This window comes from Sciurus vulgaris (assembly GCF_902686455.1).
Source record: "Sciurus vulgaris genome assembly, chromosome: 2".
Classification (NCBI taxonomy): domain Eukaryota; kingdom Metazoa; phylum Chordata; class Mammalia; order Rodentia; family Sciuridae; genus Sciurus; species Sciurus vulgaris.
The window spans coordinates 194093758-194337550 of record NC_136462.1 but is presented as its reverse complement, the minus strand read 5'-3'; the positions used below and the strand labels follow the sequence as shown (position 1 = coordinate 194337550).

The 243793-nt window shown below is 56.9% G+C and overlaps 1 protein-coding gene across 11 annotated transcripts; it reads left to right on the top strand.

The window, feature by feature from the left end:
- The first annotated feature begins 1526 nt into the window (after positions 1–1526).
- On the top strand, positions 1527–132585 carry NFATC2 (nuclear factor of activated T cells 2). Of its 11 annotated transcripts, none has more exons than XM_079127012.1 (11): positions 1603–1788; positions 31927–32926; positions 37524–37695; positions 67987–68189; positions 69308–69480; positions 82632–82772; positions 95324–95379; positions 95785–95911; positions 98093–98782; positions 122088–122175; positions 128450–132585. In XM_079127012.1, exons 1-10 carry the CDS (start codon positions 1719–1721, stop codon positions 122129–122131), a joined length of 2676 nt encoding a protein of 891 aa, XP_078983138.1. In that variant the 5' UTR covers positions 1603–1718; the 3' UTR covers positions 122132–122175; positions 128450–132585. The 11 variants fall into 11 exon arrangements, with proteins under 11 accessions (XP_078983139.1, XP_078983138.1, XP_078983137.1 ...); XM_079127015.1 differs by lacking the exon at positions 122088–122175 and having other exon boundaries at positions 1662–1788; positions 31927–32066; positions 32423–32926; XM_079127010.1 differs by lacking the exon at positions 1603–1788 and adding an exon at positions 15260–15640.
- The last annotated feature ends 111208 nt before the right edge of the window (positions 132586–243793 follow it).

Here is a 243793-nt window from a genome sequence, read left to right as displayed (position 1 = left end):
TTGGCAGGCTGCGGCCACCTGCGCTCTGTGGGCCTCAGTTTCCCCCTTGAAAGAGGGGAGAGGCCCCTTGCTTGCAGGGTGAATGCAAGGCATTTAGCAGCTCTGAGATCTGGTTTACTGGAGAGGCAAGGAGACTCCCTTACCTTGAATGGCTTGGCGCACAGTAGGCAGACAGATAATGGCTGTTCCCTTTGGGGGAATAGCATGACGTAAGTGCTACTGCTGGAGGCCTCCGTGGTTGAGGCAGACCTGGAAAAGCATCCCCTGGGTGGGGGGCGGGACTTTCTCAGGCTCAGTTCTACTTGGCCTTCCAGGAGCAGTGGTTGTGTCTGAGAGCTGCCCAGAGAGGCCATCGTGGGCCCGTATGTGGAAACCAGAGTGGTCCCTGTGATGGAGCCAGTGCGCTCGAAGTGCCTCCTTAAGTTCGAGTCTTTCTGTGAGAGAGTGGGGGGAGGTGATGAGTCACCAGTCTTGGTGGCTACCCAGTTTTGTCAGAGCTCACAACAATATCTGCAATGTCCATTTGCAAAGCTGGCTTTATCTGTGGGCCCAGAAGTTCCCACCCTGCATGCAGGTGAAGAGGCAAAGCTAGTCAAAGTCCAGAAAAGGCATCTTGCCAGGTGCACACCCCGCTCTCGGCTGGCCTGCCGGGGTCTGTGGCCCATTGATGGGGGCTGCGCGTGGCAACCCATGGGTCTTCTTCTGGATATTGCAAAGTTCATGACATCCCTTCCCTTTATTTTCCTGTTTATCCGGAGCATGTGTAAACACATGGGTTGCCTGGTTTCAGCGTCTCTTTGGCCATTTCATCTTTGCTGGAGCCTCTGAGTATCACTGGAAACCTTGGATTTTCTAAATGAATCTAAAAATAAACTCTTTGAAAAAAAATCTTGAAGTTGGAGAGTTGACACAAGGCACAGTTATTTATTTCTTTCCTTCCTCCTCCATCTCCTCTTCCTCCTCCCCACCATCCCTGAACACGCCAAAATCTGGGCAGCCAGAAGCCAGAGGGACTGGGAAGGGTCCCTGGGCAAGTGTCCAGGGACCTCGACCACTTGGGGTGTCGGTTTGACCCCTGGACAGCTGACTCTGAGGGGTGCCCGCTTGGAAAACGGGGGGGCTGTGGAGTGTTGGGCCTGATTTATTAAAAGCCGCAGCAGGGAAGGCGGTGGCCGGCGATCCTTGCAAACAGCCGCCCGGAGCTCCTGCAGGGCTGACTTGGACAGTCGCGCGCCCCCGGCCCCTCCTCCTCGCGGTCTCCCGCTTCGCTCCCTCTCCCTGACTTTTCTCCCGAACAATCGGGGACTTGTGCTGGCGGCCGAAGGAGCCGCGGAGCTGGCTGGCCGCGGAGGAGGCGACGTCATGGATTCCTGAGTGTGAAGTTTGCAGGAAAGCCCTGAGTTTTGGAGATGGACGGGATCCAGTGGTTTCCATGGCGCTGGATAAACAGGAGGAAACAGTGAGGGAATCCCGTTATTTTACTGCATTGAAAGCCTATAAACACGGAGCGCGGGGAAGGAAGTCGCGTTGCCTCTGGAGTAAGCCGATCGCGGAGCCGCCGACTCGCCGCGCCGGGAGCCGAGGCGCGCAGCCCGGCCGCTCCGAGCCAGGCTCCACGGCCAGCGCAGCCCCGCGGGCGTGCGGCGGAGCGGACGGCGCCCTCGGCGGCCCGGCCCACCCGACCCCTCCCCAGCACGCGGCAGCCCGGTGCCCTCCAGATGCAGAGAGAGGCTGCGTTCAGGCCGGGGCACTGCCATCCTGTCCGCATCATGGGGTCTGTGGACCAAGGTAACTGCGCCCGACCCGCTCCAGACGTTGCCCCCCGCGCCTCCCGGCCCCGGGCTTCTGCTCCCGTCCGGGGCAGCACTGCGAGCGCCCGGCGGAGGCGGCAGCCGGGGACCCCTGCTTGGGACCGCGCTTCCCCCGGGCACGCAGGTAGGGTGGCCGGGGCGGGAGCTCTGGGCAGCCGACTTAGCCAGTTCGCGCGCGGCCGGGAAGCGTCCCCGGGCGGGCGTCCCTGGCGAGTCTGCCCGGAGGACTTTCCCCGCGGGAGCCGGAGGGAGTCTCGCTACTAACCAACCGCTGGCTGCTTAACCTCCAGCGCTCGGCTTGTGACAGCGAATGCCACTCGGCCGCCTTGTTGTGGTGGTGCTTATTATTATTATTAGCTTTGTTTTCTTTAAGAGAAGGGCTGGACATTTCACTATATAGCAAATGTAGCAAGGAGACTTTGCTTTCTAAAAGGCGGCGATGCTCTGGGACATTTGAACAAGATTCTTCCTTTTTTATTTTTTATTTTTTGATGTGCCTGATGGCTGGAGTCCTCCAGCCCCCTTTTTAAAGGGCAAGGTACCACCAGTCGGTTGGCGATCCGGTTACCCTTGGCTCTCCCTGTTTCTGCGACTTTCCCTCCTCCTGGGTTTAGCTCTGGAATCAGACTACTTGGATCCTACCGGAGGGGGCTGATGTGTAAGAATATGACACGAAAACGTCCCACCTGGCCGGGGTGTGCAGGGGTCCGGGCTGCCCAAGGAGGAATCCGGCTTTGAAGTGGGAGAGGCAATGCCCGTCTCTTTGGGAGGGAGCCCTGTGTGGGGGTGGGGGCGCTGCCAAGTGGGCAGGGCTGCAAGAGTTAAGTGGAATAAATTCGTGTAGGAGGAGTTAGCCTCTGTCATAAAATCAGAGTTGAATGTAGGTTTTGTGCTCTGCGTGGCTGATTAAAGTTCTGGGGGGTTGGGGGGGAGAAATGACAATTTCAGTAAATAAACCTGAGGGGCTCTTTTTGAAAACCAGATTGGAGTCAAATGCCTTGGGCTAGGTAAATGGTGCGCTTTGCCACAGCGGACCTCCGTGGCATATTTTTAGCTGAGTTGCACTTTTGAAAGCAAGATCCTGCCAGCACTCTGGACGTTGTGACTGATGCTGGTTTATGCTGTCTTCTGCTGGTGGTCAAGCAGCAGAGACATGATGACATAGCGGCAAGAATCTCTGCTGATATTGCATCATCTGTAAGGATGCTCTCAGCCGGCAGGATGGTTTTTACTGCCTTGCAAACCGAAACCCAGGGGTTGATGTTTGGGTGGTGGGGTGGGGGGACAGACTAACGCCAAATTTAGCCCCATTTGGAGAGAAACAGAGGGAGGGAAGGAGGAGGGGGAGAGACAGGGAAGGGGAACTTAGAAGAGGAATTGGGCTTCTGTTTTACTGTGTGATCGAACACAAGCCTCTGGTTTTATTGGAGCTGCTGGATCTCTGCTAGGAGTTTATGAACTTGCCTCTGTTAAGGTTTCGAGGTATGTGTGTCGTGTGCATGTGCGTGAGCACCCTCCCCAGGCCATGTTCGTGTGCAAGACTGTGGGTGTGTGCCTGCCACTGTGTGTGTGCACATGTGGAGACAAGGGCACCAGATTGTTCCTGGGAACTGCGCTCGACATGCTAAGGCAACGGGGCACACAGATTGCAAGTCTAGGCCCCAAAGACAGCTGGCTTGAAATGGGCTGACCCAAATGCGTCAGCTGCACCCTGCATCAGGGTCTTGAGGGGAAAAGACTAAAGTCCCTTACTCTAACACCAGCATGACTGGAGACACAGATCGACAGGGTGCCTGCAGATGGGCGAAGGCATTAAGTAGAGTCTAGAAATGTTTGCATGGCAAGAAAATAATGAACTTGCTGTGCAGCTTTGGGCTGAGGTCCTGCGGAAAACTGAAGATCTGAAAGAGGTGTGTTCGGTGTTATCTGACGTGAGATGGTGGAAAGTATTTCAGGAATAAACAAACCCAGGGTGAGCTTTGCTTGCTCCCAGGCCCAAGTTTGCTGACTTCTGCTTGGATTAGAGTTTCTGGTTTGCCACATCACAACTGTGTGATCTTTGTCAAGTGATGTAACCTCTCTACCTCAGTTTCCTCATCTATAAAATGGAGCCAATGACATTGCTTCCCTTATAGGGTTGTTGTGAGACTCACAAGCACCTAAGATGATGTCTTGCTAATGGTTGATGCTCCATAAAAGCTAAACAGCAATTCCTATTATAGTGAAGATGCAAAAACAATAACCAGTGTTGAATAGGAACAGGACTGAGTAGCAAGGACTATTTGAGTAGATGCGATACTTTATACCTCTCAAGGTACTTTTTAACTACTGGAGCTGTGTAATGATAGAGTCTGGCTTCAGACCCCAGCTTGTGAGGCCTTGATTTCTTCATTTACAGAAAAGGAATAAGGATAGAGTCAACTTCATAGACTTGTCGCCAGCGTGGTGTGAAATCATGCACATAAAACACCTAGCTCAGCGCTTCACGGGCGTGAGCACTCACTAAATGTGAGGATTGTCTGGCAGTTGCACATGGCAAACAAGCTTTGCCCAAAGTCACAAGCAAATTAGGAGCACACAGTGGGCCTCAGTTGTCTGTGACTGAGAGCCAGCATGCGTTCGGCACTGACTCGGTCTGTCTGGGGCCGTGTGCCTGACAAGCACTGTGCCTTTCCATCCCTGCGGCAGCTGTGTGCCCCAACTGTTGCAATCGTCCCCTCCTGGAGTGTGGGGGAGTGGGGCACAGAGAGGGCAACAACTGCCCGAGTGTTGCCCAGTAAGGAAGGGATGGAGTCTTAATTTCAGCCCAGGCTCCTGGCCACACGCTTGGCTGTCTCTGATTCTCCGATTGCAGAATCCTAATTTTTAAATGCCACATGACAGATGGAGTGTCGAAGCGGTGGTCAGACCTTGGCTCCTGGTTCTTTCCCCACTCCCAGGTTGTACCTGGACTTGTTCTGGAAGGGAAGGAGAGACGCGGAGGGCTGGCGCTTCCTTGTCAGGGGTGGGGAAACCGAGGCAGATCTGATTCCTGAGCCGGGGGGCGGGCCTGGACCTGCCTGGCCTCAGGAAGCCAAAATGTCTGTTTCCATAGAGGAAGGGAGTCCTCAGCCAGGCAGCGAGGAGGCTCCAAGCCCGGCTCCACCTTCTGTCCTCACAGGATGGAGCCAGGGCCCCTCTGGGGGCCTCCCTCCTGGTCCTCCCTGGGCTCCCCAGAGGCCCCTCCTCCAGGAAGCCCCCCAGCCCGCAGCGCCCCTCCCCGCAGAACTCCAGGGAGAACCTCAGAGCAGAGATGCTTCTCCGACCAACTTTCCAGCGCTCTTTCCTCACTGGGCTGCAGGGTCCTGGAGGGCAGGGGCCCACTCTCCCATAGCTGTGAGTCTCCGGCGGCCCGGGTGACATCTCGACCACCCCAGAGACAAACAGCCTGAGCTCTGAGTTGGGTTCAAAGCCTGCCTCTGCTGCTGGCTGGCTGCAAGATCTGGCGCCAGGAGCATCACTGTCCGGCGCCTCGGCCTCCCCCTGTGTCACGGGTGACAGTAAGATCACCCAGACGGCTGTTAAGAGCACCTGCCACTTTCCATTTACCGTTGAAGACACTGGGGATGGAGCGGGGAACCAGACAAGATGGGGTCTGTCCTCACAGGCTGGGTGCACATGGCTTGTGTTAGGGCCTAAAATAGGAGAGAGGACTGTGAGTGGCCTGGGGTGCGTGTGTGCGTGTCGCTGGAGGGCGGGCGTCCATCTCCTGTGGCTGCCATAACTCATCATCACGAACCAGCCAGCGTGAAGCAGCGGAGCCTGTTCCCCACGCTCCGAGGCTGAATCTGAGATGAGGGTGTGGCAGGGCTGCTCCCTCTGGAGGCTGGGGGACCTCCTTTACTTCTCGAGGCTCAGGAAGTCCTGGGCCTTCTGAGGCTTGTCGCTGCAGCCCTGCCATCTCTGCCTGTCCTCCTGGGGCCTTTCGCTGGTGTGTTTTTCTGTTTGCTTTTCTCCTGGTAATGACTCGAGACATTGGGTGAAACCCCTTAGCTGTAGTGTGACCGCATCTTAACTCGGTCACATCCGCAAAGATCTTATTTCTTAATAAGGTTCTATTCACCTATTCACAGGTATTTGGAGTTAGGATTTGAAAATATGTGTGTGTGCATGTGTGTGCATGTGTGTGCATGCGTGTGTGTGCGTATGTGTATGTGTGCATGTGTGCGTGTGTGCATGTGTGTGCATGTGTGTGTATGTGTGCGCGTGTGTGCATGTGCGTGTGTGTGCGTGTGCGTGTGTGTGTGTGTGTGTGTTTATATATAATTTGTTTGGGGTCGGGAGGGGAGAACAGTTGCACCCACAACAGTAGGATTGCCCTCCAGCCTGAGGCACTTCCTCTCTATGGAGGCGTCTTTTTTGGTTGATTCCCTCCTGGTAAGGAACCTGCTTATAAATGGGGAAATGCTCACAGGTGCCCCAAGGATACACGTGTGTGCAGTGAACAGCAAGAAGCCCAGCATGGCTGGAACCGAAAGGGCGGGGGCGTGGTGGTAACAGATCATGGAGTCGGGCCAGGGCAGGGTCCCGGGAGACCTGGCAGGGAGTTTGAAGTTCATTGTCGGGGCCCTGGGGAGCCCCGGGGGTTTGCAGCAGCAGAGCGTGTGGTCTCTCTAACATCTCCCAAGGGCCACACGGACAGTGAAGTGCAGAACAGCCTGGAGCCAGGTAGCCGGGGACGCTGGGGACGCAGGCAGGGGGTCCTGGGGCAGAGTGTCCTCCCTGTCCTCGGAGCTGGCTGCTCTGGGTTCTCAGACTGGATGCTGGGTCGTGCAGGGATGCTCAGTCCTGGGCACTGAGGGCAGGAGCGTCCCTCTGTGAACGCAGGGCCACCTCCGGCTGCATTCCTGGCAGCCCCGCCCAGGGGTTCCGTGTCCCTCCTCTCCCACCCTCTGCTCTCCCTGCGAGTTGTTCGGTGTTTCATCTTGGTCCAAAAATGTCCCTTGGCAAATCCACCCTCAGCTAATAACCTAGGAAGAGCGTGACTCAGAAACGAGTATCAGACTCCTATGGGACAAAACCAGCCCCACAGTGGCAAGCGTGATGTCACGCCCGCTCTGTGCCTCTGTCTCCTAAACGGAAGTGTGGGTGCCAGTGGTGCTTCGAGGTTTCATAGAGGCCCTGCCAGCGAGGCCCTTGGAGGAGGCCCACTGGCCAGCCTTCCTGAGCTGCCACGTTGACTGTTATTTTATTGTTAAATTCCAGTTACGACTTTCCTCTGACCAAATAGCCTTGCAGAGCCCATTCTGAAGAGGCTAAGTCCACACGTGCCGCATCTCAGGGCTCCCGATGACGGACCTCCATCCCTAGGCCGGGAGCCCAGGGGCGTAGGCGCCCGGCTCGGCTGGTGGGTGCAGTCAGTGGAGAGGGAAGGACAGACAGCGCCTTTGCCCCTGGGAGTCAGCTGGAGATTCTTCTGTGAGGAGGAGGTGGCAGGACGGGCGAGGCCACGCACGTGCGGAGTGACTGAATGTCCAGGCGGGGGCACTGCTTTCCTTGGAGGAGGGGGCAATGCGTTCCAGGGCCTAGGTCTCCCGTCGGTTCTGGGTCCTCATTATGCCCTGACTTCAGAGATGGTGAGATGGATACTGTGTTCAAGTCTGCTAAGAACACGGTGGGAGAGGGACAGACAGAGGAGGTCAATGCCCAGGTGTGGCCATCAAGGAAGATGGCCTGGGGGCCGGGGTGACGGTGGGCTGAGGGCGCAGGTAGGTGGTTGAGAAGTGGCAGGGTGGCCCCTCCTAACCAGCGCCCTGCCTGCTGACTCTCCCTGCACGTGGCTGCCCGGGAGGTGCCCACCTGGCGGAAGCCACAGCCTTACTGGTGGGCACTGGTGGCTTTCCCTGGTCCAGCAAGGGCGGGCACAGACGGGTGGAGGGAAGGCCGTGCTGTCCTCGACACAGTTCCACCATGCAGTGGGGATGTGCCAGGAAGCCAGAGCCAAGACAGAGCCAGGACCAAGAGGGTGCTCAGGGAACAGGACCAGGAGACTTGTCTCAGGCCCTAGGGGGTGGCCAGGCATCCGAAGGGGCAGCCGCCACAGCTCCAGCTGACAGCCCACCAGGGAGAGGCTTGATGGGCCAGAGCTGCTTTTTCTAAAGGAGCAACTGGACATCTGGATTTGCATCTGAACTTTCCAAAGTTAAAAATGTTAGTTTGGATTTTTAAGAAAGGAGTGGGCTGGCCAAATGTGGCACGCCCGGGCTGGGTGTGGCCCGGCCCCTCTAACCTGCCACCTCCGCTGCTGTCCCAGGGGCATCTCCGCACCTCCACACTTTGATTTGGAGAAATCAGAATCAGGAGAACCCTGCTGTCTCAGACGGTGTCCACTCGCCGTCCATGTCTGCCTGCTGGGCCGGGGACCACACCAGCTGCCTCTTGCCACTGTCCCCTCTTGGGAATTGTTTCCTTACAGCAGAAAAGTCCTGCTCAGGCTTTGAAAGATGCCAAAGGGGAAGGTGAATTGGACTGGAGGTCAGGTGTCGCGTCGCCCTTAGAAGGAGCTCCTTGGAAACGCTTTGCCAAGTTCAGGGACAGGGGGTGAGGCATTTAGGGGGGAGGAGTAAGGGGACTGCAGGAGACCCCGCAACTGAGACGAACCGCAGTTCAAGGTGATTTTTCAAAGTCAAAAACCAATGCCAGAAATCCATGCCACACGAAAAATCTGTGCTGCACTAACGGCCGCGGCCCCCACCCCGGGGTCAGGGCAGGGGGGTGCTGCACCTTTGCCCTTGGCCCCAGTCTCCCGGTGGCCCTCTCGGTGCTGCTAGCCAGCCTGTCTTCCTAAAAATTCCAAGAGTGTGTTCAGCATGGGTTCTGTGTAGGTGTGTTCACTTGGCTTTTTGAAAACATGGTGCAGGAATGACTCGTGTGAGTGCCGAGGGTCTCCCCGCCTCCTGAGTTCTGCCTCCTGAGTTCCGCCCCCCCTTGGCTAGAGCCAGTCCAAGGCCATTCAGTGCCTGTCTCTGGACGAGGCTGTTAATACCCACAGTGACGGGAGCCAGGCGATGCCTGCGCTGCGGAGAGATGGTTTTTGGAACCTGCTAGTCTTGAAACTTCCACCACCTGCCTTCTGAAAACTGTCGTGTGCTTGCTCATAATCGGGGGTTGTCAGGATGGGGGTTTGTGATGGGAAGTCTTCATTTGTTTTTGTGGTACAGGGGATTGAACCCAGGGGTGTCAGCCGTGGAAAGACGTCTCCAACCCTTTTTATTTTTTATTTTAAGAAAAGGTCTTGCAAAGTTGCCAAGGCTGGCCTCAAGCTTGCAATTCTCCTGTCTCAGCCTCCCGAGTGACTGGGATCGCAGGTGTGCACCTGGGTGGTACCCAGCTGACAATAGTCTTTTTTCTTTTCCTTTGGGGGGAAAAATGTGTAGGCAGAATTTCACTGAAGTCACAGATTCGGAGAAAATGTTGTTTATATAAAAATGGTTGTAGGTATTATTACCACAGTAGAGGCCGGACACAAATATACAAAACATTGTTGATTTTCACATCTTTGTCCAAGCTGTGACACCGAGCCACGCAGGTTCTCCCGGTGACGCAGTTTTACCTGCTGATGGCTGTCCCGAGGGAGGCTGCGGGAATCACTGTCCTTCCATTCATTCTTCAGCTGCTTTTTAGAGAGCACCTACTGTGTCCTGGGTAGAACTTGAGGGTCTGGGGATACAGCCAGAGTTGTCAGAGAGAGACACAGGACACCCAGTTCAACTTCGGTTTCAGGTAAACAATGAATACTTTTTTAGCTTAAGCAAGTTCCATACAACATTCGGGACATACTCCTGCTAAAGAAAGCATTCGTTGTCTAAAATTTAAATTTCACTGGGTAGCCTGTATTTTTATTTGCTAACTCTGGCCACCCTTGATACTCCAGTAAGAAAATCAGATAAATCCTCCTACTCTTGTGGGTTTTAATATCAGAGTTCAAGGAACAGGGAGTAAACAGACAAAGGTAAACATAAATAAAAGATGCTGTCGAGAGGGGGACCAGGGGACCGTCACGCAGGGTGAAGGACCAGGGAGCGCTGTTTCTATTGGGAATGGCAGGGAAGGTCTCCCTGAGGGGGTGACATTTGAGCTGAGATTCGAGGCCAGGCAGTATCAGAGGGGACAGTGGGTATGAAGGCCCTGTTGGCACTTTCAAGATCAGGTGTATGATCAGGGTAGAGAGAGGAAGAGGAGGAGCAAACAGTGGCACGCACTGCCCAGGAGAGCCACATGGGGCAGCTGCTGTCGGGCCCAGTGGCAAGGTCTGTGGTTTTCATCCCAAATGTAATGAGAAGAGATGGGACACAGCTCAGCAGTGCAGGGCTGCCTGGGTTCAATACCCAGAAGTGCAAAGAATTTAAAATAAAATAAACATAATGGAAAGCCCCTGGAGGGTTTATGGGCTATGAATTTTATTTTGATTTACTTATTTATGTATTTATTTTAAATACCTGATTTTATTATGTGCAGACTCTATTCAGATAAAGCACCCACTCTGAAAACAGCAAGTTCTGGTTTTCCTGGGAGCTCCCAGAAGAATGTAAATTGGTACCAGGGATTTTTCCCAGGGTGCTTTACCACTGAGCCACATCCCTAGACCTTTCTTACTTTTTAACTTTGAAACAGGGTCTCGCTAAGTTGCTTCAGGCCTTGCTAAGTTGCCGAGGCTGACTTTGAACTTGTGATCCTATGGCCTGAGCTATGAACTTTAAAGGATCCTTCTGGAGGCTCAGTCTGTGTGCAGAGGCAAAAGCAGCAAGTCTGGGGGGAGGTTTCTACAGCTGTCCTGCTGAGAGGCGCCAGGGCTTGGATTATTGGGGTGAGAAGAAGAATAGGGACGTATGTGGCTGAGAGATGGTTGTGGTCCTGTTACAGTTTTTTTTTGGGTACTGGGGATTGAACCCAGGGGTGCTCAACCACTGAGCCACATCCCCAGCCCTATTTTTATATTTTATTTAGAGAAGGTCTCATTGGGTGGTTTAGCCTTGCTATTGCTGAGGCTGGCTTTGAACTCCCATCCTCCTGCCTCAGCCTCCCAGTGGCTGGGATTACCGGTGAGCACCACCACGCCTGGCTTCGTGCTCTGGTTTGAAGATGGAGCTACCTGCATTGCCGAGGTTTGCAAGTGGGGTGGGAAAGAAGAGGACTCGAGGCGCACTCTTGGTCTCTGTCGGGAGAACACGATCCCTGAGAGGGCAGAGTGTGTTGGGGAGGAGTGGGAAAGGACCACAGGGCTTGGTTTGGGACATGCTCACTGTCAGGTGTTCTTGGACACCCAAGCAGAGGCACTGAACTGGCATTTGGGTCTGTGAATCTGATTTCCTGGGAGAAGACCAGCTTGTAGATTAAATGAGCTTTATGCCAAAAAGGTGAACAGGAGGGTGGAACCGTAGTCGACGGGTCCCTCCAGACTGCAGTCTCCAATACTTCACCCCCGCGCCCACCTCAGGGCCTTTGCACATACTTTCTCAGCTGTCTGTTACTTCTCTCCCTCACCATTCCCTGGCTAACTTCTACTCGGCCTTCTGGGTTCAGCTTAACAATCCCCTCCCTGGCGGATGAAGCCTCCCTGAATTCCCTGCTACACGGGGTTTCCTTGCCCAGCTCTGCCTTGCCTTCCTTTCCATTCACGGTGCTATCTCAGTTTTGTAATTGTGCTTTGGATAGAGGCTGGTTGAATTGAGCTGATTTCTGGGCCATGGTGACATTTCAGTCCCAGTGGCTCCCCTGGCTTCCCGCTGCACTGTGTGGGAGCCTGGGAAGACTCTCAGGCCAGGGCCTGTGCTGGGAGGCCAGTCATAGCAAAGAGAAGAGACGCCCAAGCCACCCAGCCTGGTGGCCTCTGTGAGTAGGGGTCACACATTCTGCTCTTAAGAGCAGTTATTCATTTTGGAGTTGAAAATATGCCTCCCCACCTGCTCTTCTTGGTGTCCTTGGAGAGGAAGCCCTCTCCCTCTCACTCCGCTGGTCCCAGCAGAACCCTGTTACCGGCCAGAGCCTGGTCTGCACCTGTTTGCTTGGAAGGGCCCTGGTTGCTCGGGTAGAGAGCAAGTCCTAGAAGCTTCCAGGAGATACCCGCCGTTCAGAGGGGCAAGCAGGTAGAGTGGTATTCAGAATGTCCTGAATAATCGATTTTTCCTAAGGCTGAAGTTTCCGTGGCACTTGATCAACTCCATCAGGTGTTTCTTGTCTGTCACACTGTCATACCTGAACCCAAGGCCTCACGTGTACCAAACTAGCTCTCTACCACAGAGCCACATGCCCAGCCCTGTGCTTGATCAACTGTAAAGTGATGTTCCCTTTACTGGTTTATCTTACTATTGGGTGTCTCAAGGGGAGGTTGTTGGTGGTAAGAGTTTAGCTTCTTGTCCTAGCAATTGGGTGGTCAGGGAAAGAGACAGGGAGGAGACTCTCAAAGAGAAGCCTAAGGCTCATCCACACAAGGATGCAAATATTCACTCAGCCTCCACCCACCCAGCCTCCACCCATCTGCCCATCCTTCACCCGCCCAGCCTCCACCCATCTGCCCATCCTTCACCCATCCAGCCTCCACCCACGCATCCACTGTGCATAAACTAGGAAAAAGGCCACCATTGCCCCTGCCTTCGTGGGTCTCATAGGCTAGTGGAGATAAAATTCCACTTCTTTGCGGAGTGGTGGCACAACTGTGTTGATAGTTCTACCAAGATTATGTTAAGAGCAGTTACCCTGGAGCTGGGGGCCAGCTCAGTGGTAGAGACTTGCCTAGCATGCATGAGGCCAGGGTTCCGTCCCCAGAAGAGGGATGATCTGGGCACGCTCAGCCAGGAGGGGTCCACTAGCTTAGAAGCAGTTCATCACTGTGGGTGGAGGGAGGGGAGGGGAGGGGAGGGGAGGGGAGGGGACTGATGCTACCAGTTTATCTCCTGTTCCGCAGTGGCAGGGAAGGTTGGTTCCCCCCTTTATTTTTACCTAATTCCAGGGCCTTGGGTCCCTGTCATTAAGACCCACAATCCATTTCCTGCTACATACTTGGCTTTTAGTATCCTGTCTAAAGTCACCCCCTCCTCCACCTAAATAAAGTTCTCAGTCGGCCTCTCAGATTCTTGTAGGATACACTCAGTACACGGGTCCTCCAGGCTAGGAACAAAGAAAGGGATTTTTTTCCCCACATTTTTAAAAATTGGTGCATTGTAGTTGTACATACTAATCGGATTGTGGTTCATATTCACATGTGCACACAATCTGACGCTATAATTTGACCAATACCTCCCCAGCACTTCCTTCCTCCCACCTCCTGCCCCCTGCTCCCTTTCCTCTACTGCTCTTTCTTTGATTTTCATGAGTTCCTTGTCCCCTCCCAGAAAGGGATTTCTTTATGCTCTGACAACCAGAGAGTGCTTCTCAAGACTCTGAAGCATGTCTAGAGCCAGGCCCGGCCCTTGCATTGGAGCTAGACTCACCTCTGGTCCCACATTGGAAGCGTCTCTTGAGCTTTTGCAAAATACTGATGCCCGGGTCCCCAAACGTGGTGCCTGCCCAAACGTGGTGATTACATTGGTGTCTGATGGGACTCAGGTATTTGAACTTTCTCCTCTTTTATTAGTGCTTTATGGTTTTACGTAAAAGTTGGATTCTTTCTGACAGCATCGTATAGGCGTGGAATTATGTACTTGAACTTTTTTAAAATACATTTTTTAGTTGTAGGTGGACACAATACCTTTATTTTATTTTTATGCGGTGCCAAGGATCAAACCCAGGGCCACACGTGTGCAAGGCGAGCGTGCTACCGCTGAGCCCCAGCCCCGGCCCCTTACTTGAACCTTTTACGGCACTCCAGGAGATTGTAATGTGGAGCCTGGTTAAGAACCGCTGGCCCAAGGGCAATGGGCAACCCTGTTCATGGCTGCACTTCTCTGCATCCGGGTGATAAGCACAGTGCAGCCGGGACTGTCTGTGCCTTGCTGAGGCCGCGTCGCCGCATCTGCAGCTGCGCCAGGTACCTGGCAGGTACTCAGCAAACATTTGTGGAAGGACAGCTCTGCACAGATCCCCTTCGTGGAGGAGAGGTGGCTGGCCGCCGACACATATCCTGCTTCTTACGGGCGGCCCGGGAGCCAAGAGTGTAGTCGCCGCAGTCAAGCCAGTGTTCTCAGAGGGCTTGCGCACCTCTCCTGCCTAATCCTGTGGTCCTCAACACCGTGGCACTTCAGATGAATCCGAAGTGAATGGCTTTGGATTGCAGCTTGGGCCCAGGTACCTAAAGTGTCCCAGGTGGTTCTTAGGAGCTGTGAGAGCTGAGGACCACGGCTCCAGTCTTCTTTTCTACCTGTGTTTCCCTACTTCAGAAATGTGAAGTCAGGAGACCCCTAGAAGTGATTTATTGGAAGGATGGCACTGGATTCTCAAGTACCGCTTGCCAGTCTGTTCGTAACCTTCATCTTGGTACAGCACTTAAGCATGCCTGAGGCCCTGGGTTCAATCCCCAGCACCAATGAAATCAAAACAAAATATCCCCCCAAGCAAAAAGTGTCTGCTCCCGAGCCTGTAATCCAGACATAGGGAGCCAGAGCTCAGGGAGGGACCTGGGAATTCATGTTGTAAACAAGCACCCAGGTGTACTGGTTCTCCGCCAGCCACGGCCTCCAAGGGCACACACTCCCTGCTCCGCCTCCCACACACCAGACCACGTCCAGCTCTTGCTTTTTCCTCTCTTGCTCCTCACTGCCAGAACGCTCTCTCTCTTCCTCAATCAGGCCCCTTCAAAGTCACTTCCCTAGTGAGGCCCTCCCTGGTCACCAAGGGCCTGAATGAAGCCTCCCGAGCCCACGGCCTTCATCCCATTAGCGTGGTGAATTCTCTCTTGGCGCCCAAAGGGGTAGGGGTCTTTGTCTGCTTATCTCCTTAGCCGCCCACTTCTAGGACCCAAGGGCAGCAGTGACTGGGCCATGCTGGGCCCAGCGCCTGGCACTGGTAGGTGGCCAGAAGTATGGCTGCAAGGTGGGCCGTAGCTTCAGAGCATCTGCGTCTTCCCAGGCCCCCGGGACGTGCAGGCAGCATGCAGATCATCGCCACAGCTGTGGGCACACAGGAGCACCTGGGGACAGGAGTGTGCTGGAGGGGAGTGGCTGCCCACTTCCAAAGGAAGAGAGAGAAAGGCAGGGCAGGGATCAGCGAGTGGTCCCTTACAGCCAAAGTGCAAGTGGCGGCAGGTTTCTCCTCCAGACCGTGGGTTGGGCAGGGCGCGCCGCGCGCACCCCAGGAAGGTGGGAGGCAGCGACCGCCCCAGCTGCCGGCGGTGGCCCAGGCCGTCGGCGCCAGCGGACGGCCTCCTTCCTCCCGGCTCGGGCAGCCCGGCCGCCGCCCCTCCCCCTGGCCCCGCGCGACGGCCCCGCCCCCGCCGGCCCGGCCGCGCTGTCCCCGCCTCCCCGCCCCCTCCGCGGGCCGCAACAGGTGCCTCCGGAGCAGGAAGCTCGCGCCGCCGCCGCTCGGCACCCGGCGCGTCCAGGACCCGCTGCGCCAGGCGCGCCATCCCCGGAGCCGGCGTGCTTGCCACGAGGAGAGGGACCCCGCCGATCGCGCCTCCTCCCGTCCCCGCGTCCTGCCGCCCGTCGCCACCCCGGGCGAGGGCCCGCGGAGCCGGCGCCCCTGCCTCTGCCCCCAGCCCCGCGACCCTCCCGCGGTGCCGAGCGCCATGGACGCCCCGGGGCCACAGCCCGACCCCGACGGCGGGGACGCCCCAGGCCGCGAGCCCGGGGGCAGCCCCCAGGACGAGTTCGACTTCTCCATCCTCTTCGACTATGACTATCTGAATCCCATCCCAGGTCGGTGGGCGTGAGCCTGGGGACGGGGCACAGGGCCTCTCCTGCTCCACATGCCAACTTCCTCGGGGCCGGGAGCAGGGGGTGCCTTACCCAGGTGAGAGGGAGGGGAGGCGGCGACAGTGGCTGCGCCACCTTTAGGGGGCGGTAGGCTCACTCGTGCCTCATGGGGCGACAGTTTCCAATTACTTGTGACGTCGACCCGAGGGTCGCTGTTAGCAAAGCAAAAGATGGCAGGTCCCCACGCCGAGGGACTCTGTTGGCCTAGTGCCGGGCAATGGAAGTGATTTAGCTGCCTTTGGAGGGAGGAGGTGAGGGAGCAGAGGACCCAAGTCAGCGGCTAGAAAGAGCTTGTGACCGGTCTAGGGATCCTGTGCGGGAAGCCGCCCTCCTGGGCACCAGGGTTTCTGATTGACGGCTGCCTCACCACCTCCCCAAGCAACGTGGTTGTTGGGGACTTTGTGTTGAAACTAAGGAAGAGGCTGGCTGTGTCTGCGCTGGAGGGTGGTTGATTTTGGTGGTGTGAGGCGGCCCATTTCCTCTCTGGGTTCTGTTGCTGCATTTTCGAATCACCCCAAGAGGTCCATTGCGAGCTTTATTAAGTGAGCTTCTACCCGCTGTCAGAGTGGATAGGGACACTTTGGGGTCAGCAGGAGTGTGGATTCAGGAAGACAGACTATTTCTGCCTAAACTGCAGTCTGTGCCGCAAGTGCCCTGAGTCTTTGGGGCTGGGGACTGGGAACTTCCCCAGGCTGGGCTGCAGGCTCTGGTCTTGGTGTCTTTGCACCATGTCACAGGAGAATTCATCAGAAGGAAGGGAAGGAAAAGGTGCTACCCTTGGCCTCACTAGTTTTCTGGTTAGCAGGTTGTCTTGGATAAAAAACAAACCCCCAAGTAGGCTTCCTGATTTCAATGCTTGTTACCAGCCGCGGGCAGCAGGGCAAGTAACTTCCAGATGTGCTGGGGGCTTGTGTTCCCAGGCTGGGGGAGCAAGCCCCTATGTGTGTGTGTTTGTGTGTGTGTGTGTGTGTGTGTGTGTGCGCGCGCGCGCTCATTGGGGGGGGGGGTTTGACTTGGTGGCTCCGTGTTTCCCAGAGACTCAGGCACCTGGGTAGAGAAGTTTTAACTTACCACCTGGGGGTCCTCACCAGCCACCTTTGATGAGGGGCTGTGCTTTGACTCTGGGTATCACTCTCCCTTGGATCCCAGGAGATGGTAATTAGTAACAATTTTGTGTTTTGGCTGGAGATGGAAATAATCAGCCAGCAAAGGAGATCTGTGTTCTGCAGTTGCAATCTGGAGGACATCCTCTGCTTTGAAAAGATACAATTAAGAATCTGCAAACCATTTATGTTAACATCAGTGGTCTTTCTGTTCATTAAGATTAAAGTCATGTTTCGCAGGGTTAATACTTATACCCCTCCCAGATGCACAATCAGCTTTTTTTTTTTTTTTTTTTGGTGGGGTGGGGTTAGGGAGAGGGGGAGGATTTCCGGGGAAATAGTTTCCAAGCCAAATCTGGTGGGAGGTACTTTTTATAGTTTTTCTTGGCAAGTGGTGCTTGGTGGCCACCAGATGGGTATCTTAATGACTGCAGTGAAAGCCCAGGAATCTGTTTTTTTGTTTTTTTTTTTTTTTAATAATAAACTTTATTTTTTTGGAGCAGTTTCAGATTTATAGAAATGTTGTGAAGGTAACACAGAACCCCCACCTGCCCAGCACCCTCATACTGTTAGCATTTTTCATTAGTATGGTACATTTGTCATAATTAATGAACCCATATTGATACATTGTTATTGAAATCCATACTTTTTTAGATTCAGGATTTTTTTTTTTAAACCTTAACCATTCTGAGGAGTACTGGTTAGGTATGTTGTAGATTGTCCCTTAATTTTTTTAAAAATATTTTTTAGTTGTAGGTGGACACAATACTTTTATTTATTTATTTATTTGTATGTAGTGCTGAGGTTCAAACCCAGTGCCTCACACGTGCTAGGTGAGTGCTCTACCACTAAGCTACAACCCCAGCTCCTGCCCCTTAATTTTTAAAAATAAGATTTTTCTTGTGATTAGAATAAGGCTGTGGGATAATTGGGAAGAAGACCGCTAGGGTCAAGTGCTGTATGGCAGACATCACATCACAGGTACCAACTGTTGATGGTTTGTCACCACTGGTGTTGGCCTCCGTCACCTGGCAGAGCTTGTTGGCTTTCTGCTCTGGACAGCCACTCCTTTCCAGAGGGTGCTCTTGGGAAGGAAGTGCTACGTGAAGTTAAGCTTCGCTCTGCGTCTGTCTGTTAAATGATGCCTCTCTGCTGCAAGGAGCTAGCACAGAAGAGTCAGCCCCCAGGAACAGAAGGGACATTGTGAGCTTTGAGAGGCCGAGATGAGTCGTCCCAGACGTGGGTGGGGCTGTGGCAGTTGCTTTTCTGGGCTTCTGCATGAGGGACCTCCGAGAGCCAAGGCGAGCTTTTGCCTTGCTGTTGGCTTGGTCCCAGAGATAGCGCGCTGGTGATGCACGTGGAGTGTTAGCCCTAATGTCACTGTCAGAACTCAGGGAAGGTTTGGGAGGCCGGGTTCCATTTTATGGAACTTTAGTGTGCAGTGGACCCGGATCAGCCCAGTTAATGTCCCTCTGACCCTAGCAGGCAGGCACTACTTCATCCCGTTTTACAGAGGAGGGTGAGAAGGCACGGGAAAGTGACGTGCTCTTCTCCAGAAAGCTGAGCTGGAAAATGGCAGAGCTCAGGTCTGAGCCTGCTCAGGAGCCTGGGCTCAGAACTCCAGGAGGCTCCTTGCTGCACCATTGATAAGAGTTACATGCCAGGCCCCTGGGATCCTGGCGAGGATGGGGTTGTAAACACCAGCAGAGTGGTCCTGAGCCAGTCATTTGATCTCTGGGCCTCTGTTTGCTTATGTGTAAAGTGACTGAAATAATAGTACTTACCTTAAAGGACTATTGCCCACCTTGAATGGGTTGACTCATTTAAATCAGCGCAGAGTGTGATTCATCACTAGCATTTTGTTAAGGTCTTGCTGTTTTTAGTAGAGGTGCTCAATTAATGAGAGCCATTATTCAATTACTCATCCAACCAACCAATAAGCACCCACCATGCTCGACCTTGGGAAGACCATGGAGAAGACCTAGTGCCTCAAATGTGCTTCTGCTGTTTTCCCTTGTCTGATTGCATTGGCTGATGCCTCCAGTAGAAGGTTGTCCCTTAGTGTTGGTTTAGGATTGAGGGGTACCATATTTAATTATGCTAAGGAGGTATCCATTCATTCTTCTTTCTTTGGGAGTTTTGTTCGGAAGGAGAGTTGAATCACATCAAAGGCTGTTTAGCATCTGTGGGAAACATGATTTTATTCTTCTGAGAACTGTTACTGAATTGGCTTATGTTGATAGATTGCCTAATATTGGAACGTTCCTGATGCAAACTCCCTTGGTCACCTTTTATTGTTTTTTGGGGTGGTGACATCTGTTCAGTAATATTTAAGTTTTTTTTCAGTAATATTCACCTGTCATGCCCTTTTCCCTGTGCAGTCAGCTTTAGGTTTCATTCCTTCTCTATGCTCAGGAACAACTTAGTATCCCGAGCAGAACAGTCTTTAACACCATGCCAGAGTCCTCTGTGGAAACTTCTGGCCCTGCTGCTTTCTTGTGGGCTTGTTTCTAGGGACTTTCTCTGTTGTGTCAGTGGGAATTGGGCTGTTTATACTTTCCATTTCTACTGCAGTCAGTTTTGGTAAACTATTTTTCTAAGAAATTATCCATTTCATCTATCTAGGTTTTCAAACTAGAGGTGTGCAAAGTGCATGCACATCTTTTTACTACTATTGTGTGTGTGTGTGTGTGTGTGTGTGTGTGTGTGTGCATGTGTGTGCCGTGGGGTCCTGACCACTGAAGGTCCCACCCTGGAGGGGAGTTGTGTTGCTGTCAGACGCTTCAGGATTTGGATTTCCTTGGAATTCAGTGGATTCTTACTCCTCCCAACTCGTAATACTTTGAGAGAGACAGGTGGGTACTGGGAATCATGGTCACCTCCAGAAATGCTGGATCCCCTATGTGCTGCGCTGGGGATGGACATGGTAAAGTACTCATCTCTGGTTTTCCTTAAGAGGTCTGGTGCATCCCTCCTAAATGCTAAAACATCTGGCACCAGCTTTGACATTTCTGTGAGGCCGCAGACTCTTCCTGATCACTGCTTGCTGGTTTGTGGAGTCTCTTCCTGTGATCCTTCAACTGTGGGGGTCACAGCCCTTTGACAAGCTGATAAAAGCTCAGATGCTACTCATGCACACTCGCATGAGCATGCATACCCTGAATAATGTACATGCACACAGCATGTGTGCCTGAGCAACCTCTCTGAGTGCTGCTTCTCCGCCCACCCCGACCACGTGTGCCTTGCACCCCATCTCGGGGGCAGTTGAGACCTTCCTCTGGCCCATCTCCTGATGTCGCCAGTCCTTCGACTTGTGAACACCTGCTCTCAACCCTGTCACGGGGGACAATGAAAACCTCATTCTTTCAGCAAACATACTGAATGCTGGTTTCATGCCAAGCCCTGTGGGTGTAGAGACAAATGAGATGTGGTCCCTGCCCTTGCCTGGTGCCTGGGCCAGTGTGGGACACAGCCTGGTAAACAGATAGGGACAAATGAGGTGCTGTGATATAGTAACTGGTTTTTTTGGTGCTTGCTAAATATAGGGCTGCACACCAAGCGAGCAGGTTCTCTGAACACACGTGACACAGACATTGCTGTCAGAGCCAGGCTAAGGACAGGCCTTAATGAGCCTGTCTCCAGGTGCGGGGGAAGGTGGCGAGGGCTGGACTTGAGTGGGGGTCCCTTCAGGGAGCAGAGGACCTGCATCCTTCTGTTCAGGTGAACCCGTGTCACTCGGGCTTCCAAATTAAAGGCCCCCTATCCGTTAGGGGTCTTGGACTTGGACTGGGAGCAGAGGCTATTAAAACCTTAAAGCGGTGTCATAAAGGTCAGTTCTCAAGGCTCTTTGTCCTGTAAGGTGGCGGGTTACGCAAATGTGAAAAATGCACTAGGACTTGCCAGTGACCGTCACTCGGGCTGTGCCTTAGACCCTCCCGGGCTCTGCTCGGAACTGTGAAATCAGGCTCGTGGCTCAGGGTCAAGCGTTGGTAAGTGGAGGGGCGGCGCTGGGCCTGAGTCCCTGCCCTCAGCACTGCAGCCATGGCCAGACCGCACCCCCAGAGCAGCGGGACCCTGTTTGGAGCTTGGTCTTCAGCAGCACGTTCACGCCTTACAGCCGATGTGCTCCCAGCTCCCTTGGGGATTGGACTTGCTTTGGAACTTCAGCCACAATAGAAATGGGAGGGCACACGCACGCATGGAGCTCGGCTCTGCCGATTCTCCTTCCCCCTCAGTGGATGGTCGCGCATGCTCCTGTGGCCAGCTGTGCCTTTGTTCCCTCCAGTTGTGGAGGCCACTGACGGGGCATTAGAAAGTCCCGGCCTGACGCCCTGCCTTCGTGGCTTTCTTCCTGGGTGGCCTTGGCTAGGCAGAGGCCCTGGCATCGCGAGCATGTAATGCAGTTGCCGCATAAATGGGTGAAGAGCTGCAGCATTCCTTCCTTCTTAGAGGTGTGCTGGCGGCCCCTGATCTTTGCTCTCAGGCTCTGTTTTCTCATCTGGGAAGTGGGCTGGCGGCGCCGGGGGCTCTGGGGTCACCAGAGGTTTTTAGGGAGGTGGGTCATTCGCCTTCGCGGGGGCTCTGGGACGTGGGTGGTGGTGGCGTGGTGGTGACCCTCTGAGGTCTCCCTCTCCTGAGTTCTGGAGGGCAGGGGCTGTCGGAGGAGAGAGGCCGCCTGGCCCCGGCGGACCCTGAGCTGTCAGAGCACTCGGGCCAGGACGCGAGGGGCGAGCTGGCAGCCCCTTGAGGCGTCTCGGGCCTGCTGCGCGGACCTCAGGACTCCCCTCTCCCTACTCAGCCCCGGAACTCTGCCGGCTGCAATCGCTTCCTCAATTGTCCAGATTGCGCGACGGGAAGGTTCTTGCTCAGTGATGGGGGTTCTCCCCACGGGTCATACCCTGGCCCCAAGGGCTGCCGAGCCAGGGCTTGGAGGGAACGGCCCTGAAGGTGCTCATGACGGGCGCGGCGGCCCCCCAAGGGACTTCCTCTGGGCTGCACAGGAAGCAGCGCAGGCCCATGGGGCTCGGCTGAGGTCGCGGTGCAGGGCCAGAGCCTTTCCAGACAGCTCAGGGAATAAAGCAAGGCCTCCGCACACCGCCCTCCTGGGTCGGGCCTGGTTGTCCCCTCCCCGCCCAGAGCCGGCCCAGTGCAAGTTCCCGAAATCGAGAGGAGCACCTCGGGCTCGCCCCCGAACGTTCACTGTGAACTTCTGCCAAAATATGCAACGTATAGATAATGGTCCCATCCACTCCTACGTGCCTGTCACCTAGCTTCAGCATGATGATTGGCTGAGTCCATATCTCCGGTCCCCACCCAGTCTCCTCCCCACCCTCAGCTACTTGAACTAAAATTCCAGATGTCATAATGTTTTATTAATAGACTAGTAGGTGTCTCTCAAAGACGAGGACTCTGGAGGCAGACACGGGTGTCCCTCGGTCTCCTTAGGGGTTTGTTCCAGGACCGACTCCCCCTACACTGAAATCCTCCCGGGCTTGTACAGATGGTGGAGCACGTGCCAACCTACCTGTAGATTCTAACTCGCTTCTAGGTCCCTTCCAGTACCCAATACAGCGTAAGTGCTGCGTAGACAGTCGTCACACTGGATTGTTTAAGGAATGAGGATGAGAAAAATTGTCTCGAGTGTTCCGTCCAGTTTTCCCCTGGATACTTTTGATGGTTTTCTTTCTTTTCTTTTCTTTTCTTTTTCTTTTTGATGGTGGATTACTCCACAGAGGCCCAGCCCGAGGCTACGCAGCCACCTGTACCATTAATAAAACTAGAGATAGCTACTTAATATCCAGTGTCTGGTGTTCAAGTGTTTCCGCTTGGTCTCCGCAGTGTCTCTGTAGAGTTCATCTGTCCCACCGACAGCTCAGTGATCCCCACATTGTGACTGGTTGACATGACCCTGAATCTTGTACCCCATAGAAATGCCCACCCTTGTGTTGGCTGCTGGTTGTTGAGGAGCCACGGCCATTGTTCCCGTGCGTTCCTTAACGCTCTGGATTTTCCAGTGGCATCTCTGTGATGTCTTTTAACGTGTTCCTCTGTCCCCTGTTTTTCCTAGAGCCCTGTGCCTTGGACCTCGGGTGGCTTTTGTTGTTGGTTTTTCCTCTGTTTCTTTTACAGAGGACCGACTGCCAGCTACCAGCAGAGTGGGGAGATTGGCTTTTTCCTGAGCTGGCATTTGGGACCCTCCTCCTTTCTAATCGGAGGATTTGGGGAAAAGCTTTTTTTTTTTTTCTTTTTCCAGCTGGGCCTGTTTCAGTTAATGAAATGCCAGCATTTCCCATGTGGGTTTTAATTGAGTCATGCCTGGGTGAGCTTTCTGAAGGCAAGAAAGTGGCCTGCGAAGCTCAGGATTTGCAGAGGTCCTTGTCAAAACAGACCTGCTTGGACTTGCCTGCAGCACAGGAATGTTCTGGGGGGCGGGGGCAGGGGCTCTCAGTCTGAAAGGAAGGTGCCGTTGACCTGCAGGGTCCTCAGAAGGTGCCCTGTGGGTCCGACCTGCGGTGGGCGACCTCCCCTCGGCTCTGCTGCTGTGGAGTGGGAGCAATGTCTTAATGACCAGGCCTGGCAGGCCACCGGTGAGTGTGGCCCCCTCCGGGAACATGGCACTGCAGCGAAAGCTCTCGGGCAGAAGTATAAATAAAGAACCCGCCAGTCAATAAGGTATTAATTTTAAATCTCTGTCCCTGGCCAAGCATGACGTGGGCCCCACTGTCTCCAAGGGGAAGTTTCCACTTGGATTTGAAGTTGATTGAAATGAAAGTGGAAATCAGCTTTTCAGATGGTGCCACGGGATGGGATCAGTAAGGGACGCTGCTCCTGGAGGTGGCTGGAGCTGGGGGCCGACCGGCGCTTGGCAGGGTGCAGGCAGGGGGCCCCTCTGCAGACCTTCCCCGGGCAGGCGGGCTTCCTCCTGCTTCTGCAGAAGGATTATCTGACGTCTATTTCTGGTCAATTTTTCTGACCAGATCTTTCCTTCTCCTTTTGGTGAGGAAGCCACTCGAGCCCTGTTCTCTGTCGTGTCTCGCACCTCTGGTTACAGACAGACTCTCCAGATCACGAGTGCCACCTCAAATGGCTGTCTCTGCTAGGGACTCGGGGTGGGGGAGTTGGAGAGAGCACCCGTGTACACACACAGCAGCACTCCCCTGCTGCGAAGAAGACGTGCCACCGCACACAGTAGGGCCAACCGAGATTAATGTTGAGCAAAGGGAGAGGGGCGTGTCCACCTGTGTGATGTGAACTTGGCCTCGAGACCAGCCAAACCCGGGTGATGGTGACCAGGTCCCTAGAGAGAGAGTCTCTGGCTGGGTGGAGCTCCAGGATGCCAGTTGTGCCCTCTTTCTGCGGCCTGGGGGTTCCCCTGTGCCCCAGCCCTTCTCTAGCACAGAGGTGCTGACTGCCTGCCTGCCGGGCAGGTTCCTGGGGTCCTGCACAGCGCTGTCGGGATGGGGGCCAGGAAGGTCTCTGGAGTGCTTGAAAGCAGGAGGCCCCCACAGTGGCTTTAAGCCAGCAAGAGACAGCCCTTCCCTCCGGATTTGAAGATGGGATGAGCCCGGGTGCCGGCCAGATGCCTGGGCCCGCGCCCCCACCCACAAAGTGACCTCGAGGCCCGCGGGTGGCGGGTTCCGCGGGTGGCGGGTTCCACGGTCTCTCTCCCTCTCCTGCGCAGCACCGCAGCGTGGGGCAGGCGGCCGTGCCAGCAGCCGTCTGTAAGGCGGTGGGTTGTCCTGGTCCTGTGTCTGGGGTGCCTGTCCTCCTGGCCATCTGCTGAAGGCAGGCACTGCCTGAGCTGGGTCAGGTCGGCAGCCCCAGCTGCTCCAGGTGGCCTTCTCCAGGGGCTCCACCTCGACGCGACAGGCCCCTTTCTGACTTTTCTGGACCTCGTTGATCTGGATGGAATTTCGCAGCTTTCAGGGCCCAGTCTGTATGTGTCACCTCGAGCGGAGCGAAGGGCGTGACAACCTGAATTTCCGCCCTCAGTGCACATGAGTCATCCGCTGGGAATCCAGCTACTGTGGTGCGCGCTTGGCCAGGAGCAGCGGGGTCTGGGGGGCTTCTTGCAAAGTCTGCGGAGTGATATGTGATACCTTTGTGACTTGGAAGCAGCCAGTGGCTTCTGAAGGAGGCTCTTGGCTGTGGGTCCTCCGAGCCAGCCCGACGGGAACCTCTGCCTTCCTGCCCTCGTGGTCCCAGGCAGCCCCGTGTGCGGGGGGCTGGGAGACCTGTACGGAGTCCGCCAGCTCCTTCCGCCGCCTTCTCCCCTCGCTGCAGGCTGCAGGCCACAGTCCAGGCTGTGGTGTCTCAAAGCCAGGGCCGGGGGGGCCACCACCTCAGGGTGGGCGCTTAGGGTGGGGGTGCCTTGGACAGGGCTGGGCAGGCCTTGGTCATCTGAGGGACGTGCCACCTGGACAGGCCCTGACTCATCCAAGTCATTCGACCCCCCCCCCCCCCACCACTGAGCTCTGCCCCTCCCCCCAGGACAGGTGCCTCCTGTAGGTTCCCCAGTGGGGTTTCTGTTTTGGTCAGTCTGTTCTGCTTCCTGAAAATTCTACCGCTGGTACTTCCACACAGAGAGCCTGTCCCCTTGCTGTTCCTTTTTTCAGAAGCTACTTACTGTTGTCTGGTTGGTTGTTCTTGAGCAGGTCTTCTATGAGGGTGGGCAGGAGGCTCCCAGAGGAGGCTCCTGGAGGAGAGGCCCTGGTGGAGGCCACCGTGAGGCCCGAATGTGACTTTTAAAATGACCCTTGACTCAGTTCTCTGCAAACGGAGGGAATGAGAACATTCAAGAAGAATGTCTTCAGTTGTGAGGGGCCCTTTAGTTGTGAGGGCCCCCAGAGTAGTTTTCTATCCTGGGGGAAACTCCTTCCTCTGTTTCAGGGATAAGGTGTCACTATCCAGGAAGTGGCCTCTTTCATGAGAAATTGGGTAGAGTAGTGTTCAGGACCCCGGTAGAGCAGCCAGGTTGCCTAAGACTGAATCCTGGCCCAGCCACTTAAAAGCTGTGTGACTTTGCACAAATTACTCACCCTCTCTGAGCCTCATTTTCCACATTAAAATGGGGAAACTGTATTATGTGCTTCATGGGGTTCTCGTGAGAGAAGCGTGTTAATATGTTAGATGAGTGCACTGGTCTCCGTGTGTTGGCTCTTGTCACTTTTGTTATTACAAACAGCTCAGTGAGTCACCAACGCTTTGGTAAGATTTAGTAGATCCCCAGGTAGTCTGGGGACATGGAGCAGGTGCCACAGGCTTTACCTTCCCCACACACTTGCAGAAGTTCAGCAGGATCTGTGATGAAAAGGAGACTTCCCCAAAGTGCTGACCGATCCATTTTATTTTTATAAAACTTCTTCCTTTGTTAAAATGCTTTTGAAGGGATCGGGGCTAGGACCGGTCACACTTCCGAGTCGCTGTGAAACAGGGCCACTGCCGCAGGAAGGGGCAGAATTTCCACCTTTTTTCCCCAGTAAGAGGTCCCGTGGGCCTGTTTGCCCCGCCCCATGTGCTTGGGGCTCGGTGGCCCCTGTTGCCCCTCAGGACCTGGCGACCTCCACCCGCAGGAGGGTGGTGGGACTGGGCCCCGAGCTGCGCCTGCGCCGTGGGCAGCGCATTCTGAACCCGCGACAGCGGGCCTCCTGCTCATGGGCCGCTGGACTGGCCTTCCCAGCAGTCTCGTCCTGCAGTTTTGGGGTGTGTCCAGGATGCTCCCCAAATATTCATGGGACCTAGATGTTCGATAAGCACCCAGGAGCATGACAGGGAAGAGGGGTGACAGCCGCTGCAGCGAGGAGCCACCTGCCGGGGCTGGCGGAGAGCCGCGCTCCCTCCTGAGTCACGTGGGGCTGAGCAGGGGCGTTGTGCGGCCGGCCTCCAATGTCTGGGCCCCTGCCGCGCGGCCTCCTGTGCAGCTGCGCCCAGCGGGGGCGGCTCTGCCTTGCAGGAGACTCTGGCACTACATTTGGTTGCCACAGTGGGAGGGGCAAGTGCTTCTGGGGGCAGGGACGCTGCCAGGCGCCCCACATGCCCCACAGCAGAGCGCTACCCAGCGCCCGAGCCGGCAGTTATGAGGTCGCGAATCCCTGGCCGAGGTGGGTGCACCACGCTGCCTGGGGTCCGGCTGTGTGACTTTCGGAACTTAAATCCACCTCTCTGTGCCTCAGTCTTCTCGTCTGTAAAAGGGGGATGGACTACCCACCTCGCATACGTCCGTTCGATTAAATAATCCACTGCAGTCACGTGCCTGCAGCAGGCCTGGAACCTCTCCGTCACCACCACTGACCGGGCCCCACCTGCCTCCAAAAAGCTCACAATTCAGGGAGGCCGATAGAGACTCCAGAGATGGACTTCAGTAGGGGACCCAGCAGGATCTGGGAGCATGGCAGACCTGCCTGGTGCAGCTTGGGGGATGGGGCACTGACAGGAAGAGGTGGCTCAAGTTCAGCTGTGCCGCAGGAGGCTGGCACGAGATAGCATGTGCCAAGTCACGGAGGCACCCAAGACCCATGCCATGCCATCGCTGCCTCTACCTTCCTGCCTTCTGGCACTGGTGTCTCAGGGGTGGGCCAGCTAGCTCCCATGGCAGTGGGCTGGTTTTAGACCGTCCACTGTGGGGACACCAGGCATGATGGGCAGGCGTGGGGTCTCAGTTACCGGTGACTGTGTTCTTAGTGCCCCTCTTTCTAATCCTTGATGTTCCCTCCCCCGCCTCCAGGGCTTAACTCAGGTAGACTTCTGGGGTGGTGGCAGTAACAAGGGGGCTCAGGGTTTGACAAAGCTCATCCACCCCTTGCTCAACATCTGTACACGACACTCAACAGCTGTACACACGTTGGAGCTCAGTGACATGGAAGGGGGGCAGTCTTTGGCTACCCCGCCCCCCCAGTCTTGCTAGAATTTTGTGACTTTTATTTTCATTGTTTTTTTAACCCTACCTGCTATTTATGGAGGTGACACTAATTTTCCATTTGTGGTAGCAGTGTTAAGTTTCCTTTTAAAATAAACAAAATCAATATGTGAATGAATTTAAATAGAAATATTAAGCTAATAATATTTTCCGGTGCTGCAAGATGTTTGGAAACCTCGAGAGGATGTTCAGTGGTTCTGAGATGCAGCTAACTTCCAGGATGGGGGCATGGTGGCGGCCCCTGCCAGGGTGCCTGTAGTTCCAGGAGAAGCAGTGAGAACTCTCAGCCACTTAGAGAAATATTTTAATGATGCGCTGTTGGTGAAATTTGCTGTCAGATACCCAGAGGACTGAGCAGTCGATTGTCATTAATTACCTTCCTATCCCACGCTTGCCGTTAAAATTCAGTCTTGGGGAGAGGGAAGAAAAAAAGATGAGAAAGACTGCCGCCTGCATTAATTAAAACCAATGTAAATGCTTTAACGCTTTGGAGCTCAGCAAAGGGGGCCTGTTTCTCGGGGCTCCCAGGGAGTGCCAGTGACGTGTGCTTTGGTGTCTGCATTTCTGGGTCTGTCCACCACGGCCCCGGGTGTGTTTCTGATAAGCTGCAACGCAGTTTCTCTGATAAGGCGGGAATTTTTGCGAGGGGGCTTTTCATGCTTGGTTTTTGCTGGTTTGCAGAGCAGTGAATTCTCAGAATGTTGTCAGACATGGATTTGGTGCTGTTCTGCTCCTTGATTAAAAATCTGTGCTCCGTTACCTGCCAGGAAGGCATGTGCGAGGGTGCCTGCGTGTGTGTGCACAAGTTCAAGTACAAGTTTACCCTGGCTGCAACTTCACAAGAACTCCAGACCCTGCAGACTCTAGCTAGAAAAATCAAAGGGCTTCAGAGCCAGAGGCGACAGAGGAGATGGATTCCGTTTTGCACTGTTCTGTTCTAAATGAGAAGCTTGAGGCCTGGAGTGGGTGGGGACTTTTCCAAAGTCACATAGCTAGTTAGTGGCAAAGCAGGACTTGAGTCTCAGTTTCCTGCTTCGAAAACCCGGGTTCCGTTACCATGTCTGATGTTCTGCCCCTCCCCCAACCTGTAAACTACAATTTAAAAAATATTTGGAGCATTGTGTTTCTTTTCTACTAGTAATGCGGCAGAAAAGGCTTCTTTCTGCCTTGTCTCCATCCCTTGGTTACTGAGCACCTTTTCCTGGGGGAAGTCGTTGCTGCCTGTAACTTCCGGAGAAAACCTGTGTTATCTGTGTACTGTGCATGCGTGTGAGTGCGTGCAGGTGCGTGCTTTCTCTCACCCACCCCTTTCATACTGTGCACGCTGTCTTCATCCACCTTTCTTCTTTAATACTGAGTCTTCGTGGTCATTCTATATCAATGCAGATAGACCTTTCTCCGGCTGTTGCAGGAATGAACCAGAACGTAAGCCATTCCCAACGGATGGGCTTCAGCGTGCTTCCAAGCTCTTGATTCCAAGCAGGACCGCGGGAATTTCTTCCGCGGTCTTCCTTTTGCAGATGATGTGTCCATGCAGGATAAACTTCTAAAAGTGGCATCGCTCGGTCCTCAGGGCTTGTGTGCTTGGAGTGTTGGCAGATATTGCTAAATTCCCTCTCTAGGTGAGGCTGCTTCCGTTCACCTTTGGGTTTGGTTATTAGCATTTTGACTTTAAATGTTTCAGAGGCTTTTTTGAACTTCAGCCAGCTGACATTTGTTTTCTGAGTTCCTGCTTTGTGGCAGGTCTGATCTGGGTGTTAGAGATACAGTGTGGGGCAAGAGAACCCGCATGGCATTTACCAATTGGTTGGGGGACAGGCAGATGATAATTAGACGACCCCACAGTTATCAGACTAGAATCTGAAACAGTGCAGGGAACGGAGCAGGGACCTCTGAGAGGCCTGAGCTAGTCTTGAGGCCAGGAAGCTTCTGGGAGCCTGTGGTACTCTGGTTGAGCTTGTGGGCACCAGTGAGCTTTGGCTGTGTAGAAAAGGGGTAAGGAGCATTGTTGAAGCCAAGGGAAGAGCATGTGCAAAGGTCCTGAGGTGAGAAGGAAGTAGGTGCTTTCCCTAAAGTCCAGTTTGGCTGGCATCCAGAGAGAGGGAGGTCAGAGAGAGGAAAGAGGAAAGACTAGGAGATCTCCAGCCAGGCTGGTCTAATTGAAGCCATTCATCTTTACCCTAAGAGCTGAGGAAGACATTCTGGGGCTTTTACCTGGACTGGAGGCACCAGACAGACCCTCTGAGGTCAGTTCAGCTAAGCTAGACTGCATTTCCTCCAGGGTGGCCCCAAAAGGACAGAAGGAGGTTGAGGATCCCCTGAGTGTCCACGCTGGCTCCCCAGGCATGAGCTGGTCTGGCAACTTCAGGAAGAGGTCCCATTTTTGGCTGGACACAATTCCCTCATTTATTTATTCTCTCAACCACTCAACAAATGTTTGTGGAGGGCCCGCCAGTGCCAGGCACTGTGGTAGGCGCTTGGCAAATGGCACTGAACCACAATAGACATGGGTCCAACCCTGGTGGAGCTTAGTGTCCAGGGCAGGGTCGCAAACTTCCACAAAGGGCCAGGTAGAAAATATTTTAGGCTCTATGGTTTGTACAGTCACGACTCTCAGCTTTACTGTTGTAGTGAAAAAACAAGCTTACCTAGGTCCTGGGTAAACAAACAGGCGTGGCTGTGTTCCAATAAAACTTTATTTACAGACATAGTCTGTGGGCCAGATTTGGCTCATAGACTGCAGTTTGCCTCTCCTGGTTCAGCAGGAGGAGTTCCCCAAACAGAGGTGTCTGACGTGATGTGAGCTGGTAGAAGATGTCAGTGGGGGACCCATGGCAGGCCCGGGGGGAGGTGATCTTTCTGATGGGATAATCAAGGGACATGCTGGCTGGGCAGACTCATAGAGGAATTAGGGAAGCAGCCACGGGACGATCTGGCGGGGAGAGGAGCGGTTCACTCGAGGACTTCGAGTCAGGGCTGCTTGAGAACCAGAGACGCTGTCAGCCGGGCTGCTGCCGAGTCAGCTTGGGGAACAGTGGGCCGAGGTGGCGTGGTGAGACAGACAGGGGCCAGGCTGTATTCTTGCCTCAGGTCCCAAGGCTTTCTAGAATGGGCATTTCAGAAGCTATGGCATGGAGGCCAGACTGTAGGGGGAGAGGCAGGGCATGGGGAGACCAGAGGAGGTGACCACAGTCGTTCAGGTGGGAGCAGAGTGGGCTTGGACCAGGGTGGACATGGTGGATGGGGGGGGGGGGCGTTTGAATTTGGTTTGTGTTGGCAGCAGGGTGGTGAGGACTTGCTGATGGCTGGTGCAGGGGCTGAGCTGAGGAGCCAAGGCTGACGCAAGTCACCGGTGGAGAAGGTGGAGCTGGGGGCCTTGGAGGTGCAGTGGGCGAGAGGTGATGGGACAAGCAGGTCCCCTGCACAGGACCCCCCACCTAGTCAGTGCTCTGGACTCTGCAGGATGCAGTGAGGGGGCAGGTCAGGGAAACAGGATGTCTGCCAAGGAGGGTGCAGGCTTGGAATTAAGTGACAGTGTGAGGTGAGAACAGCGAGTCCCCTGGGTGACAGACACAGATGACACGGGCCTTGATCCTGGTTCTGAATCAATCACTTCCTCTGCTTGGTGTGATCACCTGGGGTTCAGATGCAGGGCGCTGGGGGGTAGCAGAGCCCATCAGCCCACTGTGCATCCTGCAGCTGTGGCATTCTGCAGGTACAGTGATGAGCTGGGCCTAGAGCAGCCTTTCAAACTGTGGGTCAAGACCCACTGGTGGGACAGGAAATCTGCTGACTGGGTCCTGACCAGCAATGACCCCAAAAAGCCCCAGTTGGGAGGGAGGCCCTGAGTGAGCCCTAGGTAGGAGGGGCCCCATTTCAGTGCGGGTGTGTGGGATGCTGTGAACTGGGTATGAGAGCAAAGGCATGTCTTCCAAGGTTCCATGGAAACCACAGCCTGGAGCCAGCAGCCCCACCTGGCCATGCTGGGGTCTGCAAGGAGCCCTCCACCTGCACTCAAATGGCTCCTCTCTCTCTCCAAGGGGCTTGGGACACAGGCCTCGCCTCCTGGGAGGCTGCAGCTCTAGCCAGTGGTTTGGTGTGGGGGGCTTAGCAGAACTCAGTGGCAGGAGGCGACCCAGCCTGCGATTGGTGGCTCGCCCTGGACTTCCGATTTAGAGGCTTATAAGACCCTCCTCCCCTTCTCTTTCCAGAAGAACCGAATGCACATAAGGTCGTCAGCCCACACTCCGGAATCTACCCCGATGATGTCCCGGACTATGGCCCCAAGCCCTACAGCCCCCTGGCCAGTTTCCCTGGCGAGCCCCCCGGCCGATTCGGAGAGCCGGATAGGGTAGGGCCCCAGAACTTTCTGAGCCCGGCCAAGCCAGCGGGGGCCTCGGGCCTGAGCCCTCGGATCGAGATCACTCCGTCCCACGAACTGATCCAGGCAGGGGGGCCCCTCCGCGCGAGGGACGCCGGCGCCCCGGGGGAGCCGCCGGCCGCCGGCCCGAGGTTCACGCTGCCCGTGCCCGGCTTCGAGGGCTACCGCGAGCCGCTTTGCTTGAGCCCCGCTAGCAGCGGCTCCTCTGCCAGCTTCATTTCCGACACCTTCTCCCCCTACACCTCGCCCTGCGTCTCGCCCAATAACGGCGGGCCCGACGACCTGTGTCCGCAGTTTCAAAACATCCCTGCTCATTATTCCCCCAGAACCTCGCCAATAATGTCACCTCGAACCAGCCTCGCCGAGGACAGCTGCCTGGGCCGCCACTCGCCCGTGCCCCGTCCGGCCTCGCGCTCCTCGTCGCCCGGCGCCAAGCGGAGGCACTCGTGCGCCGAGGCCCTGGTCGCCCCGCGGCCCGCAGCCTCGCCCGAGCGCTCGCGGAGCCCCTCGCCGCAGCCCCCGCGCGCGGCGCCCCGGGACGGCGGCCCCCTCGGCCCCGCGGCCGGCCCCGCCGTGCTCATGGACGCGCTCAGCAGCCTGGCCGCGGACTCGCCCTGCGGGATCCCCACCAAGATGTGGAAGACCAGCCCCGACCCCGCGCCCATGCCGGCCGCCCCCGCCAAGGCCGGCCTGCCGCGCCACCTCTACCCGGCCGTGGAGTTCCTGGGGCCCTGTGAGCAGGAGGAGCGGCGCAACTCGGCCCCCGAGTCCATCCTGCTGGTGCCGCCAACCTGGCCCAAGCAGCTGGTGCCGGCCATCCCCATCTGCAGGTGAGCCGGGCTGCGGGCCGGGCGGGTGGGGCGTTTCTGGTGGGTGCCGCGGGTTTAAATGCCGGCCTTGCGGCTGGCCAGCCAGGAGGCCCTGAGAAGCAAGTTGATGCCCTGAGCCACGGAGTGCCCATCTGTAACACGGGTGTAATTAGTGTCTGGCCCACCGGCAGATGGTGATGAGGACGCCGTCATGCCACACCTGTGATTGCTCACGTGGGGCCAAACCCTGGATTCAAAAACTATTTATCAGCCGGTGCAGGGGCACAGGTCTGTAATCCCAGAGACTGGGGAGGCTGAGGCAGGAGGATTGAAAGTTCAACCAGCCTCAGTGACTTCGGGAGGCCTTAAGCAACCAAGTGAGACCCTGTCTCAAAATAAAACATAAAAACCGGGCTGGGGATGTGGCTCAGTTGTTAAGCACCCTTGGGTTCAATCCCCAGGGTGCTGTTTATCAGATGCCTACTGTGTGTCAGACTACTAAACGGGGAAATTCCTACCTTTACTGATCTGACATTCTAGGGGGCAAGCTTTCATATATGAAGTCTGCCTCATCGTAACAGGAGTCAGTGTGTTGGCATCTGCCACATGCTTCAGTGTTGTGCTCAGTATTATGGAGACCCTGGAAGAAGTCAAATGCATAAGCCTCAGTCCTCAAGGAGCTTAAGATGCGTATAATAGCAGCATACAGGCTTTGGGGTCCCTGAGGACTGAATTTGAGTCCCAGCTCTCCCCTTCTGCCCCTGTGTGATCCTGGGTATCTTTGGTTCTGGCTGGGCTGCTGCTGTGTCTGTGGCAGACATTGCTAATCAATTAGGACCCTCTCATTGAGCACCTTTTTGATGCTATGCCCAGATCAGACATCACTAATCAATTGGACCCCTCACAGTTTTACAGAGCCCCTTCTGGCCTTGGTTCATGCCCTGTGATATAAGGATAATAATGGTGCCTACCTAATAGGGTCTTTCTCAATGACTAGTTAGAATGACATGGGTCAAACTCTTGCATAGAGCCTGCATGAAGTAAGAGCTCAGAAAGGGGCTGCCGCTGTTACTCAGGGAAATCTTATTCTTACAGGGCAGGCGTTTCCTCTTTGAAAAGCCTGTGCTAGGAGATTGAGCTCACAGTAGGCTTTAGAGTACTGATGGTGACAGTGATAACCACCCACATTTAGAGTAATGACAATGACATTGACAACCACCCACATTTAAGGATGCCTGTTATGTACTAGCACAGTTCTAAGGATTCTATTATTTCACTTAATTCTCGCATGAACCTGTTTGGCATTTTTTGTTTTTTTTTAATCTTCATTTAGATGTTAAAGAAAAGGAGGTACTGGGTGTGGTGCTGCACATCTGTAGTCCCAGTGGCTCAGGAGGCTGAGGAGGAGGATCACAGGTTGAGGCCAGCCTCAGCAACTCAGCAAGGTCCTAAGTAACTTAGTGAGACCCTGTCTCAAAATAAAAAATAAAAAGGGCTGAGGATGTGGCTCAGTGGTTCAGCCCTCCTGGAAATCCCCAGTACCAAAGAAAAGAAAAGAAAAGAAAAGAAACGGTGACTGATGGGAGGGCGGAGAGTCCTCTCTCTGCTCTGTCTGTGGGATGCGGGACTGGAAGGCTCATGCTACCACAGGGCTCCCTGTGGTTTTCAAACTGAAATTGTTTTAGCAAATGGCAGCCTTTTCCCCTCCCCAAATAAAATAGTGAGTCGAAACCCAGAGTGGAAAAAGGTAGAGCTGGAGTTTTGTTGTTATTTATTTATTTTGCTGGGGGCGGCACGCAGGGCCCCATGCATGCTAGGCAAGCCTCTGCCACAGAGCCACACCCCAGCCCTGCTGCAGCTACTTTGATTGACGTGGGGATGAGGGCGGCTGAGGACCCTGCCCACTCGCTGTGCTCGGTCCTACTCCAGACCCAAACAGAGCCCAGGGAGTGTGCAGCCTGGCACTCCCCCTGAGCAGGCTCTGAGGACCGCAGTACCACCGCGGGTCATGTGGTGTTCCCTTGAAGAAGAGCTTCTAGGTTAAGCGGGGTTCTCCAGGTGCCCTGGGAGGTCTCCTCAGAGCCTTAATGTGAGCGGATTGTGCAGTGATTTCAAAGACCACTGGCGACAGAGTTCTGAGTTCTGTGCCTGAAGTTCTCCAGGTCCACTTTAGGAAACGCCCTCAAGACCCGTCCCTGGAACAGACAGAAACTTGGACTCAGAGCGGTGAAGTGACAAGCTCACCATTACCAGCTAGTTAATGACCAAGTTGGAAACTAGAATCTGGGATTCCTGACTGTCTTTTTCTGCTCCAGATCCATCTCCAAACCATGATTTTATTTATGACTTAGAGTAGGGGGAACACTGATATGAAATAGGCTCATGATAAATCTGAGCCTTTGTTGTTTGTAGATCCTCCCCTTTCCAGTTCTGCAGCTAGATCTGAGAGGCTCTGAGTGTTAGAGTCCTTTAGTCCCTTGCAAGAACCGATTTGTTCCAGCCAGTGAGACATTTGCAAAAATGTTCTGTAGGATGGAGAGAATGGAACATTCAGGGAGAAACCTCAGGGTGACCTTTGTTTCAGGAGGACAGCTGAGGACAGCTCAGAAGAGGCCTGGGGTTTCAATGCAGGCATCCAGGCTGACTCCAGAGGCCCAGTTCTTAAGACTGTATCTCAGTGTCAGATACCAATTTCAGAAGAATCGGTGGAATTCATGGATATTCCAGTGAATCTTTAACTCACTATAATTTTTTGATACTTTAGGATATTAATATAGGGCTAAAGTGATTTTTTTGGTCTTATTTTGCAAACTTAAAAAAATTCCACTTGCATACAGGATGCAAGTTAGTAAGAGTATTTAACAGGTGCAGTGTGGTGGTTCCACAGGGAAGCTTAGTTTTGTTACCAAGGTGGAAATAAAGGTCCTTTGGGTACCCTAAGACTGCAGGGTAATGAGGCCCAGGAAGGGTGGGTAGAGGCTGGGTGGAAGGGTGGGTAGAGGCTTTGCAGAGTGAGGGACAGTGTCCTGTGTATGTCTTGGCTGGTCTGGCACTGATGGAGCCGATTGGGGGCTCCTCCCTCTGCCCTTCTCCCTGGTACTGTGATGGCAGAGGAGGGAGGAGCTGGCTTCGGGGCAGGTGCTTAACTAAGTCCTCTGTGATGTCAGCTCCTCACAGCCCCAAGCTAAGTGGGAAAGGATACGCTAACAGGATTAAGGATCTCTGCCCCATGTGAAGACAGGACGCCGGGGTTTAAATCCTGGCCATGGCAACTCCAAGACCTTGAGCACACATGGGCCTTCTTGGAAATAAAGATGCGCATCATTCAGTCACCTACCTGTCTATCCACACAAGCATCCTACCCCCACCGCTGAAAATTCACAGAGAACTGTCAAATGTCCAGTGTTCTAGAGACATTTCATAAATGAGCATTTCTTGGACCTATTTTAAATAAATTAGCCAGATGAGAGGCAGTGGGCAGCTGTGCTTGGTGTCCTGGCCTTGGAGTCAGGAGACCCAAGTCGGAGCTTTGCCCGAGTCCGGCTCCATGGTCTTGGGGAAGTGCCTTCACGTTCTCTGAGACGCGTGCTAGCAGGTCTTTAAGACCTTGGTCCACTCTTTAGTGATGTAATTCTACACGTACGTCCAGTGCTTCCATACACACCGGGTGGTCTTGAGACTCTAAGGAAATGAGACTTAAGGCATTGCCCACACAGACCTGACAGACGCGAAGCTGTGTAGGGCTGATGCCGTAACCATGGCAGGTGATCTAGAGGAAATAACTGCTTGACTCATATGATACATTACTGGAAAATTAATCGCAGTCAACATTTATTAGCACCTTTGCATTATGCTCTTTATGTGATTTCTATGACCCTGCTTTGCAAGTGATGACACTAAGGCCTGGGGCCAGGGAGGCTCCAAGTTAGGCAGGTCCTTGGAGAGGGAGTGGGGACTTGAATGGGTTGCAACTCTAGTCACGTTACTGAGGTGTGCCCTCCGTATCAGGGGGTCTCTGTGGTCAGAGCACCCATCCCTCACTGACCCCATAAGCAGTGACTGTGGCTGGAGGTGTCCTCTCCCCCAAGTGTGCTTGAGCTCTTCATATGTAGGTACAGGAGCTATGGTGACTCTCAGCTGCCATCCGGCACATATGCCACGTGCTTCTAGGAGACTGTGGATGACAGAGGTGAAGTTCTTGCTTAAAGTCTCAGGGCAAGTTCGTGACGTGTGTGGCTCTCCTGAAGGCCACTTAGATATTCCTCCTCCCACATTAACTCTCTGGAAAGGGGTGTTCTTGAGTGGTGGGAGGTGCTGTCCTTCAAGGTCCCTGGAGGAGAAGCAGAAACAGCATAAGGGACCTCGTTAGAACTAACACATAATGCAGCTGGCCTCGTGCATTGAGAGGCCTGTCACGCTGTCCTTGTCAGGATGGATGAGAAAGTAAAGGAAAAGCTAGGTCACCTGAAGAGCACGTGGCCCCTCAAATCCTGTTTTTATTCATATCGCACTTGATGCAGTTTTCAGGAAAAAAGAAAAAAGGGGCCATTTACGTTTATTGTACAGGGGATGGATTCTGGTTTACCATGTACGTGACTGATTCCTTTTCTTCCTCCAGCATCCCAGTGACTGCGTCCCTCCCACCCCTTGAGTGGCCACTCTCCAATCAGTCGGGCTCCTATGAGCTGCGGATTGAGGTGCAGCCCAAGCCACATCACCGGGCCCACTATGAGACGGAGGGCAGCCGAGGGGCAGTCAAAGCCCCCACAGGAGGCCACCCTGTGGTTCAGGTACGGACTCACATTCTCCTGCCTTTGCCTCCCGCACGTGGCCCCAGGTGGCTTGCTTCTGCTGAGCCGCAGCTGCGGGTGTGAGGCTGACTGGACCTCAGCCTCTTGCTCTTGAAAGGGACGAGAAACTTGAGGTTGAATTTGTGCCAGAAGCTCAGGTGGCTCACAGGAGCCCAAGAGGAACCTGCTTGAGCTGGATAAAGATAAAAGGGATACTCATGTGGGAGAATTCTTCCCTTCGGAGTGAGAAGCAGAGTCTTGCAGAGGTTAGTGTTGGCAGAAGGTTCCTGAAGTCAGGATCTTAAGTATCAGATGTGAGTCTATCAAGGAAAAACAATTTGTGCTTGAAAAATACAGAAAAGAAAGAATTAAAACTGCATTATCTAAAGTGACTGTTGTTAGTATTTTGAGGATTGCCTGTTGTCTTTTTTTCTACTCACAATCTCTTTGACTGTTTGTTTATATACTTGATGCTGTAGTGAACCTGTAGTTTGTACTCTGATTTTTTAAAAACTTTACAACCATGAGCATTTTCCTTATTTTCCTTTCTTTCTTTCTTTCTTTTTTTTAATTTTGCTAATTAGTATCCTGTATGTCTGTGGTCTTCAATCTTAGGTCCTCCCCACCATAAGTACAAACCTGTGGGTTCCCCCCCAAAAAAAGAATTAGAATTGAAATATTCTTAATCATACAGTCCGGTTAACCAGGGACTACAGACTGGTGCCCACCAATTAGCTCAGTCAACCAGAATCTTTAATATATTTCAATTAATGTAACTGTTTTTTTTTTTTTTTTTTTTTTGTATTTGCCTTAAAGTGCAAATATTCTATGACAAGAAGTTAGTTCTTCATCTATAGTGTCCATTGGCACCCTGAGAATGGTTCTTAAGAAACACAGGTTCTGGAACCCCCAGAACTGCTTAATTAGAAACTGGAACAAGAGCCAGGCATGGTGGCCCACACCTGTAATCCCAGCAGCTCTGGAGGCTGAGGCAAGAGGACCTCAAGTTCAAAGCCAGCCTCAGGAAAAGCGAGACTCTAAGCAACTCAGTGAGAACCTGTCTCTAAATACAAAATAGGGCTGGGGATGTGGCTCAGTGGCCGAGTGCACCCCAATCCCCAGTACCAACCCTGCACCAGCCAAAAAAAAAAAAATAAAAGAAACTGTAGCAAGAATAGAGCCCAGACAGACAGAAGCCTCAAGACCAGACCCTTGGGGTGTGTACCCTGGTTAAGGACTTTTGTGACAATGAAGATCTTACAAACCCCGGGAGCGCTTTTCCTAAATCTGACGCCGTAGTCCTCTGTGACGCTGTTTCTGGTCGAGAGTCTTACTTTCCTCTTTCATATCTAGTGGGTGCGACCTCTCTGACCCTGGGATGATCACACAGACCAGATGTTGTACAGACTGGATTTTGCTCCCCTCCCCAGGGCAGTCGGTGCTTCTGCATCACCTCGAACTTGTATAAGCTGGTTCACTCTGTGCTTCTCTCTGGGTCTGGGTGAGGGCTGGCTCTGGGCCTGGCAGGGTGGGGCCGGAGGGGCCTTCCCTGCGGAGCATGTGCTTGCTTGTGAGGCCTGGCCTTTGGGGCTGCTTGGCGGGGAGCTGACCTGGTAGGCCAGCCTGCCCGCCTCCAGCCTCTCTGTTCCCCTTTCTGCCTCGGGGCGGCCCACCTCTGGTAAGCGACGCAGCCTCTCCCCAGCTGACGCAGGCGCCCTCTGTCAAAGCCGCCGCCTCTTTGATGCCTGGCTGTGGACTCCCGCTGCCCAGGTGCTGGACTCTGCCTGCCTCGCTCAGTGGCACCACTGCAGCTGCGCAGGAGACGCTGCCCAGGCAGCGAGCCCCCCGCCCCCTGGGCTTCCCCGCCCCTTGGGGCGGGTCTGCTGCCCCGCTGCCTGGGCCTGAAATCAGCTGCCTTATGCACCTTGCCCCCGCATCGTCTTTATGGTGGGCTGGCATCGTCTTTATGGTGGGCTGGCTCGTCGGTTTCCAGTTACTCTGCCACCCCTGAAAATTGCTTTTGGTCAAAGAAAGTCTTGCTGTCGTTAGTGATCTGGGCTCACCTGTTTGGGGTGGGGGCTTCTTGGCCTGCAGGTTGCTCTGAGACTGTGTGTTTGAGTCAAAGCTTTTGGTGGTGAAATGGAGAGAGACTCACTCAAAGCAGATTAGGAAAAGGAGCGTATTTGAGAGGTTCCTGGGTATCACTAAAACCAGGGCGGGAGATTGGGTGGAGAACACCTGAGGCGGGCATTTGGGGCTGGGGTTTCTTCGCTTGCTTAGTCAGTCCATTCAGCAGGCGGCTGCTTTCCGTTAGTACTTGTTGAGCACATGCTATGTTTGTGCCGCATACTGTCTTGATGCTGACCTTCAAGGAAGAAAAAGAAGTCATGGTTTCTCCTGGTGCTCTTGGTCTAGTGTGGAGAGTCATTGACTAAATAATTCTGCAAACAGTGGAGTTATGGCAGTGGCAAGTGGCATGGAGAAGTGTGTGGAGCTTCGGGCACATAAAACAGAGGCGTTAAGGCAACAGAGGGAAGAACATCAGTTAAGAGTCTCTGGGGAAGAGACTGGGCTGTGCACGCATGGGGCAGTGGCATGTGTAAATGCCTAGGGGCAGAGGGTAAAAGACCACAGCAGAGGAACTTGAGGATGCAAACATAACTGGAACATAAAGGGCCAGAGGGAGAGGGAAGAGAAGTGGTGAGGGGAAGAGCAGGCAAGGCCAGGGCCCTGGAGGAGACCAGGAAAGGGACAGTCTGATTCAGGCTCTGAAGACCCCACTTTGATGGCTCCCGGGGGTAAGGCTAGGAGGCTTTTTCCAGGCTTTTTGCTCTACTCACTCACTGATCATTCCACAAAGGTTCAATGAGCACCTACTGTGGACCAGATGCAGTGTTAGATTCTGGGGTTTGGAATGAACAAAGTAACCAGAGACTTTTTTTTTCTTCCTGAAGTCAGGGTGTAACCCAGGGCTTCCCGTGAGCTAGGCAAGCGCTCTCCCACTTAAGCTGCACCTCCGGCCCCAAAAGCCAGAAATTCTCACCCTCCAGGGCCACATTTCAGCAAGATGATAAGAAACCCTGAGAGCATTTACCCCACGTGCACGAGGCCCCCTTCTGAGTGTGACTTCCCAGCCCTCACGAGGGCCAGTGCAGCAGGCTCCCGTTAGCCATGGCGAGGCCATCCAGCTTGTGCTGGTCAGCGCTAATGAGCGGCAGAGCCGGGGCTCAAATCCGGGACTCCACCTGCTGCACAGCTTCCGGACCCGCGCCACCTGGTCTCCCCACAGGCAGCTCTCCCTGACCTCTGACTGGTGCACAGAAAACCAGGTGCACGATGCCCCCGCCTCTTGCCGGCCACTCCCTCCCCCTGGTTTTACATGCTGCCCATTCTAGCCTGGCCACCGGCTCTGTGGGGCCCAAACCTTGCTTCTCAGGGAGATTTGCTTGGCCCTGTCTGGGCAGCGTGTGGTCTGGGGGGCCACAGCCAGGGCAGTTGCACCCTGAGAGGAGCTGGGCTCAGCTGGTCAGTGCAGAGGTGAAGACGGATGTGGAGCGAAGCCAGATGGAGAGGAGCAGGGGGAACGAGGTGCGCAGTTGCTCTGCTGGAATGAGAGGCGCAGCCCCGGGTTTTAGTGGGGGCTTGCACCGTACATCGGGGACTAGGGCCATGGAAAGTTCTAGAGAAGGCAACGGGCTGGGCGCACAGTTCAAAAGATGCCTGCCATCTGCATCTGAAGTCCCTGCCCCTCCCAAGGACTTGTGTCTCTCCTGGCCTATAACTTTGAGAACCCAACGTAGGCTTTAAAAATTTGTAGTCAGGTCTTCAAAAGATACAAAGTGGCATTTTTTAAAAAAATCACTTCGAGGCTATGTTCTCTTCACAATGAAATGTGCTAGCTTTTTATTTTTAGCATAGGAAGTCAGTTTTAAAGGAAACTTCTTTGAAAAATGAAGAAGGAGGGGACTGGGATGGCTGCGGCTCTTCACCTTTTGGTGGGAGTGACAGTCTGCCTGAGCTCTGGGGCCGCCCTCTCCCTCCCGCAGGGGCAGCGCAGCCCGGGTGCCCCGTTCCACGTGCTTCCGCGGTGGGGCCTGGGCGCCCCTCCGCATCTCCGCGCTGTTTGCCCTGTCCTGCCCGCCGCAGCCTCTTGTCTCTAGGTTATCCGTCTCACCCTTCTCTTTTTTAGCTGTCACATTGTAGATCTTCATTTTTTTTTTTTTCACATGCTTAGTGGTTTTAAGCTCCTTTTTATATAAGAAGGGAGTGAGTATGAGACCATGTCATTCTCTCTCTTTAAATACGAAAAGGTTACCCGTGTCCTGCTCCGCTGTTCCTTTTTTTGTTTTGTTTTGTTTACCCTTTCTTCTTTGAAGCCACTTGGTCTTGGAAGAAAGTTTGGTCTAAAACCTTAAATGATTTTATTTTACTTTTTTGGTACTGGGGATTGAACTCAGGGGCACTCGACCCCTGAGCCACATCCCAGCCCTATATTGTATTTTATTTAGTGACAGGGTCTCACTGAGGTGCTCGATGCCCCGCTGTTGCTGAGGCTGGCTTTGAACTGGAGATCCTCCTGCCTCAGCCTCCCGAGCTGCTGGGTTAAATGCTTTTAGAGCTCGTGACTCAGCGCATGGCGAGTGTTTGTGGAGGGCCTGCTGTGTGGCTGGGCTGTGCCAGGCACCACTTATGCCATGCAGGTGAGAGGGCAGAGCACCCGCCCTGATGGAGCTCAGGGGCTGCTGGAGGGCAGGAGTGGACCAGGGTGCTTGGGTGTCACTGCCACGGAGACTGGGGTACCTCAGGGAGGCCTGAGACCAGGTGAAGGCGACCTGGGTTTGCCGGCTGACAGCTGGCCTCAGGTGTGACAGCTGATCAGGGGCCCATCTGGTGGATTTACAACTTGCCTCAACCAAACGTGTTGAGAGACGATACTTGGAAGACCTACTTTAGAGGGAGGGTCTCACTGAGGAGGTGACTCGCCAGCTGGGACCTGGGGCAGGTGATCCAGCCAGTAGAGAGAGAAATGGCCTCTGTCTCTGCCTGTGTCCCTGCCTCTGTCTCTGCCTGTGACTTTGGGTAGTGAGAGTGCCATGACAGCACGGCACAGGCCAAGGCCCTGAGGCAGGGAAGAGCTGTGTCTGAGGACCTGTGGGGCATGTCGTTCCAGCGTGGACCTGACGGGCTCAGCTGCGCCACAGGCCAGGGCCAGGGGCTTGGGTTTTCACCCCGCGCCAGGGGAGAGCAGGCAGTGCCAGGCTTTGAGAAGGGGAGGAATACAGTCCTTCTTAAAAATGAGGCTTATTTTCTTTTCCGGGAGAATTCCGATTTGCCATTTTCAGGTCGCCCAGGGTTTTCTGTGAACTAGGGTTGAAGGAGTTGGGGAGGGAGCAGGGAGGGTTTGTCAGGCTGTGGCAAGGCCAGGACAAAGACCAAGGTGGCGAGGACAGGCAGTGCCCCTGGGTGCTCTGCAGGACTGCAGGTGTGAGGGCAGGGACCCTCCCGTGTGGATAGCACAGAGAGGGAGGTGGGGACGTGTGCTCGGGGGAAGCTCACGGGCTCACTCCAGGGAGAGAAAGTGAGAAGGACTTCAGAGGTGTCCTGGCACAGATGCCAGGTCAGCGGGTGGCTGTGTGTGCCTGGGGCTCAGAGGCAGAGCTGTGACCCTTCCAACTCCCAGGCCTGTGGAACACCAGGCCCAGGGCCCCTGCTCCGTCCCCTGAGGGCTCAAGGACTTAGTTTCTCCACCCTCTGGGGCAGCTGGCCTCACTCTGGGGGCAATGGCGTGAGGAGAGAACCACAGGACAGACTGCGTAAACAGGCTCACAACGTGACGAGCTCGTGGGTACCAGGCAGGAAAGGAAGTGAGTGAATGGCCACATGGTGGGCAGTGGGGAGGGGTGGGGAGTGGGGCTTATCAGTATACGCTTCATCTCAAGGAGGTGTTGCTATTCAGACCCTGGGGTTGTGCTCCAGGCAAATACCCTCTTATCCTCTGGAGTTAATAAGAAATGTGCTACTTCAAGGTTTTTCAGATAGAAAGGGAGGTAAGAGAGGTTACATTTGCTTGACTTTTAAGGACTATCCAGCCAGGGGAGGTTCACCCTTGCAGCCAGATCCAGGTAGTGTATCCTATGAAGTTGTAAATCTCACTGAGCTAGAATGAGCCCGGAGTTCTTTCTGGGGGACTGGGATTCTTAATTCACTGACCTGACAGGTCTGTAGGTATCGAACGGGAAAGGGAACCACACAATTCTCTGCAGAGCCTTCGTGTCCTGCGCTTCAGGACGGTGTCCTCAGTGGGCCTTGGTAGACAAGCTCTCATTCAGAGCAGCTCTGCAGAGTCGGGCTTCGAATGTTCCACAGCTCTTCAGCTTCCGGGATGTAATAAGACCCCAGCGGAGGGCCTGGGTAACGCCCTTGTCACCTCATCTTTCCTGGCCACCTCCAAGCCCTGTAAGCACAGTCTACAGGGAAGTTCCCGGCAGAGGGTGGTGTGTTAGTTCTCCTTCGTCCTTCGGCTGGGCCTCTGCCACTCTGGGGCGTTTGCACGGAAGGAGTGATCAGAGGCTGGCCTTGTAGTCAGAGAACAGTCAGAACACGACACGCTAAGCTGTGGCGCTCGCCTGCAGGGGTGATGCTCGACCCTGAAGAGGAGGGATTCCCTGCAGAGGTGGGGACCTGGTTGGTTACCTCTCCTTCCGGGCAGCAGTGGTGAGCTGTGCCTGGTGAGGAGCGGGCCACACCTGTCCAGGCTAATGCCTCCCAGCAGCCTGGAAGAGTCACCTGGCATAAAATGGGTTACAGGGCGCCCACGCCCCTTCTGTTGGACTTCAGCATTCATATGACCCACGGCCCCCTTGAAGCCACCCCTGGGAAGGGAGAAGGAACGCACACAGGGCCTTTTCCTTCGCAGGTGAGGCTGGAGCGGGTGCGAGCAGCCTGCTCAGGTGGCTGGCCAGGCACGCTGGCTTGTTCGATGTAATTTTGCACTTGGGGCGCTTGCCCCTCTTCCTTTCCAGACATGCGACGGGAGGCAGGTCTTGCTGAGGCTAGTTTTTCTTGATCTGCTGCTGTGCCGGCCTCTGCACAGCTTCTCTGGGTCTTTCTGAGGGGCTGGGATGGGGGCCCTGCCTCTGCAGTGGGGAAGGAGGCTGTCCTCCATGGTGAGGCCACTCACCCATCATTCCTTTACTCAGAGTCTTTGCTGAGCACCTGCCATGAGCCAAGGAGCAGGAGCAGGAGAGCACAGACAGGCAGAACCCGCCCCTGGGCAGCTGCGGACGGTGGGGAAACGGGACACTTTGGAGACATCAGAAATTCAGTAGCACAGCCGAGGTAGAGAAGTCCCCCCGGGCAGAAGCCATCAGGGCAAGAAGAGGGAGTGGTCAGGGAGGCCTCCCTGAGGAGGTGACGTCCCCAGAGGAAGGTGGGGAGTAAAAGAAGTAGGGGACGTGGTGGAGAGGGTTCCAGGCATGGGGACCACCAGGGCCCATCTGGGCACCTTCCTGGAGTGGTTTGGCCATGTGGGATGGGGCGTATGGAGAGACTGGCCTTCGCACACTTAGGGGACTGTGTCTAAGAAGGAGGTTTCAGCAGACACTCTGTCATGCCGAGAACAGACTCTGGGAGGAAGTGGAGACAAGAGGTGGCCCAGGGGTCCACGCTAGGGGGACAGCTGCTGGCTTGGGTGGGGGAAGTGCTTGGAGTCAGTACATTTTGCAAGTTGGCCTGGCTGGAGTCTCTGAACCTGGCTGGGAGCAAGAGGGGTCTCATCTGGGAGGCAGTGACCTCGGGAAAGGCTGAGTCCCTAAGGTGGGGTGACCCTGCCTGTCCCCACTGAGACTCCTCCTATTCCCGTAAGGAAGAGGTGACTCGAGCCAGCCTTTTTGCTGACAGATAGGGATGGGCGAGGCTCAGCAGGGTGTGTGCCACGGGGATCTGCAGGTCCACTGGGGCACCCTCTCCGCACACCCTCACCACCCTCTGCTCTTGCCAGTCTCCTGGTCAGAGCCCTGGTAATGGAGTAAAAATGCGTTAGAAAGTCCTGTTCAGACCCGAGCCCAGGGCTGCTCCAGGGCGAGCGGGCGGAGGAGAGTGGCGCATGCGCAGGCTGACGATGCCGCCTCTGCCCGTCAGCGCGCGCCCCGGTGAGGCGCTGGAGCTTTCCAGCCACGTGGGCAGGTAGCGTGGGGGTGACCCTCCGCGAAACACGTCCTTCCAATGGAGTCGGAAAGCAGACAGCGTCCGGAATTTTGGTGTGACAGTTGCTCCCAAAGGGAGAGGAAGCCCGAGGCCGGTCACGTTCCTGGCAGCCAGTGAGAAGGTGGCGGAAAGGTCGTCTGTCCCACAGAGGAGCCCTGGGCGCCGCGCAGGGCGGCGTGGTGGAAGGACAGGAGCGGTGCCCCTCAGGGTGACCTAGTTAGTCTTCGCGATGACAGGCTGAGTAGGCGGCAGGATTACGACGCTCATTTTACAGGCGAGGAAACTGGGGCACCAGCAGCAAGGCAGCTTGCGATGTCGCCCCGTCCCCGGGTGGCGGTGACAGCGCTTGATTTGGGCGTAGGTGGCCGAATCAGCGCCCATCCTGAGCCGGTCTTGCTACCTGTGGGAAATGCAAGGAGCTGGCAGCAGAGGGCTCTGGGGCTCTGGGGACACGGCTCTAAGGTGATGAGGACTCGGTTTTTCACACTTCTTCGTCAGGAGTGGTGGGGTGCTGAACCACGGTGCCCAGGGTGGTCTTGGGGGCGGTCCCGAGGTGGTTCTGCGGAGGGAGGTGGCAACAGGCCTAAGCTTAGTCCTGGCCCGTGCAGGCTAGTGCCGGCTTCGCTGTCCCAGGCTGGGCTGTGGACCTCCAGAGGTCCTCCGTTTACGTGTTTGGGTGTTGCGCACACAAATTCCATCCCGTGACCCCCAGGGGAGTCGGGCTCAGACCCTTCCTCTTGTACAGGTGGGTCAGGAGGCAACCGACCTTGACATGGTCCAGGACAGGCATCTGCTTGCCCCCAGCCAGCTCTGCATGGAGCCTGGGCACAGAGCAGGGCCACATGGGTTGGCTTCGGGCTGGGCTCCTCTGCAGCGGCTTAGAGAAGCGCTTGGTGCCCCAGCGCCCTGGGCAGTGGCCCCACCTTCTTCACACAGGACCTGGGCTCAGCCTGTGCTGCAGGCAGGGCTTGCTGTGGATCTCCAAGCACCTGTTGCAGGATGCCACAAGAGCCAGGGGCCTGTGACCATGCCGGAGAGCCCTCCAGAGGTCCCTCTTCATCTTGCCCTTACCTGTGTGCAGGTGGCAGCTGTGAGCGAGGAGCTCCTGCATCCCCAGCTGGCCAGGCTGCCTTCCAGTGCCCTGCGGGCTTGGTGGGTGTGGCCAGGGCCTCTGCAGGACACGCAGCATTTCCTAATCTGCAGATGCTGGCACCTGGACAGAGGGGGATGGGCGGGAGGTGGCAGTCGCGGCCTCTGGTGGGGTCTCTGGCTCCTGGGAGGCAGCGTGGGCATCAGACCTCTCCATTCAGATCTTCCCCGGAGGCCAAGGCAGTCTCTGGCAGTAATCATGCCCCTTTAGTGACCTTACTCTGTGACCAGCACGTCACATGGAACAGCTCAGGCCCCCACGCTGTCCCTGCTCTGTGAATGAGGAAACCAGGGCTTACAGGTGTTGAGTGACTCCCCTGAGGAGCACGCTGTCACCTGTGACTGAGCTGGTCCTGTCAAGCTGTGGTAGGTGGTGGGGCGATGGAGCCCAAGGACATGTGCATGTTAGGCAAGCACCATGCCTCGGAGCTACCCCACCTGTAGTGCCATTATCAACCCCATTTACAGATGAGGAGACCGAGGCTCAGAGAGCCCAGTGCCTTTGCCAGGTCACCTGCCCCGCAGAGGGGGTGACCGAATGCCAGCCTCGTGTGGGGTCACTGGAGATCTAGTTAGCACAGTGAAGGCTGAGATCGGGGCCCTTCCTGGGGCCAGGACATACCTTGCTCTTGTTTCTTAATTTTCTTTCCTCTGAACCATCCTGTTAGGATTAGGAAAAAAGGGAGCATTTGTTCTCAGGTGGGAGGGTTGGCTTCGTGCCCCGCCCCCAGCTGAGAGGCTGAGCCCACGCTGCTGTTAGGAGGATGGCACTGTGATAGCTCTTGTCCCCACACATCGCTGGGACGTGGGGATGGCGAGCACCCAGGTCCACGGGCAAGCAGACAGCGGGGTCAGAGAGTGTGTAGCCCCGACAGAGGGGCTGAGTTCACAAGCACGTCTGGGGGCACCTTGGTAGAACCATCTGTACGTGCTGGAGGGTCCCCAGCTGCTGCCCGCCAGGAGCCGGTTCTGAACACTGACTCGGGTTTGCAGATGTGCACATGCACACAAACCCACACAACTCGTACTTCATGTGTAAACATACGTGTGAGTATGCCTAATAAGCTTATGCACACACGTGTGTCTGCGTTCCCTGTGTTTATTTTTCCTTGTTAAATACAGGAAAACATGAAAAGGGAACCAACACACACCCGTCGTTGCCTGGTGTGAGCTCGTATCTGTTTCCTGTGCTACCACACTGACGCTCAGCACCGAGCTCCTGCCCTCCTGACGTAGTTGAGACTTTATCAGGTTATTCTGATGACACTGGATGGGGGCAGGCTGGGCATTGCGTTAAGTGCTCTCCATGTGTAAGTGGGTATAATCCTCCTGATATTCCTAGGCAATGCCTGGAGGCACAGAAAGGTTAGGTAACTAGCCCATGGTCACACAGGAAGTGGGTGAACCATGAGCTGAACCTAGGTGGTCTAGCTCAGAAGCTCACACTCTTATCTTCTTAGGCCACAAAGAAGAAACAGAAATCTTCAGTGATCCTGAGATAATTTCCCAGATGCTAGGGACTTTCAGTGTTGCTTAAATATTTTGAAGCAGTCAGGAAATAAATACTGTCCATGCCAGCTGGCAGCATCCCCTGCACCTGGCTTCCTTCTCCCCCTGTGTTTGGCTGGTGTCATGACCCTGGGCTGCTGTTGATGCTCCCAGGGCATCTGGGAGGAAGAGACCCCAGCGAGGCCTGGGTGACCTGCCCTGGCCTCTGAGATGTCGGCGTCCTGGGGAAGGGGGCTTAGCTCCCTCGTGCAAGTGGTGCTGATCTGATCTGCGGGGGACGGTGGTGGCACCTGCCCGCCATCCCTGCCTGCACACTGAGTGGCGTGACTGGACAAGAGGAAGGTGCCGCCCGGGCCTCGGTTCCCCAGCAGCCCACTGGAGCAAGGCTCCCGGTGCCCCAGGGCCAGGGAGTGTGTGAGACCGGCTTGTGCAGTGCTGTGCACTCTGCTTCCATTTACCCATTAATTCACGGGAGGTGCAGTCAGACGTGGAGGGCACGAGGGGCGCTGGCTGCCAGGTCTCCCCAGGCACCTGGGTGGCCGCCCCTTCCTGGTCCCTGGGGCACAGCTTCTTGCTGTTCTGGCAGACACAGCTTGGGGAGCCTCCATCAGGGGATGTTTGTTAACCCTTGGGTTTACCTGGTTCCACTGAGTGACGTGAAGTAAGTTGCTCTCCACGTCTACCACCTGTCCTTCCTCTGCCTGTCAGTTAGTGACCCCTGCACAGCAAGCTGAGCAGAGGGTGGCTCAGCACAGCTCAGGACCTGGGAGTAAGACAGAGTACCCTGGGCCATGAGTGGTTTTCCTGGAAAATGTTAGAGGGGCGAGAGCAGCCAGTGCAAAGGCCCTGAGGCAGGAGCTTGCTTGGTGTCCATCTTGCAGAGGTAGGAGCCAGCAGGTCTGATGCAGGAGTCGGGCGTTGACAGTGAATGTGTTCTTTGGTTTCCATGTGAGCTTTACTGGGACATCTCTGTGTCTTTTTATAAGACTGTCTTTTTATAGAGGACCTCAGTAGCCCAGGGAATGCCTGTGTGTCACTGGGTGCAGGTGCATGGGTCGTGCAGTATCTTGCAGATCATACGGGGCCACTCACATCTGGTATTTTTTCAGATGATGTTCTGACCTGTAAAGGCACAGAGGAAGGGGAGTCTTTTGCTCATCTGCACAGAGGTGCTAGGCAAGCTAGCAGTGGCCCTGGAGGTCTGATTCCTTAAAAGAGAAAAAGAATCTGCATTTGGATGTTCTGCTCATTTACATGACCTCCCTGACATCTTTTTAATAGTTTATTTAGAGACAGGGTCTTGCTGGGTTGCTCGGGGCCTCCCTAAGTTGCTGAAGCTGGTCTTGAAGTTGCCATCCTCCTACCCCAGCCTCCTGAGTCACTGGGATGACAGGTGTGTGCCACCTCTCCTGGCTCCTTCCTTACTTTGGGTGGGTTCTCTTGCTGTCCCTAACCAGCCTGCCTGCTCAGGCTGGTGGGGCTGGGTTGGGGAGCACGGCAGGCTTCCTCCTCTGCCTGCGCCTTGCTGTGCAACCTCAGCCCACGTGCCTCTCCTCTCTGAGCTGTGGGAGCCTCTGCCCACAATAAGTGAGGTTGCTCCGTGAGCTCTTGCCTCCCAGCTTGATGCCGTGACTTGGAATCGTGGAGTCCCCGGGTGGAGGAGCCCAGGTCAGCTCCACTCACCTGAGGGCTGAGGTGGGCATCCTGGCTTCTCTTCAGCGGGACAGGCTGATTCTTTCAGGGCACTTGAACTTGAAGCTTTCTTGTTCTCTTCCTTTTTAAGACAGTGACAGAGCCACACTTGGCAATGGGTTGAGTACAGGTGCCTGCGTCCTGTCTCCTCTCCCGGGTCCTCGGCTCCTGGGGCCGCGCCTTTGGCTGTGCCCAGGTTGCCTCATCCTGTGGGGACTGGCATCACTGGCAGATGGCCACGCGGAGGCTCAGAGAGGTGATGCGTTCTGAAGACTGCAGCCCAGCTGGCGGGTGGTGGCAAGTGTCACTGGGCCGGTGTGACACCCGGGGTCTCCAGGTACTGGCTTCCACCAGCTCATGTGGCCCGCCAGCCCTCCCAGCCAGGTCCTGTTATCTTACAAACCAGGAAACGGAGCCCCAAATACTGCAAAGTGACCAGCTGGAGGAGGCTGAGTGTTCCTCACAAAGAAGTGACCAGTGTCCGAGGAGCTGAGATGCCAGGGACCCTGCCCTGCTCTGGCACCCATGGTCCCTGGGAGCCCAGGGGGCCGGGTTCCCCTGGCCGGCTGCCCTGGGCTGGGTGATTGACGGGCCGGCAGGCGGCTGCGCTGTGGCTTTCCTGTGCCGAAGGAAGTGGAGGAAGGAAGTGACAATGATTCAGAGGGACCCGTTCGGCTCCAGCTTCGTGCCTGAGCTCGCCGGGCCTGCCTCTGTGGTCCGTGTGACCAGGGCTCGCCCGGGGCCAGCAGAAGTCGTGACATGGAACAGGCGCAAGTTAGCGTTTAATGATTAAGAAGGAGGAAAAAAACCCTTATTTTTCACTTTCCTTTTTTAATCGAGAAGCCTGCCGTGGGTGTTCCCCTGTGGTTTTTCAGTCAAAGAGCCCATTGTCGCTGAGCCCTGAGCTCCCCTTGGGGCCCGGCTTTGCGTGTGTCTAACTTTAACTTTGAACTACAGCTTTTGGGGTTGTGCGAGGCGGGGTCCCGGGCCGGCCCTGAACAGGCGGCAGGCTTGTTCATTGTGTCCCCAGGAGTCCGCAGCTCCTTCCTGTCCCTGGGCAGGTCCGGCCGACCCCTCTGGAAGGCTGGTGTGGAGGGCGCACCCGGCGGCAGCACCCAGCTGGTGCGCAGGCGCCGGGACGCAGGTGCTTCAATGAATCCGGGGCTTCCGCCAAGGAATCCCGGGGCGGGGTCCCGGGGAGCGTGTTGTGCACGGGGCACCTGGTAAGCTGGAGGTCCCCCGCCCCCGCTCTGCGTTCGCGTTTTGGGGAGGCTTCCGGAGTTTCTGGCTCGGGGAGCAGGGGCATTGCCTCCCTCTGCTCTGCCAGGTGCAGCCCGGGAAGCACATCAACAGGGAGAAGCTGGGCTTTGGAGAACTTTGTTGGGGATCCGGGTGTGAGTCCTGCCGGGGGCAGCTCCTGATGCCTCTCAGGTCCGGATGGGGGTGATGTCTTAGTTCTCCCCTCTGGAACTCATCTGTAATACCAGCTGAGCTGCTGAGAACGGCAGGGGTTGGACCACCTCCCTCTGTCCCCGGGGCCTCCTGTCTTGGAGGCTAGGTTTGGCAGCAGCGTTCATACAGTCAGTCAACGGCATTCATCACCCATCAGCCGTGCACCCTGGATAGGGGGAGAAATGAGATCAATTCCTGCCTTCAGGGAACTCTCCAGCTGCTAGAGACTCAAACAGGAATAATGGACTTGGGGGAGGCAGTTTAACAAAGAAGTTAATAGAAAGGGATGGAGTCGGATGGCCTAAGTTCATATCCTGACTGACCTTTTAGCTGTGTGGCGTTGGGCAGGTTGCTTTACCTCCCTGTGCTTGTGAAGTGGGATGACAGCCCTACCCACAAGGGAGACGATGACCGTAGGGGTTAAGCAGTACGTGTCCAGTAAGCTCGCAGTAATTCTTATTTGCTTGCTGAGATAAGAGCAGAGGAGACAGATAAAGCCATGGAGGAGCAGTGAGCGTCTGGGGCCCCGCTTGCCCTGCCTTAGGGAAATCTGCTTCCCCCGGGAGAGGACATTTCCCTGGGGTGTGGTAGAACGTGAGGAAGAAGGTTCCAGGCTTCAGGAGCAGCCTGGGAAAAGGGCAGATGAGAGGACTCCACGCCATGTGCCCGAGGCTTGAGTCTGTCCACGGGTGGGTTTTGGTCTGCTCATGGGCGACCTGGGTTACCAACATTGAAAGAGTGCACCTGTCACTCAGGTTCCCAGCTGGTGGTGGCAGTCAGAAGAGCGGCAGCACGGACCCCTTCCTGCACGGGACAGGGTTGTGTGTCCTGGTCCTCCAGGGTCCGCAGAAGCTGCCAGGCCTGTCCAGTCCTTAGCAGCCCTCACCTGTTCCCTGGGGAGGCCTGGTAGCCTGGGCGGGGCTTTGGAACTGGCTCTGGGGACTGTTGTGGGACCTGAGCTTGGACCTTGCTGCCTGGAATGTCCAGGTATCTGTGCAAAGGCCTCTTTTTAATACAGGGAAGATCTTCCCAGTGGCCAGGCTGGCCTCCCTCCTGGGTTATGTCATTCTTTCTGCAGACTGGGGGTCTGTGCTGACCCCAGACTTTCCACAGGGAGAAAGGAGGGACAGTTGAGGCCCAGATGAAGTTCCTGTGTAGATGACCCCAGCCAGGAGGCCTGGCCGGCGGCTGGTTTGAGCTCTGCTGGGAGCCGGGAGCAGAGGTGCTCCCTGTGGGCATCCTGCTCAGATGGTTGTGGAATCTAAGGCCGTGCTCCTGGACAGGGAGCGAGCTGGTTTTCCGGGGCCCTTCCAGATGCTGTCTTAACGCGAGTGCTGTAGAATTCATTTGATTCCTCCTGTCAGCACGGAAAGCCCGCTCAGAAGCGGACCAGGCAGATCCCCAGAGAGGATCAGAGACGCTACGTTTGTACTGCCCAGCCACAGGCTTCGTCTCAGTATGCCTGGGAGTCTACCTACCTCTCCCCTTCCTGCCTTTGTTTTGTGTGGTGCTGGAATTGAACCCAGGGTGCTCTCTGGAGCCACACCCCCAGCCCTTTTTATTTTTTAAGATAGGGTCTCACTAAGTTGCTGAGGCTTGAACTTTCAATCCTCCTGCCTTAGCCTCCTGAGTTGCTGGATCGGAGGCGTGCACCACTGTGCCTGGCTTCTGGTTTCGTTTGAGCTGAACACCGAAGGCACGCTCTGCTCCCATCAGGGCTGGCGGGGATTCTGGCCCTAGAGTGAGGAGTCACCCTCCTGGTGGTCATCGCTCGCAGCACAGTACCTGTTGTGTGACTGGGTATTCACTTGGGGGCAGTGCTGGCCTGGTTCCAAAGTGTGGCCACCTTGCAGGAGGGGATGCACCTGTTTGTGGTCACATCTGGGACGGTGTGTGGCCAGCTTCTTGGTAGCTGAGGACTTGGGAGTCAGGGCCCAGAGTTGGAGTGGGTCTCACCAGTCCCTGGGGAGCAGGGTTCCCAGACTTCCCTTTCCCTCGGAGGGTCGTCCTGCTGTGGTCACTTCCCCTCCCACGCTGTGGGCCTCTTCCCGGTGGCCAGGTTCCAGCCCCTGCACCCTCTCAGGCTCTGGGCCTGGGGAACGGAAGCCTCTGCCCTGGGAGCCCAGGCAGGTCTGGAAGTCGCTGTGGAAAGGCTTGGGGTCAAGAGGAGGCCAGGGCCAGCGCCTCTCCAGGCCAACTTGAGCTGGTGGCGGGTGTGCTTCTGCCCATCTGAGAGCAAGCGGAGATACGGGACTCAGGAGCAGCAGGGCCACCCCAGCGCGGCGGGCGGGCGGGCGGGCGGGCGGGCAGGCGGGCAGGCTCTCCAGGGCCTCCCACTTAGGTGCTTCTGAGCTGTGCGCCTCGGGCACTCACATGGCCTCTCTGAGCTCTGGTGCTGGATGAACAAGCCAACTGTGGTGACACAGGCAGTCCTGGCAGTCTGGAAGGGGTTGCAGTCGATGGCGGTCTGCCAGGGCCTGTTGGCAGGTCTTCCTGGGCACAACCCCTGCCCCTCACCACGCCCTGGGTGAGTGTCCGTCATCGCCCTGTTGTAGGGACAGGGGCCCGAGGGCCAGCCTGGTGCTCCTCAGCCTGACGGGTCTTGGTCTGAGGCGCAGGTGGGGCCCGAGGACTCCGAGGCCCCAGCTGCCCACTCTGTGCTGCGCTCTTTGCTGGGTTTGCACCTGGGCCAGTGGGCAAGCATCCTGCCCAGGATGAGCCGAGGTCAGCAGGGCTGAGGGACTTGGTCCCCTCGACTCTCTCCTGCCTTTCAAGGAAGTGGCCCAGCCAGTTTCCCGGTGACAGTGGCATTGGATCAGGTTGCTGCCCCCTTAGAGCTTCAGACAGAGTCGCTGGCTCCATCCAGACCCTGGTCAGTGAGACATGTGCCTGGGGTGGACAGGACAGATGTCCAGGTGACCAGGGGCCCTCTCACCTGAGGACAGGAGGATCCCCGTGTCCCTCTGGCTGCTCCTCAGAGGTTCTTTATTGAGCTCTTACTGTGTGCTCACGCCGGTCCCCAGAGCTGCCTGGTGTCCACTCTCTAGGAAGGGGGTATAAGTGTGTGTAAGTGCAAGGGTCTGAGTGACCTGCCCCGTCCGCAGCCCCTGAGCTCAGTGGGTGGGAATTGAGCCTGTGTGGCGACCCCACAGCCCCTGGCCTGCTGGGTCCGCTGCTTTGGGGTCTCTTCTGGTTCCTGGTGGCAGCCCAGGTGCAGATTGTTTCAGTGACTCTGAAGATGCTAGGTGGCTCACCAGAGGCCTGGCCCGGGAGGCAGTGCCTGGCTCCCCCGACTGCCCCAGGCCGCCAGCGCCCCGAGGGGCTGCAGCTCTGTGCACACATGGGCACATGGAGGACAGGGACCCAGGGATACACGAAGGGAACACACTCGGCCTTGATGGGCAGCCGATGGCCGCTTGGAGGTGGTTGAAGGCGGCCCCAGGAGGGACGCACGCCTCCTCGCCCTTGTGACCCGGTGCTTCCCGCCGCTGGCGAGATCCTGAAACCTTCCAAGAGGCCCGGCCAGCAGGCTGCCCGCGAGGGCCTTGGGTGACAGAGAGAGGGGCCTGGGGCGGCACAAACCCTTTGAACTGTCCACGGCTGCCTCTTATCTTGGCCCATGGGTGGCTCTGGGCCGGAAAGGGAAGCGGAGGGGGGAAGGGCTTGCTCGGGCCTTTGTGTTCGGTTCTCCTTAAAAGCGGCCAGCAGGGTTTTGTCGTCTGTTTTCCACTTTTCAGCGAAAGGATGATGGATGGCCCCTGGCGTCGCCGGCGCCCACCACACGCCCTGGCGCACGCACGCACACTGGGCCCGCCCACTGCCGCGTCCCTTCCGTGCCCCGCCCAGGAGCCAGGGCTGCGCCAAGTCTCAAAGGGCCCAGGTCGCCCTGGGATCTGGCCGGGTCTGCACGCGGGCTGCGAAGTCCCCAGGCCTGGCAGCCAGGCCCTGCCAGGCAGGAAATGCGTGTGATGGGTTAGAAGCGGAGCCCAGCCCCCGGCAGCGAGTTGGCAGTGGGCGCCGTGCCTGCAGTGCACGGGACGGGGCTTCCGCTGGCTGAGTGCGGGGTTGCAGGGTGCTCGTGGGGTTCTGGGCCCTGGGTCAGGAGCAGGGTCCAGAACACGGCAGCATCCCGGGTGTGGGCAGCAGCGCTGTGGGGACAGACGTGCCTTGGCCCTGAGCAGTGTGGGCTGGCTCCCGGGAGCTCGCGGCGGCGTCTGTGCTCGCGAGGTCATTAACATCCGTGGCATCTGCCTCTGCTGTTCCGGAGCTCTGGGCAGTGGTGGCTCTTCCCAGCCCCATGCCAGTGACGTCACACTGGTGCTGGAAGCCACACCGTGGGAGTGGGTGGCACGCGCCCCAGGCCTTCCCCGTGGAGTGGCTGTGACACTGGTACCCGGGGATGCAGTGCCCGCAGACCCCGTCCTCGCAGGGGGACCCAGGGACACCCGCAGGCACGGTGTCTAGCACCTTCTCTGATGGACTTTGATGCCAGTCCACTGCTCAGCTAAGTGGGCCTCCCTGGGCAGAGGGCACCGTCTGATAATTTTGTGTTAATCAGCATTTTAAAAACCTTTTTTGAAGTTATAGATGGACAGAATGCCTTTATTTTATTTTATTTTATTTTATTTTGTTTTATTTTATTTATGCAGTGCGGAGGATGGAACCCAGTGCCTCACACATGCCAGGCAAGCGCTCTGCCACTGAGCCACAGCCCAGCCCCTAAATCAGCATTTTTAACATTAATAACTGTCTTAATTTCACCTTTGTTTTATGGTATGGTTTATGCACACCTATTATTTGCAGCTGGTGGTCCTGATTTCCTCCTCATGGTAGTAACATGAAGTTTCTTTTGAGATAAATTTCTGCAAGTAGAGATAGGAATTGAATGCTAAAGATCTTGTAACTAATAGTCTAGTAAAAGACCAGGACACAGCTGGAGAATGTCTGGTTTATCGTTGTCCCTGGGTGTCCTTTCCTCCCCCTTCAGAGATCACAGTTGTCAAGAGAGCGGGTCTCGGAGGCAGACCTGCCGGGTTGGAATCCTGGATGCTTTCTTCCTGGCTGTGTGATCTTGAGCAAACTGCTTACCCTCTCTGTGCCCCAGACTGGGGCTCTGGAGGATGGAGTGAGTTGGTAGACATCATGGTAAGCACAGTGACTAGCCCCTGCTGTCGTCGTCATTGCTGTGATCAGTCGTAGTGTCCATTTACAGTGCCCATCTCCCTGGAGTGGCTTTTTTTGGTAAATAGGCTTGACAAATATTTGTTGCCTTGAATTTAAGATTTTTAGAAAGCTGCCAGGCCTGGCACCTTTTAACCAGGAAAAAGCAATTCGGAAACCAGACAGAAAGCAAGCAGCAGTTTTATTTCTAGCAGCACCGTCCTGGCTCCTGCGTGTCAGACAGTCCCCCCACCCTCCCGGGAGTGACTCTCCAGATGCTCGTCTGGGCGGGAGACTGGCGCGGCCTGGTGTTTGGGCACGCGGTGCTCGGGCCTCTCCTCTGCTGGACACCGGCTTCAGGCAGGCTTCGTTCAGCAGCCACGCGCACCCAGAGTGCCGGGGTTTGCACTGGGGCGGGAAAGGGAGGCTCCCCGGGCATGGGCGTCTTGTTCCCATGCAGTGCAGAGGAGGAGGGCAGGACAGGAGCGAGGACAGATGTGACACGATGGCTGGATGGGCTCGGGGCTTGTTTCAGTTGCATTCAACAGAAGATCCCAAATAGCAGTTCTTAAACACCTAAGAACTCCCCAGAACCAACTGAGTCACATTCCCAGCCTTTTTTCTTTTGAGGCAGGGTCTTGCTGAGTTGCTAAGGTTGGCCTCTAACTTGTGCTCCTCCCGCCTCAGCCTCCTGAGTCACTGGGATTACTGGCGTGCACCACCATGCCCCACACGAATTTATTTTCTTATGTAGTACTTCTAGAGAGGGGCAGTCCGAAGTGCTATGATGTCACCAGGAATCCAGGTTCCGTCTCTCCCGGTGTTCGGACCTCGTGGTCCGAAATGATTGCTGGAATGGCAACCATCATGCCCCCATTCCAACCAGTTAAATTGCAAGAAGGAAGGGAGGCAGGGCGGAAGGGGCCTATCCCCAGCTCAGCTTCTGCTCAGGGACCTTTCTACGATTCCTCCACACGCTTCTGCTTCTATCTCATCAGCCAAATCTAGTAATGTGGCCGTGTTCCCATGCAAAGAAGGCTTAGAAGTACAGACTTCTGGCTGGGCTCACGCCTACCCAAGATAAACTGGATCCTGTTTCTAAGGAAGGGAGAATGGATAATGGATGAGGGCGGTGATCTCCACGGATAGCCTTAAAGACGTGGCAGCACATTTCTGGCCTAAACTTGTGAGCGGTGGCCGCTTTCATTGTCTGGACTCCACAGCCTGTGTCTGGAGAGGGGACTGTTGAACTTGTGGGGGCCGCAGGTCCGGAGGATGGGAGGGCTGGCTGAGTCCCTGTGGCAGGTGGCGCTGGGCACCTTGGACTCTCCTTTGAGAGCGCATCCTTGGAAGGAGACCCTGGCTTCCTCCAGCAGGCCCTGCCTGTCCTCCCAGCTCCCGTGGCTCTGGCGGCACATCCCAGGTGCTTCACCTGTAGTTAGGAGTAAGTGAGCTCAGGCGTGGTTTCCTTGGAGGAAGAACCCTCAGACACCTGCTTTTCTGGGCGGCATGGCCAGAGCACAGGCTGGGAGCCGCAGGGCCTGAGGCCTGGGCTCTCAGCAGGCCGGCGCTCAGGGCTCAGCGAGACGCTCCCGGCCCTGCTTTGTAGGGAGCCTTTCCCTGGAGCGAAGGAGTAAACCAAGGTGATATATGTCCATTGGAGAATATTGGGATCGATCACTTGCAGATGGCAGTGTCTCTGGGCACTTTGTCACTGCTGGGGCAGAGGTGGTTACTGGCATCTAGTGGGTCACGGGGCCAGGATGCTGCTCACATCCTGCTGAGGACAGGACGGGCCCCACCATAAAGACTCAGCAAAGACCCCGAATCAATACTCAGCCACCGCCCATGGAGCTCGGACTGAGAAGTCCTGACCTCCTGGTTTCTTACCCCCATGGGACAGCCATAATCCCAGATGTGCCCAGCCATGTGGCTTGCCTGTGTCCCCCCAGTTCCTGTGTTGGACACCTCATGCAGTTGTACTGAGAAGTGGGTCATGGGGGCTCTGCCCTCTGCCCTCGCCCTCTGCCCTCTGCGTGGATCAGCCTGGTCTCTGGCCTGGCTGGGACAGGGCAGCGGTTCCTGGACTGCAGGGTTGGTCTGGGAGCTCTGTTAGACAGCGGGGGCTGCACTGAGCTGCCGGTCATCCGAGGCAGTGGCTCTCCCCCAGGGCTGTGCTTGGCCAGGGCCCCTCCCTGAGAGGTGCTGCGCTCTGAATGAGCGTCTGATCGTGCGGTGAATGGACTCGGAGCTGCCTCCATTGAGGAGGTGAGTCAGGCTGGACCAGCCCCAGGCCTCCACCACGCTGCCCAACAGCCAGGTCTGCACAAGAACAGGCTCCTTGTTCCCGGATGATGCGATCTGTTGATCTGCCAAGCGGCCCTCCTCCCGGCAGGTCGCGCCGGGGGCCGCGCCGTCTGGCCGAGCTCAGTGGGTGCAGTTACGCAGAGCGTCTCCAGCCCACCCTTTGAAACCCAAGAAATCGGATCTTAAAATCCCAAAATAGAGCGCAGAAAGGTACACATCACGTCTGCCTCCCCCCTGGCCCCTCCTGGCAAAAGTGACTCAGAACTCTTGGTCTGGCTCCAGAGGGACCTGCGTGCGGGCGGGGCTGGCGCTGCCGGGAGGGTGCACCTTCCCGCCGGCCGGCCCTGCTCCCCAGTCTGTCTTGCACTAGCTCTTGAAGCGTCTTTTCCAGCTTTGGCCACAGTGAAAGCGGAGAGGCCGGAGCTTATGCCTTGTCCAGATGTCCCTGTCTTTGGTGGAACATTTATGTGGAGGCCAACAGCAGTCTCCCAGGGACCCTTTATCCACGTGTCAGATAGGCTTCCCTGGGGTCTGGCGGGGCAGGATCACGCCCCAGTACGGGCTGCCGGGCAGGGACAGGGCCGGTCAGGGCCGGGTGCCTGCACAGGGTCCCAGGAGCAGGCTCCCTTCCTCCCTCTGCTGTCCCCTCTCTGCTCCCAGGCCAGGGAGATGCCACAGACAGCGAGACCTTGTTCCGCAGGGTCGGGGTGCTGAGCCCATGCCCCCTGCAAAACTGCATACGTCCTGTCTGGCCTCGGGCAAGCACGCGGGTGGCAGGGACACTGCTTGTGCCTTGCTGTCACCTCACTGTCCCCACGAAGTTGCCAAGTTGCTGTCCCTCTGACTCAGTCTCAAGATCGTGAACTTCATTTTTCCAGCCCGTTTGTCTCCTCTGCTGCCTTCCAGCGCAGTTGGCCCGGTATAACATGTCTCTTTCACGGTGAGACGCATTCCTGCAGGCTGGCTCAAAGAGCGGCGAACACAGGCAGACTCCACACTCGGGGTTCTCTGCCAGACACGAATAAGGCTCCTTTCTCAGGGCGCTGGAGCTATTGATCCACGCAGGAGCCGGGGACCCAATCTGTTCATTTATTTATTCAACAAATATTGATTGAATAGCCACCGCATGCCCAGTGCCACTCAGGGAACTAGGGCGTAATGATGAGCAGAAAAGGCGGTGTAAGCTAACACTTGCCTCTACGAGGAAGGAAGTGAGCAGCACCAGGAAATCTCTGCTTTGGTCCCACTACTGAGAGAAGGCCCTGCATTTAGGCAGAGACCAGGGGTATCTCAGAACCAGCCATGAGAAGACCTAGGGGAGGAATGTTCTAGGCTGAGAAATGGTACGTGCAAAGGCCCGGAGGTAGGGACAGACTTGGTCTGTTTAAGAGGCAGCAGGGAGGCCCATATGGCTGGACCCTTGATAGAGAATGGGGGAGATAAAACTGGTGACATGGGCAGGGGCCATTTTGTAGGTTATAATGAAGATTTGGGATTTTATTCTAAAGGCAGCTGAAGATCATTTTACCTTAGAGCTGAAAGATATCGAGATTATTTCTCCCAAGAACCAAGACAGAGAAGAGGAATTTAATTGCCAACAGTCACCCGCCCACAGGTGAAAGAATAGAAACGGAAGTCAACACTTCTCGACCGGCGTTGTGCAACTCCTGGGTCCTCCTGGCGGCGGGGTGGGGTGTGCACTGTGGTCAGCCCCGTGCGCAGAGGGGAAACCGAGGCCTGTAGGTGCAAACTGACCTTCCTGGCCTGACGCCGTGAGCACTGTGCTGGGGTCAGAGGCTGGACGGCCGCGCGCCTGCCTTGGACTTGGATGTGGATGCTGCCCTGGCTCAGATGGGGACGCCTCCTGCTTCCTAACAACAAAGGAAAGCCATCTGCGGCCTCGGTCGGCCCCGGAGGCTTGTGTGTTTAATCCAGGACTTGCCGGCTCCTCTCCTGAGTGACTCAGTCGCTCCTGGGTGCAGGGGCTGTGGAGGAGGGGTGGGGGCTGGGGAACCCAGCCGAGCAGCGCTTCTGTGGACGGAGCTGGGGGGCAGGCGGGACTGCGCAGGGAAGATCCGCGTCTCTAGCCCGAGGCTGGGGCCAGAGGTCCAGTGTGTGTATCCAGAGGCCCTGGGACTGCGGGCGGCGGGGCCTGGGTGCAGCTTCTGGCCCGAGTCCCCTGGGTGACGACGTGCTTCACCCCATCACTCCACACCGGGTCTTCGGCTTCCTCGGGGTTTCCAGTGTGGACATGGTAATTGGAAACAAATTCAGCGTGCTCCGGGCCATTGGGCGTCGTGAGCGTGCTTGCTGTGTGGTGGATGTGTCTGTTTCTAATTTCCAGTGATGTGAGAAATATCAAATGACTTGATTCTTAATTTAGCATACTAAGGGAAACTGACGCGGTTTGTTTTCGGGCCCGTGCGAGACGCCTCTGTCTCTTTTTGTGGCTCCTCATGTGATTTTGAAATGCACCACTGCCAGCAGGGCAGCCTGTCCCAGGGGCCCTTGTGGCCATGGGAGGTGGTCGGGGCACACGTGCTCTGGTGGGGAGCCCGTCGTCCATCAGCGAGTCCTGCCTGTGCTGAGCAGGACAGGCCCTGGGATGCACTGGTCACCGTGGACCTGGCCAGGGAGGGCAGTGTACCAGCTCTGCCTCGACGGGAGGAAGGTGCACAGAGAGGGTGCTGCCCTGCCCGCTGGGCCTGCCCGCCCTCCCGGGGTTGCTCACGCCTGAGCACCGTGGGCAGTTCTGGGTTCCACGGGGACAAGACAGGAGTTGCTGCCCTCGGGTGGGGGAGGCAGAAAACAGTGAAGTAGCCCATGTGCCACACCTGACGGGCGTCAGGGGATGTTGACGCGTGGAGCGGGGTAGAGGGGGGCGGCCTGGGAAGCCTCCCTGTCGAGAGGTCCTCCAAGTGGAGGGAGGGGAGGCCTGTGCGCCTGGGGAAGAGCCGTCCAGGCACAGGAAGGGCCTGGAGACCCCAGCCGGAGCGTGCCTGGTCATGCCTGGTGCATGCCTGGCTCGGCTGAGGACAAGGCCAGTGACCAGTGGCCAGCATGGCTGCCACAGAGGGAAGCAGGGATGGATCAAGTAGGATCCTTGAGAGTCAGGCCGGCACTCTGGATTTGGGGTCCAAGGAAGATTTCTGCTGTTGAGGGGATATGAACAGAAAAGGGGCAAGCTTCAGGAGCAGTCCTGAAGACCCCAGTGCCCTGTGCAGAAGACTGTGTGGCTGGAGGCCAGGGTAGAGGCAGGGTAGAGGCAGGGAGGCTGGGGTAGAGGCAGGGAGGCTGGGATAGAGGCAAGGAGGCCGGGCCCCCTCCTCAGCTGGGGGATCAGGTGGAGAGATGGAGGAGGCAAGGGTGGTGGAACTGAGAATCAGAGCTGATGGGACTTTGAGTATGGGGCTGAGGCGGGGGGGGCTTTTGTTGAAGGCTGGATGCAGCTTGTTAAGTGGATGTGGAGCACTTGTGGGGACAGATGGGTCACACTGTGCACAAAGCTTGCTTGGCCCACGTGTGCACAGCTCACAGCTGCCTGCACGGAGGGCTGGGGTCAGGGCGGCAGGTCTGAGCTTCGACTTTTTTTTTTTTTTTAAATAAACTTTATGTAGTTTTGTATGTGGTACTGAGAATCGAACCCAGTGCCTCATGCATGCGAGGATCCAGCCCTGAGCCACAACCCCAGCCTGGGCTTCAACTCGGACATTCACAAAAAGTGCAGGTTTGGGACCCGTGTGTGTCTGTGAGCATCTCCCATCTGCATGCTCGGGCTGCTGGGAGTTGCCGTAAAACACACCCCCGTGGTGGCCTTCCCCCCTCCAGAGGGAGAGCTTTGAGGACATACCAATTTCCTAATATTCCTAATTCAACAAAAATGCTACTTAACATTGTTACTGTTTGATTTTAGTAAAATTCGAAACAGTGTGTTTGGCCAGGTGCCGTCTGGAAAATGAATCCCAGGTTTGGGGCGTGAGCGGCCCAGCCCTGCGCGCCTGCGCCTGCTTACAGCTGTCCCGGGGGCGGGGGACTTCGTGGCTCGCGTGGGCCAGGGCCGGTGCCTTCTGCTCTGAGGCTCCATCTTTCCAAGCTGAGGGTACCTGGTGGTCTGATCCTCTGGATGCCGGCCAGGGGCAGTGGGCCTGCGCCCAGGCAGCCGGGGACCCCGCGGGAGCAGTACCAGGCTGCCCATCCTGCTGCTGAGCGGGCGCTCCATCCCTAGGGGTGGTCACCCTCTCCCCACTGGGGATGTTCTGGGCTTTGCTGGACGTGAGCATGGAAGGTCAAGGAGTCTGTCCTGCGAGGTTGTCTCAGAAGACAAGATTTAGTGGCGAGGGAAATAGCCGCACTTCCCAGGAAGGAAGCCAAGTGTAAAGACCCCCAGATGGGCGCACCTGTGTGCCCAGAATGGTCTGGAGGGCAGATTCGGATTCCAGCTGGACCAGGGGAAGTGCCTCAGGGTGTATTGCACAGGACGGGGACCGTCATCGGTGATGCATTGTGTGATATGAAATGGCTTTTAAGTGTTTAAGTGGGTCTTAAATATTTTCAAAATAAAAATAAATAGGCAAAGCTATCCGCCTGATACTCAGCTTGATTTGAGCAGTCTGCACATGAACACAAAATCCCACATTGTACCTGTCGATATGTGTTTTACACAGTTATCCTGTCAATTAAAATATTGTAAAAATGGGATGAACAATCAACTGAGTAAAAAGGGAGAGTTTGCAAGGATGTGCGTGAAAATACCCGTTGTCCGGAAGGCTGTGTTTTTTATGATTCATGTTGTCTACTTTTCCTGAATGAACTATTTTTACATTTATAACAAGAAAAGGGAAAAGCAAGACTCAAGGACCGCTGCGTCTTCCCTTGCACTGGGACAGTTCCAGGCTGCCAGGCCTGGGCAGCTGGGTCTGGGGCAGGGAGCGAGCGACAGGCTTTCTGTGCACCGAGGGTTGGTCGTGGAGACGCCTGGGTCCTCCTCTTGCCCACCTGGACAAGCGAGTGCAGACTCTGGGGCTCATGGCCTCTTCCTGAAGGTGACAGCAGCTGGACACAGGGCACAAGCCCAGCCATGAGGCTGTCCCTGAGCACCTGGGCGCTGTGGAGTCGTGGGTCAGTGGCTCAGCCTCACGGTCGTCTGAAGGGGGTGGAGCGTTGTTACAGAGCTTGGATCCGCGGTGGCTGCAGGTGGTCTGACTTTGAAGGACAGCCTTCACACAGGACGACGCAAGGCCTGCTGGGGACAAGGAGGGATGGCGTTGTTTATGAGCTGACTCCGGGGCACGGGCAGGGGACGTTTAAGTCGTACCCCGCTTGATTTCCTCAGAGCTGATTTGACATAGCCGAGCGGGCACGGGGCAGAGCAGCCTGGTTGAGGTCTGAGGCGTGCCATCGGCTGCAGCGTGGGGCACCCCACTGTCCCTCCAAGCACCCCTTCTTCCCGGAATCCACAGCAGCAGAAGTCCTGACTCTTCCCCCGGCTGCAGGAAGTGACGCCGGTTTCCCTTGGAGGCCACTCAAGCTTCCACCTCACAGCAGGAGACTGAGACCTGAAGGTGACCCAGGCCACGCGGGAGACCGCACCTTTGCAGGAGTTGGGAAGGACCTAGGTCTCCCTGCAGTGGGGTCGAGGAGTTTGGGATGCTGAGGTCGGGTCACGTCATCTCGAGACTTCCACGTGCAGAGCCAGATGGTTCAGTTCTGTGAGAATCCAGTGAATGGCCAGGGCCCCACCAGGAGCTTCTGCCCCGAGGCTGCTGGCCATCGTTCCTTCTGCAGATGTTGGTGGCCGTTCTCGGACAGTGTGATCGAGGTTCTCGTTGCTGGGGAGCTCCTGTGCAGGTGGAAGAGCGGCTACTGAGCCAGGCCACAGCTAGCCGGACAGAAAGCACTTCAGATGGTAACCAAGTCGGCAGCCAACAAAGGCTTCACCTTCATTTCTGCAGGAAAAAGCCCGGCTTTGAAGCGTTTGGTGATTTTTGTGGTGTAAATGTTACCATCATGCCTGGGAATTTAAGTACCTAAATGATCCAAGGGGTGTCAACTGGTTCTGAAATTCCTAAAAAATTGACACTCAGTTCTTGCAAGGTTTAAAGAGTTGGCGCTGGTATTGGGTAGGTGCATGTAAATATCATGGTTTGGGAAAGACCCGAAGATCTGAAAACTAAATGCACAGTAGAAGAGTCATCCAGGCAGAGACAATGGCTTGTGCAAAGGCCCTGAAGTCAGAATGGGCTTGGTCTGTCCAGGGAACCTAAGGAGTCCTGGTATCCATGGAGCCTGGTGGGATGGAGGGAGGAGACAGAAGGCAGGGTACCACTGAGTTTGGGTTTTATGCTAAGGCTGCAGGGAGTTTTTGGAGGGTTAACCTAGGGAATGTCTGGATCTGATTTGCGTTTTAAAAAGAACATGGAGCTGCTATGAGTATTGCTAGAGGCAATTTGGGCGCTGATGGTCACCCACTGATTTGGTGGCTTGAACTGGTGTGCCAATGGGAAGAGACAGCAGCTGGACCCAGGGCCTCAGGAGGTGGCAGATTTATCTCCAGGTGTTCCCTGGCTGTTTTCCAGACATCCACCCCATGCCTTCTGACAGGGGAGCAGGAAGCAGCCTAGAACCGTCAGGGCTCCGTCCGTCCTGCCTGCTTTTCTTCTCCGTGCGCATCTGCGTTTACCACTTCTGATAAGGCAAGCGGAAGAGATGAGCAAACATATTTATCTTGGGTTCCAATGAAAGGCAAAATAACGAGGACAGAACCTAGACGGCCGCCCCTCTCCCTCTTGATTTCTCCCACCTGGCCTTCAGATAAGGGCTTCCTCGCTTGACTTTCATCTTCCTGCGCCCTGGGGTGTGTGCCAGACGCTGATGTAAATGCTGTGGGTGGCAGCGGCAGACGGGGAGAGCCTGGGCGTACAACTCCGCTCCTCTCCCAGCCCGCGCATAGTAAAGAGGGGGACGGACGTGAGACCCCATCTGTCCAGGCAGGCTCGTGTCCAGTAGGACTTTTGTAATGATGGGACAGTCCTGCTGTCCACTGTGGTCATAGTGGGTGAGCATTTGAAATGTGGCTAGTGGGACCCAGAAACGGAATTTTCAATTTTGTTTGATTTTTTAATTAGAATTTTTTTTCAGTACTAGGGATTGAACCCAGGGGCCCTCTACCACTCAGCTGTATGCCCAGCCCTGTTTGTTCTCTAAGACTGCATCTTGCTAAGGCTGACCTTGATCTTGTGATCCTGCTGATCCTGCTGCCTCAGTCTCCAGAAGAGCTGGCATCGCCAAGCGGGCGATTTTTTAATTCGTGTATGGTTGTAGCCAGTGGCTCCTGTGCTGGGCAGCACAGTTCTGGACGGTGAGAAGTCACCCATCACCCTGGAGGCTTGCTTTGTGTTTTGACATGTGACTGGAGATCCTCCTGTGTTTTATGGAACTTTGGAGAAGGGTGAGACTTAGAGAGTTGTCACTTGTCAAAGACCCTTCTAGTTTGCAGGGAAAGGATGGACGCGGGAAGGGATGATGTCATGGGCCTAGCTTTCTCTGCCTGGAGTGGCAGGGACTCCCCATCAAAGTTGAGGCCAGCATTCTTCACATAGGTATTTATTTAAAACTAGTATTAAACTTCCCAAGTTTTCGGCAATGCATTCTTCCTACACTGTGGTGTATAGAGTCAAAGTCCCTCTCAACCTCCTTCCCGACCCTGAGCTCCTCCTCCACCTGTTGGAGGTGGTTACGGCGGGGTCAGTTTGGTGCACGTCCTTCCATACCTTGTTCTATTGCATCTACATTAGTATAAGTGGATGAGTGGGAAACATTCTGCATTGTTTTATAACTTGTAGGTTTTTGACACTTTTTTTTTTTCTTTCAACAACATATACTAGACCTTTCTGGGTCCCTTCATAGGTCTCTATGTTGTTTTTTTTAAAACTGTTGCTTAGTATTTCGTTGCCTGGGCCTGTCATATTAATCCAGCCTATTGATAAAACTAATTGTTCAACATTATGCTTGTTTTAGTAGACTTTTTTTGGTCCACGTCTGCTCAAGGGTGCCTGCCGAGACTTAGAATGACTGGGTCAGAGAGCGACTATTCTGAAATTTGTGTGTATCCTTATTGGCACTGTTGTTCCGGGCTCTTGACGGTAGTTCTGCTGGCTTACATTCCTATCAGCTTCCCAAGACCACCTGTTCCTCCACTGTCTCCAAACTCGATAGCGCCAAGTATCTCCGAGTGTGCCAGTCTCACAGGGAAGGGGGTGTCTTGCGGTGGCTGAATTTGCATCTGTCTGCTTCCTGCCTCGTAGAACCTCTCCTCTGCTCACGGCTGTTTCCCAGTGGACGGCCCATTCTGATGCCTGGCCATGTTTCTGCTGCGTAGTTCTTAGTTCATCCAGCTCCCGTGGACTCTCGTGCCTTCTGTGTGCCAAGCAGTACTCTAGGGGCGAGGGATTTTGTGTTCAGTGAAGTAGACAAACATCCCTGCCCTCAAGGATGTGGCAGTTTATTTGTGGGAAGAAGACCTGGGTCAAAGAAATCAAGAGAAGAGGGTGCTGGACTGAGTTCGAGAAAGGAGGGGGAGGAAAAGCCAGGAGAAGCAGCATCCACGGTTGTTCCTCCTGACTTCCCGGCAGCCGCGCCAAGGGCCGCTTCCGCCCAGGTTCCATTCTGTCCTCACTGTGAGGCTGCACTGCCCACCCGCAGTCGTGGCGGTCGGCAGCCCCCCCCGGGATTCCCTCTGCTTTCTGGAGCTTTCCGATCGGCCTGGTTGTCAGCCTGGAGCCGCCCCTGCACATTCATGCTCTCGATTTCTCTCCGCAGCTCCACGGCTACATGGAGAACAAGCCTCTGGGGCTGCAGATCTTCATCGGGACAGCCGACGAGCGGATCCTTAAGCCGCACGCCTTCTACCAGGTGCACCGGATCACGGGGAAAACCGTCACCACCACCAGCTACGAGAAGATCGTGGGCAACACCAAAGTCCTGGAGATTCCCCTGGAGCCCAAGAACAACATGCGGGCAACGTAAGGCGGCGGGTGCTGTGGCTCGTGGTGGGGAAGCTGCAGGGGTCAGGAGGTGGGATGGGGACGCTGTGGAGGTGCGGAAGGTGGGGCTCTATGGGGGGGCCTGTCTGTCCACCCTGGACAGGGCACTGTCGTGGGACCCGGTGGCCTTCAGGAATACACAGGGCCACAGGTAAAGGGTTGGCCTGAGGTGGCCGAGGGGCCAGGATAGGGCGCATGCCAGAGCTTTGTCTCTGCTTCTGTTCATTGTGGAGGGTTTCATGGCCTCAGCCCTTTGTGGCAGTTTCCAGTCTGGGTTCAGCCGTACTCATCTCTGTTTCTAAAGTGTTCATGTGGATATTTTCCTGTGTCATGGGAAGGACACATGAATCTCTGAGTTACGCTGTTTGTGCCCATTTAAAAATCGAGTTGGGCTTAGAGGACTTATCAGGCAGCAATGCAGAACAGCCAGCTCAGAAGCCAGCGTGCCCATGACGTACGGTGGGCCGGGCTGCACACGCCCTGCGGCTAAAACATCTCTTCACGAGAACATAAATCCAAGCATATAGGAGAACTGCAAGAAGGGTCCAGAGCACTCCCGAGGGACGGTGCACTTGGATTTACCAATTGTTCCCTTTTTCCCTTTTGCTAAATTTATCTCTTCCTTTCCTGTCCTCTCTCCATCTCTTCCTGAGCTGTTTTGAGAACTAATTGCAGGTTTTAGGCCTTTTAAATACCTCAGTGGGCCTCACCTAAAAACAAAGCTCTCTTACGCTACCGCAGCACATTGTTACATTCAGAGAGAGGGCGTTGGTACCGTCTTCTGACCTGTGACACCATCCATAGCCAATCTTCGCCTGTTGCATAATTGAGTTTTCCAGATACTTTTGAGAGTAGAAGCGTTGGCATGAGAAATTTCCCTAGAGAAGTCATTTCCACTGGGGAATTTCTCTAATTACTTTGTAAGTTTTTTCAGCACCAACATCTTGGTGCACATTCCTGCTGAAATCCTATAGACCTGGGGCAGTGACCCCAGTGGCTGGCTGCAGCGTCATCTCGGACAGCTGCCTGAGGCGGTTTGGGGTGACCCCTGCTGCTCCCCATGACCGGCTTGTCAACCGGATCTCATCCTTCCGCAGCATCGACTGCGCAGGGATCCTGAAGCTCCGGAATGCGGATATCGAGCTGCGTAAGGGTGAGACGGACATCGGCCGGAAGAACACGCGCGTGCGCCTGGTGTTTCGCGTGCACATCCCCGAGGCCAGCGGCCGGATCGTGTCCTTGCAGACGGCGTCCAACCCCATCGAGTGCTGTAAGTGGGGCTCCGGGCGTGGCCTGTCTGTGGAAGGCGGGGTACGCCAGCGTCCATCCTGCGAGGGCACTGGCCTGCGGGGATACACAGGACCACAGGGTTAACAGTCGGCCCACGGTGGCCAAGGGGCCGGGACAGGGAGTGCCAGGGTTTTCTCCCGGCTTCTGTTTACTCGTGGAGGGTTTTGTGGCCTCACAGGAAATTAAAAAATAGTACAGCTAATGAGAGCCTCGAATTTGTTTAGAGAATTCAAGACGTGTAAGTGCTGTTCTGGTCTTAGGAGGGTCCCTGCAGTTGGCATGCGGTCCTTATACGCAGTGTCCCTGTCTCTTGGCCTCCCCTGCTCTTTCAGCAAGGCTGTCAGCTGTAGGACAGCACCTGGTGTTGCTTGGGCTTTGCTTCTGCCAAGTGCTCCATTCCCCGAGGCTCATGGGAAACAGCAGTCCTTGGCCCTGGCTGCTGTCCTTGTCCCGTTTGCAGATGAGGAGGAAGGACCTCGAGGGGTTGAGTAGCCAGTGCACACAGCCAAAGGGTGGCGGGCTGGGGCTTGATGCTGGAGGAGGTGAGCTCCGCCCCCCCCCCCCCCCCCGCCCCCCCCCCCCGCCCCCGCTGTGCTTTACTGAGGACTGTCTGGTGGCAGGTGCTGGGCACCCCAGGGCAGAGGCGTACCTCCTCTGCTCGCCACCAGCCCGCGGTCTGGCGAGGATAAAGACATCCCTGCTAATAGTTGTGAAGCTGCAGGAGCAACTTCAGAACTGAGCCTGAAATGGTTAAGAACTGTCACCTGGAAAGACGTGGAGAAGGAAGCCCCACTCGGTTCCTCAGGCTGCCGGAGTTCACTGAGCTTTTTCTGAGGAACTTTGCAGCAGATCCTCTGTTGGGCTTTTGAAAACTTAGAAATTATTTCGAAAAGCACAAAGAAGGAAAAAAAAATACTGTTTCAGAAATAAAAATCATTTATATAATATTTTTAGTTTTCTTCAAGACTCTTCTATATTGTGCCGGGTGCGATGTCCCATGCCTGTAATCCCACCGACTTGGGAGGCTGAGGCAGGAGGATCACAAGTTCAAAGCCAGCCTCAGCAACTCAGGCCCTAAACACCTCAGTGAGACCCTGTCTGTAAATAAAATACCAAAAGGGCTGGGGATGTGGCTTAGTGGTTAAGCACCCCTGGGTTCAATTTCCTATATCAAAAAAAGAAGTCTTTTATGTTGATATAATCATGTTCCATGTTAAATTATGTTTCAGAACTTTTTTTTCTGTTTATTGGACATTTTGCCACAGTAGGTATCATAACCGATTTCCTACAGAGGCCAGGGAGGTGGTAGAATCAGGAGCAGTGGTTTGGTGGCAGCCAGTAGGACTGGAGGAGACTGGGGATCAGTGGCATGTTCCCCACCTGGGCTGCTGTTACCATGCTCCAGTCAAGATTCTCACGTGGGAATGTGGACTCAGTATGGCCAGATCTTTGAATTGTAAAACATAAACCAAAAGTCTTCTGAGGTTTTATTTACTTATTTAATTTTATTTTTGTGGTACTAGATATTTAAGCCAGGGGCGCTTTACCACTAAGGCATATCCCCGGCCCTTTTTATCTTTTCTTTTGAGTCAGGGTCTCACTAAGTTCCTTAGGACCTTGCTAAGTTGCTGGCTTTGAACTTGAGATCCTCCTGCCTCAGCCTCCCAAGCTGCTGGGATTACAGGTGTGCACCACCATATGGCTCTGGATATTTTAAAGATGGCGACCAGGCTGGGATGTTCCTTGGTGGTGGAAACTGTGGTCAGCATGCACAGGGCCCTGGATTCAGTCTCTAGCACACTCATACAAATTGATAACAAATGGCAACAAATTTAAAATACTCTGAGGCTCAAGCAAATCTTGCCGATGGCTTCTGTTAATCAGAGGTGGTCTTGAGCTACAGTTGAGTGATGGGGAAGCAGGACTGTTTCACGCAGGAAGTCTGGTCCTTTGGGTGAAAAGCTGGCAGTAGCTGCTCTTCTCCGGGAGAGCAACCATTGCTTGGTCTTGGTTGGTCTTTGGAAATGGCTAGAGGAGGGCTCTGGTTTCTTACTGCTTCTTGGGTGGCCAAGTTGGTATTGAGTTTTTATCCTGAGCTAGGAGAGGAAGGCCCCACAGCAGATAACCAAGGGGACAGGTGTGGAGCCCTTGACATGTAGGAACGTCGGAATTTCCCTCACCGAATGTGGGTCTCGGAGGCTCCTTGGTGCTTGACATCTTAGGAAGCTTTGGGGAGGTGATGCAGGCTCTTCCCCGGTGATATGGGGGATTCTGAGCAGATAAAGTCTTCACTTTCTGGTCTGAGCAGGGCCACCTGCCCAAGCCTGTATCTTTTCTTTGCTCCTCAGATCAACTTATCTGGCCTCAGTTTGAGTCTTTAAGAATCATAATTGAACCTTACTCCTCCTACAAGGTCACTGGGGCATTAGAAAATTGTTTTGAAGCTTGAAAATGTGCTTTCTTTTCTTTTCTTTTTTAAAAGCACTACACTGATTCACCTGCCTTGTTCTAGAGATAAGAAAACGGAGACTTTCTTGGTAAAGTGATTCACCCACTTTTACTCTGTGGGTGGCAAAGCCTGATCTCCCAACTTCCTAGTTCTATGAAATACCTGCCTCTCTGAGTTTTCAAAACTTTCTGGTGGCACCACCCTGGGCTCCCTCTTGGCCTTTCTCCCTCTCAGCCAGAATCTCCACCGTTTTTCTTTATTTCTTTGTTCTGTTTTCCTAGCCCAGTGTCAGGTACTCTGTAAATGCTTACTGACCAATTGACTTGCTGTGATATAGTCGATAAGTATCTCCTGACAGTCTGTGGATGACATGTGTGGACACCATATGTGTGCAGTAAGTGCTCCCGGCCGTTGACAGTGCGTACCTGTCAGAGGGGTCAACTGGCAGGAGAGCAGAGTGGGCTGGTACTTATTTGCAGGGTCAGCTTGTTTGCTTGGAAGTGGTCTTTTGTGTACCATCTCGGGAAACAAGGGTGAGTTCTCAGATTCTAGAAGGACATGAGCCGACCACCAGAGCCCGTCTTGGGGCTGATCGTGCAGAGTGCTTCTCTCTGTCGGCCAGCCTCACTTTGCACAGAAGGGTGCCCCACGTCTCCTGTCTGTTTCCACTGGTCTCAGTGTTGCCAGGGCACTGCCCCGCCTCCTGCCCCGCCCCCTGCCGTATTCCCACCCAGAATGTGGAATCTCCCAGGCTCCCGACCTCTGAGCACCCCCACCCGCTTCTCCACAGGCACAGTCCACCCCACCCACTCTCTTGGGATGGGACAGAAATCAGAAGGGGCTCGCTGGGGTCCTCCCACACAGCAAGCCTCCCTCCGCCTGGCTTGGTGGCAGCCTGGCAGCCCTCCTCGCCAGCCAGGCCACTTCCCTGGCTCCTCGGTGGTCCCAGCTTCAAGTCCTTCTTTGCACAGTGGCCCGGTGGGCCTTGCTTCCTGCCGTGTTGGTCTCCTAGGCTTCCTGGGCAGCTATCACTGGCACCTCAAACTTGAGACACTTATTTCATCCGGGTCCTGAAGGCAGATGCCTGAAGTCAAGGGCCATGGGTGGCTTGGGCCATTGTTGGGACACCAAGGGAGAGTGTCCCAAAGCCCTCCCTGCTGCAGGACCAGCTGGTGCTCCTTGGTGAGCTCTGCGTGTAGATATCGCCCTCTGCCTCGTCCTCACCTGGTTTTCTCTGTCCTTTTCGGGACACCCTCACTGGATTAGGTCCATCTCTAATGGATGGTTTCTTAGCCATCTTTGCCTTGGTTACATCTGCAAGGACTCTGTTTCCAATGAAGGTGTCAGGTGGACACGAGGCTTGAATGGGGGACACTGGCCATGACCTCTCCTTGGATGTTTCTTGACTCCCCTCCTCCTCCTCCTCCTCCTCAGTTCTCAGGGCACTGGGGTCTTTCTCTGCTGACTCCTGACTGTCTTCTCTGCCAGCATGGGCTCTCAACTTGGGCTGTCCCCGAGCGTCCCTTGTGAGATGGCTGTACCTGTATAACATCTCCCTGTGAGTTGTATAGATTATAATAATGTTTTGTATATATCATGCATGTACATTAAATTACAGATGCAGGTCCCTACCTGGACACCCTGAGGCTCTGTGGGGTGAGCCTGGACATGGACATTTCCAGGGGTCCCTGATAAGTCTCATGTAGGGCCAAGTGGAGTCTGCCGACCCAGCGCCCTCCCCTCCCTCCTTCAGTCCCTTATCTAGGGCCCAGGTCAGTCCTGCATGGGGAAGTGTCCTGACTACAGGGTGTGGGGCCCCTTGTGCTCCACAACATTGGCGTCCCCGGTGAAGGCTGGACCAGGTGTTTGCAGGGCCCGGCGCACAGTGAAGCCTCTAGAATATTGATAAAGTGAGAGAAACCAAGCTTTTCGAGTTGCCTGGTGGGGAGACTGCAGGCACCAGCTCCCCGTCCCGAGAGAACCTACCGGAACCTCTCCAGCCATGACTCACTGCATCTCGGCCTGCACATGGGCCTCTCCATGCGTTGTATTTCAGAAAACACCTAAAGCAATCTTAAACCCAGCCCTGCAGGCTGCAGCTCGGAAGGCAAATGCACTCCACTCAGGTTACAGGAGGGCGGAGGGCGGGGGCGGGAAATGAGTTTTCTCCTGTTCCCTCCTTCCCCCTCCCTCTGTCCTCCCCACCCTTATCTTTTTTACTGAGGCATAATCAAGATACTGTAGATTGCATAGATCATAAGCATCCAGTTGGATGATTTTTGACAACTGTGAGTGTTCACTATTCTAAGCCAGACCTGAGCACTCCATGCTGCTGTCCCTTGGGCCAGCACCTCTTCCCACCCCACCTGCAGAGGCAGCCACATCAATTAGAACTTGTTGGAACTTGCTAGAACTGACCCGTGTGGTGGACGCCCTTCTGGGTCCTGTTGTCTGTGCTCAGCTCTGTGTTTGGAGACCTTGGCACTGTGGCCGGGTCAGTGGTTTGTTCTTCTTCATTGCTGGGCAGGACTGTAGGAATAGAGCAATTGTTTGTGCCACTGATGACCTTTGATTTGTCCCCAGGGCTTGGGGCTAATGGACACAGCTGCCCAACATTCCTGCTCAGGGCCTTTTGAGGGCAGTGCATTAGCTCTCCAGGGTGGACACCAGGGACGCTCTGCTGGGCCGGAGGGTGGAGGGGCTCTTTCATCCTTATGCTCTGGAACACTCTGCCCCTGGTCCTCACCCACATTTGGCATCATCTATCTTTTTAGTTTTGGCCATTCTAGAGTAACATGGGATCTCGTGGTGGTTTTGGTTTGCTTTTCCTGATGACTAATCCTGGCCCCTCTTCACGGGGTGCCTGGTATATCTGTGAGCTTTCTTTTGCTCATTTTTAAAAGCTGGCTGCTACTGGGTGTTGTTGTTATGTGGCCGTTTTTAACATGTGGCGGCTGGAGTCCTGGTCTGATGTGGGTGTCCGCGTCGTCTTCGCCTGCAGCTGCCCTGTTGTCCGAGGGGTGTTCTGTATGAGGATCGGCGCTCCCCTGAGGAAGCCCGATGTGTTCTTCTTTCTCCAGGGATCGGTGCCCATCTGAAGGCGCAGAGATGGCCTCTTGCATTTTCCTCTGGGAGCTTTTGGTTCTGGCTTTGTTGATCAGGGACATGGTTTCTTTCAGAGTGGTTTCTGGGGTGGGTGTGTGACAGGGTCAGGCGGCACTCCGAGTGGAAGTGCAGTTTCTTCGTGTCTTTTTCTGAAGGCCAGGGCCCTTGCCTTCCCCAGCCCTTCCCCGACACTCTCCAGCTGCTGCCTGGGACATGGGGCTAAAGCAGCCTTGCTCACTTTAGGAAAACCCCAGAAGCAAGTGAGCCCAGAGTAGCATATTGACCGTTCTTCTCTTTGTGATCAAAAGTTCTCCTCGCCCACCTGCTCCTGCCGGAAGTCAGACGAGTCATGTCGTTCTCTGGGGCTTCCTAGCACTCGTTCTTTCTGCTTAAAATAGATTTGGAGTGCAGTATGCACTGTTCTGGGTACCAGGGACCCAGCAGAGAACAAAACAATGTCCCTGTGTCCCCAGAGGTCACAATCTAGTGGGGAAAACAGACCATAAGGAAGCAAGGCAGCGTCTGAGACTAAACCACAGGGACCGAGTCCCGGGGCTGGGTGGGGAGCCCAACGTGAGTCTTGCTGACCTGAGAGGTCCCTGGGGGGAGGTGGCAGGTTCACCTGGCCCCGGGTGAGGGGGAGTGTGGTCCAGGCGAGGGTCCAGCAAGTGCAGAGGCCCTGGAGCAGGGACAGGCCCGGGAACGCAGAGGAGCCACGAGGCTGGAGTGGATGAGGTAGGAGAGGAGCAGAAGGGGGCTGGAGACCACCTGGGACTTGGGGTTTTATTCTAAGCAAAATGGGAAACCTTGGAAATGAATAAAGATCTGATGAAAGAGGAAGGGGGTGAGGCCGGGAGGGAGGCGAAGGAGGGGGGCCACTGCCACCATTGCTCTGTGAACCGGGTGCCTGTCCTCCCTTAATGGATGGGAGGGGAAGCAGGGGAATGCGAGACCACCTGTGGTCACAGTGCGGGGTCCCAGTGCTCACAGGGGCCAGGTGACTGAGCATCTGCTGACTTGGGGCTGAGCTCCATCACAGCGACAGCTGACTGTGGGCCAGAAGCTCAGCGCGGAATCATTTCACGGTACATCAGCAGGCAGCTCGGGTCCCCAGAGGGCCCCCTCCCGCCCCCGGGCACTGGGAGTCCCTTGAGAGTGTGTGCCCGTGGGTCTTGGATGCAGTGTGGGCACTGAGCATTGGCCAGGCAGGAGGTTCGCCCACACTGGGGGCTGCAGGGGAGGGGGCTGTGAGCCACACAGCCAGCTGCCTGAGGAGCCCGGGCCGGGAGAGGGCCGCCCCAGAGATTGCAGGAAAGTGTGGGCAGCTTGTCTGCTGGTGGATCTGGTCACTCGACTGCCCTTCACTAGGCCAGTTCTGTGGGAGCAGGGAAGGCACTGCTGTCCCGGGCTGCCCCCGGGGTGCCCACAGGCACACACGTCAGGTCGCACCCCCTGCACCAGGCCCAGGAGGCGGGTCCTGAGGCTCCCTTCGGTCGGTTCACTCACGCTGTGTGGAGCGGTCGTTACTGAGCGCTGACGCGTGCCAGGGACCGAGCACAGACTGGTGCCCAGGAGCACATCCAGCAGGCGAGCTCAGAAAGGACAAGCGGCTTGCCCTTGTCCCAGCTCAGGGGAGAGGGTGGAGCTGGGGTGAAGCCCAGGCTCCTTTCTCTGTGCAGGCTGTCCAGTTCCCTCCACGAGGGAGAGCTCATCAGCTAGGAGGGTGTTCATGCGGCCCTCAGGGAGGGTCTTGTCATGGAGATGTCTGGAACATTCTAAGGGGCAGTGCCTGTTGAAATGGTAGAATAATCATCTGATCAGGAGGGGAAATACCTCTGCTCAGCAGCAGGTGCCATGGAGATGGGAGGAGAGGAGCCAGGTCTCCTGGCTTGGGTACCATGGGCCACTTCCGGGAGGAAGCTCAGGCCCCCTGAAGCGACCCACAAGGAGGTGGCCTCGCACTCTCCACTCCTGTGCTGTGAGTGTCCACAGCCCCTCTCGGAGCTGAGCCCACACTCGGGGGGAATTTGGTCCCTCTGTCATACCACCCCCAGGGAAGACCTGGGGACCAGCCAGCAGGGAGGCTGCGGGGCTGTCTGCTGGCTCCACTTGCAGCCCCCAGGGCGAGGCTGAGTCAGCACTGTGTGCTGGGCCAGGCCAGGCCCGCAGCCAGGGACAGGGACCGGAGGCTGAGACAAGGAGGGCTCGCAGCAGCAGAGCACAGTGGCCAGCTCCTGGGCCAGGTGGTGACCGCTGGGAGGGCGGGGGCCACTCCTGGCTGTACCAGCAGCTGGCTTCCCGCAGGCCCTGTTCCGGGTGTTTTTCAGGGTGGTGGAATCCCACAGTCCGGGTTCAGATCCCTGCTTCATTCATCTGTGAGCTCTCGGGGACGTCCTTCTCTGGGAGGCTGTATCCCTGACTCCCAAGTGGGAGCAAGTTCTGCTTTGTGGCCACAGCAGCTCACAGGCCGCGAGCCCAGAGAGAGGCCTGAGCTCATTCAGGCGGAACAGCTCTGAGTGCAGCGCCATCGTTCCCGCTGGAGGCTGGGGGTCACGCGCCTTGCCCCCAGTCCCAGCACCAGGTCGCCACTGGCCAGGGCTTGGGACTCGGCGGTCACCCTGTAGCACCTTTACCAGAGCCGACGTCACCTTGCGATGTGCCTGCGTGACGACATTAAGAGTGTGTGCCTGGGGCCTCGGCTCCAGGTTGACAGAACCCGCCCTCAGCAGGACGGCTTTCTGGGTGGGCCAGCCTCCCTGCTTCCCTCCTGGGTTCTTGGGTGGCCCATCATTCCTGGCCACCCAGTCCTGTGACAAGATGAGCAGCGCACAGGCAACAGGGTCCCGCTGGCAGGCGCTGGCAGGCGCTCGCAGGCCGCCCCGGGGGGCCGGCTGGTGTGGGCTCCGCCTGGGGCCCCGCGTGCTGGCGCTGTTCCCTCCGGGTCAGCGCTGTCGTGGTGAAGATAAACACCAGTGACTAGACCCACAGCACCCGTGGAGTCAGGGCTCATAAAACACAAGACCCTGAGCCGCTTTATGATGCGCCAGAAGCTGGAGCAGCAGCAGAGCCGGGGAAGTCACGCTGCCGGGGCTGCCTGGGAGCTTAAGCAGGGGCAGGGGGTGCCAGTTCAGCAGGCCAGCCCCCGACCCCCAGGGATGCCTTTAAACCCAGGCCGTTGGTTTGGTTAGGAAGCTGGCTGCTGGGGTTCAGATGGTCTGGAGTCTCAAAGTGAATGCGAGCTGGAGAGTCGGCAGGGCCCCCAGGGCATGGGCTTCCTGAGAGCCCTGCCTGAGGCCCTGGGCACCCCAATCAGCAGCCATTTGTGGCGGAAGTTGCATCAGACGCGATGAGGGCCGGGGGGGGGGGGGGGGGGGGGGGGTCATGCTGGTTGCTGTTGCCGCCCCCAGTTCCTCTTTCAGAGGCTGATTGGATTTGTTTGCTTTGCCTCTGGGCTTTCTGAGGACCGGGGCCTGCCCCAGGAGTTCCCCTGTCCTCAGGTGGCCTTTCGGTGTGGAACTCAGCTCTCACACAAATGCATGGAGCGAGTCACCTGGAAAGGTTGTCAGGAGGCACATGTCCTGCCCCTGCCTAAGGTCCGGGCGTGCCTGCTGGCCTTCTGCAGTTTCATTAAGAGCTTGCCCCAGCCTGGTGATTCTGCTGCCTGTGGCAGCCAGGGTCAGGGGACCTGGCTTGTGGCACAGAATCCACCAAGAGCCACAGTAGTAACGGGGCTCTGGGAGTGCGTGGGCGGTCACACAGGCTCAGTAAAGGCCAGCCCAGGGCTGCGTGTTGAACCTGCAGTTTGGGCACCAAGCCTGGCCAACCCCATGGAGGGACTTGCTGTACCAAACAGTTAACAGGCTGCAGTTCCCTGGGTGTGCTGAGCTCCAGGCTCCGGCTGAATGATCTTTTAGGTCAGATCTTTTATTGTATCTACACCCACGTAACACAAAACTTACATTGTAACCATCTTAAAGTATGTAATTCAGTGGGATTTAGGTCCGCTCGCAGCTTGGCCCCGCCACCAGCTCTCTCTAAGTTCTAGACCGACACCAGGCACCATAAAAAGAAACCAGCACCTAGTATCAGTCCCTCCCGTTCCTCCTGGTCCCTGGTCACCACGGTCTGCTCTCTCTCTCTGTGGTTTGCCCGCTGGACAAATAAATGGGATCGTACGACACCTGTCCTTTTGTGACTCGTCCCTTTCACTTAGCATAGTGTTTCTGAGGTTTTAGGGTTTTGTTTCTCTACTCGACTGAGTATTTTTTGCCTGGTTACATACCTTCCAGTTATCCTTCCACGGGCAGGTGGGTTGATGGCAGATACTTTACCGGCTGTGGTCTGACCACGTCCCGTACTGATACCTGTGATCTCTTGCTGTGTGAAGCAGGCCCTGAAGAGCAGTGTCACCGAGGAGACCTCTGTGACTCGGAGAAGTGACCCACAGCAGGGGGTGGCAGACGCAGGACTCACAGCCCTGGCTGTCTGTCCCCAGGTGTGTGTCCTCCTGCTACTCTTAGCACTCTGCCCTTGCCACCCCGCAGCACCCGCCTGGCTGTGGCCCCTGGAATCGTCAGGATTGTCTTTTTGTTGCGGGGAGGGGTACAGGAGATGGAACCCAGGGTTCTTTGCCACTGAGCCACATCCCCAGCCCTTTTCTTTTGTGGTGCTGGGGATTGAACCCAGGGCCTTGTGCTTGCAAGGTAAGCACTCTACCACCTGAGCTATCTCCCCAGCCCAAGTCCTTGTTATTTTTTATTTTGAGATAGATAGTTTGTCTAGGCTGGTGTTAAACCTGTGATCCTCCTGCCTCAGCCTCCAGGCTGCTGGGGTTATAGGTGTGTGACGCCATGCCCAGCAGGACCATCTTTTAATATATATATATATATTTTTAAATACAGTCTGCACTGGGTTTCTACTCTGGGACTATTCAAGTCACATTTTCTAGAGCTGTCTGTCACTCAGTCAGGGATAACGTAGTGCCCCGCCCTCCTCCCTCGGGGACATTCGTCAGGCCTGCAGACACTCTGGTTGTTGTCACGGCTCAGGGTGGGGTGGGGGCAGGGTACTGGTGGGTTGAAACCCAGGAAGCTGCTGAGCACCCTGCAGGACCCAGAACCGCCTCCGCCACAGAGGATGGCCCAGCCCGAGCTTGGCTGTGTGGAGGCCAGGACCCGGGGCTGTGGAGCAGGCCTGTGTGTCTGCAGTGTCTCAGTCCTGGCTCACTCCATGTGCCACCAGGAGGTCCAGGGAGGGCTGAAGCCCTGTGTTTGTGGCCTGGCTCCTGATAGGTGCCTCTGCCCAGGCTTTGAGACGCGAGGCTGGCGGGACTCTTTTTCTGCTCCCTTTTCTCTCTTGGCTTTCCTTAGAAAGATAAGCTCCCTTCATGCACAGACAGGAAGGCAGCCTGCACCAAGGCCGTCAGTGGGTGCTCCGAGGCTGTGCGGCTTGCAGGGAGAAGCTGTGAGGTCGCGTCAGGAAGTGGGCGAGTGTGCCCAGCAGGGCGGTGATTCACAGAACAGTGTCCCTCCAGGCCAGCCTCCCGCCCAGCGCCCAGCTTGCCCTGTCCAGTCCCGGCTGGGCTGGCTGGCTGGCTGCGGGCCCCAGGCGGGCTTGCCCAGTAGTGATGACTCAGGTTTTCCACCTGTAAACCGGGAGGGGCGGCCCTGGCCCCCTCCCCACCCTCCCCAGTGCCCAGAGCCCCTGCAGCCCCCAGCTTCATCAAAGGCAGATCTTCAAGGCTGGGACGGCAGCTGCTGTTTTCACTGCTAATAAATCTCCATTTGTGGCAGCTCAATTAGGAAGCCATCACAGAACTCCAATATTGAAAGAAAGGATTAATAACCCCGCCATGTGGGAGGAATTAGCAGCTTCTGCTGAGAGGCCTTTTACTGCATCCTCGAGCAAGCGAGCGAGCGAGTGAGCGAGCGAGTGGGCAGCCCCTTGGAAGAGGCGCTGGCAGGCTGGTCTCTGGGAACAGTCAGAGCCAGGGACGGGACTGTGCGGGTTGCTGGGTTGCACCTCCAAGCTGCAGTGTCTGGGACCCTCTACTGCTGCTCCCTCAGGGTGGCCCCAGCAGTCTGGCCGGCAGGGGATACTCCGCTGCTGGGCCGCCAAGCCTGCTCGGGCAGGAGGCAAGAAGGGTTAAGTTTGGGCCTTGGGCCTCACGCGGCTGCTGCCCAGGCTCCCGGATGGGGAGGTCTGCAGGCCTCTGGCATGGAAGGGGCTGGCCTGCTGCCCAGTTCTCTGAGCTCTGGGAGGAAGGCCAAGAGCTGGGGCTGACTCACCAAGGGGCGGGGGGAGGGCAGCCTCCTGGCTGGGCCGGGAAGGGGCGAAGAGGTGGGGCCCCGGCTGTGGCTGAGACCTGCTTGTCACCTGCCCAGGGGAGCAGCAGAGGCAACCGTCTGCGTTCTCTGCTGCAGCTGCCTTCTGCAAGGACCAGTGGCCGCTGAAGGGGCCGAGAGATTGGGCTCTGGGGCTGGGCAGACCTGCTCCAAAGGGTTCTAATCTGAGCCTCACCATATACACCACGTGGCCAAGTGGACCTGATCTCAGCTTTAGTTTGTACCCAGTCAAACGTGAATGAGTTGATATTTCCTTCCTCAGAAGGGGGCTGTGGGCATCCCAGAGTTGTAGCCTCATTTGGTGCTTGGCAGAGGCCTGCCCTGGTCCTCCCTCTCGCTCACTCTGGCTGTTGAACGTACTGAGGGAGACACCAAGGGGTCCCTCCAGCCACATCTGCGCCCCCGCTTCCCCCCGCCCAGCCCAAGCCCCTCCTGCAGTGCCGGCACTGATTCTGGCCTAGGCCTAGAGCAGGACGAAGAGAAGCCCCCGTCTCCTGCGGCTGGCGTCCTAGTGGAGGACGTCAAGGGAGATAAGCTAGAAAAGGTGCACACAACGTACCAGAAAGGGAAAGTTCTCTGAAGGGCAGACAGTAACACAGGATGGAGGGGGCCTCTGACCACAGGTGTGGGGGGCTGCGGTTTCACAGTGGGGCTGAGGAGCCCTCTTGGAACAGGGGCTACAGGCGGCCTGGAGGGAGCCGCCAGCTCTGGGGAAGAGTGCCAGAAAGTGTAAATGCGCGGGTGTGTTGTACAGAGGAGAGAAGGTTCTGGAAGGGTGGCAGGGGCAGAGTGATCGGGCTCCTGGGAAATGAGGCGGTGGGGAGGACCCTGCCTGCGTTAGAGGTCGTGTTAGGAACCAGAGACGAATTCCAGGGTGAAGAAACAACACGTCCTCCAGGAGCGGGGTCTGCATTCAGCGGGTTTTGCGGCAGATGCAGGAGAGAGCGAGGCTGGCGGAGGAGAGGACAGCGACCCTTAGAAATGAGTAGGAAACAGGCGTCGGCCATGGGATTCATGAAAACAAAAACAAAATACGTCGTTAGAGGGGAAGCAACTGCGGCCACTCAGGCGCCTTGGGGAGGTCAGCATGTATGCAGAGACCCCTGTCCTGGGGGGTCCACGTGTGCGTGGTGGTCGGCGACAGCCGTGGGCGGAGAGTGCCCTGTTGAATCGCCGGGCTCTTCTGAGCAGCTGTCTCCCTGTCACAGTGATGTCTCTTCCTCTTGCCCTCAGCCCAGCGGTCTGCCCACGAGCTGCCCATGGTGGAGCGACAGGACATCGACAGCTGCCTGGTCTACGGGGGCCAGCAGATGATCCTCACGGGGCAGAACTTCACGGCGGAGTCCAAGGTGGTGTTCACGGAGAAGACCACAGGTCAGTGGCTCGGAGCACCTCGCCCACTGGCGTGTGCAGAGGGCCTCCTGCCCCCAGCACAGCGGTCCCGGCCGAGGATGCACACCCTGCTCTTTCTCTGGCTGTCTTCGGCCGTGGGGGCGGCTGCCAGGTCACCACTGCCCGGATCTGCTGCAGCCTTTGCCTCGGTCGTTGGGTGGATGCTCAGGTTGTCTCCACCTTCAACTCTTCCCTTTAAAGTTTTATTTTTCCACAGACACAAATTTTTAAAACTTTTTTCCTATTTTTAAGAAGAAAGGCCAAATAGCATGGTGATTAAGCTGTCGTGCTCTGGCCCTGAATATCCTGTGTTCAAATACAGGCTAAGCTACTTGTTTGCTCTGTGACCTTAGGCAAATTACCTAACCCTTCTGTGCCTCCATTTCTTCCTGTATAGGATGATAATGACCAAAGTTCTTACCCATAGGGTCATCAGGAAGGTTAAGTGAATTAACACGTGTCTGGTAATTACAACCACCCCAGGTTTATCAGAAACCAATTAACACTGGCTACTTATGCTTTTAGTACAAGTAGTGCTGTAATTAATCTTCTTATTCTTTGAGATTAATCTTGGCCCTGAGTCTCTTTGTGTATCTTTTTTGTTTACTTAGGGTTGGTTCCTAGCAGTAGAGTCGTTTTGAAGCCTTTGAGCACATATTGCTAGGTTGTCTTCCAGAACTCTGCAAACTGAAACTTGTACCACGTCACTAAGAGTTTCTTCCCATCCCAGAAATGCCATCTTTTAACACTAAAAAAAATGGTGTGGAACTGGCGCCCACTGCGTGCCCCTGCTGAGCAGGCTGGCGTCCTGTTTCTCAACACCCTGGAAGTGCTGGGCGAGGGCAGGTGCTGCCGCTGCTCTCCTGGGCATCAAGGTGACTTTGTTTATGAGGTGCTCCCTGCCGGCAGTGGTTTGGGTAGAGACGCGGCTGGCAGGGCTGTGGGTCCCCTTTTGTACCTGGAAGTGTTGAGTGGCTGTACCCCTGGGCCTCCCTTGATCAGCCACAGTCCTGCCTCTGACACAGCAAGGGGTCCCCAGGGCAGACCTGACTGGAGTGCAGCCATGGAGCCTTCGTGCACAAGGTCCCAGTGAAGTCCTAGGAGTTGACCGATTTCCCAGGGCAGCCTCCAGCTGGGGAAGGAAAAGTGTAGACAGCAGGCTGGGGACTTGTCACTTGCCTGGGCTGAGGAGGTGTCAAGGCAGAGGGAGGGGACAGGGGAGGATCAGCAGAGGCAAAATCCCTGGGAACCGGGAGGCCTGGGGTGCGGGAAGTGCCTTGGGGGATGCAGGTGCAGTACGCCTGTTGGCAGTGAGTGACAGAGAAGAGCTGGGGGGGAGACGGAGGTGACAGGTGACGGAGGCAGCCTACGCCCCAGGCAGCGTCCACAGGGGACCCTCCACACCGAGGTGTCCAGGAGCCCCTGCCCTCCCCAAGCTCCGTATAGTAGCTCTGCCCAAGTTGGGATGACCAAAAATGTCTCCAGACGTTGCCAAATGTGCCCCCAGGGCAAAGTCGCCCTGGCCCAGACCCTCTGCTCTGCAGTTTAGAGGTCACCAGCAGGGCACGGAGAGGAACAGAGATGAGGAGAGTTCCAGGCTGGGGACATCCTGAACCCCACCTGGTCTCACCCATCCACAGTTTCTCCCTGCCGGACACCTGCGCATCTCCCTGTGGTTCCGCAAACAGGTGCAGACGGGAGCGCGGGCTTGGGCGGGCCGCCCTGCTGGCTGAGGTGTCCCTGTGCACCATGCAGCTTTTTTCTGTACCTGTTTTCCGTCCTGCTTTTTTGTGTCATGGTCATTTATTCAGGTACTCAATATTCCGAGAACCTGATTTTTGAACAGTTGAGTCGCATTCCATCACCTGGGCCAGAGCTGCTTCATTTAACCTTTGCCTTTGCACTCAGGCCGCTTAACACTGGGAAGTGTTGGGAAGAAAAGGCAGAGGCCAGAGCGACAAGTCTCCCAGTGCAGGGAGGCACGTGGCCTTGGCTTGGTCTAGGTATAGGCGAGGTCATAGGGAGTCTCAGTGGGTTCTTGAGCAGGAGAGTGGCATGAAATGTAAATGACCAGGTAACTCTTGCCTCTCCAGACTAGACGCCTCTACGTCACCAGGAAACCATCCTGCTGGCTTTGACAGGAGGGGCTTTGCTCTAAAGTACCTTTTGGCAGAGGAGACGTGGTATAAACAGGCCCAGGCTGATGGACCCTCTGGGCTGAGGGAGCCTGGAGGGAAGGCCTGAGGCTGGGCCCCTCCAGGTCCTCCGGAGTTGGGCCTCAGCACACTTTCAAGTGTCCTGGGGCGCAGTGACGTTGGGCCTCCTGGGGCATCAGTTAGTGCTGACCGGCTGAACTGCTCTCTGGGCCCCACACATTTGCCTCCAGAAGGGACCAACGCACCGAGCTGGTTTCAGCTCTGAAAAGCCATGTGATGAGGCTGATCCATGGCCCCGGGAGTGCCACGGTGGCCCTGGCCTGTGAATCTGTAACTGTCACCTTGTCTGGCCCTGCGGGCACCCAGGAGACACATGGTGACGCTCAGAGAGGTCTTGCTGGTGGGTGATGCAGCCTTGTCCTGCTCCTGGACCTCCCGGGCCTCGGTTTCCCCTCTGTGAAGTGGGATAGTGGCTCCCTGGAGGTGGGGCCTGTGGCGGCCGTACCACTGTGCAGTGTGCGCCCCCCCAGATGGTGGCTCCAGCCATGCTACCCCAAGCCCTGGCTGGGTCGGGCACTCTGTGGGGAGCATGCCGTGACCTGTCACTAGCATGGTTTCAGAGGTCAGATGACCTTGGTTTGACTCGCTGATCGGCATTTGGTAGCTCTGCCACCCTGGGGAAGTGACTATACTTCTCTGTGCCAACGCTTCCTCTGTCGTCAAATGCAGGTGATTTACTGCTCTTGGGAGGTGAGGGGAGGTGCTGAGACCCTTCAGGGTGTGCTCTCTGCGCAGGGCTTGGCCCAGTGCAAATGCTCAGTATGTTGGCTTTTTTTATTATTATCCTTATGCTTTGGCTGTGGAAGAACCAGCACAAGTTTAAGAGTTCACCTCATTGGAACCAAGAGTCATTAAAAAACAATAAGAACTCTGGGCCTAGCCTGGTTCTAAGCAAGTAATCCAACTCCTCGTGACGGCCCTCCAAAGTCATGGTGAGACTCTAAGCACAGACAAGTCTAGTAACTCGGTAAGGTCACACAGCTGGCCAATGGCAGTGATGACATTTAACTCTAGGCAGCCTGGCTCCGGAGTCTGCACCCTGGACCTCGAGCTCTTCTGCTCCGGGGAAGTTGAGAGCCAGGCTAATTCTTCCTGGAATCAGTGGTTCCCTGGAGCCATCTTGTGATGGTAGAGGCCTGTGAACTCTGTGGCTGGCTGGCATCAAGGAGCCGTTTCACAGACAGGAACCTCTGTGCCTGCCGCAGATCCCAGGTGAAAGCAGCTCTCGGGCTGAGGACGGGACAAGCAAGGGCATCTGAGTCCCCCTGGGGCCCGAGAAGGGGTGGCTTCCCTGGGTGGGTGTCCGGCCCCAGCAGCTCTGACGGAGGAGCCCGCTGGACTCACAGGCACTGGGCCTGTTCTTCTGACCCCACCAGCTCCCCTCCCCGCTTGGCCGCCTCCGGCGGGGGAATCCCTGTTGCTCAATTTCTTCTTTCCAAAACCCATCCCGGCGCCCATCTCCATGGACACGCTGGCCGGCAGGGGCTGCGGGCGGGAGGAACAGCCCGAGTTTTCCAGGGAAGGGGAACCCCAGCTGTTTCTCGCATTAGGAAAGGTGACAGCCTCGTGGGCTAATCTTAGCCCCAGCGCTAGGTCATCGGCACCACCAGCTCCAAAGTTCTTTTTATAGCGTCCACTAAAATGGGATCGGCAGTTTCCACTCCAGCGAGATGACTCTGGGAGGCTGGAGGGACGGGGAGGGGGCAGGGGCCCTGCAGCCGTGCGGCCCGGTGTTTTGGAAAATGGCATCTTATTTATAGCAGCAGTAATAATAACGGCCATTATGTTGTTTCTGTTCCTACTTTTGATTATTTTCAGGGCTTTCAGGGGCCTGCGCCATCTGGCCCTTGTCCCTGGCCTCGCAGGGCGATGCCCCTCTTGCTGCTCCTGTCCCCTCAGCTCATGCTCCTTTCTCTTTTAGGATGCTGCCTGTTGGCTCTCAGAACGTTCTTCCACTGTTCTTTACAGAGCTGTGGTCTCCTGCGCTCCAGGTTGGGGGCCTGGTCCACCATCCTCAGGGGCGCCCCTGCCTGTTGCCGTCTGGCTCTCTTGGCGCCCAGGTTGCCACTGCAGCCACCTGGCCCGTCAGCCCTTTTGCTACCTGGGCTCCCCCTCCAGGTGCTGGTTCCCTGAGCATGGGACTTGGCACTGGTGCCCTGCCCTCGGCGTCTAGAGCAGTCCCTGCACAGAGCAGGTGTTCATTCACGATGTTCAGTGACAGTGACGTCCCTTCTGTCACTCCAGCTGGGACAGGCAGGTGGCATCTCCCCCGCTTCACAGATGGGGTAACAGGTTGAGAGAGGTCATGCGGGGGATGCAGGTCAGCCCCCGGCTGCTGGCAGAGCTGGGGACCCCCGGGCAACTCTGACCTCAACGCGGGCACCTTTCCTCGGTCCTGTCAGAGGAAGCTACAGAGCAGTCGGCATCTTTTCTCTTGCCACTCCTCATAATCGGTGGGAGCCACTTATCTGTTGACTGAAAGGTAAAAGTGGCGTGACCTCCCCAGTACGGTCACGCGGGGCGGGCTGGGGCCGTCCCTGACGTCGCTCGGAACCCTGACCCTTGGGCCTCAGGCGGAGTCGGGGGTCCCAGCAAAACATTGCAAAACAGGAAAAAATCTAAGGGCACAAAAATACAAGTGATGTTGCGGCGGAAATGGGGTTGCCATGGCAGCCGGCGCCTTGCCTGCCTGGGCGGGATCCAGTGTTTGGAAGGTCCGTCTGCATGACACAGGGGTCTGGAATGTTTCGGCTGGTAAGTCCTCCATGCAGGCCCGGGCCCTGCCAAGTAGCTCCTCGGCTCTCCGTGTCCCGCGGGGGCGGAGGTGGGAAACGGGCCGACCTGGGATTACTCAGCTCTGATTGTCAGAAGGGAGCCTTGTTTTGCTGGACTGTTCTCTTGGAGCAGCCTGATGGCAGAGACTCCCATCACCTGTCAGAGGGCAAATTGATTTTTTAGAAAGGAGGCGTGGGTGGTGGAATTCCCTCTTTCCCACTGAGTCATCGTGTCCTGACATGAGTCATTTTATTACTTGGAGGTTCCCAAAGGTTGTATTTTGAGCTTTGTTTAATAAATAGAAATGCATGTGCTTAAAATATATTTCTAAAAAATTTTTGCTAAGTAAGTATTTTTCCATGAACCAGTCTCCTAGGAGAGTGAGTTGGCGGTGTCTTTGAGGGGACCTCTCCCCACCACCTGTCTTGCCCTGGGTTTGATGTCACTAGGGTGGTCTTTGGAATAATAGCCCTGGGATGGGAATCTCTCTGTTGACTTCTCTCTGGGAAATGTCAGACTCCAGGCTGGGCGGGGTCATGACTAAGGCGCTGCAGACCTTTGCCCCGTGACTCACCACCAGAGTGTCAGCAACCCCCTGGGCTTGAGCCCATTGCTTGCAGCTTGGCTGGGGCACAAAGTGTTCCCCCAAAGATAGAGGCCGGCCTGCAACTCCAAAGCTCCCTGGAGAGAAGATGGTCTCATTTTCAGAAAGCCAAACATTTGGCCTATCTTGGGCCTTCCTGCACATCGGATCAGACTTTCAAGAAAAAGGATCTTGCAGTCCACCTTCTAAAACACCTTTGAAAGAGGCTGCAGAAAAATGTTTTCTAACTAACTTGGGCCTGAGCATTTCGGCCACCAGACGTCATTCTTAGTGCCAGAGCCTTTGTGTGAACACCCCGCAGGCTTGGCCAGAAGCTTGGATTAACCTTGTGCTGTGTTCCTCAGGACTCAGTTTCCTCACCTCTAAAAATGAGGAGGATGGTGTTTTAGCAACAAAAGGATTCAAGGAATTGAAAATGCCAGGCAGTTTGTAGGTGCTCGGACAACACCGGCCGCCTCCTCTGGGCCGGGAGCTCGGTTTGCTCTGCCCGGGGAGTAGATCCCGCTGGGGAGTAGATCCCGCTGGGGAGTAGATTCCGCTGGGGAGAAGAGCCTCTCTGGTACTCAGCTCCTGGCCTGGAGGCCTGGCGAGTGGCCCTGCCTCCCCTCCCCCACTTGCAGATGGGGAAGCTGCATCGCACAGTGCGGTTGACAGGCTTCCTTGAAGTGACAGTTCCTCAGTGTGGGGCGGAGCTCCAAACCCGAGTTTCCAGGTTCCCAGAGCCGCTGGCTGCTGACGCTGGGGTCACTGGATGGTGGCTGGCGCAGAGCAGAGTGCTGGGCTGGGAGTAGCAGGGGCAGACGGTGGCCCCCGGGACCTGACCACACACAGCCTTTCTGCCTCCCCCACTCATGCAGCCCCCATGCTTCCAAACCCATCCTCGGGTATTGATTGAGCACCTATTGTGTGCAGTTCTGTGCCTCGTACATGACACATGACAGGTGAAATCCCTGCCTGCAGGGGTGGATAGTCTCAAACTGCTGTAGGAGCAGCACTTAGAGATGAGCAAAGTGCTACCCGAGAACAGGGAAGCCGGGTCACAGGTGTGACGGAGTCGGGAAGTACAGGCCACCCAGTTAAACCTGAAGGTAAACAGCGAGTCGCTTTAGTGAAAGTATGTCCTGGGCCGTGGCAAGAGGTTTGGGACATATTGTTTTGTGAAATTCAAATTTAACTGGACGTCCCGTATTTTTATTGGTGAGATTGGGCAACCGGGGTTGAGAAGTCAGGGAGGAACTTTCCCAAAGGAGCTTCAAGCAGAGCCCTCAAGCTGGGGAAATGAACAGCAGTCCAGGGAAGCGGGTTGCAGGAGAAGGACCTGTCAGGGCCACGGCGGCATCGTGTGGATGTGCTCAGGTCTTGGAGGAGTGGAGAGCAGAGGGGGCCCTGGCCCCTCGTGGCTGGTGGTGAGATACCAGCCAAGCCCAGAGAGGTTGCTGGGAGGGGTGGGCTGTGCTGGGCCCCGTGGGCGTGGCTGGGGTGTGGGTTTTGCTCCCAAAGCAGCCGGTCGTTGCTGGAGACTTTAAATGTGTGTGTGGCGTTGACCCGCTCTGGTTTGTATTTTTGAGACCATTCTGGTGATCCGTACACAGAGGGACGGGGAGGGGTGTGCAGGTGGCGCTGGGAGGTGGGCCAGCCACTGCTGCAGTTGTGGGGGACGGGGTGGTTACAGGGGCAACGGTGGGACAGGAGAAGATACAGTGCCAGGAATCAAGACCTCAGGAATCCATCAGGTGGCGTCCCCATGGCAGACGTGAGATGCCCCTGAGCTGAGGGGACGTTCGTGATGCCCCAAGCGCAAGCTTCCAGGGCGGACCCGCTTTTCTGCTGGTCAGCTGTCATAAGGAGCAGACCAAAATGACTTCAACCATCTTTATTTAGCTCATCTTTAAAAGCAGAGCCCGGGCTGGGAGGCATCAGGCATGGCCAGCTAATGCGAGCTGACACTTCCACTTCCTCCCGGGTCCTCAAGCCCAGTGGCATGCACACAGCCCCGGGGCGGACACGTCTGCCTTCCTCCGTGACAGCCCACCCGCCCGCGTGCTGACTCCAGCCCAGGGCGTCCAGGCTGACTGCTGGCCAGCCGCGCCCGGCCGGCCCTCCTGCTTCCTGTCCGCGTGCTTCCATCCTAGCTGCCGCAGAGGGCAGAATGACTTCAGGCCATCTCCCAGCAAAGGGCTCTCGCTTGCTTGCCTGCGGGGCTTCTCCTCTCGAGCTGGGCTGTCCAGAAGTCGGCGCCAGCACTGCCATGCTGACCGAACAGCGTCCACACCCCTCAAGACCAGCCCCTTCTCCCGAGCTCTGGCTCCTCACTTTTCCCCTCTGCGACTTGGAAGCGCCGTTTACATGCTGGCTGACAGTCCCTGTCAACTCAGGATGGGACAGGTTGGCCCAGACATCTGCCCAAGACACCCGCGTCCTTTGCTTCACCCCAGACCTGTGCAGCAGAAGACCGCTGGGCCGCTCAGTGCTGCTTACGCGAGGGTCTGCCCAGCGCCCACCTGAGCAGGGCGGGAGGTGGATGGGGTCCCGCCAGGCCGCCGTGCCTTGAGGTGGTTGCTCGTCTGCACCTGTACTCTCAACTCCTTCCTCTTCAGTTGATTAGCATAAGGGACTCTTTGAGAGGGGCTCAGAGGTTCCTCTCTGCCAGGCCTCTTACTGGAAAGGCCTGTGGGTCGGACGTTTCCTGAGCTCTGACCGTGGGCCTTGCAGGGGGCTACTGAGACCAACGTGGCCATTCATTCAGCTCATATTTATTGAGTGACTGTTACAGGCCAGATACTCTGGTGACTGGGATGAGGCAGAGGAGGAAATAGGTGTGGCTTTGCCCTTGGGGAGTTCAGACCTGGAGTGAGAAGAGACAGGCACTCTGCAGGTGGCTAAAGTGACAGCAGAGCGTGGGAGAGGAGGAGAAGATGAGAGGTGGCTGCCGGGGACCCTCGCGGGTGAAAGGGCCTGGGCACAGGGGCAGTAGTGGCATGGTCAGGGCGTGCAGATGGAGCAAGCTGACTGCAGGTGGGAAGGCCCAGCGGCTGAAGCCGACTGGGAGAGGAAGCTGGCTTGTGGGGTGGGGCCCCCTCCCAGCAGAGTCCTCTTCTCTCTGCAGCCCTGTCAGGATGTCAGGCTGCCTCCTAGTCTGGGGACCCCCCAAGGGCAGGAAGGGTGCAGGGCTCCTTGGCCCTAGCGGCCTACTGATGGGAGGCAGCCTCCTCCGTGCTGGTAGTCGCTGCCCAGCCCCCACGCAGCACTGGGCTGTGCGGGGTCCTGGGAGGCGAGCAGGTGAGCAGGTAGCGTGGCGCCCGATGACACGATGCCAACAAAGCTGCCCGCAGTCCTCCCTGGCCCCCGTATCCCCTGGCCCACGCCGTGAGCGCTGGCCTGCTACCCTGGAACCCGCCTGCTCTGTAGTGTAAGGGAAGTGTTCCCAGGTCGGAAAACGGGGGTCTGCCTCATTCCCCGGGCGGCCTGGTGTCCCGACTCCTTGTGAGCTTGATGTTCCTCACTACTTTGCAGCGGCGATCCGCTCAGCGTCCCCTGTCCTTGAGACTCTCTGTGGCCGTTTTATGTATTCGTGATGAAGAATGTGATGCGTGGAAACAAAAGGAAGACCCTGAGGGCCACCAGAGCACGGGGCAGGGTGGCCGCCAGCTCTCTCCTCCCAGCGTGTGACGCCAAGTTCTACAGCGACGGCAGCGGCACAGACTGGCGTGGACCTTCGGTGGGGCACCTTCCCTGGCTAAGTACACGTGCCACCATTAAGCCGTGGCCGGGCACAACTCCTGCAGGCCAGCACCAGCTTTGCCATCTTTGCCCGTAAAGAAACTGAGGCCCCGAGATGTGTGGCCCCACAGGCAGTAAATGGTGGCAAGCGGACTTGAACCTGGCACGGTGGCTTCAGGCTGGGTGTGGGTTCTTCTCTGAGCATGGGCTTGGCCTGCCCTAGGACACGTGCACCAGTGGACACAGGCGTGGGAGGCGAGGGCAGTGCAGCCGTGAAGGTGGCCTCGAGACTTTCTGTAAACCACCTGGTTCCCTCAGTGACAGTCCCTTGGCTGTATCTTCCACGCTGTGTGAATCTAAATGGAGAAGGAGGCTGGTGTCGGCTTTCACTTCCTGCTGGGACCTGCTGAGAACTGAACAAGGAAGGTGTGCTGTGTCCCCAAGCTTCTGACCCTAAAGGTGCACAAGAAAGAAGCAAGCCCCGGCTTCGCTCGCCCACCGTCCCCTCCGTCTTCATGCCAGTGACCCCTTGCACTCTCTTTTGAAGTTAAGGCCATAGAGTAAAAGATCCGCTTTTGAAAGCAAGGAAAGTCAGGCACGGTGCCACCACCCGGCAGAACAGGTGCTGTCCCTTGTAGAGTCCCTCAGCCCACACCTGCTGGCAGAGGTGTGGGTAAGTGCAGTCAGAGGACTTTTATTGGATTCCGATTCAAAGATGCGTGTTTATTCCAATATTAACACGTGGCGGAATGTGTGCAAAACGGTAAAGCGGTCAGTGTTCGACTAATCTGGGGCCACCAGTCATGATCATCGTCCTCACCGACACGCTGGGCATCTGATTCAATTCTCCCGAGGACCCTGTGAGGCAAAGGGATATGAGACCCTTTTATTTTGGATGGAAGGCAGAGAGAGGTCTAGTGTCTTATCCGTGGTCACACAGCTAATTGGGGGAATCAGGGATTCGAAGCCAGCTCTGTCCATCCCAAAGTTGAGGGTACCCAGGAGTGAGGAGTCCTGAGGGGAGGCAGGGGCCAAGTTCATCCTGGCTCAGGGTCATGGTCAGCCTGTGGCAGAGACTCCTGCTGTACCCTGCGGCCTGCTTCCCTGCTCTCAGAACTGCTGGGCCGTGGGAGGCCTGGAGTGTGGTGGCCCAGCCTTGCCATGGACTGTCCTGAGGAAGTCTGGTTCAGGCTCTGCCGTGGCTGACCTGCTGAGGCTTCCGGGCGCCTCGCCTCCTCCCGAGAAGAGCTCCTGAGGACCGGCCTTCCCTCCCCAGGGAACCATGCTAGGTGCAGAAGCAGTTCTGGTGGCGGCAGAACTCAGCCAGCCGGTGAGAGCCGGAGAGAGGGTCACGACAGACACTGACCCGTATTGCTTCCTCCATGAATGTCCGACTTGGTCTCTGGCTCAGGGCTTGCTTCTCAGTGAGTGCATGAGGACCCCCTTTGGGAAGGGGACCTATCTGAGTAGCTGCACTCCTGGTGGACCTCCATCGAGAGGGGTCACGTGTCTCTGTTGGGTGACCTTCGACCCATCTTTGACATGGAAATGGGGATTGAGAGCTTTGTCCGTGGAAGGACCAGGCCCTGAGGACTTCCGTTCAGGCACCTGATGTCCACCTGTCTGTCCTTTGCTGCTTCCCTTTGAGCAGTGTCTGACGTTCAGACTCTTTCTTGACCCCCTCAGCAGCCTCTGGAGCTGCTGACTCTTTGGTGTATTCAGTGCATTCAATCTTGAAGTATTCCCCTGCGGCGTGCGGGGGAGACTGCGGGGGATACCTTGTCCCTCCCTCAGGGACCGCGTGCTGTGGTCAGATGGGCACATTCCTTCCTCTTCCCTTCCTCTTTTCTCCTTTTTGTTTTTGCACAGTGCTGGGGGTGAGATCCAGGGCCTCTGCATGCTCAGCTGAGCTCCTGGCTCCTCTTCTCTTTTGACACAAGCTTGCCCTTGTCCCCAGTCATTTCAGGAATTGCACCGAGCAAGAACTTTGAGCCCAAGGCTGCAGACCTGGTTGTTACAAAGGGCTCTTCCAGGTGGCATTTACTGCGGTAGCAACCACAGGACTTTTGGTTAACTGTGGTGGTGGCGGCAGTGGGGTGGTGTGTGGGGGGGTGTCTGTTCCAGTAGGTTCCAATGATGCTTTGCAGCCCAGATTTCTCTGGGTGAGCTTTAGAGACGAGACCACGTGGGTTCAGATCTGAACCGTCACGGAAGATGCCAACTGCCATGCTCTAGAAAGGGCCCGGGGTTCTGTGGTCAGGTGTTGGGGGTGCCACATACTGCCTTGGGGGCCTCTGCAGGTGAGCGCATGGAAGCCTGGAGCTGTCCTGTAGTCAAGAAACCCATTTGACTTTGACTCAGCATTTTCCAAACCCTTATTAGCTTGTGGAAGTTTTCCCCTGCTCATAAAACCCTTTAATATCCTTCAGAGTCTGTTCCACAAACACCCTGGAAACACTGGTGGAAACGATTCGTTTCAGCTGAAAACTGCCCAGTGGCCAATGTAGGTGGTCAGTGAGAGAGGCCTGTGATTTGCAAATGCAGGGTTGTGTTTGGCCCAACTTTTTGGCCCCAAACTGGGGAATGAGCACTGGGCTCCCGGGAAGGAGGATTTATTGTTGAGTGAAACCTCCTCAGTTGGTGTGACTCACGCGATCCGGGCCGTCTGTTGCCGGAAAAGTGTGGGGTGGGCTCCTGTGTTTCCACGCACCCTGGTGACTCAGGAGCCGGGACCCTGTTGGGGTCACAGGGTTCCCTCCCAGGACAGAACGTCTAAACCACCTGTGTTCTCAGACAATGGCTAAGGCACGTCTGGGACAGTCGGGGACCCGTAATGAGGCCCCTGGGACACTCTTGGCATTTGCAGGACCTTTCGGAAATAACCTTTGGTTGAACAAAGCATATAATCAAGTGTAATACGTAACAATACTTTTTTTATTTAAAGAAAGAAAGAAGTAATTTTCAGATACAGAGGAGAAAAAAAAAAGATAATGATGTAGGATTCTGAGCGATCTCTAATTTTTTCCTATTTTTTATTGTATGGTTTTCTGTTGTCAACATGCCTTCCGTTCGGGAAAAGAAGCATCCGTACGCACACGTGCACGCCGGCACGCCTTACTGAAAACACCCATAAACTCGCTAAGCCTCAGGGGTGAGTTTGGGGCCTGAGCCTTGGTTTCTAGCAATTTCTCCACAGTCTGTCATTTTCTGCTTTCCAGATGGGCAGCAAGTCTGGGAGATGGAAGCCACGGTGGATAAAGACAAGAGCCAGCCCGTAAGCCCTGGGATGCGGACTTTGAGACGGCAGGGATCCCGAGCCCCCGCCCTGTCATCCTGTCTGTCTGTCCTGTTTCTTTGCCCCCCACTCCCTCCTTCCTTTCCACACAGTGGGACCTGACAGGTACTCAGTAAGTGCACACGGAACCCATGTGTGAGTTGAGTCTTTTTCGGGCGCTGGGTCCTCTGGTTTGGGCTGTGGGTTCTTGGTCTTGACAGTCGATGCTGCAGCCTGTTTCCTTGCTACAGCTGAATAACTCATTTCCCCTGAAATCAGACGTCACCTGTAAATGCAGGGCGTGTCGAGAGGCCCTGCTGTTAGGTGGGCTGCTGAATGCGGCCAGGGTCTTGGTGGGAGTCCAGACCCTGCTGTGGCTGAGTCGTGACGACTTCTTCCTTTCAGAATATGCTTTTTGTGGAGATCCCCGAGTACCGGAACAAGCATATCCGCACATCTGTGAAGGTGAACTTCTACGTCATCAATGGGAAAAGGAAACGGAGCCAGCCTCAGCACTTCACCTACCACCCAGGTGAGGCCTTCCCTCTGGCTTCTTTTCCAGCTGAGGCAGCAGAGGCTCGAGGCACGGGACTCAGGACTCCTGTGGTCTTCTTCTAGCTGGGCTGCCTGAGGCTGGGGACTCAACCTCTCTGAGCCTGTTTTCTCATCTGTCAGATGGCAACTTCTTTATAAGAATTATGAGTCAGATGCCCATAAACCCTGAGCTCGGTGCATGGTTAGCGGATGTCAGTGATATCAGCTATTATTATCTTCCTCCGGGTGCGGGAGGGAGAAGGGCATGAGTAGACAGGTTTTGAGGGGTGGGGTTTTGCAGATGCCTCCTGTCCCTGTCTTGGACTTGACCACTCTAGAGGTCAGAAGTGGACATGCCCTAAGGCCTAAAGAACCTTTAGCTGCTGTGCAGTGGGCAGGCTCCTGGTGGCCAGAGAAGCCACTGAGTGGATAACCAGGCCAGGAGCTCTCAGCTGCACAGGCACATGTTCCTAAGAAACGTAGTGACTGCCATTTGTCATTCATTCATTCATGTGTTCCCATAGTATTTGAGCTCCTGGGACTGTAGATATAGACCCAGGAGTGAAACAGAGGAAACCCGCCCACTTGAAACTGGCCCTCTGCAGGGTCGGGGGATCTGCTAATGGAGAACATTGCTATTATTGGTGTGTCAGATGATGCTAAGGCTGCACAGTGGCTGGTTAGGAACAGCCAGGAAAGGGGAGTTTTATGTTGGAATATTTGTCTTCAAGCTCTTCCTTGGGAAATAGGCTAGAAACTTCCCAGGCTGACAGAAGATCTGCTGGCTACCCGTCCCAGACCTGAAGCCCGTGATCTGGGACCTGAGTCCCCCGGTCCTATCCTCTGTCAGTTTTAGACCCTTAAACCCAGGGGACACCTGACCTGGGAGCTTGGCTTTGGAGGCACGCGTCCCTGCAGGACACGGCTGTTCCAGCAGTGATGTCACACACGGTCAGGAGCAGCGGTCAGGTTACCCAGACCACGTAGGACCCTAACGGTGGGCGCCGCTGGGTGGGCCCTGGGCTGCAACGCAACCATTTCTTCTAACGTAGCGGTTTTCAGGCTCGTTTTGTGGCGCGGGCTACTCGTGGCCAGGAGGCTCCTGGCCTGGCCTCCGCACGCATTCTTTGGGTCGAGCAGGGCTGAGTGAGCCCTCTGGCCCCCAGGTGCTGGCCTTCCAATGGCCTCTTGAGAAGTGGTTTCGGTGGTTGAGTTGGACCTGCTGCCCTGCCCGCTCGCCTCCCTCCTGTGACCCTTGTGCTTGGGAGGCCACCCCAGGCTCCGTCCTGCCACTGGTCGTTTGCTCCAGTGAGAAGAAAGGTGGACACAGGGAAGCTCCAGCAAAGGTGTCGGAGAGGAACTGTTTCTGGTGATTCGTGCCAGGCAGCGGTGACAACGTGGGCAGTGGTAGTCATCGCGCACTGTGGCTGACTCCCAGCACCTCTGCAGGTCACTCGCTGGGCTTGGTGCCTTGCACAGGGGTCTCACTCAGTCCTCCCACCAATACCACTGAGTAGCTGTGATTGTTTCCACCAGCTCACACACAGGGAAACTGAGACCTGGTCTTGTTTCCCCAAAGTTCCACAGAATGGAAGAGGGTGACAGTTAGTATTGGGTCATGCCTTCCTCTGGGAATATCTGAGTGCCCATTAAGAACAGCTGCTGTTTGGGTTCCAGAGACCCAGCACTGGACAAGACAGAGACCAAAGAATTCCCTGGGCAAGCTGTGTTCTAGAGGAGGTGGTCAGATGATAAAGCACATAGGACAGAGACCGTCTCTCAGATGGTGACATGTGGCAAGAAGGAAGACAGGGACAGGGACGGGAGCTACCGGGGTCGGGAGGGGAGGGGACATTTGGTCTTCAGATGACATCTTGAGAAATGATGCTGTTTCTCAAGAAGCTGGGTTGTGACGGTCCCAGGCCTGAGTCAGACCTACAAGCCATCTTTCCAGTTTGGAAAGACCTGTCACTTGAGATCATGGCCAGCCTGAAGTTTCCAACTTGACAGGACTGATTGCTCAGGGAGCCTTTGGCCCCTGGCTAGTAAGTTGTAGAGCCAAAGCCTGTGGCCCACCCGCGTGGACACCCAGCGCTTGTCCCTCGCCTCCGTCCGCTCCTCCTCGGAACACACGGCAGGTCCTTGCAGGTGCCGAAGTGTGTGCTTTCTCTCCTTGCAGTCCCAGCCATCAAGACGGAGCCCACCGATGAGTATGACCCCTCTCTGATCTGCAGCCCCGCCCCCGGGGGCCTGGGGAGCCAGCCGTATTACCCACAGCACCCGATGGTGGCCGAGTCCCCCTCCTGCCTCGTGGCCACCATGGCTCCCTGCCAGCAGTTCCGCTCAGGGCTCTCGTCCCCCGATGCCCGCTACCAGCAGCAGAACCCCGCGGCCGTCCTCTACCAGCGGAGCAAGAGCCTGAGTCCCGGCCTGCTGGGCTACCAGCAGCCGGCCCTCATGGCTGCGCCCCTGTCCCTCGCCGATGCCCACCGCTCGGTGCTGGTGCATGCCGGCTCCCCGGGGCAGAGCTCGGCCCTGCTCCACCCCTCCCCGGCCACCCAGCAGGCGCCCCCCGTGATCCACTACTCGCCCACCAACCAGCCGCTGCGCTGCGGGAGCCACCAGGAGTTCCAGCACATCATGTACTGCGAGAACTTCCCACCAGGCGCCGCCCGGCCTGGCCCGCCTCCCGCCAGTCAAGGGCAGAGGCTGAGCCCCAGTTCCTACCCCACGGTCATCCAGCAGCAGAACGCCACAAGCCAAAGAGCCGCCAAAAACGGACCCCCAGTCAGTGACCCAAAGGAAGGATTACCCGCGGGGGTGACGATCAAGCAGGAGCAGAACTTGGACCAGACCTACTTGGATGATGGTAAGACTCTCTGCTTCCTTGTTGCCCAGCAGGGGGCCCCAGCAGCTGCCCCAAAGCCCACCGAGCGGCCCAGGTACCACCGCTTTGGGCCTCAGCGTCTCCATTTAATGAAGGGGCTTGAATAAGATGGCTCGTGAGGCTGTAGCTGGGGTGGGGACAGCTTTAGATGCCCCTCCAGCCACCCCAGTAGAAAAAGCCAACGAGAGTGTCCCTTAAGGTCATGAACTGGGTCCATTTAACTGCCTCCACTCTTTCCGATTGCCAGATTTAGATCGAGGACAGGAAAAACAGAGAGGAAAGAAAGTTAACTTCCTTTTGTTCCTACAGAGAAAAATCCCACTTTATAGCAGGTCTTTGTGCGTGTGGGGGAGGAGTGGGGAAGAAGGAAGGAGCGCGGACATTGAAAGGGGCTCTCAGAGGGAAGCCGGAACAGGCAGGCGGGCAGGCTGCGGGCAGCCCTCCGCCATGTGCCGGAACAGAGGCGCATTGATAGGAGGGCGGCCGTGGCTTCCGTTGTGGCGAGTGCGGCCGATGGGCGCTTGGGCGAGGAGAAGAAGAAGAAGGCTTTGTGTGGGCCTGAAGGTGCCCCAGGCTGTTGGCAGGAGGCCTGGCCACAGGCACACCTTGTCGGGCCAGCTGTGATGTGGCCTGGATCTGGATCTCGGGGAGGAAAGGCCAGTCCTGTTGATTGGACTCACCTGAGATCCACAGGGTGTGGCTGCAAGATAGAGGTTGGGGCAGGCAGAGCGGCCTTCTCCGGGGGCAGGGGTACAGGAAAAAAAGAAAAGAGGAAGATCGGCGACCGGCATTTCCTGATGGGAGAGGGACACCCTGATGGCTGGCGGCTGCCCCAGCTCAGCTTGCGTGTCACTGTTGGAGGAGCCCTGACCCAAAATGTTTGGGACCAGGGTTGTTACCTATCTTAGAATATTTGTATAAGACTTTTCCCGAATCCAAAAATCTGAAAATCTGAAATAATCCAAAATCTGAAACTTTTTGAGCATCGCGCCAGTGCTCATAACATTTTGAATTTTTGGATTGCAGATGTTTAATCTGTACTCTGACAACTCAATTGTTTAGGGAGATTAACTTTCAGGGACCCAACCAAGAAGAAAGAAGCGAGGCAGAGACTTTCAGAACAGCTCCCGTCGGGGGAGGGACCAGGTGTGAAATTTCAGACCCTCCAGTGTTTGTTGATTACTTTCCACAGCCTTGATGGGCCAGGGTAGCCGGGGTTCCGGGACTTCTAGTAATTTCTGTGTCCTCTATTAAAACTATCCGCCAAAACATGTCCCCAGACCTCATCCAGCAAAGGCCTCTGGGCCGCCTCCTGTAGGGTCACACTGCCTCACAAGCTTTAGGAGGCTGCTCTGATAGTGCAGTGGTGGCTCTGAGCCTGGAAGTCAAGCAGGGTGGGAGTTAGGGACGCAGTGCCCATTCTGAACGGGAAGCCAGTGCACAGCCCTTCCTCGGTCTGTTCATGTCCCAGACGGCTAAGATCGAGTCTCGGTGCTTCTTTTAAAGGGGATTGCCAGTGTAGAGAAGGAAGCAGTAGGACGCTCTGGGGACACGTCTGTAACTGGACCTCTCCACGTGCCTGGGTGACTATTGGAAACGAGGTGCTTTATGAATAAATGAGTGGCCGGGCAGGGCAGGAGCTTCCCCAGCGGAGAGCTGACTCGCTTGGCCTCCAGCTGGGAAATGTGCAGGCCTCTCCCACCCTGCCCCTGCGCCTCGTTAAAGAGCAATGGTGAGCGCTTCTGTTAGGGAACCGCCACGTCCGGGTGGGTGAGAGGCCACCAGAAGGCCTCAGTTGGTCCCGATCCAGAGATGGGTTTGCGCATGTCACAGAGGAAGCCGCCGAGCGTGGAGACTGAGGGCCTCCTGAGGCCTCCTCCAGACAGGACGCTGGCGGTGTGGGGCAGGTGCTGCGGATGGGGCGCAGGAGGCTCTTCCTCGGAAGGAGTCTTCCGGGTAGCACCTTTTGTGCGACCCTGCCCTTGAGGTTTTGGGAGGAATCCATAGCTTCTGAAAGGTGAAAAAAAGAAACTGAATTGAACGAAGGTTTTAAAAAGTGCGTTTGCTGTGGGCTCAGAGCCTTTTCTGTGGCGGTGGGCGCCAGAACTCTCTAAAGCAAGGAGCTGTAGCCTGTCAGAGGGATTTGATCGCAGCAAAGAGGGCCGTGGCGCACACCCGCGGCTGGGTCCCCGTGGTCTTCAGTGCACTGAGCAGTCGGCCTGGCCCTCGCCAGCACCGACCAGAAGTGATGTGAAGGGAACTTGGCGTCGGGAAGCCGGAGCTTCCTTGTGCCCGTGCTGCGTTCAGGCCCTCAGTTCTCTGCCTTGGGTTCCTGGGCCCGGGGCCACAGGGAGGAGACGGTTTCCTCCAGACTCCCCCAGAGCGGCAGGCGGCTGCTGGGTGGTTAGCGTGCACCACTGGCCTCGCCCAGCTCTGTCCGGCGTGGCCTTTCGTGCTCGGTGATGAGCCACGTCATGGCCACTGGGAATGCAGGTGCAGCCTTGCCTCCCCGTCACTGGGATTTCAGCTCCTCCCAAGAGGCCTCCTGCTGTGTGTGGAGCGCACACTTCCAGATGTCCCTCTGCGTGGATGTGGGAGCCAGACTTCACAGTCTGTTGTTCTGTGTTTACTCCTGACAAGTAGACTGGTCATGTCTCCGTCTGGCTGAGGCAGGTCCCGGGCTTCAGCTCCTGTCCCGTCCCGTGGTGTGTGCGTGCAGGGGTCTCCCTCAGGAGACGCGTCTGGCACACCGAACGCGGCCGCGTGGCTGCACCATGTGCTTCCTGGGCGTGGGCTTCTTGGCCTCCCTAGGAGCTTGCCAGAGCTGGCTGTCCTCGAAACCTGGGTGAGAGCCTGCCTCCCATGTGTGGGGGCCGGGAGGGTCTGCAGCTGGAGGAGGGGCGGGCGGCGGAGAGCGGAGGCTCCGTCCTGCACAGATGCGCACCGACCTGGAGATGGGCCGCGCCCCTCCCGGGGTCCAGGAGCCCCAGCCTTTGGCTGTCTCCCGTCTGGCCCATGCCCCAGAGCGCCTCCCGGCGTCCTCTGCCTGCTCCTAGTCTCTTCCCGGCCGGCATTCCTGCACGCAGACGCCGCTGTCCTGGCCGCTCTTTGTTCTTTCTGGGAGCGCCAGGAGCTGCTCCTGCTGTCCCCCTCCAGAGGCTGTGGTGCTTGCAAAAGGCTCTTGAATAGCACAACGGATGCTGCTCTGGGGCACGGTGCCCACCCCGCCGCCCACCCCACACAGCTGCGTCCTCAGGGAGCTGTGGGAGCAGAGGGCTTGCTCACTCCTGCCTGTCTTCTCCCTGATTTTGTTTCCCCTGTGACATCTCTTGTCCTGAAGCCCCCGACACAGCTGGGGCACCCACAGCTGCTCGCAGTAGCTGGACCTGTGATTCCCGCCCTTCCTCCCTCCCGGCCTCCTCCTCGGCCCTCCCCAGCCTTAACCCTCCTCCTTCCCTCTGCCCTTGGCCCTTGACCTCTCTGTCCTTTCCCCACTGCCCGTAGCCAGCTGCCGCTTTATGCCAGGCACTTCCCTGAGCCTCAGGGGCACCTGGTGAACAAGCCAAGCGGGTCCTTGTTCCCGTGGGGTGTTTTCCATAGGGGTGGACATTAGTATGTAAGGTAATAAACAAGGGACTTGCAGACAGCAGAGGAGGCGCTGAGGGAGATTGCTGCAGGGCGGCTGGATGGGGGTCCCTGCAGACCAGCCAGGGGGCTCCACGGCAGGGCCTGGGGGGCTCCGAGGAAGGGCGCTGAGAGAGAGGGACCCACAGTGGTGGAGCCCACGAGGGTGGAGGCGCAGTCCGGTGCTGGCAGGTGTGGGCCGCAGTGCAGCGTGTCTGACCCCGTCTGGAGTCCACTCTGGTCGCCCCTGTGGAGGGCGATTACAGGGGCCGGAGTTGGGAGGAGGGAGGCGAGGCCTCCGGCGTGTCCAGGAGCTCGGCAGGTCCACGTCCATCTCGGCTCCTCGGCGGGGTTTTGTTCTTTAGTCTCATTTACTGGTTGTTGATCTCCGTCCAAAACCTTAAGTGGATGATCCATGGCTCACACATTCTTTCACTAGTGAGTAAGTTTTGAGGGACTCCTACCGCAGCGCACTGTTCCCGGGCTGTCTCGCTGCTGGCTGTCTTGAGCCTCCGCTGTGCCTGCTGCGTGGTGGAGCTGGAGCGCGGGAGCCGGGGGCAGCTCTTGGAACGTGTCCCCCAGGGCCGAGGGGCTTCTGCACTGCATTCTAGACAGAGCCAGCCATGGGGAAGGCGAATCCCATAGCGGGAGGGTGACGGCCTGGACGGTGAGCACCGTGTGTCCTTCCACTGTGCGGCTTCTGGACACACCTGGAATCGCCAAAAGGGGCCTCACCGGGCCTTCTTGCAGCTTCCTTATGTACAAAGGAGGGGATGGCTGTGCACTTTAACACGCCCCCAGCACAGGCCAGCGGGACACACTGGGGAAAGGGTCACAGGCGTGACTCCCGGGTGCCTTCGGGAGCCACTGCTGAACTGGGCGTTCTGAGGTCACCAGGCCACCTCACCACCAACTCTGCCACAGGCTTTGGGGTCATGGGTGCAGCCCAGCAGCCTCGAGGCACAGCCACAGGCGAGAGGACCCAGGGGAGATCCTTGACCCCATTTTAGAAACCTCCTCTAGAGAAAGGATGTGGTCTGGTGCTGGCTGGGGTGTGGCTGGGCAGACATACACGCCGAGTGTACAAACGTGAGAGCGTTCACCCCCGTAGGAGAGCGTCGACCGCTGCTCACCCTAAAACCTGCTTCTCGTTCTTCACGTCAAGTTCTTAAGAATCATGTGCTGAAATATATTGATGGAATGAACTTGAGTCTTTTGTTCTATATTTAAATATCAAAATATGTGTACATCCAGAAGTCAGTAGCCTGCTCTGCATGTGTCGCAAGGGGGCCACGCGGGGATTGTGCCTGCATCCGTATGTTGTCAGTGCCCCAGAGGCCCACATCCTCCGTCCCTCCAGGAGGTGCCCACTCTCCTGCCTTCTAACGGCAGAGGTTCGTTTTATTTTACAAACAGAAGCCACACAGTGGAACTCTCTTGCATCTGGCTTCTCTCTGTCAGCTCCTGGGCGGTGAGATCCGTCCCTGTCCCTGGGTGCAGGGGAGCATCTTCCCTTTTCCCGAGCAGTCTCTCCCTCCCCGTCCTGTGGTCAGGGACAGGGCGGCTGGGTCACTTCTGGTTTCATGCCTGAAACGGTGTGCCCAGGCTTGAGCTCTTCTTTCAGTGCCCAGGGAAGCACATTCCTGCTGAGCACCTGGTGGGGAGTGGAGCCCCCAGGTCTGCAGAGTCTTGTCCCCTTTGACTGCCACAGTGACCCGAGTGGAGCGAAGCCTGCGGAGCGTGGCCATCTCATGTCTTCCCGCCCTGGGTCCAGCCCCACTTCTAGAGGACGTGTCTGTTCACCAGGGATCCGAGCGCGGGACCCCTGTCAGTGGGGATGTCAGGGTCCTCCCGCTGACCCGTGCCTGCTGGCCCTCGGCCATCTCCACCTCTGTTCGCGCACCATGGAAACTCCCGCTCTGGCTCCTGTGCTGCCGAAGTGCACCCGGGTCAGGACTGGGAGTCGCCATCAGAATCCGTGCACGTGGGGCCGCCATCTGTAAGCAGGTTGGGGGCAGCAGCCCCGCCCACCTCAGGTTTCTCCTGGCATCTTTTATACTCTTACCTTTATTTTGGCCACTCAGACACGTGGGCCTTCTGGACTTTAGAGAGCACCTGATGAACAGGCAAAAGCCCCAGAGAAGGAAGCATCCTGCAACTCAGGGACTGGCTTTCAGGTGGCAGAGAAGCCAGGCAGATGTTTCGTTCACCTGGGAGGAGACAGGCCCAGAGGCTGGGCCCCAGGGAGCAGCGCTGTCCACCCGTGGTGAGCCCTGGGCACCGTGGAGGGCCGGGCACTCTCCCTACATGTGGTGGTGGTGCTGTGGGCTGCCAGGTGGCTCGGCCCAGCGGCCTGTGGTGTGGTGGCCTGGCCTGTGTGGCTTTTCCCGGTTCGTGGCCTGCCTGGTGTCCCCTCAGCACGTCCCCATCAGACCTAAGATGCCAGCTTTGGCTCTGCTGTTGGCTAGGTGACTTTGGCCAAGTCACCAGCTACCATTTCCCCATCTGCAAAGTCGGGGCTCACAGCCCCCCCTCGGCTGTGCTGAGGAGCAGATGAGGTGGTGCAGGTGGCGCGAGGGAATCCTTAAGGGACACGAGCTGCTGTTGTGTTTGCTGTGAGCTTATCACCTCGACTTCTTGTGGAACTCGGCTCAAAAAATTTAAATATACCTTGGCGGAGAAAACAGTGGCTGTTGTCGTCTTTGGTGACAGGATTCCTCCCCTCTGTGCCCTGTCTCATGGGCGGAAGTGGGGCAAGCCCAGGGCAGCCCGCAGCTCCGGGAGTGTGAGGACTCACATGGGCGAGTGTCCTGCTGCGGCACCCCGGAGCGGGGCTCGGTGGCCCGAGTTCTGCTGTTGGGCCGCAGGCAGAGGGGCCTCGGGCGTCCCTGGGGGCCCTTTACCCAGAGGCTGGCAGTGCCAGTGTGTGAGAAATGGGCGAGAAGGAGGAGAGGCGCGCCCTCCAAAGGGCAGGAAGTGGAAGGAACGGGGATGAAAAGCTTTGTTCAGCAGGTCAGGGTCCCTCACTGGGGCCACGCAGTGCCCACGGCAAGTCTGTGACAAAGCAGCTCCTGTGTCGGGGGCGTGCGGAGCCCTTGGAGGGCGGCGCCCTGTTGGCTGTGCCGAGGCGGGGTCTCCTGGTGCTGACCGGGGGCACAACCGGGGCCTCTGTTCAGATGAGACCCGCCCAGGTGGCTGCCCGCCTGAGTGGCCCAGAGGCTGTGGGCACCTGGGTGTCCTCCCAAGGTGCTGCATGGCATGCCAGAAATCCCCAGAAACCACCCGCTCCAGGTTTGATTCAGTCGCCAACCAAGTTGACCCTGCTGAGCACCATTCTTTATTTTGTTCATTCAAAAATACACTAAGAATATATTTTATGTATTTTGTTTGCAGAATATAAAACAATATAAAAAGATATCCAGTAGTCTTATTCTCATTTCTTCTCTGCCCCCTGATACTAGTTCTCCTCTAGCCTTCTAGAACATCATCTCTTAGTCCTGATGCCATGGCATGGGCCTGTCATTCCAGCATCTGGGGAGGCTGAGGCAGGAGGCTCTCAAGTTCAAGACCAGCCTCAGCAACTCAGCAGGGACTTGTCTCAAAATATAAAAAGGGCTGGGGAGATAGCTCGGTGGCAAAACGCCCTTGGGTTCAATTCCTAGCACCGCAAAACAAACAACCCAACGGTTTTTTTCCTCAGCCTCTTTTAATTACCACCCTCTTTTAATTACCACCCTCTCCTCTTTAAGGAATCTTTTAGATGATTTCCCCTGACTGCTATCCCAATGAAATGCCAGTATCATAAACTGACTGTGTATCTGTTTGTGTAGCTCTTTGTAGGGCCACAAAGCCCTGGAATAGGTAAGATTTTTTAAATAACCCCCACCCAAAAGAACCCACTTTTGTGCCACTGGGGTCAGTACCATTCGCCTTGGGACTGAATGTTCTAGGGTCCTTGATGTAATCACTGTCAGATGCAAATATATATTTGTATTTCCCCCTTTCTTCTTCAAAAGGGAGCATAATGTACCCCCAGGCTCCCTGGGAGTGGAAATCTCCATTCTGCTTGCAGTCCCAAACAGCAAGGAGAGACGGTCCTGTGCACGTCACATGGCAGAGGGAGGCTGGTTCTTAGCAGTTCTGCCTGTGCAGGTGGCAAGGGCAGAACTGGGCTTTGAAGAAGAGCCGTGAGGTTGACTGAGCCTGAATCTTCTCATCCTGTCAGGCTGCTTCCTGTTAATTCAGCAGGCATAGTCTCATTAGAAAGTTCAGGTCCAGAAAACTTTGGACAAGCTCACAGAATCGACAAGAGCTGCTATTTGAAGATCACCAACTGAGAGCATGGCAGGTCTGAGATGCTTTCCTGAGAGCAGAAACCCCAGGTGGTGCCTGTCCCCAGTGACATCTTTATTCGGCCCCTTGAAGCCCCCTCTTCCAATTCTAGGGTCCCCACCATCCCTTCCCAAATGCAGTGCTCTCCGCATTGCTCGCTTACGTAAGAAAGTTACTTCCAGCTGCCTCCAGACCCCAAAGTGCTCAGCCTCTTTCTGAAATGCTGCAAAGCAGATGTTTCAAAGGAATGTATGCTTGCATTTGGAGGTCAAATGCCACCAAACCGCAAGAAAGTCCATTCCCAGACTTGCTGTCCTCTCAGCCCACATTCCAGAGCAGCATCTGACCCACAAAGAGCTGACAGCTCCCAATACAGAGGACCAGGACAGGCCTCCCAGCACCAGCCGAGGACCTCAGTCATCCACCAGACAGCACTTTCACTCTGAGTCATTGGTGCCACATTTATAGCATCCACCTCCAGTGAGGCTGCTCTCTTGCAGTAACAAGCGGATGTCCCTGTGACGGACAAGGTGCGTGGTTCAGCAAGAGTTATGGGTAGCTCAGCCTTCATAAAACTTTTAAAGGCCTTGTCTGTGCTTCCATTCCTGTTAGAAGAGAGTGCAGAAGGCTCGCCTCCCTCAGTGCTGGGTGCTGGACACACACTGGAGACTCACTCCCCAGGGATGCTGCGACTCAGGGCCATTATTTTGAACTTTATCGCATGCAGGACTACAGGTTGAGAACTCATCACTTGTCCCAGGCCATTGCCGAAAACAATCCACAATTTTTTCATATTAAAAGGAAGTTCAAAAAAACAAAAACAAAAGGTCTAGCCAGGCATGGATAGCACAGGCCTGTAATCCCAGGGGCTCAGGAGGCTGAGGCAGGAGGATCGAAAGTTGAAAGCCAGCCTCGGCAACTTAGCAAGACCCTAAGCAACGTAGACCTTGTCTCAAAATCAAAAATAAAAAAGGGCTGGGGATGTGGCTCAGTGGATAAGCACCTCTGTATTCAATCCCTGGTACCAAAAAAAAAAAAAAAGTACATATAAAAGTTTCCAAATCAGCTTTAACTATTTTTTTTTTTCTCTATAGAAAACTAGAACTTAGAAAGCACCTAAGTTGTTTGAAGCTATGAATTAGGTGGCTGGCAGCAGATGAAATCTTATTTTATATACTGGATGTTTTCTGTCCTCCCTACCTTCTCCCCCACCGGTGAACCCATTTTGGGTAAATGGCAAAGCTTTGTTTTCCTGGGGCTAGAGGACTCAAAAATTTAAATAGTCCGCTCTTATGCAGTAGCTGGGATTTTACTCCATTCCATAGAATCGAGATTGGGTTTCGTTCTGTTTTCTTGTTGCCTGCAGGTGAGATTCTGGACTCTCTTCTTGCCCTGGATCTACTCAGCTTTATTGTAGGACTGATTTACTTTTCACCCATGCAGGAAAGGGAGGGCTGTTGCGGGGAATGATGAGACCATTTATTTGGCTTTTCCCCGTCGCATTTTTAACACCTCTTTAATTTTTTATTGATCGAGTTGGTCAAGTTGAGACTGTTTACAGAGGACAGCTGGGCCTGTTTTGCCCATCCGGGAGGTGAAGAATCTTCCTCCAGGTGAAGTCGGAGACAGCGCAGGTTGAGTTGTAAGGAGTCTTCTCTGGTCCTCAGCAGTGAATCCTGCTATTTTCACGTTTGGGGATGACATCTGTCTCATCCCTCTAAACTGCTGTGAAACCAGATCTCTGGCAAGACAGCCAAAGCGGGAAGTTCCCTGGACGTGTTACCATCAGCTTTAGTGCCCCAACCTGGCTTTACGACAGGGCTGACTGTTGCGAGCAGTTCGGACCAGAGTCCCAGCTTCTGCAAATGAACAAACGGCTTTCATCCGAAGCTTGTTAGTTCCACTATCCCGGGGAAGCCGAGGGGACACTCCCTGGCCGTGAATTTCTAGAGGAGGTTCCGTTGCATAAGCCTTCGATGTGGAGGTGCCTTTGAAATATCCTGCAGCCGGTTCTTATAGATTTTTGGAAGTGGATGGTGTCTTTTGCATTCTCAGCTTTATTGAAGGCCTAAAGAAGAATTGACCCCAAATTGATTAAAGCGCCCTCTCCACCCTTTACAGATGGATTGAGTTGTGGTTGGCTTTTGTGCTGGGGAAAGGGGCAGCTGATGGGTGTTCCGTGGCTGCAGATATTATGTTTGGCCCACCCACACAGTATTTAAAAAAATATTTGGATTAGATGCCAATGTTTAAAAACCAGGGGATTACACATAAAAATACAGATTTCCAGCTTCCCTTGGAAATCCAAGGATCTGCCCTCCTTGGGCCCCACGTTCTGCATAGAAGCTACCTGCAGCCATGGCCAAGGCCTGAGCAGAGCCTCCTTCAGAGGACACAGGCTGCCCTTGTCCCTCTTGCCTCCTGCTGGCGGATGATGCTCAGTTGTCACCCACCGCCGCGCTGTCCAGGGGTCCTCCGATTCCTGATTGGCCTTACTCGGCCACAGCTTCTCTCTGAACTGTTACAGAAGTGCCACGTGGCTGCCTAACCTGGGACCTGCACACGTGGGGGCTTTGGAAGTCTCCCTTCCTTCCTCTTCCTTGTGGCAGGAGAGTACAACTTTAAAGTGGGTTTTGAAACTTGCTTGCTGCCAAGTGTTTTGAATCCACGTAACGAGAATGGCACGGCGTACCCTGCAGGCCCCCCACTCAGCTGCAGCGGCTATGGACCCGTGACCCATCTGCCTTCTTCTCCCCTTCGGTTCTCCCCGCTCCGTCGCACAGTTTGGGTTTGAAGCAAACCTAGATGTCCTACTGTTTTGTGTGTAAGTATTCAGTGTGTATCGCTAGAAGAAAAGGACTCGGAAACAGACCCCGCACACCTGGAAGCCAGGACTGCTTCCTTCCTATCATGAAGTCGCTGATACTCAAACTTCCACTTGTCTCGTAAATATGGAAGTTTTTCTTGCTTTTGTTATTCTACCATTTGTTCGCATCAGGAGTCTCCCAAGGCAAGCAAATGCCCTGGCGGTTCGTCTGTCTTAATCCAAGGGTTCCTCCTCTAGATTGAAGAGTGAAGCCCTGTCATGCCAGCGAGATTTAGCCATTTTATTTGTTGAGAAGAGTGAGGTCGTTTATCCTGGAAGTTTCTCACAGCCTGCCCTCTGCTGACCGTGTCCCTGTGTGAGATCGAGCATGTTCCTCTGTCCGCTGTGTGTCCTGTATGTTAGCAGCTGATTCCAGACTCGGGAGGTGACGCTTCTTGGCCAGGAGGGCCATTCCTCTCTCCCGTGTTTTGAGCTCTGGGTGGTGAATGCCCAGCTCCATGAATTCATGGGCGCCTTAATGGCAGTTGGTGATGTTCCTCCGCGTCCAGCTATCCCTTCCTCTTCTGTCAGCTGGGAACGTCTATAAAGGGAAGTTCCTGCCTCAACAACGGTAGAATTCACGTAGGGAAAGAAGGATGAAAGGCTGATCCCCCCTCCACGTGCCAGTTTTTAAAATAGTGGGTTGGTTCACTAACGCCCCCCGGTGGTGTTCGGTCAGGGTTGTGTGTGGGTTTTGGTTCTGTGTGCACGTGCGTGTGTGTGCACGTGCGGTCGCACACCATTGTGAATTCGTGGGTTTAAGCATTGTTGATGTCTTAAGCTTTGAATGGGCTTTTTTTGAATAGTTCCTTTTGTCCTTGTCATTTGGTGGATCTAAGTAATATGACTTCCTGTCCTTTCTCTCTGACTTAGCAACGGGCTTGGGTAGGAGATGCGGAGGCTTCCGGGAGGAGGGAACCAACGTGTAGATGAAGGGTCACTCCCCTGCATGTGCCAGGGGTCAGTAAACGCTCCCGATGCTGGCCGCTGCGTGATTCCCCCGCCAGCCAGGAGCCTTTATGTGCGGTTTGGGATCATTAGGTTTTGCAGGACAGGAGGGTTGCGTGGTTATCTATCGGGGTGTGGAGGGTGCTGGTGGCCTTAGGAGGACAGTGGGTTCCTTTCTTGTGTGACGGCCCAGGCGTATGCAGTCACGGCTCCTGTGCTGGGACCGTGGTGCCAGGAACCCAGGCTGTGTCTTATTGTGCCCCAGTCTTAGAGTGGTGTCCTCATGTCCTCTGCCCTGGGGCTCTTGGATAGAATTGTAAAATTTAAAAATTTTTGTGCATTAGAGTAACACATAATGGTGGGGTTCATTTTGACCAGAGCCTTGTCATGTGACCATGCTGGGCCACAAAGGAGGCTGGGAAATGTAGTTTTAATTTATTTCTTGTTTTTGGATGGAACCCAGGGCCTCACACAGGCTAGGCAAGTGCTCTGCCACTGAGCTGCACCCCAGCCCCTAGCTTTTGTACCCACATGACCCTGCCATGTGAGCAGCTAACGTGGTACCGCAGAGGACAGGGAGATAGGTCCGGGGTCTCTGCAGGAAGCGTGCTCAAGAGGGGAGAGCTGCAGGAGGAGCCTGCGTGCTTTGCGCTCTTGGACAGTCTCGGTAGTTCTTCACCTGCCCCTCAGTCTAGCTTCTGCTCGCTCCTGTGTGCCGGGTTCAGGCTGCAGACCCAGGGGACACGGAGTCCTGGCTTGATGGCCCACCCGCTAGTTGGGGAAACGATCAGCTACGTAAATACATGTGAAAATGTTAGGGGCTCGTGAGGTCTAAAACAGAACAAGGGGAGAAGACTGCAATGTTCAGTTTTTATTGATTCTCCCCAAATTCAGGGAGCACTGTGGCTTGGGGACAGTCCAGGGAGCTCAGGGCATTTTCTTAAGATCTTTTGCCTGCACCAAGGCCTTCAACCTCTGCATTTTGACACCGTGGGTAGGCTTGCTGTCCCGTGCACTCCGGGCGTTCAGCAGCACCCTGGTCTCTCCCCGCCAGGCCCCGCAGCAGCCCCTCCTTCATGTCTTCAGAGGTTGCCAGGTGTACCCTGGGGCAGAATGTCCCCTGGCTGAGAGCTGCCGTTGGGAGGAGTTAGAGCCAGCTCCAGTGGACGCGGCAGCTGTTCCGTGTGGAGTGTCCACCGAGCCACACACGTGGGGGAGGGGTGTCTGCTCTAGAAGAAGGGCTGTCGCTTCAGGGCCCAGTGGAGCCCCAGGAGCCCGTGTTCCCCGCACACAGCCTGCTGCAGTGCCCATCAATGGCCACAGGGTACCTGTGACGGTGACTGCAGGCGGCCGGCCCTCCAGAGCCTCGGGCCACCTCTTGTGCCCCACACCCGCTGTCCAGGGCTGCAGAAGTGTCTTAGTTCCTGCGTTGGGGACTCTCCAACCCTCTCTGATAGCTGCTCACCAATTCCGGTTCCCACGCAGCCTCTTCCAGGGTTGAGCTGGCCTGGATGCCAAGTCGGGAACCCCTGGTCACGCCCCTGCTTCAGGGGACTGGCAGAGAGAGCCACGGGACCCCGGGGAACACCCCATCAGCCAGACAGGCCAGCGCCAGACTGGGGGAGGCCTGGCTGGGGACCCGCCTGACCCTGTGTTCTGCCTGGACCGTCTCAGATTCGGGTCCCTCAGCCGCCTCTGTCCTTAGCCTCCTCTCTGTCCTCCTTCCCCTTCACCTTCTAGGGTCATTTTTTCTTCAAGGTTGGCAGCATTGGCCAGAAGGAGGGGAGTAGAGAACCCAGATCACTTAGGCCACCAGACGAACCTTAGCTGGTGAGGCAGGGGCCCAGGGGAAGCCCTGGGGTCAGAGCCCAGGTCAAGGCCGCAGTTTGGCCAGCTGCTTGCTGCGTGATCCTGGTCACATCCCTCAGAGCCTTGAAGGCTGGAAATGCAAAATGGGTGCCTGGCAGGTGGCTGAGTGACGGGCTGGTGACGCGTGTGGATTTCTAAGAGCAGGGCCGGGCACCGCAAGCACTGGCTGCCACCACTGCCAGTACTGCTACCAGCCAGGTATGTGGGCAGGCGTTGGGTACTGAGCTAGGTCCCTGCCCCACGGATCACGTAATCTAATGGGTATAAATATGGCAAAGAAATGTATTTCAAGTGCTGAGAAAGGCCTAAAGAAAAGGAATCAGGGTGCTGGGAGAGAGGAGACCAGGACAGGGTCACCAGGAAAGGCCTCTCAGCCGGGTGCATCCCTGCAGGGACAGGCTTCTTCCCTGGAGGCAGGAGCCGCTTGGGGGACCAGCTGCCAGGTCTCGTGCACAGGCGGTCAGAGGTGATGGGCCTCCTTCTGACTTCCTCCTCCTTCCAGGCCCTTCCCCACCTCCACTCTGCCCTCCCTCCATCGGCTCTCGCCTCCCTCTGCCCTTTCTGCCCGGCTCCTCCGTCCCTGGCCCCCCTCTTCCTCCTGCCTCTGCCCCTTTTCTTTTCTCTCCTTTTCTGCCTTCTTTCTCTTAAGTACCAAAGCACTTCAAAATGTGTTAACGATGAAATACAAGCCCAGCTGAACAGACTGCGTATCTTCCCACCAAATGTCAGTAAAAGCAGATGACCATGACCTTCGAACTCTTCTGTTCATTTAAAGAAATGTCATCTGCGGACCTTTCAGTCCTGCTTCTCTAAAAGATCAAAAACCAAAGTCCTCCCCACGCCACTGTAACTCCTCCACATCCGCAAACTCAGTGTTAACGTTTTCAAGTGCCTCAGAGATACCACGTGGACGTGGGGCTTTTGAGGACCCCGCTCTGGGTCCCAGGAGGCCCGGATGCCGACTGTGCAGAACTTTCTTTTCGGGCTGGTCCCCCTGCTGTGCCCTCTCTCCCCTCACCCTCTCAGGCTGTCCCTGGACTCCCCGTGCTGTCCTGCACAATCTCCGTCCTCCACCTCTTCTGTGAGTTGGTGGCTGGGGTGGGGCGGGATCAGAACCTGTTCTGCCCTGTCGCCTGGCTCCACCACGTGGGCCGCGCCTCCCGTCCTGCTCAGTGCTGGATCAGCGCATCCTGTGAACCCAGCAAAGAGTAGTTGCTCCCCTGAATTTTGCATTTCACTTCCTGTCCCTTGTAGTTTTACCACACAGTGGATTCCCCTAAACAATACATCTGGTTTTGCAGGCTTGAGAGCTTTATGCCAAAGGACCCCTGGGGCAGCTCTCTGCATCTTGCTATCTGCTTCCATCTTGTCGATCCTGCCCCATTGCTGTAGCTGTGATCCTTTCCTTTTCTCTGGTATGTAATATTTCGTTGCAACACTTGTGTATCAGTTCTGCTGATGGGTCCAGGTATGTCCTCTTTGCTGTCAGAGCCAGTGATGTCTGGAACACTCTGCCACCTGGCACATGCACGTGAGAAGCTTCTGTAGGGTGAGACCTGCGGGTGGGGTTGCTTGGTGGCAGGGCGTATTCATCCCCAGCTTTAGCAGACAGTACAGGAGTGTCTTCCTAAGCAGCTGGACCAGTCTGCCCTCCCGTCCTGCAATGCTTTGCCCTACGTTGTCACCATGTTTGATACTGTCACACATTTAGATACTTTTTTGTTTACCTGGTGTATGTGGAATGGTATCTTTTAAAACTTTTGTTTCAATTTGTTCTAATTAGTTGTACATGACAATAGAATGCGTTTGCGTTTATGCATTTTGATAAATCATACATAAATAGAGAATAATCTCTCATTTTTCTGATTGTACATGTTGCAGGATCACATGGGTCATGCAGTCAGACATGTCCATGAGGTAATAATGGCTGTTTCACTCCACTGTGATTCCTTTCCCATACCCCTTCCCTGCCCTTCACTCCCCTCTACCTAAAGTAACTTTATTCTTCCCTATCGCCCTGCCCCCCCAATGTGAATTAGCACCACATATCAGGGAAAACATTCAGCCTTTGGTTTTTTGGGTTTGGCTTAGCATGATATTCTCTATCTCTATCCATTTAGCAGCAAATGCCATAATTTCATTTTTCTTTAGAGCTGAGTAATATTCCATCTTTGTGTGTGTGTGTGTGTTTTCTTTATCCATTCATCTATTAAAGGGCATCTAGTTTGGTCCCATAGTTTAGCTCTTGACAGTTGAGCTACTGTAAACATTGATGTGGCTGTGTCCTGTGGTGTGTTGATTTTAAGTCCTTTGGGTATAAACTGAGGAGTGGGATAGCTGGGTCAAATGGTGGTTCCATTCCAAGTTTTCTGAGGAGTCTCCATACTGCTTTCCATAGTAGCTGCTCCAATTTGCAGTCCCACCAGCAATGTATGAGTGTGCCTTTCCCCCACATCCTCGCCAGCATTGATTGTTGCTTGAATTCTTGAAAATTGCCATTGTGACTGGGGTGAGATGAATCTTAGAGTAGTTTTGGTTTGCTTCTCTAATTGCTGGAGAGGTTGAACATTTTTTCATATATTTGTTGATCGTTTGTATTTCTTCTGTGAAGTGTCTGTTCAGTTCTTTAACCCATTTAGTGACTGGGTTATTTGTTTTTTTGGTGTTAAGTTTTTTGAATTCTTTATATATCCTTTTTTTTCATGTATACCTTATTTTATTTTATTTTTATTGTAAACAGTCTTTCGATGAACAGAATTTTTAGCATAGTTTAACTGGTTTCCCAAAAGGTCTGGCAGCACTGCTGTCACCCAGGACTCATTAGCAGGGCTAATTCAGGCCCTGGGGTGGGCCGCCAGGAGACTCTGTTGCGAGGGCCCTTTCTCTCCCCTTGGCGTGGGTCTCCCCACATGCAGTCTTTCCTTACACGCTTCAGTGTGAGAGCACTCGGGATGGATCACCATGTCAGGCATGATGGCATGGTCTCTGTAGGGATAACTGCTTGCCCTGCCCGTCTACGGGGACTGTCCTGTCCTCACCCGCCTGTGATCCATGGGTGCTGCCAGCAGCTTCCCCCGTCAGTGTGAACTGGCTGCTGGGCCAAGTTCCCCAGGAAGGTTTGTCTGCGTTCAGCACATAACACACAGTCAGTTCTTTACACTGACCGACCAGTCGAATCTGTGTAAGTGGGCGCAGCGCACGCTGCCCTTGTCACCAGCGCTCTGGAGGTGTTCAGACGTGCTGGGGGCTCTCCCTGCAGTTCTTCAGAGCGCCTGGCTCCTCTTGGCCCTCTGATCTGGTGCACCTTAGTTCTCCTGTCAGCCTCTGCAGGACACCGGGGGACTATAGATCGACTCTAGACCCTTGGAACCCTAGTGTAAGGAGGGATAAGGGGCGTTTCTGATTCTACTTTCTGAGGAGTTTTTCCAAAGTGAAGGCTCTCTTCATAAGAGGAATAATGGAAGAGCCACCTGTCCCAGGGACTTGCTTCTATTCCTGGCTGTCACCCCTGCTGTGTGTGCTGGGAAGCTTGACCCTTTCCTCCCGCTGAGAGCAAGGGGGCCTCAGCAGATAGAGCCGGGGGGATGTGATGGCGGCTGTAAGTGGAAGGCTGGCTGTCCCATCTCTCAGCGCCCCAGGTTCCTCAGAAGGTAGTCTCAGGACCTGCTTCGCGCTAGTCCTGTCTGGGCTCCGTCCCGGGGGCAGTGAGATGGGCTCGCAGGTGGCCTGCCCATCCCCTCCTCTAATTTGGGCTGAGAGGAAGCGGAAGGCCTAGGGTTCCACCCCACAGTTCCTGTCCTGACCCCGCTGGCTGCTATGGGGACCAGGCATGGGACTGCGTGCCCCCGGGCTGTGGGACTACGGAACTGTGGGCCAGCGGTTCACCAGGAGCCTGGAGCCAGGTGTGCTGGTGGGTGTGTGGCGGGGCCCAGAGCTCAGAGGCACCGTGTCCTGTGTGGTGACCGTGAAGCACGGTTGCCGGTGTTTCTCCGGGAACCACCCGTAGGGACCCTGGGGGATGGTGAGCCACCACCGGGTCACTGACACTCGGGAGCCGTGGCTGTTTTGCTCATTTGCTCTTTTTCCCTTGGTCCTTCAGTCGTCCACTGCTCGGGCTGGCACAGTGAACAGGAGGGCCCAAAGTGCCTGCTGCCAGGCGCTCGCCAGCCGGACGTCAGCTGCGTCAGCCCCGGTCCGGCTACTGCCAACTTGCCCAAAGCCTTCCCCACAGGTTTTAGACGGGCTCCTGAAGACAGCCCAAAGCCAGACCCGGCTGGGGGAATTCTGGTCGAATCTAATCAGGAAGTTGTATTTCATTTTCCACACAATCATCCCTCCTTGAAATTTTTACCAAGCACCTACTGTGCGCCAGGCTCTGCCCTCGATGCTGGGAATGCAGCAGTGACAAGAGGGATGAGGTCTGTCTTCATGAGGCTGTTACAACCCAGTGAGATCAAAGTGTCACTGGTTTCAAGATTAGGGTCCTGGTGGCCTAAGCTGTTCCAAACAACCAGAGACTTCTGCCTGGTGACCATGTCCAGCTGCGAGGCTGTCCATCATAGCATGCCCGAGGGCTCTTGGAGCCATCCATGACAGAGTGTCTATGGCCACTGGCACCTGCTCTCAGGTCTCTGGTGGGCACAGAGATTTCACCCGTCTGAAGTGTGGACCTGCAGGAATCTGCACACTGACTCTGCAGACCCTCTGCAGGTGACTTGGCCACCTGCTGCTCGTGTTTCCAGGGGTATCTCCTGTGTGGCCCTGAATTGCAGGCCCCTCCTCTGCCCTCTGGCACTGCCCTCTCGGCCCTGGATGGAGTCGTGCTACCTGTAGATCTGGGTTCTGAAATGTGTCACTGAAGTCCAAAGGTGGGAGTGGGCTTGGGGAGTACAGGGACAGGAGGATGTTGGGATTAGGCCCCAGGAAGTAGATTTGGGGACCTGGCTGTCCCGTGCGGCCTGGCCTTGCAGGGCAGATGTCTCCCTGGAGGCTGCTGGGGCAGGCACCTCCTTCAGTAGCGCGTTGGTGCCTCTTGGCTGCAGCCAGACCCGCCCTCCCCAGCTGCCCGCGACCTGCTCCCCTCCCGGTTAGCACCTTTGCCTCTGACTCGAAACTCAAGTCTCACAACTACCATGTTTACTCATCCGGAAAGCTGGGGACAGTTGGGATGAGGCACAGGGGGCATTTTCCTGTAAGCCCTGAGACGTGCCTGTAAGACGTCGGGGGGTGGGGTGTGTGGGTCTGCTGCCTGGGCTGCTTCCGGGGTGCAGGGGTGCAGGGGTGCTGACTCAGAGCCCTGCTGTGTGCGTCGCCAGCCCAGGGCCATCTGTGCACCGAGCCGGGGGCTAGGAGGGGAGGCAGGACCCTGGGGGCAGGACACGGGCAGGCTGGAGGTGCAGAGCTTCCAGGGACGGAGGGGCTGCACCTGGGGACCAGGGGAGTGAGAGGCGAGAGGGCTGTCGTTGGAGGAACTCTGAGGCACAGGCAGAGGAGAAAAGGAAGGAGCCCCTGGCGCAGAACCAGACTGCAGGCAGGGAGGTTGTGGCGACAGCAGAGGCTGTCCCTCATTCAGACGGGCCAGCGAGTGGTGCCGGGCAAGTCACAGCCTTGATGCCTGTGCTGGCGAGGCCTGCCCTCTGAGCACAGCCGGACGTCAGATAGGGATGCACTTAGGTCCCTCGCGTGACACTGTGGCTGGTGGCTTCAATCAGGCATGTCCCTCCCCTCAGTTCCGGAGGTGGACAGATCCACAGGCAGCAGCGCTGGGTCCTGTGGAGCATGCCCTGTCTGGCCTGCAGGTGGCCACCTCCTTTGCTGGGCCCTTCCGTGAAACAGAGAGAATGCTTCCTGGTGTCTCTTCTGAGGGCACAGAACCTGTCCTGCCCCTTGGTGACCCAGCTCATCCTCAAGGCCCTGGCTTCAGATGCCATCATGCCGGGGCCAGGACTTCACCACAAGGATGTGGGGTGGGTGTTGGGTGCCTCGTTGCCTTTGGAAATGTGTGGATACACGTGTGGTGTCCTGTGTTGGGGGCGGTGCTGTGGGCAGGTCACAGCCCAGGGCGAGGACATGGAAAGATCTGGAAGGCGAATTTATGGGCTGGGACAGGGTTGGGAGGATCAGTGAATATCTAGATACTTGAAGGGAAGTTCTCGTGAAGCCAGGCCTGTTCTGCCCTGGATCTCAGCTCCACGTGGGCGTGCAGCTTGTTCTTTGGCCTTGTTTGTTGAGGCAACGTGTTCTGAAGCGCTTGCTTTGTGGCCTGTGCCGTGTGCAGAGTGCTGGGGCTGGCCGGGTGAACCAGCAGGACACGGAACCAGCCGTGGTTGGTTGAGGTCTCTTTCCTGCCTGTGGTCGTGCTTTAGAAGCCGGTGGCTGCTGGTAGCAGAGGCGTAGCCCAGGTGCATTGATCAGAGGAAACTGGGCTGAGCTGGAGAGAGGACCTGGGTGCTGGAGAGCGGGCCTGGGTGCTGGAGAGCGGGCCTGGGTGCTGGAGAGAGGACATGGTGCTGGAGAGAGGACCTGGGTGCTGGAGAGAGGACCTGGGTGCTGGAGAGTGGGCCTGGGTGCTGGAGAGTGGGCCTGGGTGCTGGAGAGCGGGCCTGGGTGCTGGAGAGCGGGCCTGGGTGCTGGAGAGAGGACCTGGGTGCTGGAGAGAGGACCTGGGTGCTGGAGAGTGGGCCTGGGTGCTGGAGAGTGGGCCTGGGTGCTGGAGAGTGGACCTGGTGCTAGAGAGAGGACCTGGGTGCTGGGGAGCAGGTGAGCTGCACGATTGTTTAAGATGACAGACTTTGGGTCTGGTGAGCCCTGTGCCTATGATAACGGTCAGTGTTCAGAGAATCATGATCCACTTCCAAGCAACACCCTGTACGATCATCTCACCCATTGGCTGCGCATGGGTGGCCCCTCCACGTGTGAACCAGGCTCACAGATGCAGTGTCACTGCAGATTTCAAGCTGCAGCCTCATAAAGGACCCCGAAACAGGGTGGTGAATCTAAGACCAGAAGTGCCCCTCTCTGCCTTTGGAGGGATTTGTAGCTGGCACCAAGGAGTATATAGCTCCTGAGCGCTCTGCCTGGTCCCTGATGTCCCTCTCCGTGTTACCGACGCTGACCAGAACACACATGTGATCGGCAGACCTCATTCCTGTTTAAACACGTAGGGAAGCAGATGTGTTCTCAGTCATCAGAGGGCACCGCAGCAGACTGGCGTTTCTTCCCCCGCTCCCCGTCTGCCTTGGGGTCCTGTTGTGGCTGTACCAGCGAGTGAACTGTACCATTTCAGCAAGAGACCACGAGACTTTTGCAGATACACTGCCAGAGTGGACTGGTTCTAGAAGCTTCCAGTGTTCAGTCTGCATTTTCAGAGTTCCCAAGGATTCTGAGGATTTTTCAAATTAGGGAAGCCCTGGCCTGGGACTACTCCCCCAGAGCTGGGTCCCCGTCTCAGCTCTGCCCAGTGCTAAGGGACTGTTCCTGGGCACGGCACCTCTTCTTTCTCCACTTTGGTACCTTGGCATGAGAATGGGAATCACCATCACCCTGAAGCCAGCCCAAGACTGAAATGGGGCAGAGTGGACAGCCACCTGAAAGGGGTGTGCGGTGGTGGCCGAGATGTGAGTTGAATTTCAGGCTTCCATTGAATTAAGACAGGCCCTTCTTGTGGCTTCGGTGCCCCATTGTCCACCTAGAAACAGGCAGAGGTGAAACTCCAGCACTAAACAGGTGCTATCCTCAGGACGCTGTAGACAAACCATCGGCTGGATGCTGTTTCTCTGAGAAGGTGCCAGAGTGTCACCATCTTGGGTGCCAGCTTTTTGAGCCCACTGAGCTAGTACAGTGTGACCTCCTCACACCAAGCGCCCCATGGTTTGGCGTTTGAAGGACGAGCTGGTGCTCTGGCAGGCGGTGGTAAGAGCGGCGGCCTCGGGGCTGCTCGCTGGATTCTCACTGCTCTCCGGGGCTGTGAGCTGTGTGATGCCTGCTGGCTCCCGGGCTGGCCTGGACGGAGTGAAACTGTCCCAGCCGTGTGAGCTGCGTCTTTCTTGGAGTAACATCGGAGCAATGTGGGCACCGGCTCATTCTAATTTCCCTTCCAACAGGCCCACCCTGCTCTGGGGGGACCCAGCACGGAGGCGGAGGCCAGGGTTGTGGCAGTGGCGGGTGTCAGTCTCTGGATATCTGAGGGTGGGTCTAGTAGCACTGATGCAGAGAGGGGACGTGGGCTGTGAAGACACCAGGGCTGTCCTCAATGAAGCTGGGACTTGCCTTTCCTACCACGGGAACCAGTGGGTCTGGGTTATCTGGGAGGAGGGGTAGCAATGAGGGTCTGCAGGCTGGTTTGGGCCCTGATAAGTTCGAGATGCCCAGTGGGCAACCTGACCATCTGAGTCTGAAGTTGAAGGGCGCTGGTCTGAGCCAAAAACATGAATGTGGCCACTGCTGGGATTGGGGCTGCGTTTCAAGGCCCCCAAGGGAGCTGTCTGCAACACCTGTGCTTGGTTTTGTGCGGAGCCAGTCTGCAGTGGAGGGGGGACGTCCAGAGAGGTTGCCACGTGTGCCTGCGGTGATGGAGAGTGGGTGCTCGTTTCGGGAGGTGGCCTGAGACGCAGGGTCCACATGCCTCTGCCTGCAGCAGCCCCAGGGAGGAGAGACGAGGTGGTCCTCTTGCCCCAGGACTCAGCAGCCTGGAATCAACCCCGAGCAGCCAGGTCCCGTTGGTGACGCAGCCCTGGGACCGCACCTCTGCCAGGAAACCTCCTCACCAAGCGTCCTCCCCTGGACGATGAGATTTCGAGTGCTCCCCTCCCTCCGTGACGGGGCCCTAGTTCACGGCCCATGCCGGCGGTGCTGGTCCCTGCACAACACCGAACCCAGATCGTGCTTCCCAGTCACACCCTCGGCATGAACTCTGGCCTTGTCCTGTGGCCCTTCAGAGGGGCGGGGAAGGCGGGTGTTTCAAAGGCTCCACAGGGAATCTAGAGATGGACACAGAGAAGGCATTTCTGTCACACCGAGTGGAAGAGAAAGGTGTCAGGAGAGCTTATGAAATGATGCCCCAGGTCTCATTCTCTTCCGGTGTTGCTGTCGCTCTGATTGGGCAGAAGCTCTAAAAACAGCAACTGTTTCCCCCTGGTATTGACAAAACAGGAAGAAAAGCGCAGTCCTGGGAATCGCCGTGCCCGCTGAGGCGCGGTTGCTTACAAGAGGGGAACAGGCCCACTTCGGTCCACACGGAGGAAGAGGCGTCTGAGGGTGACCTGTGGAGTGTCTGCCTTTTGACCCCAGCCGAAGTCAGCCCTCACATGTCCTCTCTCCAGATGGCCGTGTGTGCACCCGCACGGCAGGGGCCTTGGTCTAGCTCACAGTGGTCGCCCACACCCCGTCACCTTGCTCAGAGACGTGCTTGTGCCGCGTCCTCGCCTCAGTGATCGCTGCCCTGGTCGCCGGGTTCATCCTGGCACACACTTTGAAAGGAGGCAGAATTGGGGCTTAAACTCCAGCCCCAGGGTTACGTGCCCTCCTGGGTTTGAGCGGCTTGGAGACCCAAGGTGGATGGTTTTGCTGTGAGTTGAGTTGGACTATAATAGAGATCAAAGATGATTTTTTTTTTTTCTTCTCAAAAATGGTTTTGCAAATCTTTTTCAGAGCTGATAGACACACACCTTAGCTGGATACAAAACATATTATGAAACAGAATGACTGTGATCTTTGATCCAAGAAATCAAAGTTAAAGGTAATTGTTATCTTCTGCTTCTCCTTTTGTTTTCCAGCTGTGTGTTTTCTTAACTTTTTTTTTTTTTTTAAAGTAAAAGAAAGCTTCCCAACCTGAAGGCCTCTTTTCTCCTCCGACCCTCCTCACAGACACCCTTTCCTGCTCCTAAGGCCTGGTCATTCTGGGTCTGTGAGGCTGGCCGGGAGGAGAAGGGAGGTGGCCCTGGGGAAATGCATGCTCTCCCAGGGGCTCTACCCACCTCCAGGATCAGCCTGCAGGGATAGATTCCACCAGGGTGGGAGGCTTCTCACAGGGGACAGACTGCAGAGTGGCCGGGTGGGCAGAAGACCTAGTGGGCAGCACAGGAAGCTCCCTGTGTGTGGGCAGCTTCCAGTCAGCCCCCTCCGTTCAGCCTCCCAGGGTCTTTGTGCACTTGGGCGTTCATTTGCTGCTCAGTGTTTGGATGTGAAATCTGCCTCTGGAACCAAGACTGGAGTCGTGGCCTCCATGGGGCCTGTCACCCAGCTTCAGTAGCAGATCCGCCTTGTTTAACTGTGGCCACGGGGCCTGTGCAGTCAGATGGTCAGAGCAGGCATCACATGCTGGGAGAGGACACTCCGGGTGGGCAGGAGAGGACGTTCCTGAGCCTTCTGTGCCTCAGCTTCTTAGATGCTAATGCCGTTTCCAGCCTCCTGCCATTCTAGTTAGGACACATTAGCCAGCAGTGCAGCTCGGGGACACCCCATGTCAGCCTGCTGGGTCGTGTGCCTCCTGGCTTGCTGTTTTGTGGCTTTCCGTGGTCCCTTTGTCGGGTGAAGAGGCTCTATTATCTCCCGGGCCAGATCGAGGAGTCCCTGGTGGACTGACTGATGGCCACTCAGAAGCCACACCCACAGCACACCCAGAAGAGCAGACAACTCAGAACCTGTTCCCCAGTGGACGGGGCCTGGCCAAGCTGTGCCCACGTGTCACAGCTCACCAGGGTCACAGCGAAGCCGTCCAACGTCCCCAACGGGGAGTGCCGAACACCAGCAAGGGTGAAATGCAGGGCCGCTCCTGCTTCTCCTGAGGGCTTCACGCCGGGGACTCAGAGTTTAAGACAGGGCTGAGCACGAGCCACCTTGGAAATGTCAAAGCCCAGTGCCATTCTGTGTGCTTCTTGGGCCTGGAAACCACAGCAGGCTGGCTCGGGCCGTCAGCTCAAGCCGTCAGCTCAGGCCGTCAGCTCATCCCCATGTCCATCTGACTGTTCCCGACTCTTCAGATCCCACCTGCCACTTGGGCCTGTCAAGGGATTTTTATCTTCACTGAGCCGCTGCAGTTAGGCCTGGTCAGCTCTTCTGGAAAGCTCTTCTCCAAAGTTTCCAGGTGCCCAGGCTACACAGAGGTGGCTAGGGGGACAGGAAAGGCCTGGAAATCACTCAGCAAAGGAGAGCAGAGCCTGGGAAAGGAAGGCGTGGCCTCTGGTTGCAGCCTTTCAGTTCTGAGCAGGAGTCCCCGGGAAAGCCAAGGCCAGCTCCTCCTCGCCTCCTCGCTAGTGGACAGCTTAAGCCCGGGCGCTTGCAGAGTAGATTCCCCCAGAGTAGTAGAACAAGGCAGCGGAGGGTGCTTCCCGTGCTTCCCGACACTGGCTCATCCTGCCTCAAGCAAGAAGGCTTCAGAGTGGGGCCACAGGTGGAGGCGGGCAGCAGTGACAGGCAGGGACGCTGAGCCCCTCTCGGCTCTCTGTCTTGGACTGGCCTAGAAGCAGCCTCTGCGCTCCCGTCTCAGCTGTGGGCATGTCTTGGTGGCCATGGCCTTTGTGGCTGGGCTCTGGCTCAGGCTCTGGTGGGCACCTGCGTCTTCTAGCCAGATTGTGGGACGTGGAGGTTTGGGAGCGAGGCCACGTGGGCCCCTGGCCTCCCGCTTGCTGCTTTCTCGGGATGAAGTTTCAAAGTCAGCCTTACGGGGAGAGGGCCCACAGAAGAGTCGAGATCTGCGTGTCTTCCATGTGCAACCCTGAGCAGCCATCCGGGGCGCACGCGGGGGACCTGTGCTCTGGTGGAGACCGGGCTTTCGCGCAAGTCAGAGAAGCCCGGCAGAGCGGGCTGCCGGCAGAAGTGGGTCCTGCTTTTAGAAATGACCACCTGGCTGCCCCAGAGTCATCTGATGAATGACACTAGTTAAGGCTCTGGTTTCCCCAGATGGCTGTCCCCCAAAAGTAGGCGGCAGAACATCCTTCTTTCCTTCCTTCTTTGCCATGGGGATGTAATTAGGGGCTGGCTGGCTACCTGGCCCCAGCCGGTCTTGGTAAAGGAGCCTGACTGGAGTCCAGCCTGCTGAGCTACTGCTGTTGCTGCTTCTGCACACAGAGCTGGACAGTTGGGGAAGAGGCCACAGCACCCCCAAGCTAACAACATCACCTGCCTCTTTACGGAAAGGACCTGTTGGCCCCTGGTGTGGCCTCTTATGTGGGCAGCCACATATTAGAGTGTATATCTTCTCATCAACTGTGTAAGGACTGTCATTTATGCTGGAATAGTGCATCATGCTTCTGTGTTTTAAAAAAGCCTGGAATTTTTAGACCCTTGAAATCTGGCCATCTTTTCTGGTGGCAGCCTTAGGGGTCAGGCTTACAAGTCGCCCTGAGGTCATAGGCCCATTTGCTCTCTCCCGGTCCTGCCAGGACCACACCTCTAAGGGTGAGAAGGGTCGGGCTCTCTGGCAGAGTGGCCACCACCAGCCTTGGTTCTGTTCTGAGAAGGCACTGCTACGTCAGGCAGAGCTACTGCCTCAGCCACTGTCCACTTGCAGAAGCACACGTCCGTCCCTTGCTTTCCCCTTGAGTACACACAAAAGCCATCGAGGATGCTGCTGCCCCAGAAGAAAGGTGACATGGCACGGTCTCATGGCACAGTCTCTGGCTAGTTGTGAAGATCATAGAGAAAGTGGACCCTGGGTTCAAATTCTACTCCCCTTCACCAGCTACGACGAGTGGCTGGCTCTGTTTCCCCATCTGTCAGAAGAGGGCGGTCACTACGTTGCCCAGGCTGGAGGGCCATCCGAGGCGTGGTGCAGGCCCAGCCCATGGCTCTGGAGAGAGGTGCAGGCTCACTCAGAGGCTCCACAGAGTCGGGCTCCTAGAGAGTAGCCAAGCCCAGCGCATTTGCCAGTTGGATGACAAAGGAAAACCAGTTCCCCAAAAGCAAGAGACCCAGCTGATGGTGCAGGGCTCAGAGTATACCTTAAGCACCTGCGGTGAGCAGTGTGTGCAGGCACAGCCGGGATAGGTGGAAATTCAGCCCTTGCCTCTAGAGGCAGCAAGGGTGGAATAGGAGGTGCTTCTGGGAAGAGGTGGCGTTGGAACAAGCGCAGGAAGGAAGGTAGCGTCGGACGGGGTGGGGATCTGTGGAGAGGGCATGGCCCTAGCAGGGGCAAGGCCAGAGGTGTGGGAGCTGGCACAGGGGAGATGCCAGAAGCATGTGCTGGGGAAATAAATTGCTTGGACCTCAGAGTCAAGCCTGGGGCCATGCCCAGCTCTGATAGTGAGACCTGAAGCATCTAAGCTTGTGTTCTTATTGCTAAGTGCCGCTGGGTCCCCTGGGTCCCAAGGCCCGGGATTCATCCAGGCGCAGGAGCATGTGCAGCAAGAGAGAGAGTTGCCAGAGTGGAAGGGACCAGGGGACCCAACACGCCCGGGTGCCAGGAGCCTGCGACTGAGCTTCGATGATCTGGGCAAAGTGGGATCTGGTTGGGACCAGGACAGAGGGTGGTGGTGGCCTGAGTTGGGCAGAATGGAAGCCGGTGCCAGGGGAGCACAGTGCATAGAGGGAGACCCCAGGGGGTGAGGTCGCAGAGGGCACAGGGAGACCATGGGAAGCCAGGGGAGGACGGACCCAGAGCAGGATTTCTGAGTATAGAGAGCTTACTTAGAGGGACAGGACAGGAGAAGGGAGAGAAAATACACAGGAAGGGGGAAGTGACAGGACTGAGTGGGGACTGTCCACCCCTGGGAAGATGAGGTCCTGGTGGACAGGCATCATGGAATTGATTCCAAGGCCAGCAAGGGCCCCCGTCCCCAACAGCCAGCAGACAGGAGACTTGGGTCAGAAAGCCCTTCTGGGAACCGGGAGCCCAGGTCTGACCTGGCTCCACTGCCACCACCACCCGCTGACCTTTCTGTTCTAGAACTTTTTCCTTGTCTGCAGCCAGGGGAGCAAGCTGAGGTTTCAGAAAGAAAACGTTTCTACCCAGAGAGGTTTCGCTGGGGTCTGACATCCAGAGCCGCTTGGCCGCCCCCGCAGTGACCGTCTCAGTCCGAGCTTCTGCTGAGCTTCACCCCCGAAGGTGGCTTTCCAACAGCAGGACGGATCCCGTCCCGAGGGAGGGGAAAGCGCCTTTGCCTGCAGGAGAGGCTGCCCCGCTCCCAGCCCCCCGCCGCCCGGGGCCCTGTGATCCGAGAAGGGCACGGCCCTGTCGCGAGCGCTCCCGTGGTGCCTCCAGCTCGGCCCAGGGCTATTTTTAGAAAGCCGAGGCTGTGGAAAGTTTCCACTGAGGATCGGCTCCTGGTTTCCTAGGTTGAGAAAACAGGAAGGCCTTCAGAATCCGGGCTTTGAAAAGCTGCGCGTGAAGCTGCCTGACCCCCGCCCTGCCATTCTGCTGTCACTGCATCTGCAAAGCACCCTCAGCTTCTCTGGCCCCGGCAGTGCCACGGGTGGGGGGCGGGCCTGGGTTCTTCCTTCAGTTTCCAGTTCAGGTCCCTGGGATCAGCCGGTAGCTGGGGCATGGTGTGTGCCCAAGGCCGCTGGGTAGCTGCTGAACTCGCCCGAGCTCCCGTTAATGGAGCCGCTTCCACGGGAAGCGTCTGTTCTGAGGTCGCATTCTGGCCCTTGAACGCGCGGCGTCACGTTCTCACGCACACTCTTCTGCAGACCAGCGCTTGCTTAGGGCCCACTGTTTCTGTCCTTGTACCACCTCATCCAGGATCCTCAGCAGCCCTAGGAGGGAGCTGGTAGTTTTAGATACAATTTACAGATGGGGAAACTGAGGCACAGAATGGTCCTGTCACAAAGGCAAGGTGCACAAGCAAGGACACGGCCAGAGTGACACTGCCACCCACCGTCTGACACTGGCACCCTCGCCCTGCCCGATAGCCCATCCAGCCAAGTGCCCAGATCCCGTGGGGATGTTCCCGGCCAGCTCAGCAAACAGGGCCCAACACGGCCTCATGGCCCCACAGGCTGAGCACCCTCCAGCTGCCCTACAAGGAGCAGACTCAGGATTCCTGCCTTGAAGATGGGGAAACTGAGGCACAGCGAAGTCACACCTCTAGCCAGGGGACACGAACCCCCCTAGCCAGCTCTTCAAAGCTGTGCGAGTTCCCCGCCCCTGTTACTGACCCATCCAGGCAGAGATCCCTACCCCTGTCACTGACCCACCCAGGCAGAGAGCACCCAGTACCCTGGAACTTGGGGGCCAGCTGCACCAGGGAGGCGCTCTGGGCAGCTCTGGACACAACCCCTGGCCCCCACCAGCTTCCCACCTCCAGAACTTCAGGAAAAGGCTGAGATGAGGGCCCGGGGCTGTGGGAAGAAGTCAGAACAAGGGCAGGGAGTGGCCTGCCTTTGATAAGACCCAGAAGGGTCTCACTCCTCTCCTGCTCCCACCCAGGACCAGTCAACACACCGGGCCTTGGGGCTGCACCGCCCAGGAGTGTTCATTTCTAAGGGTGCTGACGGGAATCTGTTGGCAAGATCCCCGTCCCGGGATCTCAGTGCCCTGCTTCCTGTGACCTCAGAAACCCCTCCTGGAGGGAGCAAAGAGCTGGCCAGTGCTGGCCTGTGCCCCTAGTGCCCCGTTGGGGCTCCCTGAGTCCTTAAGGGGTGAAGAACTCCCAGGGTCCCTCCGAGGACACTTTCGACCTAAACCTCACAAAATGACCCTTCACGAGCAGGGAAGATCCTAGTTGGACAGCAACGAATAGAAATTTCACTTCAGTTATGGCTGGTCACTCGTTTGAACTGTGAGATTCCCACTTGCTGTCTGTTAGGGGCCCCCCTATTCTCATGAGGCACAATCAGGTACTAGGTATTTTCTCTAGGTAGTCATGGTCTGGGCGCTCCATAGCACAAGGTGTTCTGACCCAGGAAAACAACATGACACAGGAAGGCGTTTCTCACGTTAAAAAATTGCCAGATGTGTCATCACAAGGAATGACAACGCGTTTTTTTAAAAGTAGCCTGATGGAGGTTCTGGAAAGCTGATACGTGTTTTCGTGTCTCATCTGCTCATCTTTTCTCTTCCTTTTCTTTTATAGTCAATGAAATTATCAGGAAGGAGTTTTCAGGACCTCCCGCCAGAAATCAGACGTAGACGCAGCCATCGCAGCAAGACGCTTCCGGCCGAAGCCGCTCGGAGCCTCGCCTTCTGTCTCTCTCTGCACCTCCCGGCCAGGGGCCACGTGGGAATCGCGCCGGGCCCGTGGCTGGCGCAGGGGCTCCCTGCCTGACTCTGGAAACACCAGCGCACCTCTTGAATTTTAAGTCCCAAAGAACATCCTGGTTGATCTTCACGGTGACCCATCAAGTGCCTGCTGACCAAAACCACCTTCTGAACGCTAGAACTCCCCTGAGACCTGAGTGACCGGAGCTTCAGGGGAAGGGCTGGGGACGGAGGTGGGCCCGGTGGAACCCCGGCCCCTGCGTTCATTTTTCCAGGAAACGGCTCCTGTCCCTTTTGAGGGAGACAGGTTCTCCGAGCAGCCAAAGGAACGTGGCCTGAGTCCGGCTGACCCTGAAGCACCCACACCCCCATGGCTGAGCCGGAGACGGGACCGCCGTCCTTGGAACTTGCCTCACGGCTGGGCCACAGCGAGAGCTTTATTTTGGAATTTTCTCCTTCCAAAACAAACCACCTTGCCCAGACAAGATCACCAGTTACAACTTCTCAGTGTTGTGACGTGTACGTGTTTGTTATTACTTTTTTCTCTGTTTCAAAGAGCTGGCCAGGGAGGCTGGAGGCCAAGCCTCCCTGGCCAGTAGCTCTCCACCCTTGCTGCCCATGACCAGAGCTGAGGCTGAGTGTCCCGGATGGGGAGCGGCCGGGCCTGCCGCCGCCATCTACCCTCTGCTCCCGAGACCCCTCCTCTCTTCCTCCCAGCCCCCGCACTTCTCCGAGAAGTAATCAGGGAGACCCTCCGGCCTGTGGACTGAGTGCTGAGGAAGAGGCGGAAGGGCTAAAGCAGCAAGAAGCAAGGCACAGGATTTTTGTTCAGGACACCCAAGCACAAGATGAAGCAAAAGGGTCGAATTCCCTCTGCCCAGAACAGAGTGAATCAGGGAGCCTCAGACTCCGGCTCCACAGATCATCGGCGATTTTTACCTGAGTCCATTTAAAGCTCCCCTTGTCCCCACAGTGCTGGCCGGGAGCCCCGTCTGCATTAGCAGAGCGTCCCAACGGCAGCAGGCCTGTGATCCCCAGTGCTTCCCTCTGCGGGGCACAAGCGAGGCCCTGCATAGGGTTCCTCCACAGCTGCAGCTTTTGCAAACAAAACCCTCAGCTTTCTTGGCGGGTGTTTATCACACAGATGTGTATGCTTGCATTTATTGCAGGCACCCAGGACAAGCTGGGTCTGAACGGCCTTGCTTCCCCGGCCATCAACCATGAAGTGGAAAGTATCCTCGGCACTCTTCAAAAGACTGTGCTCAGAGGGATTTCTCAGTCCAGTCTGCCAGGGAAGGCCTGGGAAGGAAGCCACAGCTGTTAAGTGGCCCTGGGATTTTCTAAGTCCCTGCTGTCTTGTCAAGGTTAGCCATGGGTAAGCCTTCCTGAGCTGGGCTAGGTATGGCTGGTGCTCTCCACAGAAGACCAAATCCCTAGTCTGTGCTGTGCACCCAGGGGTGTGTAACTTCCGGGTCTCCTGCGAGCAGCAGACCTGTTCGCCCACTGCCTGCAGAATCGGACAGAACTCCCTTTGAACACACAGAATGCCGGTAAGAAGCCGAGGGCTGCCCCAGAGCTTCCGCCATGCTAAATTCTTCCTCCATAACACAAAGTCCTTCTAGCAGCTTTAGCTAGAGAATTCCCTCTCCAGCAGTGCTCACTCCGCCAAGGGCAGAGTTACAAGGGCCGGGTAAGTGATGGCCTGTCACTTGGCCTGGCTGGGAGCCATTTTTCTCTCCTGAGGGAATCAGGCCTTTCCTCAGTTGTCTGAATGTTCTACCCAAGTGCCTTCCTGCCATTGTCACAAAGGAGCTCGGCTTCACCATCCGCGGGTGAGAGGACGAATGCATTTTCCATTGACCTTCTCGCCACGAGCGCGAAAAGGGCTTCCAGGAAGCTCAGACATGCGTGTGTGCGTGGTGCACGCGTCAACCCCTCTTTCTCAGAGACAGTTGGAGACGAAGCATTTTCTTAGCAACTGTACCAAACAGGAAAGGGAAGGGAAGTGTTCGTGTAGAGACACAAGCAGGCCAGAGAAAGTGTATCCGGAACCGGCGGCTTCAAAGGTGGTGTCCGTCGTGAATGCCAGGAGGAAACTTGGCCAGGAGCGAAGCGCTCGTGAAACATTTTCAGCAAGGAAAGAGGCAGTAAGATTCCTCTAAAAGGAGGAGAAAGTACGGGCGCCTCCGTGGGAAAGATGGCGTGTGGCAGGTGTCAGAGGGACCCCAGTCAGGTCGAGGTGTGTACGTGCTGCATCTTGTCCACGCACGTTACGTCGCGCTGCAAGTCTGCCGAGTTGCTGAACGTACTGTTGGTCTAAAGTTTGCAAGTCTTCCTGCATTATCCAAAAATACTGCTGCTTGATAATATATACAGCAATCCAGATTAATTAGTATGTTATTAAATTTTATTTTCTTACCTGTATTTTTATGCTTTTTTATCTGCCCTCAAAATATTGCACCCCTGAATTAGAAAATATTTATAAACGGTCTGAAATCCTTTTAAGTGTCTCTTTTTACATATATGTTGATTTTTTTTTTCTTTAAGAGAAATGATGTATTCTTGAAAAATTTTGTAAATCATTCCAGGAAACAAACCAAAAACTCTACTTCTGGGCCTGTCGGGCACACATGTAGCAGGAGCCAGCACCTCAGCACAAGAAAGGGGACGATTCTGTGGACGAAGAACCCATCCTTCACTTGGCTGAGACTGGTGTTTGCTTTCTCGAGGCCCGAGCCTGGGTTTTGTCACTGATAACTGTAAATAAATGATCTAGAAGGCGGTTTTGACTTTAAAGCAACAACAGACCCCCTGCTTTGCACCGTCATGGAATTCAGAGAGTTCCTACTGATGGGCCCCCACATGCAGGCTGATCTGGAGAGAGTGGACCAAACTGGAGTCCTGGGAAGTGACCCTATGTGCACTGTCCAAGGACCTCCTCAGTTTTCCAACAGACGCAGCCAAGGATGAGTGGATCCGGCTCCCTGTAGGAATGTCGGAGCACCGGCCGCTGCTGCAGACCTGCATCCAGTAGCCAAGACGTGTCTCTCAGCAGGCCAGCCTCCGCCAGGGCTGGAGCTGTCCCCCGGGCAGATGGGAAGCTGATGTGCTCTAAGTGTCACTCGGGACTGAAGGAGGCTGAATCTGCTTATTTTCATGTCACAAAAACCACTTTCCCCCTGCTTCCGATTGTTTGGAACTGGAGACCGTCGGGGGTCCACTTGACAAGTGTGCTCATTCCTCATTTACAAGACGCACGGGGGTTGTGACATTCTTGACAAGACGGGTAACCATTCCCGAACTCATTTTTCTGGAGGGATAGCCCTTCAGGGACCTGACGCATCTTGATCTCGGGTCTCCCAAGTGGGAGTTTCCCTGCATTCCAACCAAGTGCCTAAAGGGAAGCAGGATCCGACCAGGACAGCAAAACTCAGCTTCCCTCCGCTCGCCCAGGGCCCTTGAGTGATAGCCAACGTCACGGTCTTAGTTCACTTTGTTAAAAAACAACATCATCAAAACACCCTGATGATTAGTGAGCGGGGTGCTTCCCAAGCAAGCCCCTCCAAAACCGCAGTGGGGTCCTGGGGGCTGCAGGGGTCTGGTTAGCTTCGTTCTCATGCAGCCACGCGCAGGCCCAGCTCCCCTGCCAGGTCGGGTCAGGACGGGTGAGCACAGATGGTGCTGCCAAGCTCCCAGCGCTCCCGCCGGCCTGGGCAGATGTGGCCATGGGCCGCCCGTCCAGCTTCCGGACACCTGGCAGGGAAGCTCCCTCACCACCGTGGCTTCTGCAGCCTCAGAGGGGAGAAGGCGTCGGGTGGAAAGGGGGTTCTCCAGCAGTGCGGGACTGGCAGGTTTAGAGAATCCCGAGGGGTCAAGGGGTTGAATACATCACATTCCTATGCAAAATGGTTTTTAATCTGCAGTTTAATGTAGTTTATTTTTGCTATATGTAAAGTATTTTTATACGGCTTGTATTATGATAGTTTAGCAATAAAACGGTTGAGAGCAGCAGCTTCTTGGGTGTCTTTGTCTTTGGAGGGAGCGCTGGGTGGGCACAGTCTGCACGGCAAGGAGTCCTTGCACGCATGTACCTGGGCTCATTTCTTCCTCCTCTCAGCCTGGGATGATCGTACTATCCATTTTAAGTGGCTCCAAAGCCATTTGCCCAAGGTGGTGGAGCAGGGAGGTCCAGCTGGGCCCGATGCTCCCTGACGGGGCTCCTCTGACCTTGCTGTCTCTGGACCCCTTCTGAGGCAGAACCCAGAAATGCTAGACTTATAATGTCACCCTCAGACCAGCTTCCAGGGGCCCCAGAGCATCTATCTGTAGCTAACAGGACTGAGCCAGTGACCTGGAAGGCCAGCAGGGGTGGGGAAGCACCTTTTACCTTGAAACCACAAACAGACTTGGGTATTGCACACACTCGAACCTTCCAGCTGGCTTCCTCCTCAAAACAGCGCTTTTCCTCGCTTAGCTCCAGCACCTGGGAAGCTTGGAAAAACCTGCTTTTAAGTCTTAATATTGTCCCTCCGCCTTAGAGCTACTCTTAAACCTCAAGGAAAAGGGTCCCGGCCAGGCCCTGTACCAGGGAGCCCTAACCTAACCCTAACCCCACCCCACCCGGGCTCTGCACTTGGGATTCCTTCCCAGGAGTTTCCTGGGCCCTCTTCTGGTGCCAGAGCCAGCAGGACCCCAGGGGTAGGCCTACCTTGAAATGACCTTAGGTCCCCTCTGCTGGCTGGGACCAGCTGTCCCCATCTCTCCCCATTCAGATGTCCCAAAGTGCGTCCAGGTGAGCAGATGGCCCCTGCTGCCTGCTGCCGTGCTTTTGTTTGTGGGATTGTGCAAGGAGGGGCCGCCAGAGTGGACTAAGACGCAGACTGGAAATGACTTAGGGCATATTTGACTTGGAGTGCCCCACCCACACACAAACAGGCAGGCCACACACCTGCGGTGGCCCCCTGGTAGGGTGACCACTGCAGCTGTGTGCTGCTGTTCTCCTTCCATTGCCGAGGCCCTTCTGCTACTGCTCTGGAGAGAAACCCAGAATCATCTTCAAAACCTTGCGTCATGCAAGCCTATGTTCTGCATTTTTTTGAGCCTCATTTAGCAAAGAAAGTTGGCCTGTACCTCAGTTTCCCCAGGTACAAAATGAAGACATTAGTCCACACCCCATAGCTGCCGAGGGTCTCCATATTACCTGCACTGGCTATGGAACCCCCGGGTTCATGGATCGTTTAGCAGATTGCAGACTCGCTCAAGGCTCACTAACAGGCTCCTGTTGGGACCCCATTTCCCCACTACTTGGGAGAAACCCTTAGTGCTCAGAACATGGGGTTTGAATTTTTCTAACTAGATCATCAGAACCAGGAACTGATGGGATCCAATGTTTTGAACCTGAAATGAAGGCAGCACACGCCTCGGGGTGACAGCTACCCTGAAGGTCCCTTGCGAGGCCCACACAGGGCAGTTATGCCCTCAGTGGGACGGGAGACCCGGGAGAACACAGCACCCTGCAGCCTCCGCAGGGTCGGCAGGACCAGGCTTGGGGGGAAATAGCACTGGGGTCAAGGACACAGAACCATAAGCGCCTTCAGGAAGCGAAAGTGAAGTCCCTGACTTGTCTGAGGAGCCCCATCGCTGTGATGAGCCGGGGTCGCGCTCGTGCCAAGCCTCATGACATTCTGTGGTGCAAACACGAATGAGGTCAGAGCACACTTTCTCCAGAAGGGCCGCTCTCTGTGCCGCCTCCCGCCCTCCCTGTGACGCTCAGAAGCCCAGCTGGGTGAAGGCTCCCCGTAGAGTCGGCACCAGAGGGGGCGCCCCGCCCACATCCACCTACCCGCCGTCCAGGGGTCCCCGTTACCTGAGGACTTCAAACTCTGACACAGGCATGAGGCACAATGGCAACTGGCCATTTTCCAGAGGCCACGCCTATCACATGGGAGGCAGGGGTTGTAGGTCACCCTCTGTGACCCGCTGACATGCACCCCACACCAGGTGTCAGAGGCCCAAGGAGCCTGATGGAGAGCTCACCTCTGCTCTTAAGGCCACTGGACAGCTCTGAGGAAAAGGCATTCCGGGGCCATCTTGGCACCGGATTTTCCGGACACCCTCACACACGCGCTAGGTGCACACGACCCCTGTGTGCCACCAAGCGCATTTCCAGTTGGACGTTCCCCACACTTCCTGATCCCTGCCGCCCCTCCTTGCCCACCAGCGCAGGCAAAAGCTTCTAAGCAGCTGCCTAGGCAAAAGCCTGGGAGCCTCTGGTCCCCACTGTCCCCACACACCTGCGAGGCCGGTGAATCCCGCCCTGAGTCCTGCCACGCCTCCTTGCTCATTTGCTGCCTGGATGACAGGGCAGGCCCTCTGGCTCCCCGGGGCGGCTGCCCATCCTGCCCCCATGACAGCGCAGGCTTAGAGACACCCCAGGCCCTCCCACGCCTGCTTCAAGGAAGCCCCTCGGCGGCTGCCCTTTGCATCCAGGACGATTCCAACTCCAGGCGAGATGCTCGCCACCTCCCCAGCCCCCCTCAGCCGCCCGGCGTCTCTTTGGTTCTGGCTCAGACCACACTGTCCCACCTGTCTCTGCTTTCCCTAGCGCCAACTACCTCGTGGTTCACTTCTGTAAACGCCACGTGCTCAGAGGGCCGCCCTGACCACCAGGCATCATGTGGGATCCACCCTGCGTCTCTCGGCCTGGTGTGATCACTGTCCTGCTTGGACACCCGCCGCTTGTCCACCATCTTGCACCCGCAAGTTCAGGAGGGAAGGATTGTGCCACACGCCCAGGCCCCGCGCACAGTAGGCCCTCAGTAACTGGGTGTTGAATGACGGGCACCTGACTTTCATATGCAAGTAGCCCTGAGAGCAACGGATTCTGGAATGTATGGAAAATCCATTGCTGCCTGATACTTAACACATTTTATAAACCAATGGACCCGAGGGACCTTTTCCTGAGTTCCGTGTGGCTGTGTTTTCATTTCTGATCACATGGCAGTGTTTCCAGTCTGTCTTCTAGAAAGCAGTAAAGACAGTGACTCAGCTCCAGGCCACCATCTGCCTCCTGGAAGGCGGGGGTCACCCTGGCCCTCCTGCCCATAAAGCGCTCGCTGCCATGGCTCCATAGCTCCTCGGGGACAGTAAGAGAAGGGCCGCCCGCCAGCCAGCTGCTGTTTACGAGCCAAACATGAGCCTCCCCCTCCCCAGGGAGCGTGTTGACAAGGTGAGGCACAGATCCTCGCGTGAGCACTGAGCTACCTTAGAGGGTGCCAGGGCCCTGGGCCTGGCCGGCGCCACCTGGTCCTCCCCAGATGGACCTGCCGCCCAGGAGCCACCTTCTCATTTATCCTCCACGTGGTGTAAATAAGCCAGGGCGGCCTCCAGGTGCAGTTCAGGTGCCCACTCGCACCTCCCTGCCTGGCCTGGGCTCCGTGATTCGGAGGCCTGAGGGCAGGTCTTCCTGACGTCTCCCAAGGGACAACCTGGCCCCAACACTGCCCGGCCTCCTCCGAGGACTGGGAAGTGGCGTCCAGACCCACAGCCTCCCTTCTCCAAGGCAGCTGCACCCAGGGCCAGTGTCTGTGGCCGTTTCCGTTCACATGCAGCTCTCCGGAGCCGCCCTCTGCCTGGCAGACCCTGCAGCAGCTTAAAGCAACACAGACCCATGACCTTGCAGTCCAGAGGCCAGACGTCAAAGACGGGGTAAGCAGAGGTAGAGCCAGAGTCAACAGGGGGCCCCTCCTGGCTTGGGGACAGTCCCCTTCCTGCCTGCTCCAGGCTCCTCGGGAGCAAGGGTGGGGCCGGCCACCTCAGCTCCGGCCCCTCTCCTACCCAGCATTCCCCCGGCAGGTCCCGCCCTCAGGGTCCTCAGGGCCGTGGTCACATTAGGCACACCTGGATCTCCACTGTGATCAGCAGTCACACCTGCAAAGTCAACTGGGCCCGGCCACGAATCCACGGGCTCCAGGGCTCGGGGGCATCCAGGGCCCTGGTCCTGCCTGAGGCAGCAGCTGTCTCCCTCAGCCCTTGCGTCAGCCCTGAGGAGTCAGCGTCCTCTTCATTCCTCTTCGCTGCCTCCAGACGGTTCTCCCGGAGCCATGTCCTCGCTTCCTGGGGATGTTAGCTCTGGGTCGCGTGCTCTCTTCGACTCTGGCCACGTCACCGCCCTTCAGAGGTCCTTCCCCATCCCACTTCTCTGTCCCTTGACTTCCTCTTCTGCGATGATTTTTGTCCTCTGGCTTCAGCCGATATGCCCTAGATCTGGGGCTGGCAAATCTAGTGTGCACCTGGAACCCCCTGGGGGCACGGGCTTGAGACGGCGCAGACTGTTGGGCCCGTCCAGAGTCCTGGGGCAGGGGTTCTGGGGAGGGCCGAGGAACTTGCATTTGTAACAGGGTCCCGAGTGACACTGGGTGCCAGAGGCCCTGAACACTTTGGGAACCATGGTCCTGGGCGGTGAGCAGCCTACGCACTGAGCACCACCCTCTTCTCCGTGCGCAGAACCTTCTCTCCAGCACCTGCCACAGCCACCCAGGCACGAGGAGGAGGCTGCCTCAGAAGCGTGGAGAAGCGGCCTCTCACGGCCACCTGAAAACGAGAGCCCACATCTCCGTGTCCACTGGCTCTCCACTCTGCTTGGTGACCACCTCACCCTCCCGTCCTGCTCCACCACCACCCTCTCCTGTGACCTCGCTGCCTATTTCTGGGGGCAAACGGAAGCTTCTGGAAGGGATGCTGAATTCACCTGCTACAACATCTGCCCTTCCCAGAGGCTCTGCTTTGCCCTCCAACACCCTAAACGACTGTTCTGCTCCTGTCTTGGGCCACCCCGTGCCCTCCCACCTTCTTAAGACAGTGCCCAAGCGTCCTCCCTCAGAATGCAAGCATGCAGTCACTTCTGCTCTAAAAAGACGCTTGACCCCATCCCTTCAGCTGAGGCCTCCTTAGTTCCTTTATCAAAATTCAAGGCCCCGCCCATCCCCACTTTCCCCGCAGCCCCGCCCCCTTCCCTCTGAACCCGCTCTCACAATCTCCACGCCCACGCCACCTGGGGCAGGTTGCCTGCCCCTCCCGGGTGCTACACGCAGCTCTCTCCCTACGTCCGGCTCCTTCCTGGGCATCCTCCCGCCCCGTCCTCCTCTGCAGCTGACTCGCCGTCTGTTGCTGGCCCTGCTCAGCTCCCGACGGCAGGATCCCCCAGTCGGCCCTTGGACTTCTACCGGCTCTCATTTCCCTCTTGATTTCACGCGATGTCATGGTTGTGAACACCACCGCGTGTAGGGCGCCCGACTTCCTTTCACCTTCCTGGAGCCCCTCTGAATCCCGGGCTCCAGCACCCGCTGGCGGTGGCACCCGCTCTGGGCAGCTTCCCTTCTCTCGCTGCCTCGGCCCTCCAATCCCTCAAGGGGTCCCACAGGCTCCCTTTCAATCAGGACTGAGCCTCAGCACCTTTCCCTCCCCACCTGCTGTCATCGTCACCCCTCCTGCTGGGACTGGTGCAGTGGCCAGCTGGTCTGCCCACCTCCCCGTGCCCCCTCTCATCCCAGCGTTGTCCCATGAAACCCCGGGCCAAGTCCTGGTGTGAAAGCAGAAAGCTTGGTGTCTGTGGAAGCCCTGCCGGGCTCCCCTCCGTCCTGGCTCCCTGCGTCCCCTCCCTCTGTGTCCATGGCCCTGGTGGCCCCACTCTCCCCAGCTCACCACCCACACCTCAGAGTCCGAGCTCTTCTTCTGCCCGAAAGCCTCTCAGACGCAGCAGCGCCGGGCCTCAGAGGAGCCGTGCAGGCTCTCCCGCTGAAAGCAGGCCTGCCCTCTCCATTCTGCGGAGCCCACAGGTGTCCCCCTCACCTCTGAGGCCGGCTTCTGGTAAACGGCCTTCAGCGTGTCCCCAGCGCCAAGCCCGGGCGGGACAGGGTGCGGGACGGGCCCACGGGCTGCTGACCGTCAGGGTGGCACTGTCTGCAGAGTGTGAAGGCAACAAACACTGTTGTGCCTTCTGTCATCACCTGCACCGGCCGATTCAGACGACGGGATAAAACAGTCCCAGGACCAGCCAGCCCTCCACCCCCACCCCCACTGGACGCCACCGTCTTTCCTGTGTGCACTCATTTCATAAAAAGTCACCCAAGTCCCATCGCACGGGTTTAAATCGGAGGCTGCAGCCCGAAGACGGCAAGGAGGCCGGGGCTGGGCAGAGGAAGGGCCCATGCAGCTGCCGGTGACAGGCCATGTCTTCCCATCAGCAGCCCACAGGGAGCTACCTTGGACACTGCCCCAGCTGGGCCTTGTGTGACAGTGGCCCTGGCTGACTCCTGGCTGCAGGGGCAGGCAGGTGGCATGCGTGTCCTGGCACCAAGAGCAAGAGGACAGGTGGGGCCAGATGCCACTGCACCCCGGGCAGGGAGCTCCTCCAGCCTCCTCAGTGTGCAGGGAGGAGGCTGGCCTCCCTCAGCCCCTCCCCAGGCCTCTGTCCTCTGAGAAGCAGGGGCTGCATCCCCCTCACCCCATCCCTCCAGGGAGGCCACATATTTCTTCTGTGATCCAAGTTGGAAGCCGGGCAGCATGGGTGACATGAGGCTGTGAGGTGCCACTTGTTCTGGGCTCCGGTCTCCCTGCTGGGGAGCTTGGTGGGGACCCCGCGTGTGCAGCCCCCCAGATCCCACTTCCTCCGGTGTCCAGAGGGGCTCCCTGGTAGAACCTCCCCAGTGGGAGGTGAGAGCGGGTTATCGTGCTCATCCAGCCTGCTGGCCCCGGGTCCTGGGACTAGCCTCCCTCGCAGCTCCCCGGGCTGGGGCAGAGGTGCGTCCACGCTCACACGGGGCGATTCTTCTCGCCTTACGTTCTCACTCGCCACGCTTCCGGAAAAATCGATTCACCAAAACTCCCCTGATGGATTCGGTTGCCGGTGCCCCTCCCGGGCTGCGGCTTCCAGCCCTCAGGGAGCTCGCCCAGAGGGGAGAGGGGCCTGGGACGTAGGAGCCAGGTCTCGGAACCCCTGCTAAACCCGCCCCAGGCTGCGCCTTGCTTAGACTAAAGCCTGTCTCCACCCAAGATCTGGCCCTGGCTGCTCCCAGGCGCCACCGTGCACCAGCCTCGCTGCACCCACCTTGAGCCGTGAGGCACATGCCCTCTGGGCCTCTGCACACGCTGCTCCCTCTGCCAGCAACGCTCTTTCCGCCCCCTGCGCGGCTCTGTGGCCTCTGTTCCTGCTCAGTCCCCTCCGGAGGCCACCGGGGCCATCCTCTGCCACCCCCATCTCTGTGTCCTGCGTCTTGTTGGATGGAGCGTCTCTTGTGGCTGTCTCTCTTTCCCCTGAGAAGCTCCGCTCCTCAAGGGCAGGGCCCAGCCCCCAGCCCTGCACATGGTGGCGTGCTGTGCCAGGCACGTGGTAGGCGCTCCGGTATTTGAACAGATGCGCTTTACCCTCCGTTAGCTCTGGGATTCTGGGCTGTTGTCTGCCGTCTGATAAGCCCCTCGACCCTAACCCACATGGTCTGGGGGTGACAGGGACGTCTGGGAAGCCCAAGCTTTCTCCTGCAGTCTATCCAACCAGAACCCAGATTAGAAGGACCTGCTCCTTCAGCCTCCAGGCTGGGGCAGACTCAGGGAGCCCGCCGCAGCAGGGGGTCCTGGGGGAGAGCATTCCTGGCTGAATCACGGTCCCCAAAGATGTCCACACCCCGATCCCCAGAACCTGTGACTGGTCACCTCACCGGGTAAAAGGCACTTTGCGACTGTGATTAAGGTACAAACTTGGGGATGGAGAGTGTCCTCAGTCATCCAGGTGGACCTGATGTCATCACGAGGGTCCTTATAGAAGGAGGCAGGGGGACCCGAGGCAGAGACGGAGCTATGATGATGGGCACAGAGGCCAGAGTGACTGGAGGCGGGACATGGTGGCCTTGAGAAGCTGGAAAGGCGAGGACAGGTCCCCCGGAGCCTCCAGAAGGCGCGCAGCCTGCGGCAGCGTGGTTCTGGACCTCCCAGCTCTGACCGTGACGCTACATTTGCGTTGTCTTACCTGGCGATTGAGCCAGGTGACAGCCAAAACCAGCACAAATGGTAACGTCTGCTCTGCGCTGATGCCAGCCGCTGCAGTGGCATCCAGCGCCCCCTGCAAGGCCGCCACCCTGTCATCTCCCTTCTTCCCACTGGGCAGTGGAGGCTGAGAGGGGAGGGACGTCCACAGGGCGCCGAGGTGGGCGGCAGAGCCAGGCTGCAGCCTGGTCTTCCTGGGCGGCACCCCTGCCTCTGCCTTCTCCCCGATCGTGCCGCTGACAGCAGGGTCCAGGTCGCTGTCAAGGAGTAGAATGGGTGAGGCCAGCCTCTGCCCAGCGTGGCGTGGTGGCGCTGGGATCGCACTCGGGGAGCGGCATGGGCAGCCGCGTGGGGAGTGCTGGGCCCAGGGCTCTTGCTTTTTGCAGCAGGACTTCTCAGAACCCTGGAGACACCGCGACCCGCTGCTGTAAGAGTGGCCGCGAGCTTTGTGGGAAACGCAGATGGTTCTTATCTCGCAGTTGTAGAGACCAGAAGTCCCCAGCGCCGAGGCTTCCAGACGCTCCTCTCCAGCCTCCAGAGTCTGCCTTCCTCGCCTCTGCAGCTGGCCGCGCTGAGCCCTTCGGAGCCGCCCACCAGGCCGAGGGCGCGGGCCGGTGGAGCCCCACTGCCCCCTGCAGGACCCATCGGAGCCCAGCTGGGATGCTCCCCCGCCAGGGGCCTGGCCCCACTGGACCCAGCAACAGCACCTCCCCTGCCCTCTGGCCCTGCCTCAGGACAACCCTTGACCTGGCTTCAGTCCACTTGCTGAGGTGACAAGATGTAGGATCCCCGAACCTGTGGCCAAGTCAGTCCTGGACCATGTGCTGAAGCCCTGGGAACTCAGCTGGCAACCTCCATGGAAGGCCCGCGAGGCCTCCCGAACATCTCTAAGTGAACCTGGAGGCAGGGAGGCCCAGTGCCCTGGCTCAGTGCACAACAAACCCCCCACTGAGTGGGAGCCGCAGAGCAGGTGTCCGGGACACTCTCCAGGGTTTGCTGTGATGAAGACTTTCATGTCTCTTGTTCTAAAAATAAACATGCCTCAAATTATCAACAAGGACTCTTTGGCACCCGGCTGGCCACCGTGGGCCTCGCTGGAGCCCTCTTCTGTGAAGGCAGGTGCCCATGTGCTGTAGAGTCCCCAGGGTGCCCACGGACTCAGGGAGACTGGGGGTCGTTCTGCTATCGCCTTCCTGTTTTATACCCAGGGAACCAGGGCAGGGCGGTCAGCAGCCTGCCCAGCGTCACACAGCTGAGGAGCCGGCCTCTGAGGCTCCATCCTGGGTAGTCTGGTCATTACCTCGTGGTTTTCCTGTGCATCTGAACTGGGTCACCCACAGGCCTCCATCGCTGACATCAGGGCTTCTGTCTCACAGGGGAGTGGAGGCAGGGGCCAGGCAGGCATCCCCGCCCTCCTCTGAGTCCGCCTCTCACATCTCCGTGGTCACTGTCCAATCCCTGCACAGTGGTCCAATCCGCTCTCTCTCACCGATGGCCACCGGAGTCCACTATCACCCTGAGAGACAGCGATGGTTTCCGGGAGCACATTGCAGCACACTGACTCCCTGAATTGAGCCTCCAGTGCTTCTGATGCCCTTGGGGTAACAGGTGTGCCCAGAGTTGGGCCCTGGCACCTCCTCGGGGAAGTCCTCCTTTCCTTACCCAGGTCCTTCACAGGGTGACCTGAACATATGGTGACTCTGAGCCAGGTCTCCAGCCTCTGAGCTGTGGCCCCAGAGTCACCCCACCCTCCACCTGCAGGCCTGGCACAGAGCGGGCACTCAGCACATCCTTGTGGAGTCCGTGAACACAGGAAAGAGGACAAAGCTCCGGGGCCTTCTCGAGGCGACCGGGACTGCACCCGACAGTGGGAGGGAGAGGTAGCCAGAGAGGGTCAGGATCTATACCTGCGTCAAGGGTCACTGGAGGACCGTGTGTGAGGACAGGCAGGGCTGGACAGGCACCACATCCCAGGGAAGGGCTCCTTCATCCCAGAGACCCTTCCAAAGACTCCGTCTGTGCTGTCCCAGCTTCACGCTCATGCTGTGTTCCGGCTGCTCCGGTGCCCCTGTCCCTCAGCTGTCCCTGAGCCTTCCGCTCAGCAGCTGCCCGCCCTCGTGACTGTGTCCGCCATCCTCTGAGGACGCACTGGCTTGAAGGCCGCTGACTGGCTGCGGATAAGCCTTGCTCGGTAGCGTTTCGCTTGGTCCACGCAGGGGGGCGGGGTTTCTCTTCCTCTTTTTAGAAACCATTCGTAATTCAGAAACCTTCGCAAAAAAGTTTTAGATTTCCATTTTTCTCTTGAAGAACCCAGACCATCTGGCCACACCCACATCCTTCCTGGTGACCATGATTCGGGGCTGAGCAGAGACCACGCCTGGGATGGGGCTGTGGGTTGTCCCACCTGCCACCGCCCACCCCATTCTCTTTTCCTGACCCACTTCATTCACCCCTGCCACCTGCCCAGGCCCCATGGGCAGCTGAGTCTGGCCCTGTCCACACACATGCGCACGGTGTACCTGTGCCCAGGTCTGTGTATGCCCGCCTGCTGCGCACTGGCATGCAGCCTGAGGGATCACAGGAGGGACTGGTCCTTCTCAGCGTCCCAGACTCAGCCCCCCTGTCTCGCCTCCAGGGAGGCCTCTCTGACCTCCTAGGCCGGAGCTTGTCCACCCCTGCCCCATCGTTTCTGCCCCTCCCCGGCTTCCTTTGCAGCCCTACCTGCCACATGCAAGCGAGTCTCTCTGGGGATGGTCAGGGTGTCCCCTGGACGTGGTAGGTGTTCCGTCAACATCTGCACAATGCAGGACTGAGCGAAGGAATGGAGACACGCGTCTTCCGTCTCCAAGGAGCTCCAGCTAGTGGGCCCGAGAGACTGACTGGAACACATCCGCTCCTAAGTCCCCTGGAACCTGCGGACATGACCTTATTTTGCAAAGATCCTTTGCAAAAGTAGAAGTCAATAACCTCAAGTTGAGGGCATCCGGATTATCCGGGTGGCTCTAGGTCCAGTGACAAGCGTCCTTATGAAGAGGACCTGGGCAGTGGGGAGGGCCACCTGAAGGCAGAGGCAGAGGTCGGCCTGCTTCTGGAGCCAGGGAGAGCCTGCAGCCATCAGGAGCCGGAGCAGGTGAGCAAGCCCAGGAGCCCCAGGAGGGGGCCCAGCCCTGCCGCTGCCCTCAGCGTGGACTTCCGGCCTCCGGAAGTAAGAGCAGGGCCGGCTGGTACTTCAGGTCTCCTATGTGGGGTGACTTGTCCCAGCCCCGGGGGTGAGTAGGGGCGCATCCCTGGTCCAAGCGCTTGGCGCCAGAGTGTTTGGGATTTGGGGCTATTTTGACGTGGGAATATTTGCACATATGTAAGAAGACATCTCAGGGCCGGGACTCGAGTCTAAGTATGAAATTCACTTACGTTTCATCTATACCGTACGCACAGTCTGATGGTAATTTGCACAGCATTGTAAATATCCGAGCGCTTGGAACAGAATTTCATGGTGTGGAATTTTCCACATGGTGTCATATTGGGGCTCCAAACATTTCAGATTTTGGAGCATTTGGGTTTTGTATTAGGGATACTCGACTGCACTTTTACCAACCACGGACGGTCCGTCAGTATTCACACGTCCCCCTGGCGCCGGGAGACACCATCGGATAGGTGGCCTCTGCTGGAACAGTGGCCAGCTGGCTCACCCCAGACCTCCCTGAGCGGCAGCCGCCCAGAGACGCCAGATGCTGGGCTCTCGTGAGCACAGCCTTTGTTGCTGTGATCCGACCCTCCTGGTGTTCAGACGGCCCTGGTCTCGCTCCCTTAGCTCACGCTCTTGCTACACCAAGCGGCTCCTTCCATAAGCAGCCAGCAGGGCCCTGCTCCCTGTGTGGAGGTGCCCACCAAAGCTTCCTCCTGCGGGAGCATCCCTAATGCCCGGTCGGACTCCCCTCTGTGGTCCTCTGCGTGTCCAAGGTGGAAAGCACTGTCCGCTCCTGGCCGAGTCTCCTTCAGAGTCCCTGGGCCTGGGAATGGACATTTCCTGCCTCCTCCACCTGCCCAAGGACACACGCATGCAGGTGGAGTGTCCCTAACCTGAGCACTGGAAACGCTCCCAAATCCCGAGCTGCTTGAGTTTCCATGTGACAACGGAGTGGGGGATCCCACACTTGAAACCTGCTGCCTGCATCACATTATTTAAAACACTGTGTAAATCGCATTCAGAATCCAGGCACAAGGGACATCCGAGACAGGTCCTCGGCAAGCCACGGCTCTCTGCTGCCCTTTCCCATGTACCGCTGACCTCTGGACCCGCTCACACCCCGCTCGCCGCCTCTGACCTCTCCTCCGCCGCCTAGGCCACCCCTCCTGCTTCCAGGCTGACCCTGGTTTCGGGGGCTTCCTGTTCCCATGAGACCTGACCACCCACTGGGAGGTCCTGTGTGAAGTGGATCAAGGCAGGACCCCGCAGCCTGACCTTCCCAGCCTCCAAGAGGCACCTGACATCACTACTCAGCTCCAGTGCCCAGGGGACCTGCCTGGCAGGAGAATGAAACAAGGTCCCCAGAGTAGGTGCCCGATCACAGTGGCAGGCCTGCCCATGAGGACGATGACGATGGTCCTCGTGCCCTGCGCTGGCACTGGACATGCGTGTGTCTGGGACACGGTGGAAGCAGCGTCTTCGCTCTGATTCAACCCAGTCCCTAGGGAGCCCTCAGGAAGGCCCTGGTCCCAGGCCGCGGCGAGCCCACGCCCAGTCCTGGCCACCGTCCACTCGGCGTCCCTTCCACAGTGGAGCCGATCTCTGTGGCGCTGGAAGATGTTTTCAGAATGATGCGAGCATATTTCTGAGGTCACTGTCTAATCAGAAACGACTCCCAGACGGGGCCCTGGTTTAGAAGGAAGGAGAGGAACAGCAAGTGAGTCACCACCGACCATTTGAATGAAACAAAGACACAACAGGCACTGCGTCCCCCCCCCCCCCCCCCGCCAGAATGGATGACCTCAGTCCTGCGGAGACGCAGCTGGAGGGAATTAGGGGGATCTCCACTTCCCGAGAGGGCGAAGGCGCCCAGCCCAGCCACCGTGACTCACGGTGGGGACCACAGGGATGCGGCGGCAGTGGGGGCCTGCCCTGGAGCCCCGAGGGGTGCAGGAGGCCCAAGGGCTGCAGACCTGGGGAGACGGCCAGGAGTCTGGAAAAGACCCCAACGCTGGACAGGACCCCCGGGATGACGGCCAGGAACCTGCAGGATACCCTCGGACCCAGGTGGGTCTAGAGTGTCCAGAGTGCCCGCTGGTCATGTGAGCACAGTGCCCACAGTCCTCCTCCGAATACGCCCAGGCCATGGCCTGGCACCCTGCCCTCTGGGCGGGTCCCTGCCCAGGCCTCTGGGTCCCCTGGGCATGCTGCGTCGGCCGAGCTTCTGGACCAGGAGGGGTCTCTGCCAGACTGGCCCTGGGGGTGGGAGGAGAGCCGGCCCACAAAACGAGTCTGCAGGCCCCGCCACCTGTGGCCTCACCAGGGCCCGTGCTCCAGTTTTCACTGCCGCTCAGCATTGTTAAGAGGTCCGGCTGCACGTATAGGATTGTTTCCCCCCAAACTGAACTGGTTTCCAAAAGGATAGGTACGCGTGGTAAAGCTCTTTTTTTTTTTTTTTTTTTTTTTTTTCAATAATAAAGAGACAGTCTTCCTCCACCAGAGACTCCCAGGCCCACTTCCAGGGGTGTTAACTCTGGGCTTTGGCTCCTCTGATGGTCAGGTTTTCTTTGAGCCACGCCTATTTCTGCTTCTTGACCCAGCAGCTGCAGATGGTGCTCAGTGAGTCCTTTCATGGGAAGATAAGGGCTTCTCTTCTTCCTTCTCCCCATCCATGTGAGCTCTGCTTTTGATTTGGGGACCCTGTGGGGAGTCTGGATTCAATGCCCACCTCTGCCACTTGTTATGTAACATTGGGTAGGTGTCTTAACCTCTCTGTGTCCGGTTTCCTCATCAGTAAAAATGAAGATAAGGACAGTGACTGCCTCTCAAGGTCACGAGGGTGGGGAATTAATGCACATCGTGCTAGTTTAAGTTCAGTGCTTGGACCACAGCCTGGCGCATGACAAGTCTCAGAAGGTGCCAGCTACTGCTGCTCACCACGCTGCTAGAAAACATAGAACTCGACCTTGGGTCGTCAATAGGATGACTATTAAAAACCAAAAGCTATTAGATAGTCTTCACAGGATGACCAAGGAACAGTGTCCATGGAGCAGCTATGTGTGGCTGGATGGGGGAGAGGAGTGAGACCCTATCAGCAGGCCTTCCGCTCCTGGTGGAGAGTCCCTCACACGTCCACCGAGCACCCCTGGTCCCACCTGGGCAATTTCCAGCTACTACTTTCAAACATGGCTATGCCACCCTCGTCCTTGGGTGAATTTTGGGGGGAGAATGATATACATCCTTTGGTCATTTTTTCATAATATGGTTTGTGAATTTTCAAATTCTTCAATGTCTAAGAGTATCATTATTTTGTTAAGTGATATGAAGAATCCTAGTTGAAAATATTTTACCCTCAGAGTATGGAAGATGTATCCTCTTTTGGCATCTGTGTAGCTGATGAATCTGGTTGTGATGAATCTGATGTTGAGTCTCTTGTGGTTGACCCCCTTTATAATTATGATTTACAAATCCTGGTAGGGTCGACCTTTTATTTTTCCAATTGCTTTGCAATTGGCCTCAGGTAGAACTCTGAAACTTGAAGATTCCACTCACAATGTTCAGGGACACGGTCTCCTCATTTCTTTATCATCCCACATCTTTTCTTTTCAAATTCTCATTATTCAGAGTTGGACCTCCTGTATTTATTCTCTCCATCTCAACTTTTCTACTTTCTGGTTCTGTCCATTCACTCTTCATTCTGGCAGATTCCTTCCATTCTACCTTTTAAATGACTAAATTCATCGTCATCCATTTTATTTTTCAGCCCATTCACTGAAATCTCCGATTATACCTGATTTCTCATCATCAAGAGCCATTCCTTCTTTTCTGCCTATTCCATTTTCACAACAGTCTGTTCTTGTTTCATGGGTACAAGAGTCTTTCAAGTAGTCCTAAGGATGCAAACTGAAATGAACTGTCTGCTTTTTCCAGAGTGAAGAATTCAGCTTACCCACTTGGATCCTTTCCTTCTCTGATATTTGCTTTCTCCAAAATCTTGTGATGCCTTGAATATATCATTTCATATTTATGATGAGGGAACAAGGTGGCTGGTTTCTGTAAGTGGCATGGGTTTCCTTGGAAACCTTCTTTGGTCTCTTTCTCCAGTGGGTTCCCCCTGGAGTGGCAGGACAAACCGTGAGTTGTGTTCATGTGGCAGGGGCACCTACCACCAAGGTTCCCTATAGGACCCAAGAGCAGAGCAGGCCAGGGAGGCAGGCCAGGGAGACCCCACCTTGCCAAAGCAAAGAGAATTAAATAAATGAAGGTTCATTTTTCTTAGGTAGAAGGAAGTCTACCTACCTGATGGTGAGGTGTCTCAGTGATATCATGGAGGACCCAGATTCTCCTGTTGCCCCTTCTTATGGTTGAAATAGGGAAGCAAAAGGGGGGAACACACAGAAAATCAAAAGCAGCTCCAGGAATCCCCAGCAGATGTCTGCTCCTGTCTCGTGGTTTCAAGGGGGTCTGGGGGATGGAGTTTTTAACTAATCATGTTGGATCTTGAGCATACCGGGCACTGGGTGTGCTGCCAGCTGTGGGTGGCGGGCAGTTTGGCACCTTCACCCCCAGAAAGAGCTGCTGGCTTGCACCTCCAGCCCCAAGTCCACAATTTTCTATAAGGAGAAAAAAGAAAATCTACAGTATATCAGTCATATACTAATGAAACCTCCCAGAGTTCAGTAGCCTGATGCATGAGAGGTACCTGACAATGAGCTTCAAGCCTCCAGCAGGCGTCTCAGGATGGGATTTGCCCCACCTAAATATGGGAGCTACGGCTTCCAGGATTATCCAAGATGGCCGCTCTGGCTTCCAAATATGTTGGCAAATGGGGAGCTGCAGCTCAGGGTGTGGCCATGGTCAGCAGGAGGTCCTGGAGGCGGGGTGCGGTTGGTCAGGCAGGGGTCCTGGAGGTCGGGTGTGTTTGGTGTGGTTGCGGGATCCTGTAGGCCGGGTGCAATCAGTCGGTCTGGGGGTCTTGGCGGCAGGGAGCAGTCAGTCGATGTGAGGGACCCAGAGGCAGGGAGTGATCGGTTGGGCTGAGGTATCCTGGAGACGGGGCTCAGTCAGTCCAGCCAGGGGTCCTATGGGGCCTGGCTGTTGTCTCAAAATGACGGCAGCCACGTGTAATCAAATCTGCAGGTTCTGTCACAGTGAATTTCCAGGCAACAGCAAGCAGCTGGTGCTCCACTGGTGGTCAGCAATCAGTTTGCTGACTGTTGTCAGACAATCGGGAGGTAAACTTCGTGTGTTGGGTGATGATAGGTGTAAGGCAGGCGATGGACAGGCGAGAGGCAGGCAAATGGCGGATGATAGGCGCATGACGTGAGCAATCTGCACTCAAAAAAACGTGTCGATACGCTGTCAGACTGCAGGTCATCACAGCAGACAAATGGGGTAAACAGCAGGGGATTGATAAGCAGCAAAAACTGCCTCACCAAGAAACAGATATCCTCTGCTTGAAACTGGAGTTACAGAGCAACAAGAATGCAGCCTCCCTCTAGTCCGCCATCTTGGATCCCCAAGTCCACAATGGAGCCTCGACTTCCTGGTGTCTTTCAGTCTGTGGCAGGGAGGGTACTCTGTATCCTCACATGGACTCTCTTTCTCTCTTTTAGGGCATAACTCCCACTGCCACTGAGTATGTGACCACCTGGACAGCCACCATCCCAGGCTCCCTGGTCTCGAGGTGTGAACCAGTCCAGCCAGGGCCAATGGCAGATGAAAAGGACCCAACTTTTGGGTCATGTCCTACAGGGAAGGGAGGGTGCTAGCCCTGCCCCCATGGGCCAGGCTGTGGGTGGGTGGAGGCAGAGCAGAAGGAGTGGGGACCCCAGCAAATGAACATCCCTTCAGGTCAGTCCCTTGAAAGAGACTCAGCACAGCAGTCCAGCCTGGAGAGAGAGATTGGCTTAATCTCACTTTAGTCACTGTAAATTGGGACTTTGTGGTATTGTCCTAAATGATGAAGGCCCCACACCCACCCTAAGATGTCTTCTGAGCACCCCCACCTCAGTTATGGAAGACAGAAGCATGGTTCCCAAAGGTGTCCATAGTCAAACCTCAGGAATCTAGGATATCTTCCTTGTTTGGCAAAAGGGACTTTGTAACCTTGATTGAGGATCTTGGGGTGGGGAGATGATCCTAGATTATCCAGGTGGGTCACAAGGTCCTTATCAGAGGGAGGCAGGAGGCCTCATTGTTGAGGGTCTCAACAATGGCAGAAGGGAAGGGAGGGGGGAGGGGTTGGTTGGAGCTAGTACAGGGCCGGCTTGGAAGATGGGAGCAGCCATGAGCTAAGGAACCTGCCTCCTCTAGAAGCTGGAAACAGCAGGACCACAGAGCCTCCCACTTCAGCCTCCAAGGGAACAGCCCTGCCACACACAGACTTGAGGCCTTCTGAGCTCCAGAACTACACCATACCAATTTGGTATTGTTTTAGACCATCACTTACATGGTAGTTTGTTGTAGCAGCAATTAGGAAACTGATACATCAATTAAAGATGTCTCCGTAAGGAGATAAAAGTGGCCGTTGGCACAGCGTCCCGCCCGTGTGGGGTTTCGTTGGTGTCATCTCATTCGATTCACACAACCCTGCTGGGGAGCGGCTCCCGTGGCCCCGTGTTACAGAGGAGGAAGCCGAGGCTTAGAGAGGCTATGGAACGTCCGAGCTCACACGGCCATGGGTAGCAGGCCAGGCGCTGTCCCTGCATGCTGCTCTTGGTCAGGAGGGGACAGTGCACAGCGAGAGCCAGCCCTGCAGGCAACCTGGAAGTGACGCCTCATATTTTCCACTCCTCAGGCTGCCCTGCCCCTCCCCCTCTGCTGGTTAAAAATAGGCTGCCCTGCAGTGCTGCAGCTCAGAGACCCCTCATTTGCGGCTGCCCCAAGTACACCGCAGGCTCCTTCTTGTTTGGGAGAACGGCTCTCCTGAGGCCACACGAGTCTGAGTCAGGGGCGCTGGCGGGGCCTGGGCTGCTGAGCTCAGGAGGCTTCTGGCGGGGCAGCCGATTCTGCAAGTCTCCCCACCCCTCTCAGCACAGCCTGGGACCTTGACCTTGATGGAGTTCCCACCTGCCGAGCCAGGACTCCAGGTCCTCCATGTGTGCCCTGCTGCTCTGTCTGCTGGGACAGCTCTCCTGAGACTCAGCTCTGCTGCAGCTCAGTCACCGGACCAGGGGCTGGGCCTGCCTCCTCCACCCCAGCCCAGCCTCCAGCCTCGCCTCTGCCCTGGTGGAGGATCTGCAGAGGTCTCTGTGGCCAGATTCCTGGATTCCCAGGTTCCCAGATTCCCAGGGTTCTTGCTGGTCCACGACGGATGTGTCTTGGTCCAGGATTTGATGTCTCAGCCCTGGAACGTGAGCTGCTGGGAGGACTGCTGGGGATGCCGAGGCTCCGGCAGGGAAAGGGCTCAGCACAGCCCGGAGGCCGCTCACATCAGGAACCTGAGCGATCCGTCATTACTGTTGGCGACCCTCGGTGTCGGCGGGCTCCACACCCATGGATTCAACAGCCTCCAGTCAGAACCACTTGGGAAAGTGCTGAGCCTCTACTGCACCTGGTGGACACTTGGCTTCTTGTCCTTCGTCCCTAAACGATACTTAATACCCAATGCGATGGAAATGCTGTGTAAATTTACAGCACATCAGGTATTGAAGGTCGTGGAGAGGGGATTGAGGTGTAAGGAGAGTGTGCGCAGGTCCTGGGCAAACACTACACACTTTTACATGTGCCATCCCAGGGACCCTGGAGCCATCCCCCACCCCTGGGACCACCATACACTGGTTCCCCCAACAAAGCTGGCTTCCTTCTCTCCCCCCACCCCAGAGCAGCTTTCCAAATCCAAACAGGGGCTCACAACCATACCCGGCCCTAAGACGTGTTTGTTGGGCACACGGCTGTTCATCGGGTGGTTTTAGGGCTTGAGGGAGTCCCCAGGTGTGACTCAGGGTCAGTGGTCCCAGGTGTGACTCAGGGTCAGTGGTCCCCAGGCGTGACTCAGGGTCAGTGGTCCCCAGGTGTGACCCAGGGTCAGTGGTCCCAGGCATGACCCAGGGGCAGTGGTCCCAGGCGTGACCCAGGGTCAGTGGTCCCCGGGTATGACTCAGGGTCAGTGGTCCCTGGGTGTGACTCAGGGTCAGTGGTCCCCGGGTGTGACTCAGGGCCAGTGGTCCCCAGGTGTGACTCAGGGTCAGTGGTCCCCGGGTGTGACTCAGGGTCAGTGGTCCCCAGGTGTGACTCAAGGCCAGTGGTTCCCTGGTGTGACTCAGGGCCAGTGGTCCCCATGTGTAACTCAAGGCCAGTGGTTCCCTGGTGTGACTCAGGGTCAGTGGTCCCAGGTGTGACTCAGGGGCAGTGGTCCCAGGTGTAACTCAGGGGCAGTGGCACCTGCTGACCTGGAGATCCTGAAAAATGGCCTCCAGAGACAGGATGTCACAACTCTCTCCCGAGCAGTCCCGAGTGGACAGGTGGCCTCGAACTGGGGACAGCAGCCAGCCTCCCTTAGCAGGGCTGCTCCTTTCTAGAGTGTACCCTGCTAGGAGCTCCACAGTGACTCTCCATCAGTTCACCTGGGCATGAATTCAGCCTGTGGAGGAACAGGGACAGTGTGCCTGACCTTTTGAGGGCCAGACCTGGTGGTTGCCCACATTCGCTCATTTGTCCACATGGGGCCAGGATGGACACTGGCCAAGCTAAAATCCAAAGGTACTGTTTTCAGAGAAGGAGCCAGTGCATGTGAGGGACGGAGAACAGTCTCTGACACTCCGCTTATTTTTAAAAATGGGTGGTTTAGAGGCACAGTGAGGCTCTGGGACGTGTTGGCACAGGGCTGAGCTCTTCTGCACCAGGCCCCAGGGGTCACCTGCATCAGCCATGGAGGGAAGTTCCATTATTGTCCCCAGCTGCAGGTGAGAAGACCAGGCTTAACAGAGTCAGCCTGGCCCACATCACAGAGGGAAAGCGGTTGACTCCATGACCTGCACTGTCATCTCTGCGCTGCAGATTTACAGGTCTTGCTCAGCATCTCCCAGGAAATTGAACGTGAGCTGCTCTGCTCCACCCTGACCCCTTGGCTCCTTCTCCAGATACATCCCAGGGAAAAATAATAGCAACAAACAATACTCGCCGCGTGTCCCCTCCAGTTCAGGCACCGACTCTGCTGAGAAGTCAATGAATCCTACCACTCCGTCATACTGTCCTGGCACGCTCCCATCCCCGCCGAACAGGCGAAGGGATGGAAGCTCACAGGGACACGTGGTCAGCATGCGGTATCACAGGTGCTCCAGACACCCCGGAACCAGCCAGAATTCTCTTCAAATGTCAACAGCCATCAGCAGACTTTAACTTGTAGCTCCATCCATCCATCATCCATCCATCCACCCATTCATCCATCCACCATTCACCACCCATCCCTCCATCGTCCATTCATACACTCATTCACCCATCCATCCATTCATCTACCATCAATCCAGCATCCATCTACCATCCATCCATCCATCCATCCACCCACCATCTACTATCCATCCATCCATCCACCCACCATCTACTATCCATCCATCCATCCATCCATCCATCCATCCATCCATTCATCCATCCATCCACCATCTACTATCCACCCATCATTTCATCCATCCATCCATCCACCATCTACTATCCATCCATCCATCCATCCATCCATCCATCCATCCATCCATCCACCATCCATCCTTTCATCCATCCAACTCCCAGGGTTCTCACAGGGCAGACCCTGAGTGCGGGCAGGGAGCAAGGGAGGCATGCACGTCTCTGAGGATGGTCCTGAGCCGAGGCACAGGGAGAGCGAAGCCCACATGGGACTGCGCCAGGTTTTCTCAGAGAACAGGGAGGCAGAGCAGGAGCACACAGGGTCAGGTGGGCCACAGAGCAAGGTCCAGCAGGGCCCTGGGAAGCCCAGACTTTTCTCTGACAGGTGAGGCACCATGGGTGGTTTTAACAGTTACAACTGTCCCTTTAATACGTCACTGACCTCTAGGGGCCAGGAAGTACTCCAGCGCTCCTCGTGTCCCTGCTCCTGCAGAGAAAAGTGCCCTGGGAGCCAGGGGGAGCTTTCCTCCAATGGTCACAGTGGGGTCACTCGGGCTCTGGGGGAAGCTCTGGCCAGGGGAGGACAGAGCTCCTGTTCGCTGTCACTGGCTGCCAGAGTGGCTGCCACTCTCCAGTGAACACATGGTCACAGGTGTCTCACCCAGGGCTGCGCCTGCCACCACGAGGGGATTCAGAGGTGATCTGTCCCTGGCCTGAGGAAGGGGCCCAGGACCCCTGCCTGCCAGGCCCCTCTGAGGCTAGCGCTGGGGATGGCTCAGGGCCCAGGAGGGGCAGAGATAAGGTTCAGGAAGCTGAGGTTGACTGCTGGGGTATCCTGCCCAGCACCACCTGAAAGTCATTCACGAAGGTCATTTTTGAAGCCAGCAATGTTGCCGCGTGACCCAGGCTCTCTCCCAGGCAACACCCACAGCCCCTGCTACGGCCTGGAGCTGGAAGGTCCCCAGAAGCACGTGCGCTGAGAGCATGTGGTCCCCACGCAGCGAGCTTGGGTGGGCTTCTAGGCGATGGCCATCACGAGGCGCTGAGCTCGGCGGTGGACTGATCCGCTGGGTGAATCGGTTCCTTGAAGGCTGGATGGACTACCGGGGGTGGGACGGGCTGGAGGAAGTAGCCACGGGGAGTCCCCTTCTCCCCAGCACCCCACCTCGTCTTGTTTCCCGCCGCCATGAGCTGTCGGCTTCCCTCTGCGACGCCCTCCCCAGGCCCAGCACGGTGGCGCCAGCTGAGCACCCACTGAGAGCTCCAAAACCGTGAGCCAAGTAAACCCTCCTCTGCGGCACCCACACCAGGCGTGTAGGCCGCAGTGTGGACAAGCTGACCCAGGGCTGCACCAGGGCCCAGCGGCCACCAGGTGCCACCCGCTTCCCTGGGGATTCTCTCTGCTCCCCTGGTGGCCCAAGTGGGCGCTCACCATCCCCGTCTTACAGAGGACACTGGGTTCTGAGGGGCTCGGAGGACATGGATGGCGGCACTTTGCACTTGGATGCGGGGCCCTGGGGCTTCGCGCCCCCACGTTCCTTCCTCTTCCTAACTGGCCGGAAGCCACGCCCTGCACATCCCACCACGGGCAAAACGGAGCTGGGTCCTGGGTTGGCAGAGGCTCCTCCAGCATCGGTGGTGGCTCCCTCACCTGCAGCTCCCCCAGGTGAGACCGTGGAGCCCAAGACCGTGGACACCCAAGGACAGGGACCACAGCTTCCTTGTTTTGGCCCCATTAATCAATCATGCAGTCGATGAAGTTAAATGTGGACAGGATGCCCTCTGTGTCCCCAGCCCTGCCAGCCCCTGGGGTGTGGAGATGGACACAGTGAACATCACTCCTAACCCTGTGGGGGAACAGTGGCCAAGAGATGGCCTGGGTGCCTGGAGATCGTGAGGGCTGTGGAGGGAAGGCCCAGGAGAGCCCTGCAGGTGCCGTCCCACCTGGGGGCCCCTCCGAGGAGGTGACATCCAAACGGCAAGAGGAACAGCCTGAGCTTATCTAGTCCTGCATCTCCATGCCGGGCGGTGTGTCCCTAGTGGGTCTCCCTCCACGTCACCACCTCCAGTATGGCTCCAAGGCCGGTGGCCAATGGGTACGTAGGTTTGCATCCATGGCCTGCTACCAGCCCCACCTTTCAGAGAGGGGAAACTGAGGCTCAGGAAAGAAGCTGGCGTCCCCAAGGCCACTGGCAGAGCTGGTGTCAAGCTCAAGCCAAGAGCGGCCAGAGCCGGGCTTCCCCCAGCCTGTCCTGCCTTGCTGAGAGCTGATGCCCAGCCCGGAGGTTTGGGAACGGCCCAGGCAGGAAGTCCTCAAGTTGCACCCTCCCCCACTGGAACCCTAGAAGGTGACAGCCCCGGCTGGCTGCTCTGGCCTGTGACAAGCTGTTCCTGCCACCTGAGGTTCCCCCTCTCAGTTCCTTCCTTCCTGATCGAGGGCCATGGGCATGAGGCTGCCTTCCAGGGCACATTCCTTCTGTCCGGTCCTCCGGGTGGAGACACTAGAAGGTGCTAGAGACTCTGGGTTCTGGAAAGGCTGTGTGCGACCCTTGGCCATGTGCCAGTTCCAGAAGCTGAGAAGCCCTGGCACTCCAGGGTGGTGAGGGGGGCCGGCCGTGGGCGCGTGCTGGGACAGGTCGGGGCCAGCCTTTGGTGAGGGGCCCGGGTCATAAACATAGCCTCCGGAGACGAGCCCGGCCCTGCACTCCACCTGTGGCCTCTCAGAGGCCCGGGAAGGACCGAGTCAGCCCCTGGCCCTTTCTAAACTGAACTTACAGAATAAATAAGAGGGAAAGGGCTTGACTGTGTTTAAGAGCAGAAAAATGAGCTGTCTCCACGCTGCCGCCTCCAGAGGGCCCAGGGAGCGGGCTGGGCAGCGCTGCCCCTCCGAGCCGCAACTTTCGGGGGGTCCACAGCCAAAGCCAATATCGTGACGAGGTCTGAGTGATGGCTGGGCCTCCGCGGCGACCGGCTGACCAGCTGGCCGAGGGCATGCCCCACGCGGCTCCCCCTCCTGCGTCCCGCACCTGCTCCTCTGATCCCTCGCCACCATGCAGGTGGGACTCTCGGGCCGCGGTGACCGCCTCACCAGGCTCTCTCGTGCTGGGCAGGGTGGTTTCTTCTCTTTTTCTTTCCTTTGATCTTTCTTTTTTTCAGATTTGCCCTGCTGTTGTTCAAAGTAAGGAAACTAAAGATCTCAAAATCATCTGCTTGATTTTCCGCGGTTCATTTTTCTATTGTGCAACTCCAGTTGTAAACACAGCTGGACACGCGTCTAACCCACAAGCAGGATCGGGACGTGGGTGGCCGTCCGTGGGGTGGGTGCTCCTCTCACCAGGACGGCAGAGCCAGACTAGCTCAGCTGCTCTGGGCCACTTGCTGATGCGCAGGTTCTGCCCACATCGCTGTCGGATCACCGAGGAACCCAGCTGTCCACGCCCGTCCTCCCGCAGGTCCTGGGCTCCGGGAGCCAGCGCCAGACTAGGACCGCTCCTGGCCTTGCAGCTCCTAAGGCTGGTTCTGGCAGAGGGCTGCAGCTCCCAGCTCCAACTTAACCTTCCAAACCCGAGTTCAAAGACAGAATGGCGGAGAACGTCAAGACGGCGAAAGTGTCGCAGGCCCCCAGCGTCTGTGGGAGGCCCAGACGCACCCCAGAGCCATCCTGGCAGCTGTCGGTGCTTCTTATTGGAATTAAATGTATGGAACAGGAACAATCAGGAAGTGCTCCCAGGCCAACTCGGAAGGAGCCAATGTTCACTGGGCGACAGCCACCGTTAACAGTAGCTGCGTCTCTTTCCGGAAGGTTCTCCAGCCCTGCGTCAGGATCGCTTGTTAAAGCCTCCTCTGAGCCCTCCAGTGGCTCCCTTTACACCTAGGACACAGGACACGCTCCCTCCTGGGCCAGAGGTGCTGCCTGGCCCGCGCCTCCTCCCTTCTCCGCCTGGCTTCCTCCCATTCCTGGACCACATTTCCGGCCTGTGCCCTGCACCTGCGGCACCCATGCTGGGACCCCGATGCAGAAGGTCTTCCTACAACTGCCTCGTCCGTCAGCCTCGGGGTCCCAGCTCAAACGCCACTGGCCCCAACAGCTCTTCTGAGGCCGTTCAGGGCCCCCGTGTTGCTTCTTGGAACGTTGGACCTGTGACGCTGGCCAGGGCTGCACCGGTGCCGTGGGCCTCAGCCTGGGGTTCGGTGCCCGTCGCTGACAGGGTGCCAGGCCTGGCCGAGGCCAGGGCTGGGGAGCTGCTCCCGCTGGCCCGAGCTGCCCTCCACGTGGCTTAAGTAAAGCCGCGTTGGAACACAGCCCCACACGCTCAGCTGTCCTCCGCGGCTTCTCCGCTCTGTCGCGCCTACGCCTGAGAGTGAGACGCTCTGCCCGGCCCGCAAAGCCCAGGGCCATCGCTCTCTGGCCTCTGTCCTGAAACCATGGTTGAGCCCAGGCCTGGACTAGGTAGAGCCGTTCCCGGATGTGGGGTGGGTTGCTTCTCCTGATCACATGGCCACGGCCCTTAGGGCTCAACACCCACTCATAGCAGGGGTGCCAAGAGGAAGGGGTGCGTCTGAGACACCAGCCCCGGCACAGCGCACCAGCAGTCGGCGTGTGCTGCACGAGGGCGGCCCTGGGACTCGTTAGTAAACCCCGCAGGGTTCAACAGCTCGCTTCCGACTGCTCGCGTCGTTAGTCCTGGCTGTCTTCACTGTAGGCTTCCGCCTGACATTGGCCTTTCTGCAGGCCCCGCCTCCTTTATCCTATGCGGATGGGGTTGCGACCAGGGGCTGAGCTGTTCTCCCCCAGCACTGGCCGCCTGCTGCCAGGCTGGATGCTGGGGCTTCAACTTCTGGCTGGATCATTCTCCAGGCTGGAGGGAGCCGCGTGCTGCTGCCTGTGGGGTCGGGCCCAGGGGCCTGGTGTTAATGGAGGGACCCTGCTCTTAGCAGCTGCAGACCCCCAGCAGCTGGAAGACTGGCTTCATCGCTGCACTTTTACATCAAGAAAACGAGGCTCAGAGACTCACAGTCACTTACCCAAGGCCACACAGTCGGTCACAGGCAGAGCATGGAATAGAGGTGATTCCGTCTCTGTCACGGGCCCCCTGACTCAGCACAGAGCTCTCTCCTGTCTCCCCACTGCTGAGAAACAGCCAGACAAGGTGCTCACAGAGGCCGTGGGCAGGGCCGGCCCCCAGGCTGCTCCGTGAACCCAAGCGAGCTGCCAAAAACGCTCGGTACCAGTTGAAACGGAGACGCCTCCCCCAGCCTCGCGCCTCTGCCGCCTGCTCTCCCTGGCCTTGTCTCCAGGGGCCAGCAAGGTTCATGCTCATGGAGGATCCTGCTGGTCACCCCAAAGCTGAGAGCAGCCGAGGTGCGGACCTTGGTCCACCCAGGGTCCTCCCCAAAAGCTGCCTGGACCCCAGCGAGGACGGCTCCCAGGGTGACATTCGGCAGGAGTAGCTGCGTCTGCCAAGAGGAGGGTCTCGGGACAGAAGCTCCCAGCCATCAGGACCCAGGCCCCAGAGCCCCTGTGACTCACCACTTCCCCGAGGTCGCATGCCACTTTGGAGGTCCACTGTGCCTCAGGCCATTGAGCTGCCAAGGGTGCGAGGGCACGTCCGGACCTCTTGACCCCCGTCCCCGTCCCCGTCAGCGCCGCCACCTCCACTCCCTGCAGACCCTCGGCTTTATAAACAGCCTCAAGATGTTTGGTTTTAAATTCGGGGGGGTGGGGGGGGCGGAGCTGGTGGCAGGACCCTGAGGGCCCCAGAGGAGGGGCTGTGGGGTGAGACCCGAGTCCAGGAGCCCGGCGTGGGTGGGCCAGGGAGGAGGCGGGTGGCGCGGGGCTTCTCCCTGGTCCTCTGGATGCCCCCCGCCAGCCCCTCCCCCAGCGCCCTCTGTCTTACTTAGTGTGAATCATCTTGTCTTTCTCCCCAGGACACCTGTCGCTGGGTGTGGGCTCTTGTCTTGGGATCCTTAAGGACATCTGCAAACACCTTGTTTTCCGAGGCACCTTCGCAGGCTGCAGGGGTGGGGACCTCCCTTCCACCCTCTGTACAGTTGTCGTCCGAAGCACTTGGCCGCCCTGTTCTGAGTCCGTCTCAAGGCCGCCTCCTGTCCACCCACAGGCCGTACTGCCCAGCCTGCCCCGCAGGGCCTTTGTTCTGAGGTCCCCTCTGCCAGATCATTCTTTCTGGAAGCATCTGGGCAGTCCTTCCTTTTTCTCCTCCCATCTGCTCTTGGTGAGGCCGGAAACCAAGAAGAAACTGAGCAGGGCCCGGCCCGGTCCAGACCTCCGGCAGGCTAAGGTGAGACACTGAGCCCTTCCTGGAGCAGAACCCAAGTCCTGACAGGACCCCTGGCCGTCCAGGCAGCCTGGGCTCTGGGTCCCCGGGGAGTGGTGTGGGCAAGGGAGGGGTCTTCCGTCTTCACCCTTCAGAGTGGGCCTTGCTTTCTCCTGAGTGGCAGAACAGGACCGCAGCCTGAAAACCCACCTGGCTACAGGTACGGGGGCCGAGCGGGATCTGAGGCAGAGCGGGGAGAACACAGGAGCAGCTTCTTCCGCAGTACTGAGCCAAACTAATTACCTACGCCACTAAGTCACCTCTAACCCTACATCCAGGAACAAAGACTCCGCCATTGAGTGCGGGAGAAGTTCCAGGGGACGCCGTGGTCCCCAGCACTGTTCTGAGTGGCCAGAACGTGTTACTTCTGGGCTGATCCTCACATTACATTTTTTTGGGGCACAAAGACCGCTGCATGACAGCCGGTATCCAAAGGTTACACTTCCCTGCATCCTGCCCCTAGGTGCATAATCATGTGACCACTTTACTAGGTTTGATCTATAACAATAAAAGGAATTTTAATGGGGGATTATAAGAAAGTCTTTGTAAAAAGGAGGCTGCGAGGGCCCTTCAGCTTCTTGGCTTCTTCTGGCTATCAACCTAGAATGTGGATGAGATGGCTGGAGCCACTGCAACCACCTTGAATCGTGAGATGACAAGGAGAATGGAGACCACAGGCTGCGGATGGCAGAGAGAGAGACAGCTAGGCCTCTGATGAAGTTCTTATGCCAGCAAATAATACGCTTTGATCTTATTTAAGTAATGACAGTTTTATCCTCTTATATTTAGTGAAACTTAATCCTAACACACATAACTGGTTATAAATGGAAATCTGAAGTGGGGCTCCTCCTCTGCAATTTTTAACAGATGTAGCTTTATAAAATCAGGATGTTTACACTTGACCAAGAGTGCAAGCTCTGTCTTCACGGCACCGTTTGGGCAGGGGCAACACAGGAAACAGGCCTGGTATTGCTGTGTAGACAACACTAGCTCTGGCGATCGTGAGTGACGAAGAAAATTGGATTCCTGGCCGGGGCCGGGGGAGCCTGGAGTCCGTGGCGGGTGGGAGGATGCTGTGTGTGTGTGATTAGTGAGTTAGACGCGGGTCGTTGGCCACAGCTGGAGCCGGTCAACAGGCTGTGAGCGTTCGTGCATTTTTTTTCTGGTTTGATCAAATGAAGCATCATTAAAAACAGCTCCATCGCCCACTGTTACCCCTGCCAGGGCCTCGGGAGACACCCTCGGGTCACGTTAGGCTGCATGTAATTGGCTTTGAAGTCTGTATACTAAACGTGTCTCTGAGACTTGCAGGCGAGCAGAACTTTGGCAGAGGGGGCACTTGGAGAGCCTGCTGTTCTCTGGGACGGGCTGTCAGCCTTCACCACAAGACACCAAGAAGCAGCGCTGGGGCGTGGAGCACGCCCGTGAGCCCATCGACCCAGGTGGCTGAGGCCAGAGGATTGCAGGTTCAAGGGCAGCCTCAGCAGCTGAGCAAGACCCGGCCTTAGACCAACACCATCAAAACCACCACGTAGCCGAGAAGCATGGGCTTTGCTGAATGAACCTGAGAAACGGAGACCCCAGGGACGCCTCGCTCTTCTGCCAGTAAGAGCGAAGATGTCCTGAGATGCCAGCCCCGGGCCCCAGCCCTTCCTGGGCTGTGTGGGGCAGTGGTTAGGGAGCCAGGCTCTAGAGTTGGAGTGGCTGACTGCACATTCTCTGTGTGGCCATTTAGTAGCCAGGCCACCCGGCCAAGATGTCCCTTCTCCTGCCTCCATGTCCTCGTCTACAGAACGGCACGTCAGTATCCTGCCTGGCTCTAGGGAACGGGCAGCAGGCGTGAGGTGCTGTCCACCGCCACTGCCACTGTCCCATGGTCTCTGAAGTTGATCCCCAGCGAGGGTCATTCCTAGTGCATGACATTTGGTGTGTTTCTTAAAAAAAATCATTTTATTTGTTCTGATTAGTTGTACATGACAGTGGAATGCATGTATGCGTTTTGATAGATCTTACATAGATGGAGTGTCATCTCCCATGTGTCAGGATCACATCGGTCACGCAGTCAGACGTGGGCACGAGGTCACAATGCCTGCTTCACTCTGCGGTCCTTCCTCCCCCATACCCCTCCCCTCCTTTCACTCTGTTCTTCCCTAGCCACCCCCTACTGTGAATTAGCTTCCGCATATCAGAGAGAACACTCAGCCTTTGGTTTTTGGCTTTGGCTTGTTTCGCTTAGCATGAGATTCTCCAACTCCAGCCACGTACCAGCAAATGCCGGGATTTCGTCCTTCTGTAAAGCTGGGTGATGCTCCATCAATCGGTATGTTGTGATGAAAACTGAACAAGGAGAAAGTTCCATGAGCAGTTTCCTCTTCCTGGTTTTACACTAAGGCAGGTGATACTGGAAGGACTGTAGAAGGATCCAGGGAATGAATTTTAAAGTCCTTAACACTGGACGAGGCAGCACAGGCACGTCCAGACCTCCTCCTTGAAAGCCGCAGGCTGGTGTTCAGGGTCACCTGGGCTCCACCCTTACCTGGCCCTGGGGGTGCAGGCGAGAAAGGGCTCAGGGGCCTCCAGCCCCCGGGAAGACCGGCTGGGCCAGGGAGGAGGGCTCTGCTCCCGGCCAGAGGAGGGCAGAGTGTGTCTGTGCTCTGTCCTGGGGACCCGCGGGCACAGGGCCTGCTGGGCCCAGCCGGGAGCCCGCTTACCCCAGGGTGCTGCTCCGGGTTTCAGGGAAGGACCAGTGACAGGCAGACTCACGCTGACGCCTGCGCACCCGGCAGGAAGTCAGCCCCCGGCCTTGGCGAGGTCGGCAAGGTCGGCAGAGCTGGGGACTCGGCCCTGGGGCCTCGCACTCACTACAGTGGTGCGGGGCTTCTGTTGTGGGGCTTCAGCCTCTGCAGCACCCTGCTTTTCTTAGGGGCACCTGAACTCCACTCCATCCAGATCACTGGGCAGAGTCGTCCTGGCTCCGGACCAGAGGCACGTGCCCCAGAAAGCCGCAGGACGCGCCCCTCAGGGTCACCATGACGACCCGCCTCGGGTGAAACTGCACCCGTGTCCTGCCCAGGGCAGGGGCTGTTCTCAGCGCTGCCGTCTCTTCTCCAGGGTCTTCTGCCACCACCCTTCCCTGGCTTCTGGAAGGCCTGCCACCTGGTGCCAGGTGCTTGTGACTGAGAGAGCTGCCCAGGGAGACAAGGGGTCAGAGCGAAGGCTGCATCTGCCGACTCTGGCGAGGGAGGAGTGTGGGGTGCAGGAAAGGCCTGGAAGTCTCGGGAGCCAGGGGCATCCAGGTGCCCGTGGTCACCTCCCCTTTACAGAAGAGGAAACGGAGGCCCACAGAGGTGCCCTGGCCCAGGGGCACAAACGTAGCCAACAGCAGGGCCAAGGGCTCAGAAACAGTCAGCTGGGCATCGAGTCCCAGAGCCTGCTTCAGTCAAGCCCGCGCCGCTGAGAGGAAAATGAGGTGCGTGAAAACAGACGTGGTTCCCGAGTTCAGGCCCCGCCTGCCTCCTGGGAGGAGCCTGGGAAGGAGGCGGAGCCAGTCCCACCCTGGCTTGGTTTGTTTTATGGTTTGTTTTCCGTGGGGATTTTGGCAGGGCCGCTCCCTTCCCCCTCCTCAAATGCAACCACCCAAACATCTGCAGACACGGCCGCCGCGCCCAGGGGCAGATCAAAAACTGCTCGGTTGGCTTCTTAAAAACCAGGCTCGGGGATCCCGCTGGCCTGGTAGGGGCCCCAGGAATGTGGGCAGCCCAGGGGCTGCGGGTGCCAGGCGGCCCCTGTCACAGCGTCGCCCACACACTGGCCCGGGTGGCCCACTTCGTGGGAGCTGTGGACCCGCAGAACAGCACGTCCTGGCAGAGCATGTCCTGCTGTCCTGGGCGATGCCCGCATGCCTGTGGGGAGCCGGCCAGGCCCTGGGCCTCCCCAGGCCCCTCTGCTTCTCCCCAGAACCTTGTGTCCATCGTTACTTCCAGCCTGCGGGTCAGGGCTCTGTCCAGGGCCTGGACATGGGCTCCAGCAGATCAGAGTCAGATGGATCTGTCCTGCAGGGACGGGTGGGATGAGGCCACAGGGGAGAGACATGGAGCCCCCAGGCCACCAAGTTCCAGCTGGTGGACTCAGAGCTGGGGTGGAATCCTGGCTCTGCCACGGCCTATGCGGCCCCAGGCCTCAGTTTCCCCATCTGGCAAAAGGGCATGGTTGGCATGTCTGCCTGCCTGGTAGGAGTGGAGGCGGCAAGGCCTGGAAGGGCCACATCTGGCCCTGAGGGCACCAAGCATGAGCCCCTGTGAGTGCCCGGCGGAGCCCTCTTGGCCTGTTTGGCCTCCTCCCTTATTGCCGGCCACCTTCACCTGCTCCAGGCACCTGGGCCTCTTTCCTGACCCCGACACTCTCAAGCTCCTGCTTCAGGGCCTTGCCTCTGCCTGGACGCTGGTCTGCCTGGTTCAGTCTTTTCTCCTTCAGCTGGACCAGCCGCTGCCTCCTCAGCGAGGCCTCCCGAGCCCCTGCTCAGGGCCGCACCCGGGACACAGGCCTTCTCTGCCCGTCTTCCTCCAGGGCGCTCACCAGCTCGCTGGCCTCATACAAACTACTCCAAAAACTTAGTGACCTACGTTTTCTGGGCCTGGGGATTTGGGAGCACCTGCGCTGGGTAGCCCTGGCCACCGGCTGGGGTCTACGTCAGAGCCACCCGGCCCCCGGCTTGGCCATGGGACTGCTGGGACTGGCTTCCTTCCGTGAGTGACCAGGAGACGCAGGGAACCCGCCGTGAAGCTGTGCTGCCTGGGGAGATCGGAGCTTGCCCGGGACGCGCGGCTGGCAGTCTGAGTCTGGACCTCCGGCCCTCAGCCTCTCCTGCTGTGCGTGGTCTTCCGTGTCTGCCTCTGAACTGGAGTTTGGGGCTGAGCGCTCTAATAAAAGCCCCCATCGACCTGCTCGCTGCCGTCACCTTCCAGAGGGAGAGCCGCGGCAGACCTGGATCACCTGGACTCTGCTACCTTCCTGAATTTCCTCCCGCGCAGCTTCTGGTTAGCACAGCCCCGGAGACCTTGGGGCGGGGGCTGGAAGGTGGAAGTGAAGTGGATGCGCCATCTCGTGTGCCTGGAAGGAGGATGAGGACGTGGTGCTCTCCAGGTGGGCAGCCGCCACCTCACCAGGTGGCACAGGAAGCAGCTGAGCCTGGGGTTCCAGCTCCTTCAGAGCCTCCTTTAGCTTCTCTGCACCCTGGGCAGGTGCCTGCTTAGTTAGGTGATGAAGAGGCCAGCCTCTCCTGCAGGTCCCAGTGGTCAGCAAGAGGGATGAGGGACCCGTGGCATGTCCTTGGGCTGTAGGGTGTCCTCAACCTCTCCCACTTCTTGACCAGTGTCCCTTCCCAGTGGCCACCCTGCTGAGTCGGGGATCCAGGTTCCAAGAAAGAGCCCCAGCCGGCAGGTGAACTCCCTGTGACAGATCCCTCTGGTTGACCAGCTCCTGATACAACTGCATGAGAGATCCTTACTCCCTGCACTCCTAAACAGAACAAGCCAATTTTCATTGCCGCATTGTTTCAAATATCTGAGTCAGCCAGATGTGGTGGTGCATGCCAGGGACTTGGGAGGCCGAGGCAGGAGGATGGCAAGTTCAAGGCCAGCCTGGGCAACTGACTGAGACCCTGTTTTGAAATAAAAGATAAAAGGGGCTGGAGATGCGGCTCAGTGTTGAAGCACCTGTGGGCTCAATCCCCAGTACTGCAAAACAACACAACACAACACAACAAAACCCCACAGAACAGAAATCCTCCAAGCTGAGGAGCAGACGGCCTGGGCTGGGAGGGAATCCCCCTGCCGTCTACCCAGACGCTCTGATTTCTCAAATTGCGTGGTGGCTTTCCCCCAGACCTGCCCTGAGGCCCTGGCCTTGGCTGTAGCTTCGTGGGCAGGAGCGTCTGGGAGCTGGCTGCTGGAGCAGGCCCACCGCCGCGTGGAAACCCTGATGCCAGCTTCACCTTGAGCAGCGAGGCCGCGGCCGGGCTGGGGTGGGGGCGCCTGCACTCGGGAAGTGATGCACAATCCCACAGCCACCATTGGATATTTATAAACTTTTCCAGACTCTCAGAGCAGAAGACAAGCGGCTTCACTTTTATAACCACAATAGTACATTCCAGAGCTCGAGCGTGTGGGTACGCACAGGCACTAAAATGACTGAATCGGGAATTACGCCCAAGGAGAGGCCAGTAAGCAGATCTAGGACCAGAGCTTCCGCTGGCCTCACAGAGACCAGAAAGGAGGGAATTCCTTCCCATTTACACAACGGAAAAGCAGCAAATCTGCCGATGGCCTTTGTTTCTCCAAAGAAGGAAAGAAGGTTTCACAAAGCCATTCATGGTCTTCGGCTTTGTAACGGTGGAGAGATGGGCCTGCTGCCTCCCCAGTGCTGGCTGTTTTTATAAATAAAGTTTTATTGAAACATGGCCTCGCTGGTTCCCCTACTCACTGTCCATACTGGAGCGTACTGATTAGCTGGGACAGAGACCATGGGCCCACAAGGCCTCAGACACTTCTCATGTTACTTAAATATAGGTGTGAGGAACTGACGGGGTTGAGGAGGTAACTCAGCAGTAACGTGACTGCCTAGCCTGCATCAGGTCCCAGATTCAAGCCCCAGCAGCACAAAAACAAGAAAGAAAAAAAAAGATAATTTTTATGATCATGGAGTTGCCCAAATACCTCCCTGTGCTTTCCTGCTTCAAGCTGTGGGCCAAGGTCCCTTTCCTCCTCCAGCTTCCTCTGCCCACGGCTCCCAGGCTCCAGGGCTCGGGATTACCAGCAGCCCTGGATTTACCTGGCCTGCATGTGGGGCCCCAGGGTGCTACCAGTCAGCAGAACCTGCCAGCCAGTGGCTCTCGCTGCCACCAGGGGTCACCACTGGGCACAGGTTGTCCTGCTGGCTCAGGCCGGGTGGGCTGGGGCTTCCTGGGCTGGATTGCAGAGGGAATGGGCTCCGGTCCCCCCACTTCTGTGCCAGAGCAGCCGTCCGCAGAGCTCCTGGGACCCTCGGACTTCAGTCAGCTGCTCTCGCCTCCAATGTGCCCTGTGGGTCTCCTGTCCTTGGCCAGTGGGCAACGGGTGGGAGCACCAGCGTCCACCCCAATGGGGATTCCTGGCCTCCAGTTGTGAGGAGCCCGTAGACAGCAGGCCTGTTCCACTAACATAGTGTCGGTCCCCCAGCCCAGCCCAGCCCAGCCCAGCAACAAGGTCCTTCTGGTGCGAGGTCGGCTTGGTCAGATATGGTCGGATATGTCTTCATATCAGTTCCTTCCTGGACAGAGGGCAGGGGACCCTGGGACAGGGTGGGCCGCCCTCCAGGTGATGACCTACGGACACCACTGCCCCTGCACTTCTGGATAGCCCATGTCTCCGCCGCCCTGGTGTGGCCCCCACCCTCGAGTCACTTCCCCCCAACCACCAGAACACCGCCATGCTGGGGTGCTGGGGTGTGACCCTGGCCTGTCCCCCCACTCACCTGGAACTTGGTCCCTCCTGCAGGTGAGGAAACTGGCCCTGGGGGCAGTGCTGGGGCCTGGGTGGGGCCTCACCAGTAGGTCAGGCACCCCCAGGAGAGCACAGGCTGTGACTGTGAGATTAGCTGCCTCCAGAGTGAGCAGTTGTAAAGCAAGTCCACCCCTCCTCGGGACTCTGCTGTGCTCAGCCTCTTGCCCTTCCACCGGTAGCCTCCCCAGGAGCACACAGGTGAAGGCTCTGTGCTCACGGACACTCTGGCCTTTGCAACTGAGTTGAAAGAAGCCTCTTTCCTTTATGAATTACCCAACGGTGGGCACCCCGTTATGGACAAAGCACATACCTGCTTCGATAAAAAGACTGGGACCCAGCCCTGACCAGCACCCCGACTCCCACCTTGTGACAGAGGCTGAACAGGGAATCGGTTTCACACGCCTGGACCTGACCCACAGGTGGTACGAGGGAGCTGCTGTGAGCCCCCGGGTTTGTGTCCTGCGGTGCACAGCAGCACACGGCCTGAAGCCACGCTGCACCAGACACGAAGAGCCGTAGGTTTTATGACTGCATCGACCTTTTAAAGGCTACACTTTGTGGAGACAGTGTGTATACATAAAAATATGTCTCAGAAAAAAAAAATAAAAAGGACGACCTAATAGGAGAGGCTTTGGAATCGTCTGACTATGAAGGTCCAGGAAGAGCAACGCACTCCTTTCCAGGCGAGACACGGCTGGCTTTCCACCTGAGGTGAAAGGCGCCCACAGCCTTCTGAAGCTGCAGGGGCACCGGCCACCTCAACCCCACTCCCAGCTCCGCTTATCAGCAGCCTCACCTGGGCAAGTCAGCAAATCAGCAACTCCCACCTGGCCTCCTGTCAGACCCAGATAGGCAGTCACCAGGCTGCCTGGAAAGGGAAGTCCAAGGAGCAACTCTGGTGAGCGCAATCAACCGTGAAGAGCTGAGTGGGCGTGCCCACAGTGCTACCTGCAGTGGGTGCCCCAGGAGCCGGCTCCGAGGACGTCTCCACAGCACAGCTCACTTCTGTGACAGCGACTTGAGGGATATGCCATCTCCCACGGGGAGCAGAGGCATCAGACAGAAGAGCCCTGAGCAGGTCAGAAGCCAGCAGGGCGCGCAGGTCCCGCACCCAGAGCCTGGGCTTCCACCAGGCCCGTCCCCTAGGCATCAGCCCCTCACTGTTCTCCCTCCCTGGTGGCCTGGGGGTGGCGTCCTATTTCCTGCATGCACGACCACACGCTCAGGCACACTCTTCTCACACGGCCACGCCTGCAGGCACTCAGAGGCTGACCCTGGCCTGGCCCATCACCACACGCTGGACAGCGCTGGCCGCGTGGTTGGTTCCCTGGCCACATCCTGGGCACAGTCCGAGCCAACCCTGGTGCTGGGGAAGGGGCTCTCCTCCTTCCAGGGTCTGGCTGAGCTTGGGTCTGACAGTTGGTCTGACAGGCTTGGGATGGCCAGAGGCCAGAGTAAAAGCGGAGACTGGGTGTGGCCAGCGGTAAAGCAGGTGCCCTGTGTGTGCAAACCCCAGGTCCAGTCCCAGCCCTGCCAGACAAACAGACAAAACCAAAAACAAAAGCAGGAGGACGGAGAGTGAGCCCTGGACGTCCTTCAGCACACAGACCAGTCCCAGCACGGAGCAGTCTGAGTCGGATTCTGTCTCTGGCGACCAGGAGAGCCCTGGGCATCCGGGCGCGGGCATCTCCGCCCTGCCCAGGAGCGCTGCGCCTGGCCCCGTCAGTCACCCGGCCACGCCCAGGCCCCGGCCCCGCCCAGGTCCCAGCCCCGCCCTCCTGGCCGGCTGCAAGGCCCAAGTCCAAGGGGCCCGAGTCCCACGCCGCATCTCTGCTCCGGGCTTTGCCTCCGAGCCCCTGGCTGGATGCGCTTTTCTTTGTTTTTAACCCAGCGAACCAGGGCTCCTGGGAGCGCAGTCGAGAAAGGAGGGGGCGCCGCAGAAAAGCCCAGAAACGCTCCTCTGACTTCCAGCATCGGGATGTGGGGAGGGGACCTCCGACCCTGGGAAGATGCAGTTCCCGTTTCTCATTTTACACCAGAAACCGCGGGGCCGGGAAGTTAAGTGGTGGCCAGTGCGGGGGCTGCTGACCTGGGGCTGTCCTGGGGGAGCCTGGGAGAGACGGGCAGTGGCCGGATTGATGCCGCAGCAGCAGGGGCGTCTTAGATGCTGCGAGGAGAACTGACCCAGGGTGGGCGGACGGAGTGGCCTCCTCAGGACAGTGGGTAGAGTGGTGGCCAGCAGGCCTCCCTCCTGGGGGCCGAGAGCTCAGCAGCACACACGCTCTGGCGTCTGTGGAGGAGCCGGGGTGCCTGGGGCAGAACCTGGGGGTGGGTGGCCCCGTTACCTGAGGCCCGGGACGTGGGCCCGTCTCCAGAAGGGGCTGCTGCGTTGCTGCCTGACATCCCTGGCGTGGGGTCCCGTGCTCCACTCACCTCGAAGCCCCGGGTCCTTCCGGCCCAGCAGGCGCTGCCTCCTCCCCAAGCGGGCTCCGCTCCCCCAGAACCTCCAGCCCCAGAGAGGAGGCGAGGGGGAGGCAGCTGTGGAAAAAGTGACTCATGGCAGGCCCTGGCAGGGGACCCGGCCATTGCTGTGACTGCTTCTGTGAGGGCATGGAACCCACATGCCACCCTGCACCACCCCAGGGCCAAGTCCACACTGAGGGCGGTGCCCAGGCCTGGGCCCTTCTCAGTTAAGCCCCTTCACACATGTGCCCATAGGACTGCGCGTGTGCATGTGTGTACATGTGTACAGTGTGCAAGCGTGTGTGCATGTGTGTACATGTGTGCGGTGTGCAAGTGTGTGTGCATGTGTGTGCGTGTGTGCTTCAAAGGCAAAGCATGAAGCCCTGATACATGGGGAACCCTGTGGCCCTGGGCTGCACCCGGGGCGGTCTCCCTCCCGCCCCCTCCTGGTGGGTCACCTCCAACGTCTGTGCTCCACGTACTTCGGGCACCAGCAACGTTGATTTTGCATCTGTGAATTTGCAAGGCAAAGATCTGCAACGGAGTCCCCAGCCCAGGAAACCTGAGTTCGTCAGGACACTGAGGGCCAGAGAAAGATGCCCCTGGGCCCCAGGCCAGCCACAGACACCCCCGAGGGGAGCGCCATGGGGACGTCCCGTGGATGGTGTCCCAGGTGGAGCACGACCCTGAGGATGCCAAGCCCGTGAGCTTGTGGGAGGCTCCCACTGCGGCCTGGAGCCTCTACCCGGGCGCCTGGTGCAGATGGCGCCGGGGACTGGAGAGGAATTGCCAGTCAAGGTCCCCCGTGGGGATCGGGGCTGGCCCTGTGGACTGGAGAGGGCTGCAGGGCAACGAGTCATCAACTGATAAAGCACTGCCTCCCACGACTGGGTGGAATCTTTTCTAGCACCTTCAAAGAAATGCCTGAAAGTCTTTCCAGACACCTGCGAGCAGAAGGCATTCAACTCCGCCGCATGCGCGTGTCCTCCAAAGGCTCTTAACAGCGATGCTCCCGGCTTAGCGCCATGGCGCAGCACAGAGCTGAGGCCCTGGAACCTAAGAGTCTGGTTTTGGGTGGTGCCACATCCTAGGCCACACCTGAATGGTTCCTTTTCCTTTTCAAAACTCTGGGTCTTGTCCCATCAGCTCTTCAACCCGTCTCCTCCCGGCCTGTCTGCTCTACCATGCTATTTCTCACTAAAGTGTTACTGACTGCAACAGGTTTGCCATTCCTGCCTTCCTTGCACTTGGTCTCTTTTTCCCTGACACTACCCTGATTCCCCCTGGGGACCACCCTCCCCCTGCTCAGATCATGTGGCCCATATGATGTTGGCCCCGACTGCTGGCTCCCAGAGGGGCATGTGGTCCTGACCACAGGACAGGAAGGTCACTGGAGCAAATCAGAGACAACAAGAAAACCCTGGGGGTTCACAGGGGGCCTCAGGAGAAAGGACTTCTTCTCTTCTGGATTTGACCCTGGGAGAGTCAGCACGCCCAACCCAGGGCCTGTGGGGAGAGCTGCCTGAGGACAGGATGGCGAACGGCGGGACCGGGGGCACGGGGCAGGGGAGAGGAGCCCAGGCTCAGCTCGCTCTTTGTCCACCGCTCCCACGTCTTACGTAAGCCGGTGTGAGGGAGGCTTCTGGTCCCGTGCTCAGAAGACCCCTGAGACATAGGGCCAGGTGCCCCCGCTCCGGGAGAGGCAGTTTCCCGGGCCCTGGGAGGGGGCCTGGCAGCCCACTCGTAGGTGGGGCCACTTCCTTCTTTGTCCGCTGACTTACCACAGACCATCGGCCTCAACTGGTCACTCCGTGTGTCCCCCTCCCTTCCCCCACTGGCTCCTCCCCACTGGGGCCATAGCCTCTGAACAGAGGGCAGGTCCTGCTGCTTCCTTCCTCCTGTCTGGGGCTGATGAGAGACTCAGACTCGACCCTTATGTCTCATCCCACCCGCCCTCCGGCCCGCGGCCCTCCCTTAACCGTGACAGGCTTGGTCCTGCCGCAGGGCCTTTGCCTGCGCTGTGTCCTCCGTCTGGAATGTCCTCTCCCTGTGTTCTTTGCCTGCAGTGCCAGTCACTTTGAAAGTGCAGCTTAAACGTCACCTCCCCTGAGGGCCGCTCCCTTTGCTGTGGCTGGGTAACACGTCACCCCAAATACCAGCAGCATGAAACCACCGTGAAGCTGCTCCCTGATTCCGCGGGGCGGGAGTTTGGACAGTCGTGGCGGGTACAGCTTGTCCCCGATCAGCTTGTCTGGCGCCTCAGCGGGACCGAGGGCAGGGACGGGAGCCCCGAAGGCCCCGGTCACAGGTCTGACAGCTGATGCCAGCTCTCCGCAGGCTGCCGTCCCCTCGTGTGGGCAGCACGGGGCTGGGCTCGCAGGTGGAGCGGTGTGGCCCGCTTGCCACGCCCGGGTCCTTGGGCGCCAGCCACTGGACTGGACAGCCTTCAGGGAGGGAAGAGTCCGCCCTCGGTGGGGTGGGCCTCGAGGCGTCCTGCCAGAGCCCGGAGAGGGAAGATGTCCCAGAGGCCATGCTCGGAAATAAACCTGCCCGAAGCCGCGCCTTCCCCGACGGGGCCGTGTGGCTCCAGGGGTTGTTCAGGTTCGCCGTCCCCACAGCCCGCGGCCCTCCGCCATGGCCATTCATCTAAGAACCAGGTCATCTGCCCCCGCTGGACTTGAGCTCCAGCCACACCCTGGGGCCTGCGCCCTGGTCCCCTGCCCGCCCGCTCTGGCTGCCCACACTTGCCGGGGCGGCTCTGTGAAGGTGCCCAGGACTCTGCTTACCCAGGACTCACCTTAGAGGAAGGAGCAGGGTGGCCTCACCACAGCAGGGGGCGCTCCCGCCCTGGAGCGGCAGGGATGGCCACTCCCGCAGGCGCCATCCTCTCCTCTCACGGATCGGAGCCCCCTTCCCCTGACCTGTGCACACGGAGCTCAGCTAGACTGTGCTGCCTGGCCAGCAGGGATGCAGGGGCTCTGTCCCCAGGCCACCAGGAGCTGGATTCTACCAACAACCTGGGGAGCTTGGAGGCGGACCCCTCCCGAGCTTCTAGACGAGGGCTCAGTCGGCCCTGGGAGACCTTGGCCAGGACGTGGCCCAGCCCACCCGGGCTCCTGGCCAGCAGATCCCGAGGCCAGTGGGGGTTGTCAAGCTGCTGAATGACTCGTCCATGGTGCCAGCAAGGCAGCAATGGAAAACGGACCCACCACCGACCCTGCTTGAGTCCATTTACCATGAACGCACGTACAGACCCGGCCCAGGGGTGCCCACGCCCAGGAGCTCAAGCCACGCGTTACAAAATCAGCAGTGGGTGAGGGATGGAGGCCTTTGCCCATGTTTGCCCTGCAAGGACCCAGACTGCCCACATGCCAGCTCCTCACCACTTTCCGGGTCCCCGCAAAGGTGGCCCTGCAGCAAGAGCAGGCGGGGCGGGTGCTTCTCTGCCTCCTAGAGAGGCCTCCTGAACAGGCCGCTTCCCACCCGTGCAGGCCATTTGCACATGCCGGATGGGCTATCAGCTGCCCCTAGTGGCTTCTGCTGACTCCCCTCCGCCTCCTCCAGAGACCTGGACAGGGCATGTTGGCACTGTGGACCAGAGACTAGGCCGGGTATCTCCTGTGCATTGTGAGGTGCGTAGCTGCATCCCTGAGCTGTGCCCACTAGATGCCAGTAGCACCTTCTGAATTGCAAAACCCAACAATGTCTCAAGCCTTTGCCCAGTGACCACTGGGGACAAAATCACCCTGGGCTGAGGCCCTCTGCTCCAGAGCCTGCCCAGGGCATCCTGTTGGTTTCCCTCCTGATGCGTTCCCAGCAGCCTTCACCTTGTGTCGGTGAATCATCATTTCAGTCAGCCGCCCTCCGTCCCGACAGTGCTTCCCCGGGCTGTCACCGACTCCTTCTCAGTCCCCTGCCCCTCTCAGGACAGGAGCTGCCCTTCTCTAGGGCCTGTGAGCACCCCTGCTGGGAAGCCGCCCACGGATGGAGGATGGAGGATGGAGGAAGAAACCGAGGCTCAGGGAGGTGTGAGGACCGGCTCCCAGGGGCAGGCCAGCTCGGTCTCTGCTAAAGCAGCCTGGCCGCCATCCAGCCATGTCCCTGTGCTGTCAGGCATGGCCAGGCATTGACGGAGCCTGCAATTTCATTATGAAGCACTCCAAGCCCCCACCCAAAAGAGAGAGAAGAGGACCCTCCAGAAGAGGGAGCGGGCTCCCCTGTGCGGCCCAGCCCTGCAGAGTGACTGCCGTTATCTGTCACCTTTCTGCTGAAAACTCCCTCCGGTGCAGAGGCTGCAGAGGTCCCCCAAAGGCGGCTCAGGGACTTGCACAAATGAAGCCAGCGCCCAGGTGGGAAGTCCGCTACCGCCAGCACCCCAGGGACCCCGTGTGCCACGGTGCAGCTGTGCACAGGCGGCTTGCCACTCCCGCCCCCTCGGGTTGCGCTTCTCACCCCCCAGCACCCGCCTTGGGGCCCAGAGGGTGGAGAGCGCAGGGCAGCGGCTCCGCGGTGCGGTGCGCCTCACGCTGACCCTGCAGTGCAGGCTCCCGCGCTCCTGTCCTTCCAAGTCATGTCTTGAGGCCGTCTGTGAATGGGCGTAGCCGTGGCTGGTCTTTGCTGCATACGTGTCACTGGACGTTTCTCCGTTCTGGTGACAAGCCCTTCCCTACCGGCCGCGGCGCTCCGGCCGACGTCCCCCTCCGTGGCTCCGGTGACAGGGAGCGCTCCTCCCGGGCGCGGGTGGGGAAGGGAGGCTCGGGGTATCAGGTGCATCTTATTCTGGACTCCGCAGGGGTCGTATTAGATCCTGGGAGTCTAAACTGGGAGGGTGTCCATCGCCTCAGGCCTCAGGAGGTAGCCGATGGAGCCGACAAGTCTTTTTGCTTACCTAGTGCTCGTATTCACAAAAATGGGCAGATTTCACACACAACCAGGCTTGTAGGGCTTTGTGACCTGTGGGGGCATCAGGTGACAGCCCAGATGGCAGCAGAGGGACCTCCTGAGCCAGGAAGTGCAGGGAGAATGCTGGTCCCCTCCTGACCTCCAGCCTCTGCAAGGCCACCTACTGGCCAAGCCAGCTGACCCCGGAGCTGCAGGGCCAGCCCTTCCTGGGGTGACGTTGTCCCTCTCCATCCTTCTTGCACTGTGCATGATGGTTCCACCCACTTAACTGGGAGCTTCCAGAGGCAGCAGGAGCCGCGGGAGGTGTCCCGTGGCCATGGAGGAGTGGGACTGGTTTGACAGGTGGGACTTCGTGACTGGAGGGGACATGGGGAAGGACCCTTAACCCTTAAGGACATGGGGAAGGGTCCACACAGGGAAAGGACTTCATTTAAAAAGTCAAATTGTAAAGATTCCAAGAGCAAATACTCAGATTTAGCTCTGCAGTCTTACAGGGAAGAGCCACACATGAATGGCCTTGGCTGTGTTACAATAAAACTTTATTCATAAAAGCAGACAGTGGGCCAGACCTGACAGCGGGCTGTAGTTTGTGGCTCTCTGCTGTAGGCTGTGATGTCAGTGGAGCCACAGTGGCCCAGCTGTCTGTGGTGGCCCTGAAGTGAGGCCACCAGGAAGACTGCATCGCTCTGCTCTAGAAATAAAGAGGAAGCTGGAAGAGGGCGAGTGACAGAGAGCGAGGAGAGGGAGGGACGGGCAGACGGGCAGCGGGAGACCGGAGCAGGACTCAGGAGGCTGCGAAGAGGGCTGCCGGAGGAGGGCTGTCCCGTCACACTGAAGTTGTCATCGGCCACTGGCCGCATCTTCAGGGGGTGTGCTGTTTCTAAGTACCGTGTGTGTGTGTGTGTGTGTGTGTGTGTGTGTGTGTGTGTGTGTGTGTGAGAGAGAGAGAGAGAGAGAGAGAATTAACAGGAAGCTCTGCGTTCCCAAGACAGAGGCGGAGCCCTGTCATGACCCCACTTGAAAAGCGAGGAGTCTGAAGTTCAGAGTTTCACCCGAGGTCACAGCCAAAGGTGGCAAAGCAGAAGCCAAACCCAAAGCTCAGAACTTTCATTCCGTTGCTGCCCAAAGAGCTGGAAATTCAAAATGACTTCTGTCCTCTGGAACAGGTATATCCTTCTGAAATGGGGTGCCTGGGGATTGGGTCCCAGTGCAGCACGAAAGCCAGACGCGCGGACGCTCACTGGGACGCGAGCAGGGTGTCCCTGTGACCTTCCTCCTCTGTCGGGCCTGCCCTGGAGCTCGGGGCTCTTGCCAGAGGAGCCTGCTTCCCTGGGGTGGGGTGACCGTGGTTCCCCCTACTCATCCTGGGAACTGGAAAGGTTGGGGACACTTTGTCTTGGTTCCAAGCCAGCCCCAGGGATCACCCCTCGGCTGCTTGGTGCCTTTTATGGTGTGGGGAGGGGTGGGGGGCCGGTGCCCTGCCAGGTACTGAGAGTCCTCCCACCAGGACAGTTGGCGTCGCCACAAGCAGACGTGACGTCTGGCCATGGGACAGCGTTTAAATGCATTGCTTCTTTTTTCTTTTTCCAGTGCTGGGGACGAACCCAGGGCCTCAGACCTGCTGGCAAGCGCTCTTCCCCTGAGCCACACTCCCAGCCCCGCAAGAGCATGACTTTGTTAATCACGCTTAACACTCGCCGCGGCCTTACATCCCCTTCTGACTTTTTAAACAGGTTTTGTTTCAAAGAGGTGGCCCTGTCCTTCCTCTCCCCTGAAAGGCCCTGATTAGGTGTCAAGAACAAGATGTTTCTGGAGCTAAACAAAAGCTGATTTATGCAAAACGTAAGATCATCACAAGTCAATCAGGGCCCAGGCGAGCTTTAGGACAAACACCCTCCAATCAATTCCAGCTCGCCCTCCAACATCTGTGCCAGAATGAGCCCGGCAGAGAGTGTGGGGAGGGGCTCCTCACCTTCAGTGTGTCCCCGCGCCCTTGGCCGCTGGTGCCCTTGGCCCAGGAAAGGTGCAGATGTGGACTTTCCAACCCTGTACAAGCACCCCTGACTCTCCAGGTCAGGAAATCTTGAGGAGGTTGTTTAAAAAGCAAATCAAAACAATAAAGAGAGGCAACCCACAAGCTAGGCGATCGCCCCCGGGGCTTATTCAGGGGTGTGCCGCACAGCCCACCAGCCCAGTGGCTGCAAGGCACCTTCCGTGAGGCGGACCTGGGTTTCCTTCCTGCCCTGCGAATGACCCATCATCAAACGCACACGTGAACGGGCCCAACCTGGCAGAGGTGTCAAGGGGACTGAGTATCATCAGGTCGCTGGAAAGGTAGTCCTGCCACGCTTCAGGCTCCTGATCAGGGCCAGCGTCACGGGATCCCTGTCCCTTCCAGGCTGGTGGCCGCAGACCTCCCAGGGCCTGCAGAATGCCTGGCTGCACCCTGAGTGCCACCAGGGGGCGCACTTGCCCTTCCCAGGAGGCAGCCGTTCTTAGGCGGACTGGCTGCCTCCTTCCAGACCACCTTCCCTCCTGGGGACGCCGCGTGGGGTGCTCCTCTCCAGCAGTCTCACTTTGGACAGGGCTCTGACTGACTGTGAGCACCTTGGCCTGGCCCAAGAGCTGGCCCTCACTGCTTTCCTGCCCTCAGAAGCTGTCCCTGTGGGTCATGTGCTCTGCCCGCGTGATAAGTTACCACTGGTGCAGGTGTGGCCCTGGCTGGAGGCTTGGTGCCCAGCCCCTGGTGGCTGGAAGCCCAGGTGAGCAGGGGCGTGAGAGCCAGAGCTTGCTGGGTCTTCTGGCAAAGGCTCTGCTCCTGCCTGTTCTGTGCAGGCCGCAGGCGTCCCCCACCTGCCTCCACCACTGGCAGCTGTGGTGTGTCCTGAGACTGAGGGGACAAGCCACAGGCGAGAGAGAAGCAGAGAGAAAGCCTGGCTTGCCACCCCACTTCCTGTCCCTCTGGGAATGTTCTGGAGCCCACGGGCCTCTGATCCCCGGACGTCTCCCTTCCTGCCTCCACACCAGCCTTCTCCTCTGATACCCCACCTTGCAGACCATGCACAGCCTGGCACAGGGCCTTTGCACTTGCTGTGCCCTAGGTCTGGAAGTTGTTTCCCAAATTTCCAAACAATGCCCTTGTGGCCCACAGTCAGCTCCACGGGCACCTCAGGCCACCCTTGGCCTCCTGCCCACCGCTCCTGCTCCAGCACACCACCTCCTCGCCCTCTTCACGACCTAGGCTGGCTGCAACTGCCTGCTTTTTTTTTTTTAACGTGGTGCTGAGGATCGAACCCAGGGCCTCACCCATGCTGGGCAAGCGCTCTGCCCCTGAACCCCGGCTGCAGGCCTGCGGTTGCCTGCGTTATTCCCAGTTGGAAGCTACATTTCTGGAAAACACAGCTGTGCACAGCACAGGCACACACAGATCTGCCGCACGAACGGATGTGCTTTCCTTCCTGCGGGATCTCCTCTGAGCAACTGCTTCGCGGTTATGAAGTTCTCCTTGTGCAGGGAGAGGGGTACCTGGGGTTAAACCCAGGGGTGTGTAACCCCTGAGTCACGTCCCAGCCCTTTTTAAATAGTTTATTTAGAGACAGGGTCTCACTGAGTGGTTGAGTCGCTGAGGCTGGCTTTGAACTCGTGATCCTCCTGCCTCGGCCTCCTGAACCGCTGGGATTCCAGGCGTGGCCAGCGCGCCTGGTTCTGAAATCTTGACCAAGGTCATGGGACAGGAAAACTACCAAGTCAAACCATCACAAGGAGCAGGGTGCCCCTCTGCTGCCCGCTTCCCCCCTCAGCACGCGCAGCCCCGCAGACACCACCCACGCCAGCGATCTTCCTGGCAGCCGCGCCCACCTCCCTGGTTGTCGGGCAGGAGGCCAGCCTCCTCCTCTGGAGGGCATCCCAACGGGAGGAGGCCACGGCCCGCGGCCCCTGCTCAGTCCACAGGTGCCTTGATCCCCACGGACTGGAGAGAAGAGAAAGGGCGACCTTGGCAGAGCTGGGTGGGCTATTCCTGCTCACAGAGGGCTCCAGGCACTCCTCGCCCCCTGACGGGCCTGTGGCGGCCACATCGTCGCCGCATGACCTGGCCAGCTGGGACGTACTGCAGGTGCTCTGGGTTTGAGAAACGGAGCCTCAAAAAATGGCCTCTAAGGAGAACGCGCTAAAAACACGGGTCTGAGTTTCACAGGAACCACCACAAACGGCATGTTTTATTTTGAAACATGGGACACAAAATTAGGAAAACAGTTTAAAACATTTTAAAATTTTAAGTTATAATTAAAATCGTGTACGAAATTCCTCGAGCGAACACAGAATGCACGGACTTGGCGCCGTTCATCTTCCTTGGGAGACGTTTTCGGCACGAATTTTTGACAGCACGACACAGACTTCAGTGGTCTCACAGGTGGGTCACCGCAAGGCTGGATCAATCCCAAAAGACATCCTCACCTTTGACCACGCTCGTTTGAAGCAGTTGATCCTGTCCTTATCTTTATGTTCTCTCCTTTGATTTTTAGTTGGACCAATTCCACCAGCTGGTTGAAAGCATTAAATAGAAATCGAGTCATTTTTAAATATCACGTTATTCAATTCCACGGAGTCCCACGTTTGGGCAGTACGTCCAATTTCATTTTTTAATTGATAAGGTATTGTCTTGGTGTCTGCAATATCCGAGAGTTAAGACCATCCTAGCAAATTCAAATAGTGACAGGAAGCTAGTATGAAATGGAAAGAATGTGTAACTGGGAGCTCATCTGTACATGTTCAGCCCAGTTGTGTGTGTTTGTGTTACAGTGACTTCTCTGGATTCTCAGCAATTACTTCGAATTGTGGGGAAAAGGGCTACAGTGGAGAGATCATATGCAGAATATAGGGATGTGTGTCAGTCTGGTTTCCGTCGCTATAATAAAATACCTAAGGCTGGGTACCTTAAAAATAAAAGAGGTTTATTTAGCTCTCAGTTTTGGAGGCTTGAAATGGAAGATTGCGCAAACCACTGGTTTGGCCTCTGGTGGGAACCTCATGGTATTATAGCGTCACTTCCACAGTAGACATGTGAGAAATCTTGTGGCAAGACAGAAAGGCCGAGAGCAATTCAGGGGCCAGGCTCACTCTTCTATCACGTCACTCATTCTCACTGACAGGGGCCCAGTGAGAACTGCCTTCAGCCCTTTCAACAGGACAGCAGCACCCAACGACCAGCCAGGTCCCTCCTCCTAGGGGTCGCCCAGCACCAACCCCCGGGACCAAGCTCCCAACAAACCAGCCCCTGGGGGGAAAACCACTTCTCAACCCTGGTGGGTGGAAGAGGCGTAAACCTGAGGACCAGGACCCGGCACGTCAGATGACCTCACTCCCAGCGTCTCTTCTGCCTGGAGAGAGAGATTCTCTCTTGTTTAAGCCCCAAGCCCATCAGGATCCAGGCTGAGGACAAACCCAAACCCAGCCCCAGGCCTCTGGGACCGCCACTGTGGCTCTCCCTTTGAAAGGGGCCACCAGACCCCCAGGGAATACTGGGGCTGAATGGAGCTTCCCTTCTGCCCACCCAGCAAGACCCCAGGACAGGAAGGGGCTCACGTGCCTCCCGGGGCCAGTGAGCTGCAGGTGTTGTTGGCCCAACATGATCTTCAGGTGGTCAGAGGACGGCCTGGGGCACAGTGCTCTCCAGAGATGGAGGCTGGACCTGACCCTCCCATGCCTGGCGCTTTCTGCACTGACCCCTGCAGGGGTGAACGGGAGACCCCGCCCCTACCCAGACTCAAGGTGCAGGTGCTGCGTCTGCTTGCTCACCGGGTCCCTGGGGCCTGGCGAGTGTCCCCAGGGCCTGGCAAGGGTCCCCCATGTCTGGCCCGCAGGGCATTTTCCTTAGAGGCTTGAATGTGGGAGTTGGGATGTGGGACACCCCGGCCCCTACCTCTCAAGTGACCTCTGGGGAGAAAGAAGTTGCCATGACTCAAGGTTGCCAAGGACACAGAAACAGAGACAAGTCTCTGGGAACCAGAGGGACACACTCACTCCCAAGACAAGCCAGGCGCGGTGTGACAGCCCGTGACAGGATAGCTCGTTACTGCCTGGAGTCTAATCTAGCTCTCGAGAGCTGGGATGGTCCCTGGCCGGCCAGCTGGTGCTCCAGGGCGGCTGCTCTGCTGAGCTGGAATCTCCGTGTCGAGGACAGGAAAGCCACACTCCTCTGACCGCACAGGGTCACATGGACAAGGGCTGTGGTGTGTCGGCTCCCGGGGCTGTGGACCCCTTTACCGAGTGCAGGACATGGCAAACCTGCGCCGTGGGCCAGGGAGCTCCTGTCTGAGGCTGGGTGGTCTCTGCCGCTCCACGATCCGGGTCGCTCGGCTCCCTCTTGAGCTCCTGCTGGCCTTCTGCTCGGCGCCTGCTGGCTTCAAAGAGCCGGGCAGCTCTGTCCCTTAGCCTGCCTCCGTCCCCTTGAAGAGCTCACGACGACAGGACAACCTGCTCTTCGTTTTATCGTATGGTTCCTCAATCCAGAACGCAAGATGCACAGCTTGCAGATGTTTCTGGTATGTAGTAGACTAGAAATATTTTTGGGATGAATATTTGTCAAAAATATTCATTGAATGAATGAATCTTTTTTATTGCAAAAATTTTGAAGTTGTAGAAGGACAGAGTACCTTTGCTTATTTTTATGTGGTGCTGAGGATGGAACCCAGTGCCTCTCACAGGCTAGGCAAGCGCTCTGCCCCTGAGCCCCAACCCCAGCTTGGACGAGCGAATCCTAGAATAACAATACATACTAACAATAACTAAGCTGCTTTTGCACAGTTTTATTCCAAACCCTGACGCACGTGCAGGTGCCACTTCGTTCTTTCTGTGTCCTGCAGTGGAAACCGATTATGTTGCCCCTCTTACAGCTGAGGAGACGGACTCAGAGAGGTCACCTTACCTGCCCAAAGGCGGCATTTGCCATCACGCCAAATGCTGCAGAAGGTCAGAGCCGGTTGGGACCTCAATGATTGATTTTATCCAAGACAAGTCACCATGAAGATGCAGAACTTGGGATGTGGCAAGAGGCAGGCACCTGCCAGAGGCCACCCAGCCAGAGAGGGACAACGTGCCCAGCGGTCCTCACTGTGGGACCATGCCACCGCCAGTGTGGAGCGCTGTGCCCAGGGTGATCTGCCTTGGCAGGTCAGTGACCTGCTGGGGCTGGACCATGAAAAGAGCTTGCTCGGGTGGCCCACCAGGGCCACGCTGCTCCTGCTCGTCTCCTGATTGTACGGGCAGGCGAGCCGCATTACCACAAAGCTTTCCTCCCCAGGAGGTTGCCGAGGCGGACAGCCTGTGGACAGGCAGAAAAAGCCACCCAGGGACCCTACGGGCACCCCTCCACCCTGGCTGGTGTCCATCTAGCTGGAGGAGAGAGGCTGGCTGTTCCCACGGGCACCCTTGTCCACGTGGGTTCCGTGGGGGAGATCGCGAGAGCTTTCCTGGGTCAATCCCGCCAGTTCTGTCTCTAAAGCGCATCTAAGGAGCGAGGCCGGAGCCCTCAGCTGCCTGCAGGGGCGGCGGGGGTGCGGAGCGCTGGCTGTGCTGGACCCACAGGAGGGGGAGCGAGCGTGCCACACCAAGGCCCCAGAAAGGGGGCTCAGGCGACACGGGACTACTGTCCCACTGTCTGGAGGCTGGACACCCAAGTCCAAGGCGTGGACTGGGCTGTTTCTCTGAGGCCTCCTCGGCTTGGCCGGCAGACCACCTGGCCGGCAGACCACCTGGCCGGCAGACCACCTGCCCGTCTTCACGCGTCCTTGCCTCCGTGTGGACCTGGGTCCTAATCGCATAAGCGGAGCCCAGCGCAGCGCCGCATGCCTGCAATTCTGAAGGCCAGCCTCAGCGACCTAGTGAGGCCCTGTCTCAAAATCAGACAAAGGGGGAGGGTGGGATGTGGCTGAGAGTAAGTTAAGGGCCACCAGGTCAATCCCTGGTGCTCCCCCAAAAACCCCATTCGCAGACCAGTGATTCTGGCTCAGAGCCCAGCTGGTGACCTCGCTCGGCCGTGACCACCTCCTCAGGACTCTCCAGATCAGCCGAGGTCGGGAGCTCAGCAGAGGCACTGCGGGCAGGGCACCCTGCGAAGGCTCCTGGGTTCGGGTGAGATCGCCCTACCGCCCCGCCAGCCTCAGGACGTTCGATGTTAGGGACAGGAGAGCGCACTGGGCAAGACCGTCCAAAGCACCGGACGACGTCCCCCCAGGCCTCCCTGGCACCAGAGGCCGGAGTCGGGAGTCAACCCAGCCCGGCGCTCACTGGGCCACTCGTGCCTGTGCCCGTGCCTGGCCCCGGGTGTGAACAGCGACGCTGCCCCGAGGGGCTGCGGCCGAGCTTCTCAGGTGCGCCCCGGCACAGGAGGCGCGCTCTCGGGAGGTGTCGCCCGTGTTTTTGATTCGATTCGTGTGCATTATAAGGTCTTAGGGAATCTGATTCGCTCAAGTGAGCGACTTCCCTGTGACGTTCTCCTGAACGTAAACTGATCTAAGGTGATGACCACCAGCCGTCCTGGCTCTGTACACAGTAGGCGCCCAGCAGCTGTAGTGGCCACCATCCCAGCAGGAAACCAAGGTCACCCCCAGCTAGTCCAGGGAGCACTTCACAAAGGGGAGCCTCGCCGTCCATCCCTGCTCCCCAGGTGCGCGGCCCCACTGTGACCTGCTCCCATGACATCCAGGCTCCCCGCTGTCCCCTCCCAGCCTCCAGCGGTGGTTGTCCCCTCCTGAGCCACCCTCCTGTCTCTGGGCCTTTGCAAGGGGCCTCCTGAGCTGCCCGGGCGACACCGACATCTGCCGTCCCTTGCTGTGTGACCCAGCTCTGTGCCTCTGTGGTGAGGTCACAGCTTCTGGCCACCTCTTGGCCACAGGTTCCCGGGCATCTCCTGGCCTCCCCCAGCGTCTGTGCGGCTTGGAGATGGGGCTGTTGGGGTGCGGGCCTGGCACCTGTCACAGAACCAGGGGACTCTTCAGTGTCCGGCTTGTCCCGTGCTGGGACCACAGGGCTCGGCTTCCAGTCTGCAGGGACGTGTGGCTGCGCCGGCCGCTCTCCTGCGTCCTTCCTCCTGAGGGCTTGGCAGCTTCTGCCCTGGCTTGGCTCACCCTCCAGCCAGCCTGGCTCCGATGCTTTGCCTTCTGCCGGCGTCCATCCTGGGGGCTGGGCAGGAGCTCTGAATTTTGGAGGAGGAGAGGAGGAAGGAAGGACAGGCCGCGGGTGATCATGGAGGAGCGCAGCCGCGGGAGCAGGGGCAGCTCCCACTGGCTGGCGGATCCGCGGCGGAGACGGAGACGTCACCTGGGCCGGCTGAGGCTCTCCCCGGCCCTGCAGCCTGGAGCCAGGCACCGGTCACATCTCCACCTGTTACTTTTGCCTTGGGAAATTCCAGACTCCAGGAGGGAGGAGAGCGAGGTGGAAGGACAGCTCCTTTCTCACACACGAGGCCCTGGAAGCCGGGAGCAGGTCGGGCAGGGCGCCAGGCTGGGCTGGGAGGACTGGGTCAGGCCGACCCTGCCACGTCTCATCCCTCAAATTGGGACAAGGACTCTGATGCGTCCTTGACAGACTTGGTTCCATTCAGGGTTTGTTTGCTGCGGATGTGAGGGAAGGTGAGGCCAACGGAAGGTGGAGGCTGGCGGGGGTCTGAGCCCAACAAGGGCTCCTCCGCACCAAGAACCGCCCAGCCCCTGGGTGCGGCCAGGGGACACCGTTTCTGTACAGGGCCTCACGGTCAGTATCTTAGGCTCTGTGGGCCCAGCAGCAAAATGGAAATATCATGAAAGTACACCCAGTACAAAACAAAAAACTAGTTCCCACAGGTTTTTATTGAAATTCAAACTATAAGAAGAATCCCCGAGTGTGGGACTGTCCGCTTGCTGGCTTTGTGGTGCTGGGGAGTGAATCGGCCTCTGTCAATAAGCTGTGTCCCCTGCACTTTTTTTTTTTTTTTTTTTTAAATGGTCTCACTAATTTGCCCAGGTTGGTCCCAAGCTTGTGATCCTCCTGCCTCAGCCTCCCGGGAAGCTAGGATTACAGGCATGTGCCTCCCATTCTGCCCGAGTGCATCAAAATAATAAATAATAATAATAATAATGATCATACAGATTTATGAATGAGAAGACAATGATTTCAGGGAGGCTATTTCGTACACGTGGGCACTCGCAGTTAGTATCCCTGTCACTAGAAATAGTTGCAATTCTTTGATTTTCCGCAGCCATTTAAAAATGTAAAAGTCATTCTTCGCTTTCACGGGTTGGGACAAAAGGGGGACTGGTTCCAGCCACCTACGGGCTGTAGTTGCAGATCCCTGGAGTGGACCAGCCAGGGAGCACAGGCCCCTTCTCTAACCCATGCAGGGAGGCTTCTGGAACATTCTCACTACCATGGAAGTAGATGGAGAGAATCAGCAACTCTGAGCACCTTCTGGTGGCAGAAAATGACTTCAGTGCCACCTGAGCTCACGGCTTTGGTTTGGTTGATGAAAATACTCCATATCGAGCCCAGGCCTCCACTGGGGTGTGGCCTCCTGCCTCCGCACAGGCAGCCCTTCTGCAAAGGTGGCCACCCGGCGCTGTGCCCCGGGCAGAGACCTGCACCTCGCCTGGGCTTGGCATTGATGATCCCTGGCCGATGGAGGCCCTGCCATCTGAGGTCCAGTGGGATGGGAACCGAGGCGCAGCCCTGGGGTCCAGGTGAGGCCTAGTCCTGTGGCTCTCCATGGGGGGGCTTGGGGGACACCTCTGCTGAGGGCGAGGCTGTGCAGGGGACCCTGCCCAGGCCAGGGGTGTGCGCTGGTCTGGAGGGGATGGTGGTCCCCACGGCCAGGCATTCCCGTAGAGTCAGTTCCAGTGACTCACAGCCGCTGGGTCCCCCGAAGTCACAGTGAACAGCGAGTCGACAAATCCCAAACCACGGCTCCAAGGGTTTGCCAGGCTGTTCCCAGGAGCCTCTGACCGGGACACCGCCACCCGCCAAGCAGCAAGGACGTAACCACCTACGTGTTCTGCTTGAAAACACCTCAAACAGATCCCGAGGCTCGGACCAGGCCTCGTGGCTGCAGGAGGCTCATCGGCCTCGTATTTCTCTGAAATCTCACACGCGAACCTGACCCCGTGTGCAGTGATCCCCTGGCATTGCCCTGGTCCCGGGACCCCACAGAGACCCAGAACCTAGGTGCTCACGTCCCTGTGCCAATTTGTTTGCATGGAGCCTGTGAAGGAGCTCCAGAGTATGTGAAATCATCCTTCAAGAACTTGGAACACGGAAGACGACAGTGATAAACAGCCGCTACACAGTATGGTTTAGAGAACTACAAGGGAAATTTCTGGAATGTTGAGTATGGATGCAATTTGCTTACCCAACACTTTTTTGGGGGGTGGGTACCAGGAATGGAACTTAGGGGCACTCAACCCCTGAGCATCATTCGCAGCCCTATTTTGTATTTTATTTAGAGACAGGGTCTCAGTGAATTACTTAGCGCCTCACTTTTGCTGAGACTGGCTTGGAACTCGCGGTCCTCCTGCCTCAGCCTCCCGAGCTGCTGGGATCACAGACGTGCGCTGCCATGCCTGGCTATGCCCGCGAGGCTCGAACTGCTCGCGTGAGCAGAGAGGCTGTTCCACCCCGCGTGCATTCCAGCCTTCTGGTTTTCTCAATTCTGGTACAAGGAAATTAACCCGGGGCGCTTAACTGCTGAGCCACATCCCAGCCCTTTTTTATCTTGAGACAGGGTCTCCCTAAGTTCTTAGGGCCTTGCTAAGCTGCTGAGGCTGGCCTGGAACTCGCAGTCCTCCTGCCTCAGCCTCCACAGTTGCTGGCCCCACCACGCTGGCGCCCGGTGTGCGTCACTCCCTGTCACCCAGCCTGCTGGGGGGCAATGCAGGCGGGGACAGCTGCAGAAAGAACCCTGCTGGGCACGCAGCTGGCCTGGGCTCCGTCACAGGGCTGTGCCCCAGGAGTCTGAGCAAGGGGAAATCAGCCAGGACGAGCCTGGTTTTGTTTCAAAATGTGACGTCTTGCCTCGTGGGCGTCTGCCATCATCCTTCCTGGGTTAATTTTGAGGTTCGGAAGATCTTGCATTCACCTCTAGCTTGTTCTGGTGACTAAGCTTTTGGCAACCCTCCATTTTGCACCCGTGGCCAGTGCGTCCCTCCCCTCCTGGAGCTTTGCCAAGGGAAGACTATGCAGCCTCAGCTTGGCTGCCACTGGGTCTCAGTGGCTTAAGCAAGCGGAGTGAGCTCTCTGCACCCGGCTGACGCACCAGGGCGGCCAGGAGGCCACGGCAGCTCGGCCACATGGAGCCACGAGCTGTGTGGATCCCGGCACAGGGACCACCTGAATGGAAGGGCTCTCCCACTGACATGCCACGCGGCCACCTCCTCCCAGCGGCGGCTCTGAAGAGTGCGCCTGGCTGGCCAGGGCTCGGGGACGGCACCCTGGTGCAACCCACCCCCAGATTTGACTGCAGGAAACGGACGCATCGTCAGAGGCACCGTGTGGAGACGAGGAACCAGGCAGAGCCCACGGCCGGCAGGGAAGGCCTTCGCACTGACCCCAGCCTGGGGCGGAGGGGAGGGAGGGCCGCGCGGCGCGGGAGGCACCTGCCGCATGGGGGTCCTGGAGCCGGCTCCCCTCACCACAGTCCTCGGGTGACGGGCGAAGCTTCTCTCTGTGGCGTGTCTGCTCGGGATCAGCTTGGGCAGCTGGAGCGGCCGTCACGGTGCTGAATTGGTGCCCGCCTGGGTCCTGAGCCCGGGCAGCAGCCTCCATGCTGCCCAGGCTGCTCGCGGGCGTCCTTGGGGTTGGCTGCTGCTCACACCCCGTGAAGTGGGGCGGTGGGGTGGGGCCGCCCCGCGTGGGGGACACGAAAACAAAGCTTTTCTCCACCATCAGGGAGAGCCCTGTGTGCGGGTCAGTGCGGGCAGCCCTGTCTGGACAGACCCCTGCTGAGGATCCGGGGGACCCTCTGGGCAGCTTAGATCCCCTCTGTAAAGAAATCCGCCATTTTCTCCCCCACCCAGCACTAACCACCCAGCTTCCCTGCAGGTCAGCAATCCGACACCCACTCTAGGGGACTTGGGTGGGGCTGACCCTCCTCAGGTCTGGGTGATCGTGGCTCAGGCCTGAAAAGTGGGAACTGAAGAGCCAACACGGATCCTGAGCTGCAGCTGGGGTGGATCCTGGAATTGCAGCCACCTTGGCACGCTCTGTGAAGGGCTGGCTGAGAACCAAGCGAACATAAAGGAGACAATTTTGTTTGATGAGATCATGTGAACTCCTGGATCCAGCTATGCCTGAAGCTACTGGATCCTTCCCTGTCTACATGGACCTATAAGCTCCCTCCTTCTTAGGTCAGTTTGAGATGGGGCTCTGCCCCCTTGCGACAGAGAGAGTTCCTACTGGTAAGGCCACTTCCTTACTTGAGGACTCGAGGTAGAGCCTGGTTCTTACCCTTCTCTGCAGCCCTGGAAGGCCCAACCCAGTGCTTGGCCCCTTAGCGGTACTCTGTAGACATGGGCTGCTGCGGAGGCCAGGCTGACTCGCGTCCTCCCTTTGTCCTTGCTTACAGTATCCTCACTTTGTCAAAGAGCAATGTGCTTAGCTCAAACGACAGTGGTGATTAACTTCAACCGACTGAGACAGTCATGCTCCCAAATTTCCTGGATTTCCTTGCCCCTGGGGGTGACAACATAAGAGGAAGACAATATGGAGCCTTCTGGGAACGTTGTTGTGATATTGATTTATTTTTTTAAGGCAGATGTGCTAAGACTGGTTTCCTCCTCGTCCTCCCTTGAGCAGAGATGCGATGCTTGGGGCTGCAGAAGCTATCCTGTACCCTTGAAGCAAAAGAGCCAAATGCGAGCAGGACGTGGTGGCACATGCTGTGATCCCAGCGGCTCGGGAGGCTGAGGCAGGAGGATCACAAGTCCAAAGCCAGCCTCAGCAACTTAGCAAGACACTAAGCAACTTAGTGAGACCCTGTCTCTAAAAAAATACCAAACAAAAAGGGCCGCGGATATGGCTCAGTGGTTAAGTGCCCCTGGGCTTAACCCCTGATACCAAAAAAATAAAAGACACAAATGCTAGGGAAGGAAAATTCCACACGGAAGCAGAGAAAGCAGCAGCGCAGGCTCCTGAGGTCGTTTCAAGCAGCTGAGCTGACTAACACGGTGCTCTCCTGCCTTCAGACGTGCTCACTCCACGGCTGCCTCTTGGCCCGTACAGGCTGCCTGCACTCCCGCCATCCTCACAGCGTGCATCCTCTCCGCCCCGCCACCTGCTTTGCCTGCCCTCTCACCTTCCCTCTCGACCTACCTGTACCGTGAGCACCCGGTGATTACCCACAAGCCACAGGCGACCCAGGCAGCTCCCCGTCTCAGGAGCTCTAACTTCGTGGCACCTGGAGTCCCCCTGCTGACTCACGCACAGCCCTAGGGACCGGGACGTGGACACGCACCAGTGCTGGCTTCCTGCTCGTGACGAGCGAGACGCCAACTACGGGCAGAACTGGTGAAGACCCGGGGCTGAGTGTTCTTTCCGACTTGTCCATGAATCTAAAATTATTCCAAAGGGTTATTAAAAAATAAAAAAGAAATGGGCTTTGAATATGGGCTTCAGCATCTGCTGCTTGATCTTGGGCAAGTCACGCCCTCGGCTTCTCTGTTCTCGTCTCCCTAAAATAGGCACCGAGATATCCATCGGAGTCAACCCTGGCTTTTTTGTTTATCTGTTTGTTTTATCTTTTGTTTTGTTTTGCTCTGGCTTTTTTTGTTTTGTTTTATTTTATTTTTGGTGCTGGAGATTGAACCCAGAGATGCTTTACCCCTGAGCCACATCCTCAGCCCTTTTTGTTTATTTATTTTGAAGACAGGGCCTCGCTAATTTGCTGAGGCTGGCCTCGAACTTATGATCCTCCTGCGTCAGCCTCCGGAGTGGCTGGGATTACAGGTGTGCACCACTGCGTCCGGCCACTCCTGGGGCTTCTGTGAAGACAGACTGAGTTGATCCCAGGAAGAGTGTCTGGCACGTGGTCCAGGGCTGCGTGAAGACCGTGTTTGCTGTGCTCCTAGGAGAAGTTGGAGACTCGGGCCCGTAGCTCAGAGCCAGGATCAGTGTTCAGGGAGGAATGAAGATGGATGAAAGCCAACAGTTGATGAAAGCAAACCTGCTCAGGGCGGCGGGTGGCTGGGGGGGCGAGGTCGGGTTCCAGGGCCTGGGAAACCCCCCTGGGGTCTGCTTGGCTCCGGGCCGGGGAAACCAAGGAGCAGCAGGTGGCTCAGGGCTGTGCTGCGTAGCCCCCACACACCTCGGGCCTGAGGTCACCTCTGTTCCCGAGGTCACCTCCCTAGCACGGTGCAGATGTCACCATCGGATCCTCCACCCGTGTTAGAGCCCCTGGAGGCTCTAACCTGACCACCCCCAGCTGTCCCGCTAGGAAACCCCTGGAGGGCGTCTGCAGCCCCAGCTCCACCCGGACTCTGGCCGTCCTGTCCCCCGCTGGCCTCCCCGGCCACCCACGACAGGCGAGCTGCCCGGCGTCCCAGGTTGAGTGCACTCTGGGACCCGCCTGCGCGGCCACGCCCCTAGGCGCCAGCTGCTGCGGCAGAGCACCCACCCCTGATCTGCCAGGCGCCTGCCTCTGGGCCTCCAGGCCACCCCCAAGCTGGTAGGCGCTCCCCAGGGAGGCCCTCCCGGCCACCTGGCCAGGCTCCCGGGCGGACGCGGCTGGACCGCTGGTCAGCTACGCAGCGCACACGAATCCCTTCCCATAACCCTGAGCCACCGTCTCCCCAGCACCACACCTGCGAGGGGACAGGACAGCCTGGTGCTGGCAAACGCTCCCGCCTGCTTCCCTGTGCCAGACCCGGCCGAACGCCGTGTCCTCGTCACAGCACCTGAAGCAGGTGACATGGTGACCCCCGTTCTACAGGTGCGGCCTCGGAAGCTCTGAGGGCAGGGACCCCGCTCACCACCACAGTTGCTAAGGGACAAAAACGAGGGCCAGACCCAAGTGTGTCAACCGCAGTGCCTGGCAAGGGCTGCGGCCAGCACTGTGCATCAAAGGGCCTTGCCATGAGTGAGCGGTGACCACACCCAGAAGCCACTGGGGACACTGGGCTACGGCCAGGGTAGAGCCCAGAGCCACGGTGCTCAGTGGTCCCAGAGCCTGACACCCCCACTGCAGCTCTGTCCCAGCAGGTAGCTCTGCCCTTTTCACTTTGCCTTGCTCTTGGGGTCCTCAGAGGGTGGGACGCTGGACTAGGTGGTGGGACGGGGGCCTGGGCCAGACCCCCACCCTTCCTTCTCGCTGTGAGCTACACCTTTGCAGCAGCAGGTTCGGGGGGCAGTTTGGAGACAAGGTTATTTTGTGCATCCAGGATCAGACCAAAGAGGAACGAGCACTCTCGTCATCAAACTAAATTCACAAACTCATGTAATCATTAGGTCCAAAAATCCAGTGGCTTCAGGAATGGCTGAATCCAGGCTCGAGTAAAGTCCCCATAGGCCTCTCCCTGGCTCTCCCCAGGCTCTGCTTTCCTCTTCCGGGCGGGCTCTCCCGTAGGAGCAGTTTCTGGTTTGCATTTTGCCTGTTCAGCCACTTACTAGTGGGATAACTTTTCCTTCCTGGTAACTCTCCTAAGATCCCAAGTCGATTCTTTCCGACCTGCCTTGGGTTTCTCGTTCACGTCTAAATTATTACGGTGGTTCAAGGAAAGAACACGCTGACTGTCCAGGCCCTGGCAACTGGATCGCTGCTAAACTCGGGCGTGGGTGGACTGCATGTCCACCCCCAAGGCAGGGTCAAGGCGGCACCGATGCCCAGGGGAACAGAGACCCCAAGCAGACAAGCCAACGGGCACCTGCCCACTGCAAAACGGCCCTGGGAAACGGAGCCTCCCTCGCCAGCACCTCTAGTCCCAGACGGGGTAGTCCCAGGCAGGGCCCTAGACCACCTGCGCAGGTGGCTCAGGCCTGTGATCGCCGCCTGGCCTGGCCGGGAGGGAAGCTGTGAAGCGTCCGCTGGCAGCCTCGCCTCCGGCCGACTGGTGGCATTTGGAGGACGAGCCAGCGCGATTCCTCTGGAGATGGCTGCCACTTTCCCATGGCGCTGATAAAAAGGAAGGCGAGAAGTAAAGTGACATTTATGTGCTAGGAAAATCGTCTTCCCTTCGCTGGAGCCGCCTCCGGAGCCGCCACCGCAGGCTGGGGCGCATCCATCCGCCCGGCCACCTTGGCTCCCACGCCCAGGGGCCACCCCCAGCGCCCCAGCGGCCACCCCGAGTTTGGGCGCAGCCTGAAACTTGGCAAGGTGGGAACGGGAAGGAGAGGAGGGAGGGAAGTGGGGAGGCCCTGGGGGTTATCTGGTGGTCACGCTCCTGGTGACAGGCGGGTCCCAGGAGAGAGCAGGGAGCTGGACAGGCCCCTGTGTCACACAGGTGGTGAGATGCCTGGGCCCTGGCGTGGCCTTTCACAGGGGCCCCGACCAGGCCAGGGCACAGACAGGGCCCCACCTGGTCTGGCCCAGAGTGGCCCCCAGGACGCCCACCCTGCCGCCCTCTCTCTCCTCCAGGAAGGCTGGGTCGGGCTGCCGCCTGGCTCCCCGTCCTCACTGGCAGCCACCTACATGGCAGCCCGCCTTGCTCAGCCCCGTCTGTGGCCCCAGACCCCAGCTTCCACCCTGGGGCCTGCACCCCGGGGCCGCTCAGCCCACTCCTGGTCTCCAGCACCCCCGCCCAGCCTCCACCCAGGGGCTGTCTTCCCCCTGCACCTGAGGCCACCACCCCACCCCAGGGCTGGTCCTTCCCACATGTCACCTGGGAGAAGCCCTCCCTGGCCCCTAGTGAGCACACTGACCACAGCGGCCACTTCTGGCTGCTCTGAAACCGTCTTCACTCATTTCTGTTTGTCACCCAGCTCCCCCAGGACAGCAGAGGCAGCAGGAGGGGGGGAGTGCTTCTGCCATGCCCACCGAGTCCCTAGCGTCCCTGGAACAGTCACTCGAATGCTTGGGAAGAGAAAGAGGGAAATGGGGAGGCAGGAGCAGAGCCTCCCCAGGCTGGAGCCCCACCCCACACCTGAGGGTCTTACTCCCTGCACGCGCCCGTCCCCTCACACCCCCTCCACGTGACACTGCATGAAGCCCCTTTTCGTGACTTCCTTCTCTGAGTCACGAGAGCCAGTCCAGCTCACAGACACCACGCACACTTCACTATTCAGGCCCAACGTCCCCGTTATCTCTGCCTGCCCGTCACACCCACCCCAGCAGCGTGACCCTAAAGCTGCTCTGGAGAGCCACCGCCCACCCCACCTCAGTCCCCTGACCCGGATGGGGCTGTGGCTGGAGCTGCGCCCCCAGCTCCAGGGACTGGAGCCATGAGAACACAGCCTTTTCCAGACCACAGTGATAGTTAGTATGGTCATATGACACCAGTCAAGAACCTCCAGCCGGGGCCACTGACATTGAACCCCAGGACTTCCACAGCAAGCTGATTAGCAAAGAGTCTTAATTAGTGCTTTTGTTAGGAATGCTGGGAACAGACATCTCCCTACAGCATGGTGACAGTGTGATAATGAAGCCACACAAGGGACAGCAGACCCCGGAGACAGTCAGAACTTTAATGATACCATTTGAACTCCTGGATCCAGCCTTACCTGAAATGGATTCTACCCTGACATTTTCAAAAACCTAAGCCAATAACTTCCCTTTTGTGTTTAAGCTGGTTTGGCTTGAATTTGTCACTTGCCACTACAATGTTCTGACTCATAGAACAAGCATCGGTCAGCAGCTGGCTACTTGAGACACAGAGGAGGCAACCAGTGAGGCAGAGGGGTAGCGGGCGTGCCCCCATAGACTAAGGAGTATGTCTCCCCGACGTTCCAAGGCTGCTCAGGACAGAGCCTGTGCCACCCACCCCCATCACCCCCACATGGTTCCATGGCCAGTAAAAGGCAACATTCTCACGAGAAAGAGGAGAGGGACCACCAGACCCGAGGGCGACTGAGCTGGCTGTACCCTCCCACCGTCAGGGCCTGCTTCAAAATATTTCAAGGCAAAAAGGAAATCTGAGGTTCCAGTCATTTCTCTGGAGGGAAAAGAAGATTTCCTCGGCCTTCTCTAAGGCCACGTGCCGCCTCCACTTGGCCATTCTGCCTCCTGGAAGCAGCATACGCTTAAATTGGTACCAGGGCCAATGGAGGCCAGCACTTGCCCGAGGCCGCAGAAGGAAGCCCCCGCAGAGAGGCCGGGCGGGGTGCACCCAACTGCCAGAGCCAGGCTCTGGAGAAACAGCTGGGATGTGAGATGCCAGAAAAGGCCGCATAGACACGAGGCGTCCACTTCTTGGGAAGACAAAAGCCCGCCTCCTGGGGTCTTTGACTCAAGACAGGGCCTCTCTCCCAGCCTCTGAGGTCTGGGCAGGGTCTGGATATTTGAGGTTGAGCTGGGTTTTGCCTGGCCCTCAAAACCCTCTTGGGTAGCAGCTTCCTCTGATGTCCTGGAGAAGGTCTCAGGGGAAGCGGAGCCACCAGGAGGAGGGTGTTTGGGCCAACGCCAGTTCTGAAACTCAGCCATGCTGCTCAGCTCACTCTGTGGACGCCTAGGGCTGCACAGTTCTGCATCTCTGCCTTTCTGTCCCTCCCCTCTGAGCTGCAGGGCCACAGGGCCACAGAGCCACCTCCGGCAGGATCCATGTCTGCCTCGACTCAGCATCTCCCAGTGAACCCCACGCCCTGGATGCCTGCCCGCTGCATTTCCTGCTCCATGAACGGTCGGCCAGCTCAGGTATCCGTTCGTTCCTCTCCCTGCCTCTCCCTCAGATGGTCAGTCGCCAGCCGCGACTCTCCTTCCTAGTGGCGCGTCTGGCTGGGCTCTCCCTGCAGATCATTTCAGCGAACTCCTAGCAGCTCCCGCCTCCCTGCCAGGAGCTGGCTCCCAGCAGCTCACTCAGCAGCCAGACGGCTGTCCTGAAACACAAAGCTAATCCTGTCCCTCCTCGTTCCAGCTCCTGCGGTGACAGTCCCTTGCCAACAGAACAAGTCTCATTTCCTCACCACGGCTTCCAAGGCTTCTCCTGAGCTGATTTCTGTCCAGGAGAAAAGCAGGTGTTCAAATGCTTCCCTACACCAGGCACTTTTCCTGTAATAGAACATCTTTTAGGCTCTGTGGGCCCCACGGTCTCCATGGCAGCTGCTCAGCTACTCAGCTACTCTGCCGCTGCAGTGAGAAAGCAGCAGCAGGCATTATGCACACGAATGGCTGTGTGCCAATAAAACTTTATTTACAGAAACAAACGGTGGGCCGGATGTGACCCATGGACCATGGTCTGCCAGCCCCTGAGCTAAAGGAATGAGCTAATTACTCACCATCTCCAGTCCTCAGTGGCCCCATCTAGAAAATGAGGCTGTTACCACATTGAAGGACTGTGGGGAATTTGAAAGAGTGAACTTAGCAGTTCAGCACACAGCAGGTGCTCAGAGAGGATCACTACGGTCTAGACCACAGTCGCTCCTTACTGTGCTCTTTCTGCACATTTAAGAATCAGGCAGTTCTGACTCCACAGAAAGAAGTGGTCATGCTAGAGACGCTCTCTTCTCTAGAGGTCTGGTGGAGCACAGTGTGTATGGAGGTACCAAAAGCCAAACTGCAGAGTACCTACTGTGCGCCAGGCACTGAGTTTCATGTTGGTGATCAAAATAAATTGTAAGGCAAAACTTACCCCTGTCTAAGGAAGTGGGGGAAACTTCAAAAATTCCCTTGCTCCAACAGGACTGTGCGCCTACTATGTGATAGCCTTGTGCAGGGACAGGGCTTCCCTGAGGAATAAGCAGCAAGCTCTGCCCTAAAAGAAGCATCCCCCGAGGAGCTAGTTTCTCTCACTTCTAAATTTTTCCTCTCCCTGCCCCGAAGCCGTGCTTCCCACTTAGAGGGAGACAGAGACTTCGTCCACCTTGGGTCCCTCTCAGGCACTCCAGTCCTGAGACCTCTCCCTCTCCTGGCTGGGACCTGGGGTCGGGCACTGAATGAAACTGGTTGCTTTAACCTGGGCAGGGCTTTCGCGGGGCCCTGACAGAAGGACAGAGGCAGTGCTGGCATTTGAACCAGAACCTTCTCCACTGCCCTTATCCTGTCAAAGGACAGCTGTCCTGAACCAACCCCAGCTCGCCCCACGGGACTCCTCCCACCCACCAGGCCACGTTCTGATTGTAGGGCAGAGACTGATAACTGTTCCCCGCTGTCTTGATTTGCATACGAGGTGTCCCCCGAAGCTCCTGTTGGACAATGCAAGAAAGTTCAGCGGTGGAATGACTGGGTCGTGAGAGTTGGGACTGAACGGGTGGATTGATCTATGTGATGGGTCAATACTCGGAAGGACCACTGGGTGGCGACTGCATGGTGGGGAGCGGCTGGAAGAAGCCGCCACTGGGGCGCGTCCTCAGGGTCACATCTTGTCCCTGGCTCCTCACCCTCTCTGTGCTGTCCACCATGATGATCTCCCTCACCTCAGGCCCGGGGACCGGAGCCAGCTGACCATGGGAACTCTGACTCCGTGAGTCAGAAATAAACTTTCCTTCCTCTAAGCTGTTCCTGTCGGGGGCTTTGGTCACAGCAACGAAAAGCTGACAGACAGCCCTCCAGCCCTCCCCACCTGTCTGTGCACAGAATCCTGCTTCTTAACAAAGCACGTAGCTGCCCAAGTGCTACCCACGACTAGCCTGCCTGGCGGTGACGACACTGCCCAGTGGATGGCTTCACAGGTGGTGACATGCTCCTCCTTCTTGTCTCCCCCGCTACCTGGACACGGGAGTGCAGGAAGCCATCCTGAGCCACTTAGATGAGAGGGGAGCTGAGGCAGCGGAGCTGCACCGGGGAGGGAGCCTGGCTCTGGCTCCACGAGGCACCGATCCGGCTCTGGACTGTCCCTCCCCGACTCTCGGGGGATGGAGAACTCGCTGACTCTGACTCAGGTGCCATCACCCTGGTGGCCTTGTTAGGGACAGCTGACTCCTAGCTGATGCGCACGCAGGGCGGCCTGGGCTCACCCCCCCAGCACTCCTGCCCATGGAACCATGTGGACCAGAAACTGCTTATGGATTCGCTGAATCAGCAGCCACTGACCACCTACTGTGTGCGGGGCCTGAGCCAGATGCTGGGGGCTGGGGCTGCAGAGGCAGATCCAAGTCCTTGCTTGCTAGTGGGGAAGGAAGAAGGGACAGAGCGCAGACTCGCAGAAGAGCTTACTATACACACCCAGGAGGCCTGCAAGGGGTGGTCTGTACCCCAAAGTCAAGAAGGCCGAGGTGTCCCAAGGCCACTAAGTGGCTGGTGCACAATCGGACCAGGCTCCCAACTGCTCCCCAGCTGTGTTGGGAGCTCACCGAGGCAGACGCGGCTCAGCACCACCACGGCCCCAGCAGGACACAAGAGTGAACCCCAACTCAGAAGCTGGCGGCTCCCAGGCCTTGCGTCTTTTCTCCCCTCCATGGCCCAGGAGGGAGGGGCTGCTAGAATCCTGACGCTACAAAGGACGAAACCAAGGCCCGGGGACAAGAAGCTGCCATCTTGCTGAGCAAGCCCGTGTGAGACAGAGTGAGGGGTAGGGATTTCCATCTTCCTGGCTGGGCCACCTGTGGGTGAGGGGCCCAGGCACCTCGGAGGTCCTGCCCAGCTCTGTGCCTCGTCCTCGTCCCAAGCTAGACAGGAATAACCTCACCTGACATCTGAGCTGTGAGTGCCTCAAACCAGGCTGTCTCTGGTGGTGCCAGGTTCCCACACAGGGTCTGGCCCGGTGCCACTCTGTGCACCCCGAGAGCAGGGAGTCTCTGTTTCCACAGCCCCATCCATGGCCACAGCAGTGGACGAGTCTCTGGGGCCCCTTGCTCAGGTACAGTGCCCCTAGTGTCTTAGGGCGTAACCCTCGGGCTCACCTAGGCAACGAGGCATGTGGCACCAGCCTGAACAGGACACTTGCTGGGCCACAGCAGTGGGTTCAGGGATGGGCACTGGCTGGGAGGTAGGAGGAGAACCAGTCCTTTTCCACCCTGTGAAGCCATCTTGTTCCCAGGCAAAGAGAGAGATTGGCAGCCGCATGGGGGAGGCAGAGTGGAGGGACAGAGAGAAGCTGAGGCTCTGCCTGCATCAGCCCTGTCCCCACAGGGGACATCCCCGGATGTGCACGTTAATCAACACGATTCGTGCAGGTAAATCAATCTGTTGCTCTGTGTGCGTTTTCCAACCAAGTCTCTGTCTGATTTGAGCCAAAACTGTTCTGAGGGATGTCTTGTCTGGGGTCTGTCACTCACTTGAATTAATGACTCCCACTTGCCCTTTAGGTGGAAAACCCCCTCCCCCCATGAATCTTCTACCAGAGCTGGGCTGGTCTGCATGCCCAGGTCTGTTACCGATGGGCTCTGTCCATCCTCACCAGCATAAAGGCCACTTCGAGGAGGAGGATTAACTGTGACAACATTGATTACCCCTAGAACTAGCAGAGGGACTTGGTCACAGCTTGTTCCACATCTTATTTAGATTCATATCTGTGTGTCTCATTTTTCAATGGAACAGAAAGTTCCAGAAGAGAAGAGTCATGTCCTATGAATTCAACAATGATTAATTGCCTGAGATATCCTGGACGCTGACTAGAAAGCGGATCCCAAAGAATAAGGAAAGAGGCCACTGTCCTCTCCATGGCCAAGGTGAGGGCAGATCCGGCCACCGATAAGCCTGCGCTGTGACAGGAAGCTTTGATCGCACACGGAGAAATGGGACTCGAGCTGGCCACAGCAGTGAAGGGGACGTGCTACCTGCAAATGAGAAGGGCAGACAGGCTCCTGCCCATGCGCTGGATGATCCCGAGGCCTAGGAACGCCACCTGGGACCTTCTCTGGGCACTGCAGGTCAGCGCATGCCTCTGAGCACAGCCCTTGCGTCCCTGCCAGCCACCTCTCCAGTTCGCACCCCATCCCAGGTTGAGCTCCCGTCGAAATAAATTGCATCCTGATTGGACCTCCAAGGCCACACCCCCATCTGTGAACCAATGACTGGGCCGAAAAATGGACTCCATAAACCAATCAGGGCCCACCATGGGAGCAAGGGGGCGGAGCCAGCCTTTCCAAAGTGTGAAGGCTTCGGAGAGGAAGGGGATTTACCCGGAGGAAATTCCAGGAAGTAGAAGCGATAGTTGGAGGCAAATATCCACCGTCTCCCTCAGACGTGGACGTAGGACGAGGCTTCACCCTGGTGCAGAAGCCTGTCCTGCGTGTGCTCAAGATGCTCTCAGGTCACAATGACCTCAGCAGCAGAGGCGGTGCCCGCTGTGTCCGCAGTGCTCCAGCGCCAAATACTACAGGGCCCCATGTTGGTCATACGGGGTCTAATTTCCCGGGTCCTGGTTATTTGATTTTCATTTTTCAGATTTGGAAACTGAGGCCTAGGGAGTGGAAGTGACTGACTTGCCTAAAGACGTTGGCCTGAGCTTAAAGGCGGGCCCTGCTCCCCTCAGGTGCCTAGGTTGCAAAGGCTCCGTCCCGCCCAGGCGCTGAGTGCAAGCATTTCCTGCAGGGTGCTTTACAGATCCCCAGGGGCAGTCCCTGCTGCAGTGTCCCATCTCCCTCTCAACTGCAGGAACATGCAAGAGAAAATCCTCAGTGTCCCTTCAAATCACATGATGCTCCAAACGAACATTAACTGCCACAAACATACGCTCGACGCCAGGTTATGTAGTATTATTAGGGTGAAGACATGGAGCATTATTTCTAGAACCTACGATCGATGCCCACTGTGGACTTTCTCTAGGGGAGGGGGTCTCACAAATGGCCTCGCTGTAGGTCGGGTGTGCTGGTGCTAACAGAGAAGGGGGCCACTGGCCGGCAGCGCCGGGAGCAGCCCTGAGCCGCCACGAGGCCTTCTAACCTGCTTGCTTCCTGGTCCTGCCCTGGCAGTCTGCCAGAGGGACCAGCTGGTACTCTGGGCTTAGGGGACAGGAACTCCAAGGAGTCCTTTCCCCCCAGCAGGTCCCTTCTTCTCATGGCCAGAAGCCAGGGAGGGGCCAGGGCAGGTGTGGAAGAGAATGAGCAAGAAGAAGAGCAGAGCGTCCCTCCACCTTGCAGAACAGGCGCTTCGCAGTGGGGGCTCACGGGAGCCCTGAGTTGGGGATCCCCTTTGCTCTGCTCTATCTGGAAGTGGTGGAGGAGCCTCCTGCTGCCTCTGCTGCCCCCCACTTCCTGCTGAGCTCCTGGAGCCCTGCGGCAGCCCTGCCTCCTGGGCCTTCCTGTTTTCTCTGTGCCCTGGCCTTGTTCCATTGCAGTTACCCAGGGCTGGGGCTGGAGCCCAGTGGTAGAGCTTGCCTGCAGGTGCAAAGCCCTGGGTCCATCCCCAGCACCGAAAAATAATAATAAAATAAAATAAATTAAAAATAAGGCGGGAGGGAGGGAGAAAGGAAGGAAGGAAGGAAGGAAGGAAGGAAGGAAGGAAGGAAGGAAGGAAGGAAGGAAGGAAGGAAGGAAGGAAGGAAGGAAGGAAGGAAGGAAGGAAGGAAGGAAGGAAAATTCAGCTGGAGCTCATCTCTGCCACACCAAGGCTAGCCAAGTGGCTTAGCAGGGCCAATACACAAATGCAGGAGGCACCTGCCTTGGGGACAGGGCTGCCCACCAGCTGTGGCCTCAGACATGCATTTTAATACTCCCTGAGCCACCTCCATAAATTGGGCACTGGAGCACCGCTCACCCGCCATGGGAGCTGGCTGCTTCTCTGATATGGACAATTGGACTCCTCAGTCTGAAGTCAAGAAGCACACAGGCCTCAAGCCCTCTTCTAGATCTCTCCTACTAAATCAGAAGCAGCTACAGCCCTGTCTTAAAAGATGTCTTAAAGACCCCAAAACAGTCTGCTGAGTGTGCACTCAGCACAGGGTCTGGACCCAGACCCAGCACAGGGCTAAAACTAGTGTGACCTTGTGTGCATGTTTCAATGTCTCAGGGCCTCGGTTTCCTCATCTGTGAAATGGTTTCTATCTATAACACAAATTCTCACAGGGTGAGGCTTAAGTGAGCAGATATAGGAAAAGCAGTTGAAGCAGCGCCTGGCCCACAGGAAGGACTTTCACTTAGTAAATGTTGGCTAGTAAATAGTTAAATGAGGGCCTATACCTTCCCAGTCTCCGCCCAGGCCTCTGTGTGTCTCAGCTCTTGTCAGGAAAGTTCCCTCCCTTCTCTGAGCCTTGGTCTCTTGAATGGGGACAATGACTGGTTGCTTGGCTTCAGGGGGTTGCCAGGAAAGCTGTTAACTTTAAAAGCCTCATGCTCAATGCAGAAACCTGTCACCGCAGCGGGGCAGACTCTGTCCTCAAAAGGCCACTGGCTTTCAAGACGCTTCAGGGTGTCTGGGAAGGTGGAGTCAGCAGGATCGACCCAGGTCCTGGCAAGAGCTGCACCAGGCACATGCCAGGCACAAGGTGGCTAAGTGACCAGCCCCAGTAAAAACCCTGGATGCTGAGTATCCAGGGAGCCCTCCAGTAGACAGACCGAGCTTGACAGGAAGTCATGGCGTCTCTGTGTGGGACTTCCTCTGGACCTGCCCCGTTTGTATTTTCTATTTGCTGGTTTTGCTCTGTGTCCTTTCACTATGATAAATCACAGCCACCAGTACTAATGTAAGCCGAGTCCTGTGAGTCCCCTGGGTGGCCTTAGGGACCCCTGATGCTCTTGCTTACCTCTGATACTTGTCCCTAAGTAGTCTTCAGAATGTAGAAGCTTCTGATAGGGACTCAGTGTCCTTATTTGCAAGACAAGTAAGACTCTCTTCTTATTTTCTTTTTTAAAAAATTTCACAACGATGTTGATTGATGAGCTCATGCCCGTAATCCTGTGACTCCGGAGGCTGAGGCAGGAGGATCACAAGTTTGAGGCCAGTCTCACAATTTAGCAAGACTCTGTCTCAAAATAAAAAATTTAAAAACAAAGGACTGGAGGTGTGAATCAGTGGTTTTAAAAGAAAGATATTGACTTGCTTAGGCATAGACCCAAGAGTGTCAAGGAAAAATACAGGCAGGCCTGAGCGTGGGTGTGGCCTCGCTCATCTTCAGAGAATGCCGCGCAGCTGCCTCCCTCAGGGAGTGGGGACCAAGTCACTGCCATGCTGCTGGACCTCAGCCCCATGTGAGGCCCTCGGCCAGACGGAGGCCCTAGGCTGCCCGGGCCAGGACGGTCTCGACAACACAGCGGGAACAGCCTGAGGCTGCCGGGCCGTGAGCTCACCTCCCTCCCTGGGAAGAGCGGAGTCGCAGTCTGAAGGACAGTCTGGAACTGCAAGTTCACCCAGTGCAGGCGGCTGGGGACGAGGGCCCCAGACGAGCCCCCAGGCTGGGGAGCTGGCCAGTCGGGGGGCGGCTGGATGCTTGGCCCAGTGGCCTCCCTGAGGCCTGGCATCCCTCTGCCCGACCCTGGCAGATGACCCCTGCCCTGTCCACAGAGCCCGCCGGGTCCCTGGCCCTGGGCATGGCATGTGGTTTATGGACTGCTGCTCCTGAGCCTGAGGCCAGTCCTGTGCGCCCCGCCCGGCGGCCCTGGGCCTGGGACGCACCAAGAGCCTCATTTCTGCTAAATAGCTGGGTAGTTTCTGTCTGCGGAGGGAGAAGGACGCAGAGAGGCCCACGTGGATTCTGGACTCAGCCAGCCCCAGGCCCTACCTGCAGGGTTCGCATGAGCGGCTTGACCCTCTGTGACAGAGATAAACACGGCCTCTCCCACAGAGTCAGCGTGACAACTCGCTGCGTCTGCGTGTGCAACTCTGAGAGCGTGGCCGACGTCCTGCCCGAGACGCCCCCAGGGGCCAGCCTGTCCCCCATGTGCCAAGACCCCAGGCCCGACTCCAGCCCTCCCTGAGCCTCCTCCACCCAGGCGCACCCCCTCAGCCATGCCCGCTGCCCCTGTGGCCAGGAGCAGGAAGGCCAGGATTCCCCGTGAAGCATGGACCCAGGACCCACCTTGGACACCGAGGGCACTGTCTGGGGACGCTTCCTCCCTGCTGGGAGTGTGAGCTGCAGCCGGAGAGCGTTCCCTTCCCCTCTCCTGCCTCGGATGAGCGGTTCCCGATTGGGGCCAATTCTGTCTCCTAGGAGACAAATGTCTGGAGACATTTTTGATTGTTCCAACCAGGGGAGGGGATGAGGGAAGGGAAGTGGTGACTGATATTAGTGAGTAGAGGCCAGGGATGCTGCTCAGTGTCCTGTGGTACACAGGAAAGTCCCCGAAGAAGGACTCTTTGACCCCCAGTGTCCAGGTTAAGAAAGCCTGCTGTGGATGCAGAGGTGTGAAGGTATGATAGCTGGAGCTGTGGCAACAGTTTTGAGATACTGAAGATAAAGTCAAGAGAATCTGAGAGTTAACTGAGCCCTTACGTGAATAAGGGGCTATGGAATCATAGCTGAGTATGGTCTTGTCACTGAGAACTGTCCAATAGCATCTACAGGCAGTTTTTGGGTCACGCCCTTAAAGAGATGTGAATATTCTTTCCCTTTAACCACTGGCTGACAAGCAGACACAATGAAAAATGGTCAGAAGGCAGATGCAGTGGCAGGAGCTAGAGCAGCCACCTTGGGCCATGAGATAGAATCCATGTGTGGAAGACAGCAGTCCAGGAAGAAACAAAGAACCTGGTTTCAATTGTAAAGCTGCCCTACTAGCCCCCATATGCTTACACAGACTGTCTCCCAAAAGAGAAAGATATGTAGGCATCACTATTTTGGGACTCCGTTTCCATAGCTGAGCCACTTTCTGAATTTATACGAGTTTCCAGTGCTTTCAAACGAAGATTTCATCTGCTCTTCGTAGCCAGACAGGGTTTAGAACCCACATCATTCACTCAATTGTTCATTCATCCAACAATTATTTTTGAATGTCTACCATATGCCAAGCGTTTGGCTCTAGGCGCTGAGGCTGCCTGTTGGCTCCACCGGCTCAGTCTCCAGGATCCAGGCTCCGTCCTCGGCCTGCTGCCTCCAGCCGGCTCCTTCCAGCTCTGGTGCTGCTGTCCAGGTCAAACTGCGCTGCTCTTCTGAGCCTCCTGGCGCAGCCCCTGACCTGTCCTGCCTGCCCTGCTTCCTGCCCAGGGCTCAGTGCTGGAGTGCAGGGGTCCACCTTCCCCAGCTCTGTCCGCCCCATCAGCACGCCCCCTGGTGGGGGAGCTGGGGGTGGCAGGTTCAGTACGCCATCCACTGCAGTTCCCAAGGCCAGAGTCAGACCTGGCACTGAGGGGCCCAGATGGCTGATGGTGGCAATAGCTGGGAAAGTCCCTGATTTAAGAGTAGCCAAAAAACAGCTGGGAGACCCTAGGGTGCAGCTGGACTTGACCCCAGCTGCCCGGAGGTTCAAGGCCCAGAGCCCCTCAGCCCTTCTCCCAGCTGTCCCCAGGCGGGGATGGCCGCCTGCAGGGATGTCCCCGAAGAGGCCCCAGGGGCCCCCTTCTCACCCACCTGGGGCTGAGGACCCACCCCACTCTCAGGCCCTGGAAGCAGGATCGGTAGGTCCTGGCCACTTCCCTCTGGCTCACCTTCCACCTCTCCCAGCTGGCTGGGGCGAGGGCAAGACTGTCCCTGGAGGTGGCCCTGGTCTCATGTCCCTGCTGGAGGAGATTTATCAGAGCAGTGCCCGTGCTGAGCCTCCCTGCCCAGTGGGGTCTGGGGCCCGAAGGAGGACAGGGCTGGGCAGCAGCGTGCAGGGAACAGTCGGGTACAGAGCAAGAGCGCGGGTCCAGACCAGGGCCAGTCACATGCCCCGTCCTCAGCCACAGCGTGCCACACACTGAGCGACGCGCAAGCAGCCCTGGAGGTGGCCGGGCCTTTTGCTTCTCACGAGAGGAGAAGCGAGACCCTTTCCAGATCAGGCGCTGGGGCTGACGCCGTCGACAGAAGGTGGCCATTCCCCAGCCAGGGGGAGAGGGCGCTCAGAAGGAAGAGGAGCTGGGTCACCGGAAGGGACCCGGCCCAGCTTCCCCTGGGGCTCGGCAGGGAGGCACCGCCCACAGTGTCCCAGCCCTTTGCTGCCATCGCTCAATACCCCACGGGTACTTCACGACGAATAGAGGAGACCAGGAGGCCGTGGGTCAAGAGGCCGGGTCTGAGGAGGGCCGTCTTGCTGGCGGGGACTCTGCTGGGCCCGGTGTGGACAGACAGACACGTTCAAGACGGCCGAACTGGCCTTCAGGACAGACCCACTCTGGGGACCGCCGAACCCACTGATCACCAGGTGGGCAGGTTAGCGGCGCGGATAGAGGAAGCCACCAGAGGGCCGGCCTGGTGCCCACCCCGCCCCAAGCTGCCACCTCTTCGTGCCTCACGGTGGGACGAAGCTTCAACAGGAGTCTGGGCGGGAACTTTCAACCAGGGCCACGAGGGTCCCGGAGACGTCCTTCCCCGCCAACGTGGAGCCCCAGAGGACCCGTGAGCACTGTCCCCAGAGGGGCCCGAGGTGCTGGAGGTTTCCCAGGTCCTTCCCCAGAGCACGGAGGGGGGTCCGCGGGCCCCAAAGGGCTCTGGGGGGGCGAGGTCGGGTTGGGGCCGCGGGAAGGGTCCGTCCACAGAGCCCGCGAGAACCCAGGCGCCCGCGACCGAAACCAGCATGGAGGGACGCGGGGGCAGGACAGCAGCCCCAGCACAGGCCTCTCCCAACGCAGGGGCCGCCCTGGGTGGGGACAGGGGAGTCTAGAGCCGGGGATGACTCGGTAGACGCCCGAATGTCGGCTCTTGAGCGCAGTGAGGTGGGACGGGCCGCGGGCGAGGGGCGACTCTGGTCAGGAGCGTCCGCGTGTGCAGGTGGACGGGACCCTGCCCGTCACCGCCGTCCACGGCTGTCTCGTGCTCTGCCCTCCCATCTCCGCACCAGTAAAAGACGGGTGGCCCCTCTGCCCGGTCCCTGGGTGGACTCTGAAAACAGGAGTGCCCCAGACAGGCAGCATGTGGTGCTGGCTGCGGTGACGTGGTGACATGACTGAGGCATGGTGGGATTGGGGGGCACGCTTCCAAAACGCCAGGGCGGAGGGGGGTCCGCCTCCCTCGTGCTTGGCAGCTGGGGGTCAGCGGAGCAGCCTTGGCGGGTCCTGCGAAAGGAAAGAGGCGCCGCGCCCGCTGCAAATAAATAAATAAATAAATGTGAAGAACACGTCCGCGGCAGAGAGGGAAGGACAGGCCCGCGTGACCGACAGGTCTTGCTGAGGACAAAGCTTGGCCACGACCTTTGCAGACGCGGCTGTGACATTTGGTATGGAAGCCATGTCGGGACGCAGGAGTCACCGAGAGTGGAAGTGTGGCCCGGTCCCCAGAGCCCAGGAGCTGCGGCGGTTGGCAGGGGCGGGGGACCCTGTCACCCACACAGGAAGGAGGGTGGCAGCCAGAGCGGAGGGCTGTGACGAGGAGCCACAGGACCTTAGGGCAGAGGCCAGACCCGGCCTCCTTCACGCAGCGGCAGGGACCCGCCTGTGGCCTTACGAGCCGAGCCGGGCAGGGCAGGAGGGACAAGCCTCGTCCCAACCTAAAAAATCCAGCCTCTGGTGCTGAAGCTCAGGAGGGGGAGGAACTCTGGAGCTCCCAGGCTGCACCGCGTGGGAAGGCACCGCCACCGAACGCGGCCGTGACCACGAGGAGCCCCCCCGGGGGACAGCACATGACGTGGTGGGTGCTGCTGGACAGCCCATGACCCAGGGGACAGCCCCCCACAGCAAAGGATCCTCCCCGCAAAACGTCATCCAAACAGGAGGGGAAGAAATCTGCTCTGCAGAACCGACTGTCCACACGCGAGCCCCAGGGGTCCGTTGGCCATCGCGAGCCTCCCCAGAGAATGGAAGCTTAGAAAATCACCCTTGGGGGAAGAAAAGTGCCCAACAGCTGGCTCTGGCTACTTTGGTGATAATACCCTGCTGTGTGACTGTGTGCCAGTCTCTGTCCCTCTCTGGGCCCACATGCTGGTTCTTAAATCAGTGTCTCCCTGTACCGATGCCTCGGCAGACCGCCCTCACCTAGAGAGCCCGGCTGCCCGCTCTCCCCACCCTGGCTCCGTCCCGGTAGAGCGGGCCACCAACACATACCAGCACCTCCCCGCAGGGTTCAGCCAGCGGTGATGTAGGCCTCTGTGAAAATGCCACCCGGGGCACGTCACCCTCCAGGCAGCGCGGAGCGGCGGCACCAGAGTCCCAGCAGCAGACGCTGCCTGGCCTGGAAAGCGGCCTCCACGGGCTCTGAGGGGCCAGCAAGCAGCACCAGCCTCAGCAAGAGGCTCAGAACTAGGCCCCGCGCTTCCGAGCCCCGAGGACCGAGCCGCTCTGGTCTGGCACCGGAAGGCAGCGTGTGGGGACAAAGGGCCAGCGCCACCATCCTCTGTCCTGCAGGAGCATCTGTGGATCCTCAGACGGGTGACCAGGGGCAGCTTCCGGGCACCCAACTGGCCCTCTCAGGAAGCGGCCAGGACATGACACGAGGGAGCCGGGAGGCGGGGCCCTCTTTGCAGAGCCTGAGTCCCAGCTGCAGAGCTGGAGAGACCACCCTGCTCCAGCCCACCCTCCATCTTCCAGAGGGTGGCCACCAGCACAGGAAGACGCCCCAGGCTGAGCCTGGCCTCCGGCCTCCTGCCCAGAAGTGAGGACGAGATGGAACCTGGTGGAAAGGCTGGCACAGGCCTCGGCACCCTCAGGCCTGGCGCAGGCTCAGGGAGCTTAGAGCAGGTGGCCGCAGTGTCCAGGACCAGGGTGCCTGCGTCCTGGTCAGCACAGGCAGCATGGCCGCAGCCTGGGGCTTGGGCAGCAGTCACACCTCACCGTTGTGGAGACTGGAAGGCCCCGGGTGGAGTTGCCAGCCAAGGCTGCTCGCCGTGGGTCCCTGCGTGGCCTCTGCTGGGCGCTCAGCGGGAGGAGCAAGTGCCGGCCCCTCTTCTCTCTCGCTCTCCCCGTCTCTCTCCAAGTGCTGGGGAGGGAGCCCAGGGCCTCACACCTGCAGGTGAGCCTCCACCAACGAGCCCCAGCCCAGCCTCCCTCTGTCCCGTCGCCTGAGGACGCCAATCCCACGGGGTTAGGGCTCCACCCCGTGGCCTCACTTCACAGTAATGACCTCCACTCTGCAGCCCCCAAACTCATGCTGGGGCTAGAGCTTCCAACACGAGTGTGAGAGGGACACGGTTGAGTCCATGCAGCAGGAGGGAGGCCCACCCTGGGAGGGACACGGTTGAGTCCATGCAGCAGGCTGGAGGCCCACCCTGGGAGGGACACGGTTGAGTCCATGCAGCAGGCTGGAGGCCCACCCTGGGAGGGACACGGTTGAGTCCATGCAGCAGGCTGGAGGCCCACCCTGGGAGGGACACGGTTGAGTCCATGCAGCAGGCTGGAGGCCCACCCTGGGAGGGACACGGTTGAGTCCATGCAGCAGGAGGGAGGCCCACCCTGGGAGGGACACAGTTGAGTCCATGCAGCAGGAGGGAGGCCCACCCTGGGAGGGACACGGTTGAGTCCATGCAGCAGGAGGGAGGCCCACCCTGAGAGGAGCTGCAGTGACATCTACTGAAACCAGTGACTGGGGACAGGTACCAGGCACTGGACCAGGGTGCTCCACCACTGAGCTCCATCCCCCACCCTTTCTATTATTTTTATTTTGAGATGGTGCCCTGCTGAGTTGCCCAGGCTGGCCTCCAACTTGCCATCCTCCTGCCTCAGCCTCCCTGGTAGCTGGCATCAAAGACGTGTGACCAGAACCACCTCAACCAGAAGCTACCATGAAAACAGTAGCAAACCCGACAGCTGTCGACACACTTCCCCTGAGTCTCACCAACATCGTTTGCACGTTAGAAATTGTTTTCATGAGGATGAAAATGTTCTCCTGGGAAACATGAGGTTTAATTAATATCTTTTTGACGGTAGGAGAATGAGGTGGCAAGATGCCAACCCACGTGCTCTTGGCATGACTGCAGAGTGTGTGGGCTCTGAAGTCAGGCAGCCCAGATACACCCAGCTGTGCCATGTACCCTGCTGGGCCATCATGGGCCAGTGACTTGCCCTCTCTGTGCTTCATTTGCTCACTCGATCACATGAATTCTTTACCTCTCACAACTCTCTGGATAGGAGAACAATTATTCCCAGCAAGGCTTCTAACCTGCCTGCACTCACATGCCCTGTAAGTGACAGGGCTGGACATTGGGGTCAGCATCTCTAGACTGGGGACCATCCCCACACTGCCTGAGATGCCAATTCCTGGCTGCTGCTCCCGTCCTGGTGCTCCCAGGAGTTCTGGGGCCCGGCATGAGCTGCCACAAAGCTTCCCTCCCCGACGAACGGGCCTCAATCTGCTCCTCTGATGAACGAATCCCCTTCCACAGCGACCTGGCTCAGGGGCCAGCCACAGTCTGTCCCGGCCCGTGGAGGGGAGAGGGCTCCTGGCGAAGGCAGGCGTCGGAGGCCTGGGGGGCGGGTAGTACTGAGCCCCTCGGACTCAGGACCAAAGGGGCTTCAACCTTCGTGCCCGTGTCCACTCGCAGCAGGACTGGCCAGGCCCCCCAGGGGCTCTGAAGATGCCGGGCACCCTCAGCCCTCTCCCGCCCCTCGCCCAGGCCCTCCTGTGTCCCACGGCTCGCCCTGCCACAGCCGGAGGGTGGGGACAGTAGAAAATGCCATCGCAAGCCAGCAATCCACACCGAACAAGGGACAAGGAAACAGGAAGAGGCCAGCTCAGCTCCAAGGGTCAGGGTGGCCTTCCAGGGAGTGGCAAGACACCGACTTGGGAGCTGGCAGGGTTCTAGAACATTCCCTCCTCCCCAGCCAGATTCCCTCTTGGGAGGACTGGCACACTCCTTTATTTTTCAGATTAGAATAATTTCATGCTCTGCAATTGACAGAGCAGTAGAAAAAAACCAGTTCCACAAGATCCTGGCTTCTGGGCGGGTCTTACGCACATTCCAGAAAAACCTTGGCAGCAAGGTCGCTCAGGGTTCTGACCTCAGCCCCGTGCTGGGCAGGATGCACTGCAGGGCCGCTGGCCCTCCGTCCTGGCCAGGCCACTTCCCCATCCCCTGGCCTCCCTGGTGCCGGCTGCCACCTTCACAGAGTCGGAGGGACCCTGCAGAAGCCAGGTCACGTCCCTCCTCTGCTCAAGGTCCCATAGCACCCTTGGAACAGAGCCCAGTGCTATTCAGGGACCCGTCCACCTCGGCCTGGCCCTGCCTGGCCCTGCCTTCCGAGGACCTCAGGGACCCCAAGAGGGTCGGGCCCTGCCCAAGAGCACCAGCAGGGCTGCCGCAGTCTGTGTGCAGTAAGGGTCCCGAACACACCGTCTCCAGATGGAGCAGGGCCCCGGGCCTGAGCCCGCGCAGGACGTGGGCTGCCCAGGAGCTGAGCCGGCCTTGTGAAGGCCGCTCTGCTTTGGGCTGGCCAGTCCTGGCTGGGACTCAGACTGATCAGGGCAGGACAGCCACCTCAGCTACCTGAGACCTCCTGGGTGGGACAGGCTTCCCTGGACACCACTCGGACTGGACGGAGGTGCCCGTGTTCACGCCGCAGGGGGCTTTAGGCCGAGGAGAAGAAGGCCACCCAGGGTGGAACTTTCTAGCAGCTGGATTGAAAAAACATAAAGCAGAAGGACCAGAGGCCCTCACCGGCCCTCCTAGCCAGGGGCCGCCAGCACCGGGGCTGCGGCCATCTCCAGTCTTGTCGACCAGCACGGAGGCTGGCTCAGGGCCTCAGCCCTCCCCTCTGGCCCTCCCCAGCCACTGTGCTCAGTTTGGGAACACGCAGGCCCCTTCCAGCTAACTGGCCTGGGCACAGGGGCTCCTGGGACCCTGTCCGCTCCTCCCCAGCGACTCCCTTTCATTTCCAGCTGGCCACCATCGTCCGCCTTGCCCTCCCCACCCGAGGGCGGCAGAATGGTCGCCTCGAGGTGCAGACCACCCTGGGGTGCCCCACACTGCTCACCAGCCCCAAGGCCCCCAGCAGGGCCTCAAAGCCATGAGGCCGCTCCCAGGACCTTCCTGGGTCTCCTCCCTCGGGCTCCCGCCGGGGTGGCATGCCGCGCCCACATCCGCCTCCCCAGCCTCCCTGCTGGCCTTCGGCCGCCAGGCATGCTCCCACCTCATCCCGCAGCCCGGCCTCCCCATCGCCTGTGGGCTTTTGGCCCAGGGTCGCCTCTGGGTGAGAAAAGCCGTCCTCACCCTGCTCAGGGCTGCGGGGCCTCCTGGGCTGCGTCCCTCCGCCCGTCACCTGTCCTGCTTCCTGTGTTGCTCACTCACTTTCTTCTTCCCCCGCAGAGACGCAGAGACGTCAGCCAGGTGGCACAGGGACTTGGGGCTACTTTGTGCTGGTCCCCAGCCCAATGGACGGTCCCTGGCCCATAGTAGAGGCTCCAACTTTCGTCACTGAGCGTGATCACCTGCCCAGAGGCCCTCCTGCCTATCGCACAGTCCCGGAGGTCCCCACTGCCCCCACTGCCCCCACTGCCCCCACTGCCCCCACTGCCCCCACTGCCCCCACTGCCCCCGCTGGCCCTGCAGACTTTCTTAGTCTTTGGTGCCACCGTGACTAACTGCAGGAGTATCTGGCGACGTCCATCTCTCTTCCAGAAGGAGCCGCCTGCAGACAGGCTGTTTGACTCCTGCTGCATCTCCTCGTGGGGTAGTTCACACAGACAGATGGACGGATGGCCAACCGTGTGCGTGAGCAAGTGAGTGCGGTCAGGTCCCTGGTGCCTCTTGGGTCCCAGACCTTCTTCTTGGCAAAGTAGGTGACACCGGTAACCAAGATATGCTCCCGCCCCGAGGTCCTCCCCGTCTAGGGGCTGCTGCACCACTGGCTCCCAGAGCCAGGAGACGGGCAGAGCACGCCAGGGGAACGCACGGCCTGCAGTGGCCACCACTCCCAGGACCCTTCCCCACCGGGACGCCTTTTTAAACGGCTTGGCCTCAAAGGCCTACCCAGCTGAAGAACTGCAGGAGTCTCTGCCACTTGGACTGGGACCTTTCCAGCTGGAGATGAGAGGCCACAGTCCTACCTCTGGCTTATGAGGCCTGATGTGGTCTGGAGCGCATCACTCAGAGGCAGGGAGGCCGGCTCTTCCTGGTTTTCCCAGCCGCCCTGGTTCTGCATCCTGGCAAGCTCCCAGCTTCTCCCTGTACCTCTCAGAGCACAGCTCATCCAGATTTTCATCTTGCTCACTCGTCACCCCTGCTGACCTGCCTGTGTCTCTCCAGCACAAAACTCATACCAGCCCCAGGGCCTTTGCACCCACTGCTTCACCCCTAGAATGTTTTTGCCCTGGAATGTCAGTGCAGCTCACTCTCTCATCTCATTCAGGTCTCTCTTCAAAAGTTACTTCCTCTTTTTATTTGTCAACAAAAAGTAAATAAATATATACACAAACCAAATAAAGTTATGGGATTAAATATTTCTAAAAACTTTTAAAAATCACTGCTTCTGAGAAGCCTTCCCTGACCACCCGGGGCAACACAGAAACTCCCAGCCCAGTTATGCTCTCTCTCCTCATCCTGTGCTATTTTCTCTTCCTGCTGGGAAAAACAATGACACCTGCTCCTATTTACTTAGCCTGTGACAGGTGCTGGTGGAGACTTTCCTCTGGGACTCTGGGACCCAGGAAAGCTCAGGAACAGAGTGAGTCACGAGAGAGGCCAAGATGGAAAACTGGGTCCTTGAGCCCGAAGTCCCTCTGGCCCAGAGGAGGCTGGAAGCATTGAGGGTGAGGTTGGGGAGGGGACTTCCTCCTGGAAACTCTGCCCTGCCCCCACCCCACAAGGAGGAAAGGTCCATGCAGTCAGGGACCCTGCCTGTTGCTAGGAAAAGCCCCTGCGTGGGACAGCGGCCACAGGACCCACGGGAATGCCCCCTGCAGCAGATGGGACGCTCTGGGAGGCCGGGAGCCAGCCTGGAGCCGCCGGCATGTGGAACGGGGTCAGTTACTTAGTAGGTGCCGAGTGCTCCCTATTCACCAGCTTCCTGAATTCCTCTGGGGAAAGTATGCCCGGTTTAGGAGGCTGCAGGAGCAGAGGCTGGCGGGGCAAAGGAGTGGCGGCAGCCTCAGCAGCTGGTGGGTGCAGCAGGGAGAAGCCGGGCCTGGGGGCGCTGCGGGCAGCCCCACCCTGTCCTGGCTCCACGACCCCCATCCTTCCTCTCCCGCCTCCTCCTGGGAATATTCTCCAGGACCCTGGGCGGGTCGGATCCCGGAAGCTACTCCCACGCAGCACCTTTCGCTGGGAACTCGCAGGCTGCAGAAGCCAGATGATCTGACACTTGTTCCCTGAGGCCGGGTGGCTGGTGAGTCACTGCGGATGATGGCCCCAGGCCTCCAGGAACAGGACACTCACACGGGTATTTTTAACACCTGTCCTGCGGGCAGAGAAGGATGGAGGGATAAAGAAGGTGTGGAGGGCCGAGGAGTGACGCCTGTCAGCTGGGGTGAGCAGGGTGGGCGGAATCCGCGGGCCAGGGCCCACCAGGTGCCTGTGGAGCACCCCAGCTCCATGGGGGTCGGGAGAGATGCAACAGTGGGGAGCAGCCAACCCCGCACCCCAGAGGAGGATTATCCTCCTGCTTCAGGGAGGGTCTCAGCCAGAAGGATGTAGAGTAGCCCACCCACCAGCCACCTCCTCTCCTCCACTGATGATTTTAAAATCACCTGCTGCACCCACATGCTCTCCTGTGATCCAGCTGGCCCAGGATTCGACCCTCAAGAAGTCAAACAGGTTGTTGTAAAAGGTGGCACCTGTGCTGCGTAGGTACAGACCTCGTCTCTTGTCCTCAGTCCCTGAACAATGCGGTGTAACTACCGCCCTGCATTTACCTTGCGTTGGCATTGCAAGTCATCTAGGGGAGATGGCAAGCATCCAGGACAATGTGTGGCTGTTCTGTGCAAAGTTCATGCCACTTCCGGAGAGGGGCTGAGCAGCAGGACTCGGTGGTCCGTGGGGGTCTTGGAACCCACGAACACTGAAACAGAATGACCTGCTCCTACCTCCTCTCTAGCTGGCCTTCATTATTGTCTCATATGTAGTCACTTTATTCACCAGAAACGAACGGAACTGGCTGCATCGGGGGAGCCTGAGGCATGGTCCAGGGGCACCAGGGCACGACACCTGGCTCCGTCCCCGTCACCTAGGAACAGCCTCCTCCTCTGGAATCTTGTTAGCTATTCACTGGATAAAATTATAGCAACAAAATTCAGGGGGGCAGTTACGAGAATAAAGAAAAACCCTGAAACTGAGCAAAACCAAAGGAACCTCCCTGTATCCAGATGAATCACAGAACCGCGTGGAGGTGCGAAGCCAAGCACTTTTGTGTCTCGTACCTGGGCTACGAGCCCTCAGCTTGGTGACAGAGAAAGGACGGCGGGCGCATCTGGAACACCAGTGGACTTGGTGCCCAGCGGCTTGAGGGGGATGGGACTGGAGTTACTGGATGTGTGTTGTGGAGCCAGGAGGGTCACCGGCCCCAAGCAGGTGGGTGCAGGGACAGCCAGGGACAGCAACGTGCAGGGGAGAAGCCAGACGTGCATCAGGGACAAGTCCAAGTCACAGAACAGACCGCAGGAACCCATGGGACCGGCGAGACCTGCAGGACAGGGCCTGGTGCCAGCCTTCCGCCCACAGGTGACCAAGGTCCCCAGGTACCATCACGACACTGGTGGGAACTCATCGAAGCAGACGAGCTTCAGGAAAGTGGGGCCCAGTGCACCAGAGCCCGTCCTCGCCCTCTCTTCTGACCAGGTCACCAGGTCCCTCTCTTACCACCAAAAACATGTCACAACTACCCACGTGGCCGGGTCATGGCCGTCCTCGAGTAGGAAGGCCACTGAAGGCTGGACCCGGGATGACCAATGGCTTCAGGGGTGCAAGAACAGAAGGGGAGGAATCAAACCTCAAAGCCCCGGTTCTGGGGGCACCGCGCTGTTCCCTTCAGAGACCACCCAGCCCCTCAGCGCCTGGCCGTCCATGTCCTCGAGTGCCTTACAGCTGGCCAAGCTGTGCGGGTCATGTGGCCAGTGCTGGCTTGGACCAGCTCACGAAAGGGGCCTGGCCCTTCCTCCAGGGGAGGGGCGCTTGCCCCTGTGACCGCTTCAGACCCTGCATATGTCCCCTGGCCTTCCCCTTCCCGACCCCCGCGGTTATGGGGAGTCGGGGAAGGAGTGAAGGGCAGCCTTCCTGGCCACCGTGTCATCGGGTACAGGACCACGGAGGCGATTCCAGTCCCCCTATTGCGAACCCATCCGTTCCCACCAGAGATGGAGGCCCCGTGACCGGCAGCGATGGCCAGGCACCTGCTGGAAATGGACTTGGGGAGTTCCCCTGGCAACCCCAGAACCACAGGGGAAGCTGACTGCCGTGTGGGTGCCGTGGGCCCCCAAAGGGGTTCACGTCCTGATTCCAGGCACCCATGCAGGCGACGAGGCCTGAAGGACTCTGCAGAGGGGACTGCGATGGGCTCGGCTGGTCTCTCTAGTGGGCACAACGGGTCCTCAGAGGGAGGCCGAAGGACAGAGTCCAAGGAGGAGACGTGAGGTGACAGCAGAGGAGACAGAGACTGAGATTACAAGGTGCCACGCGGCTGCTCGGAAGGCGGGAGAGGCCGGGAGCCAAGGGCAGAGGCAGCCCAGAGACCGGAAGAGGCCGAAGAGGCTCCTCCACCAGTTCCCGGGGAGTGTGCCCTGCCGGCCCCAGTTTGGACTTCTGACCTCAGGCTGGGACCCTCAATCTGTGTGGTTCTAAGCCCGAAGCTTGCAGTGATCTGTTCCTGGGGTGATGGACGGCTCGCCCGGGGCTGCCCCAGCTCAGACCGAGAAGGACGTGGGGCTCAGAACCCCTGCCAGCCAAGCACGCGGGGTGGCACAGCAGATGGCGTGTGCACACAGATGACCAAAAGTGACAACAGACATGGAGCCAGAGGCCTGGAGCCTGGCAGAGGTGTGTGCATTTCCCACCTGGCCAAGAGTTCTCCCTGGCTTCGCAGAACAATGGCAGGATCTGGCCGGGGACAGGTTCTATTTGGTTTTTTCCAGTAGTGGCTCCTTACCCACAGAAGCCACAGTGGCAGTTAGAGTTCACTGAGCTTGCCCAGGACCGGCTCTGTCCCAGGCGTCCGACGGTGCCCCATCTCTTTCTAAAGCCTCCACCTCTGAGCACACCACGTCCTTAGAAAGAAAACCACTCATAGCAAGGTCAGCGGCGGGGATGAACGGATCCCGTGGCCTCGTGGGAAAGGCAAGTGGATCACGGAAATGCAGGACCAAATGCTGGAGCCAGCGGTACCCCGGGTCGCAGGAGGCAGCACGAGGCGGGGTGTGCAGAAGGGCCGTCTTCCTAAGAGGTGGACTCCAAAGGGCACTTCTTGTTGCGTGTTGAGGGGAGGGTCAGCGTGAGAAGCCAAAGCCCAGGGACAGCGCAGGTGAGTGTGGCGAATGGGGAGAGGTCAGGGGAACAGGAGACCTCGAGAAGCCCGCTGCGGCTGAAGCAGAGAAGGGAGAACCAATGGGACAAAGGGAGCTCTGGAACATTCCATCCTCTGCCTGAAGCTGCCGGTGACAAGCCTCTGCAACCTGGATGGCTGTGAACAGGGGAGTTTTCTCATGCGCGTGTTCTTGAGGCCAGAAGCCCAAAGTCAAGGTGCCGGCAGGGCCCTCTGCCTCCGAAGACCCAGGGAGGGTCCTGCCCGCCTCCTGCAGCTGCGGTGACCCTCTCTGCCGTGGCTCAGGATGCACCACCCAGCCCGAGCTTCACGTGGCCTCCTCCCTGGGCACCTCTGCCCTCTCTTCTCATGAAGACACCACCCACTGGCTGTGCGACTCACTGGGAGTACAGAGAGACACCACCCGAGTCCTCGCCTCAGTCCTCGGTGAAAACCCTTATCTCCAATAAGGTCACATTCACAGGCCCCAGAGGTTAGGACTTAGTCATATCGACCCCCACAGACACTTTCCACCATGTTACCCAAACTCATCTTAATAAATTAATTTAGTTTTAGCCACAAATAGGCCCTAGGAAATCCCTCTGCTGTCACCATGATGACAATGGTGCTGGGATTGCCACAGGCCCTGGAAATGTCGCTTACCGTGTTGGACAGGTCCGTCCTGCTTGGGGGGATGTTTCAGGCCACAGACCAGCAGGAAGCTGGTTCAGCCAGCCCCGCCCCACAGGCGGCCCCACCCCCCCAGGATCCTTTCAGTTGGCAAACACAACAGCCAACCGGAAAATCCCCAAATAAAATCCTCAAGAAGATCGAGAATAATTAAATAACGTTCTGAGCTGGGACTCGAGCCCTCTGCGTGTGTGGCCTTCTGTCCTCCTTCCCCTGCGGAGTGTCCTAACACCAGCGCCCCACGCCCCCCCAGCTGGGGCCTCTCAGCACACCCATGGGGAGTGGGATTCGCTGGGCAAAGCACCCAGCCGGCTCGGAGAGGTTTGCTCAATCGCTCTTCGTCTCCTTCCAGCCTGTGCTAGATTTAGACTCCCTTTCCTCTCCTCTGACTTTAGAAAGAGACCCATGCATTATGGATGGGCCTATTTCTAATTCAGCAGCCGAGAATCACTCTTCTTTCAAAATCAGCTCTCCAAAATCAAAGCCAGGCTCCAAACGCAGCTTCCTGGCCCTGCGCCCCCGGCTGGGGCTACAGGACAAAACTCTCAGTGATGAATGTTTAAAATGCAAAATACAAGGCAGACGCACACACAGGTTTGCAGGGAACGAGTGACCCCGGACACCCAGGACCCCTGGACTTAGGGTGATCTCCATCTGGCAGAAAGTGGGGGTGATTCCGAGCTTCAAGACCAGTAGTCTCTGTCCCAGGTGGACTAGAGTGTCTGGAAGGTTCCGCGCCTGGCCCTGTGTGGCACGTCCACTCATGCACTTGGCCCTGCCTGGGGTGTCAGGGGAATGAAGCAGAACAAGCCACAGGGGTGGGGGTGCCAAATGGCAGCAGAAATCTCTGCACCATTTTCTTTCTATTTCTAAATTTTGTAAAATGAGCAGGTATTAGTTTTTCTAGGAAATTGATTTTTTAAAAACCTGCTTTCAAACCCAATTCAAGGAAACATGAAAACAAGGAAGCATCCCCAAATTGTTCATTGCTGCACTGCAAATTTTTCCTAGTTATGGTTAAAAAAAAAATGCAGGGCTAATACTGACGACTCCTGTTCACTGGGCACCAACTGACCCGGATGTCCTAATGTCCTAAATGCCTTTGTGTGCGTCCCTCTTTGACTCCTCCATGAGACAGGTGTTCTGACGTCCTCACACTACAGATGAGGGCATGGAGGCACAGAGAGGTTGATGGTCTTGCCCGAGACCACACAGCTAGTACTGCTACAGCTGGGATTTGAATTCAAAAAATCTTAGCCAACATTCTGTATTGCCTCTGTTCACAAGCGAAATGTACATCAATCTCAGGAAAAAAAAAAATGCATTCTAGTCAGAATGCAGAATACCATGCACGAGCCATTAAAACTCAAGGTAGTTCTCTATGTACTGATGTGAAAAGTTCTCCAACACAGAGCGATGGAGATGGTGTTAGAAGAAGCCCTCAGGCAATTTCCCCACCGTGGAACTGAAGTCTCCTAATTTGTATATAGCAATTCACGATCTCTCTTATCAGATGGGAAACACATAAGATCAGCCCACACTGATCTCTAAATTTTGTTGCAATCTCTTAATATTTTCCAAAGGCATTTTTGCATGCATTGCCACTCAGGGGATATGAAATTCTCACAAAGCTCCCAAGAGAAGTCTCGTCCCCCAGGCTGTGGCGGCTTGCTCTTCAATGCCACTCTTAGGGAAGAGCCTATCCTATTCATGGATTCTGCCTCCACTTGGTCGCCGTCCTCCTCATCACCATCTCTACTGTTCACTCCACCGGTGACCTCTGTGAAGCTCCTTATGTTCACATTGTCAGATTAAATACAGCCTACCCAGGTAAATATGAAAAATTCATGATTTTAAGTGTATCTGATACAATATTTGGGACATAGACTAAGAAGTATTCATCTCACACATTAGGTAGAGGTGTCCTGTATTGTTATTTGCTAGGCAAACTTGCATAGGCAGATTATGGTATTTAGTTGTCAGGAACGAGGGGGCATTACTATTGCTGCTGGGTGGTCGAGGGGAGGCAGAGAAACCAGGAAGCGCTGTCACCCTGATCAACCCGGAGGCACAAAGAAAAGCTACCGCAGACAGGAAATAAAAGAGCAGCGGCAGGAGAGCCTTCAACCCAAGCAAGAGAAATGAGCTTTGACTCCTGAAAAATGAAAGAAACAGGACTTTGTGGGGAATGGATCTCCCATTTGAAGATGAAATGCACGGTCTCCAAGAATTACCCTGGCTCTGGGCAAGAGATGAGGGGTGGGCCGGCGGCCAGGAGGACCCCAAGACAGGGGAGCAGGCTTCAGAGCCCCAGGCAGGTCCCTCCACGAGACAGGCAGCAAGCCCCACCTGCTTGGGGACAGGCTGTGGGCGCGGTGGCTCAGGGGCGCCACCTGCAGGACGGACGCCTGCTCTAGGCTCTCAGTTAAACCTTCCTCCCTTGACCCACCGTGAACAATCGGTTTGTCTCTTACTAAGTGCAGACCACCCACTCTGCAGCCCGAGCACCCTCCCTTACAAGGTAAGTTTCCTCTTCTCTGCGGGCTTCACACTCCGGGCCGCTATGCTATGTTAGCTCTGGTTTGAAGAACGTTCCCCCTACACCTTTGGGAGGACGCTCCGCACTGGCAGGCATGGCTATTAATCTTGCTGGTGGCCACACACCCTCCATCTAGAGCATCTCGATGTGAACAATACTGAATATGAGCTCTGAATGTGCCGGATGAGTGAAGGGGGCAGCTTCCCCTGGCCCCTCAGGGAAAGGAGGGGCGGCATCCCTCCTTTCCCAGCCGCAACCCCCAACGTGGTAGTTAGTGGTGGGCACCTATCCCAAGAGACAAGGCGAGCCTGGGCCGGGGAGCCATGGGCATCAGTAAAAACACCCCAGGTAAGTCACCTTGGTGACTGGAGTCTTGACCAATGGGCAAAGGTGGCCATGGCATCCCAGCAGAGGACACTGATCCCTGCTCCAGCCTGTCCAGAGCAGCAGGTCTGCGGATCGACAGCAGGTGGACAGGGAGAGACACAGGAGTGTGCGGCACGGTCTCATCGGGAGCCCTGGGCAGGCCCAGCTCTGGGAGAAATGTCCTCTCTGGTGAGAGGTCAGCAAGCTCCCTCTCGCATGGAAACCGTGAGCCCCGAGACTGAGGCTTGAGGAGCGGTGGCCCCTTGGGTCCCTTGCCCCTTGCATCTTTCCTAGGCCAGACTTGGTGCCCCTTCCATCAGGGGGCTTTGTCCCAGGCCTCTTTGGAGAAGCCCCAGGCCTTAGGACCTGAGGACTCCCCCCGCCTCCTCCCAGGCCGCACCCCCCCCCTCGTTTCCAGATCCACTTCGTCAGGCTCCCCTCAGATGTGTCCGGGGCACACAGGCCTCAGTGACCATGGGCCTGCCTCTCTGCTCAGGCCGTGCGGCCATCTACCTGCAGTCTCCAGGAGGAGACTGACATTCTTAGGGTAGTTTGGGCCCAAGCAAGAACAAAGATCCCCAGGAACACTTTATCCTCAGCCCCCAAATGACCAAAAAGGCCCTGGGAGATGTCACATTATCGGCTTTCCCAAAAGCATCTTTTGTCCCTTAAAAATGTACTTTTTCAACGTGTGTTCTGGAGGAAAATTGGCCTGGCTCCTAAAATCCCACTCTAATTGTATATAATTTTTATAAACACAGTAATTAGGACTCGCTTTGCCTTACAGTTTAAATGGAATCAAATTATCGCAGGAACAGGAGAACCAGGAGGAACAGTCCTAGCCTCTGAATTCATTGACCCCACTCCCCACAGGGAAACCGCTAGGACCTCAAAGACATGCTCGGAAGCCATGGCCCCCTTGGGGGCCACTTTGGAGCAGGGAAAACAGATGTCCTGCCTGGCTCTCGACAACCTCAGAAATTCGGTCAGAGAGCAGAGGTTACAAGATGGAGGAGCTTGTGGTGCCTTCCCACCTGGATTTTGTTTCTTCAACATTTGAAAGTCAAGAGACACACGTCCAGTTGTGGATCTGCAGCCTCCCTGACATCTTGGACCAAGCTGCCCTGAGCCTGCGGCCACCACGTGACAGCAGTGCCCTTGGACTCTGGGCACGTGCTACATGCTTGGCCAAAGCCCTTTCCTCCTTGTCACCTCTGCCACGCCGCCTCAATCTGCCAGTGCTTTAAGGCAGAGACACCATTGCTCGTGTCCCTGTCTCCATCGGAAGTGAGAACATGTAGGATTAAGGGCCCAGTGTTTCCAGAAGAGTGGGGCAGGTGGTGAAGATCTGCGGCATGGCCAGCTCGCCGCGGCTCTGGGAACCCCAGCCTGACCTTACTCCTCCTGCCTTGCCCGGTCCCGGCGGCTGGGGATGCCTTGTCCTGTGGACCCCAATGCACCACCACTCCCTCCAGCCACGTGGCCTTGTGGTCCCGCTGGAGGTGCAGGGCACGACCTCACCCTTTGCCATGAGCCAGCCCCACGCCTTGTTTTGGCCGGTGGGATGCAGGTGGCACCGGAGGCTGGTGCAGCTGGCCTTCGGCTGCCGCCAGTCATGTGCCTCCAGGTGGCTGCTGGTCCACCAAGAGCTCAGCTGGGAGCCCAAACCAAGAGAGCCCAGCTGTGTCCAGGCCACCTGCAGACACAGGAGAGGAGGAAACCGTCCTCTCAGAAGCCGCCAAGGTGCGGGGCCACACGGTGCTGCGGTGGCAACAGAGGATGAATACATTTGGAACTGTGGCATCTCAAGACGCCCCGTGAAGTCAGGGGCCCAGACCTTCAAGACCCCAGCCCAAGAGACTTCTCTTTCTTTTTGAAAACTCACGACATTGCAGGTTCGTGAAATTAAAGTGACAGCATTTCCTCCCCACGAGGTTTGAGGGACAACAAGTCCATGCTAAGCTTTCTGCACCAGTCAGTGCCCGCGATGCCGCTGGTGGCTCCCGCCACCTCATCCCCTCCCCACCTCCCACATCAGTGTGGAACAATCCCAACCAAGTCCCAATCCATTACTTCTTATTAGGAATCCAGTGTCATCAGGGCCTGGGGACAGACAGCACGCAGAGGTTGGCATCCTCCTGTTTTCGGGCATAATACGAACACGCTGAGCACGATCAACGGGTTCCAGTCCCCGGCTCTTCCCACGCAGGGAGAGCCCGCTGGGGCCCGGCGAGGCCCACCGTGCACTGCTCGTACAGGTGCAGGGGTGTGACAAAGGCCGCCCACTGAAGCAGGGGACTGCAGGTTCAAGAATGGTTGGGGGAGGACCCCTGGCCTCTAGATGCCGGGGTTCCTGAGGGCCAGGCCTGCCTCCTCAGGGCTGGTCTCGGTCTGATGTCTAGTTCTGTGGAGAGAATGTCCTAGTTCGTGGACATTTCCACTTTGACCTTCACAGGTATCCCAGATCCAGCAAGTGCAAGCAAGCCGTCATGTCGCTTGTCCATCCACATGAGCAGTCAACACTGGCTGGCCTCTGTCCACATCTGACCCTCCTCCAATCTTCCCCAGATCAACGCATGGGCCCACTGCTTGCGCCAGGGGGAAACCTCAAACTGTCTTTGGCACCCCCCTTTCCTCCACTCCCGACCCCACATCTGTCCAAGCCCTCAGGGAGCTACTTCCAGAATGCACCCACTATCCTGTAAGTCTCCACGACCACCATCCTCGTTCAGGACATTATACATCTCACCTTGAGGACCACAGCTGCCACGTTACCCCACTCCTACTCTTGTCCCACACCTGCCTGTTCCCCACCTGCAGCCTGAATGAGCTGGAACTCCAGAAAGCCATTGCTGACGTTAGGGTCAGATATCGACTGGTCCCCGATATCGACTAGTCTCCAGAGAGTCAAAGTGCACACACGGTAACGCAAGGTGCACACACGGTAACGCAAGGCGCACAACGAGGTTTTATTAAAGCAAGCTCGAGCCTGGACCGCAACCAGCCTCTCAGACCGATGCAATGGCTGAGTGGGGAGCGGCCCCGAGGGGCGAGAAAGCCCTCTAAGAGATTTCCAGGTATTCACACACAAAGACCTGTACGTTATTGGTTAACATTTGACCAGCTAAACATTAGTCCTCCTCTGGTTGGGTCCCGCCAATCTATTTGATTCTCACTGGGTCCCGCCAGAACTGAACAGTCCTAGAGGAAGAAGGAAGGAACTATGCAGATGAGTCGGGGCTAGACCCCCCTGTCCTTGGTAGAGAAGGTTTCCAGGCAGCTGCACGTTCCTCGGACAAATACCTCTTAACAACCTCCATGAGCTCGGGGACCCAGCAGTCCTGTCTGTCCTGTATTGGCTCTTGAGGGCTCAGTCGCCACTGCCTGCATCCTGGTGATTAAGACTGTTAGCTGCACAGAGATCACCTGTTCTCAACACTAACACAGTGATGGCGGAGCTCTCTTGGTGGCTAGGGGAATGTGCTCTCCCACGAAGCAGGAGAGCCAGGGAAGAATTGTCCCAGTCCCACACAATATCAAAATGTCCACCAGACACGCACAAAGGAGAATAAAAATATCTCTTTAGAATTAACTCCTAGAACTTAACACCAGTTTACTTATTTAGAAATCATCTCTTACATGACTTTAACAAATCCTGGGTTTTCCAAGGGCGCGACTAGCATGTACATATCCCCAAGGAGAAGGCTCTACAGCTTGCCTTGTGCTTTCAAGAATGGCTTGCCGTTTTGGAAAGCCCCATGGTCTGCAGAAACGCCAGTCGTGGATTCTGAGTAGCCAGAACTGTTCATCGGGTCATTCTGCACGTGTGGGTGTGGGACTGTTCTTCTAGAGCTGTACCTTGGTGTGGGCGTTGACTTTCTCCCTTTACCTTCTAACAGAGCTCTTCAGGGGCACTATCTAATGATGTGCATACAGGCGATATTTTGCTAGAAAGCAGTTCCCTTTTGTTTCTCACTCTCATGGGTGACACTTTGGATAGCACCCACCGTCTCCCACACTTGAAACTGAATACCCGGATGGGTTTGTCATTTGTTAATTCTATTTCCCGAGGGCAAGAGGAACAGTGCACAAGGTTATAAAGGGGAGCTTTGAGTCTGCTGCAGCAAGAAACCATCAATTTAGAGGAAAACAGCCCTAGAAAAAGTCCTAGGGGAAGGCGGGCGCCCCGGCGGTGGGGCGGAAGGTGCCGCTGTGGAGCGAGCACAGCTCCAGCAGAAACAGCCGGGCCCCAAACGAGAGCAGGGGCTGGGCTCAGAACTGGCCCTTCCCACAGCAAAATGATTTTTGTTCAAAAATTTTATGAAGAAACCTTCCTTCAAAGTCAGCAGAACTGGCTTTTCACCTGCGTTTTCAAAGGAGAGTCAAGCACCGGGCGCTTGGCAGGATCACCGTGCTCCAAGACAGCAGGGTCTCCCTGCGCCTTTTTTGGGGTTCAGAGGGGGAATCAAAGGAGCAAATCTGTTTTTTCCGTATCATCCGGAGGTGCGACCTCCGAGGAGGCTGGGGCTCCGGGAGGATGTGTCCAGTGACGGGGGTTCAGAGGCTTAAATGTTCCTGACACCTTTGCCAGCAAGGTGTTTTGTTTCATTAAAAACACGCTGAGGACAACTATCTCCACTTGCATTGCCTTATCCAAGGCCGTCATAGGGATGACCTTTCTTCTCTGTTGTCCTGAACGTGTCCTTCGATCTTCCAGGCTAAACGGTACTTCCATGACACCCAGTGACCAGCGAAGCCCTCCGCCTCCATCGCCGTGGCTACAGTCTTGACAGCCTCCCTGGGACGTAAGTTCTACCACTGCCCTTCCCTTGAAAGAAGAGGAAACCGAGGCACAGGGGAGTAGGAGGTGTCACTTGTCACACACCGAACACATGGTAAAGTCCAGGCTGGCTCCGGCTCCCTGTCCTCCCAACTGGCCACCCCCACCCACCCTTCAGGGAGGGTCGGTGTCTCTCAGCAAAGGTGCTTCTTGCACCTGGGTCGCCACAGAGCTCATCTGTGGGACTCTGCTGTTCTCACAAGGTGGCATGATGAGCATTCCTGTCCCTTCCATCCAAATGCCACCAGCAGCTCCCAGTTACTGTCACAACCATAAATAACCTCCATCGACCCCCACAATCTCCCTGCGGGCTGAGGCCAGCTCTTTTATTCGCTGTCTCTAACTCCCATAGAAATGGTCTCCTGGGCTGCCCTTCCAAAGGGTGTTTGCATTTTAAGAGCTCAGAGAGGCTGGACCTAAATCAAAGGAAAAACTGTAATGGTGGGATTGTCTGTACTATAAAGGTGAATTGGGGAGTAGGAGGTGGGAGGACCCTCCAGCACCCCTTGAAATAGTGGTTTCAGAACCTGAAGCCCCTTGGAGGACTGAGCACAGACAGGCTATGTTAGTGTGTTTTCCATCACTGTGACAAAATGCCTGAGGTTATCGGATTCTGAGGAGGAAAGGTTTATTTGGTCTCACAGTTTTGTAGGTTTCAGTCCAGGGACACTTGGCCTTGCTGCCTTGGGCCCTTTGGCAAGTTCCATCATGGCAGAAGCACATGGCAGAAAAACTGCTCACTGTATCATGCCCAGGAAGCAAAATGAGACAGAGGAAGAAACCAGGGTGCCAGTATTCCTTCCCAGAGCATGCCTGGCCCTTCCGCCTCATACAGGTCCTTACCATCCCCCAACGGCACCATCAGCTGGGACCCAGCCTTCAGCACGAGCTTTCGGGGGCATTTAAGATCCAGACCACAACACAGGTCACAGTTCACCTTCTTTCTCGATTCACCTCAGGACCATTAAATAGAGCATAAAGTACAGACTGTGCGTCTCTTCAGATTACAAACTTCCAGAGAAGTTCAACAAGGTGAGCTTTCTCTGCATTTTGCTTTGAGGGATGCTTACCACCTTCTTAGACTGCTGCTGGTGATCAGGACGGATTATCTTCCACACTGAACTTGTCTTCAGAATCACTGAGGGTCGATATGAATAGCGTCCCCGCTCCGACCTCTAAGGCAGTCTGCTTCTGTGGGTCTGAGCGAGAACCCGGAACCTACCATCACACATAGCTCCCTACGGCATGGCAGCAGAGACTGCCGGCCCCACAGGCCAGTGGGGGTACCGAGCCTGAGAACCCCAAGTGCATCTGAGGCCAAGGGAGGGTGGCCGGTGGGGAGAAAAGACAAATCCTAGTTACCCGGGACCTGGGCCCCTGGCGGGCATCCAAGGGCCTGAGTTTTTATGGACTCATACAAAGTAAAGACAGAGGCTGGAGAACTGGCTGTTCCCACCGCGTCAGGGCCCAGGAGCCGCACGGTGCGTTCACTGGCCGACAGTCACTCACACGGTCTGGCTAGGACTTCCAGGAAGAAGGAAAAGGCTCTGGTGGCTTGGCTTGCTTCCCTTTATGGTCTGCAGAACCTGCCAGCCTCGGTCGCGATGACCCAGGTGACCACAGCCTCAGGCTTCCTGTTTCCCCTGGGCCAAAGAACCCCACTCTCAAGACCTCGCAGGAGACATGTGAGCCTCACTCTGTGACAGTGATATGTTGTGATTTCATCCTCGTGACACTGAGACCCTTCCTTAGAGCCCCCCTGGGATGGGCGGGCTGTACGTTAGCACTTCACATTAGGCAACTCTTGACAGCATCTACCAACGCTGGGCGACAAGGACTCAGTGACCCAGGAGCTCCATTCCTAGGTAGATCCGCATCAGCAATGCAATCCTGAGTTCACCAACGTAGGTAAAATCCTGGTCACGGCAGCCCCGGGTGTGACAGCACAAGACTGGAAACGACCTAAATGCCCTCCTATGGGAATGGACAAACGAACGGGAGTAACTACGCAGAAGAGCACAAACCACCTGTCACCGCTCGCCACGCCTGGAGGGGTCCAGGAAAAAATGGCGAGCGGAGGAAACCAGATGCGCAGGAATTCTTGTGGAACTCCATTATAGGAAACTCAACAGCAGGAAAAATGAATCCATGCAACAGAAATCAGGGAGACTGTCCTCTGGGGAGGTCGCATCAACCAGGAAGGGACGTGGGAGAACTTGCTGGGCTCTACCAGGTTCCCTGTCTTGACCTGCACGGGTACATACGTATGTAAGCCTAGGCCTACTTACGCCCTTAGTAAGTCTCAAAAATGTAAGTTCTACAGGTGATTCTGGTGTCCCCAAAAAGAATGGGCAAAGAAATCTATTTTGCCCACACCACAAAAAACAAAAAACAAAACAAAACAAAAAAACCCTGAATATTGCTAATTAGGAACTAAAGCTTCCAACAGCTCAAATGGCTTTGTTCTGAAACTGTAATATGCAAAAATTAAGCTCTGTAAATGGATGAATTAGCTGGCAATTATGTGCTTCGCAGCTACGTTTGCCATGGGACTTCTTTCAATGGCAGGCTCCCTTAGGTGCACTTAAAAAATAAGATGTGAGTCGCCTGAGACTATTTATTCACAAATGTTAACAATTGTTAACAGATGCACACAGCAAGCATTGCTGGCCAGTGGGTGGGCGTGTGGGGGTGGACGGAAGGAGGAAATTCAACCTTAACCCTCCAGATAAGGCATCTAAGCTCCTCAAAGCTGCAAGAAGCTGCCATCTTGCAACCACCCTGTGCTTTGCGGGTGGGCGGCGGAAGAACCCTTGGAGAACGTAGGCAAGGGGCCACGGAAACCCCCGCGGTCTCTGCACAGTCTGGCAAGCAGGTTGGAGATGGCCAAAGACCCCACGTTGGAAGTTTCTGCCTGCACTGGAAGCCCAGCCAGCTCCTCACATGCAGGCGCTGCGCGGGCCCCCGGCGCTGGGTGTGCTCTGAGCTCCCCAGGGAAGCAACTGCTGCTGGGCTCCTCCCAGGAAAGACAGAAGGAAGGTGGGAGCTCGAAGCTGGGTTAAACACACCTTGTATCCTCACTTTACAGGTAAGGAAACCAAGCAGAGAGCAGCTGAGTCCCCCGGCCAGCAGCTGGGACCTGGACGCAGGCCTGTCTCGCCCTGGGTTTTGTCGCCAGCACCCAGGGGCAGAGCGGCAGAGCGCAGGTGGGACGGGCACCACCTGTCCTCTCCACTCTCACCCGACTCCGTCCCCTGTTCCCACTCAGGCCTCTGAAGGCAGCCAGTTCCCCTCGGTGTCCGCTTACCTTCAGTTAGAATTGGAGGGCCACTCTTGGTGACCACATAGAGTGGGCTCCCCTCCCCTCCTGCCACCCCGGATCACTGATAGGGCTGGCCAGACACCAGGTGTGGCTGATCCTCCTCTCAGGCTGCCCTGTGCCCGGCCTGGGGCAGTCTTCCCGGTCTCCTGCTGAACCTTAGGCGGCTTCTCCTTGCCTCAGGACCCACCCTGCGAGGGCATGGCGGTGGCGATTATAAATGTGCTTCTTTTACACATTGCACCTATGGCCAGTCCCCTGCCTTCCTCGAGAGCACAGTGCTGTTCGCAAGGCGAGCTCCCACCAGAGAGCTGACCCCTGAAGTGTCCAATGGAAGAGTGATTCCCGGGCCGGGTGGAGAGAGGAAGGGACTTGGTTCAGGGTGCAGCTGGATGGGAGGGACAACTTCCACCGTTCTGTGGCACAGCAGGCAAGGGTGGCTGGCCACCTTAGCTGCTTGTTTCAGAGTAGCTAGTGCAGAGGATTTTGAATGTTCCCAACACAAAGAAATGATCAGTGTCTGAAGTGACAGACAGACCAGTTACCCTGACCTGATCATTACACGTTGTGTCAGCTTTTAGTCACTGTGACAAAGACCAGAGAAAACCAATTCTAAGGAGGACAGCTTTATTTTGCCTCATGGCTTCAGAGGTCTGCGGTCAGCTGGCTGCCTTGCTCTGGGTCCCAGGTGAGGCACAGCATCATGGCGGAAGGGCTGGCAGAGGAAAGTGCCTAGTTCCTGAGCCCTGGGAAGCCCAGGCCTGGGACAAGGCACAGTGCAGAAGGCACACCCCAGTGGCTGCTTCCTCCAGCCATGCTCCACCTGCCATGGTGACCACCTCCTCCCAGGAGACCATCCACAGGTGAGGACAGAGCCCTCCGGACCTGCTGTCCTCCCACGATGCCTGCCTCTGGTCACTGCTGCATTCGCGAACCATGTCTCAACACACGAGCTTCGGGGGACAGTCCAGATCCGACCAAGACACAGGTCAAAAGGTCACACCGTACCCCATAAGCATGTGCGATGACTGTGTGTCAATTAAAAATAGAAATATGTTTTAGAAATCAGAGATCATAACTAAGAAATTAAGTAAAGCAAAATGTCAGGTCCTGGGGCCCGAGGGCGCCCCCTGGTGGAGAGCTGGGAACGCAGAGTGACTGATCTGCGGGCAGCGCCTGAAGCCCCGGAGGCGGCCACCACTCCTTCCCACTGGGAAATCTCCACCCAGACAGGTGGCCGCAGGGGCCTGGCTGGGCTGCACTGGGGACTGGCGTCTTGCCGCGGCTCTGTGGACGGACCCCTGCACGTGTGCCAGCTGCTTCTCAGGAGATTCCCCTGGGGCCTCCCCCATCAGGACATTGAAGATCCCAGAAACGCAAACACCAGCCCCTAAAGGCGGGATCAACGGCATTGATTGCAGACAGCTGACTTCAGAACGGTTTTAGGACAGAGAGGGGTAGGGCGAGGGGGAAGCTGTCCGTCCTCCGAGACACGGACGACGCAATGATTCTGAACACCTCTGCGCCCACCGACAGAGCTGTAAATAAGGCAGAATGGAAGGAGAAGGGAGCAGATCCGCAAACGCAGCAGGACAGGGCCACGCTGCTCTCCCGGTCACTGAACGAGTAGGCACCAAGTCGGTACTGACCAGAGGACCCCAACGATGCTGCCGACCAAGGGGGACGGAACGCTCAGTCCAGTCATGTCGGGGCGCATCTGTCTGTGCAGGAACATTCGACAGGATACCGAGCAATCTGGCCCAGGAAGAACCTCAACAGTGACCGTAGCAATTATGCCCCAGAATCGAGTCAGGGAAAGGTAGGACGTGTCTACACGACTCACCGAGGCTGGAGGTGAAACCACCAGGGAAATATAAAAGCTGAATCAAGTCCAAATACAAGGCCGGTGTGCCAGGGCAGTGGTCCTCCGGCAGGGAAGGAGTGGAACTGGAAATTTTAAAAACACCGTTTGCAACAGCACCCAAGACATGAGGTATTTATGTACCTAACAAAATACAGGGAAGATCTGCAGCCGAAAGCAAAGAACACAGGTGACAGAAATCAGAGAAGATCGACATAAATGGAGAGACGTGCTGTGTTCCTGGGGCCAAAGGCCTGGCACTGTGAAGATGTTGATTCTCTAAGTTTGGTCTGTGATTCAACGCAGTTCAGGTCCAAATTCCAGAAGACTCTCGTCAGAATCCACGAGTTGACTCTAACATTTATATGGAAAGACACAGGACCAAGACCAGCCCAAACAATTCTGAGAAGGAAAGAGAGAAAAAGTGAAAGAGGAAGTAAGTTAGCTTGTGGAATCCCTCTGCTTGATTTCAAGACATATAAGAACTACACTAACCAAGTTAGATGGCATTTGTTAAAGGATAAATCCACAAGTCAACGGCAGAATAGACAGCCCTCAAACTGACCCACACAAAACAGACAACTGATTTTGTTTTGTTTTGTTTTTTTGCTACCAGGGATTGAACCTGGCGGCTCTCGATCCCAAGCCACATCCCCAAGCCCTATTTTGTATGTTATTTAGAGATAGGGTCTCACTGGGCTGCTTAGCACCTCGCTTTTGCTGAGGCTGGCTTTGAACTCACCATCCTCCTGCCTCAGCCTCCCGAGCCACTGGGATTTCAGGTGTGGGCCACCAATCAGAATAGATTTCTGACCGAGGTGCAAAGTCCATTCGAGGATGGTCTTTTTGACAAGCTGTGCTGGGACATCTGGGCTCCTCCAGGACGCGTACTGTGTGCCAAGCCCCCTGGGGCAGTGTTTCCCGCACAGCCTCGCGTTTAACCCGCATGATGCACTGTGAAGTGAGGACTCATGACATTGCTAGTGCTCAGCCGTGCCCTCTGAGGCTAAGCAACTCGCCTGAAGTCACAGGGTACGTGGTGGAGCCAGATTTCCAAAAGCCTAGTGACCAAAACAAAGTTCTTAACCATAACAGTCTCTCCAGACCCAGTTTCTTTATCCGTAAAGTGAGAGTATCGGTCCTTACCTCAAAGGGTCAAGGGAGACGACATCAGAGATCATGGCGCTCTATAACTAGGGCTTGTCCCCCTCTCCTGGTCTTGCAGGCTGACACTGGGCGCTCAGCGGCTCCTCTCTGTGCTGTGGCCAGCATGCTGGTCCCGAGAGCCCCAAGTCCCTGGTCAGGGAACTAGTGAGAAATGTCCCCAGCTTGAGTCACCCTCCAGTCTTGAAGGAGTTGAAGAAGCATAAAGTCAAGGAGCCTTTTCTCAGAATGACTTGGTGCGTCCTCCTCTGGGGGTCTTGGGGCCCTCCCTGTGTCAAAGCCCTGCCCACCCACCCACCCTTCTTCATGCATTCGCTGAACAGACTTCCTTAGTGGCTCCATTGTGTGGGCCACGCTGCCAGTGCTGGGTGCAGAATCAGACCTCTCCTGCCCCTGAGGAAGCATGGCTGTGGGCACTTGTCATGTTTGCTGGCTGCCCCGTTCTCTTGGAATGCCTGTTTCAGGTTGGGAGGAATCTTTCTCTTTCCAAGGTAGCAGCCTGGGCTCATTCTTCCAGCCTCCCGTGCCCAGGGCCTGGTCAGGTGGCAGAGTCCACTAATCAGACAGTGCCCTGAGCTACTTCAGTTCAGAAGTGAACAGAAGACAGGGGTGAAGAGCCTCAATCCAGAAGTAGACAGGTGGTTCTCTGGGTGGCAGGGGCTGGAGGCCTAGTGAGACTTTGGCCCTATCCCTGGCGTGGAGCTCGTGCTGACTCTGGCTTTCCAGGAGATGCTGTGAGCTGCTAATCTCCTTTAATAAGTCTCTTCCTGATTAAATGACTAGAGTGCCATTTGCAGCAAAAACCACAGACTGGCAGGAAAGATACAAACAGCGCCAGGAACCGTGCAGCGGGGCTGCAGGAATGGGGTGTTCAAGGCGGTGACGGCATGAACGTCCACCCAGAGGCACGGCGGCCCAGCCTGAGCGTGGCTTCTGGATCCACGCGGACTCAGCTTCTAGGTAGAGACGTTAGCTCAGCTGTCCGCTGTCTCTGAGCCTTGGTTTCCTTTTCTCTGAAATGGGAACAATGACCCTAAGAATGGATGGTGACACAGGTGACCTTTGTGAAGCAAAGGCTCGTTATGCAGGGTGAAGACCCATTATGTGGCAGTTCCAAACCTGGCCATGCTGCTGGGGGCAGACGGTCAGGGCAGGAGTCAGAGAGGCACGTAAGCCAGTTATTGAGGGGTTTGCCTAAGGACAAGCCACACTCCTAACACACCTGCAGCCTTGGGTCGTCTGAAAAGGGATTGGCATGGGGATCCACAGGGCGCGAGACCCTACCTTTAAGACCCAACATGAATCTCAAAAGCATTCACACCAAAGGAGGAAACCAGATGCAAAAGACCACCTTCGGTAGGATCCCATTTATATAAAAGCCAAACCTCCAACACCCAAAGGAACGCCTGCACCTGCCCAAGGCAGGGCTGGCGGGGGCTGGGGCGACGCAGAGGGCTCGAGGGGGCTCCTGGAGTGATTGACAGACGGGTCCTGCCTCTCGTCCCGGCGGGGTGCGCGCAGGTGTGGGCGCTCACCAGTACTCAGGCCGCAGGGGAAAACGGGGACCCGGTACTGTGTAGAAATGACGCCCCACAGAGATTGTTTACAAGACTAGTAGCAGGACGTTCAGAACTTGGGCACAGACAGAACCCAGAGTCCCCTCACCACTGTCCCTTGACCAGGACCAGAGGTCACTCTTCGGCCGCTGCCGTCTCTCGCTGCAGACTGATGGCCGAGCCATCCGGCTCCCAGGGGGCATCTCAGGGTGTCGCCTGGAGTCATCCAGACAGATGCCCTCCCCTCCCGCCCAGCTTTGGATTAGCCAGGAGAGGATGGATTGGCCAGTCACCACCAGCCACGCTTAAAACGTAGGAGGGCAGCGGACACCTTGTCTCAGAGACGCCGCTGCACAAGGGCTTGCTCTCCACCCGGCTGCCCCACGGTCTCCCAACTGGCCGCCGTGGTGCTGTCACCCCACAGACGCCTCGCAGAGCACCCGCAGTGTGCCAGACCCAGCACCTGCGGCCGTGGTGGTGAACGTCAGGTCCCTGGTTTCAGAGTGTGGTGGGGACCCCAGCAAGTTAGGCTGGAGAGCACAGGGCAGCATGGGAAGCGTGTGGCAGGGGACAGCACGGGACACTCGAGGAACGTGGAGAAGTAGAGGGGCAAGAAGAGAAATCCGGGAGGGCAGGTGGAGGAGCCGGCCTGGGGTGAGTTCTGAGGTAGCAGAAGCTTAGCTGGGGAGCCTGCTACTAGGAATTCACTGGCGGCCACTCTGTGTGGAGCTCCCGTGACGTCCCCTCTCTACACTGGGCTCCTCAGGTGGCTCGTCTCATTGGAACGATCAGACTATCCTCCCATCTTCCAGAGGAGGAAATGAAGCCTCAGAGGTAAAACGACTTGTTCAAGGTCACTCAACAGTGAATCAAAGTGGTTTTAGCTGATAAGTTCCAAACCACTTTCTCAGGTTCTGATCTACTTCACTGAATTCTTTGGCTAATTCTACAAGGTAATATTCATTAGTACTAGAATGTTCGTCTGAAGAAACTGAAGCTCAGAGAGGTTAAGACACTTGCTCTGGGTTACACAGCAGTAGCTTTGGGATACAAACCCAGGTCACACAGCTCCAGAGCACATGTTCCCGAGCATGACAATGCACTGCCAACCTGGCCCCAGGGGCTGTGCCCTCTGCCACTGAAAGAACCATCCCTTCTGAGGGTGGGGCGCAGGCTGGACGAGGCAGGCACCACACACCTTAGTGTGAGCCCTGCACTCTGGGCTTCCCTCACGAGGACTAACACCCAGGCCCAAGAGTGACCTGTCCATCCAACACGTGCTGGGTCGCAGGCACCCTGCTGCCCACTGGAGAAGGCCATAGCCACAGAACCCGCTGTCTGTAAAGTGCTCATCACCCGCTCCCATCCTCAGGGGACCAGCTGACCAGTAGGGCAGCACCGTATTTAGCTGGTGGTCTTAAGTTATGTTCAAAAACAACGCAGCAGAAAAGAATAGGCTGCTGGGGAACCGCCCACGATAGTCGCCTTGGGGGGCGGGCGGCGGATGGGATTTTTTTCTCTCCTTAGTGCTTTTCTGCATTTTATGGTTTTCCGCTAAGGGAAAATGTCAAAAAGATGGGAGATGGAGCCACCCCAGGAGTGGGGACAGCAGAAGCCACAGGCACGTCCCCAAAGGTGCCCTCCTGGCCTCCCGGTCCCCACAACCCTGTCCGTGGCTTGGTCTACAGGGGAACAGAGGGGCCACTGTCCAGAGCCTGTCCCCAGCACCACGCGGTGTCCCTTCCCCACGTCACCTCTTCCCTCCCCCTTGACATTCAATTTCATCCAGAAAAGTAATGAGACGAGGCTTCTAAATGGGGACGAGAGGATGACATTCCTATCCATTATTTAATCTGCTCTCAGACATGAGTGAACCCTGGCCGGGTAATGACTGTACCGCTGGGAACTCATTTCTAGGAAGCCGTCGCCCAAGGCCCGCAGGAAGCAACCACGTGAGCCGGTGTTCACGAGGCGACATTTCAGAGAAGACAGGAGAAGGTGCCTGCAGACACGGCGCCCGGGGAGCAGGAAGCCCCGCTCCCTGGGTTTCCTCGTCTAGTGTTTCGATAAAGAAAGGAACCTAGCTCGTTCTCTCTCTCTCTCTCACACACACACACTGACTCTGGCCCTTCTCCAGCCTGATTTCTACTTCTTCAGCCCGATTTCCAGCATGTTAAGGGATCAGGGTGGGGAGCTGCCTCCTAGCAGGGACCTAAATATGAGTGTGTCCAGGGAGGTCACCTCCCTGGTCTCCAAGCTGTTGCTCTGCTCGGGAGAAATTCAACCACCGGAACAACTCTGGATCACCCACACCACAGGTGTGCAGCGTGGTTTCAAAGCATGCCACCAAAGTGCCAGCCACCAAAGCAAAACTGGGTCACTGATCTCAGTCGAAATCAGAAACTTCTGCTCAGCAAAAGACCGCCAAAGAAAATGAAAGGCAAGTCACCAGCGGGGAGAAAATACAGTACGTGCAGCTGGCGGAAGCCTCGTACCTGGACGACCTGGAGAACTCACAACTCTACCACAAAGCAAAAGCCACCAGAAAGTGAATGACCACACAGACTCTTCAAACAAGAAGCCAGACAGACGGCCGGTCAGCACGGGCACGATGCTCAATGTCTCCAGCCATCGGGGAAATGCCCACTGAAATACGGACGACGGCTTGGCCACTGTAACAGTGAAAGGTTAAGAAACAAGCAAGAACACCTGACGACACCAAGTGCCAGGCACGCTGTGGAGCCAGGGGGACGCTCAGACATCGCTGGTGGGCATGCAGAAGGGCGAGTCCACTTCAGGAACGGTTGGGAAGGTCACCATCAACAGGAGCACGTGCCTACGGTCGTGTCCAAGCAAGTCCTCTCCTGAGCAGCCCAGGGAGAGGACGGAAATACAGGTTCGCAAAGAGACTTGAACCAGCGTGGAGGCAGCTGCGCCGGTGACGGCCACTAACTGGAAAAAACCAAATACACGACAGCAGGGGGCAGAGAAGGAGGCTGGGGCACCGCCACCAGGGGCCACTGCTCAGTGACAAAAGGGAACACAGCACTTGTGGGCGCGGTGACAGGGTCTGCTGCGAGACACCGCAGAGCCAACGAGGCCGAGCCTTCAAGAGCCCAAACAGCAGGGTCCCCGGGTCCCCTCATGTGAGGCCTGAGGGCACACAAAGCTGGCTCATGATAAAAACAGCCGGGCGGTGGCCTGAGCTGGAGCAGGGATGGGGACAGGCCACCGAGGAACACAGGGCGCTTTCTGAAATGACGGAGACGTCCTGTATCTCTATTGCAGGGACTGTGACGCCAAAGTTTACATTCATCAAAACTCATCAAACGACCCCCTTACAATGTGTGCTTTTAACCTAGGTGCGTCATATCTGATAAAGTCGATTAAACTTAAAAGTCATTCCCTGCGGCTCAGAGAGTCCATGAATTCCGAGTCCCCCAGAACTTTCCTGTAAGAGGAGTGAGTGGCGCCCCTGTGTGGCCAGCCCAACGCTTGCCGAGGCCCGCACCCCGCCCGGCACCTTGTGAGCCTTCGGTCCCTCCGTGTGTGATGTCGCTGCGCCTCAGCCAGCCCCGTCAAGGGCACAGCTTTGCCCCGCGTGATTCTGAACCCAAATCCCTCTTACAGCCATGGTGGTGAGCAGAGCCCACCGCGTCTACGTGAGGAGCACGCTCACCTCCCAAACCCAAAGACCGGACTGGGAAGACGGGGGGCAGTAGAAGCAGGACTTTGACGGCCACCTTGAAGACTGGGTGTCTGGTGAGCAGGCGCACACAGAGCGGTTACAATCCTCCCTTGATCCCCCAGAGCGCAAGGTCCCGCCCTGGCTCCTCCTGGCTGAGTACCTTGGGGTGCACAGTCTTCCCCAAAGTCGCCTAGGTTTTACTGCCTCCTACTGGGTTATTTAAAGAAACGCACTTCAACACAGAGACAAGCCCACGTAGATACAGGTATCTCAGACTAAACAAAGGTGCCAAAAACAGTCACTGGGGCAAAGAAAGCTTATTCAACAAATGGTACTGGGAAAAATGGAAATCCATGTCTAACAAAATGAAACGAAACCCTTATCTCTGACCCTTATCTCTCAACTCACAGCCGATCAAAGACTTGGGCACTAGAACAGAGACCCTGTGAATACTAGAAGAAAAAGTAGGCCCAAATCTTCACCATGTCAGCCTAGGACCTGACTTCCTTAACAAGACCCCTAAAGCAAAAGAAGTTAAATCAAGAATCAATAAATTGGGATGGACTCAAACTAAGAAGATTCTCAACAGAAGAAACAATCAATAATGTAAAGAGAGAACCTACAGAGTGGGAGAAAATCTTTACCACATGCTCCTCAGATGAAGCATCAATCTCTAGAATATATAAAAAACTTAACACACACACACACACAAAAAAACCCCAATCAACAAATGGGCTAAAGAACTGAACAGACACTTCACAGAAGATATACAGTCGATCAACAAACATATGAAAAAATGTTCAACATCTCTAGCAATTAAAGAAATGCAAATCAAAACTACCCTAAGATTCCATCCCACCCCAATTAGAATGACGATTATCAAGAATACAAGCAACAATAAATGTAGATGAGGATGTGGGGGAAAAGGTACACTCACACATTGCTGGTGGGAATGCAAAATGGTGCCACCATTATGGAAAGCATTATGGAGATTCCTCAGAAAACTTGGAATGGAACCACCATCTGACCCAGCTATCCCACTCCTTGGTTTATACCCAAAGGACTTAAAATCAGCATATTACAGTGACACAGTCACATCAATGTTTTTAGCAACTCAACTCACAATAGCTCAACTATGGAACCAACCTAGGGGCCCTTCAACAGATGAATGGATGAAGAAACTGTGGTACATATACAAAACAGAATACTACTCAACTTTAAAGAAGAATGAAATTCTGGCATTTGCTGCTAAATGGATGGTGTTGGAGAATATCATGCTAAGTGAAATAAGCCAAGCCCGGAAAACACCCTCCCAAAAAAGGCCAAATGTTTTCTCTGATATGCAGAAGCTAATTCGCAATAAGGGGGGGGGGCAGAGAGGGAAGAACAGAGTTACTTCAGATTAGGTAGAGGGGAGTGAAGGGAGGGAAGGGGGCAGGAGGAAGGAAGGATAGTGGAGGGAAACAGACGTTATTATCTCGAGTACACGTCTGACTGCGGGAGCAATGGGATCCTGCGACATGTACAATCAGGAAAAGGAGAGACTACACTCTATGTATGACCTATCAAAATGCATAAATGCATTCTACTGTCATGTGCGACAAATTAGAACAAATAAAAAATAAATAGAGGGACTTCCTTCAGTCGTCCCCCCTCCTGTCCTCGGGTGGGGCGGCCTTCCCAGCTGGGTACACTGTGGCCCTACATGTTTCTTCTTCACCTGAGACATTTCTGTCTCTGTGGGTCAGGCCAAGCCCTTCCCTGGTCTGTGTGTCAGGGGCTGCTCGGGCCTGGCCTTGAGCCCTGTGCTGCTGCGAGCTGACCGCCGGTAGCTCTGCCCTCGGCTCGGCCTCCCCTCTGGCTCATTGCCTTTCACCCCCAGGGATTTTGCATTTGAGGCTCAACACTGTATTCTGAAAATGGACCACCACACCTCTCTCAGCCTACCAGAGTCCCTTCCAGGCCGCGCAGTGCCTTCCTCTGTGGTGACAAACTGTGCAGCTTGGGCTGGACAGGTGGCTTCCTGGGACAAATTCCCCAGCCTTCCCTGCAGCTCCGTGGTGACCCTGAACCAGCCTGTCGGCTGGATGCTGTGAGAGGCATATGCAAGGAGGCCTCTTCCTGGGGCATCCTTTTTGAGAGGTGATGGCACGTGTGCGTGACCCCCTGGTTCTTTTCTTCAGTCCTTCCTCTCTCGTGCTGTTGCCTGGAATCCCTGCGCCTCCATTTTGCATCAAGAGACCCCTCACAGCAGAGCAAGCTGATGGGCATGTGAATCACGGGACCATGCAGCTGCTATGCCCTGGACACCTACACTTGGATTATCATATAGAGAAACACATTCCTTTTGCTGGTGTTGAATTTCCGTCGACTTCAGCTCAACCTGGTCCCAACTGAAATGACCATGTCTCTGCAGACCTATATTTAAAATCTGGGTTTATAAAGGTACAAAAGGCTTTTACCCAGTTTTTAAGGAACTGAAAGATGCTCAATATGCCTGGCAGATGGCATTGAAGGGACAGAGTGGGGAGCATGCAGGGTGAAAGTCACCTGGGGAGGGGCAGGGACAAGACCTCACCTGGCCCTCTGCCCAGAAAGTAATAGGAGGCAAGCAGGGAGCTAAGCGGCCCAGCAGACGAAATTGGCCTTTTAGATGAATTCCTCCAGCGGCCCCATTGAGAACCACTGAGGAGCCAAGCGTGGAGGCTGGAGGCCCGGCCGGAGGCTGCTCCAGGCCCACTTGGTGTTCCACACCTCGTTTCCCAGTCCTTGGAAACACAGGCATCTAAACTCCACATTGCATGTAGAGGCAGCAGGCACCTTGTGCAAGGACTAGAAGTGAGTTACAGGTACCAGCTGCCCTCAGCTCCTGCCCATCCCCCTGTTACTGTGGAAGATGATCCTGAAGGCCCCAGGGCTTCCAAGTTTTCAAGAGAACAGAAACATGGACTTTTGTGTGGAAACAGTTGCTGTTGTTGTGGTGGTGGTTGTTGTTGTTTTGTGCAGAACCTTGCTGTGGTCTCAAAACAAACTCGCCCTCAGGCAGAAGCTGGCCTGCAGACTACAAGCTTGTACCTGGTTCTATCCGACCTTCCGCCTCTTGCTCCTCCTAGGCCCACCATCAAAATTTAAAATGGAAGTCTGCAGTAGGGGCTCCGTGCAGATAGTGCTGCCTTTGGAATCAGCCCAAGTCCAAGGTTCCAAGCAGCTTCCTGGATTATGACTTTTTTTTTTTTTCCTTTTTACTGAAGGGATAAGAGAATTTTGGAAAGTAAACATAAGGGAGAGATTAGGGCGTCTCTCTCAAGTGCCGAGGATGCTAATAACCTCGAGGTCTGCTAACTGCTAGATTGGAGGCTTAGTGTCCCCCCTCAGGGACGCTGGTCCTGCCCTGCCCATGCTTTCTCTCCCACAGAGATTTCATTTTCACTGAGCATGGTCCTTAGCAGCCCGTTCCTCCCCGTTCCTCTCCGCAAGTCCCTTAAGGCAGCTGGATGCAGATGAGAGGTGGTTAGCTTTACAGACACATCCCAAGCTCTGGCAATGGCCCATGGGGCCGGTTGTTCCAGTCACGGTCTGATAACCCTCTTTTCCCAATTTATTATGATAAAATGTGCAAACACTGACTGCAGGGAGATTGTGATCCAGCTGTAGAGACTGAAGAAGTGGTGGACAGGCATTCCAAGGGTGTGAAGCAGGGATCAACAAACCATAGCCCACCACCTGATTTTGTCAATAAAGTTTTATTGGAACGTGGCCACATTCAGTAGCTCCAGGCATGGGGAAAGAGGGATTCAGGGGGTTCCTTTTGCTACCAAACACATACTCAGACCTGCATGCTCAGGAAACATGGGATGTGTCAGTGTGAAATGAAGATTTTTTTTAAAAAAATCTCTCAGTTATTTAAAATTCTTTCAATTATTTAATTATCTTTAATGCTAGGAGACCCTCTGTGGAAATGTTTCCAAATACACTGAAATTTTCTTCTTCCTCTGCCATGGTGCGAAGGTGGCTCTCAGTGACTCCTTCTTTTCCTGTCCCTTCCCCCGTCCTATCTCTCAGTCGATGGCCTTGCTCATGGCTAAAAAATGTCCTTGCCAGACTCGTGTCCCCTCTCATCACCAACCCGCTCTCTGCTCCCTTCATGGACAAACCCCTTTGCAAAGCTGCCTGAGTTTTCAATTTCCCCTAAGCCCTCCCTCCTTTGGTCACCTGAGCCCACTCCAATGAGGCATTCTCCCCAACTGCTGGGAGACCCCACAAAGGACCTCCACATTAGGAAGGTGGGGCGCTCAACAGACAGCATGCCCTGCAGACCTAGCGCGTGAACAGCGGCAACCGCACCCACTGTACGGAGGAGGAGGCCGAGGGGACGCGGAGCGGCCAGAAGCCATTTGCCTATGAGAGACTCAGCGAGCTCCAGGCACCGGGGAGAGAGGAAGGGGAGTGCTCCTCCACCAGCTAGATTTAGGCCCATCCCCAAGGAGGTTCCTGGCCACCCTGCTGCAGGACAGGCAGGTGATAAGCATGCGGCCTCTCCGCCAGCTTCGGATCACGTCCCAGGCCCGACCTGGCTGCAGCAGAGATGGCAGGAGGCTGAGACGGTGACTTAAGTCCCGGGGACACTCACCATAGTGGCTGGAGCAAGTCACTGGTGTCCCTGCCTCTTGGTTCCCACATATGTAAAAGGAAGGGCTAAAGCTGGCCCTGCCTCCCTGACAAAGGGGCCGTGACAGTCCAGCGAGGTGCCCTAGGTGGGGTCTGGGACTGCTGTGAGGAGGGCCTGGATGGCAAGTGCACCATCGTGACGTCTCCAAACACACGTAGCTCTTTTTTTTTTTCCCCTTCAGAATGTTTTGCCAGATAAAAAGAGAACAGGGCGTGCAGACGATATAGCCCATCCTGTAGGGCGCTTGCTTTGCAGATGGAAAGACTGCGGTTCAAATCCCCAGCACAGCACCACGGGGGGGCGGGGGGGGAAGAGAGAGAGAGAACAGGGCTGGGGATACAGCTCAGCTGGCAGAGTGCCTCGCATGCACGAGGCCCTGGGTTCAACCCCGCACCCCCCACACAGAGAACAAGTTGATGGGACGCCGGACGAGGCCGGTGGGAACCCGAGGCACAGAGAATAAATCCATAAAGTGGGCCCACAGCGCCGACCCCCACGTGATTTCCTTTCTTAGGAACAATTTACCTGCCCCCTGCCTGGCCTCAGTGGACAGGCTATGTCACATTCCTCAGCAAGCCACCCGTTCACTGCAGGAGAAACGCAGGCTTGAAATAATGTTGATAAGAGGGGCCCAAGTTACCCCCAAGGGGGAGACTTTTGTGACCAGATCCTGAAACTCAGGGAGATAAGGACAGTTCCTCCTCACCATAAAATCTGTAAGAATGTGTGGTTAAGAACCCAATTAGAGGGGCTCAGTGGTAGAGAACTAGCCTAGCACGTGTGAGACGCTGGGTTTGATTCTCAGCACCACATATAAATAAATAAAAATAAAGGTTCATCCACAACTTAAAAAGAAAAAGAAAAAGAAAAAACCAATTAGAACCGGTCAGCACAGGCCAAGGTGACCTACAGTTGTCATGGCAGTGGGGACTTGAAAGTCTGATGTCATCTGCTGTCAGTCAAAAGTCAAAAGGTGGATCTGGGCGGGACTCTGGAAACTTCTTTGGGATCCCCAAGAAAACTGGAACGGAGGAGCGGCACACGTCTGAAGTCTGACATGGTGGCAAGACGGGGTTTGAAGGTGGAACTTTGCACTACGTCAGTTTTCCGGAAGTCCCCAGCCCTCTCTTCTTTTGAAAAGGTCTCTTGGGAGATATTAGCGAAGGCTGAGATGGAAAAGACAGAAATGAGAGTCCAAGGTTTTTCCAGGTTTTCTCAACAAGTCAACTGTGACCTGGAGCAAGGCCAGACCTGGATGGCAGCAAGGTGTGGAGAAGGGCCCTGCTCAATTTGTCCCTTTTATCCTCTAAATCCCGCATGCGCCCAGGAGCCAGGCACCCTGTGCAGTAATTGCATTAGCCTTGCCCAGGGCCCAGGGTTCAGGGCTCTGCTTGGCTTAGGGGTGTCCAGAGCCCCTGCCAAGCTGGCCACCTGCTGCTGTGTGCAGATTGCCCCACTGGACGCCAGCCTCAGTCACTCTTTGACCATGAATGTGGTGAGAGGTGACATTGATGAAGCACGTACCAGGTGTCAGCCACTGTGGGGGGCTCAGCATGGTCAGCTCCCTGAGCCCTCCCTGAACTCCCTTTCTGGTCAAGACAACTCACTCCCGTCTTATAGATGGGACAACAGACGCTTGGAGAGGTGCAGCCGGGCAGGGCCTAGGGACATGAGTCTCCCATCAGACAGGACTGGCACCTAAGCCAGGTCACTTGCTTCCACCATTCCGCCCAGGGGGTTCAGACTCACATGGGATAGGCGGGGAGGGTGGCCATCTGAGAACACACCCCCATTCCAGGGCAGGAACAGCTGCCCAGAGCCACACCAGGAATATGAAGGAGTCTTGCACCTGTCCTGCCAAGTGAAAGAAGCCACCCTGCAAAGACAAGAACCCCAGGACGGGGACAGAGGGTTTGGTCACTGATTCAATCTGAACGTTTGCCCCCCCACCCCAATTTGTATGCTGAGACCTAACCCCCCGGGTAGTAGCAGCACTCAGGAGGACACAGCCAGAGGTGCTGCCCATGAGGCAGAGGAGCCCTTGGCCAGCCTGAAGCCTTGGCTGCCTTCTTCCTGGGCAGTCAGGCAGCCGCACCCTGCTGCCTCTCAACCCCCTGGACGGTGGTGTTTTGTTAGAGCGGCTGCAACGAGGCTCAGGGAAACAGGCGATAGACGCACCTGCGTGGCGAGCGTGGGGCGGCCACACAGCTGGAGGCCTTGTGGTCCTGGAATCTACACTAAGCGGGTGGCTTTTGCTATCTAGGTTAGATCTTCATCAAAATGGGAAGGACAGAGCAGCGTGCCGGAGCGCACCTGAGCTGCCGATTCCTGGGTTCAGGATCTCTGCTCCGCCCCACACCGTGCTGGGAAAGTGGGCCAGAGCCCTCCACGTGATGCGCATCACATCCAGCGCCAGTGTGACAGGTGGAGACAGACATGAGGGACTGACTGGGATTGAACCCACCTAGTCCAGTGCTTATAGCTGGGGTGGCCTTGGGCTAGTGGCTTTTTCTTTCAGTCCTCTCTCCTTAAAATAGCTTTCTCTACACTGCTGTTGTCAAAATTAAACAAGATTCCAGAGGTGACAGACCCCGCACACAGAGGAGGATCAGCAAGTTCTCCTGCCTTTTGACACTTTGTGGCCTCCCAGGAGTCAAGGAGGCCCAGCCATCATCTCCTTGGTGGCCAGATTTCCCAGGGGCCCTCCTGGTCATGCTTAGCCCACTGGCCAAGCTGGGAAAAGCCCACTCTGACTTGCTCTTTCTCTGGCCAGCTCCCCTGGGGAGACCCAGTCTCCACCCAGAGACCTAGGGTGGGACACAGAAGAGCCCAGCCCCCGCCAAGACATCAGCACAGGTGAGTCCTCAGAGACGCTGGCTGCAGGACGTGAGGACCAGGCAGGACAGCACAGCTGCTAAAAGCAGGCAAACAGGCAGTCTCGACTCAGGTGTATTAACTGGGAGACTTTGAACAAGTCACTTCAGGTGCGCTTTGGGCTTCCCGTCTACACAACAAGGTTACAACTAACACCTAGATCTCGGACTCCCTGAATGGACCGAGTGAGGCAAGGTCCAGTG

Bases quoted from the DNA above. Each gene is read 5' to 3' on its own strand.
- NFATC2 (XM_079127007.1), top strand. From the start codon at position 15,511: ATGGACGCCCCGGGGCCACAGCCCGACCCCGACGGCGGGGACGCCCCA. The intron at 68,190-69,307 runs GTAAGGCGGCGG...ATCCTTCCGCAG, and splicing joins AAGAACAACATGCGGGCAAC to CATCGACTGCGCAGGGATCC. The intron at 98,783-128,449 runs GTAAGACTCTCT...TTTCTTTTATAG, and splicing joins CCAGACCTACTTGGATGATG to TCAATGAAATTATCAGGAAG.